Below are 240,543 nucleotides of genomic sequence, written 5' to 3'. Positions count from 1 at the left end.
CTCAAGCTAACACCAAGTAAGAAGCATGGCCTTCAGTCATAGAGCACAAGGAAATTAATTCTGGCAGCAGCTTGACAAGGTTAGGACTGAATTTTCCCCCAGTCAAGGCTCTCGATAAGAATGCTACTTAGCCAATCCATTGAATACAGCCTTCTCAGACCCTAGTAGAAGACCCAAGTAAGCAGTGTCTGCACTCCTAACCCTTAGAAACTGAGGTCATAAATATGTGTTGTTTTAAGCCATCTAATTTTTGGTAATATGTTACACAGAAGTAGAAAATGAATACAGAAAAAACATTCATGAAAAAAAACAAGAAGGAAAACCACAAAGGTTTTCAAAGGAAAACCACAAAATTGTGATGTTGTGATGTTCAAGTTTCAACAAGAAAGAAGTAATTAGCTAGACAAATGCTTCCAAAGCTAAGTAAAGGATGACCAAGACATATCCTCACACAGAGCAGTTTCAGAGCAGTGCACAGGTCAGAAGGCAGGTGCCAGTGGACTGAAGAGCAAGTAGAAGGTGAGGAACTGGAGACAGCTAGTCAAGAAGTCTGTCAGCGAGGAAGACTGAAAAGGAGAGAACTGTTCCCTGTGTGGAGGCTTAAGGCTAATGGAGGTTGGTTGGTTTTATTTTCTTTATAAATCAGGAGAAACTCAAACATGATGACCTGGTATCTCACGGGTTTTTACTCAGAATCGAATGGTTTAGTATTCAGTGGCTCCACCAAGTCTGCACACTGGAACTTTAAACTTTAAAAATTTTAGGAACTTTAAAAAATGCCCATAACCAGTGTGTATCTGTCCAACAAAATACTACCTGACAATAGAAAGGAACAAAATACCAGCACATGCTACCACATGAACTTCACACACATGCTAAGCGAAGGAAACCAGACACAAAAGATGACATACTGTATGATTTCACTTATATAAAATGTTTTTTTTTAAGATTTTATTTATTTATTTGACAGAGAGAGATCACAAGTAGACAGAGAGGCAGGCAGAGAGAGAGAGAGAGAGGGAAGCAGGCTCCCTGCCGAGCAGAGAGCCGGATGTGGGACTCGATCCCAGGACCCTGAGATCATGACCTGAGCCGAAGGCAGCGGCTTAACCCACTGAGCCACCCAGGCGCCCCTATAAAATGTTTTTAAAAAAAGAAAGTCCAGGGACACCTGGGACACCTGGGTGGCTCAGTGGGTTAAGCCGCTGCCTTCAGCTCAGGTCATGATCTCAGGGTCCTGGGATCGAGTCCCGCATCGGGCTCCTTGCTCAGCAGGGAACCTGCTTCTCTCGCTGCCTCTGCCTGCCTCTCTGCCTGCTTGTGTGTACTCGCTTGCTCTCTCTCTTCCTGGCAAATGAATAAAATCTTTAAAAAAAAAAGGGGGGGGGGCGCCTGGGTGGCTCAGTGGTTAAAGCCTCTGCCTTCAGCTCAGGTCATGATCTCAGGGTCCTGGGGTCGAGTCCCGCATCGGGCTCTCTGCTCAGCAGGGAGCCTGCCTCCTCCTCTCTCTCTCTGCCTGCCTCTCTGCCTACCGTGATCTGTCTGTGAAATAAAATAAAATAAAATAAAATAAAAAATCTTTAAAAAAAAAAAAAAATCCATAGAGACAGAAAGTAGACTAACAATTACCTGAGACTGAAGGTGGGAATGGAGACTAAGTGTAAACTTTTTTTCTTACCACGGTTCCATTAAACAAACTTTCTCATCTCGTATGTCCCCAGGTGTTGGCTCCTGGCAGTCCACCCTTCTGCTGGGGAACCTTCTCTCTCCAGATGATCCTCATGCATGCATATCCCTGAAGGATGACCCCTAGCCAGCTCCCTTCCTGTAAGGTGGGGCAACCTTGCCAGTGTGAGTCAAGGGAATGCAAAGGCAACCTTATCTTCCACTCAGCTTCCAGCCAGGAGCATGGCTCGGGTTTTAGTCATGCAATAGATAACAGTTACTTTATTCCTCAAGTTTCAGGGACCTCTCCAAGGACCTATGTTTAAGTCCACTACCACCCCCACTTCTGCCTCCTGATGGGAAGAGGAGGGAGAAATTCATCAATAGTCTAAAAACTCTCTCTCTAAAGACACTTCCACTCTTTGGTTTATTCACTCTCTACTCTCAACTCCTGAATGAATCTTCCCAGAGTCCTTAGTCTGAGGATGAGCTAATGCTAGAAGATCCAATCTGGGGGCCTGCCAAAGTCCTCTCAAAATAATCAAACACCTCACTCTAGAATATGTGCCTTGCCCCTATTCCTATCAGCTTTGAGAATTCACCAAAAACTCTGAGACATGAAGACTGCAGCCATCCATTAATCACCCACTTCGTCTTATGTTGGCTGACCACAGGATCCAGAATGTGTGATGACCAAACTGTGCCTTAAGTATGTGTGTTTCTTCCAGGTAAAAATCATGAGTAAATGAATTGTTACAATGAAGGGAAAGGTGAGTTCAAGGGGCAGAGAGATAGCATTAAGGCACTGGGTTTTCACTTGGACATCGTTCCACATGGCTATGCTGTGCTTATCATGCTAAGTGGGTGTGTGATGCTATGAAATATCATCATCATTATCACCCAGCTTTGCTCATCTAAAAACACACTGCTCCAAAGAGACAATGCCCCAGTTCATCAAGAGCTTTTAATGCAAGCAAAAATCTAAAAGTTGGATGGGTCAAAGCATGTCACATCTAGTACATAATCCGGAACTTGAGCCTCATTCTATGGTTTGTTCTGGCCTGTGGTCACATTTTCATTAAGGCAATGTTTTAAACATGTGTCAAAGTTTAAGGAGCCCATCATCAATTCTTCAGCTTAAAATACCAGTCAGTTCTTCTCTAGCATGGAGTCAGTGAACTTCTTCTGCATGACAAATAATGATGATGATAAATAATTTTTTAAAGTAATCTCTACCCCCAACATGGGGCTTGATCTCACAACCCAAAGATCCAGAGTCAAATGCTCTACCAAGTGAGCCAGCCAGGCAACCTCCCTTTTTTTTTAAGTAAAAGATGATAAATAATACTGACTTGAGGATCCTACTATCTTTGTCACAATTACTCAATTCTGCCATTATAGTGTGAAAGCAGGCACAGACAATGCATAAATAAATGAACCTGCCTATGTTCCAATAAAACTTTACTGGCAGGGGTGCCTAGGTGGCTCAGTTGGTTGAGCATCCAATTCTTGGTTTCAGCTCAGGTCATGATCTCAGGGTTGTAGGACTGAGCCCCACGTCAGGCTCCAATCCTCTCCCAGCTCATAATAAATAAGTAAATCAATCAATCAATCAATTCTTTTAAAAATAAAATGAAATATGCCATTTTCCTACTTAACTTAGTCCCAGACTCAGAGTTTCCAATGGGCAACAGTATCTGAATAGAACTTAATATTGTGGGGGCGCCTGGGTGGCTCAGTGGGTTAAGCCTCTGCCTTCAGCTTGGATCATAATCTCAGGGTCCTGGGATTGAGCCCCACATTGGGCTCTCTGCTCAGTGGAGAGCCTGCTTCCCTTCCTCTCTCACTGCCTGCCTCTCTGTCTACTTGTGATCTCTGTTTGTCAAATAAATAAATAAAAATCTTAAAAAAAAAAAAAAGAACTTAATATTGTGGGTTTGTTTCCCCCTGTTTATTTTCATGGTTGTCTCTTATTTATGGCAATTGATTATAATTGGCTTTTCATTCATGATATAAATATATGACATAAATATTATATAAATTTTCCTTATAAAGTAATTTTAAGGGGTGCCTGGGTGGCTCAGTTGGCTGAGCATCCAACTCAGGGCATGATCTCATGGGTCATGGGACCAAGCTCCACAGTGGGCTCCATGCTCAGTAGGAAGTATGCTTAAAGATTTTCTCCCTCTGCCCTTCCCTCCACTCATTTCTCCCCTACCCCCAAAATAAAGTAAAATAAATCTTTTTAAAAAATAAAGTAAATTTAAGGTAAGTCATTTTAAAGAAAAAAAATTAAATAAGTCTAGAAGTAATACACAGACATGGCAAAATAGTGAAGGTGCTATAGAATCAGACATCACAGATCACAAGAGTGATGCCAGTGAAGGAAAGGAATTTCTCCTAGATCACACAGCATGCAATGGACTGAGATGGAATCAAACACTAGGTCTCTCTGTTCCCAGTTTTTTAGTCTTTCTGGTAACCCAGGCCTCATGCTCACTGAACAAGTCCCCTTTTTGTACTGGATAGCCCCAGCTGAAACCCCATCAGTGACCCTTTTTCCTTCCTCTTCACAGAGGGGCATACTGTCACCAGTCAGGATGGTGGAAGATACAAGCCTTGTCCATCAGCTCTGGCCTCTCATGCAGGAGAGTGGAAGAGAGCCCTGACATGCCTAAGAAAGCAGCCAGTCAGGGTCCACCACTCAGGTAGCTATGTGCTGCTCTACCCCAAAACCTGGTGAAGAATGAGGAAGTTTCAGCAGCCACTGGCGCTGATGAGAACATTTAAGGAGTCTGGGGAGGATGCTAAAATTTGAGAAGCAGGCAATGGAACTTGATTCTAGCAATAGGGGTTTGTGGAAGCCAAGGGGCCCAGTCTACTCAGAACCAAGGGCAGAGCCTGCACTGCCCATGTCCTAAATGAAAATTGCTGCTGTGCCATTGGGCATGAGTGGTACTTGTGTTGTCCACTACTGTATCTCCATGTCCTGAGGCATAGCAGACACTCAATGAAAACCTGTTAAATGACTAAAGAAGGTGGACCTTGAGAGAGAAAGAAAGGAAAGGGGCCGGGAGAATGGGCTACAGGAGAGAGAGAAAGAAATAAAAAAGGGAGGACGAAGGAGAAGGAAAAGAAAGACTAATCTCTGTGTGGGCAGAGATTGTCTAATGTCTTCTCTAGTATTTCTCCAACTGGCAAAACAGTACATAGCACATGACAACACTCACATGAATACCTTCTGAATAAATGAATGAACGAACAGAAGGGAAATATAAAACATTCATAAGTAACTAACAAAATTTAAAAGTGGTAAGAGTCAAAACCATTCTCTATGTGCTCTACCATTTATTGAGCAAACAGTCTAAGGACTCAGTGGACATTAATGATATTAACCATCGCTATTATCACTGGTCTTGTTGAACACCAGACACAGTGCCAGGAGCTTTACATGGATTATCTCATGTAATCCCCAAGGCAAGACCTCTTACCAATCTCATTTTACAGGTGAGATAACTGAAACTCTGGAAGTCCAAGTATCGCTCAAAATTACCCAGCTAACAAAGATGATAGTGGAATCGAGATCCTCATGCAGATCTATATGTCCCCAAATTCTGGGATCTGTCCCTCATAGGGGTATAACGATATGACTCCCCAAGATTAATAAGAGTACACTTACCATGATGAGCACTAAGTAATGTAAAGAATTGTTGAATCAGACATTGTACACCTAAAACTAATATAGCACTGTATGTTAACTATACTGGAATTAAAATAAAAATAATAATAATACCCCCAAAAAAGCTGGATAGACTTGACAGGTCTTTAAGAAGAGTCAATCAGACACAGAAAGTGGAAGGGGAAGAGAGAGGGAAGAGATAATCATGGAGATATTACTGGGACTTACCAAGACATGGGACTCTCTCACCTTTCTGAGCATACATTGTCTTAAGGCAAGGCACAGATACATGATTTCTTTGACCAATGATAAATGAGAAAAAGTGGCCTAAATCACTTTTTGTCATTTGAGAGTCACTAAATGATTGTGCTTTCTTTCCCTGCCAAGAAATTGTTGAAAGAATCTGGGCTAAGCCAAATACATGGAGGTCAGCCACATAAATCCACAGGAATTTTAAATGAGAAATGAATGTGTCTCAAGTAACTCTATTTAGGTGATGTTTGTTATGGCAGCATCACTTTGCTTACCCTCAGTAATACAATGATAACTATGAAAGAGTAACAAAGCAGTGGCACCTATAAATATGAAATGAAGGAAATAATGTTTGCATAAAAGAATCTATTAATGGATGTCAAATGAAAGAAGTTTTCAGTCTGCTTAAAAATAGAGGAGCAGGGGCACCTGGGTGGCTCAGTGGGTTAAAGCCTCTGCCTTCGGCTCAGGTCGTGATCCCAGGATCCTGGGATCGAGCCCCGCATCAGGCTCTCTGCTTAGCAGGAAGCCTGCTTCCTCCACTCTCTCTCTCTCTCTCTGCCTACTTGTGATCTCTGTCTGTCAAATAAATAAAATCTTTAAAAAAAAAATAGAGCAGTATCAACCCTATTGAAAAGGTGATACAATATAGTCGATAGTGGAGTGTGACTGACCTGGATTTAATTCCTGTCTCAGTTACTCACCACCTGGGTAGACTTAGCCTGAGTCTGTTTTCTCAAGGGTAACATAGGATTGACAGTAACACTAACCTCACAGAGTGGTTAGGAGTTTTAAATGACATTATGCACACAAAGTGCTCAACACAGTACCTAGTACGGGGTAAGTCCTCAAGAAATGTTAACATTATTACTGAAGAAGGTGAAGGTTGCTGGCAGAAATGAAAAGCTTGAGATTCCCCCTTCCCAACAATGCCCTGTGAATCCTGAAGGGGTTAAACCAAGACACACATGCATACACACACACTCATACACAGTCACACGCAGCCCACGCACTGCCCTTTGATTCCTCTCCCAAGGCAGGAATGGAAATGAAGTCTGCCAACTGTGCAGCCCTAATTGCATTTTCTTCCTGAAAGAGGGTCTGGTGCAGAACACCTGCGGTCCAGCGCTACGTGACAGCAAGGCTGTCGTGCAGGCAGTGGTGGCACAGGCAGCATGCAAATTCGGGGGCTCTGTGACCTGAGACACACAGCCAGGCATGGCAGATCCCTGGGTGCCCCTCCCAGGTGCTGCCCCCATCCCAGAAATGTTGCTTCCTGTGCAAGGCTAGGGACAGTCTGGAAGTTGCAATTAATCCCCTTCTCAAAGGCCCCAAGGGACTGAGAGAAGAGAAAGAGGGGTCCAGACATTTTCCTGATGCCCTGGGAGGCAGAATACACAGCATGGTGTTGAGAGCAGAGGTTTTGAAATGCAGGAAACAGGCACAAAATGAAACTCTGACTGCTGCGTAGCTTAAGCAGGTACCACATGTTCCATGAGAACCGGTTTCCTCAACTTCAGTTCAATATGGAAAGGTAAGTACAAAAATAAATACATGTACAGCTAGAGACCAGCAAAGAGAAAAGAGCAAGAAAAATCTACCTGGACAGAAAGGAACCCTCATATGAGACTCCTGGAGGAGAGGACATCCAAGATGTGGTCTGAAGGATAAGATATAGGATGGCTTTGTGGGTAGAGGAAGAAAGTCAGCAAAATGGTGTGGTGAAAATCCTAAACTAGCAGAGATTACTTAAGTAAAATATTTAAGGAAGGAGAAAACAAGGGCAAAGAATAGGAAAACAACCATCAGGGCAAACCTTGGAGATCTGAAGCTTAGATTTATCCTACAGGCAATAAACGGTCATAAAGGATTTGGAATGGGAGTGAGACATAGTGAGATTTGCATTTTAGAAGGACCACTCATGGCAGCTTTGTGCAGGAGGTCCTAGAGGACTATGAGGCTACTTCTTATACAGGCAAATGGTGATGGGGGCTTGGACCTGAGCTCCGAGTTAGAGCAGAAATTAATATTTTTATCACTCTGAACAGGACTCAAAATCTATAGCAATGGTCCAAAGGTAAAGAAAATATTTGGAAACAAAGACCCTGGAACTGTGGTGAGTGGCTACTCCACCTGCTGCCTTAGCTTGCTCCAGTCTATTGTACCTTCTCTATTTGAAGGAGAGCATCATTTGCTAAAACTAGCTGTTCCCAGTTTCTTTTATTCACTCAGTCATAAACAGCATCTACTCATTGTGAGGAACTATACCAGGCATGGGCACTCAGGGTCCACAGCAAACCAGAAAGACATGATTCCTGACCTCCTATCACTCTCAGTCTAGGGACATAGGTACAAAACTATCAAACATAATTAACTAAAGAATTCTGAATTGTCAGAAACTATGAAGGAAATCAATAAGGCATTCCAGGCAGAGGGAGCTCTGTGTGCAAAGGGCTTCAGGTGGGAAAATGTTTGGCATGTACCAGGAACTCCAAGATTAAGTGTGGCTGGAGCAAGTGATCAAGCTGGGAGAAACACAGAATGTCCTAGACAAGGAGTCATGCAGGCCTTGGTGAAGAGTTTGGATTTCACACTAAGTGCAAAGGGAAAAGCCACTGAATTGTCTAGTTAGGAGAATAAATGGTCAAGTTCACATTTTATAAAGATCTGACTGCTGGATGCAAAATGACTTATAGATGAGCCAAGTGACTACAGATATGCAGTGAGGAAAGGATTACAGTGGTCCAGGCAAGAGATGATGTGGGCCTGGGCCAGATGGGTGAGCATGGCCACAGACAATGAGTGCAAAGAAAAATTATTTGGGTGAAGGGACAATCTACCTGTTTTTAATTTTTTTTAAGATTTGTTCATTTATTTTAGATAGAGAGAGCGATAAAAGAGAGAGAGAGTGCACAAGTGGGGAAGGGGCAGGGGAGAGACTCTTCAAGCAGACTCCATGCTGAGCACGGAGCCCAATGAGGGGCTTGATCCCATGACCCATGAGATCATGACCTGAGCCAAAACCAAGAGTTGGACATTCATCGAACTGAATACCCACCCAAATACGCCAAATTAACCTATTTTTTTTTCCCAAATCTACCTATTTTAAAGCTCACTTTGAAAGGAAGAAGTTTATGAATGTCACTACCATCTTCCCAGTTTCTTAAGCAGGAACCTAAGAGTTATCTTTTTCCTAAGAGATGCCTTTCCACTTACCAGGAATTAATCACTGCTCATGGTTCCCTGTGGCCCCAATATCTGATGGAAAATCAAACAACACTGATCTTCCTTTCCTCCTGTAATGGGTGAATTTTGCCTCCCAAAAAAAAATATGCTAAAGTCCTAAACCCCAGTACCTACAAATGTGACCTTGTTTGGAAATAGGGTCTTTGCAGATATAATCAGGATTTAAGTTAAAATGAAGTTATACTGGATTAGAGGGGATCCTAAATTCAATCACTGGTGTCCTTCTAAGAGACGCATGGGGAGAATGTCATGTGACTACAGGGGCAGAGATGTACTTACAAGCCAAGGAACACCAAGGATTGCCTGTGGCCACTAAAGGCCCAGAAGAGATTTCTCCTTTACTCCCTTGTTAGTTTGCAAACTGGTTTCCACATGGAGTGGGCCAGGAGAGAATGAAGAAAAGAGGCAGGCCACTCCAGATGGGTGGCTGGCAGGGTTATTAAGCAAAGGAATTTATGAGGCTTGTCTTTGGCACTGCAAGGTGAGTAGATCTCTGCACACACCTGCCAGAAGTTTATACAGGCCTTAATGGGGTTCAATCACATCTACTGTCCAGTTGGTCTCAACAATACCTTACTCTCTGAAGGCTGCATCCTTAGAACAGCTCCTACTGGGCAGAAAAATATTTCAAGGACAGGGAAGGAGTGAAGAGCCCCTAATTGCCTAGTGCCAGCTCTCAGGTGGACCTGCAGTCACATCCACTTGATGACCTCCTCTAACACTTTCCCAGGGATTCTGTATCTTAGCATCCCAATCAGGCTTTGTCACAACATTCAGGCTTTAATCCACCTCAGCCTATGTACTGGATTAAGCTTTCCAAAATGCTAAGGTCTCCAATTTATGAACCTGCTTCTCCCACCTCCTCTGCCAGCCCCAAAATCAGCCAAATTAACAGACAATGCACATTCTTCTCTAACATCAGCTCATCTGCTAGCTTTCTAACTTGAGCTTCAACCTTCAACTAGGCATCAGTAGCCACCCAATATGGCCACAGTAGAACCCAGCCCAGCATGCAGCCATGATTTTCACTTCTCTGCCACAGCACACACTCTGTGGTTCCTCAAGTAGAGTTTTCAGGTCATTCCTGCAATCACACAACAGTGCACAAGCATGTGACTCAATGGCCACCTCTCTCTGCACAGAGGTGATGGCCAACAAGGCATATCCCCCACATATGCATCCTTCCCAAGGTCTGTTTCTTCTTTCTCCTGACTGGCTCACCAAACGGTGGTTCAGAAAACCGGTACCCGCACCTGGACAGCAAGAAGAGATGGAAGACAGAGGTAGGCCTGTCCAGATGGGTAGGGGCAGGGTTAATAGGCAGGGGAACTTACTTATGAGGTTGTCCTGGGTAGCCACAAGACAAGTAGATCTCTGCACCTGCACACCATAATCTTCAGAGTTTATAAAGAAGCCTCATCGGGATTCAGTCATTCTGCCATCTACATGGTCTCAACACCTCATTCTCTCAAGGCCTTGGCCTTGAAATGGCTAAGATTGTGAGAATGGTGGGCAGAGTGTCCATTCCAAGAAGGGGGTAGGGGGTAAAGAGCCTCCAGTTGCCAGAGCATTCAGCTCATGGGTCAACTGGAAGTCATGTTCTCCCAGTGATCTCTTCTTAGACCTGCCGGAGCTCAGGAGGTACGTGTCTTTCCCACATCTTAAACATTAAGAAACTGAAGCCAAAAAAAAGCTCTCATTAGACATCTCAATGTCGCCAAAGACACTAGGATATATGATAAGAGTTGCTACCAGTAAGAGTAAGGGGCTGGCAAACTACAGCCAAATTTAGCTGCCTGCCTGGTTTTGTAAACAAAGCTCTATTAGCACATAGCCAGGGGAGACGTTCCAAACTTGCAACCTGTAGATAAAAAGTTCTAAAGATCTAATGCATAGAAGTGATTATAGTCAACAATATTATAAACTTCAAAGCTGCTAAAAGACTAGATCATAATTGCTCTCACTACAAAGAAGAAATGATAATTATGTGGCATGATAGGTTATAATTAGCTAATACTACAGCCATAATAATACTACAATATATATCAAATCAGCACATCGCATACCTTTATAAAGTGACACCAATTCATGTGTCAATTTTATCCCAATAAAAAATATAGGGATGCCTGGGTGGTTCAGTCAGTTAAGCGTCTGCCTTGGGTCAGGTCATAATCCTGGAGTTCTGGGATTGAGCCAGGTGTCAGGCTTCCTTCTAAGCAGGGAGTCTGCTTCTCCTTTTCTCTCTGCCCCTCCCCACTCTCCTGCTCTCTCTCTTTCAAATAAATCAATAAAATGTTTTAAAAATATATAAATATAAATAAAAACAAATGAATAGTAAAGTCCTTCTTTTCCCTCTATCCCAAGGGATTAACTGCTATTAACAATTTCTCATCTGGCCTTCAAATTATTTTCTATGTATAGATATCCTTTACATATATACACAGAAATGCAAATGATATCATACCTGCTGACACAAATTTTCATTTTTCACAGAATATGTTCTGGATATTTTTCTATGTCAGTACATGTGGGGTAATCTCATTGTTTTTAATCACTGCAAAGTATTCCATATTAAGGAGGTACCATAATTTATTGCTGAACTTTCAGTGGTTTTCAGTATTTTACTCTCCAAATGAATGCTGCAGTGAACATCCTTATATAAATTTTGATACTTAGGATAGATTGGTTTTTTTTCATGACCTTCATTCAACAGCATTCAGACATTTGATATAAGGCAGGCACTGTGTTAGGTTTATCCAGTGGTGAATAAACCATGGCCCCTGCCATCAAAGAGCTCACAGTATATCCAATGATGATTTTGATTAATTTAAATAAGCATCTACTATGGACCATTCACAGTATGATGATATTTGTATGCATTTTCTCACCCAATCTTCATAACAGAAGCACCTTATGAAGCAGGTACTATTATCAGCCTCACTTTACAAATGAGACTGAAACTCAGAGAGATTAAGTAACTTACCTGAGGTCACACAGTTAGCAACAGATTGAGATGGAATTCAAACTCAAACTCTTAAGTACCCTGCCTAAACTCAGGAGACAGGATTAAAATTAGTACAAGGGGGAGCTCAGAAGAGGAGAAAAGGGACTTGATTAGGGAGATCAGGGAAGGCTGCATGAAGAAGGGACAACTGAGTAGCGTTAAAAAAACATGTTTTTCCCAATTGACAAGGGGAGGGAATTCCAAGCAAATAGAGAGCAGCATGCACAAAGCCATGGGGCCACGAAGGCATACAATTTCTGGGAACCAGTGGACATAATTCAGTATGATTTGGGTGCAGAGTGAGGGATATGAGGCTAAAGAGAAAAACAGCAGGATCATGGGCAGCCCCACATTTTAGCTAAGGACTGAACTTTATCCTGAAATTTATAAAGTAAAAAAGTCAAGATCAAAGTTGCATCTCTGAAAGAACATGCTGGCTGTAGTGTGGAAGATGGATTCAGCGCCAGGGGAGTGTTGGGAGGGAGGCTCGAGGCAGGGACAAGGAGACAAATTAGGAGGCAGTCATCTAAGCCACACTTGGAGAGTTTGTCTTCTTGGGGCCAACTTTTGCCATGTAATAAAAGACAGCAGGGTGGTATCAAGGGCAGGAGACGCCAATCCAGTGAGAGCAGTAGTTCAGCGGCTCCTGAAAACGCCAAAGGCAGACTCAGTCCCTGCTTTTCCCCAGGATGTAAAAGCTGATGGCTGTCTGCCCAGTGAGGGAATTTGATGCAACTCTGGACCATTTCACTCCATGTCCAGAAGGCTTCCGGCAGCAGAGAGATGTCCTCAGGTTGCCCCATCCTGGTGAGTGGAAGACATCTTGAGCAGTGGCCTGTCCACTTTCACCACCCCTCAACTGGCACCAAAAAGCTGTGGCCTGCAGAGCACAAAGCCGCATGGCTGCTACATCATGAGTCATCCCAGCTGCTTCTGGCTATTTTCCCTGAGAGTCAAAGGAGCAAGCAGAAGTATGTCCTGGTGAGACCAGGCAGGAGACCAGTGACCAGCTTACCAGGCACAGCCTTGTCCAACCTGTCCAACCAGCACAATGGATTCCTACAGCCACTCCACTGACCTTGTGGGGAGGCAGAGATCTGCTGGCAGCCCTTGGTCATTTCCACAAGGTGGAGTAGCCAGTGGGTCTACGTGAGAGACATGATGCCAAAGGGCACTGACCGGGGCAGAAGCACAAAGCACAAGGGAGAGGCATCAGGCATTAATTACACATCTATTTACTGTGCTCAGACTCCAGTCCAGGACCTGCGCTAAGCAATTTACTTCATCAACATGTCTGCTAAAATACTTTATAGCTATTATTTTACTGAATCCACTACAATAGAGGTCAGCCAAATCAAGCTTGTGGCTTGTCTTCATATGGTCCATGAACTAAGAATTATTTTTACATATTTCAAGGCTTTTAGAAGAAAAAAAAAAAAAAAGGAATGGTGCCTGGGGGGCTCAGTGGGTTAAAGCCTCTGCCTTCAGCTCACATCATGATCCCAGGGTCCTGGGATGGAGCCCCACATTGGGCTCTCTGCTCAGCAGGGAGCCTCTTTCCTCCTCTCTCTCTGCCTGCTTCTCTGCCTACTTGTGATCTCCATATGTCAAATAAATAAGTAAAATCTTTAAAAAAAAAAAGAAGAGAAAAAGGAAAACTAGGTGCTAGAAATCATCCACATCTCACAAAACCAAAAATATTTAACATATTACCCTTTACTGGAAAAGTATGCCAACTCCTACACTAGAGTATAAGCTCAAAGAGGGCAAGCAGTGAGTGTGTGTGTGTGTGTGTCTGTGTGTGTGTGTGTATTCCACTTCTATATGCCCCAATGCCTAGCAGAGTTTTTAGCACATACTAAATGCTTAATAAATACTTGTCAAGTGAATGAATGAATGCATGAGTGAATGAAGAAGTAAACGAATGAATTTTGATTTATCATTCAATGAGAAAGATATTATCACCAGCCCCATTTTACTGATGAGTAAACTGAGGCTCAAAGTCCTGAAACAATTTGCCCAAGTCATAAAGCTAAAAAGTGCCTGGGCTATGATTCAAACTAAGGCAGTTTTTAATTCAAGGCTTGAGTCTTTATCTGTAGCAAAAGAGCCCAGGATCCTGGACCAAGCCAGGACTGTCTTACAATACTATGGCTCTCAAACTTGCCTGTGAATAAAAAAACATCTGAGAAACTTGTTAAAATTCATATTTTAAAAGACCCTACACCCTTGGAATTCTGATTCCATAAATCAGAGTAGGGTCTGGGAGTTTGCGTAGGGAAGGAGGAGGGGAAATGCTGTGGCTACCAGGGGCAAATAACCTTAGGGGGAAGAACAGTAGTGTATATAAACTTGTGAGGTACAGGGCATATGTAAGTCTCCCTACAACTTCTTCAGTAAATAATTGGTGTTTCCTAAGCACCTAGGAGATTACACTCTCAGGAATGGGACATAGGGTGGTATGTAGCCCTGACAGAAGACATCTGGGTTACAAAAATAACTACTGTAAGGAAAAGATTTGATAATACTTAAAAAAAAAAAAAAAAAAAAAAAAAAAAGACTGAGCCTGGGAGTCAGAGAAGGGAGAAATGATTCCTAGCAGAAGCATAATTATGTTAGCCTCTGGAAATCAAGACTGCATCAGGCCAAGAATCAAACTCACCTACAATAGGCATTGTGCAATTTGGATCTAGATCCACCAGAGTGCAGAACTTTGCCGTAGTGAGGAACTTAGAGGGAAAAAACAAAATCCTGAGCCACACCCCCACTTAAAGGCAAGCTGAACTAGTTTACTGGGCTTTTTTCTTCTTAAGTCATTTGATTTTTAAATCACCAATAGGTTTTTTTAAGTCATTCAATCAACATAATCATAATGGGCAAGCATCTCTTCTTAGGGTACAGAAAAATGGTTGAGGGAAAAGGAAAAGGAAACTGAAGAAGAAAGAGAGCAGACTGGGCATAAAGAACAGAGAACCCAAGAGAGGTAAAACTAAGTCAGCCCACCACATGTAGAGCGGACACAAAGGGAATGCAGAAATAGAAGGAGAAACCAACAGAATCAGGAAACCACAGGGGCTTTCAGACCATACAGACCTGGGTTCTGCTACCAGCCAGCTCTGTGTCCTTGAGTGGGGTGCGTTTCAGTTAGGGCTTGATGAGAGAAGCAGAACCACTAGCAGATCTATGGAAACTGATGTAGACCTGGATGTTAAAAAAAAAAAAAAAAAAAAGCTGGATGTAGAAGGTAGATATGAATATGGATATTCCATGTGGTTAGATTGGGGGGGAAGGGATCAATGTTCAACAAACGCTTAATCTGTATCTTACTGGTGATGAAGAGATAAATAAGGGTTCCTTCATCTAAACAAATACTTAGGAAATAACATAACCATAACTACATATGAACTATTTTAAATGCAGTGGTAAAACTATGCAGGGTATAATGTGAACAGTGAAGAGAGTCCCTAACTCACACTTTGGACCATGAGGACAATGAAGGCTTTGGGGGGTGGGAGAGAGAATACAGAGGCAAGCTTATTCTTAAAGGAGGAATAATCATGAAGGAGACATTGAACCTGTGAGGACAGCATGATTCAAAGCATAAACATTGTTAGCAAGAAATCGGGCTTCGAATTTATTTGGGAAGAAGGCATGCTTTTCCTCACAATGACACAAACAGGGTAATGTCAAAACTTTTTTTTTCCTTCAAATGAACTTATGTTGAATTTAAGATACTAGCGGTATATCCAATTAGAAAAGTCTAGCAAGTCCTTTAAAGTGAGAAGAACACAACTGCAGGTAGACTTAGGAGGGCAGAAACAGCCTCCTGACTTTCTATCTTCCTGACTATTCTTTTTCAATCCATTTCTTATTCTCCTCTTACACCTTTTGAGTTCTTTCCTTCTTTTCTTCTTACATTTAAAAAAAAAAAAAAAAAAAAAACAAAAAAAAAAACAAAAAAAAACTGGGGAGCCTGAGGGTTTAAATCAAAAACAGGCTGCTGGAAGCCACAAGCACTTACGTCAGGTCCTATTGCCTCTCACCCCAGCAACCTCATCACGAAGGTGAACACACACCTGCCCAGAAGAAGGAAAAAATAAAGGAGGAGCTGGGGAGGGAAATGGCTACAGGTCCACGCACTGCATCACACCAAGGAGGAGAGCCAGGAGATAAGCAGAGGTATGGGTAAGCTGCTTCACTCCTGCCCACCACATCTCCCACAAAAATCTCTTTGATAGCCCACCCTACCCAGAAGTATGGAGGAAAGAGGATTCTGGAAAATGTGGTTCAGCCTAGCTAGTCAACATATTACAAAGTCACCACAGCCCTTAAAAAAAGTTTCTTTTGTTTTGGAAATTTGGATGAGAAAAGAAGAACTGAGCTATGGTTGCTCTCTTTATGAAATGGAAGAAAAAGAGCACATACTGGTGAAGGATAATGTTTCTAAAACAGGCAGAATACACATATAAGCACATCATAGATTTTATTTAACTCATTCATTAATGAGTGAACCAAAAATATGCTACAACTGGTTCAAAGGAGAAGGCAAAGAACAGACACACTGGTAGCAGGATTCCGGAAATTAATTTGCTTAATAGATGCAAAACTCATTGATAGGCACAGTATGAGAGCCACTTGTAGTCTATGAGACACAATTCATTTGCGTTTCTATGGACAAGAATCATTTGCATTATTATCCATTTTCTGCAAATTACAGAGTTGCAAAATCGCTCAAAAACCATGAAAAGTAAAGATAAACTGAAGGAGTGCACTAGATAGGATACCTAGTCATCTTTTCTGCTTTCTCACCCCAAGTCTTTCACAATTTCCCTGTCACTAATGGCCAACATTTGTTAACTACTCCAAGCAAATGCAGACATTAACTCATATAAAATTACCAACGTGCCATGATGTTACAGTCCACAATTTACAAATGAGAAAACCAAGGTACAGAGAGGTAGCATAACTCACCCAAGGTCACACAGCACTTAAACACCACAACTGGGATTGAAACCTGACTATCTCACATCTAACTTAAACATTCTGTTATACTGCACCCAACTTGTTGTGGCAGTGGCATATTGGGGAGGGGGTATTTTTTTATCACAGATACTGCTTAAAATTTCTGGCCAATGTTGGTGATAAAGTGTGCTCACTCTTAGTTTTTTTTTTTTTTTTTTTAAGATTTTATTTATTTATTTGACAGAGAGAGATCAAAAGTAGACAGAGAGGCAGGCAGAGAGAGAGGGAGGGAAGCAGGCTCCCCGCTGAGCAGAGAGCTTGATGCGGGACTCGATCCCAGGAGACTCAATCCCAGGACCCTGAGATCATGACCTGAGCCAAAGGCAGCAGCTTAACCCACTGAGCCACTCAGGCGCCCTCACTCTTAGTTTTAATATTGATTTGAATTCTCTCTACAGATAATGACACCCTCTTCGCCTCCCATTTCCTGCAGGGGCAGACTGCTCCCATCACCCATCCCCCTTGATAAGTCATCTGCACCTCTACCTCTAACCTCTCCCCACCCCAAGGGGTGACCTTTACAACTAATCTCCAGCTTTTGTACTGCTTAAAGGGGATACTGAGAGTGAGAGTGGCATTCCCTGGGACACCAGAGGGACTTCTGAAGGCTGCAAGGTGGAAGAGGGAAGAGGAAGGAGAGAAGGGAGAAGGGGAAGAAAAAGAATACAGATGAAGAGAGACAAGTTCCTATTAGGAAGAAAACTTGGTACACAAAGCTACAGGAGTCTAATGAGGAATCTGCTTAAGTGTTCTACGGAGCAGTGTGCAATGTGAGCCACCTTCCCCCTTCCGTGAAACCTCAGAAACAATGGCATCACTGCTATTGCACCGAGAAGATGAGTCTCTTTGCGGGCCTGCAGAGAGAACAGATACCCTCGGGAAGCTCCAGCAAGCCTGGGTCCACTGCTTTCCAGAGCTGGGGAGAAGATTCATGAGATTCAATATATAAAGTGGCTGACCCAGAGCAAGCATTAAGTAAGAGGGGGTGCCAGGGGGACAGGAAGACAAAACGGGAAAGCAGACAAAAAGAGGAACAAGAGATAGAGGGGCAAGAAGAATACTTGAGAAGTTATTTACACAGGAACAAAGACCAAAGGAAAGCTCCCAAATGACCCTACCCAAGAGACTCCTTTGCAGCAGGAACCACCCTATCTTGCCCTACCCTGAATTTTATCCCAAGACCCAGCACCAGGTCTAACCCAGAATGGATCCTCAATGTTTACTTGGATTTTTTTAAAAAAATATATGGTACTGCTCAAAAACAAAATTCAACTGAATGAACATGAAGATCTAATTGGCTTTATTCAACAGTTCATGAATCAGGCAGCAACGCAACTAGCAGATAGAAAGGGGCTCCAAGGAACTATACACAATGCAAGATTTTATAGGCAGAAGGAAGCAGGGCAAAGAGTGGTTTGTTTCAGGCAAAGCCACCTTTCTTTGGAAGAAGATCTACCAAGCCGACTACTGTCCTGACCAGGTAATTCCATGTTTGAGGCAAAGTTCCTGGGAAGGCTAAAAGTGCAATTAGGTTAGAGATTAAGTCTTGACTGCTGATATAGGGCAAACCACAAATGACTACCTTTTGGACCTGTAGTTTATTTCTTTCTTTTTTTTAACACGACTCACTTACAAGAACACATATGAACAAAGGGATATAAACTTTAGACACATTAGAAATGCTATTAGGGACCTGAAAGGGTAGACTAAAGAAGAATTAACTAATTAGTAATAAAACAAAAGGGGTCTTTGTCCAAATAAACCATGATAATCTTCTAGGCAAGAAGAAGGGCGAATCCTCAGCCAGCTGCTGGGATCCAGAAAGAACAAAGAAAAGAAGGAAAGAAAGAAAGATAAAGGAGACAGAGAGGCTGGTTGGTTGAATTAATAAATTTCACCAAAAATGCTGGTAGGCTGCAGGGAAGAGCCTAAACTTAAAGTAGGATTAAGAATCGATCAAGGAGGGGTGCCTGGCTGGCTCAGTCCATGAAGCTTCTGCTTTCAGCTCAGGTCATAATTCCAGGGTCCTGGAATCAACCCCCACATCAGGTTGCCCGCCCACTGGGAAGTCGGCTTCCTCTCCCTCTGTCCCTGCCCCTGCTGTGTGAGCACGCACTCGCTCTCTCTCTCTCTCTCTCACTCACTCACTCTCAAATAAATAAATGAAATAAAGTAGAAGAATTGACCAAAGATAGAGGCACCTGGCTGGCTCAGTCAGTAGAGCATGTGACCCTTGATCTCAGGGTTATGGGTTTGAGACCCACATTGTGTGTAGAGATTACTTAAAAATAAAATCTTTAAAAAAAAAAGAATTTACCAAGGATAAAGACAAGCTTGTACCACCGGCTGCCTCAGAGCAAAGCAAATAAGTGTCTGAGGGACAGAAGAGAAGGGAGGCTTGTCACTGAAAACCTTTCATGTCTTTTGAATTTTGAACCAGACAGAAATGTTGCCTACACAAATATAAAAATAGGCATTTTTCTTTCAAGTTGACCAGGTTAATAATTGTTAGAGAAGAGGATTTCCAAGCATAAATACAGTCCCTCTTTTGCAAACACTGGGAGAATTCTATGTTCCTTCCTTGTGAAGAACTAAAATGCCAGTGTTTGCATCGTTCTCAGACCCAGAAGTAGTTAGATGAAGGCTCAGTCCTCTCCCGGGCGCCCACCTGCATGAAAACATTATAGTTGAATACTGCACAGCTCTAAAGGCTGCCAATCCCATCGGCTGTAATATGAATGGGCTGCTCAGTGCCCAACCTGCACAAACTTATACAGTGACACTCTCCTCCCACAGCCTAGATTTCTCTAGGGCATAAAAGTTTCATCAAATTCAAAGTCCAAAACAGCCTCCACCAAAAGCCTCCTATCCTTCATCTAAGAGGGAGTTTATGATGTTGTTTGCTCCTTGGTTTTCAAAAGTTCAGAGGAAGCAAGCAAGGCCTCCTCCTGATGAGCTCACCTTCTCTCTGGTCCAGCACTTGAGTTCCTCACCCTTGCTAATGATTTCTCACCACAAGTGAACTGACTGCCCACAACAGCTACTGATCATCCAATGGTTTTGTTTGCCTGCTGCAGGGAATCCAATTTGAGGAGTGTATTCAGACTAAGGGGGCTTGCAACATCCTGACCGCTCAGGATGTGAGGTTACTATTAGGGGGTCAGACAACAGCTGCTTCTCCGGAGGCAAATGGGCAGACAGCAAATCGTCCTCCTGCCCTGCCTTCTGTCTCCAGCATAAAAGCCTCACAGACCAGGTCCAGGATGACCCCAAACATCTCCCCAAAAAGACTCCTCTTCCCTATAAATATTTGTCCTAGACCTTGGTATCACAGTGTCTGCAACTATATATTTAGAGAGCACTGTCCACTGGTGGCCATCAACCACAGGGTAAAGCCCAAACCTTGGCCAAAGGCTCACAGAGGGCTAATCCTGCTCTCCTCTGTCAATTCCCCTAACACTAAGTCAGTTTTAGGTCCAAATGTTCTTCTGCCACCTGGCCTTTGGACATACTTGTCCCTCTGCCAAGAATGTACTTCCAAAATATTAGCCAGCCATCAAAAAGAACAAAATATTGCCATTTGCAACAACACTGATGAAACTAGAGGGTATCATGCTAAGCGAAATAAGTCAATCAGAGAAAGACAATTATCAAATGATTTCACTTGTATGTGGAATTTAAGAAACAAAACAGGAGCATAGGGGAAGGGAGGGAAAATAAAGTAAGATGAAATCAGAAAGGGAGACAAATCACAAGAGACTTTTTTTTTTTAAAGATTTTATTTATTTATTTGACAGAGAGAGAGATCACAAGTAGACAGAGAGGCAGGCAGAGAGAGAGAGAGAGAGAGAGGGAAGCAGGCTCCCTGCCGAGCAGAGAGCCCGACGCAGAACTCGATCCCAGGACCCTGAGATCATGACCCGAGCCGAAGGCAGTGGCTTAACCCACTGAGCCACCCAGGCGCCCCAAATCACAAGAGACTCTTAATCATCAGAAACAAACTGAGGGTTGCTGGAGGGGACAGAGTGGGAGACAAAGGTAGCTGGGTGATGGGCATTAAGGAGGGCAAGTGATGTAATGAGCACTGGATGTTATGTAAGACTCATGTATCACCGAACTCTACCTCTAAAACTTAAACACCACAACTGGGATTGAAACCTGACTATAATATTCCATATGTTAATTGTTAATAATATGCTATTAATTCCATTATTATTAATTAACTATTAATTCCATATGTTAATAATATTCCATATGTTAATTGACTGAATTTAAATTAAAAAATAATTTTTTTTAAAAAAGAATGTCCTTCCATGACAAGAGACTGTTAAATAAACTACAGTATACTCTTTTTTTTTTTAAAGACTGATTGATTGGGGCGCCTGGGTGGCTCCGTGGTTTAAAGTCTCTGCCTTCAACTCAGGTCATGATCCCAGGGTCCTGGGATCGAGCCCCGCATCGGGCTCTCTGCTCCGCGTGGAGCCTGCTTCCTCCTCTCTCTCTCTGCTTGCCTCTCTGCCTACTTGTGATATCTGTCAAATAAAAAAATAAAATCTTTAAAACAAAACAAAAAAAAGACTGAATGATTGATTTGAGAGAGAGAAAGAGCATGAGCAGGGGGAAGGGAAGAGGAAGAGGGAGAGAATCTCAAGTGGACTCCACACTGAGCATGTAATCCAATGTGGGACTCAATCCCAGCACCCTGATATCATGACCTGAGCCAAAGTTAAGAGTTGGACGCTTACCTGACTGAGCCACCTAGGCGCCCCTACAGTACACTCTTACAACAGAGTATCATGAAGCCATTAGAAACAATGATAGAAAAGACTATCAGGTGTCATTGGAAAATGTTGCAATGCATTGAGAAAACCTAGCTATGAAATAATAAAGCAGCTAATATTTACTAAAGATATATTCTGTACTACTGTTCTACCACCATATACTTTATATGAATTAACTCGCAGAATCCACAAAAGGGCTTTAAAAAGTACTATGATTACCCTTTTTACAGATGAGGAAACCGAGGCTCAGAGACATCACATAACGTGTCTATAAACCCAGGCAGTAGCAGAGCCAGGATTTTAACCCAGGTCACCTTTCATTCCTGAACTCTTTTTTAAATTGAGATATGATTGACTTAAACACGGTTAAAGTATACAGCATGTTTATTTGATATTTGATATATTGCAATGATTACCACCCCAGCATTAACTAACACCTCTATCACATAACTATCATTTCATTTTTGTGGTGGAAATTATTAAGATCTTAGCAGTTCTGAAGGTCATAACACAGTATTACTGTCTATAATCACGAGATCTTCAGGACTTATTTATCTACCAAGCAGCAAGTTTGTATCCCTAAACAACATATCCCCAATCCCCAACTCCCAGGCCTCAATAACCACCATTCTACTCTCTATTTTTGTAAGTCCAGCTTTTTTAAATGAACACTTTTCCAAAGAAGATATCAAACGGCCAACAGGCACATGAAAAGATGCTCATCAGGGAAATGCAAATGAAACCCACAATGAGAAATCACCTCATGGCTGTTAGAATGGCTACCATCAGAAAGACAGAGCTAGGGGCACCTGGGTGGCTCAGTGAGTTAAGCTTTCAGCTCAGGTCATGATCCCAGGGTCCTGGGATCGAGCCCCTCATGGGGCTCTATGCTCAGCAGGGAGCCTCTTTCCTCCTCTCTCTCTGCCTGCTTCTCTGCCTACTTGTGATCTCTGTCTGTCAAATAAATAAATAAAATCTTTAAAAAAGAAATAGATAATTAAAAAAAAAAAAAAAGGAAAGACAGAGCTAACAAATGTTGGTGAGGATGTGGAGAAAAGGGAGCCCTGTGCACTCCCTGGTAGGAATGTAAATTGGTGCAGCCACTCTGGAAAACAGTATGGAGATTCCCCAAAAAAATTAAAAATAGAACTACCATATGCCCCAGCAGTGCCCGCACTCTTAACCACCACACAGAACTATATAAAAGTTTGTGCAGTATGATCCTGATTTTATAAAAACAAAGAAACAAAAAAACAAACAAAAGGGGCACCTGGGTGCCTCAGTCAGCTGAGTGTCCAATTCTTGGTCATGATCTCAGGGTCACAGGATTGGGCCCCACATCAGGCTCTGCACTGGGCATAGAGTCTGTTTGAGTTTCTCTCCCTCTCCCTCTGCCCCTCCCTCTGCTCACTCTATGTCTCTTAAAAAAATAAATAAAATCTTTTTTTTTCTTTTTAAAGAGTACTACATATAGAAAGAGAGAGAGAATTTTAAAGCATCACCCTGATATATGCCAAAATGTTCACAGAGGTTATGTTATCTCCTCAGAAGATTGATAAGGTGCAATGCCGCAGGTACATTCACGAGGAAGGAGCCTGTGAGATGGAATTTCACAGGAAGGATGGTTATTAAAGTGGCCTCTTGGGACCAACACCTAGAGAGGGGAGAAAAAGGAAGTAGGAAGTGGGCAGAGAGACAGCTTGACCTTCAATGCAGAGAACTCTAGATCTAGAAGAGTCCTTCAGAGTGCCCAAGTAGGGCTACAGTAGCCAGATTTTTATGTCTCCTCCATCAGTCACTGGATGGGGTCACCCTCTGCAGCTGAGGCAATGAAGGGACCAACAGCATGTCCACCACCTGGGCAACAAGTGTTCCCAGAAGGGGGATATGTGGGGTGCAGCATATATCCTCACAGATGATTTTAACTGTCTTCCTTTTGTCTGTATGTCCAGAGTTAATGTACATTACTTCTGCAACAAGGGGAAAAAGCTACTAGAAAAAAAGAAGTCATCAGTCCTCCACTGCATTGGGATCAAAGGAAAGCTTAGCTCTGGCTTTTGAATAAGGTCAAAGTGGAAGATCAGATCCAAGTCAGACAGTACATAACTCATGCCTTCTAGGACTGCTTGCATGTAAATATTAATTACTGCATGTGATTTAGCTGGTAGGGCTTCAAACACAGAGATTTGCATAAATTGACAGGTGTATGAGAAGGACTTTGGCCGAGGGTCCAGCTTAGAGAAGTATGTAGCAGCTGCCTCCTCCTCCCCAAGATGCAGGGTGGTAGACTATTCCATGGAGGCTCCCAATGAACCCCACCTTTTAGTCTGTTCCCTTGGCTCTGGGCTTGATCATATGGCTTGCATTGGCCAATGGAACCACAGCAACTGTAATGCAATGGGAGGCTTACTAAAGCTTACTAAGGTTTTACACACTGGGGCTTATCTTCTTAAAATACTCTCTCTGGGAACCCAGCCACCATGCTATAAGGAAGTCCAGGCTATCATTCACATGGAGAGATCCTAAAAGATAAGACAACATGTGGTGAAACAGGCCATATATGGAAGAGCCCAGTAGAGCTCCTGATTGAACATGTCATGAATGGCCCCAGACAAAACCATGTACAACAGAATCCTGAGAAGTAAACTGTTATTGTTTGGAGCCACTAAGTGTAGGGGTGGTTTCCTATGGCTATGAAAACTGAAACAGCAAGGCTAGGCTGGTAAAGTGGTCACTGGATAAGCCCAATTACCTCCGTCTATCCTAGACTGGCCCTGCCCATGACCCATGTGCCCAATATCCACCTTCAAACTAATCCAATCTGCCCACCCAACCACATAGGCACTGACACAAAGAAGCCCATGAATGACTACCCTCAAGGCTTTAAAAAGACCACTATCCTTAAGCCTCCCTTCTGTGTTCCAAAGCAGCAGTTAAGAATAGGGCACTGAAGTGAGTGTGCCTGGGTTCAGATCCTACAACTCCTACCTACTAGCTGACTGACTTCCCAGAGTCTCAATTTCTTCATATGCAAAATGGGTTAATAATATATCGAGTTGAATATCATCCCCCAAAATTCAAGTCCATCCAGAACCTGTAAATGTGACCTTAATTGGAAACAGGCTATTTGAAGATGTAAACAAAATGAGATCATGCTCAATTAGGGTGGGCCCTAAGTCCAATATGACTGGTGTCATTATGAGAAGAAATAAATCTAGGCCCAAACACAGACATATGAAGGAAAAATGACCATTAAAGACAGAGGCAGAGATTGGAATTATGCTTATGCTACCATAAGCCAAGGAGTGCCAAGGGTTGCCAGCAACCTCCAGAAGCTAGGAGAGCAAAGGATAATTCTTCCCCAGAGTCTTTTGAGGACAAAATCATGATTTCAGACTTCTGGCCTCCAGGACTGTGAAAGAATACATTTCTGCTGTTTTAAGCCACCCAGTTTGTGGTCATTTGTTATGGCAGCCCCAGGAAACTAATAAAAACTCCTGCTGTGTGATAACTGAATGAGCTTATATTGGTAACCCTCTCTACCAGAACTCTTCCTATGGAAACTAAGGAACCAAATAGATTTGGATAGTGGGAACCACCAGGCACCCAGTAAAATGCAATGCTAACCATTACTAATGTAGACTAATTCTCCCTCCAGTCTTGTCATGGACAATCTCTGAGCTTAGGGCTCCATGTCCTAGATCAGTCATCCTAACTATAAGGTATTCAAGAACACCTGGAGGAGTCACTAAAGACAGAGCTAACTGCATCCCACAACTCTGGATTCTGACTTAGTAGATCAGGATTGGACCTAGGAAGTACTTTGAAGAAGTACTCTAGGTGCTACAGAAGAAGATGGTCCATAGACCATACTTTGAGAAATGCTGCCTTAGGACTCATGGTATACAGTCAGTCTCTGGGCAATATCTGATAGCATGTCCTAAGGGATTCCAATGTGGACTTAGCCCCTCTGGTTCCAGTCTATCAAAGCAGCATGTCTCACCCTAGAATTAGCTAGATACCAGGTGTTTGGCCCACCCTTCATTCTTCACTACCCTATCTTAGACATTAAAATTGCTTAACGCTTGGGCAAAAGGTTTGAGGCTACTAAATAATTACAATGACAGTTTACCACTTATTGAGCATCTACTGTATGCAGGCTTTCACACATATTATTCCTAATTCTCACGATAACTTTAAAAGTTTAAGTTTAGTCATTACTGTGCATTTAGGAAGACTGAAGTTCGAGAGGCAAGGAAATTTACTAAGGGTCACCCAGCCAGTAACCTAAAGATCTGGGGCTCACTCTACATCTGACCCAAAGTCCATGTCTTCCCCTAGACAATTCCTGCTTACTCAGGTCCTTCTCTCTCTTGCAATCACCCTCCTTCTAACAAGAGAATACCAGCTGTATTAGTCAAGATAATTAACACTAGCTGCTGTAACAAACATCTCCAAAATCTGTGATTCAACAAACAAAGGGTTCAAATCTTATACACATTACCGTTTGATGAAGGTTGGAAAGTTCTCCTGAGAAACTCTTTTTCATGGGTCCTAACTCATTCCATCTTGCCATAAGAGGACCTTCTGTGACTGGTATACACATACACACACACACACACACACACACACACACTCTCTCTCTCTCTCTCTCTCTCTCCCTTCATCTGCTTCCATTTCTTCATCCTTCAGATCTCTTTGTTACTATCACTTCCCCAGTGAAAACTTCCCAGACTCCCAGCCATCTATTCCCATATCTCCCCAATCCTCTCATGTTATCAGACACTGTTGTCTACCTAATCAGAATCCAAAAGTCTATTATTTCTTCCTAACAAAACCTGATCACATTAGACATTCACACCTTCCACATGTTATAAGGCAATGGTAACACATTCCCAGCTGTAGCCTAATTAGTCTAAGCCAATCAGAATAAGGCATGCCCCTGGTAATTGTTACTCATCCAAGAAAGAATACACAATCTAAGTTGGCCAGTCAGATTGAAGAGAAGGAATACAGTATATGTACAATAGAGAGATTTTAGCCTCTCTCCTAACAGAAGTGAATGATGAAGCATGGAGTCCCAGCTGCCACCGGAGGCCATTTGTACCTACAGGGAGAACCATGATGAGGCCAGTTCCAGGAAAGCAAAGCAGAGAAAAGGAAAGAATCTGGGTTTTCTTGACATCATTGAGCTACTTGATCATTCCTTGCTTAGAGTCTACCCTATGTAAACTTCCAGCTCTGTGAATAAATTGCTTATCCCTACGCAAGTTTTAATCAAGATTTTCTGCCATTATAGCTTTAAAAAGTGTAACAAATACATCTATCATAATTCTCAGCACACTATTATTTTTGCTTGTTTAACTGTCTGTTGCCTCCAGATTTTCCCCACTAGACTATATTCTTTGTAATGGTACAAACTGTTTTATTTACTATAGAATTTCCAGGTCGTAGTAGTATGAACACCTCTTAGTAGGTACTCAACAAAACTGTGAATAAATGGATAACATCCTCTAGTTTTAAGAATGGGGGAAAAAGGAGTGGGCTACCAACCAACTTGGGACACAACCCTTCCCCCATCCCAACTATGCTTCAGCCTCTACTGAATATTGTTACTAATGTACCTTTTAGCTGCTACAAAATGCAGCTGTGTTTTACTCAACGACTTTTAAATATTATTCAAGATCTAGAAACACAGGGGCACCTGGGTAGCTCAGTGGGTTAGGCCTCAGCCTTCGGCTCAGGTCATGATCTCAGGGTCCTGGAATTGAGCCCCACATTGGACTCTCTACTCAGCAGGGAGCCCTGCTTCCCTCTTTCCCTGTGCCTGCCTCTCTGCCTACTTGATCTCTGTCAAATAAATAAATATTTTTTTTAAAAAAAGAAAGATCTAGAAACATGTATGTACGTGTGTCATTCAAGGAAAGGCATTAGTCATGTATGTGGCAGTCAACAAGAATTCACCATTATTCCAGCTATGCCTCAAGGCACCTCTGCACAAACTTCTCCTATAACCAGGCCTAAGCATTCAGACTTCAGAGCAAGAATAATAACCCTATGATCCCAGAAGGGGACATCCACAATCAGAATACAGTCTTCCCAACTGCTTTAGTTATATATTGTTGTATAACAAATTACCCCAAAACTAAGCAGCTTTAAACAGCAAACATTCATTATTTCACAGTTTGTGAGGGTCAGGAATGTGAAGAGGCTTACTTTTGGTTCTGGCTCAAGGTCTCTCATGAGATTACAGTCAAGCCATTGGTTGCAGCTGCTTCTAAAAGGCTGAAGAATTCATTTCCAAGTTTAATTACATGGCTGTTGGCCACAGAGCTGCTCACAGCCTGGCTTTCTCCAGAGTGATCTGGGAGAGAGAAAGCACATGAATCCAAAACAGAAGCTGTAGTCTTTTTATAACCTAATCTTGGAAGTGTCACACTATCACTTCTGCCATATTCTATTCATTAAAAGTTAGACATTAAAACCAGCTCACACTCAAAGGGAGGTACTTAAGCTCTATGTCTTGAGGGAAGAGTATCAAAGAATTTGTGGACATACTTTCAAAATCACAGTAACAATGAATCTTTTCTCTCCCCACTTAATACTTGTCTTCTGGGATTAAGAGCATTATGAGTGCTGCACCTTCATCATCATCACCATCATCATCATATTATCATTAATAACACAAGAGAATGATTTTTTTTTAAAGACTTCATTTATTTATTAGAGAGTGCATGCACAAGTCAGGCAGAGGCAGTGGGAGAAGCAGGCTCCCTGGTGAACAGGAAGCCTGATGCAGGGCTCAATTCCAGGACCCTGGAATCATGACCTGAGCCAAAGGCAGATGCTTAACTTACTGAGCCACCCAGGCTCCCCGAGAATGATGATATTTTAATTGCTACCATTTTTTGAGCCACGGGCCAGGAAGTATGAGCCGCACGCTAGGCAAATGCTTTATATGCATTTAATCCCTACAGCAACACAATTGGATAGGTACTATTATTATTCCCATTATAGTTGAGTAAATTAACCTTTTGGGCAGTTAAGTGATTTACTCAATGTAAAATAGCTAGTAAGTGAATAAAGGATTTGGACCCAGATCCATCTAACTACACAGTCCATGCTGTTAACCAGTACTCTATACTGCCTCCTACTGGCCAGTAAAGGAAACGCCACCTGTCCCAACATCCAGGTGAGGTTCCCAAAAAGCCAACTGTCCCTATGGGGGAAATATTTTTTAGTCGAAGCAAACAAACCTCTGCAATCAGAGTTACATTAGGTCCAAATTAGGATGGAAGGGTAGGAAGTTGCAATATACAGAGCACACTCAAGCACAGATCTAAATAAGAATCCAAGCACATCCCAAATGAATGCAAATCTATGCAGATTAATGCAAATGAATGTTAAATGGCTATGCCAATCTATGTAAATGACACTGTCCTGAAAAGCAAAGGGGATGTCAGCTTTTCAGAAGGCAATACCCCCTGGTCTTGTCCTCTCTTGGTATAGGGGTCACCATTGGCAAAAGGAAAAGACCTCCAAATTCAATACTGTAAGAAAAGTTGTCCAGGGGGTGAAATCCAAAGCGCTCAGATACCTGAGAGGAGGGAGGACTGGCTTATCCAGCTCCCAAAGAACTGCCAGATTCAATAAATTAGTAAAAATCAGTAAGGAAAAATCCTGTTTGCAAACAAGTGTTCATTTTCTTGTCCCAAAGGTAAATTAGCAAAAGCTGAATTGGAAATCTATCCTTCCACTGCAATCATTTTCAAACTTTGGTATGCATTAGAATCACCAAGGGTCCTTAAAGTGCACATCCCAGTGCCAATCCTCAGACCTCCTGAGTCAGTGTTTGGGGGCGGGAGTCAGGCACACTGGAAATCTGAACTTTGAAAACACATCCCTGATGATTCTGAATCAGGAAGTGCACAGATCACCTTTTTAGAAAACAAACATTTAAAAAACAAGTCTTTGAGAGCAGGCAGACTTTGATTTGAATCTCAGCCTGACATTTACTAGCTGTGGGACTTTGGCTTGTTGACAAGGTGTCATAGTCCCAGTATGCCTCACTTGTAAAATGGGGCTAATTTTATTCTTCCTCTCAAAGGACTGCTGCGAGGACTAAACAAGATAATTCATTTAAAGGGCTTGGCGCAATGCCTGACACACAGTTAAAACTTAGTAAATATTCGGTACAATTATGATGATCACTGGCTGATAAAAGGTGGGAATCAGAGTCTCCACCCAGTATCCAGTCTAGCTCATAAAACAGGAACTTGAACCATTACTATTGGGTGAATGTTGCCTGAAAGCCTTTACCTTTCTGGCCGCCTCACTGATCCCTCCCCCTGGAAGGTGGAGCAATGGTCTGATTGGTTAGTTGACAATGCTCTGACCTCCATTGCTCCACTGTTCCCTCCTAACATCTCCACTTCTTCCTCCCCTTCCCCTGCCGCTCACTCTTCTTTTTCCCCTCCCCTACCCCTTCAGAATCTCTTCCCCAGCCCCTCCCCTCCCTCTCTCTCTCCCTTCCTCCCTCATTCCTAGCTCTCCCCAAAAGAGGATCTCAAGTTCTACACCAGACGACCAGAAAGATGATTAGGTCCACAGATCCAAGTCATGTTCTCAAATTCAGATTAGTCAGCAACAGATACTTTTACTCCTGTCTTGCTCCTGTGTCTGTTATTTCTCAGTTGGTCCAAAACCCATAGAGCAAAAGGATAACCATCCGCCTAAAACCCCACCACCTAGTGTGTGCCTCACAGGAGCCTGCCCTCAACCCACAGTGGGTAAGTTCCCTTGATAACCATTGTCTAAGCTGGCAGTTTCCCACTAAGGCCAGTTATTCAGTCACGATTAACCATGGCAACCATACTTATGCACTAATTTCACACCTGTCAAGATTTCCTCTCATGGACAATTCTTTATTTGCTTGAATTACGACTTCTGTTTTTCCATCAATTCTTAATCAAGTGGGTTTGTGTGTGTAAAATCAACAAGCAGAGTAGCCATCATATACCATACCTTGGAAGGCACACCCCAGATTCAGCCCATTAACAATAATCAGGTTTGGAAGACACTTTCAGAAGTGCATACTACATGTTTGTAAACAATGCCGTTGCCTAACTAGCTCTCCTGAAAACAGCAGCTGCATGCATGAGGTACAGGCTATGTGAGGCAAATCACTTAAACTCTCTGAGTGATCCCCACCTTCCTTCCCACTTATGTAAACTCCCCTCAAGTGTGCTTGGGACTTGGGACTTGCTTCTAATCCACAGAACAAGACAGAAGTGATGGGATGTCACTTCTGTGACTACGTTACAAAAGACTGTGACTCCTGTTTTACTAGCAGTCTATTACCTTCTCAGCTTGACCATTTTAATAACACAACCTACCATGTTGGAGAGGCCCATATGACAACAGAAAAAGAAAATGAGGCCCTCCCTCCAATAGCCATAAGGAATTAATACCCAGCAACAACCATGAGTTTGAAAACAGACCTTCCCCATTGAAGCCTTGAGATGTCCAAAGCCAGGACCCAGCTGAACTCTGCCTGTATTCCTGACCCACCAAAACTATGCGATAATAAATGTGTGTTCTTCTAAGTCACTTAATTTTGTGGTAGTTTATTAAGCAGCAATAGAGAACTACTAACAATTCAATCATTGATTCATTCAAACATTCACTGAGCCACTACTACACACCAGACACAATGTTAAGAGTTGGAGATATAGAAAGAGCCAGGGCATGGTCTAAATCCTCAGGTTGCTCAAAGGGAGAACCAGACATTCATATAAATGAGAGCAAGATACAGAGCCCACAAGAAACACTGTATAATCTATACACACGGATGCAGGGTCAATATGCATGGCAATATCTTTTGTCAAAATATAAATCCTAAGTGTTAAAAAATGTACATTTTTTCATTAAGATTCAAAAGGTAAAATTTAGTTTACAATAAAAGAGAGATAGGGACGCCTACCTGCTGGCACTGGTAATACATGTGACTCTTGATCTCGGAGTAGTGGGTTTAAGCCCCACATTGGGTGTAAAGATTACTTAAAAATAGAATATTTTTTTAAAGATTTTATTCACTCATTTAAGAGAGAGAGAGCACAAGCAGGGGGAGAGGCAGAGGGAGAAACAGACTTCCCGCTGAGCTGGGAGCCAGACACAGGGCACAAACCCAGAACCTGGAGATCATGACCCGAGCCAAAGGCAGACACTTAACCATCTGAGCCACCCAGGCATGCCCCCCCCAAAAAAAAACTTTAAAAAGAGAGAAAGGATAAACCTAAATGTATCCATTAACAGGAAAATGGCAAAAATAAGAAAAAAAGACAACCAAAACACAATCATATTTACAATCCATGAAGTCTATGAAGTCTCGGGCACCCTAGTGACTCAGTTAAGTGTCTGCCTTCAGCTTAGGTCACGATCTCAGTGTCCTGGGATGGACAAGATGGGGAAATGAGCTACTAAAAGACACAGTTAGTGCTCAGTGGGTGCTTGCTATTATCAATACTAATAAATGGTAGTTATTATTATTATTATTACTACTGGTATCAATCTGGAAAGATATACACAAAAATAAAAACAATGATTACCCTGAGAACGGCATGAGGAAGGGAAAGGAGGACAAGGAAGTCTTTAGACCTATCTGTAATTTTCAGTATTTTACAAGGGCAATGTTTCAGGTATTGTGTAACCAACAGTTGACATCAGCAAATAAATAGTCAAACAGGTACAGTGAGGCAGTAGAGGTGCTCAGATATCGTGGGGCACAAAGCAGAAAGTAGTCTGTTCTCTCCGAAGGTGGGCATGGTGTCAAGACAGTCTTCATGGAAACGCAATTTACTCCAAAATCACCCACACCCCTCCCCATTGATATTTTCTCCATACACAATTTTTCCTTTGTCCCCTCTGTCTGAAGAAGCAGGCCAGGAGGCCCTCCTGAAGTCCCCTACTGATTGGTGAAGGTCCTCCTGAGAGGCTGGAGGCTCTGGGCTGTTTCCAAAGTTCCCAGGGACTGAGTGGGATGGCTGGCCCAGTTGCCCGCCTGGCCTGGCTGAGTCTTCCTGACACCCAGTGAGCAATTCCCACCCTGCTGAGCCGTCCATTAATAAACTCTTGATAACAAGCTACCTTCCAACTAAAGGATCCTGCTACTGATCACTGCTCAAGGGAACCTGTGTCTTGTGAAGGGGGTTGGCTAGTAATAGTGATGGATGACGGGCTCCCACCATCTTTCCTCCCTCATCTGCCCTGATCTGCCAGGTCTCTGGTCTGACAGCAGCTGGCTGCCAAGTGGAATGAGGAAACCCACTGGGGGACTTTTGAATAGAAGAAACTAAAACCCCCAACACCTTCGGGCTCAAACCACAGTTGGACTCTTATTAAATCCACATCTTAACCAACTGAGCTAAATGCCTACGATGAACCAAGCATCTCCTTTCAAAACAATAAACTCACCCAGGGAAAGCAATTAACTGGACCAATAAAGGTAGCAGGGAAGAGAAGAAACATTTACCTATAGTCTCTTAATTACTTTCCTATTTTCCCTCCCTTTTAATTCCCCTAAAAAATCTTTTATTTTTTTCTAATTTTTATTATAATGTCTTCACCATTATTACTGACCATTTTATGGATGAGAAAACTGAGACTCAGAGAGGTTCTATGACTTTCTCAATACTACATAGCTAAGAAGCTAAATGGATTTGGTCCTTAATAACATTAACACATATTGCGTGGAGCACTGGGTGTGGTACATAAACAATGAATTTTGGAACACTGAAAAGATAAAATTTTTTAAAAAGGTATTCTTAAAAATATCCATTTTACAGATGAGGAAACTGACGGTTAGGATACAGATCAGGTGGCTCTCTGGGAGGGAAATGTAGCTGAAAAGTGATACGGTCATTATTCTAAACTCAAGAGCAGAGTTCTTTCCCGATTGGATGCCCAGAGACAGAAGCAACATCTCACACTCTTCATCACTCACTAGGAGGCTGGATCAGACCACCCTTCCTGATCTTCTTACATCACACTGCTTCTTGAAAGCTGGTCCTAGGGGCGCCTGGGTAGCTCAGTCAGTTAAGTGTCTGCCTTCAGCTCAGGTCATGATCCCAGGCTCCTGGGGTCAAGCCCTCCACTGGGCTCCTTGCTCAGCGGGGAGCCTGCTTCTCCCTCTCCCTCTGCCTGACGCTTCCCCTGCTTGTGCGTGCTCGCGCACACGCGCTCTCTCTGTCAAATGAATAAAATCCGAAAGGAAAAGGGAAGGAAAGGGGAAAGAAGGGAGAGAAAGAAAGAAGGAAGGAAGGCAGACAGGAAGGAAGGAAGGAAGGGCGGGCAAGACAGCTGGTCTTGGGTTCATCCACAGTGGAACTGAACTGGGGCTCCACTAAATATGTTATAATACATATTCCTGGGCCCTGTCCTCAGTCTTTGAGTCACACATTCTGACCACAACATCAGCAATCTGCATTTGAAATAAACACCCCCAAAAGAGTTTTATGCAGGCTGAAGTTTGAGAACCATATCTCAAGCATTCTTCCCTAATGCCTGGTACATATATCTTCATCCATGATGGACAAAGCAGCTTTTGAAAGAATGCTGTTTTTTATCAGTTAGCAATTTTTTTTCCTCTCATCATCATTTTACATTTTTGAAGTAATTTTTGTCCCCTGAATCAGAGGGCTAAAGTTGGCAGCCTCAAATTTTTCTGTAGCCAGTTAGTCTCCCCACCCTGACACCTCACCTAGGGTTTTATAAAGAACCTGGTCAAAGCCCGAAAGACAGACCCCTCCGGGTTCAAATCTTGGTTGCCCTAGTCTCCAGCTGTGCCATTTACGCACTCTGGATCTCAGTTTCCTCAACCACCAAATGGGGTAATAACAGTTCATGCCCCATAAGCGTATGAGAGTATTCAACAGGCTCACAGATAGAAAGCTCACTGAAGAGCATCTGGCATAGTGTAAATATAAAGGTTAACTATATTAAGATGTAGATTTCTAGATTTTCTTTTTCCCATGACAACGCTTAGCTGGATCCAGGTGGTATTTGTCCACTTTGGACTTGGGCACCCCACCCACAGCACTTAGTCACCTTGCCATCCCTCATGGGGATTCTCCAGGTGGCCCGGCAGGCCTCTGTGTTGGTGACATGGAGGGCTTAATTAAAAGCACATGTCATCACTGCTCCTCCCAAGAGCCAGAATTTCTAACACTCTCATCCATACGCCAGCCCAAACCACACCTGGCCAGGAGCCACCTAAGGACTCAGCATCCACATTCCTGGGGATGGATCTGGAGCAAGAGGCTCCATCAAGCCCTTCAAGACAAACCCCTGCTTCCCTGTCCAGCCTCATGGCTCCCTCCTTATCCAGCAGGACTGCTGCACGTACTCAATGGATACCTGCAGGAAGGAAGGGCAAGACAGCTGGCCTTGGATTCATCCACAGTGGAACTGAACTGGGGCTCCACTAAATATGTTATAATACATATTCCTGGGCCCTGTCCTCAGTCTTTGAGTCACAAATTCTGACCACATCATCCCATGCCCCGGGCTTAGAGATAGCTCTGCATGGTCCTTCCAAGATCCTGTCTTCTGGCTAACTCACCCTCTGTCCTTAGTTTCAGTTTAAATGTCACTTCCTCCAGAATGCCTCCTCAGTCTATGGAGGCTAGATTAGCTGCCTCCCTCTGTGTCCCCAAAGTCTCCTGGACCTCCTAAACACATCGGGTTTGAGTTACCTGTTAATTTTATCTCCCCTTACAGACCTGGAGATCCACAAAACCAGAGGCTGTGCCTTGTTTACCACTCAATCCTCAGTATCTAACTAACAAAATACTTAGCATATAGTTGACTCTCAGTACATATTTGTTGAATGGGTGACTACAAACAGGGATTCTGATGAAGTTCAGGAAAAGGGACCAGAATTCTGTTCACAAAAGAAGAAAAAGAGAGAAAAAAACAAAGATTTGTTGAGCATCTACTATATGTGAAATTTCACAACCACCTTATGAAGTGGGTATTACAAGACCACTACAAACAGGAAAACTGAGGCTCAGAAAGGTTAAATGACTTATTTAAGGCTACTGAGCCAGAGAAGGTCAGCAAAGTTTTTCTGTAAAAAGGCCAGTTTGTGAATATTTTCGGTTCATGGGCCATATGATTCTCATACAACTACTCGATTCTGCCATTGTAGCACAAAAGCTACAAGATGTAAACAAATGGACTTGACCATGTTGCAATAAAATTTTATTCAGAAAACAACTGATAAGCAGACTTTGACCCATGGACCACAGTTTGTGAGCACCTGAGCTAGGCATTGATTTAAGGCAGATTTGACCCCATGTTTGTCCATAACTCACTCAAATCTTCCAGACAAAAAGCTGGAGAAAAATAGAGGAAAGCAGAGAAAAACATGGAAATGACCCAGGAAGGGATGTTTGCTTTGAGAAAAGCTAGAGCAAATTTAGTCCATCTGATTGTAGAAGCTTATGTCATGGGGCGCCTGGGTGGCTCACTGGGTTGGGCCGCTGCCTTCGGCTCAGGTCATGATCCCAGGTCCTGGGTTCAAGCCCCACATCGGGCTTTCTGCTCAGCGGGGAGCCTGCTTCCTCCTCTCTCTCTCTGCCTGCCTCTCTGCTTACTTGTGATTTCTCTCTGCCAAGTGGATAAATAAAATCTTTAAAAAAAAAAAAAAAGAAGAAGCTTATGTCATTTACTCAAACATTCACTGTATACCTACTGTGCACTAGTTCTTTACTAAATATTCAGGGGACCCAACCATAAATAAAGCCAGACCCTGGCCTCTGTTAGCCTGCAAAGTAGCAAAGGAAGTGATACGTATGCATTTTTAAAATATTTTATTTATTTATTTGAGAGAGAGAGAGAGAGAAAGCACACATACACCTGCATGGTTGCAGGGAGGAGCAGAGGGAGAAGGAGAGAATCTCAGGCTGAACACGGAGATCATGACCTGAGCTGAAATCAAAAGTCAGATGCTTAACCGACTGAGCCACCTAGGCGTCCCTGTATACACTTTCCTTTAATCATTAGATACTTATTGAGCACCTACTTTGTGCTGGGGGTGAGAAAACAGCAGCAAATAAATCAAGGCCTGGTCCCCTGCTTTTAGGCAGGTTACAACCAGCTGTAGAAAGGAACATGAAATAATAATCACACAGATAAATATTTAATTACAAATTGGGATAAATGCCATGAAGGAAAAGAACATGATGCTATAAGGGAAAATAACAAGAGAAAATGCGCGTTGGGTGGGGGGCAGGGGGCTGGTCAGGAAAGAACTCTCTAAAGGAATGATAAATGTCCCAAAACTGAGAGAGCAAAGTGTAGAAGCAGTTCAGAGGAGTTAAGAGAGGCTTCTGCAAGGCTGCAACATTTGAACATGACCTGAAAGGAGGATGAGTGGGACTTGGAAGTGCAGGAACCAGGCTGCCATGTGCAGCTATACAGACTGCGCACTGCACAAGTCAAGGGGATACCATCACATAATCAGTGGGAATGGCACCCCCTATGGTTGTGAAGTTGTACAACTCGGTTGGGATGAGGAGAAAAAGCATCCCTAAAAGAGGGAACTGGGAGCAAAGATGGTGTCCAAGAACCCCTTAATTTCACCAGAACCGCTAGCTAATTGCCCTGGCTTAAATGTTCTGTATTCTGCCTCCTCATGCTCCTTGGGCTGCAATTTTGCATCGTGGGGCATTCTCCGGCCTACTCAGCAGCTGTGATGGATGTTCTCTCATTGCCTGTTATCGATTCCCCCAGTGAGGCTCTTGCCTGGTTCCTCATCAACCCTCCTTCTGGCTGCAGTGTGTTAAGTGGGCACTCAGCCCCATACTTATTAGTGAAATATAATGAGCTGGTGGCAAAAACTTGCTGATATAAAATTCATATTTATTGAATATGATTGTCCTGAGCATGCCCCTGCATGTCTAACCTGCTTGTCCTAGTGGCTGGGACCATTCTGGGTTATTATGTTATAGTTTTATTGATGGCAGCCCATTTGCTCATTTCTTTGGCCAGAAAATCACAGCCCCCACCATCACCAATCTCTGCTGATCAGGTACAGGAGGATTCTCTGCCTGGCAACTCTCAGAACTGAGAAGGGGAGAGCTGGGGCAGGGGTCAATTCATATGCCTACCAGGACCAGGTGAGTGTGGCAAATGAGGGCACGGGGCTGGGGGACAAGAGAGGATGATGAATTTGAGAACACAGTTCTAAAGGGAACGGCCCTACTCAGTACCTTGCCATTGTCACCAGAAGCAAATGGGACCACAGGATAACCAGATCTTGGAACTTGGGAAGGTGGGGGTGTGGGGGGCTGGTGTATAAAAACTCTCAATTTTTAAATACCTGCAATTCATCATTAAGGATGTTAATACGGTGTAAGCTAAACAAACCAGGGATCAAATCCAACTCTTGGGCCACCAGTTTCCAATTTCTGAGCAAGGGGAAGCTAAAAAATCTGAAAATAAGACCACCTCTCTTGGTAGAAACCACAAGGCCTCTGACCTGAAAGAAATCAACTCTTGTAAAGCAGTAGGACTTAGTAGTTAAGAGAAGGCTCTGAAGTCAGACAGACCTGACCTCAATGCAAGATTCACCCTATTGTATGACCCTATGTCCTTCACCTTGCTAAGCCTTGGGTCTCTCATTTGTAAACTAGAGGGAAGCCCATCTGCTTTGCGGGTTATTACGTGAAATTAATATAACCCTTTGAAATTATGCAGGACTACATGGCTTTTTGACCAAGGAAAAATGAGCACAATGACACGTATCATTTTGAGACAAAAACTTTAACAGCCAGTGCACAATTCGTTGTGTGTCTTTTCCTATATTGTGACCACATGTCAAGACTAGATTCTCTGCCATCCTGGGTCCCTTAGTAATAGTGAAGAGCAGACTCTCCTGCAGACCTCCAGCAGACATAAAGCATGAATGAAAAATAAGTTCTTGTGGAGCCACTGAGTATTTTGGAGTTTTTGTTACTGCAACAAAACCTACCTTATCCTGACTGGTATGTATCCCATAAAGTCATCTTAACAGTTAAATTAATTAAAAAATAAATACATGCAGAACAGTATCTAGAACATGGTAAACCCTTTTATTAATCAGCTTTGTTATATATCAAATAACCCCCAAACTTCAGAGGCTTACAGCCACAAAGTTTTACTCCTTGATTTCATTAAGGGCAGTCTTCATCTGGGATAAGCTGACATGTGCCACTCTTCTAGCAAAAGAATAAGAACAAGAGAACTGACAAAAACAGGCAACAGCTTTAAAGCTTTTATTCAGACAACCATCTTATCTACCAACATGCCATGGGCCAAAGCAAGTCACATAGCCAAGCCCAATATCAATGGGCAGGAATGTTGCTTCTCCCGTTGGGAGGCTCTTCAATCACATGGCAATGGGCAGTAATGTTTAATTCTCTTATTGGGAAACAAATAAGTGAGAAAAAGTACAAAATCTAACACAACCATTGGTAAAAGTTAGCTATTATAGTTTTCATGCATGACAGAAGGGGCCCCAAAGAGAGGTTTGGATTTTTATGGTCAAAGATAGACGGGGGGCGCCTGGGTGGCTCAGTGGATTAAGCCGCTGCCTTCGGCTCAGGTCATGATCTCAGGGTCCTGGGATCGAGTCCCGCATCGGGCTCTCTGCTCAGCAGGGTGCCTGCTTCCCTCTCTCTCTCTGCCTGCCTCTCCATCTACTTGTGATCTCTCTCTGTCAAATAAATAAATAAAATCTTAAAAAAAAAAAAAAAAAAGATAGACGGAAGGACAGAAAATATGGCTTTGGGTCTGCCTCTACCCGGACACCTTGGGGATCAGGACTATAGGATGGAACTAGTAAAGCCAGTTTCAAATTGGGTCCTGGGATCAGTGATCCAAATACAGTTTTAGGTCCATGGATTAAATATGATCCAGAGTAACTAAGAAAGATCTCTCCACATTGTGACCAGGATACAGCAAGAATGGACTCAGATGCAGTGCTATTTCTGCACCTCAAGGATTTGTCTTTTTTGGGAGGGGAGACAACAACTCTGTGTCCAGAGACTGGAGTTTCTAAAGGTACCAACACAGCAGCCACAGTGAACATTCCCTCTTCTCATGCCTTGTCAGACAGCCAAGATCAGCCAGAGGACACAGAATGGCAGCCAAAAGGACTGGTTAGGATCATAAGAGACGCCCCTGGGACTCAGAAATTATGGGAGGAAGATTCCAGAAAAGGCCCACTGGGGTTCTGCACTCTGCAGGTAAAGCCAACAAAAGCCAAATTGTCCCAGTAAACAAGATCCCAGTGGTCCCCAAAGGCTGCTGGAGGCCTATAAAATCAGGTCACTAATAAAACTGTTTATTAGTAAAGGTAAGATACACACAAATGAAAAAAACTATCTTGGGCAGTAAAATATAGAAACATCACTTGACACTCACAAGGCTTTTTCTTATATTGGTAGGCTTAAGGAAAGGAGAATGTTGCAAACGGTAAGGCCAAAGGTGGCAGGTGTGACTGATGACTCAGGTTAGATGGGATGGGAAAAGGAGTAAAGGAATGGAGTAAAGGAGTAAAGCTCCCTGCTGGAGTTCCATGCAAACAACCCATATTAAGGAGATGAGTAACTACGGTTTGGAAATTAGGGTGAACACTGACATTATTCAGTAACAATTATTACAGTCATCTTAAAAGCTTGTTATTTGGTTGAACAGCATGAAACTGCTTCCTTATAGGTCAGAACTGGTTAGATATCAGCAGTTTCAAATGGTTCAAATTAACACATACCAGGCATTGTGCTAAGCAGCTAACATGTATCATTCAATACTTACTCCAGCTCCCTGAGGTGAGTCCCATGATTATCTCCATGTGACAGAGGAAGAGACTGAAACCAGCAAAGTCAGGTTATTTGCTCAGGGTATAAAATTGCAGGTATAAGATAAAAACCCAGGCAGCTGAATCCAGGGCTGAGGTCCTTAGCCACTGGACCCTGGCTAGTCAAAGTGAGGTCCAAGAACCAGCAGCAGTAGCATCTCTGGGAAAATATACACTCTCCTTTGCACACCCATCTTTGTAGCAGCATTATCCACTATAGCCAAAAAGTGGAAGGAATTCAAACGTCCTTCAATAGATGAATGAATAAACAAAAGTGGTGTATCCACAAATGGAATATTATTCAACCTTAAAAAGGAAGTAATTCTAACACATGCTAAAATATCAATGAGCCTTGAAAACATTATGCCAAGTGAAATAAGTCAGACACAAAAGGAAAAATACAGGCATACCTCAGAAATATGAATAGGTTCTGCTTCACACCACTGGAATTAAAGCCAATTATCAGAATAAAGCAAGTCAAATGAATTTTTCGGTTTCCCAGTGCATATAAAAGTTGTTTACACTACACTGTAGTCTATTAAGTGTACAACAGTATTATGTCTAAAAAAAATTATACACATAATTTAAAAATACATTATTACAGGGGTGCCTGGGTGGCTCGGTCATTAGGCATCTGCCTTTAGCTCAGTCACGATCCCAGGGTGCTGGGATCAAGCCCCCTGTCAGGCTCCTTGCCCAGCGGGAACCCAGCTTCTCCTCCCATTGCCCCCTATTTCTGTTCCCTCTTTCACTGTCTGTCACATAAATAAACAAAAATCTTTAAAAAAACAAAAAAAAAAATCACTGCAAAATAAATGCTATCATCTGAGCTTTCAGGCAGTTGTAATCACTGATCATAAGACCACCATAGCAAATATAGTAATAATGGAAAAGTTTGAAATACTGAGAGAATTACCAAAATATGACATAGAGATACAAAATGAGCAAATGCTGTTGGAAAAATGGTGCCAACAGACTCACTTGACACAGTGTTGCCACAAACCTTAAACTGTAAAAAAATGCAGTATTTGTAAAGCACGATAAAGTGAAGTATAATAAAATGAAGTATCCCCGTACTGTATGATCCCACTTTATGAGGTACCTAGAGTAGTCAGATTCATAGAGACAAAAAGTAGAATGGTGGCTGCCAGGGGCCGAGAGAAAAGGGAAATGGGGAGTTGTTATTTAATGGGTACAGAGTTTGACTGGGATGATGACAAAGCTCTGAAGATAGTTGGTGGTGATGGCTGCACAACAATATAAATGTACTTAAAGCCAATGAACTATACTTTTTTAAATGGTAAATTTTAAATGTATTTTACTGCAATTTTAAAAAATAATAGTAATCCCCCCCCAAAAAAAAATCCAGTTTCAGACCACACCCAAGACTAGCCCAGGCCTTGCCTTTTTAACAAGATCCCCAGGTAGGTATGCACATTAAAGTTTGAAAAGCAATGCCACTAGAATATTCTGCTACCTGGGTGCAAAAAAAACCATTTGCTAGGACAGCTGTGAATGGGAAATAGTACAAGGTCAGCCTCAAGGCAAAAAAAAAAAAAAAAGGCAGAGAGGCCCTGAGCACAACCTCCTGCTCCACAGGTTTTCTCCCACCCTCAAGATGAGATTTTGGTCCAGCCTCCTCCCAATCCTGCCTAGCACTGGGGAAGGTGCTTGTGACTAATGGGGTCTTGGCCTGCCAGCCATCAGCTGGGACAACAGAGCTCACCTCCCCACCATGTTTAGCTTGGCTGTTTGGAGCCCCTTGGCCACCAACAGAAATCACCATAGTACCTCTGAGCTCTGCTACAGATGAAATTAATTCCTTCAGAGCTGAGGAAGTGGGGCAGGCGGGGAGCACTCACAGGGCTGGTGAAGCAAACTGCTTTGGCAGCAGCTGTTCGATTTGGGGAACTAATGAGACTCGAGGAAAAACCTGCCAAGGGATGCCAAATACTCGTTTGCTTATGGAGCTGATATAGCCTTGGCCAAATTGGACAGCAATGCAAAAATGTCCATCATTTTTTGTTCAATTTTGCAGCTCTGTCTTGCGTTTCAGAAGGAGATGGATTAAAATCGTATCTGTCCCCAAGCTCCCTCTCAGTTCCACAAAGATTCAGGGAAGACAGGCACTTTACAATGTCGGGTATTCCTAAAGATTCTCTGGACCCACGACTGACTCATTCACCACCAAGCCTTGACCTCCCCTCTTCCTGTTTGGCTCTGTATTGCTTTTTGTAGCCAAAGCATATCTCCTGGCAGCTCATATAACTTTTAAAAGCCACAAACCCAGGTAAGCAAAAATATAATCTTTCTTATTCCCTCATAACTGCATTTTATGATTTTCTGGAGCCCCCACTCTATCTGGCTGCAGTAAACCTAATCCTGTTCAATTGAGGATAAACATGGACAATTCAGGAAGAACTCAGCAAATTCAAGGCTTCATTGGTTATTTCATGGTCTGTTCCCTTCTGCCTTCTCCTTCAAATTACATCTAATTTCTGGGAGGCTCACAGAGCATCATGATATTGGTGGCGGAACTATATGGCCCTTGGTCATCCCTTCAGTATCCACCGAAAAACGTTCTGTCTTCGATCAAATCACTACTTTTGTTGGCATCACAGGGACTTCTTTATGCCTTCTGGCTTCTGGTCAGCGATAGCCATTCCCCTCATTCTCACTCCAAGACTCAGTGCCCCAACCACTCTGACCTTGGATGACCTTGGGCACAAGGGAATGTGTTCTCTCCTCCGCTGGGAAATACCAGGGGTGTTGAGAACTCAGTGAGCCTGCTTCTGCTCAATCAACACTCCTAGCTAACTCTAATCTACCATTTCAAGTCAGGCTGGGTAGGAGCTCCTCTAGGAGATTTGACAGCTAAGGCTCAGGTCCCTCTGCTCTTGGACCCCTAAACCTACCTAGAGTATACTCAACCTCTTCCCCCTTGACACTCAGTTTGGGAGGAGGCAGGAGACAAAGCCCCTTCTAAACAATACTTGTGACAGATTAGCTTTCCCAAAGACCGCAGCAACTATGTCTTTGATCCCACATCTCTTATTACAGCATGACCTTTATACTCAAGCACTAAGTAGTGGGGTCTATGTCCCCTTCCTTGAACCTGAGCCAAACTTTATGACTGTCTCAACAAACAGAGGAAAGCAGAAGAGACATGATTAGGTTAGATCACTTAAATGCCATGCGTTTCCACTTTGCTCTCTTGGGACACTTGTTCTTGGAACCCAGATCTATACTATAAAAAAATCCAAGGGGCACCTGGGTGGCTCAGTGTGTTAATCCTCTGCCTTCAGCTCAGGTCATGATCTCTCAGGGTCCTGGGATCAAGTCCCACATCGGGCTCTCTGCTTAGCGGGGAGCCTGTTCCCTCCCCAACCCCCCCGCCCCCTAGCCTGCCTCTCTGCCTACTTGTGATCTCTGTCAAACAAATAAATAAAATCATAAAAAAAAAAAAAAATCCAAGCATCCCATGGAGGGACTTGTGGACAGGAACTAAGATCCCTGGACACTGCCCCAGCTGAGCTCCCCACCAACAGCCAATACCAACCTACCAACTATATGAATTAACCATCTTTCAAATGGATCCTCCTAACTGCCCTTAACCCCTACCCCACCAAGTCATTCCAGCTTAGGAGCCTTCTATCAAACCCTGCCCAAATTGCAGAGTAGTGAGCAAAATAAATGAGTGCTATTGTTTTAAGTCACTAAGCTTTGGGGTGATTTGTTATGCAGCAATAAATAACTGTTAAAATACTTATCAGCACCTAATTCTCTTGTTTCTCCTTGTTTTTCTCCCTTCCAAGGGAGATTTTTATCACTTCTACAATGATAAAACTGCCTCTTCATCTGCCCTTTCCAATTTCTTTTATTATAGCATAAACTTTACACCCCAAGCTCTTTAAGACTTAAGCCTTTGAAACCATTAAAAAAAAAAAAAAAAAAAAAAAAAAACCCTGGCTCTCAAAAAGCAAAAGTCTTGGCTTTCAAAATTATTATCAGGTGCCAGGAGTTTCAAAAGCCTGTTTTGAAACTCAAAAGGGGAGCATTGTCTTTTTTCTTCCTTTCTGCATTCATGCTGTGACAGCCTTCCCCTGAGGGTGATGAGGATGGAATATGGCAGCCTGAGGTGGGAAAGACAGAGATATAAGGAATTTCCAGGAGTGGTGGAATGCATTGAATAATATTTTACAATCATTTCATTTTTACCAAAGCAGATGCAAATTGCCAGTGTACAAGATTATTCCGTTTCTTTATTTTCTTTAAATCAACTCAAATCCAACTCCGGGTCCCCATCCTACTGTACCGGTGGGAAAGCAGACCTCAGTCATTACCAGAACACCTTCCCTGAGCCCTGCAGCCACACCTCTGAAGGTCATGTGAAAATCCTGAGGTCTTAACTCAGCCCAAGCTCTGTTTCTTTGGCCTTTGCTATCACTGCTAGGATATGCATGTCCAAGCAAAGATTTTCCTAAAAGGCCAGATAGTAAATATTTTTAACTTTGAGGGCCACATAATCTCTGTCACAACGACTCAGCTTTGCCACTCCATTGCAAAAGCAGCCATAAAATGAACAAATGAATGGTCATGGCTGTGTGCCAATATAACTATTTATACAAACAGGCAGCAGGCCATAATTTGCTGACCCTAGGTCTAAGCAGACATAATTCCCTTGAATTCTCAGCTTCTGCCCCAGAGAAGGGCATAGAAATTTTTTGCCAAGGCTGGAAACCCTGATTCCTAGGGTTCAGAATCACAGGCAAATTGTACATGTATAAGGTGTCACTTTTTTTTTTTTAAGATTTTATTTATTTGACAGACAGAGATCACAAGTGGGCAGAGAGGCAGGCAGAGTGGGGGGTGGGGGGGAAGCAGACTCCCTACTGAGCAGAGAGCCTGATGTGGGGCTCAATCCCAGGACCCTGGAATCATGACCTGAGCCGAAATCAGAGGCTTTAACCCACTGAGCCTAAGGTGTGACTTCTAAGCAAGGTGGCAGAACCAAGTGTATTTGTCAGGGTTCTCCAGAAAAACAGAACCAATCGGATATATATATAAACATATATAAAGAGATTTATTGTGAGAGACTGGCTTAGGGGATTATGGAGGCTGAGAAGTCCCACAGTCTGCAAGCTGGAAACCCAGGAACCCTGGAGTGGTTCCAGTCCAAACCTAAAGGCCTGAGTACCAAAAGTGCTTATGTCCAACGACAGGAGAACATGGATGTTTTAACTCAAGCTGAAAGCAAATCCCCCTTTCCTCCACCTTTTTGTTCTACTCGGGACCTCAGAGGACTGGATCATGCCCACCTGTGCTGGTGAGGGCGATCTTCTCTACCCAGTCTGCCAAATAAAATACTATTCTCTTCCCAAAACACCATTACAGACACACCCAGACATAATATTTCACCAGCTGTCTGGGCCTCCCTTAGCAAAGTCAAGGTGACACATAAAATCAACCATCACACCAATATGATCACACCAGTGACCTGCCAACCTTCAACCGTCCCAGACTCTAGGGTCATGTCCTTTCTCTGACCTTGCCTCTCAGTGCCCTCCCACCTCCTCCTCCTCCTTTATATTTTCAGTGATTCCAGGAATTTTATAAAAGACAGGAAGAACTATCTACTCAAGCAGATTCTTCTTTCGATCTTGTAAATACTCCCAAGGGTTAGGAAATGCAATGCCTAGCAATCTGCTTGAAACGGGAAAAGGGAAACATAAAGGTACAATGAACACAAATTAACATTATCCTGCCAAATATTATATTACACTTATCTATTTACTTGACTTTCTCTCACCCATGCTGTGAGCTCCTAGAGGGCAGAGACCAAATCTTACTCAATGCTGTCATTTAGTTCAGCCCCGGTACATTTTAAGTGCTCCATAAATATTGCTTGAAACAAATAAAGTACATACTGCAGGAAAATGTGGTAGTGGAATTCCCAGAGTCATTCCCAATAGCTTACTTAACACTAACATAGCTGAAGTCCTCCATATTTACAACTTTCAAAATGGCAGGAAGAAATTCTGGTGAGTGCTAGTAATTCAAGTATTAAATAAGAGACAGCCTTAGTTAGGTTAGAGGCAGATGCTCTGCACACAGTAGGATGTGCACCACTGAGAAGGGGGAAAAGCAGGTTTAATTCAAAAGATAACAGAGAAATCAGGGGAGGCATTTGTGTAGATTCTGAACACAACCCTGCGCCTTTCTGTTGGCTTCTGAGGTTAACAAGGCGGTTCTCTGTGACACTGCTGATAGTGCAGAAGGAAAGATTTTCGTCAAACACAGAAACAGACCATAGAATGGGGGGAGCAGGCCTGAAACAGGGAGATGCTGCTCAAAGGGTACAAACCTCCAATTATAAGATGAATAAGCTCTGGGGGCACCTGGGTGGTACAGTCAGTTAAGTGTCCCACTCTTGGTTTTGGCTTAGGTCATGATCTCAGGGTTGTGAGATTGAGCCCAAGCTCAGTGAGGAGTTTGCTTGGGATTCTCTCTCCCTCTTCCTCTGCCCCCTCCCCATTCATGCTCTCTTTCTCCCTCTCTAAAACAAACAAACAAACAAACAAACAAAAAAGATGACTAAGTTCTGGGGAGCTTTGTGAGTACAGTTAATAATGCTGTATTGGGAGCTCAAAATTTGCTGAGAGAGTAGATCTTAAACATTTCCACCATAAAAGAAAAAAAAGTAATTATGTGAGATGATGGATGTGTTGATTAACCTGATCATGGTAATCATTTCATCAAGTACACATATTTCAAATCATCATATTATTACACTTTCAATATATACAGTTTTGTCAATTATTATATTAAAAAATCTGGATTTTTTTTTTTTTTTTAGGGAAAACTAGAGCTTTTCCTTCACCTTAATATAGATACACCCTGCCAAACTACTCTGCCACTTAGCAAGCCTATTTATGACCCTTTGGTGAACTAGATAAAATAAAAGGAAAAGAAAGGAAGAGATTTGCCTAAAGTCAAAGAGCTGGGCGGGCAAGCAATGGAAAAGAAAATTGTGATTAAAAGGCACATGCGTGGTATGTGCACCAGTGAAAGTCCCAAAGTAAAACTAAGGTTTGTTTTCGAAGACAGAGGACAAGACTGCACAAAATCCCCTTGCAGAAGCCAAAAAGGAGCTAGCAAGAAAACGAGTCGGACAGCACAGCCACTATGAGGAGCTATGGGTCTCAAATAGCCTGGGTACTGCCCAGTTTTATTGAGAATCAAGGGGAAATTTTGGCCTACGTCAGAAATTGTCCAGCCACCTGTGTATCACATCTCCACTGTCACCTGGTGCACCTTGTCTCACTAAATGACTAAGGACAGGTAAATGCTGCATCCTGTCATGCAAATCAGGAAATCTATTTGGAGCCTCCAGCACTGAGGAGCAGTGTTAAGGTTTATCCTTATGATTAGTGCCCCATGCCTGCCTCTTGGTCTCCTCTTTCAGATCCAAGTTACCCAGGCCCTCACTGGTAACTTGTTCCCTTTACTGAGGTCTGTCTACTCCTGCACTGTTGATTTGAGCCCTGGGTCCAGCTCCTGTCTCACCGCATGCCCTGCCAAGGTCTTTACCTCCCCAGTCCCACTGCTATCATCTCTTGTTTGAAGTATTCCAGCAACCTCTGTTGTAGTTTTTTTTTTTTTTTTTTCTTAAGTACACTCTATGCCCAGTGTGGGGCTTGAACTCATGACCCTGAGATCAAGAATCACATGCCCTACCAGCCAGGCACCCTGTAATAGCCTCTTCATCTTGGGTCTCTCTGCCTTTACGCTTGCCCTCCATTCCCCAAATATCAGCCAGGGGAAATCCTTTAAAAACCAAAATTAGATGCTTAAAACCCTCCAGTGACTTTATGACTAGAATAAAACTGAACATCTTTACCTGGGCCCATGGGTCCCGGATAATCTGGACCCTGACCACATCTTTGCCACACTGCCATTCTTTTTGTTCTTTGATGACACTAAGTTAGTTCCTATCTCAGTATCTGTTCATGAGTCAGACTTGGTCCTGAACATTACTTGACTCCCATGGGTCATATCTTTGGCCCAACAAAATCTCCTATGGCTCTGCTGCCCAATGCTCTCTGTACTAACTTAATACTTTGCCATGAGGACCTTGGAGGAGGATGCACTGGAAAGCAGTGTCCTTGGGAATGGGCACCTGATCTGGTAACCAATGATCCTGTACCAAGCTGAGTCGCTGATGCCCTCCCTTTGAGTTACTAGGCAATTTCAACCACCATACCTCTACCCTCAGCCTTCATGAGACATACATCAGTGGCCTGAATGCACTACCTTCTCTGAATCTTCTGAGTATATTCATCACACTGATGTTTGTCAAACCTTTCAGCACAACTCAGTTAGAAAGGAGAGAAGGCCAGAAATTGGATGGTGGGGACAAGGGGCAGCAGTAAATCAAAGAAAGATGAAATTAAACATGCTGTCTACAGAGTTCTTTCTCCTATGCTCCAGGAATATTCTATCAGTTTGTCTGGCTAAGCTATGTTCTTGTGCAGCCTGGGAACAAACATTTTCCAAGGAAGGGACTAAAGTGAAGGAACAAGAAAGAAAGAGAGAGGAGCACCAGGGTGGCTCAGTCCATTAAGCATCTGCCTTCAGCTCAGGTCATGATCTTCGGATCTTGGGATCCTGGGATCAAGCCCCACACTGGACTCCCAGCACAGTAGGGAGTCTCCTTCTCCCTCTGCCACAGCCTCTACCCCAGTTCATGTTCTCTGGTGCACTCTCTCTCTCAAATAAATAAAATCTTAAAAAAAAAAAAAAAAAAAAAAAAAAAAAAACCTGCTTGATCAGCATTAGCTGGGTCATCTGCCTAATAAGACACTTGCCATCCCCTAAAGAAAGTGACCTTGCAATAATCAATCCATCTTTTTGCCTATCATAATTTCCTCGTTCTTGCTCCCTTCTGCCTCTAATAGTCTTTTTTTTTCCTTTTAAAGATTTTATTTATTTATTTGACAGAGGGAGAGAGATCTCAAGCAGGCAGCGAGGCAGGCAGAGACAGAGAGGGAAGCAGGCTCCCCACTGAGCAGGGAGTCTGATGCGGGGCTTGATCCCAGGACCGAGATCATGACCTGAGCCGAAGGCAGAAGCTCAACCCAGTGAGCCACGCAGGTGCCCCTCTAATAGTCTTTCATTCTGTGCACTCTTCACAGCTCCTTTTTATCTGCTGGATGGGATGCTCCTGATTCATGAATTGTTGAATAAAGCCAATAAGATACTTAAAATTTACACAGTTGAATTTAATACTGTAAAACTCATTTCTTCCATAAGAACCTAAAGCCAAAGCATAGTCTTCAAATTTTTTTTATTGCACACACCATTAATAAAACGTCATTGAGCATGCACTCCCAGTACCCACATACATGTATACATAGATTATATGCATGTCCTGTTATCCTGTTATATGGATATATGGGATGATTATAAAACATCCATGGAGGCAGGGGGGGGGATTTTTAAAAATGAAATGAAAAAGAAAAAGAGAAGTCTAATTTTTCTCCCCTTACCCCAAGAAATGTCTCAATTTAGAAGTCCATTGCCCTAAATAGTGAAGGTCCCCCTACAAAAAAATTTGAATATAAGTCACTTATGCAAATAAATATTCCTTAAGGGGATTCATAATTACCTAACCAACCTATGCAAATCAGTGTCTCCTAAATCTCTAATTCCCAATAAACCACTTAGACAAGCTTAGGTATTCTCTCTTTTCTTAAAGTTTTATTTATTGGGGTGCCTGGGTGGCTCAGTTGGTTAAGCATCTGACTCTTCGTTTTGGCTCAGGTGGTGGGATGGAGAACCACATGGGCTCTGTGCTCAGCACAAGGTCTGCTTCAGATTCTTTCTCCCTCTCCCTCTATTCTCCCAGCTCTCTCTCTATTCCCCCCATCTGTCTCTCAAATAAACAGCATATTAGTCATTAGTTATTTATTTGACAGAAAGAGTGTGTGTCCATGAGCAGGAGGAGGGGCAGAGAGAGAGGAGAAGCAGACTCCATGCTAAGCATGGAGCCTGACACAGGGCTCAATCTCATGACCCTGATATCATGACCTGAGGCAAAGCCAAGAGTAGGACCCTCAACTAACTGAGCCACCCAGATGCCCCCAAGCTATTCTTAAAGACGCAACAGTTTAGTAGCTGCAGTTCCCTAAGTGCAGTCTGTGGACCAGCAATATGAGCATCACCTGACAGCACATGAGAAATGCCTCATCCCAGGCCCAACCTCAGATCTGCAGCATCAGCAGCTGCATGTGACTAAGATATCCAGATGAGTCTTGAAAAGCACTGATCTAAAACATTGTTTCCCCAAATTCCCCATTATAAGAACCACCTGTGATATGTGAACAACATATACTCCATTCCCATTCCACATATACTCCACATATACTCCATTCCCATTCCAGACCTCCTGAACCAGAACATTCTGTGGCAGGGCCTGGGAATCTGTATTTTTAAAATTCTCAGATCAGGCAAGTTGGGAAGAGCTGTATCAAACCCTCTTCCTTCTTCAGAATAAAAAGTCTAAAGAGGCAGCTGCACAGAGAAAGCATTAAGCAATACAGGCAACAACCACCCTCCTACCTGTGCACACATCTGGCAAAACTCAATGCTTCAAGGTAGGAGAGGATAGCAAGGCATATACTGCAGACAGGCCAAAGCCTACTTCAGTGAGTACCTTCACTTCCACAGGAGAGAAAAAAGGTTGGTTTTCCCTATAATCATTGATTAATAGAACTTAAAATGGATATGACATGAGTTTTATGTAAAGTCTCTCTAATGAAATCACAAATAGGGGCTTGAAAGGGAAATGGAATAAATTATTCACAAGGGAAGCCTCAGCTTTAGAATTCTGAACTGGGGTCTATCATTTAGTGGGCAGGATCAGTGAACATGTGCTATTCACTTGCTCTAACTGGATATATCAGGTATCTTCTCAACACAATGCTATTTAGACCAAAATAACTTAAGTGGATAAAATAAAATCCAAGTAAGCCACTGTCCGAAATGGTGTTCAACTGTTACTGTGCCAAAGAACTTCAAGATTCCCAAATAGTGAGCTTTGAGGTTATGGGGAATGTTACTCTGAAGAGTTTCTTTGCCTGGTTTATTGTCTCAATTTTACTGTGCAGCAGCATGCCCACTTCACAGAAAAGAAAAATCAAAGCCAGGTTAACCACCTCACAATCACAGCAGCTACCACTTATTGGGTGCCTACTATGTGCCCGGCATTGTGCTAAGTGTTGCACAAAGATACTATCATTACCACCACTATCCCCATTTTAACCTCTGAGGCTCAGTGAGGTTAAGTAACCTGCCCAAGGTCATGCAGTTGGTCAAGGGCAGAGCCAGTACTGGAATCCACATTTGCCGATTCTACAGTTTGTTTGTTTTTTCTTTTAAGATTTTATTTATTTATTTATTTGTCAGAGAGAGAGAGAGAGAGAACACAAGCAGGCAGAGTGGCAGGCAGAGGCACAGAGAGAAGCAGGCTCCCCACTGAGCAAGGAGCCTGATGCGGGACTCGATCCCAGGACTCTGGGATCATGACCTGAGCTGAAGGCAGTGGCTTAACCAACTGAGCCACCCAGGCGTCCCTACAGTTTGTATTTTTAACCCATATGTTATGCTGCCTCCTTTTCCCAAACTCACACACCAGGAGATGCCAAGGCCCATCCTCATGTGATGACAGCTTTCTGGAAGTCCTCCCTTTGATCAGAAAAGATCTATTGAGTGCTTACTACATGCTGTGTATAATGCCACCTGCTAGGCACCCATAACTTCCACCCTCAAAGCATTCATGGGTAGATGCAAAGATATGCATTCATCTAAATAAATTGTATAGGCCCATAAGTATATGTTAAATGTTGAGGCACAGAAAGAAAGCAGACAATTCTCTCTGGACTGGAAGGACTGAGACAAATGTGTGGAGGAGACCTACCTGAAAGATGAGAGAGTGAGTGCTGGACAGAGCACAGACTACTTTTAGGGATCAACTATGCCAAAGTCTGAGCCTCACAAGGGTCCAAGAAGCTCTTTGTGCTGCAGTTTCTCAGTAGCAGAACAGCAAGGAGCATGACAGAAAAACCCACAGTGGAGAATATATCTACTGTTTTGTCTTCTCCATAACTTCCTTCTTCTGGTCATTCGTTCTTTCCCAGCTCTGTCCACAACATTTCCATGAAAGCTGCCAAGTTCTTTGACCTCAAGCCACAACTGATTAGTGAGATGGGCACTTGACCCATGTTGAGTCAAACAGAGGCCAGGAGGTGGCCTCTCTCTTGTTGGTACAACCATAATTTGAAAGTCAACACCTGTGGCCACCATGCTTCCTACCATATGGAATAAACACATCCATCACAAGAGAATTAGGCTAACATGTGGAGAGGAACAAAAACAAGAAAACAATAGCCCTGCTTCATCAGGCCCAATGGCCTCACACCCTGCCTGTGGCTGTTCAATCCTTGCTTGGATTCTGTGCACCAACAGATCCCCTACTGACCTAGGCAACCTTGAGTTATGTTTCTGTCACTTTCAACCAAACCAATATATTTGTGCTTTATAGTTTCCAAAAGATGAATCAATTAGTACCAATTCTTGATTCTTCTGTTCCCTACGAATTCGACTTCATTCTGAAATATCTGTTGAGCAACTAGCACTTGTCAGACCAAGCTGTAACTAGGTTGAGGTGAATGAAATTTGCTCCAGGGCACCAAAACTTAGATTTGAATATCAGTGGATTGAGAGGGCCTTGAAAAAAGTGGGTGAAGCTCTCAACCTTTAAAAAGAAAAAAATACTCTTTATGCTGGTGTTGTCAGTCAAATATGAAGAGAAGGATGTCACAGTATACTACTGCTTAATTTTGTAGAAAAATATGTGGAAAAAAAAGAAAAAGAAAAATATGTGTAAAAAACGGTGATGCATTTCACTTAAGATTTAGTGCAGAGTTGTGGGGCACCTGGATGGCTCAGTGGGTTAAGCCTCTGCCTTCAGCTCAGGTCAAGCTTCGAGCTGCTCAGCAGGGAGCCTGCTTCCCACCCACCCCCAACCCAGGCCTCTCTGCCTACCTGTGATCTCTATCAAATAAACAAATAAAACCTTAAAAAAAAAAAAAAAAAAAGATTTAGTGCAGAGTTGTTGTATAACCAAAATTATATGAAATACATCAAACATAATATAAAACTTAGCTTTCCCAACTCTAAAACTCCCATCTTTCCATTTTTATTGTTGTTCATTTTTTCTGCACTGTCTACAATGAAATCCTGGTCCTCTCTTAAAGGAGATTCACTTGTAGTGGGCTGACCAAAGCATAAACAATCTCTGAATAACAAGGCCCCCCTATAGTTAAAATAAGCAGTTACCATATGGTGCACAATGAGAACCCTTTAGGCCTCTTCTCTGGATGGCTATTACAAGTTCAGCCAGTACTAATGAATCCTAGGGATGCAGACTCCCTGCCCTCAAGGAGCTCTCAGTCTGGCTGGAAGCCTCAAACCCCTTCCAATCAAAGTACTTTTCTGGTACTAAAGCTAGTGAAAGAAAGTGAGATTCTCCCAGGACTCCCACTAGGTCCCCCATGAGGTCCCAGGCCTAGCAGATGCCCTAGGGGCTCCTAGCACGTCCTATTATATGGGGAGGCATTTTTACTATCGATACCTTCCTCTAGAGCAGGAATCTGCAAACTTTCTGGAGAGGACCAAACAGCAAATATTTTAGGCTTTGCACATCATGCAGTCTCTGTTGCAACTGCTCAGCTCTGCTGTTGCAGCACAAACACAGCCAAAGACAAACAGTATGTAAATACACAGTATGTGTATGTGCCAATAAAACTTTATTAGCAAAAATAGGTGGTGGGCCAGATTTGGCCCTCAGGCCACAGTTTATTGACCCTTCCTCTAGGTCATTTAGGGAATAGAAATATGCTAGTCCTAGGCCTTCCCCCTACTCTCAGCCATACTGACCCCTGCTGGCTGTTTCCCAGGATTCTGAATTGGTTAGCAGCTAGCCATTGTTCGCAGGACATTGGATGGTGGGAGGAAGCGCAAAGCCAGGATATTTCTCCTTTCCTGCCCCATGGATTCAGTCAGCTTCTCCAGCAGCAGCTCTGACTTTTCTTTTTTTTTTTTTTTTTTTTTTAAAGATTTTATTTATTTATTTGACAGAGAGAGATCACAAGCAGGCAGAGAGGCAGGCAGAGAGAGAGGAGGAAGCAGGCCCCCTGCCAAGCAGAGAGCCCGATGCGGGGCTCGATCCCAGGACCCTGAGATCATGACCTGAGCCGAAGGCAGTGGCTTAACCCACTGAGCCACCCAGGCGCCCCAGCTCTGACTTTTCTGAGACTTCAGCCCCCACAAGACATATGTGCCATGGTTCTTCTTCTAAAAGAACCCAGCCTTGGGTTCTGCCAAACCTATTCCTTCCCTTTGTCCTTCCATCCCTGCTGATAGAGGTGGCTTCCCGCTTTGGGTTGTATCACAGTGCTCTGCTTGGCTCCCAGCTCTTCCTTCTCATGTGTTACACACCCCTGAGTATATAAATTTAAAAAACGTGGAGAAGTTTCTTCTCTTCCTCCCCTCACCATGATTTGGACCCTGGCTGATCCAGGAAGCAATGATTATGTCTTGGCTCTCCAAAAGCAAACAGTGCTAAGAAACATTGCTGGCTGGGCCCACGCAGGTTTTAAAGATGATATCCTTTCTTGGCTCTGTTGGAAGAAATAATGAGTTTAGCAGAGAAAGCACTTTGCTTTGAGAGTGAATCTTTCAGCAGTGCTTGACCTGAGATGATGGATGGCTGTGTGCATGGAAACCATTCGGCTACTGTGGAAGGATCACAGAATGGGGTTGGGGAAGTGACAGGAGGTGGTGAGTGAGAGTACCCCATCTGTAGCAGACTGCATGAATACCTCGTAACAGTCAGGTTCTGTTCAATGCAAAAAGTGGTGACTGTGACAATGCTGTGTGTTACGCACTATCATTAATAAAATGAAAGTAAATACACAGAAAGCTAAGTGTTTTGCATACTTATCTTGATGTTTCCCAAACTTGCTTATTAAAATTACCCATTCCTGCACCCCACCTATTTTATTAACTTCAGAGATAAAGCTTCAGAGAAGCTGAGTTTTGATAAGCAGCTGAGTGATCCACTGACCAGGTAAGTTAGGAGCAAAATGTATCATCTCATTCCATTTTACATGATACTTGTGAAGTAAATACTCTTACCCTCAATTTACAAATGATAAAACTAAAGCGCAGAGAGGCAAAGGGGCTTCAAAGGACCACACAGCTAGAAAATGGCAGGGCTTGATTCAAATCCAATTCTGTATGGCTCCAAAGCCCACAGTACATTTCCAGTTCACTGGCCACCTCCAATGACCTATATGCTTGTCATGCATCTCTATCCTCACCATAGCCCTGTGGGGCAGGGATTATTAGTATAGGAATAACTAGGAGGTGAAACGGGGATTTGAACCCAGCTCCATCTAACCTCTTACCCATGTCCTCCCCCATCCTCCTTCTGGTTCCTGCTTCTCACCTATATTTATTGCTTCTCTACACTTTCAGTGATGTGTCCAGCATCTATCGGAACTAAAGGCAGGTGTCTGTCTATCCATCTGTCTATCCATCTTCAGGCAGGAGATGAAACCAATACAGAGGAAAGGACTGTATGTTGGGTGCTAACCTTTTCCCCACTACATACACAATCACATCCATCCATATTCACAAGTCCATGAAAGAAGTGCCGTCAGGAGTCTCATTTCACAGTTAAGGAAACAGAAGTACAATTTTTTAAGTCACTCACCCAAAGTCACACAGCTAGGATTGAAGCCAGACAGACCAGCTCCCAAGCCCACTCCAAGGTATGACCACCTTGGGTACTGGACATGTGATCAAGCCAAGGGTCAGAGAACATGATACTGAAATAAAGGGAAGCTACATCAGTCTTTAAGCTCCCTCCATGTCTCTCTCTGTCTTTATGGTGGTTCCTGACCCTTTCATAAAATGTGTCCCAAATATTCCAGGTTCATGTCACCCACACTACGGAGGGCATCAGAAATAGGGTCTTCTTGGTAGGCACTCAGAAGAAACGAAAATAGTATGTCCACGCAAGGACTTCACGTGAATGTTCACAGCAATGTCATTCATAATGACCAAGAACTGTAAGTAATATAAATGCCTATCAAGTGGTAAATAGATAAACTGAAATATACAAAGGGAAACAGCAATAAAAAGGAACACTACTGACACATGCTACAACATGGATGAATCCCAAAAACATTATGCTAGACGAAAAAAGCCAGACGTAGAAAATACATCTATTGTGTGATTTCATTTACATGAAATATCCAGAAAGGGCAGATCTATGGAGATGGAAAATACATTACCTCCAGCTGGGGCTGGAGGTAAGACTAAGGATTAGCCAGAAATGAAGGATCTTTTGAGGATGATAAAAATGATCTAAAACTGGGGCACCTGGCTGGCTCAGTTGGTAGAGCATGTGACTCTTGATTTCATGGTTCTGAGTTCAAGCCCCATGTTGGGGGTGGAGCCTAGTTATTTAAAAGAAAAAAAATCTAAACCTAAATTGTGAAGGGTGCCTGGGTGGTTCAGTCAGTTAAGTACCCACCTTTGGGTCAGGTCATGGTCTCAGGATCCTAGGATTGAGACCCACATCAGGCTTCCTCTCAGCGAGGAGTCTGTTTCTCCCTCTTCCTCTGCCTCTCCCACTGCGGTCGGTCTCTCTCTCTCAAATAAATAAAATCTTAAAAAAAAAAAACTAAATTGTGGGGGCACCCAGGTGGCTCAGTTGGTTGAGCGACTGCCTTTGGATCAGGTCATGATCCTGGAGTCCTGGGATCGGGTCCTCCATCAGGCTCCCTGCTTGGCAGGGAGTCTGCTTCTCCCACTGACCTCTCTCCTCTCATGCGTGCTCTCTCTCTCTCAAATAAATAAATAAGATCTTAAAAAAAAATAAAGTAAAAAAACTAAATTGTGATGATATGATAGACTCTAAAAAAATCACTGCATTGTGTACTTAAAATGGGTGAATTTTATATAGATGATACCTCAATAAAGTTCCTTTTACAAGTAAGAATAGGGTCAAAGGCTGTAAGGACGACCACCATCACCCTTGAATATATAGCTGCAGCCTCCAGAAACCATCCAGAGTAAGACAAATCTCTGAGGACAAAAGTTGGGGAAACAATGGCTGATCCTCCCCAGTGAGACTCTCCCTCCAACAGGGGTTCCAGCCTTTATTTTCTTAAGGAAGGTAACATGTCCTCCCACTTTCTCTATTCTTCTCCCTTGGGACATTCTGCAATGTCCCAACTAAGCAATGTTTTGAAAGTCTCTCTACAGATCAATCAGTTGGTCCCTCAGAAAGCAAGGACCCAGGGGCACATGGGTGGCTCAGTTGATTAAGTGCCCAACTCTTGGTTTTAGCTCAGGTCATGATCTCAGGGTGCTAGGATCAAGCCCCACGTCAGGCTCCCTGCTCAGCATGGAGTCTGCCTGAGATTCTCTCTCCCTCTCCCTTTGTCCCTCCCACTTGTGCTCTCTCTCTATATAAAAGAAATAAATAAACGGGAATGGAACGGGAATGGAAGGGAAGGGAAAGAAAAGAACACAGCAAGTGTTTCCACTTATGTCCAGATGTTTTTCTGCTCATTGTGGGGGCAGGTGGCCAGCCAGGTAGTGGAAAGCTACGGGCTCAGGGCTGCAGAGGCAGGTGTCTTATGCAAGAACAAGCAAAATATAGACTGAAAAGTTTCTACTGGATTTCAGGCACTGAGGTCACTTGCAAATTTAATGAGAGTGTGGAGCTTGCATCCTAGGAGAGGAGGATATTAGTGATCTATTGCCATGTAACAAATGACCACAAAACTTAGCAGCTTAAAACATCTCACACATATCAGGTCATAGTTCCCGTGAGTCAGGGAATCCAGGCACAGCTCAGCTGGCTCCTCTGCTCAGATTCTATCACAAACTAAAGTGTCAGCCAGGGCCAGAGTCTCCTCTGAAGGCTCAAATGAGGAAGGATCAACTTCCAGCCTCACATGGTTGTAGGCAGGATTCCATTCCTTGCAAGTTGTTGGACTGAGGGCCTCAGTTCCCACTTGCTGGATGTTGGCTGGAGGCCTGTAAATTTCTTGCCACATGAGACTCTCCATGTGACTACTTACTTCATCAAAGCATGCCAACTGAGAAGGCAGTAGAGACAGGTGCCTACCGAGATGGAAGTCACAACCTAATCACAGAACTGACATCCTCTCAACACTGTTCCTATCTACTGGCTTGAAGCAAATTACTCAGTTTGAGGGGATTACACAAGGGCATGAACACCAGGAAGTGGGGACCACTGGGGTCCTTCACAGTGGCTGCCTGCCACAGAAAGCAAGACAATAAGCAAGAAAAATAAATGAACTAGATTGTATATGAGGAATGATATATATAGGAGAAAATACAGCAAGGAGTAGAGATGGGCAACATAAGGATATAATGTTAAGCAGAGTAGTTAGTCAAGTCCTTGCTGAAAAGGCAGCATTTCAGTAAAGACTGGGAGGAGATGATGGCATGAGCCTGGCTAAAATTTGGGGACAGACCCTTCTCAGCAGAGGGAACAGCAAATGCAAAGACCCTGGGGTGAGTGTAGGGTTAGGGTGTTGAAGACCAGCAAGGAGGCTGAATTGGAGTGAGAAGAGGGTGAAAAGTGACAATTCCTGAGAGGCACAGGGAGGCCAGATCATACAGGTCTCATGGTGAGATGGTAGTCACTCCAGGGCTTGAGAAGGGTAGGAAGTGGTTGCTGGGTGAAGCACTTGCCAGAGGGAACCCCCAAAATCTCCTGCTCCATTCTACCTCCCACTCTCGCTGGAAAGGATGGCAGGTAAGCCTGGCCAAGGTCCAGACAACCAGCTGCAACCAGGCAGAAAAGAGTGTGTGCAGGGCCAGCCGCTTCCAGAGGTGGCCTCGGTTGCCTTGGCAACAGGGGCTTCCAAAAACCTCCCCAGGGACTCCTCAGGGCGGCAGTAGGCCTGGCTCATTTCTTGTAATCTAGCAGCATAAGGACATAAAGAAATCAATTTATTGGCACAAACAGTCCTTCAGGCTCCTGTTCTTACTCTCCCTAGAATTCCATTCAGTGCAGAGCTCATTGGATCTCAATGTGCAGTGGACTGATGAACATTACTCCTGGTGGGAATGGGCCTCTCATGAAAGGGACAGTGTGGTCTCCCTGGACTTCATGGAGTAAAGGGCCTACTCCGTGCAGTTGGTGATGACTCTGGGTTCCAATCCCAGTTCTGCGATCTGCTAGCTATATGACCTCAGGCAAGTCACTTAATCTCTCTCAGCTCCATGTTCCTTAGTTCAGTGTTTATGAGGATTAAAGAAGATGACCCATGTATTGTGTGGCCACTGTCTCCTCCCATATGTGACCAAGACCCCTATGTGCCCCAAGATTCTGACCCCTCCCACCTTACCTCCCTTTTTCCTGAATTATTCAAGTCTTTTCTCAAATGTAACCTCCCCAATGAGGCTCACCCCTCCATCCCTATTTTAAACTGTAACATCTAAAATATCCAAATGACCTGTCAAATATAAAGAAGGGGTTCAACTTCATTGTGATGAAGGAAATGCAAATTAAAACCACAAGACACACAGGCCTTTTGCAACTAAGCTTCCCCCAAAAAGGAATTAACATGTGTTTCCATTATCTATCCTCTAATCCACTACTTAGCCCCTGCAATCTCACCTCTAAAGGAGCCCTGCACAAAAACAGCCAATGACTTTAAGATTGCCCAAAGTTACTGGGCCAGATTTGAACCTACCTGAGATCCTGCCTTTTCCATATCCTTGCACAGCAAAATGAGATATAAACTCTGCAAATGCTTTGTAAGAAATCTCTTCCCAAGGCCAAAGTGAAAGTCACATGAAGGTCAAAAGCAAACTCATTTGAGACCATTCAAAATCTTTCTCCTGCTCATGTGCCCACCACACACACACTCTCTCTCTCTCTCTCTTCTCGCCCTGGCCCTACATGAAACCAAATGTCTCTAAGTAGGGGAGACACCCCAGACGTCCTCCAGCTGGGCTCACCCTTAATCAGACTCCTCTGGTTGAGCTTCATAAATGCCACTGCTGCTGTCTGGTTGCATTTCTGTCAGACAGTTCCCTATTAACGCTCATAGGCAGCAAGACAGGGCATCACATTTCCAGCTGGCCTCTCCTGGGGGCTTTCTGCCCCAGGCCCCACTTTCCTCACTGTGTGTACCCCTCAAAACACTGCTCTTTCCCCCCAGCCTCTTGTAACAGATGAACAGACCACACATTATCCCAGAATTGAAGGCAACCTTTTGTTCAGCAAACAGTTACACCCAACAGACCCGGATAGGTACTGGGACTCCAGAAATGGATCAGACACAGGCCTCTAGCTTCAGTTTCTCTATACAGAAGTGGGACTAATGATAGTACCTGACTTACAGAGTCACAGTGAAGATTAAATGAGATAAATGTACTTAGTACAATGTCCTACACAAAACAGGTGCTCAATAAACTGAGGTTCTGCTGTGCATCCTTAGAGGGGCAGATCTGTGTCATCAATACTTCTTCCTAGGGTGCCCCCTGAGGCTAATGGCACACATTGGCTCAGAGTCTACCATCTCTGCAAAAAGGACTCCTAGCAGTTCAAAGGTAATATTATACATGAAATGCATCACAAAGGGTTTGGCATTAGTCACTGTTCTATTACTATTGCTATGACTTTTAACTAATAATTATTAAGCACAGTTGCCAAATACTGTTCCAATTACTTTATGTATATTAGCCCACTTAATCCTCAAACAACCCTATCAGATGAGCATTATTATTACTTTTTTGCTGTTGTTATCATCATCTCCCGCATTTACAGGTATGGAAATGAAAACAGAAAGAGGTTAATTTGTCTGTGGTAACTCAGAGAGTAAATGACAGAGCTGGAATTTGAACCCAGGCAGTCTGACTCCCAAACTCCCAAATGTTTTTTAAGATTTGATTTATCTGACAGAAAGAGAGACATACGGAGAGAGGGAACACAAGCTGGGGGAGTGAAGAGGGAGAAGCAGGTTTCCTGGGGAGCAGGGACCCCAATGTGGGACTCGATCCCAGGACCCTGAGATCATGACCTGAGCCGAAGGCAGATGCTTAACACTGAGCCACCCGGGCGCCCCTCCAAACTCTCAGTCTTAACTGAATGCTCTGCTATTGTAATTATCCTTCACACCCTGCATACTACACCAGACTGGACAAGGATCAAATAAGACACAGTAAAGTCCAAGATCACACATTCAGTTGAAACACTGAAAAATCAGTATTTAAGGCAAAACTCATATAATCTAACATTCGTCTTGGAAGATATAGCATCCATAAAAAGTCAGCATGGTTCTGAGTATTACTGTACTACTTCCCCCAGGCAATTTTTCTTCTAGCATCAAAACAGAAGGCCAATCCTTCAATTAAACACCAAAAACAAAACAAAACAAAAACACCTGATTAGGGGTTGTCTTGCTGAGTAAAATTTTGGCCAAGCTTGCACAGTTTAATTCCCACTAAGTTAAATGGGTATCTCATGTGATGTGGTTTTGTGTGTGTGTGCTGTGTGTGTGGATTTGCTGCATAAACTGCACAGCTAACACTTACGTAAGAGCCTTTGTCATGTGTCAGGCATCACTCTATGTGTTTTACACGTATGAATACACTTATCCCCCCAACAGCTCAAGGAGGTAGGTACTATTGTTATCATTCTCATCTTACAGATGGGGAAACTGAGGCACAGAGTTTCAAGCATTTGCTTTGACATCACCTAACTGGATCTGACCCCAGACACTGTGACTCCAAGGGCCATATGCCATGCCATCATTCTGAGGACCCCAAGGTGAAGTGTGCTTATGACTCTCTTCCCCTCCCTCCATGCCTCCAGCCAGCTTCCTCCATGATCCAGCTGCCTCCAAAGAGCCTGCTGGTCTCTGGGAAGAAACAGTCTCATTGAGTCCTCCCTGAAAGCTAATTCAGCCATTTACCCTCAATTTGTAGCGGATGCTGTCGTCTCTCAGATTTCAAAGAAGATGAATGCATGAGTCAAATTGAATTAAAAAATTTAATTGAATAAGACAGAACCAGACAGCTTGATGGAAGACTTTGATCTGATAAAGGGAGAGTAGAAATGTGTGCTCCTAAGGCCGGGGTGTGATGGGGAGCTGTCTGGACCTTGTCTAGCCTCTTCTCATCTACAGGAAAGCCAGTTATGCCAATTATGGGTGACATTGCCCTGAGGTGGTGTAGGGAAGACTGTTCCAAGGCATTTACCAGATTACCATGTCCCCAAACAGGCTGCCAGCTCGCCCACCTTCCTGTCTATCCCTCTCTCCAGACCAACACATCTCTGAGCCCCTGAAATCAGGGGCTCTGTCTCAGACCTCACAAGACCCTGTGTCCTGGACACAACAGGAACCCTACAAAAGAGATTTTTTTTTTAAAGATTTTATCTATTTATTTGTCAGAAAGAGAGTGAGAGAGAACAAGCAGGGGAGCAACAGGCAAAGGGAGAAGCAGGCTCCCTGCTGAGGAGGGAGCCCAATGTGGAACTCGATTCCAGGACCCTGGGATCATGACCCAAGCTGAAGGCAGACATTTAACCAACTGAGCCACCCAGGCATCCCCAAAAGAGACATTTAAAGAGAGAGAGACAGAGAGAAATACATTTAAGTCAATAGCTCACAGACCCAGTCCCCAGACTTGTTTGGCTTGCCCACTGGTTTGTTTTCTTATCAACAGATTTTCCACTTTTCATTCCAAATTGGTAGCTTTTCTTTAAACACTGCTATTCAAAGTGAGGTCCCAGACCAGCAGCGTCAGCACCAACCAGGAGCCTGTCAGAAATGCAGAATCGTAGGTCCCACCCCAGACACTGTAAACCAGAATTCACATTTTAACATTAAAAAAGGAAAAGCTGCTTGCTTAGTATCAGTGGTTCTCAACCCTGGCTACACATTCCAATGACCTGAAGAGCTTTTTAAAAATTGAAACACTCAGGCCACACTCTACCCTTTTCATTCAGAATCCCTAGGGGTAGGATGAAGACATCAGCATTTTTTTAAAGCTCCCAGGTGATTCCAATGGGTTGGTTGAGAAGCAATCGATTAAAATCAGATTATCTGGGGGCACCTGGATGGCTCAGTGGGTTAAAGCCTCTGCCTTGGCTCAGGTCATGATCCCAGGGTCCTGGGACTGAGCCCCGCACTGGGCTCCCTGCTTGGAGGAGAGCCTGCTTCTCCCTCTGCCTCTGCCTGCTGCTCTGCCTACTTGTGCTCTCTATCTCTCTGTCAAATAAATAAATAAAATCTTAAAAAAAAAAAATCAGAATATCTGGAAACACTTGGGTTTCCTATCCCCACATGGCAAAGAGTGGCTGCAGCTGCGGAGCCATTCTCCAACCCCACCTGGCCTCATCACGCACTTTTATAACCTGCACCTGCCACATGCCTATGATCTACAACTTACGTATCTTCTCAATGTCCTTGAACCTCCTCTCCTCCCAGAATGCTCTCCCTACATTCCCCATCCCCTCTCTTTTAGGAGGGCCACCAGCAAGAACCAGCCAAGCGGTTCCTAATAAAGTAAATATGCATGCAGTGTATGACCCAGCAGTTGCACCTCTAAGCTTCCATCCAAGAAAAATGAACACACGTGCCCACAAAAAGACTTATACAAGAACATTCATACACCTTTATTAATAAAAGCCAAAACCAGGAACAACCCAAATAACCATCAACAGAAGAAAGGATACACAAGCTGCAGTACATTCATTCAGTGGAACACAACTTGGCAATAAAAGGGAACAAATTATTGATCCATGAAAAACACGGATGAATCTCAAAAACCTTACAGTGAAGGAAAAAAGCCAAACATAAAAGTGTACATGCTACATGATTTCATTTATATGAAATTCTTTTATAATGCAAAACAAAGATATGGGGAAAGAAATCAGAGTAGTGGTTGTCTCTGATGTGAGAAGGGACGCTGAATATAAAAAGTCATGACAGCACTTCCTGAAATGATGGGAATGTTCTCTATCTCGATCTGGGTGATCATTACATGGGTGTACACATTTGTCAGAAGTCATCAAACTATACTGTTAAGATCTGTGCATTTTGGGGCGCCTGGGTGGTTCAGTGGGTTAAGCCTCTGCCTTCGGCTCAGGTCATGATCTCAGGGTCCTGGGATCGAGCCCCACATCGGGCTCTCTACTCGGCGGGGAGCCTGCTTCCCTTCCTCTCTCTCTGCCTGCCTCTCTGCCTACTTGTGATCTCTCTCTCTGTCCAATAAATAAATAAAATCTTAAAAAAAAAAAGATCTGTGCATTTTGATCTATGCAAATTTTACCTCAATAAATGTTTAACCACTCATTTAAAAAAAAAAAACTGTCAAGAGGGAACGTGGGGTAAGGGAATATGGGTGTTTGTGTGAACTTAGAAATTTGAGTCTTGACTCTTCTACTTTCAACCTGAAAGATCTCAGGCAAAGGAGGCAGAAAGTCAGGCCTATAAAAAGTTGAGAACAATAGCACTCCGGTAAAAACAACTGCTTAGCTACCCAAATCCTTTCTCCCTTGCTGACTCTCATTAATGAGGGATGAAAATCACATATTCACTTTCCCAGCCTTCCCTGCAACTAGGAGTGGCCATGTAACCAAATACCATAATATGCAGACAGATGTCTAGGAGAGATTTTGCATTTCTTACGAAAAATGAATAAATAAAAGGAACAGTTGTAGCTGGTGCCATCCTTCCCTTTCCCTCTTTCTTGCTTTGAAAACAGATGTGATGCCTGGAGCAGAAGCAGCCCTCTTTTGACTAGGAGGCAATAAGCAGTTAGAAAAAGCTGTGGGAATTCAGAGATACTAGTCCTGACACTGCTGAGATGCTAAATCAAGGTCAGCAGCTGCCTACCTCCAGACTACTACTTCTGTAAGAGACAACCACCTATTTACTTACACCACCATAAGCCAGGCTCTAAGTTCCTTCCAGCCAAAAGCATCCCTAACTATCCAGCACCAAAGATTTCCAGGAAGAATAAGTGAAATAATCTTTATGAAATCACAAAACTCTGTACCAGACAACATTCAGTGTTCAGTACATAGAAGTTCTTTCCTTCCAAACCCCCTTGCAGAAATCTGGACTGCTTGACAGCAAAAACCATATAATGGGTTAAGGTGGATTTTTTTTTCCTAGTTAGTGAACAGGTAATATAGACATGTGTGATACCTAGAATAATGTGGCAGCCACCATGATGTCCACATGCTACTCCCCAGAATCTGCAAATATGTTTCATGACATGGGAAGATTAAGACTGTAGTTGGGATTAAGGTTGCTATAAAACTGATCTTGAAATGGGGAGATTATCCTGGATTATCTGGGTGAGCCCACTGCAATCACAATGGTCTTTAAGCATAAAAGGGATGGAAAAATGTGTCAAAGGGAAAAAATGTACGAAATCAGTGCAATTGAGCACTGATTGTTTGAAGATGCAGAAGCCATGAGCCAAGGACAGGGTTATCTCTAGAAAGCAAAGGAAACAAATTATCTCCTAGAGTTTCCACAAGGAATGCAGCCCTGGTGATGCCTTAATTTTAGCTCAGTGAGGCCCACTTCAGACTTCTAACCTCCAGGACTATAAGATAATAAATTTCTGTTGTTTTATGCCACTACATTTGTGATCATGTTACAGCAGCCATAGGAAACTAATGCAGTGAGATTTGGAGTCTGAGGTGAACACAACAAACAACCCCTTCTTCTAGAAGGATAAAACAACTTCAAATATTCTAGCCAGACAAACATTCTAAATCTTGATCTGGCTGGTGGTATATACACATGAAAACATATGTAAATTCTGTTTGCCATATATGCATTATACATCAATTAAAAAGTCAAAAAAGCACAGCAAATGTCATGAACAGACCTTTTCAGAAAAGTGCCCCTAAATCCAGCCAACTGAGTCAGCAGGCTGGAAGGGGGCAGGTGGCAGTATATAGGGAAGTGCCCAAGTCTCATTATAAGATGGTAGGGACTTGAGGCAGAAGCCAGCTCAGTTAAGAAGCTTCCATCCTCTGACTTCCCTCTCTTGCCTAACACACCTGTCAGTCTTGCTTTCATACCACCTTCTCCAACATCTTTCCACAAGCATATTGCCACCCTTACCTAGGATGATCCTTCAACTCTATTTGCCCAGTAAAATCTTAATTTGTACCTCTTGTCTCAGTGTAATCAACAGTATGTCCAGGTTAAATTGATAAATCATATACCATCTACCTCGAACAAATTGTTGAAAAAGTAGCATTCGGGGAGACTGAACCTAGGGGGAAAAAAAATCACTGCCCCTACTATACCCCCCTCCCAATGCTTCTGAATTATGGCAAAATAAAGTGGAACACAAAGTCTCACTCACTGTTTGGGTCTGACCATGATCATACCCTCTGGCCCACTGACCACACCAGCCTTTTCATCACAACGATGAGCTCAGAACAGCTGAGGATACAGATCTATAAAACCTCACTCACGTCCTGCCCCTGGCCCAAACCAAAATGCCCACTCCATCCTCCCTGAGCAAAAGCTATGTGCTTAAAAGCATCACGTGGGACCCATTCAAGGTAATTAACAACCTGTTAGATGTCATAAACCAGCCCCACTCCCCGGATCTTTCCCCAACCTTGGGACTTAGATGAAAGGCAGACAAATTTGGTTTCCACTTATCTTTGGGCTGAACTTTTTTTTCTTGAGCTGACTAAATGACATCCTGCCTTCTCAGGATCAGAAAACACAGTCTATTTTGTGTTCAGTGACTCTGGAGTCCCTGTGAAAGTCACCTTGTGGAGTCATCTGGTGAATTCAGCCCAGTTTTGGCTGGTTTCCCAATAGTGTGAAGATGATTAGACTTTGGTCTGTGGCTCAGCCACCTCCTGAGGCTAGAGACAAACTATGCCCCATTAGGCTCACCTGACAGCCAGCATCAACAACCAAACGTATGGGTGGATGAGTCTTCAGATGATCCCAGTCCCCAGCTGTGAAGTCATCCAGATAATAACACAGTCATCATAGGACAGAGACAATCCATCCTACTATGCCCTATCTGAAATTCTGACCTGCAGAAACTGAGAGAGATAACAAAAACTGTTAGTATTTAAACCATTGTGTTTCTACAGTCATTTGCTATACAGTTTATAATGAATACAGGAAGAACCTGAATCATGCCACGTCATGTGGCATGCAGACGTAAAATCCCATGGAAGGACAGGGACTGGTACTTTTTGAGGTATATAACCACCTCTGGACCAATCACTGAGTCCAGGAGAAAGCTACACACTCTGACTGACCCAACTGTTGGCTAAAATGGGACACACAATGATGGACAACTCCACTTACAAAGCAAGGAGGGAGAGAGAGGTTCTCTCAAGAAAATGATGCTGGCAGACAAAAGCAATGTCAAATACAATGACCTCATTGCTTATCTCTTTTCCACTCCTGCCTTTCCTGCCCCTGTTAACTATAGTGATGCCTTCTGCTGATGGCAAAAGTGTTAGCCCATTCCTATTATGATATCTCCACTGATGTTTCTCACAGATAACTGTATTAGGACCATGGACATCAGTGCTATTGCCAAGGTCAGTCTCTCACTGAAGCTGGAACTCTCTGCCCACTGATGCCTTGAGCTGTATTTTTCCTTTATATGGTCATTTTATTGTATTCCTGGCCTTAGGAATCCTGTATTACTCTGAATTGAACTATAACATCAAAATACTCAGTTTCTGTTCCAGTTACTGTGTTGGAACCCAGCACATGTCCTCAGTGCTTCTTTTACTTAGAAAAGTGATTCTCAACCTTGAATGCCTATTAAAATTACCTGGGGAGCTTTTAAAAACAATACAAATGCCCAGGCCTCACTCAAGATAGAAGACTGAGCATTTGTATTTTTTAAATGCTCCTATAGAAGATTCCAGAGTTACAACCAGGGTTGGGACCACTGATTTGAAGTGAATCAATCACACTCCCCCAAGGCTGGCAGGACCACTCTTATAGCCACCACCGCTCCCTCCCATCACTGCCAAAAGGAAGTTCTATCAGTTCCATCTTCTAAATGTCTCTAGTATCTGTCCATTTCAATCCAGTTTCATCAGCACAACTCAGCACAAGCCACCATCATCACCTGCCTGGCCCACTACAAAAACCCACTTACTCTTCCCCCTTTTCTCCCTCACTCTGCTCCCCACTTCCAATTCTGCCTCCTTGCAATGCTTCCCCACAGTGCACCCAGAGTAGCCCTTTTAAAACATAAATCAGGCAACGTCATTTCCTTGCTTAGAAACCATCAGTGACTTTCAAATGGACTTAAAACTCGGTGTTTCCCCACAGATAACTGTGCTAGGACCATGGATATCAATACTGTTGCCATTGATGGAGACCTTCAAGGGTCCCTATGAAGACCTTCAAGGCTCTAGTCCCTGTCCCCTCTCCAGCCTCACCATCTGACATTCTCCCTGATCACTAAGTTCCAATCATCTTAGACCAGCCCAACCCAAGAGAACTGTGATAAATGGAAATGTTCTATATTTGCACTCTCCAACATGGGACTTCACAGCCAGCCACATGTGGCTACCAAGCACTTCAAATGTGGATAATGTAAGCAAGGAACCAAATGTTTTATGTAATTTTCATGTAAATTTAAATACCACATGTGGTTAATAGGTATCATATTGAACAGTGCAGTACTTGGATTGTGAGCATGGCTAATTCTTTACCCTCTCATGGTTTTAGAACAATTCTCTCTGCTTGAACCTGGACATGAAAAAGGAGTAGTTCTCCAAAGGAAAATAAGGGAGAGAGATTCCCAGATTAAGGGATGCTATGGCAGTAAAAGCAACAGGTGTCCACCTCAGTGAGGGAGAAATCAGGGCTGACTCTGGGAGGAAATAATAGGGAATGGTAACAGGGCAGCCCAAAATGCTGAGTTCAAGTTAAAGAAGTGTTCAAATGTGAATGTGCTACAAGACAGTGGAAAAGCAAGTTATGGACAAATATAGTGAGTCCATTGACATAAATCCAGAAATCCACCCAATGAAACAATACACTGTTTACTCCTACAAACATATTACACAATACCAAAGAAAAGCAACAGAATGACAAACACAAAACTCATAATAGTGACTTTTTTTTTTTTTAAGATTTTATTTATTTATTTAACAGACAGAGATCACAAGTAGGCAGAGAGGCAGACAGAGAGAGAGGAAAGGAAGCAGGCTCTCTGCTGGGCAGAGAGCCCGATGTGGGGCTCGATCCCAGGACCCTGGGATCATGACCTGAGCCGAAGGCAGAGGCTTTAACCCGCTGAGCCACCCAGGTGCCCCAATAGTAGTGACTTCTGAGGGAAGACAGAAGGAGACACAATCAGGGGAAAACAGAGCAGTTCACCCTGAGCACAGGTACGGTTCATTGATGCAGGGAATTTTAAAACACCAAAACAAGTAAAAAATCAATTGGTCTGTTTTTCACTTTCACCAAGCTCCAGAAATTCTAAACAATGTCAGTGATAACATACTTCTCCCCTAGAAAAAGCTTTTGTTGGTTTAAGTTCTAAAAATTGTTGCAATGGCTAGTTATATAGGTATGTATAGAGATGTATATATGTAAACTTCAAATTTTCACATTTTATTGTTTATCCTTTGTGCCAGTTATCAGTTTTTTTGTCCATCAACTCCAAATTTAGCATTCTCTGACCTGTTAGGAGATTCTGAAGCTGGACCCTGTGAATGGTACTCCTCTGACAGCCGGCATGACGTTAGGTTATGCAGTAGAGGGCGCTGGAGGGACACTGCAAAAGGGTGGCGCTTCTATTCCTAATGGGAAAGTTTTTCTTGCTCCTAAGGGATGGCAGCCTGTAGATGGCTTCCCAGGGGGTTTCAGGAGTACCCCAATGAAAGGGTTCCTAGTGAGATTTGCCAACATCCCAATGGGTTGTTTTCTGCTTACCAGCCCTGGCCTTTGGTACTTCAGACCTTGCTGCTGTGTGGTGAACCACAGCCCTTCCTCTCCCACAAGGTCCAAATCTCTTCCTTGGGCAGGCATTGTCTTACAATTTGTTCCTTCCTTCATGTGGTAGCCAGAATCATAAGGTGGACTCCAGGGACATCTCCCCTGGTGCACATGCCCTGTGTAATCCCTAAGGCTGAGAATATGATAAAGTATGCCTAATGGCACAGCTGACTTTAAGGAAAGGAGATTATCTGGGTGAGCAGGAGCTAATCACAAGAGTCCTTTTGTCTGGGTCTAGAGGTGAGAGACAGGAAGTCAGTCTGGCTGACACCTTGATTTCAGTCTTGTCTTACCCTTTCTTACCTTGTCATACCTACAGAACTGTGAGGGTGGGTTTTTTTTTAAATATTCTTTAATGTGGTAAAATACACACTCAATTTACCATTTTATTTTTTTTTAAGATTTTATTTATTTATTTGACAGAGAGAGAGATCACAAGTAGGCAGAGTCAGGCAGAGAGAGGGGGGGAAGCAGGCTCTCTGCTCAGCAGGGATGCTGAAGCAGATTCGGGGCTCGATCCCAGGACCCTGAGATCACGACCTGAGCCAAAGGCAGCAGCTTAATCCACTGAGCCACCCAGGCGCCCCTCAATTTACCATTTTAACCATTTTGAAGCATACAGTTCAATGGCATTAAGCACATTCACACTATTGTGCAAATATCACCACCATCCGTCTCCAGAATGTTCTTATCATCCCAAGATGAAACTCTGCCCCTATTAAATAATAAATCCCCATGTCTCCCCACAAACCTGCTGGAAACCAATATTCTACTTTCTTGTCTATGAATTTGACTATTCTAGGTACTTTGTGTAAGTTTGTGTAGATGGTATTTGTCCTTCTGTCTGGCTTATTCTGCTCCATATATTTTCAAGGTTGTTCTAGAGTATATCACATGTCAGAACTTCCTTCCTTTTTAAGGCTGAAGAATAGTCCATTACACACATATACCACACTTGTTTATCCATTCAAGTATCGATGGATACTTGGTTTGCATCCACCTTTTGGCTATGCTGTATAATGCTGCTATGAACACAGGTGTACCAATAACTCTGCAAGTCCCTATTTGCAATTATTTTGGGTGTATACCCAGAAGTAGAATTGCTGGATCATATGGTAACGCCATGTTTAATTTTGTGAGGAACTACCATGCTGTTTTACACTGCAGCGAAATAGGTATTGTTTTAAACTGCTAACTCTGTGCTAATTTGTCACTCAGCAATAGAAAATTAATACACTCGAGTGCTCTCTTCCAGCCCTAGAGATAGTAACTGCTTCTTACATGTGTTAGTCCCATACTGTTTAGGGTTTTCTTTACCTCTCTCTGTAAGTAATCCTCTCTACTAGTAAATACTTCTTTATAAAATTTTCTCTATTCAGACTACTTGTGTGGTGTGTGTTTCCTGAGTGGCCCCTGATGAATAGACTCTTTAATAAACGGTGTGTTCTATATGGAAGGTAATTTGGAGAACTAGTTTCACAGCCAGCCCCTGACATACATAGCAGATTCAGCAATACCCACACATTTTCTGTGGTAATCTCGTAAGAGTTTGAATTTGTTTGGGTTTGTTTTGGGTGCAATTCAAATCTCTAACCTCTGTGATATTGCATATTCCTGTTATTAAATAGCATATTGGAAATAAATGATAGCACGGTGATCTAAAGAAAAAGAGAGAACTTGAGGTTCATCAATTCTGTCGCTCTATTTGATCACTTGGAGTTTTTATTCATGTTTAAAATCTAAAATATCAAGAAGGCATAAACTATAAGATGTTAATTTTTTTGGTGGTTCCAAATTTTGATTCATACATTAAATATTTTATTAAATTTGATAATATGTTTTAATAGAATTTCATATTTCCTTTTAAATTATTTATTTTAAATCTAACTATGTACCAAGAAATAAATGATTATCACTGAACATTAAATCTTTTTTTTTTAAAGATTTTTTTATTTTTTTATTTGACAGAGATCACAAGTAGGTAGAGAGGCAGGCAGGCAGAGAGGAAGGGAAGCAGGCTCCCTACTGAGCAGAGAGCCCAATGTGGGGCTCCATCCCAGGACCCTGGGATCATGACCTGAGACGAAGGCAGAGGCTTTAACCCACTGAGCCACCCAGGTGCCCCTGAACATTAAATCTTTACTGAATATAGTTTTGGTGTATAAAGGAGGGAGATATTAAAAAATAATCTACGGTGCCTGGGTGGCTCAGTCATTAAGAATCTGCCCTCAGCTTGGGTCAGGATCCTGGGGTCCTGGGATCAAGCCTTGCATCAGGCTCCCTGCTCGGCAGGAGGCCTGCTTCTTCCTCTCCCATTCCCCCTGCTTGTGTTCCCTCTCTCACTGTCGAATAAATAAATAAAATATTTTAAATATAATAATAAAAATAATAATCTACCCCAGGTGTAAAATATTATGTATACCATGGGGAATATACCCATTAACTTTAGATTTGTACTCATTGTGTTGTTACAAATATTGCTTTGTCTTTATTCAATATATCAAAATAATTTTAAATCAAATAGCACAAAAATATACAGTATAGGTCTAAGTCTACCTTCTAAATTCTCTTCCCTAATCTTGTGCTCCCTAACTTAATTTCCTTCAACTTTTCTGTGTACTCTTGGTTCAAGCTTTGCTCTTGAGACAAAACAGAAAAAAAAAAGAAAAAAATGGGAATTTAAGTTTCTTAAGTTTTCCTCTTCTTGGATGCTGCCTTTTTTTTTTTTGGAGGCAGGGCAGGGAGGGGTAGATGGAGAAGGAGAGAGAAACCCAAGTAGATTTTACTGTAGTGAGCACAAAGCCTGACCCAGGGCTCGATCTCACAACCCGGAAATCAGACCTAAATCAAAGCAAAGAGCCCAACACTCCACCAACTGCACCACTCAGGTGTCCTGGCTGCTTCTTTTAAAATAAAATGATGGAAGCACTGAATTCTTCCAAAGAGAAAGACATGAGGAAAGTAGAGAGGTCTCTTTTTTTTTTTTTTTTTTTTTTAAGTAATCTCTACACCCAAGGTGGGGCTTAAACTTACAACCCCAAGATCAAGAATTGCATGCTCTACCAACTGAGGCAGCCAGGCACCCTAAGATGTTTTACTTCATTTGGTTTCTATCCCTTTGAGCCGGGGCTTGCCCCTCCCAGACCTGTTCTCCAAGAACTCTGTGTCTCTCTGAAGACCCAGCTGTCTGTCAACTTCATGTCCTATCAGGCCAGGAACCCCAGAGCAAGCACACAGGGGAACTGATTCCCAAACCAAGTGCCCACATACTGACTGGCTACCATAGCAACAAGAGCTAGGACACATTAGCCCCTGAGCCACTCAATCTGCAGGCCCCACTGATCCCCACAGCGAGGAGGGTTATCGATTCTCTCCCTACATAACACTCTCCTTCCTGCCCCTGCTGCATATTTACTCCACAACAATACTGAGCAGAAAAGAGCCCCCCAATCATCCATGCCCCTCACACATAACTAAGGGTACACATCAGAATCAGTTATGGAGCTCTTTAAATGTACCTGACATCCTATACCAAAATCCCCAGGGCTGGGGGCTACATTTATGCATTTCAAACATGGTGATCCTCATACACCATGCCAGTTAAAAACCACTGCTGTATAGAGCATGAACAGAGTTTACAGAAGGAAACACCAATGGATTTCAGACATAAGATGCTATCCTCACCCAGAGATAAGGACCCCATAACGTGATACTATATTTTTCACCTATCAGATTGGCAAAGAACAAAAGTTTGACAATCATAGACAAAGAGCTAATCCCCCTAGTTTATAAAATGTTTCTACAAACGGGGCACCTGGGTGGCTCAGTGGGTTAAAGCCTCTGCCTTCGGCTCAGGTCATGATCTCAGGGTCCTGGGATCGAGCCCCGCATCGGGCTCTCTGCACAGCGGGAAGCCTGCTTCCTCCTCTCTCTCTCTCTGCCTGCCTCTCAGCCTATCTCTATCTGTCAAATAAATAAATAAAATCTTTAAAAAAAAAATGTTTCTACAAATGGATAATGAAAAGACCAATAATCTAATCCAATAGAAAAAGGGCAAAGGAGAAGAACAGACAGTTGGCAGGGAAATACTTCATTCATAATAAGCAAATCTAATACAACAACCCATCCAAATGTACCAAAAGTTTGGTAATACACTGATAAGGTCATAGGGGAATAGGCTGGTGAGAAGGCAAATTGGTACAGCCCCATGCAGGCAGTACCTATGAAAACTGCAAGCACGTTTCATCTTTGAGCCATTAACTCTACTCCTAGGAATTTAACCAACTGATTATTAATTGCACATGTGTGAAAAGATTTAAGTACAGGGTTATTCATTTGCAGCATTGTCTGCAGCAGCAAAAGATCAGAAATAACTCATTTCCCAGCAGGAGACCAGTTAAATCAATTACAGTACAGTCATATAGTGAGATACTCTGCTACACAACCATTTAAACAAAAGAAGTCAGATCAATGAAAGAATCACAAGACGTTTTATTAAGTGAAAAAAAATTACAAGGTGAAAAACAGTATGTGATTAATGGCAAAATTATTTTCAGTAATGATCATTTAATAATCACTAATAATCATTATTTTCTCAAGTCATACTTCAGATTTAAAACTAACTGCTTTTAAACAATATGTTTCTATTTAAAAATATTTAAATTAGACATATACATATGTAGCATATTTACATATACATATGTAGCATGTGTTATACAGGTAACTCTGAAAGATACACACACAAACTGGTTACATGGCAGAGGATCTCAATAGACATTTTCCCAAAGATAGAAAGATGGCCAACAGGTACACTGTTGAAAAGATGCTCAACATCACTCATCATCAGTGAAATGTAAATCAACCACAGTGACCTACCACCTCCCACATCTTAGAAGCCTATCATCAAAAAGATAAGAAATAACAAGTGTTGGAAATAATGTGGAGAAAGAGAAACCTAGTGCAATGCTGGGATTATAAACTAGTGTAGCCACTACAAAAAACAGTGGTGTTTTCTGCAGTCTTAATTTTAGAGGTTCCCCCCCAAAATTAATGATCCAAAAATTCAACTTCTGGGTATTGATGCAAAGAAAATGAAAACAGTAACCTGAAAAGATATATGCACCCCTATGTTCATTGCAGCATTATTTACAACAGCCAAGATATTGAAACAACCCAAGTGTTAATCAATAGATGAATGGATAAAGTGGAGTTTGCATATACCATGGAATTATTTGTCCATTTATTTTTTTTTAAGATTTTATTTATTTATTTGACAGAGAGAGATCACAAGTAGACGGAGAGGCAGGCAGAGAGAGAGAGAGAGGGAAGCAGGCTCCCTGCTGAGCAGAGAGCCCGATGCGGGACTCGATCCCAGGACCCTGAGATCATGACCTGAGCCGAAGGCAGCAGCTTAACCCACTGAGCCACCCAGGCACCCTATTTGTCCATTTAAAAAAAAAAAAAAGAAGGATATCTTGTCATCTGTGATAGGATGGAACTTGAAGGCATTGTGCTAAAGAAGTAAATCAGACAGAGAAAGACAAATTTCCTATCATTTCACTTCTATGTGGAACTGTAAAAAAACAAGCTTATAGACACAGAATGGATTGGTGGTTGCTATGGGGTGGGGGAGTGAAATGGGTGAAGGGAGTTAAAAGGTACGAACTTGCAGTTATAAAATAAATAAGTCACGGGGATGTAATGTACAGCATGGTGACTATCATTAATAAGATTGTACTGCCTATTTAAAAGTTGCTAAGAGAGCAGACCTTAAAAGTTCTATAGGGGCACCTAGGTGGCTCAGCCGGTTAAGTGACTCCTGATATTGGCTCAGGTCATCATCGCAGGGTTGTGAGATCAAGCCCCAAGTTGAGCCCTGTGTGGAGCCCCCACCCCTTGATCCCCACATCAGGCTCCTCACTGGGAATGGAGACTGCTTATCTCTCTCCCTCTGCCCTTCTCCACCCTCTCTGCCTCTCCCCACCCCCAAAAAACTCATAATAATAAAAGTTCTCGGGGCGCCTAAGTGGCTCAGTGGGTTAAAGCCTCTGCCTTCGGCTCAGGTCATGATCCCAGGGTCCTGGGATTGAGCCCCACATCAGGCTCTCTGCTCAGGGGGGAGCCTGCTTCCCCCCCTCCTCTGCCTGCCTCTCTACCTACTTATGATCTCTCTCTGTCAAATAAATAAACAAATAAAATTTAAAAATAAAAAATAAAAGTTCTCATCACAAGAAAAGTGATTTTTTTGTAACTATATATGGTGACAGATGTTAACTAGATTTATTGTGATGGTAATCTCACAATACACACAAATATGTAATCATTATGTTTGTATACCTGAAACTAATATAGTGTTATATACCAATTATAAGTCAATTAAAAAATAAAACAGAGGAGAGTCATCAGTATAACAGGAAAAAAACATTACTCGGAGAAAAGATAATCTGCAGATTCTACAGGAATGTGGTGTAGCTGTAACAGAAGAAAGGTATTTCCCCAAGCCAGGACATAATAGAATGGAGATGCTGGGGATTGAACCCAAGACCTCATGCATGCTAAGCATACGCTCTACCACTGAGCTACATCCCCACCTGGTGATAATACTGCTTTTCTAAGCTGTTTTCATGAAACAAATCAGAAATGTGCTCCCTTAAAACACTGGTTATAGTGATAGCCAAGAGGTTTGGGAGCAGGGGGAGGATGGTAATGCAGAGGATGTGCAGGGGGATGTTCTGGGAGTAAGGCATAAAAGGAATTTACTTCTCTCTCTATGCTTTTTGTACTACTTGAGTATTTTACCATTAGGCATTGCCTACTTAAAACAAAGATGGAAAATAAAAGAGAAAATAAAGGTTAAACAAAACCACTTTTCTACAACAATGCCCCCACTTTATAGATGGAACACTGAGGCTTAAATAAGAGAAGGGCCTCTCCAATCTACAACACCTCCAGCTCCTCCAAGCAGTGGGACCACTTCCCTCCAAGCACCAGAATCCTTTCTTCTTTTCAAGGTGAGAGACTATCCATGCCTCGCTGCCATGATTTCCATGCCTTATCCATCTCTCTGCCCTCAGAGAACCCAGCTCAGAGAATCCAACATTTTTGTGAATCCTTCCATTCTGCAACTAATGTTTGTTGAGGACTGACCATAGCCCAGACAGTACACTAATAAGCCTCGAGGTCAAAGTCCCTCCTGACCTTGTAGATAGGGCTGCATGTACATTCACACAGGCCGTGCACTATACAATTTCAGGAAACGCCCATTCACATGAACTACTGTTTAACTGCCATCCCCTGGATTTGTGCCAGGTAAATCTAACTATACCCAGTGGCCTTGCCCATATGTCCAATAGCCCAGTGGAGAATATAGTCCAGTGGAGAAAATAAGTAATATGTATATATTTCTTTTAATTGGAATCATTGCAATGAAAGAAAAGAACCAGGTGTTCTAAGAAAGAACAAAAGGAGGGACCTATTTTGAGTTCCACACAAGCCATTCTGAGAAAGTGATATTTAAGCCAAGAAATTATATTAGTTAGAAATTTTTAGGGACGCCTGGGTGGCTCAGTTGGTTGGACGACTGCCTTCGGCTCAGGTCGTGATCCTGGAGTCCCGGGATCGAGTCCCGCATCGGGCTCCCGGCTCTGCGGGGAGTCTGCTTCTCTCTCTGACCTTCTCCTCGCTCATGCTCTCTCTCACTGTCTCTCTCAAATAAATAAATAAAATCTTTAAAAAAAAAAAATTTATTTTAGTTGCTAATAAGAGACCCAGCTTAGCAGCTTTAACAAAAGTTTCCAATTTCTCTCATTCCATGAGAAACCAGAAGGTAGACAGCCCAAGACTAATTTGGTAGCTCCATCAGTTACCAGGAGCCCAGCCTCTTCCTGTCTTTCTGCTTTACATTCCTTAACATGTGACTTTCATTCTCTAGGTCACCTCATGGTCCAAAATGATGGCTAGAGCTCCAGTCACCACAGGGGCATCACAGACAACAGGACAGGGCAAGGACACTGGAGAAAAGGGAACATGTCCCCATCTATTTAAGGAGAGGACTGTGCCTTACAGAATATTCTACTTCCACCTTGTTGACCAGAAAATGGTCCCATGAACATACCATGCTGCAAGAGAAGCTGGAAACTGTAGTCCCTAATGCACTACCCAGAGCTGTTACTAAAAAGAAAGAATTGTTTTTGAGAGGCGATGAGCAGCCTCTGCTATGGACTAAGAGAATAACAGGAGTTAATTAAGTGAAGAGGCTATAGGAGAACAGGTTCCAAGCAGAGGGAACACAAGTACAAAGTCTCCAGTAAGAAAAGGAGGTTGGTGTGATCTCAGAACTAAAAGGAGGCCAGGATGGCCAGAAAACACTGAGGAGGAGGGGAGGAGCCAAGAAAAGGAGCAGGGAAGGAATTCAGCCCCTTATGCACATTAGCAAATCCAGCTGCCTACCTCCCACTCTAGGCAAAGCCTAGGAAACAAAGAGACCCATGTTCACATTCTAACTTCACTTCTTCCTCACTGAGGACCTTTGGATACGTCTTTTAACTTGTCTGAGACTGTTTTCTTACTTATAAAATAAGAATTATATGGGCACAATCTATATAGATTATGCGGACTAAATGAGATAATGTGAGGAAGTTAGCACAGCATCTATTTAGCACACATTATTATTTATTAATTACATCTTTGACCAAAAAGACTCACATAACTGTGACATAGTCAACAGTTAAGGTTGTATCCCCAGCTTTGAACAAATCACCTGACACATAGTTATTAGTGCTCAAAAAAATGGTCGCCCTTCCTATTGTGACTGTTGCCAAGGAGAGTAGACAGCTCATCACAATTTATTCCGTGCTCTTTCTTGACTCCTCATCCCAGGCCAGCCAACTACAGGTCTATCCCATCTTTAGCTCACCTACCTTAACGACAAACTAGAAATAAGGATGTGGGGATGAGGGAACGCCATCCCAGGGAGCTAACAGACCTCCAGATGATTAGTTAGAGTCGCAGTCTCCGTTTTGCTCAGGTAATAAGAGTAAATAAGCTTGGCTCCAATGCGGAAATGCTTACTGCACTGAACTTTAACAAAACCCACACTTGGACTCCAGGAAATAGTGCCATTTATATCCCCATTGATTTTCTAAGCCTGTTTTATTATTCCTCTTCCCGGTGAGGGTTGTATGTATTTTGGGACTGCATTCCTTTCATAAATAAGTAAATATGTAAGTAAATACTAATAAGAGCTAACAATTATTAAGTGCTTGGCCCAGGGCCAGGGATGGTGCTGCAGGGTTTTGCCTCTGTTAGTTTATTCCCCTCCTTATAACAACCCAATGAGTCTGGCACTCCAGTGGTTCCCATTCTACAGAGGAGACCAAGATCCCAGAGATGAGGTCAGTCCCCCCAAAAAGGAGCAGGGTACATGCTGCACAGTCTAGTAGTTCTTTAAAAAAGTTAAACATGGAGCTGCCATATGACCCACCAATGCCACTCCTAAGTGTATACCCAAAGGAAATAAAGATATGTCCATCTGTGTTCATGGCAGCACTAGTCATGAGAAAAAGTGGGAAAAATTCAAATGTCCATCAACGGACAAATGGACAAACACAACGTTATATATGCACTCAAGGAAATACTGTTCAGCCATAAAAAAGTAAAGAGAGACTGACACACACCACACCATGGACAAATCTTGAAAACATTATGCTAAGTGAAAAAAACCAGACACAAAACGCCACATATCGTATGATTCCATTGATACATCCAGATTCGTCAAATCTATAGAGATGGGAAGCAGACTGGTGGTCGCCAGAGGCTGGGGAATAGAAGGGAAATAGGAATGATGGCAAATGGAAACAGGGTTTTTTGGGGACGGGGGATGATAAAAAGGAGATGATAAAAATGTTCAGGAATTAGTGATGATGGTTGTACATCTCTATAAATATACCAAAACCCACTAAATTGTACACTTTTACATTGTGAATTTTATGGTAAATCAATTGTATCTCAATTTTTATTGAAAAAGAGGCAGAACACAGATTTAACCCCTCAAGGTTATCTGATCCAAAGGCTTGATTACTGCATTCTGAGCAGCTCATGTGGACATGAAACCAAATTCCACCTTACCTCCTAAGTGCCTTCCTTCCCTCAGTCCCCACCAGTCAAGCTTCTGAAGTCAGTGGCAGGCCAGAGGGAAATGACAAGTGCCTGAACTAAGGCAATAGTTTGAAAAAGCCAATAGTCAATAGTCTTTCCTTTCTGCTAAACCCCCTGAGCCTGGGGCTCCCTCCCAGGCCTGGGACCCTGAGCACATCATAAAGGAGCTGCATTAATGGAAGCTTTATGGCATTTGGGAGCTACTGGGGCTGAGAAAATCTCAGTGGTCAGCAAGTTAATTACAACTGCCCGACTGAGGCCAACTCGCCCATTAATATCAACAGGCCAGTTCCAGAAGGAAGAGGCAAGAGGACTGACACAAATGAATCTCTCTAACTGTAGATTCAACAACTGACCCCCCCCAGCTTTATCTTCAGATATAAAATAATTTGTATTTCTGCAAATGTTCCCAGTTCACACACACACACACACACACACACACACACACGCATGCCTGAAGAAGACCCCAAGCAAAGAATATAGCCCAGCACAAAGGACAGGAGCTTTAATGTTTGAGAGTCCTAGATTCAGATCCTGGTCTGCCACTTAGGGGCAGAGTAGTCTTAAGCGGGTCATGTCATTTCCCTAAGCCTCAGTTTCCCCAACTGTCAAATGGGGCTAATAACTTCTAACTCTTTCATGGTTATATTGGGAACTAGGAGATGTTATATCTGAATGTTCCCACTTGCACTGGGGCTCAGCACATGGTATCTGTTATTAATAGTACTATTAAATGACTCCGGTCATTTCCACATCATGTTCCCCAAACACTGAAGTTTGGGGGGGGGGGGGGCAGTGGCCACATGGCCAGAAAATGATTCTCTAATTTCAGTGTGCCTGGGATGCTTGTTTAAAATGCAAGGATCCCCAACCCCGGTGTTTCTGACTGCAGTGAGGGAGGCTGAAGGTGCTGCATTTTTTGATGACCAGTTCAGGGTTTAAAACTTTCAGATAATAGGGAGGCATCTGGTTGGCTCAGTTGGTAGAGCATTCAACTCTTGATCTCGGGCTCATGAGTTCAAGCCCCATGCTGGGTGCAGAGATTACTAAAAAAATAAACTTTAAAAAAAGAAATTAGATGCCATTTCAATTCCAGAAGAAAAAAAACAAAAAAACAAAAAACAAAAAAACAGGGGCGCCTGGGTGGCTCAGTGGGTTGAGGCCTCTGCCTTCGGCTCAGGTCATGATCCCAGAGTCCTGGGATCGAGCCCCGCATCGGGCTCTCTGCTCGGCAGGGAGCCTGCTTCCCTTCCTCTCTCTCTCTCTGCCTGCCTCTCTGCCTACTTGTGATCTCTGTCTGTCAAATAAATAAATAAAATCTTAAAAAAAAAAAAAAAAACGCACAATATCTGTCTTTCCCCCAGCCTACTGAATCAGAAACTCTGGGAGGGCGACCCAGCACACAGTGGTTTAATAAGACCTCTAGGAGATTCTGATGCCCACTCAGGTATAAGGACCCCCACTGTGAGGCATAGTGTCCCGTAACTGCATAATGACAAGAATCACTTTGGGGTGTGCTTACCATTCCTAGACAGCCCCCCTACCCGCTCACCCAGATTCCGAGAGGAGGGAATGGGGCCTGGGTATGTGCATTTTTTTTTAAACAAGTACTCCCTTACCCCTCTTGCTCAAACTATCAACGGCTCTTACAACCCTTGGAATTAAATTCAAAATCCTATCCTCAGGACACCCCTTCTGAACCTCAGGCAAGTCAAGACAATGCTGGGTTTTTGTTTTCGTTTTTAAGATTTTATTTATTTATTTGACAGAGATCACAAGCAGACAGAGAGGGGGAAGCAGGCTCCCCGCCAAGCAGAGAGCCCAACGCGGGGCTCGATCCCAAAACCCCAAGATCATGACCCGAGCAAAAGGCAGAGGTTCAACCCTCTAAGTCACCCAGGCACCCGACAATGCTGGCTTAAAGAAACACCAACTAGTGAGAGGGCCTGGCTGACTCTTGATTTTGGCTCAGGTCATGGTCTCTGGAGGTCGTTGTGGAGGAGACTCTGTGCCTCTCCCTGACCCTCCCCCCGCTAGGGCTTGCACTCTTGCGCTCTTAAAAAAAATAAATAAATAGAATCTTAAAATAAAAAACAAACACCACCTAAGGGGCTACAATCCCCACCCACTCTCTTACCGCCACCACCACCAGTCTTAAGCCTCACGGTTTTTTTTTTAAACTCTTACAGAGGCTGTTTGAGGAACCAGGAGAGGCTGCACCCAGTTTCCCTGAAAAGCTTCTCTGGCAAATACCCGCCCCTCCTCCTCCCGCGCACACCTGACCCGGAGGAGAGAACTGAACACTGGTATACACTATTTTCTCCTTTACATGCACACCTATGAGAAAAGTTTAATTTATAAATTCAGCGCAGTGAAAAATGAACAAGGATAATTAGAACAACTTTAACAATACACTAATAAAAGTTGTGTGAGTGTGGCCTCTCCCTCAACCCCGTACTCACCCTTCTTGAAGCCACGTGAGATGATAAGATGTCCACTTGGTGAGACAAAATGAGGTAGGTGGCGTAGGCGCCCTGACGTAAGCCACGTTGGCGCCCTGGCGTAGGCGCCATGACGCAGTCGCCGTGACGTAGGCGCCCTGGCGTAGGCACCGTGGCGTAGGCGCTCTGTCGTAGGTGCCTTGACGTAGTGTCAGGCATCTATTGACCTTCCGCAGATTCGTCACAACGAGGAGTGGCCCCTTCAGACCGCTGCTGATCCCAGGATAACCAAAACTGCGGTTATAGAAACCGCAGATAAGGGGGATTTCTATAATTACTGTTGCAACCAAACCACTATTATCTCTTTCTTCTCTTTATTTAGACCAGAACCTAAATCAGAGAATATTAAAATATATCGACATGCCACATCTGCATACACACACCGCATTGCACATAACATATACAAATATCTACCTAGAACACCAGTTATCTACCTAGAAAACCAGCTCTGCGCCCCGGCCCTGCGGCAGTCATACCCCTCTCTATTCACCTATATACTCAATTGTCAGAAGCTTTGCTTGTTCTGCGCCGCCTAGGGCCTGAAATCTTCGTGGAGATGCTGGAACTGACCATCAGTGAGGAACAGACACCGATAGCCTACCCAACAACAGCCTCCCCTTCTTCCCTGCTAACAACGCCTCAATTTTGCGCAGGGATCAGGCGTCCAAGCACTTGAGATGGTGCTCCATCTCCAGAAGATACTTCTAAGCTAAGGGGTGGCAACCTTTCAGACCCAGGAGCTCCTTTTTTATAATAAAAATGTTTGTAATCTCATTACTCTTCCTAAAGGGAAATTGAACACATTTTTTCCCCCACACATAATTTTTTTGTTAGGTCAATACAATAACCTCATTGTAATACAAAGGGAAAAATAGTAACAGGATATCTATAATAGATAATAGGCATTTTAATATATAAATGCTCAGACACTATTACACAGAAGACATCAGAAAGAAGCAGCCAGATGCTTACAGCTAGACCTAACTATAGAAGCAACCACCACAAACATGGACAGGCATGGACCTGCTGATGGTCCCTCAAATACCACCGAGCTGGCTGCCACCAGTGATAGGAGTTCCTGAAAGAGAGAAGGAGCAGAAGAATGTTAACATTCTCAACAAAACAAAGTACAGACTTCCTTTGTTAACCGTCAGTAGCTGCATCCCCGGAAAAGTTGGTGTATATTAAAACACTCAAAGCTGTTTATATGCAAGTGGAGTTAGATTCTTGGCTCAAATGATTATAATGAATGTCTAGGAAGGACACTCCACTGGAGGAATTGACATATGCATTGCAGGATGTATAACATCTCCGACTCCCAGCACTCTAATGCCCCTGGCACCTTCTGATCATTGTGACAACAAAAATGTCCCCATTCATTTCCAAAAACACCCCATGTGATCAGTACTGCTCTTGTGGGAAACAGCAGGTTCCAACAAGGAGATGGCCTTCTTGCTCCCTTCCTTCCAACCTTCCTGTTTCAAATGCTTTTGTATTAGGTTGTGATACTTGGAGCTGTGGCAGTCATTTTGAGGCCATGAGGTAAAGACTGCGACTTCACAGAGACACCACCCTAGTGCCTAGCAATCACTGAGTGACTTCCCCAACTCTCTAATTGCCTACCTCCAGACTTTGGATTATACAAATTAATCAAATGCCTTTATTGTTTAAGCCTCATTTTTTAAATCTTCTCTCCCTTGCAGTGGAACATATCTTTACTGATAGAGGTAGGAAGAACAGGCCAGTGTGGGTGGGTAGAACAAATTTAAAAGTTCCAGGCCATATGATGATTTGATGCTCAGGGCTTTACTTTAAATACTCTCAGCAAAAACAAACAAACAAACAAACAAAAACCCTGATTCCTAGTTACAAGATGAATAAGTTCTGGGGATATAATGTATAGCATGGTGACTACAGTTAACTAGATGGTATATTTGCAAGTTGCTAAGAAAGTAGATTTTCAAAGTTCTCACCATACCAAAAAAAATGTAACTATGTGAGGTGATGGATGCCTTAACCAACCTTACTGTGTAATCATTTTGCAATAGATACATATATCAAATCATTACATTGTATACCTTAAACTTGCACAATGTTATATGTCACTTGTATATCATTAAAGCTCCAGGAAAAAATTGTGTGGAGGACTGGGGTGGGTTTGACAAGATTTTTTAAGTTAAATTTTGAGAAATCCCTCTTTGAGAAAAAAAATGTGTTTTGGTGATGGGACTAGATTCAACAAGACAGCAAATGCTGACAACCCTTGAAGCTGTTAATGAATATACTATCCACATATATATTATATATAATTGTGAAAATTATCATAATAAAAAAGTGGAGATAAATACAAATTTTAAACATTGTTTTTCTTTTTCTTTTTCTTTTTTAATTATAAAGTTTCATTTACTTCTCTCCTGGAACTAGGCTCTAGTTCCTATTTTGGTGTTTTGTTTTGGTTTTTAGAAGAATTGGAGACTGTCCATGAGGGTTGGTGGTCAGAATCTGCATCACACAATGGGTCGCTATAGATCTTATCCTGAGGGTACAAATTAGGAAAACGGAGAGACATTATAGCATATCAGGTAAGCCCAGTGGCTTTGACATCCAAAAGTTCAGGCTCTGCTATTTATCAGCTGTGCCACCTTATGCATGTTACTAAACTCTCAGAGCCTTGGTCACCCTTGCTGTAAAATGGGTTAAGAAATAGTTGTGAGAAAACAAATGAAGTAACATATGTACTTAAAGGAATAGTAGCTACTGTGGTTATTATTTTATCTTTACTTCTAAACTAAAGCCTGGATTCTCAGCTTTCCCCCCATCCACCCAGGGAAATGATTAGGTGCTCCCAAGCTTTTAACTTGACTATATTTCTGAGCCCCGCCCCACCTCCATTCTGACCTCAGCTACACTCCCTTCCCCTCCCCACTCCAACCCAGTACTGATATGTAATTCACAATTTTAATATGCCAGGGACCGGGCTAGGCTCTTTACTGCATTATCTCATTTAATCTGCGGTTTTATTAGACCCATTTTACAGAGAAGGAAACTGAGGCTTAGAGACGCTAAAATCATACAGCTAGGAAATAGGATCTGAAACCAGGTGTACCTGATTCCCCAAAGTTGCAATCATTTTAAAAGTTTTCTCAACACAGTACAGAAGGGTCTGAATAAAGATCTCATTCCCAAGGCTAGCTCACATTTGATCTCTACACACACGTACTACTCCATTGTTTATTCTCATTTTGCAGATAGGAAAACTAAGTCCTAAGGTCTACCCCAGCAGCAGAGAAAGACCATCTTTCTTTCTTTTTTTAAGATTGTATTTATTTGACAGAGAGAGAGATCACAAGTAGGCAGAGAGGCAGACAGAGAGGGGAGGAAGCAGGCTCCCCGCTGAGCAGAGAGCCTGATGCCGGGCTCATCTATCCCAGGACCTTGGGATCATGACCTGAGCCGAAGGCAGAGGCTTTAACCCACTGAGCCACCCAGGCACCCCAAGAAGACCATCTTTCTGATTCCATTTCTCATGAGCTGGGTGGGAAGCTCACATCTGTGGACTCCAGATCCAGTGCTCCTTTCATTCCTCTCCCCACTCCACCACTGACTCAACCTGTGTCCAGGCCTAGGGAAGCAGGCGGGGTGGCACAGAAGTGGTCCAGGGGGATCAGAAAGTACAGTTCTGGCACGACTCAGCTGTGTAATGTTGGGTCACTCACTTGCCCTCTCTGAGCCCCCTGTTCCTCATCTCACCACAAATTCTCCGTGATCATCTCATCAGCCTCCCATGGGAAAGCCCCATTCTCACAGTCTGAGCCCCACCATTCCTCAACCTCACCTTCAAAAGGTGGAAACACAAACAGCTGTAAAATACAAAGTCGTCTGCTCTTTGGAGCCAAAAGTTGCTGTCCTTTCAAGGACAGAGAGAAACGGACCTGATTTAACCACTTACACGCTGAGCTCGCCTGAGCTGGGTGAGGAGCCATATCTGTGGGAAGCACTGCCACCTTGTGGCCACTGTGCTCCACTGCAGGCAGTCCACCTCCAGGAGCTTGCAAGGAGGAAGTCACAATTGACCTTTGGTGGTGGGAAAACTCAACAAGGCCTAGAGACGAGAGAGGGCAGCATGGCATACTGGGAAACACAAAAAGTTGCTCCCCCACCTGGAATGCTCTTTCCCAAATACAGACATTGCTCCCTCTCTCAGGCCTGCAAGCCTGGCTCACGTGTCCTTCTCTTCCTTCCCTATTTATAATACCACGCCTGCAGCCCCATCCCCTTGTGCTCCATATTTTTCCCCATATCACTCACCCCTTCTGAGGGTCTACGTGTTTTAGTACCTTAGACCGCAGGTTTTTTGCTCATCATCTCTCCCTTGACTAAAATGTCAATTTTAACAGGACAGGAATTTTTCTGTCCTACTGGCTGTTGTATCCCCAGCACCTAGGACGTGGCCTGACCCATATCACATTTACTCATTCATTTCATGTATGCATTCATTTTTTTAAAGATTTTATTAATTTATTTGAGAGAGAGAAAGAGATGGCAAGAGAGAGAGAGAGAAAGCATGAGCAGGGGGGAAAGGGAGAGGCAGACTCTCCCACTGAGCAGGAGCCCAAGATCCCACGACCCCAAGATCAAAACCTGAGCTGAAGGCAGATATTTAACCAAGCATGAGCCACCCAGGCACCCCTCACATATATTTATTAAATGAATGAATAAACAATGTACTGGTTCCATGCCTTGGGCAAGTTGCCAAGTCTCTCAGAGCCTCAGTTTCCTCAATTGTAAAATAAGGATGAAAACAATCCTCTCCGGGGCGCCTGGGTGGCTCAGAGGGTTAAGCTTCTGCCTTTGGCTCAGGTCCTGGTCTCAGGGTCCTGGGATCGAGCCCAGCATTGGGCTCTCTGCTCGACGGGGAGCCTGCTTAACCCTCTCCCTCTGCCTGCCTCTCTGCCTACTTGTGATCTCTCTCTCTGTGTCAAATAAATAAATATATATATATTTTCCTTGTCTTCCTCATATGATTGCCGTGAAGAAAAAAGGAGTTCCTATTCAGTGGGTTCTGCAGGAGGTTGAACAGTGTCTCTCAAAAATTCGCTGGAAGCTGTACACTTGGAACCTCAGAATGTGATCTTTTTTTTTCCTTCCTTTTTAAGATTCTAATTTATTAGATGGGACTCCTGGGTGGCTCAGTTGGTTAAGATTCTAATTTATTAGAGAGCGAGCATGAGTATGGGGGAGGAGCCAAGGGAGAAGCAGATTCCCCGCTGAACATGAAGCCCAATGTGGGGCTCCATCCCAGGACTCCGGACATGGGACTCGATCCCAGGACCCCGGGATCATGTCCTGAACCATTTAACCAACTGAGCCACCAGGGGCCCACCTTAGAATGTGATCTTATTTGGCAATATGGCTTTTATATATGAGGTCATACTAGATTAGGATGGGCCCTAAATTCAATGACTGCTGTCCTTCAAGACAAGGAGAGGACCCAGAGAGACACTCAGGAACACAAGGAAGAAGACACGTGAAGACAGAGGCAGAGACTGGAATTATGCCACAAATGAAGGAGCATCTGGCACCACTGGAAACTGAAAGAGACAAGGAAGGACTCTTCCTTTAGAGGGAGCACGCCCCTGCTGACACCTTGATTTTGGACTTCTAACCTCCAAAACTGAGACAATACATTTCTGCTGTTTTAAGCCACCTAATTCATAACATTTTGTTATAGAAGCCACAGGAAATTCATATAGGTTCCTATTTAATACACTGGAATTACATGCATATCCTGTTCACCACAACACTAGTCAGCACAGATCTCTTATAACAGTACTTTTGCCGTGGTCCAACCACTCTTTCCTTCCTTTTCTTTCTCAGACACTGGAAGATCGTGCCTACCTCAAGCACTTTGCACTTGCTGTTTACCCTATATAAACCCCACTTCCCTCTCATCTTCCACCTGTGGCTGCTTGTCATGCTTCAGGTCTCTGTGCACAGAGACCTGCTCTGAACACTTTATCCATTTCTCTCTATGACATCATTTTACTTTATTTTCTTCATAGCACTTACCAATCTGAAGTATCTCAATTATTTTATTTACTTGCTTATTTTTTTTTTTTGTCTATAATGAAGGTACACTCCCTGAGATCAAGAACCCCTCCTATCTTCTTTGCTGCTGCTTCTCCAAGGCCTAGAACAGGGCTCAGCAAATAAGAAGGGCTTATTGTATCAATGAGTCTTATAGGTAATAATATTTATAGCTATTATTATCACACCTATTGTATAGAAAAGAAAATTGAGATACCGAAAAGTTCTGTAACTTGCCCAAGTCATCGAGCTATGTAGTAGGTTCCTGAGCTGCCATAACAAAGCATCACAAACTAGGCGGTTAAACAACAGAAGTTCATTGTCCCACAGTTCTGGGGGCTAGAAGTCTAAGATCAAAGTGGCAGCAGGAACCCTCTGACCCTGCAATTGCACTCCTGGGTATTTACCCCAAAGATACAGATGTAGTGAAAAGAAGGGCCATCTGTACCCCAATGTTCATAGCAGCAACGGCTACAGTCACCAAACTGTGGAAAGAGCCAAAATGCCCTTCAACAGACAAATGGATAAAGAAGATGTGGTCCATATATACAATGTAGTATTATGCCTCCGTCAGAAAGGATGAATACCCAACTTTTGTATCAACATGGATGGGACTGGAGGAGCTTATGCTGAGTGAAATAAGTCAAGCAGAGAGAGTCAATTATCATATGGTTTCACTTACTTGTGGAGCATAAGGAATAATACAGAGGACATTGGGAGATGGAGAGAAGTGAGTTGGGAGAAATTGGAGGGGGAGACAAACCATGACAGACTGTGGACTCTGAGAAACAATCTGAGGGTTTTGGCAGGGGGTGGGGTGAGTCTGGTGGTGGGTTTGTGGAGGGCACGTATTGCATGGAGCACTGGGTGTGGTGCACAATGAATTTTGGAACACTGAAAAAAATAAAATAAAATAAAATTTGAGGTTCCTTCAAGAAAAGAAAAAAAAAAAAAAAAAAAACCAAAGTGGCAACCTCTTCCAGGTCCATCTCCTTGGCTTGTACATAGCTGTCTTTTTTCTGTGTCTCTTATGTTGTCTTCCCTCCGTGCTTGTCTCTGTACAAATTTCTCCTTTTTATAAGGACACCAGTCATATTAGACTAGGGTGCGCACCCTAATGACTTCATTCAATTTGATCACCTCTGTAAAGACCCTATGTTCAAATAGGCCACATTCTAAGGTCCTGTGTGTTAGGACTTCAACATAGGAATCTGGGGAGAGGGGACACAACTCAAGCCACATGAAGCTAGTATGACAGAGGCAGGATTCAAACCCACATCTACCTGACATGACATCACTGAGAGACTGAGGTGACTATAGCAGCCTATGACATTGGTGGCCCACAAGAGACTGCTTCTCCTGAGAGACGTCCTTGTGCAGTCTCCTCCCAAACTGATTTGATCTGGCCAAGTGACCTGCTTCAGCCAATGGGGCACTGGCAAGCATGAAGCTCCTAGAGGCTTGTATTAACTCTTGTCTGGTTCAAAGGCTTAGATTGGTCCCTCATGGAACCCAGCCATCATGATGCAATGTCTCACTCCCCTACTGGAGAGAAAGTCCACGTGAAGAGAAGTTCCGCAGCTTGAGAGACCATCTTGGACCTGCCAATCCCCACTGATGCCACAAAGAGCACAGACAAGCCCCTCCAGATCACACAGACATGAGCAAGTCAACGGCCATATTTTAAGCCACAGCATTTTGGAGTGGCTTACCCGACAACTCAGACCCCAAGCACATTCAACCTCAAGCATGCTCTGAGTTGTCTACGGTGTTGTTCACGAAGCTGTTTAGTAAGTAATAGGCTTACTTAATTCTTTGTGGAATGGGACCAAGAACAGATGAATGACTGAATGAATTCATTAACAAACAAATATATCTGTGTACACATTGTAATATTATTAACCCTCAGAAGATGATGCTCTCACACACCTTTAAGTGTATGTGCCATGGTGGGGTGCTGGGGTGGCTCGGTTGGGTGTCAAACTCCTGATTTCGGCTCAGGTTGAGGTCTCCAGGTTGTCAGATGAAACGTGGGGCTCGGTGCTGGGAATGGAGCCTGCTTAAGATTCTCTCTCTCCCAGGGAAAAATAAAAGAAGATCAAATCAGAGAGGGAGACAAACTGTAAGAGACTCTTTTTCTTTTTTTTCTTCCATAAGAAACTCTTAATCACGGGAGACAAACTGAGGGTTGCTGCAGAGGAGGGAGGTGAGGCGATGGGATAACTGAGTGATGGGCATTAAGGAGGGCACATATACCACTGAAACCAATTTCTACCTCTGAAACCAATAATACATTATGTTAATTATTTGAATTTAAATTTTAAAAAAATTTTTAAAAAGATTCTCTCCCTGCTCCCTCTGTCCCTCCCCCTGCCTTTGCATGCATGCACTTTCTCTCTATAAAATAGATAAAATCTTGGGGCGCCTGGGTGGCTCAGTGGGTTAAGCTGCTGCCTTCGGCTCAGGTCATGATCTCAGAGTCCTGGGATCGAGCCCCGCATCGGGCTCTCTGCTCAGCGGGGAGCCTGCTTCCTCCTCTCTCTCTGCCTGCCTCTCTGCCTGCTTGTGATCTCTCTGTCTAATAAATAAATAAAATCTTTAAAAAAAAATAGATAAAATCTTAAAAAAAAAAAAAAAAAGAATGTGTGCCATGTTGTATCTCAGACCCCAGGGATCCGTGGGCTTTGGGGGACATCTGACCAGCGCAGAGGCTGCCAATTCAAAAAGCTGTCAAGGCTACTCTGACTCCTGCCCCTCATCCCACCGACTCATAGATAACAAAGCCCAAAGCATAGGACATGCCAAGGACACTGTCAAAATAAAATTAAAGAAAAAAAAAAAAGAAAGGTTGTCAGGTCAGAGCCAAATTCAACAGGACAAAGAGAGACATCTCCCCCAAGTGGGAATCGTGGGAAATGCCTTCAGAGAGAAAGGCGTTCTCTCTGAATGAGAACTCAGAAAGTGGAACTGGAGGACATTCACCATCTAGACCAAGGTAGCAAATCGAGGGCCTCCTGTGACAGGCAAGGGGTGGACAAGAAGAGGTAGGCTGGGTCGGGACCAGGGCAAGCACCAGCCCCAGAAGGCGGGGCAGCCACCACTCTGTGGCAACTCAGGACATCCCGGTCTTGGGGAAAATCCCCACCAGGGGACACAGCAAATATCATGAAATATCAAACTGCAGCTGCCACCGGGTCTCTTTGGGCTCCTCACAGTGCGAGACGAGCCGACAAGGAAAGATGTCACTGTCCTGTCTCGATCAGCTGGAGGGGACACGGCTGGTTCCCCACACAGGGGTTTGAAAGATGTTTCACACTCAGGAGGACCCGGGCACCTCTTGCCTGCTTCTGGTGGTGTTTTTCTTAGCCAGGCTGCTATACCAGGGTACCACTGATAAGCAACAGAACATTATTTCTGACACCAATTCCCTTCACCCACGACCTCTCTCTCCCAAAGGACCCCTTCCTTTAGCCAACAACCAAGGAAGGTGGGATTGATCGAGCATTAACAAAGTTTTATGGCCAATGGAGATGAAAGTGAGTGGAGGTCATGTTTCTTTTGCCAAGAGAGAAATCTCAATAAATACACTGGAAAACCTTGCATCCCCACACACACCCCCACCATACATGAAGGCGGCCCTTCCTTGCCTTATTCCCCCAGGGCTGGGGAGTGACCCCCCCCCCCCATACACACACATCTGCTCAGTCGCTGATCCCCAGATACCATAACAGCCAGAGGGGTTCCCAACCTCAACCATCCAGTGGGTCAAAAGAGCCCCTACCCCAAAACCCCAGCCCTGACCCAGAGCCCAGAACCCAACCCAGACTCTCCAGTTTCATGGAAAAGCACCCTGATGCATCAGAGAAGTTCTAATCTCTTTGAATCTCATGAGGAGGAATGTGTCCTTAAGTGAAAAGGCCAAGAGTCCATATTCATATTTGCTTGTTACAATTGGGCACCCATTTATAATATGTGTGTTGTATCCCCACACCACCAAGGAAGTCTTTGATACCAGCTCGGTGTTCTACAATTCAATTCAGTTCTGGTAAGATTTACCTAGAGACAGCTTAGATCCTGCAGGTGAAGGGCTGAGTCCACCAGCCCATCCCCCTCCACTTCTTACACAGGTTCCAAGTCAGCTGATCACCTGGGCTTCCAACCTACCAGCCACGGAGGGGAGGTTCCAGTGACTCCCTCCTCTCCCTCCTCGTCTTCAATTAATTTGCTACAGCACCTGATGGAGCTCAGAGAAACATTTTACTCAGTAGATCACCACTTTCTTATCAAAGAAAGGTGGAAAGAGATGCATAGGGTGAGGTATGGGGAAAGGGTGCAGAGTTTCCATGCCCCTCCCTGGCAAAAACCTCTCCCCCACATTTGCATGTCTTCACCAACCTGGAAGTTCTCCAAAGCTTCTCTTTCTAGGATTATGGAGGCTTCGTTACATAATCATGACGGATTAAATCATTGGCCTTCCAGGACTGATTCAACCTCCAGCCCCTACCTCACCTTCCCCGGATGTCGAGGGTGGGGGTACTGAAAGTCCTAACCCTCTAATGGCAAGGTGGGTTCTTCAGGCCACCAGCCCCCATCCTTAGGTGCGGTCCAAAGGTCACTTCATGAACATAACAAAAGGCACCCGTCTGCTTGCATCACAGGAAATTCCAAGGTTTTTAGGAGCTCTCGGCCAGGAACAGGGATGAAGTCCAAACATGTATTTCTTATTATAAGTCACAATATCCCAATTAAATATCCCTTGAATTAAAAAGTGAGGTGGGGGGGGGGCGTGGGTGACTGGGTCAGTTGGGCATCTGCCCTCAGCTCAGCTCATGATCCCAGAGTCCTGAGATGGAACCCCACATGAGGCTCCCTGCTCAGCGGGGAACCCGCTTCTCCCTCTCCCTCTGCTGCTCCCCTTGCTTGTGCTCTCTCTCTCTCGTTCTCTCTCACACTCTCTGTCAAATAAATAAATAAAATCTTTAAAAAGAAAAATGACCTCTGGAAGGAAAGAGAAGAAAAGAGCAGGGGTTACCTGTGAGGGAGGTTCCCTGGATTGCTGTAGGAAACAAAGGCCGAAGGAAATGTAGATAAAATTAAACGTCCCTATCACCTGCAGCCGTTTGGCCAATATTTGAGGCAGGCCGAGTAAAGTTCCTCCAGGAAGCTCCCAACACTCTTACTGTTAATGCCTCACTAGAGGGAAAAAGAACTTGGTTCGACAATAGCAAAGCTTCTAGTATCCTTTGAGGTTTCCTTAGCATACGAAAATCCTTTTGGAATTTCCCTTTTCCTTACTTCCCCAGCCCCAAAGTATATAACCACTTGCTGCACAGACTCCTAGAGCAGACTCAGCTTTTTCTGCCCCCGGGTCCTGTCTCCATGCTTTAATAAAAATCACCTTTTTGCCCCAAGGACGTCTCAAGAATTCTTTCTTGGCCATTGCAGCAGATCTCACCCACATTCCAAGAACTACCAACAGTAGCAGAGACAGAGGACAGAGCCCCTTCCCCCCCCCCCCCCGCCGCCACCAAGGTGGGTGATGGGGTCTTGGAATATAGGGGAGGGTTGGTGCAGTGGAGACTCCTGTCTTGCAGAATTGTGATCTCTGTAAGTTAACTGTTTGTTTTTCCTTTCCTTAGCTTTACAGCAGCCAGGAAAGAGTGAGGAATGTCCCATATATCCCATCTGGTGTGGGGGGCAGTTTCTTCTCGTGCTTCGTCCTCAGCTTACCTTCTGTTCCCTCCTCACAGGGAGACTGAGCTCAACCCAAGTTGAGGGGGTGAGGGGAACTGAGGTGGTGGCTGAGGGCCCCCCCGCCCCCCCGGCAAAGTTCGGTCGCCAGTGTGGAGTCAAGTATCCCGAAAAAAAGAGATGCCTTTTTCTCTCCCCAAGCCTCCGGCTGCCGCATCCACCAGAGGAACACCTGTCCTGTCCCAGGAACACCTGGAAAAACTCTCCGCAGCCTCCGGAAGGAAGGGAAGGGATTTTACACTGCATATCTCTTTGCATTGATGTTTTTGAACCAGATGAACATTTTATTTAAAAAAAAGTATTTTGGGGAGCGCCTGGGTGGCTCAGTGGGTTAACCCTCTGCCTTCGGCTCAGATCATGATCTCAGGGTCCTGGGATCGAGCCCTGCATGGGGCTCTCTACTCAGCAGGGAGCCTGCTTCCCCCCTCTCTCTCTGCCTGCCTCTCTGCCTACTTGTGATCTCTCTCTGCCTGTCAAATAAATAAATAAAATATTTTTTAAAAATAAATAAATAAAATAAAAAAGAAAAAAGTATTTTTAGATCTCATTAATTAATTAACTAATTAAGAAGAGAGGGAGGGAAAGGAAGAGGGAAAGAATCCTGATATGGAGCCTGATGCGGGGCTCTGTCTCATAATCCTGAGATCAGGACCTGAGTCAAAGCCAAGCTTGAATGCTTAACTGGCTGAGCCAACCTGGCGCCCCCAGTAACTGTTTTAAAGAGGGCACATTGTTACAAACTTTCTGGATCATAAGCCTTACAAGTCTTCATACACCTCAATGTAGAAAACCTGCTTTTGGAGTGCCTGGGTGGCTCATTCCTTAAGCGTCTGCTTTTAGCTCAGGTCATGACCCCAGGGTTCTGGGATCAAGCCCCACATTGGGCTCCCTGCTTGGCGGTAAGCCTGCCTCTCCCTCTCCCATTCCCACTGCTTATGTTCCCTCTCTTGCTGTCTCTCTCTGTCAAATAAATAAAGAAAATCTATAAAAAAAAAATAAGATAAAAAACCTACTTTCAAAAATTGAGCTCAAAGAAGTAACTTTTGAAACACCAATAGTGCTTTCCTTGAAGGACTGTTGATAAGCAGGGGAAATTCGCAAATAATCTAACTGCACAATGATAAGAAGGAGTTACATAATCAGAGATCCAGGGAGGTAGAATTCCACACCTATAGTAAATTAGTTTTCATAAAAGTTAATTTGTAAAACTTGTTTTAAGGAAGTGTTGTCAAGAGATAATTAGGTATTGGCAAGGGTGTGGAGGAAAGGGTATGCTTGTGTAGTGTTGGTAGGAATGTAAATTAGAGCAGTCGCTATAAAAAAAAATCAGTAAGGAGGAGGTTCCTTAAAAAATTAAAAATAGATCTACATATGATCCAGCAATCCCATTTCTGAGTATATAAATGAGAGAAACGAAAAGAATCTCTCAGACGTATCTAGTCCCATGTTGACTGCAGCATTATTCACAATAGCCAAGACATGGAAACAACCTCCGTGTTTGTTGATGGATGAAAGGATAAAGAAAACATGGTATTCATATATAATAGAATGTTATTAAGCCACAAAAAGAGGAAATCCTGCCTTCTGCATTAACGTGGATGAAAGAGAGCATTATGCAAAGTAAAATAAGCCAGACACAGAAAGACAAATACGGTTTGATCTCACAGGATATATATGTGAAATCTAAAAAAAGCCAAACTCCTAGTACCAGGGAGTAGAGTCGTGGTTGCTAGGGGTGGGGAGGAGGGGAATATGGGGAGATCTTGATCAGAGGACACAAACTTTCAGTTATAAAATGAATAGATTCTGGGAATTTAATGTAAAGCACAGTGACTACTGCTTATACTATAATATGTCTACCTCGAAGTTAGGAGAGTAGATCTTAAATGTTCTCACCATAACCATGACAACAAAACTGGTAATTATGTGAGATAAAGGACGTGGTAAACACTTTGCAGCATATACGTATATGAAATCATCACTTGTGCACCTTAAACTTGCACAGTGTTACATGTCAGTCCTCTCTCAATAAAGTCGGGGAAAGAACACCTTGTCCGGCTGTCTGTCTGGCCTGGTGACTGAATAGGATGCACTCACCAGAGTGTTTTCAGATAATATCCAGCCATGTGCCATGATACTCAGAACACAGCATAAATTTTTAAAATTAGAACTCAAAACCATACACAAATTATTTCAAGGATAGACATATATAGGTAAAATACTGTGTGTGAGAGATAGAAAAAAAAATGGAGTCTTTCTGACTGGCAGGATTAGGTTGAATTTGTTTTGTTTAAAATTTATAATATTTGGGCGCCAAGATGGCTCAGTTGGTTAAGCATCTGTCTTCAGCTTGGGTCATGATCTCAGGGTCCTGGGGATAAAGCCCTATTAGGGGTTCCCTGCTCAACAGGGAGCCTGCTAGTCCCTCTCCCTCTGCTGCTCGCTCTGCTTGTGTGTGTGTTCTCTCTCTCTCTCTCATAAGTAATAAAATCTTCAAAAATAAAATAAAATGTATAATATTTTCTACAACATGCATAGATTAGTTTCAAAATGGGAGGAGCTGTTGTACCATTACCTATATTACAAAGAAAAGCAAAGAAAGGAAGTAAAGGGGTGGGGGGCCTTCATCTACCCAGGACTTCCTTGGTCCCTATGCAAGCCATGTTGGTCTTCTCTGTCAGGCGAGACTGACCAGGTGAGATTTGCTAAAATCCTGACACATCAGTTCCCTGTTCTCTCTCGAACCACAGATAAGTTGGTCCCCAGACCAGCTCAGTCATGGACTGAATGTTGGTGTCCTCCCCAAATCCACACACTAAAACCCTATCCCAAAATGGGATGGTATCAGAAGGTGGGGCCTTTGGGAAGTGATTAGGGTTAGTTGAGGTCCTGACAGCGCTGCCCTATGATGAGATTAGAGCCCTTATAAGAAGAAGGAGACACCCCAGAGCTCCCTCTGTCTGCAAAGTAAGGATACAGCAGGAAGGCAGCTCTCCACAAGCCAGGAAGAGAATCTTCACCAGGAACCCAGCTGTGTTGGCCCCCTGACCTTGGACTTCCAGCCCCGGAACTATTAGAAATAAATGTCTGTGGTTTATTAGCTACTCAATCTGTGGCATTTTGCTATAGCAGTCTGTGTGGACTGAGACAATCTCCCTCCTAGCAGTTGGAGTGGAACTCACAGAATAGGCTTCAGATCAGGTAGCCCTCCTGCAACCTTTGGGGGATCCCACTGCCCTCAGCACAGACCTACAACCCCTCCCACAGGGCACAGAGTACCAGCCCTTTCCACCCTTCTGCCCTCCTCTAGGACCACCCCCTGCTCTGTTCCAGCTGCCACGAACTTCGTTCAGCAACTCCAGTGCCCCCAGGCCTCTGCCCATGTGGTTCCCTACACCCACAACCCCATTTTCCTGATCTTTGCTACTGCTGACCACACTCAGCCTCCAGGGGTCAGCTTTAGTGTCACCGCCTCTGTGAAACCTGCTCTGACCTCCCAAGTCAGAGATAAGAACCTTCCTTGAGCACCTGGGGGCCCCATGCTACCTCTTTCTGAGTAGGTAAATCTCTTATAATTATCTATCCATGGTAGTATGAGTCAGAGCCCCAGCAGAAGAGATGACACACTAGAAATAAGACAGTATGGAAAATGGGGCTGGGCTGGGCTGGGCTGGGCTGGATGTCCAGGTGGTGCACTCTCATGGCTATTAGCTGCATGTTCTGCAGGGGCTGTCAACCAGAGCACCTCAGTTCGCCAACATGGAGCCTCTCCGTGTGACCTGGGGTTCTCACAGCATGACAGCTGGGTTCCAGAGAAGTATCCCAAGCATGTGGAAGCAGAAGCTTCCAGTCCTGAAAGGCCCTGCCTTGGAAGTTAGACAGCATTACTTCCACCACATTCTATGGGTCAAACAGATGCAAGCCTGGCCCTGATTCCAGGGGAAGGGAAATAGATTTCACTTCTTGATGGGAGGATAGTCAGAATTTAGAGCTGACCGTTTGTTTGTTTGTTTGTTTGTTTGTTTGTTTTAATTTCACTTGAAATGCATCTGACAGGGGCACCTGGGTGGCTCAGTGGGTTAAAGCCTCTGCCTTCGACTCAGGTCATGATCCCAGAGTTCTGGGATCGAGCCCCATATCAGGCTCTTTGCTTGGCAGGGAGCCTGCTTCCCTCTCTCCCTCTGCCTGTCTCTCTGCCTACTTGTGATCTCTGTCTGTCAAATAAATAAATAAAGTCTTTGAAAAAAAAAAAAAAGAAATGCATCTGACATACAACATTGTATAAATACAAGGTGTACAGCAAGTTAATTTGATACATTAATATGTTGTCAAATGATTGCCATTGTAGTGATAATTAGTACCTCTATCACGTTGCCTAATTACCGTTCCTTTTTAGTGGTTGGAATAATTGAGTTCTAGTCTCTTGGCAAGTTTGCTGATTGTAATACAATACTGTTGTCTATATTCACTACACTGTGCATTAGATCTCTAGGACTTATTTCCTGCTCGTTGCAAGTCTGTACCCTTACACATCATCTGTCCCATCCCTCCTGCCCCCATCCCCTGGTAACCACCATTTTAATCTCTGTTTTTATGAGTTTGGCTTTTTTAGATGCCAATATAAATGATATCACATGGTACTTGTCTTTCTCCAACTTGTCTTCCTGAGCATCATACACTCCAAGTCTTTAATCTACTATAAGGATCTGTTTACAAAGGAGCCAGAAACAAAGGTATGGGTTGGGGGGGGCCGTCTATATAGGATAGTGCTGTCATCTGGGGTTCCTAGCCCACATCTGACAGGTCATGAGGAAGGAGTGGTTACTAGAACCCAAAGGAGAGAGTTCCATGTAGAAATGGCTGTGCCACACAAACCACAGCCAGCCCAAGGCATAAGGAGGGAGCCAAAGGAATGAATACTAAGACCTCAGTCTCCTCTTTCCCTCAGGTTTTCGGCCAGGGCTTCCATTGGCCAAACCCAAATAGAAGCTCAAGGACAGGCAGCCCACTGAGGCCATCCACAGAGCTCAGCTTCCTGGCTCAAAGAGCAAGGCAGAGAGTGGATCTAGGGAGACAGACAGAAATAAGCACATGTCCATCTTCTCTACCAGACTGGAAGCTCCTAGAAGACCGATACCGTTTAATCAGTCGTGGAAAGCCAGGCTATGCTACAGAAACAACCTTCAGTCCTCAGTTGCATAAAAGAGCAAAGTTTATTTCTTGTTCTTACAAATGGACCTCATGGGTATCAGCTCACCATGGTTACCCAGGCATCCAGATCCCCAGAAGGATCCCAAGGCTGGCAGGGCAGCCACCATTCTGCATGGTGCCAGAGAAAAGGAAGCGCTGGAAGGTCTTATACCAACCATGAAATCATTTTCCAGGAAGTGACACTAGTTATTCCCGCCACAACTCACTGGTCAGTAGAGGTCATAGAACCTTTCCACCTGCAAAGAGCCTGATGGTGCAATCCTACCACACATCCAGAAGGCAGCAAGATGGAAATACTGGGTGAATAGCTCTAACATCCTGTTTTCCGTTGCATCCGTGGCACTCAGCAAGGCACCTCGGTAGTGTTTGTTGACTGACTAAATGACTATGATAGTCGGTCCATTTTCCTGTTGGCCACAGAGAATAGACAGGTAAGTAACTCACTGGGCTACTTGCTCACCAAAGTGACCTTCAGATAGAATAAGTATAACAGTAAAAACCATTACAAGAATATGAATAAATATCCATTGTTTACTTATTCATTCAACATGTGTCTATTGAGCCTATCCTCCAGGTTCCTGGAGGTTTCCAGACCCCATGTATTCCAGTATTTGAGTAGGAAAGGCCTCTATCACTCAAGATTCTTGTTTGGAAGCAACAAAGACTAGCTCTGATTAATTAAGCAGTAGGGGTATTTGGTTAAAAGATATTGGGGGGGACTTCTGGAATCATTTATACCCAACAGGGCCAGGAGATAAGTTGGAGTCTCCCAGGGCAGGGGCACTAGGGAGGTCACAGGACAGAAGAAGCCCCACCCTTGACCTTTTCTAGTTTTCTCTTACATGGCAGCTGCTCTGGCTGATGATAGACACTTCTCCGGTGCTCTGTCCTTTTCTGTCTCCTCCCCCAATTCCTGGTTTCTTTCCTTGTCCTGACACTTCACCATCGCTGCCTGCCTTCCCCATTACATAACTGTCCCCTGTCTCAGGGGCCCTTACGTAACCCATGTCACCTCAGGCTTCCATCCCCACCTCAGCCTCGCCTGTCTGGTACAATCTTTCACAGTTGGCTGGGCCAAGCTCTCAGCAAGTACGTGGAGGGGGTTGGAGGATGGGGAGGGGGAGGGATTCCTCACCCCAACAGTGGGACTGGACGAAACTCAACAGGCAGGGACGAGCTCTGGAGGAGCCTCTTCCACATCCCCAAATTCCCTGTAGGGCCCTCCACAATAGCCAAGACATAAAAACAACCTAAGTGTCCATTGACAGATGAATGGACAAAGAAAGTGTGGTGTATATATATACAAAGGAATATTATTCAGCCTGAAAAAAAAAAATCTAGGAAATCCTGCCATTCGTGACAACATGGATGAACCTAGAGGACATCGCTAGGTGAAATACACCAGCTACAGAAAGACAAAAACTGCATGATCTCACTTATATGATGAATCTAACAGAAAACCTGAATTCATAGACACGGACAGGTAGGTAGGGGCGCCTGCGTGTCTCGGTCAGTTGAGCATCCGACTCTTGATTTCAACTCAGGTCATGGTCCCAGGGTCAGGGGATCGAGCCCTGTGTCGGCTCTGAGCTCAGCACAGAGTCTGCTTGAGATTCTCTCTCTCCTTCTTCTGCCCCTCCCCCTGCTCTCTCTCTCAAATAAATAAATAAATCCTAAAAAAAAAAAAAAAAAGTGAGGAGTAGATTAGTGGTTCCCAGAGGCTGGGGGGTGGGGGTCATAGGGAAACGTTGGTCAAAGGGAAATTCTCAGTTATCAGAATAAGTTCTGAAGATCTAATGCACAGCATGTGGACCGTAGTTAATAATACTATAATGTAGGCTTGAAATTTCCTCAGAGAATAGATCTTAAGTGTTTTGACCACAGAAGAACAAAAAGCAAAACAAAACGATGAAAGGTGATGGATGTGTTAATTAGCTTGATTGTGGTAATCATTTCATGGTATGTACATATGTCAGACGACCATGTTGTACACCTTAAATATATACAGTTTTATTCACCAACTATACCTCAGTCAAGTTAGAAGAATAACTTTTAAATAAAATAAAATAGGGAGGGGCACCTGGGTAGTGCAGTCATTAAGCGTCCAACTCTTGGTTTCGGTTCAGGTCATGGACTCAGGATCGTGAGATTGAGCCCCACACTGGGCTCCTCATTCAGTGTAGAGTCTGCTTGAGATTCTCTCTCCCTCTGCCTCTGTCCCCCTCCAAAATAAATAAATAAACTGTTAAAATAAATAAATAAATAAAAATAAACAAATAAAATGGAGATATAGTATACCTCGTAGGATTGTCACAAGGATCAAGTGTATATACATACATACATATATATATATACATATATACATACTTGACAGATAGTCACACATACAGTATCTAGATCAATATCTAGATACTATAGTATCTAGATACTATGTGTGTGACTATGTATAAATATGTACATATTTATATATATCTAGTATCTAGATCAATATCTAGATATTGACCTATCAATATCTAGATATTGATCTATCAATATCTAGATATCTAGTATCTAGATATTCATAAGGTATCTAAATATAGTATCTAGATACTAGATATTTATTTATATATAGTCATATTTATATATAGTCATACACATAGTATCTAGAACATATAGTATCTAGAACTGTGCCTGGCACACCATAACTACTATGGAGTTGTTTGCTATGTTTTTTGGAGAGATGGTTCTAGATAGGTGTGCCTTGATCTGTGGTCCTCAGACTTAATGGTCTCAGAACCTCTTCACACTCTTAAAATTGATAGAAGACTTCAAGGGGCTATTTTTTAGGTGGGTTGTACCTACCATTGTTTACTGTATTTTAAATTAAAATGTAAAAAAATAGTTTTGAAAATACTTACTCATTCATCTAAAAGTAACAATAAACTCATTACATTACCTGGTAACATAAAATCTTTTCTATGAAAAGCAACTGTGCTTTCCAAAACAAAATGCACTTAGTAAGCAAGCAATGATATTTTACACTTTTGAAAATCTCTGTAATATCTACTTAATAAAAGGCAGCTGGGTACTACATTTATAGCAGAATCCAGCCACTTGTGATACCGCATGTCTTGAAGCCACTGGAAAATTCCACTGTATACTTAGAGGGAATGATGGTGAAAAGGGCAAATAAAATCTTAGGACTGTTATAAAAATAGTTTTGATCTTATAGACCCTCTGAGAGGTTCCCTGAGCCACACTTTGAGAACTACTCAGTACACTGAGGAGAGGGAGAGAGCAGAGAGAAACAGGAATATTGTCATGTTTTCACCCAGTTTGCATTCACCAAAGGAATAATGAGGAAGAGAAGGCAGGGATCAGATTTGCTCTCTTCACCCAAATCTCCTCCAGTCTTTTAAATTAAAACACCACCACCGGCCCTGTACTGGGCATTGACTCTGTCCAGGCATGAGGCAAAGCCTTTGAGACACATTGTTACTACTCACTCAACTCTAATGGGTACAGGCTGTTATGATTGCCTCCACCCCTCTGCACAGATGCAGAGACACAGACTGAGCAACTTTTCCAAGGTTGCACAGCATTCCGGAGACTCAGTGCCCAGTTTTCCCAACTCCTGCTCTTAGACACAGAGTTCGAAGGTCTCCCTCCACCTAGCTTAGCAATTGTCCAGGTGGACACTAAAGCCTTCCTACTGATCCCTGGGCTCCATCCCTGGTGGTTCTCACCACTGGCACCCAGGCACCTGTTGTGCTTCATGACTCAGATGATTCTAATGTGTAGCCGGGGTTGAGAACAACTGGGCTAAACCCTGGCTGCTCAAAGCGCAGCCCTGTGACAGCAGCCACCTGGGAGGATATTACAAGGAAGAATCCTCCCACACACCTGCCTCCAGCAAGACACTCTGAACGAAAATTTGCTTTTTGACAAGAGCTCCAGGTGATTTGTATGCACATGACAGTGTGCATTCAGCCTGGACTAAAGGAAAGTGACCTGAGATTTCTGTCAGAGGGGAGGAGGCAAGATCAGGCAGTGGTTAGAGCCCAGGCTCTGTGGCAGGTGCAGCTCTCCTCTCCCCCCAAATCCCCCTACCCTCCACAGCTTCTCTCTTAACCTAGGAGTCCACACTGCTCCGAGCTTAATAATGGAGTAAAGACAAATGGTCCTAAAGTTTCTGAAACCTTCACTGGGGAGGTTCAGAGGAGCTTGTAAAGGACTCACCTAGAACTGCAAAAATTAAAACAGTTCTTCGCGATATTTTAAAATTTGCATTTTATGATTATTTTTTTTCAGTTTTAAGGAGTTACAATTGATATTCAGCACTGTGCATGCGTAAGTTATATGGCATAATGACTTGACTTGCATAGCTTGTGGAATGATGACCCTAGAAAGTTTAGTTAACATTCACCATCTCATATAGATGCAAGGGGAAAAAAGAAGAAAAAAATGTTTTCTTCTTTGTGATGAGGACTTCCAGGGTCTACTCTCTTAGCAACTTTCAAATACACCATTCAGCAGTGTTAACTATAATCATCATGCTATACGTTACATCCCCAACACTAATATATATTACAACTGGAAGTTTGTACCTTTAGACCACTTTCTCCCAACTCCCCCTCCCCCACTCCCTGCTTCTGATAACCACAAATCTGACCTCTTTTTCTATAGTTTGCTTTTTGGGTTTTTTTGGTGCTGTTGCTGTTGTTGGTTTTTTGTTTGTTTGTTTGTTTGTTTAAGATCCACATATAAGTGAGATCGTACAGCATTTGTGGCTAGTTTGCCTTTAAGAGCAAACAAATCCTTTGTTTTGGGTATAGGGCAAGGCAGCTTCCAGCAGGGAAACGGTGAAGCAGAAATCTTTTCTTGAGAGAAGAGAGTTGCTTTTGTGGAGATAAAGTTGCTTTTAGGAGAAACTAAAGAGAGAGGAGAAGAGGGGAGGGCCACCTTTTCCCCTTCCAGCCCAGGGACTGGCTTTGCTTCCTCTGAGTTGCAGTGGTGAGAGTCGGAGGAAGTTTGCAGCCCCTTTCCTGTGTGGCTAGCTGAGACTCTGAAAACACATGCTGCAGCCCAGGCCCTGCTCCCTACTTGGAAAAGGCGCACAGGGGCAGACATTGAAGTTCCTATCTCAACCACCTTTCCCTCACCATCCTTCTTTACTGAGTCTCCCTGTGCCGAGTGCTTGCTTCCCAGACTCCCTTGCACTAGGGAGGCTAGGTAACCTGGTTCTCACAAACAAAATGTAAGGGGAAGTATACAGCTGGGAAGAGAGAGGGAGAGGAGGTAGTTCTAGGAATCATTTCCCTCCTGGTTACCATGAAGATCAGGAGGAGAGCTCTCTTCCCTGAACATCTTCTTTTCTACATTAGGAGACTAGTGAAGACTTGATGCTTGGTGTTATGGCAACCATTTTGTGACCATGAGGTGCCAACCAAGTTGAAGATGCCAGAGTAGAAGACTGGAAAGAGTCTGGGCCCTTGTTAACATTGTTGAACGTGAACCAATGGTGAGATCACCTATGTCCTAACTTATTTTGTATGATAACAAAAATCCCTATTGTTTGGGCTTTTTTTTGGTCCCGTCACTTGAATTTTTCCTAACTGACAGTTTTGGGGGCATTGGGAAATTATCCCCATGGTGGCCTCACAGGGGACCCCAGAGGTCACCATGAGACTACTCCAAGCAGTTTTATGGACCACAGAAAATGAAGGACTGGTGGGAGCTAATGCAGGGAAGGAAAAACAGGTGGCTACCACACGGTGATTGTAGTGGAGTATGATTTGTGAACATCTATGATGTACCCTGTTGGAGAATCTAGAAAAAAACCATGTGCCCTTTGCAAGAGTGACTGAATCTTCTAAAATGAGTGGCATGAGTTATAGATCAAAGGCATTAAAAGCAGCATGACAATCAATTAGTGATGTCCATCACAGGCACAAAATAATGGAGTGCTAGCAATGGGTGTATCCACATTTGTTTATTCCTAACAACTCCCTCCAAAGATGTATCTGGAGATATCAGTGGACTGAAGTATCTCCCATTCCCACCCCAGAGAGAAAGTCAACTGTTAGAGCCTCTGGGGAACCTCAGCCTCCTCTCAGCCTTGCCCAGCAAGGACTCCCAGGACTCCCAGGCTCTCCCACACACCCTGTGCTAACCACCTCTCACACTCTGCTGAGAGCAGGACCCACCTCTTGTCTATGAACCAAAAAGAATGAGGCACTGACCCTGGCATTTAGTAGACATCCAAGGAAAATATTAATGACACCATCAGGGTTCAATATCCAGGCAGTTGCCTGCTCGAGGCAATTAGAGAAGTACTGAAATATCATCTTATCAAACGCTTGAACACCCACTGTTCAAATTCATTCCCACTTAGAGTTAGGTTGATGTTTCCAGAAGGGCATGGGATTGGGAAGGGCAGGTTTGTATCCTGCCTCAGCCATTTACTAGCTGTGACTATTTGGAGAAGCCACTCAACCTTTCCAAGCTCTGATTTTGTCATAGCAAGGCACAGACACCTACCTCAGAAGGTTCTGCAGTTAAAGCAACACAATCTGTGGAAATGGACTTTGGCGACTCCAGAGCCCTGAACCCCACATTCATCTGGGAGATGATCTACTTTGCAGAGGATTCTGACAGGCTTGGATGCAGAATAGACATACTCTAAAAGGGAAAAACAAGGCTGGAATTTACTTATTCATTTAGTCAACAAGTATCTGATGATCCATGCCCTGGTCTGGGCAAGGAAGACAAGGGTGAACAACAGACATGACTCCTCTTACCATTGAGCTTAGAGCTACACTGTCTTTACAGTAGCCACTAGCCACATGAGGCTATTTAAATTTAATTAGGAACTTTAATTAATTTAATTTAAAATTTAATTTAATTTCAGGGTGACTGGGTGGCACAGTCAGTTATGTGTCAGACTCTTGGTTTTGGCTGTCGTGATCTCAGGGTTGTGAGATGGAGCCCAGAGTTGGGTTCCGCACTCAATGCAGAGTCTGTCTGAGAGTCTCTCTTCCTCTCCCTCTGGCCCTCCTACTTGTGTTCTCTTTTCCTCTACAATAAATATTTCTTAAAATTGTATTTAATTTAAAATTTAATTTAATTAAAAACTGACATTTCAGTTCCACAGTCATCCTAATTACATAGAAAGTGCTCAATAGGGATGTCTGAGTGGCTCAGTCAGTTAAGCGTCTGCCTTTGGCTCAGGTCATGATCCCAAGGGTCCTGGGATTGAGTCCTGCATCGGGCTCCTTGCTTACTGGCTTCTCCCTCTGCCTGGCACTAGCCTTGCTTGTGCTCCCTCTCTCTTTCTTTGACAAATAATCTCAAAAATCTTACTATACAAAATATGAAATCTTAAAAAATTATAAAAATCTTAAATCTTAAGAAAAACATAAAATCTTAAAAATATAAAATATAAAATCTTAAAAAAATTAAAAAATAAAGTGCTCAATAGCCTCATGCGGCTAGTGGCTACCGTAACCGACAGCACAGATGCAGAACAGGTCCATCACTGGGGTGCCTGGGTGGCTCAGTCAGTTAAGCATCTGACTCTATTTTGCAGCTCAGGTCATGATCTCAGGGTGGTGAGATCAAGCCTACTGGGAGCTCCACGAGTGGTAGAGGGAGTTGGTTGGAGATTCTTCACCTCTCCCTCTCCCTCCCCCTCTGCCTCTCCCCCCACCACACCTCCCTGCATGTGCTCTGTCTATAATACATAAATAAAGAAACCTTAAAGAAAAAAAAAAAAAAAGAACACTTCCTCCATTGTAGAAAGTTCTCATTGGGAAAGAATTGAGTTACAGTCTAGCTGGAAAGACAAACACTAAACAAAGAGCCACACAAACACCTAATTACACACAGTGACATTTGTGAGTGGAAATCCGGGGTCAGTGCTCTTGTCATTTTTCAGGTGAGTAACAGAGCCAGGGAAGCCTCTGGTTTTCATTTACCCAAAGAGGACTGAACATTTGAGAGCCTGACGCAGCTCCGCAGCTACACAGCCTAGAGCTATCGTCTCCAGGGCTAGAGAGAAACTCTAAGGACATGAGGCTCATCTGTGATGTCAGAAGATATCTGACCTTGCAGCAAATTATACCAGTTTAGCCACCGAATGAAAGAAACAGCCAGGGTTGAATTCCAGCTCTGTCAACGGTATGACTGTGAACCATTAATTACCTCCTCTGTGCCTCAGTGTCCCCATCCGTAACATGGGGTGAATAATAATATCTGGTCTAGAGAGATTAAATATTTTAAAAATATAAAGCTTTTAGAACAGCATCTAGCACACAGTAGCACTACATACCTTATAATGATGATAATGGTGGTGGTGGTGGTGGTGATTCTCCATGACTCTTTGAACAAGGCAGGGGAGGTGGGTGGTATGCACCTGCCACTCAATAGCCGCCTATATTTTCCTTCTTTGCTTTCCAAAGTAACATCACCCAAAGCTAAACTGATCATCCCATTGAGGATCCTTCTATAAAATAAGTCTGAAACGGGAATATATATATATCTATCTCCACGTGCCAGACTCTACATAAATCACTGTACATTTATTATGTGTTTAATCTTCACAACAACCCCCAAAGGCATGTACTACTAAGGTTATTTCCATTTTGCATTTTGCAAGAAATTGAATCTTAGGTGAACTTGCCCACGTTTTCCCAGGAAAGGATCTCGGCGTCAGTTCCACTAGGTACCACCAGGTGGCAATGCCTATCCACTTTCCAATTACGCAGCCCGGCGGGACCGCTGAGGGCCGAGGTGGGGTGTCTTACCGTAAATACTTAGTGATCGCCTACTGTATGCCAGGCATTGTTCTAGTCGTTGAGGATACGTCGGCAAATAAAATAGGAAAATTGTTCTGTCTTTCCCTTCCATTTTTTCCTTAAAAATAATAAAAGGTGTTCGGGAAGGTGTGTTCGAGGCCTGACCAGGAGAATATCGGCTTGTGTGGGCGGGAACTGAGAGGCCGGAGGCTCGAGGGAAATGAAGAAAACAATCTGAAAGGTCTGTGGTCTTCAAAGATCAGGGTATACAACTAGCTCCAGAGGGGAATATCATTCGTGTTTTGCAGCCCACCTTCCTGCCTCCTTATCCCCACCCCATCACAGGGAGGTAGGGAGCTGGGGTCACCTCCCTCTCAGGTCTTGTAGGACCGAGATGGGCTGGAGGGAGGTGGTCTCACTCTGAGAAACCAGAGTGGTGGGTCCTCAAAGTTCTGGGTTTGGAGGAAGCTTGAAAGTCTGAAAGTCACCGAGGGAACCAACCCCATGGGTGTGCTGGACCGTAGCCCCCCAGGCCCCTTCTGGGCAATGCTGATCTCACACAGCCAGGTCGACCAGAAGCCAGACTCAGTGTTGAGGAGCGAGGTTGTCTGGGACCCCTCCTTCAAGCCGGTGCTGCGGCCGTCCCGTGGGCGTGCACCCCTACTGTGCCCTGAGCGTCTACAGAGCCAGTGGCCTCCTGGACCGCTGGGTGTATGTCGCCGGGGAGAGCGGTGGACGTGTGTGTACGTGGGTGATGCGTGCAGCACTGGTGGTGGAGATCCTGCGTAAGGACCTATGGGAGGGGTGCACCTTGTGAACGTGTATGTTTGGGGTAGTCAAGGACTCAAGCGCTGAGCAGTGTGCGCAAAGGGAAAAGGACAAGTTGGGGCGGGGTGAGGGGAATGGAGTGTGCCCAGGCAGACACCCGCTAGAGGACACCAAGCCGTGCGCGTGTGCCTAGTTGTATACTTCGGCACGCGCGGCGGGGTCCTCTCTAGGTCCAGGACCTGGGGCTTGTTGGTTGAGGGGAAGTTACTGTTTGTGAACCCACGTTGGAGAGTTGTCCTGGGCGGAAAAAATCCCCTGTGCTAGGACACTGGTGGGAGTATCCCTGTGTGTGTGTGTTCCTGCAAATGAATCAATTTGGGAATACGTCCGGTGCTTGTGGAGTGCTTATGGGTGGACTGTGGATGCGGAAGGAGTGTCTCCAAATTTGGGACCCTGGAAGGGGGCGGTCTCAGCTGTCCCAGCAAGGAGCTAGGTAGGGGCTTGCACCCATGGAGTGGAGAGAGGCAAAGCCGTCCGCCCCGGGCTCAGCGAGGAACCGCCTGCTGGGCAGGGGCCGGGGGCGGAGCTGGATGCCCCGCGGGGCGGGGTCGGAGGGGGCGGGGAAGGCTAGAGGGGCGGGGCCGCCGCGTCTGCAGCAGCGCGGGCCGGGCCAGGGGGCGCCTCGCGCGGCAGCGGTTCGCGAGGGCGATGCAGTGAGACAGGACCGGCGGGCGGGCGGGCGCGCGCGGGGCGGGGGCCGCGGCAGCGCTGCAGCGATGTGACTTGAGGCCGAGAACCAGCAGGAGCGTCGGCGCTGCGAGGCCGCGGCGGTCGGTGAGTGCGAGCCGTGCGGATGGGGTAGAGGGAGCTGCTAAGACCCCGGAAACTTTTCCCGCCTCGGACTCGGGAGAATTGGGGAGTGTGCTTCTTGTGCCCTTCTAAGGCCCTCCCGGCGGGTTAGTCTGTTAAGGAAGATGGGGAGTCAGGGAGGGGGGAACCCCAGTCCCGCCGAGGGCAGGGCGGGGGGAGGGGAGGGCTGCAGACCTTTATGCCCGAGGTGGGAGAGGAGAGGGTGCCCTATTCCCGGACCAGGTGGAGATCCAAGTCTCTGAGGAGGGTCTGGGGGCGACCGCAGGTGAAAAACAACTGGGAGTAGTGTGAGGGAATCCAGCCGTACCCGAGTGACTCGTCGTGGGAGGGAAGCCGCGGGTAGGTCCGGGGGGCTCGTGCCCAGGCCGTGGGGGCTGACCGCAGGGCAGACCGAGTTGCGGTTATAAGGACTGGGCTTTGGGGGTGACCTGCCGCACCTGCCGCAGGGGCTGGGGGCCAGGCTTGCAACCGGCGGTGCCTGCGCACTACGGGACAAGGGGCGGGGGGACACTGCGGGGGCGGAAAAGAGGCAGAGCTGAGACCTGGGGCTGAGGGACAGACGGGGGGGAGGCTGCATACAATGGCGGGGGCTGACGTTCCTATTCCGACCAGGCTGGGGCTGAGGACTAGTCTTGTGCGTTCACTGCCTTTGAGGGACACGGGCTCCCAGCTCCGCACATCCCGGGATCCGTACCGCCCGCACCGGCCTGGGCCCGGGGGAGCTAGCTAGCCATCCCGGGAGTCGGGCACCGACCTTGCCACAGAGGACGGCCCCAGCGCAGCTCGCGAGTTCGTCCCCTGGCTCTCGCTCTGTCACACCCAGGCCCAACCAGCCTCCCCCCGCCCCCCACTCGTCCCCCATTCGCTAAGGGGGCGGCTCCTTGGAGCGAGGACAAAGGCCCCTGGAGTGTGGCGGGCAGCGGCGTCCCTGTCTGGGGCCCCGGCCCACGCGCCACATTGGCTGCCCAACTGCGCCAGGATGGGGGGCACTTGAGCGGAGCCCAGGAGGAACTGGGGGTCCTCGAAAAGACAAGAGAAGTGAGGGGAAAGTGAGAGAAGGATCTGGCACAAAAGCCGGGGAACTTCAGCCAAGGAACCTTGATTCAGAAGTTTCCTCGGTGGGGTGGGGGCTCTCGGTGGATTCCGTCTAGGAGTGAAGCTGCATGCAAATAGCATGTAAATAGAATGCAAATCATCATCTGTTGGTTGGGAGCCCTCCACGAGGCCAGTTTTGTATCTAGGCTGTGGAGTGAAGGGTTTTCTATCTGTTCCCTGCTCTAAGTCTGAAAAGGGGTCAGCTGAGTTGAGAAGGAGAAAAACGGAAGGGGAGAGGAGTCGCCATTTGAGGCAGGCAGCAAGACAAGCAGTCTTGTTAGAAAGAGAAGCTTCAAACGCTTATTGGTTTATTTGTTCTTTCAGTAAATGGACCAGCTTCAGAACTGGGGCTGGGATGCTACAGAGTAGAGTATGGACAAGCCTCTGCTCTCAGGGCACTAGCCAGGTGGGTGAACAAATAAATAGCTAAATAAGTAAATAAATAGTAGATGGAACTTCTAATTGGGGTAAGGGCTGCTAGGAAAGTAAAACAGGAGGATATCAAAGCAATGAGGGTTTGTGTATGTAGGGAAGACCATTCTCAGGGGTGACATTTTTGTGGAGCCTGGCAAGATGGAGGGTCCACCTCTGGGTGGGCCACTTGGGTCCCTTGGGGCACTACTGTGCAGACAGAGGGCACTGCAAATGCAAAAGCTTGGAGGTGGGAATGAGTTTAGAACTGAACAAAGGCCATTGTGGCTGGAGCTCGGAGGCAGATGTGGAGGGGGGACCAGCCAGACCACCATCTTTGGGGCCGTGGAAAGGAGTACAGGTTTTATTCTTCTTGGGCCAGTGAACCCTTGGAGAGTTTTGAGTGGGAAGCCAAGGGATCTGATTTTTAAAAGCTCCCCTGACCTCAACTCACAGATGGAAAGCAGCTCCCCTTTCATTCTGCCTCTGGGGATGGCGAGGCTCCTGGAGACTCTGAGGGACTCCGTCTGGCCTGCGGGGACCGCTTAAACCCTGCTCTGTCCTAAGAGCCCACTTGAGGAGCGGCTCAGGTTTTAAAATTAAAACTTTGAGGCAGTTCTTGTCCGCCTTAAGTGGCCCCCACCCAGGGCCCTTGGCCCCATAAGCCCTTCACGCAGAGCTTCCTAGGGGTTCTGAGTTAGTCACATTTTTCTTCTCGGAATTACAGCCCAAGAGGAACCATCCACCCCTGAACGGACAGCCAAGGATGCAATTTGCATTTAAATGATTGCTTTTATTTACAGGATTGGAGCTACTTTGCATATTCATGGATCATGGAGCTTGTGTTCTGGCAACCCTGTTTACTAACCCAGGAGGGTTATTAAATCCAAGGGCCCCCAAATAGGCTGGTGGTCTGGGCAGCATTAGGAAATGAAGATTATGAGATGGTGTAACTTGGAAAAGATATTAGAGGGTGAGATTGTGGGTCTGGGAAAGAGCTTAATGTCAGGAAACCTTGTAACAGTTTAATCTTGCAGAGCAGGAAATGCACCATTGGCTCTAACGGGAGTGGGCTGGGACAGAGTGTGATGCTGGGGTGTGTGGGGAGACTGGCTCCACAGCCTCATCCTGGCCTTCTGCCAGTCATGGGGTGAGGGGTGAGGCCTCAAACCAGAGGTGCAGGGGAAAGGCCTCAGGTCAGGAGTTGGGGGAAAAGAGTTCTAGTCCCAGCTTGGCCTGTGAATTCCAGTAAGCCTCTGGCAAAGCGGTCCCACCTCTCATTTTCCCAAGAGGAAGGACGATGAAATCATGATTGTCTTTTTAATAAGCAGGGATCCTGTATTCCCTGTGGGACGAGCACCTTGCGGAGAGTATTTTTCATGTACTTTTCTCACTGGCTTTGTGAAGGCGGCGCTATCATTTTGTCATTTATAGAGGAAGAGACTGAGGGTCAGAGAGGTTAAGTAATGCCCCATGTCACATAGTTAGGTCTGGCTTCACTCTAGAGGAGACTGATGAAAGTGTAAATTCTGTGCCAGGCTATTGACTATGCCCAGACGTAGGAAGGCCCCCTCCCCACCTGCTCATTTTTTTCTTTCCCTTCCATTTTCTAGCATCCCCCTCCCCATATCATGTGGGTAGTGGGTAGATGGGGACACTAGTTCCCAAGAGAATGGGGTCCTCACCCTGACTTCTTGACAGGGAGACCCTGTGTGTGTGTGTGAGGGCTCCTAGATTGGCCTGGGTTTCCCGTGGGAAAACCACCTTCAGAGTGTGGCCTCCACTTAGAGCTCCTGGTTTGGGGATCAGGTGAGTTTAGAGGTTCCCAGGGCAGACTCCCACCAAAGGCATCTCCTATTCACACCACCTCAGGGATCCTCTTCTCCTGGCGTGATGGGGGAGGCTGAAAACCAACAGCGGACAAACACCTGGGTGAGCCCCCTTCCCACCCCATCTCCATGGCAACTGCTCCTCCTGGAAAAGCAGTCAGCAAAGTTCATAACCTCTGACGAGGGAATATAGTTGCCAATCATTTCTATTTATTTAACAGACAGTTTATGTAAGTGCTTACCCTGTGTCAACTACTGTCCTGAAACCTCATTATTTTAAGCACAACGATCCCACAGGATGGGTCCTGTGAACACACCCCTAGTTTGCAGAGGAGGAACCTGAGGCAAGAAAGGTTAAATCGGTTTGTCCAGGGTCACAGGGGACTAGCAGGTGGCAGGGGCAGAACTTGAAACCGGAAGATCTCTCTCGGAAGTTCGCCCTGCTCGGTAAGGAGCTGGGCTGGGAGGGCTAGCCCAGCCTGTGGCCTTCAGCCAGGCAGCACTGTCCTCTCACAAGGAATCTTGCCTGCATTCTTTCCAGCCTCTGCAGGCCCCAGCTCGTGGAGAAATGGAGCGTGCTGTTCACCACCTGCCGGAGGCTTCTGGCCCCTCTGCGGGTGGGGGTTGTGGACAGAGAGAGTGAGACAGAGACAGAGACAGAGATAGTATATTTAAGAGCCTCTGAATGAGTCACATTTCTGGGAGCCTGCCTGGCCGCAAAGGTAATTAGTATGTGAGCCGAGGCTTGTGCGTTCGTTCACATTTGCTCATTCCTCCTTTTGAGGAGCCGCACGCCTACATCTCCAGGGTTTGTTGCCATATATTTATCCTGTGCCGATCAGCCTTGCCTGCGGCTGACTTGAAACCTCTAATCTGGCATTGTTCCCTTTGGGATTCCTGGAGAACTGCTCCGTTGGTGGGAGGAAGCACCAAGGGGCTGATGCGGAGGCTGGGGCTTACCTGACAAGTGGGAGCCACCTGCTTGGTCCCTGGCAGAGTCGGCGAGGCAGAGCGTACTGCTGGGGCCATGGCTCCTGGCTTCCCCGGCTGCACCGGTCCGAGCTTCTCACGCTTCTGTGTGCCCAAGGGTCTGAGCGCATTTGGAGCTTGCCTGGTGGGCTTGTTAAAACAGAGAGGGCTAGGCCCAACCCCCCCCGAGAGTCTGCATTTCCAGCGGGCTCCCTGGTGACCCTGCTGCTGTTGGCCATCTGAGGGTCAGACTCGGACTTGAACCTCTCGGGCTGCCAGTTCTCTCCTGTGTAAGAGAGCGTGAGAACACCTGTCCTTCAGGAGTAACGTGACGGCTGAGACTACTCTTACCAATTCATTGGTTCGGCAGCTGCTAGCAGGTCAGTGCAGAACAAGACAGACACAGCCCTGGACGCGGGAGAGCAGGGAGTGCACCCAAAGGTAATAAAATATTTGAAAATTGTGGCATATGTTACAAAGACAAAATCAGGACTGGTGTAGAGTATATTGGGGGGGGCGGCAGGCAGGAGAGACTGGACAGCAAGGGTTCACTCACCAGGTGACATTTCTAGAGCCCTGGTCTGTAGTAAGAGCCCAAGTAACAATAGTACAATTGTTTGTCTCCTCACTCCACCACTTTCTTTTTTTTTTTTTTTTATTAAAGATTTTTATTTATTTATTTGACAGAGAGAAATCACAAGCAGGCAGAGAGGCAGGCAGAGAGAGAGAGGAGGAAGCAGGCTCCCTGCTGAGCAGAGAGCCCGATGCGGGGCTCGATCCCAGGACCCTGAGATCATGACCTGAGCCGAAGGCAGCGGCTTAACCCACTGAGCCACCCAGGCGCCCCACTCCACCACTTTCTAGCTGTGTGACCTCCAACAAGCCAGCTGACCTTCATGTTTTACTTCCTATAAAACGGAGATAGTAGTAGTACCAGGCTCGTAGTGTCATTGTGCAGATTATAAGGCATTTGTATGTGTGCCGTGCGTGAAGGTGTGCCTGCAGTGTGGTGAGCGCTATGAGTTAGTTATTGTCATTGTCACTCTGGCAGCAGCAGAAATCTCTGGAGGGCAATTCTGAATCTCCCCGGAAATCCTAGATGAGCCAGGCTCCACTTCATCCTGTGGGGCTGTGAGGAGCCCTCCTGATCATCCTAGACACCTCCTGGGCATCCTTAACAATGATAATGATCCACGAGAGACAAGTGGATTCCACTAAAGCTCCTGGCTGCCACTGGTGGCATCCACATGCCTAGACATTGGGTAGGGAGGACTTCCTGGAAGAAGGGGGCCACATGACGTGGGAGGAGTCATAACACTTCCTTGTTGGTTAGCAACACAAACCCAGCTCAAACTGGCTTAATCTAAAAAAAAAAAAAAAAAGCAAGTTTATTGGCTGGATGAATAGTGTCTGGACCATGAGTCTGACTGCCACATCTGGGGTGCACCCTCACCCCGAATCTGCTTGCGTGCAATGCTGGGATGCATGTTTTAGAAGCATCTCTTGCCAGATGCCTTCTGCCCTGAACCTGCTTCTCTCATCAAGAGGCAAAGGTGACGATCCCTATAGCACCAGACCCCTTCTCATTTGGTGGCATCAATAATTTATCCCAATCAATGGCTTCACAGCCAAGACAGGATCAGAGCTGCTCATGGAATCCCTGAAAGGAGCAGAGAGGGGGAGAGAGAGGTGGTCGATACTGCATTTACTTAAGGAAGCCCCAGGGAGGAGCGGGAGCTGCCTGGATCCAGCTGGTTACAACCTCACACGCGGGGCAGCGAAGGCAGTGGGTCCAGCCTGAGCTGCCTGGAGACGGGCTCAGAGCAGAGCTGTGTAGGCCGGAGCTTTCTGAAGGCCACACTCCGTTGAGAAGCAAGAGCTGGTGGCAGGTGGGGCCCAGGAAAGAGTCCCGGTGAAGGAGCCTCTCATTCATTCAACATCCACTAAGCATCACCTTTGTGCCAGCACTGGGTGCTAGTGCTTGAGTCCACACCAGTGGGGTCATCCTGGCGATTTTGCATGCTCACCCCCACAGGGGACATTTGGCAATGTCAAAAGATTTTTGGGTTGGGGGAGTAGGTGTGTTACGGGCATCTAGTGGATAGAGGCCATGGGTACTGCTGAATATCCTACAGTACAGAGGACAGCCCGCACGGCCAAGAGCAGTCAGACCCAAAATGTCAATGATACCAAGGTTGAGAAGCCCTGGTCTACCCCAATGAACAGACAGTGTCCCTGCCCTCCTGCACCTTGCAGTGGAGAAAGACAGGGAAAAGAGCAAGAAGAAGGGAAAGGGAGAAACAAAGTGAACAGACAAGGAGGGAAAAAAAAAGAAAGAGACTATTGGAGCAAAAAAGGAACTAGAACAAGAGGCTCTGGTGAAGAGGAATGGCACTGTGACCTTGGCCGAGGTCGGAAAGGGCAACATTAGGTGGGGGTGAGGAACATTTTCCAAGCCATGGGTTGGGAGCGTTTAGGCAGAGGAAGCAGGAGAGACAAGATGGGAATTGGGTTAAGGCCATTTGCCATGGCTGCTGTGTGGAGTTCAGCTTTCATGGGGACCCCAAAAGAGTGCCGAGGGGAATCCTCAGGCACCCTGGGAGGTACAGACAGGAGTGCAGTGAGGGTGGGTTCTTTGGAGATCTTTGGGGGAGGTAGGGGTGAGGTAAAGGTGGAACCCAGGACGGTAGTTCATTCTGGATACACTGTTTGAAATGAGGGCATGCTTCTAGGAGCTGGGTGGTATGACCTTGGGCAAGTGTCCTAACCTCCTGGAGACCCTGTTTTGTCACCAGTGTAAGGACTGGATGTGCCCAGTGCCTGGCTTAGAGTGAGTCATGGGTAAATATTAAGCCGTTACCATTGAGAGACTGAAAAAAGGCAGTGCATACCATTCTTAGCACAGCGCTGGTCTCATGGCTGTCTCTTCAAAGTTTTGTTTTCATTCCCTTATTTTTGAAGAGGTCAGACGTAGCACAGAATATAAAAATCAAAGAATACAAAAGAGTATACAGAGAGAGTGAATCTCTCTCTCACCCTCTTCTCCAGCCGCTAGCGATGATGATTCATGATTGTTCACTGTGCCAGATCAAGGCTGCAGATGGGAGCTTAAATCAGGGTCCTGTACCTTCCCCACCCCCAACCAGGGTCTGTGCTGTCTGGAGAAAGGGGTGCCTTTTTCTGACCTGTCAAAGGTTCCTCATGGGCCAGCAGGTTGGAAATGAGGTGGGTCTTAAAGAAGTCAGGAAAGTGGGAATCTTACAGTGAACTGGTCTTTTTCTCCCTCCAAACATCTCCCCGGTCCTTAATGTTCTGGAACCTGTCCGGTGTCAGAGAGAAAGATGAAAACCCACCAGGTGCTGGCCTTCCTCTTGCTCTTCGTGATTGCCTCCGGGGCTTCTGAGAACGCCAGCACTTCCCGGGGCTGTGGACTGGATCTCCTCCCTCAGTACGTGTCCCTGTGCGACCTGGACACCATCTGGGGCATCGTGGTGGAGGCGGTGGCTGGGGCAGGCGCCCTGATCACACTGCTCCTGATGCTCATCCTGTTGGTGCGGCTGCCATTCATCAAGGACAAGGAGAAAAAGGACCCCGTGGGCCTCCACTTCCTCTTCCTTCTGGGGACCCTGGGCCTCTTCGGGCTGACCTTCGCCTTCATCATCCGGGAGGACGAGACCATCTGCTCGGTCCGCCGGTTCCTCTGGGGTGTCCTCTTCGCGCTCTGCTTCTCCTGCCTCCTGAGCCAGGCGTGGCGCGTGCGGAGGTTGGTGCGCCACGGCAAGAGCCCCTCGGGCTGGCAGCTGGTGGGCGTGGCGCTGTGTCTGATGCTGGTGCAGGCCATCATCGCCATCGAGTGGCTGGTGCTGACCGTGCTGCGTGACGCCAAGCCGGCCTGTGCCTACGAGCCCATGGACTTTGTAATGGCCCTCATCTACGACATGGTGCTGCTCGTGGCCGCCCTGGGGCTGGCGCTCTTCACGCTATGCGGCAAGTTCAAGAAGTGGAAGCAGAACGGGGCGTGCATCCTGGTCACAGCCTTCCTGTCCGTGCTCATCTGGGTGGCCTGGATGACCATGTACCTGTTCGGCAACGCCGAGCTGCGGCGGGGAGATGCCTGGGGCGACCCCACCCTGGCCATCACCCTGGTGGCCAGCGGCTGGGTCTTCGTCATCTTCCACGCCATCCCGGAGATCCACTGCGCCATCCTGCCAACCCCGCAGGAGAACACGCCCAACTACTTCGACACCTCGCAGCCGCGGATGCGGGAGACGGCGTTTGAGGAGGACGTGCAGCTGCCACGCACCTACATGGAGAACAAGGCCTTCTCGATGGATGAACACAATGCAGGTAAAGGGGTCGCCATGCTGCAGTGTGAGGCTCTGGGACCGCTTCCCCCCAAAAGGACTCCCTCCTTCCTCCCTAGTGGGGATGGGTGGCCCCGGGGCCAGTCCTGACTGATGGGAGCCACAGACATTGGGCCCGGTACTTTAACTGGCCCAGGAATGGGTTCTTATTTAGCATTTTTTCCCCTTTCCATTGCCAAAGAATTTAATATCAAAATCTGGGTTTCTCACTTCTTCTGAAAAGTCAGCTCTGGCAATGCTGGCTTGGCATTCCCACCTGGCAAAGATTGTCTGGAGCTGATCTGAACCAGTGGGCGCTGGAAGGTTCCACCTCTCAGGAGTCGGGGCTGCTCCTTTGTTTTCATTTTAATTCCAGGGTAGTTAACACACAGCGTTGTCTTAGTTTCGGGGGTACAATGTAGTGATTCAGCAGCTCCATACATAACTCACCGCTCATCAGGGCAGTTGGATTCTTGATCCCCTTCACCTGTTTCACCCAACCCCCCCAACCTCCAACCCCCTCTCCAGTAACCATCTGTTCTCTATAGTTAAGAATCTCTTTTTTGGTTGGTCTCCCGCCGCCCCCCCCCCCCCCGCCTTTGTTTCTTTGTTTTGTTTCTTAAATTCCATATATGACTGAAATGGTATTTGTCTTTCTCTGACTGTTCGTTGTTCTTTTTCATGGCTGAATAATATTCCATTATATAGATACAGATATAGATATAGATATAAACCGCACCTTTATCCATTCATTGGCTGATGGACATTTGAGCTGCTACTGCAGAAGACAGTATGGAGGTTCCTCAAAAAATCAAAAATAGAAGTACCTGGGTGGCTCAGTCAGTTGAGTGTCTGCCTTCAGCTCAGGCTCTGATGTCAGGGTCCTGGGATCGAGTCCCAAGTGGGGCTCCTTGCTCAGCGGGGAGTCTGCTTCTCCCTCTCCCTCTGCCCCTCTCCCTGCTCCCTCTCAAATAAATAAGATCTTTTTTAAGAAATTAAAAATAGAGCTACCCTATGATCCAGTAATTGGATTGCACTCCTGGCTATTTACCCCAAGAAAATGAACACTAATTCAAAGGGATATATACAACCCTGTGATTACTGCAGGGGTTTCATAATTTAGCTATTCTAAACAAATATTGTAAATTGTTATTTACAATAGCTAAATTATGAAAGCAGCCCAAGTGGCTGTTCCTTTAGATGGGGATTTGTTTTGTGTTTACCACACTCCCCACCACTCCCTCTTGCTAGAACTCAGCCGCTAGAACATATTAACATTAATTCCCTGGCTACCTGGAAGTGTTTGAGCTTGTAGTCCAGGAGCTAGATGGGTGCAGGGGATACTGGGGACAATTACTTGTGTCTCCTCCCCACCTCAGCATTCAGGAGTGTATGAATGGGTCCCTGGAGTCAGGTGCCCAGATTCAAGTCCTGCCCTCTGCACTCCCTAGATGTGTGGCTTTGAGCAGATTGCTTTACCTTCCTGAGCATCAGTTTTCCCATCTGTAAGATAGACTAATGAGAGAATGTACTTCTAGAGCTGTTGTGAGAAGTAGCATCCTGAGGGTCTCCCCCAGGACATGGCCTCCTGGATGTGTGTCTTGGCTGGTTTCCCCTGAAAGCAGAGCCTGAGACTTGGGTGCAGCTGCCCTCCCCAGGAGGTGTTCCCTGCAAGGGAGAGGGGAGGGATAACCAGACCAGGAAGACAGAAACAACCAGACAAGTACATCAATGAGCCGGTTACTGATGTGGGCAGCTGGGGCTCAGTCCTGACAGGACTGCATATAGAACGAGCCTCAGTCTTGACCTTCCAAATCAGGAGCCTGCAGCATTCGCCTCCATCGCCCCTTGTCACCCGTATGTCCTCTGTCTCCCACTCTCATTGCCACTTCCCCCATTACTCTGGCCAAATAAATACTGCTGGCTTCTGAGAGGTTTAGGGGCACAAGAGGTGGAGGCTGTCTGGGTCCCCAGGCCCATGCATCACCCCCTGCAGTGGGGTTCAGAGCTGAGCCTGGAGAATGTGGTGCGGGCACTTGGAGCCCCCGCGGTGAATGCCTCTGAAATATCTGTTGAGTCGTTCCTTCAAGTGAGTCGGGTAGGTTCCCAGCACTTGAGATTCAATAAAATTGCCTTTTCTCAGTTGCCTGGGGATTGATCAGGGGCTATAATGATAATAAGAATGGCTACATTGACAGCAGCAGCCGTAGCCGTGTGGTGCTGATTACTTAGTACAGTCATTGCTTACTGAGCATTAACTGTGTGCCAGGTGCTATTCTAAGTCCTTGACCTCCCTTGCTGCACCCAGTGAGGCTGCCCTATTATTATCCCCATCTTACAGATGAATAAATGGAGACTCTGAGAGGTTCCGTACCTTGCCAAAGACATATAGCTGGGAGATGGCTCATTCCAGATGGCCAAGGTCCCCTTTGCAGTGCTGCTCACCCAGGCAGCTGGGCAATGTTCCCTGGTGGGTCATGACTGCAGAGTCAAGCTTGTGGGGTGACTGCTGAGTGCATCCTGCCTGTGCCCTGCAGGCAGGGGTAAGCACGTTCAGCCATCAGATCCTCGAAGGTCACCCAGAGCCCTCCCCACCTGCCCACTTTCCTCTGCGCTGGACCAGACCCACAGGAGGGAACACCAACGGCTCCACCTGCGGATAGGGCTAGAAACCCTGGTGTAGTCTTTAACGGAGCTGTTTCAGTCTTAGTAGGAAGCCCCAGGCCAGCAAGCCCATGTTTGTCAAAGGATGTAGCAGGAATGAGTGTTGGCTCGTGTTGCCAGGGCAAGGCGGGGGTCAGGATGGGGGTCATCACTGGGAGCCCCGAAGGCCCTCCAGAGAACGTGTCCTGAGCAGAGGTCAGGAGTCCGGCTGGTTTCCGGGGTCTGGTGGAGCCACCCCTTCCAGGCTGCCCCCGGAACAGGATCCTTTTTATGAGACCCATGAACTCCCCTTGGACCTGAGAGGTAGTGGCAGCTTCTGGAATGAATGTGCACCTTTGTACATAAATTGGGGCATTTTTGTTTATCACTTTGTCAGATTCTCAAAGCCGTCTGTGGACCCCAGAAGGCTAAGAATCAGTGGTATTGAACCTGAAGGTCTAGTTTACTCGCAGTGAAACGGGAATGCTAGAATGACCCAAGTATTAGGGTCTTCACGAGTAAGGATGGCTAACCTTTAGTAGGTGCTTACCACGGACCAGTTACCATTCTGAGCATTTTAGTGGCTAATCTCATTTAATCCCTACAATAACCCATTGAATTCCATTTTGCAGACAGAAACCGAGACACAGAAGGTCCATGCGTCTTGCCTAAGAGGCAGGGAGGGCCGGGGTCTGAGCACATGCAGGCGGTTTCCGGAGCCCCAGTGCTTGATTAGTCTACCACAGAATTACTCATCTCTCTTCAAAGCACTTTAGTGATCCTGAACTCACTGGCTGGTTTACCAGGACGACTTTGTGGCTTGAGAAAGCAGGGTTTATCAGTCCCATTTTACAGAGCGGGAAACTGAGTTCCAGGGCTGTCAGGCAACGTGTTTAAGCTCACACTCTAAGAGCGGTGTGGGGGGGAGTTGGTTTTCCACTACATGCATTTTTTTTCTTGTGAAAATGCAGCCAGTCCTTCCTATCCACATAAGATCCAGAGATCAAAGGTATCTGGGACCCAGGTGAGAACCAGCAGTACCAGGGCTGGCACACTGGGTGATGGGGGGGTCCTAGAGGTGCTCCCCACCCCCATCTATTTCACATTCTGACACATTCCAAAGCCTAGAAAGTCGTCTTTCTGTCCCCTCTTTCTTTTCCAAAATAAAACCAGTCTTATCATTCCATTTTGGTGACAAAAACTAGAATAATCATCTAGAAGTCAGTAAGTAAAAATAACAAAAATTGCTCAAACTCCCGTTATCCAAAAGCAGCTACTGCTGTTTGCTCCCATCTTGTCAGACATCTCTCAGTGAGCACACAGTCTCCTTCCTTCCTTCCCTCTTCCTCCCTCTTTTACACACACACACACACACACACACACACACACGCCAGTCCCGTAGACAGATTCTTAACCTAGCTGTACACTTGGGCAGCTAAAAAAAAATTACCAGTGCCCGCCCCCTCGTTCTGTCTGTTTGGGTTCAGGTTTCTTAAGCTTTCCAAAGGATTTGAAGATGTAACCACTGATCTAAGTGGTGTTCTGTGGTGTGTTTGCTTAAGTCAATATTGTATCATGGATGGAGGCCTTTCCAGGTCAGTGACTGCAGAGCTCTAGTATCCTTTCCATGATGCAGAGCTTTCCTTGGGAACAGTAATTTATTTTTCTGATCCTCAGCTGGTGGATTTTCCACTTGTTTCTGACTTTCCATATAAGTAATCTTGCAGTGAACATTGATCTTTGTGCCCTTGATCAATTAACTTCTTGCAAGACCAAAAAAACAAACAAACCACCACCTTCTAGACATGCATAAAAGAGTCTGTACCTTTAAATCTTGATATATACTGCCAGATGGCCTCCTAAAATTTAAACTAATTTTCTGCACCCTCCCCTCCAGTAACTGTATGAGCGCCCCACTTCTTCACTCACCTTGGATGTTATCAGACTTTGTTTTAATAGCCCTGTTTTGGATCATCCCAAATGTGTGTCCACCAAAATTCACATGGGACCAGGCAGGGTGGGCCCCAGGCAAAGCCAATTCCGTCAGAAAGCTCACATGAGCTAAATTAGAGTGCTGGCTAGGATTGCCCTTGTTCTAGAAACCCTTGCTTTGCTGGCTGGGGAACCTCTGGGCGTGTTCCCTTGCCACTGTGAGAACAACTGTTGTCATCTTTGGTGCTGACCTCAGCCAACTTGTATTTTCGGGAACCAGGCCCCAGTAGGGGCCTTGCCCAGGAGTTACAGTTGGCCCTCTTTCTTTTGCGTTTTAGCCAGCCAGACTTTTGGGCCCTCTTCCTTGAGAGTCAATCTTGACATCTTCAAGAGATGGGAAGGACATTCCCCAGGTGGCCTGTGGCTCAGTCAAGCCCCAGTGTCCTCTGCTTCCAGGTTTCCTTCCCCCAAATGAGATCCCAGGTATATAGAGCACTTTATCAGCCTCCTGCTTATGAATAAGTATCAGCAAGGCATGAGGTATGTGATGAAAGTTGAAAACGCACGAAGGATGTAGCACCTCAGATCACATCTTGGAAAGCGTTAATGAGGCATATTAAATGTTCACCTTTCAAAGGAGCAAAAAAGAAAAAAGTGTTCTTTCTTTTAGGGGATTTGGGCTCTCAGATCTCCTTAGGGACCAAGGGCTATTTAAACTTGGACTCTTCGCTTTCTGGTGCGTGGCCCTGAGTCAGCTTTGAGGGAGGGCCCATGTAGCCTCACCAGCAGGGTCTGGATAGGAGTAGGCTGGCATTCAACCTATAAACTTAGATTCCTGTAGGGAAGCTCTTATGAGCCCTGCTTGCCTTTCACAGCTGACCCAGGTCAGAGTGCAGTGTTAGGTGTGACACTTGCAGTGGTAAGTAATAAAAAAATCTGATTTGAACTGGCTTAAACCAAAACAAAACACAAGAAGAACAAATGTCCTGGGGATCAGGCTACAGGAATCATTAGATCAAGGAGTCTCGGGTGATGACTAGATTTGATCTTTCTCCATCTCTTGGCTCTGTTAGTATCTGGGCAGCCCACAACTCTAGGCTTAGACAGAGTCCCAGTGGAAAAGAGGATCGTTTCCCAGCAAAAATCCCAGAATTGGCCCTGAATGGACCTAATTGGCCAGATTGAAGTCACATGCTGACCTCAGGCCAGGGTAGAAGGTGGTCATAGCAACACTTGGGGCCAAGGCACCCACAGATGGCTGGTAGAGTTGAGCCTTTGTTTCTTTGAGGAAAATGTGTTGGGGTCAGATTCTCCCAGCACAGCTGGCCGGGTCTGTGCATTATAAGGAAAGAGTGCTATTCGGCATTCCCTCTCTAGGGACTGAGACTAGTAAGAGCCCAGGAACTACCTCCTCTGCCCCCTGGTGCCCCTCCCTGGCTCCCCCTTCTCTACTTCCTGGGAGAGGTATCTCCTTGCTCAGCTCATGCATAACCAGCTGCTTGAAGGCTTGGATAGAGCTGCTAGAGCCAGAGAGGTTTACCTGTGGCCAGAGACATTCGCTCCCCACTGTGCCTCAGTTTCTTAGGCCCAGCTTGGGCTGAGCTGCCTCTCTCTAATGTCGCTTAAATTCAGGTTGCTTCTAAGTAAGTGTGATGGTTGAAAACAGTATTTGAAGCCAGCAATGTGGGATGGTTAAGAACACAGATTCTCTGCCTGGGTTTTGGATGCTGGTTCTGCCTCCTTCCAACTGTGTGACCTTGGGTTAGTAACTTAATCTCTCTGTGCCTTGTGTAAAGTGGAAATAATGAAAGTACCTATTATGGTATAAAGCAGACTCCCTGCTGAGCGCAGAGCCTGATGCTATGCTGGGCTGCACTCGAGGGCTCCAGGGTGGGGCTCAATCCTGTGACCCTGCGATCGTGACCTGAGCTGACCCTGAGATCATGACCTGACTGAAATCAGGAGTTGGAGGCTGAACCGACTGAGCCACCCAAGTCCCCCTCTTTGGAGATTTTAAGTGGGCTTTTCTTGGCAAAGCACAATTAGTGCCTTCAACGAGAATGAAAATAATGTAGTTACAACGGAGATGGACTTTTGTTTTCATAGTGCTCCTACATTCTGCATTGGTTTTTAATAGACTGTTTTTTTAGAGCAATTTTAGTTTTACAGGAAAACTGAGCAGGAATTACAAGGAGTTCCCACATGCCCCTATTATTAACAGCTTGCATTAGTGGTGCATTTGTTACTGTTGAGGAATCAGTATTGATCCATTATTATTAACTAAAGTCCACAATTTACATTTTAGAGCTCACTCTTTTGCTTGCACAGTATCGTAAAGCATAATTTCACTGCCCTAAAAGTGCCCTGTGCTCTACCTGTTCCTTCACCATCACTGCCGCCCCCCGCAATCATTAGTCTTTCGACATTCTCTGTACTTTTGCCTTTTCAGAATGTCACAGTTGGAATCACACAGTATATAGCTTTTACAGACTGGCTTCTTTGACTTAGCAATATGTGTTTGTTTCCTCCATGTCTTCTTGTGTAGTTTGGGTTTTCTCTACAAAAAAGGAAATTTAGGTCTCTAAAAGTACACAGCAAATGGGAACGCCATTTACCCACTTCTCTCAGGTTAAGACGTGCTGACATATTTTGCCATCTTTGCTACAGCTGTCCCTTTTTTCCTGTTTAGAAATACCCTGTCCCAGAGGGTTGGAGCCCCTGTGTTCCCTTCCCTGTCACTTTCCCACGAAGACCGCCTCTGTCATATACTTGATGTCCACACTCTTAGGGTTGTCTACCTCTGTGTATCCAGAAACAGTGACGGGTGTTGAATGGTGTGATGTTGAACTTGACATGAATGACACTGTGTGGTGAGAGAGGAGACCTCTGAGGGATGTCCCCCATGGCCTGCAGGGGCTGGAGGGGGTGGGATAGAGGCTCCACCCTGCCCCCCACCCCAGCAGCCTGCTCCCTGGATTCTACAAACTTCCCAACCCCACTGAGATGGGTCATGCTCCAAGAGAGCCAGAGAACAAAGCCCCTTTGTGACTTTTGTTTTGAATCTGGCTTGTGACAATGGGGAGGGGTGGCAAGGGCTTGGGGGGGGCAGGGGGGGTGGATGTGTGCTGGGAGCATGGTGTTGATGTAGGAGAAGAAAACAAAATCGTGGGTTGTTTTTTGTTTTGGTGTTGTGTCGCTGCTTCCTACCTCCCTCAGCCCTCCGAACAGCAGGATTTCGCAACGGCAGCTTGGGAAACAGACCGAGCGCTCCGTTCAGAAGCAACGTGTATCAGCCCACTGAGATGGCCGTTGTGCTCAATGGAGGGACTGTAAGTATCAAGAGGTGATGTTTTGGCCGGAGGCCCAAGAGCGATCAGTGTTGGGGGCAGCTTCGACGGGGGCATCCTGCTCTGTGGAGGCTGCGTACGGGCCTGCACACACTGGCCCACGTGGACACCCCTTGCAGCTAGAATGCATGCAGTGCTTCCATTTCTCTTCCCCTCTCTACCCCCGTTCTCCATGCACGGAAGATGCACCTATACTTAGTGAACCATCTGTGTGGGTTCCTTCAAGAGAGTCCCTGTTTCTTAGGGCTCTTGTACCCCGTGAGTCTAGCTTTCATTATTGCACAAGATGCCCACCTGTGCTCCCTGGGAGGTGACTTTTAGGAAAAGCCCAGAGTTGTGAAACCCCCCCAGCAGATTTTGCTGACATCCAACCTAGTGTACCCCCGTCTGTCCCCCGACCCCATCTCTGTGCCCCAGCTGGATACCGGGTTCCCCTACTTCCACTCCTTAAAAGATGTCTTAAGAAACTGGAGCAATTATCATTTCTCCCCCTGCGAGAACAAAAACAGGTTTTACTATCTGATGCCAAACAGACCTTCAGCAGAATTGTCATTGTTTACATTTTGCCTCCGTGCAATTACATCATTTTGTTTCTCCAGCAATCCAAAGACACAGTGTCATTCCCACATTTAATTTCCAAACATAGCTACATGCTTCCTCAGAAACAATGCATAAAGCCAGTTTACATGTGTAAATTGGACTTCCATTCCTCTATCATGTGCCAATTCCATAACTCAACCTGAGCTTTTTTTTTCTTTTCTTTTCCTTTTTTTAATGTAAGTCGGGGATGGTCTTTGATCTCTGGAGGGAATTTGGGTTTTCCTGGCCTTTTGAATGGTATGCGAGGCATTGGTTTGCACTGGTTTGGAACAGGCTCAAAGACAAACAGACTCACAGATTTGCTTTCTGAAAACCCCCTGCCATCCCTTGGGCTGTTTTATTGTCGGGTGCCAAGAAAAAGCCTGACTCGAAAGCATTCTGCCTGTGTGTTGTAATAAATAATGTTAGAACCCCCGTCAGTCACTCTTAAGCTCTCCTAGGCTCTGCGAGGCCAGTGGGTATAAAAACACCATGGACTTAGAGAAAAGCCAAGTGGGTTTCTGAGTGAGGAGACATTCATTCGGGATGTATGATTATAGAAAAGAGGACCCAGCTTCCCCTAGAATAGAGCCGCGTCACACACACCGGGTTGCCGCTTTTCTTGGGAATTATTCAGCCCCTTAGAAAAAAGCAAGATAACTTATCTTTGGCACATTGTTAACGAATTGGTTTCTGATGTTGACTTTGCAAAGCACAGAGTTCTTAGTGTGTTATCCTTGTTTCTAGATCCCAACTGCTCCGCCAAGTTACACTGGAAGACACCTCTGGTGAAAGACTTTAAGTTCCAGAGAATAAGAATCTCTCTTACCGATTTTATTCCCTGGCTGTGTCTTTCTTGAGGGAGAAATCAGTAACAGTAGCCGAACAAGGCTGCCTCACAGCCAGGAGATCTAGAAATCCTACACAAGGGGATTTTGTGTAAATGTGAACACTGCTGAACCTAAAAGCTAACACCGACTGCCCTCCGTCCCCTGCCACACACACACACACACACACACACACACACACACACACACACACGTAATACCAAACCAACCTCAATCCCTGCAAACTAAAGCAAAGCTAATTGCAAATAGTATTAGGCTCACTCAAAAATGTGGCTGGGAAGACTGTTTCATCCTCCGGGGGTAGAACAGAACCACATTCACAGTCGGTGGGCTGGGCTGGTGTTGGTTGACTGTGGAGCTCCCCACACCATCGCCCCTCCGCAGCAAGTGCTGGACCTCAGGTGGCCTTTTTTGAGATGACTGTTTCATTGAGAGGACTAATGGGGACTTCTCCACCAGTTTGCCTGTTGGTTTGCACATTTCAGGGGGGTCAGGAGCAGTTACGGAGTTGTGGGTGTGATCCTGGGGTGAGGCCCAGCCAAATCACAGCATGAGCTTTACAGCAGTAGTGGGGGAGGGACCCCAGCCTGTGCCAATGAAGAGAAGGCTATCTGGGAGGTGAAGTGACTGTCACATTTAAAAAGTGGTGACCCACCACTGTTCCCTCTCTGGGCCTCCTGCTGCAGGTCTACGGCAGAAAAGCATGCCCGCCTCCCTCCTTGGAGCCAGAGCGATATTCCCGCTTGGGGCAGCAGTCTCTTTCCCTTGATGAGCTCTCCCTCCTCCTGCTCTTGCCAGTGCTCCCCGACCCCCGCACCCTTTCCCAGTTTTATTTCCATGTTCATTTCCAAAGCTCAGATGGGCTGTCAGCTGACAGCCCCCCCCACCCCCGTTGGCAGGCCGGAAGGCAGGTGCCACAGCGATTGTCTGTGATGATGTCACATGGCAGGGCATCCCAGGGGAGAGGGGACACTCTGCTGCCTAGCATGCAGTGAGTTCTCAGGTGTTAGACGTTGACGGAGTGCAAGTTCCAGGGACGGCTGGAGCACTTAGAGGTTCTTGCTGCTTTGGGAGGGTATGTGGGACATGTTTTGACTTGGTTTTCTGTAAGTTCCATGCAGATGGTTCTCTTCAAAGCCCATTGTTTCTGTCATGGTTTCCATCTGTCCTAAGCAAGTCATTCCTTTGTTATTTGGCATTTCCAACATCTCGGCCATTAAAAGCCCCATGTTATCTGCACTGTTTGGCCAGCATAATCACTAGCAGTGACACAAAGCAAAGAGTTTTAACTTGACGGCATGAAATGTATAAATGAGGGTGAGTCCTTTGGCATATACGCTAATGATTATATTGCTTTTTCTATAAAACAACCCTTAAGCCTTTAACCTTTAAAGAAAATGAAAAAGGTTAGTGTTTGGGGGGGGGTGGGAAACTGACCTCTTCATAAGCCAATATGTCTGAGCTGTTTTAATAAACCTTCTGATTTTTCTCAAGGCCCTAGTCTCTGCTGTGTCCCGTCCTTGCCACAGTCCCCTTCCCCACTGCAACCTTGCAGAGCGATGGGGTAAACGAAGCCAATTTGGCCTTCCCTCCGTGGCCCTCCTTCAAGTTTTCCATCCGGCTAGTGCATTTCCTTGTGTTGCCACGCATGAGGAAGAAAAAGCATGGCACCAGAATGCCACCCCTACCTGACCTTTGGGAAACAGCCCACCCCTGCCCAGAGCATGTGCTTGCTTCTAGAGAATCAGATTCCAATCCTCTCTTGAGGAGCGTCATTGGTGGACTGGAAACTGGGAATATTGGGGAGGAGAGGGAGGGAAATAAGGCAGGACCCGGGGTGGGGATGGGGGTGGTGGTTGCATGCAGACCCAGGATTATGAAAATACAGAAATCTCCAAACACCTCGGTCCAGTCCGGTGAAAAACGACAGCAATACACATTCTCCTGCCAGGAAATGGTTGCTTACCCCCGCTCTCTGGAGTCCTTTGGAGCTCTCTGATCCCATCAGTGATTCCGTCTGCAAGAGCCCCCCCTCCCCCCCTTGCAGAAGGGAGCAATTCACCAGATCGTTTTCTCTCTCAGTTCTTGGTGGCCTATAAGGTGAGGACAGCATAAATGGCTACAAGGGGGAAAGTAGCGTTTCATCAACGTAAAAACAGAACCAGCTTTGCGCCATGGGAGACCTCACTTAATGAGACCTTTTCTCCCCCCTTTCTTTTTAATTCTCTGATACGTTATTGCGCTTCTGGAATTTGTTTTATTTTGGCTTTAAGGTTGAGAGTGGGGTGGATGCCCTCCCAATGGGGCAGAGGTGGGGAATGAGGGCAGAGAGCAGAGAACGGGTATTTTCCTAATGACTCCACCTGAAGGGTACAAAGAGACCACTTTGCCAAGAGACTGGCTACCAGCTGGCCCCACGGAGCAAACTTTAAATACAAAATCCAGTGGCACCTCTGTTTATGGAAACAACACTTGTCGAGAGAAAATGACCTGAAGGAGAGCATCTGTGATTAAAATAACTAATTGTAAGCACAAATCTTTCTGTGTCCGGTTATTAAAATCACTCTGGGACTATAATAGCCACACTTGTCCCCCCCCTTTTAATAAAAAATGGTCATTCTATCCTGGTTTCCTCCACTGGATGTGGAGGGTGGGCAGTGAGGGAATCAGCTCAGAGAATTGACAAACTGGGGAAATGTGGGGATCCCGTGCTTTTAGCACAGACTCTGTCTGGGCCCACCAAACAAGGGTAAACTTGGGGTGGTCTTCTAGGTCGGCCAGTGCTGAGTTGAACCCTAAACTGAAGGGGAGTATTGTGGCTTTTATAATCCAATGATGCAATGATTACACCAGCTTACAAGAGTTCTGAGCAGGTGCTTTTTATTAATTGATAAAGAGCTAAGGCTCGTTTTTGATAGATAATATATATTTATTAAATGTATTAATGTGTGTTTTATAATGTACCTTTATCCTCCCCTGGCTGACTGTTGCATACTTATTAAAAAAAATCGTTAAAGAAACTTCAAGACAATCAATGTGTACCATAAATGACTGTATATAAACATGACAAATTTAAAGGTTGTAAAGCATGGGCAGATAGGTTTTATTTTCAAAATGCTGTTCTTAACACAAAAATAAAGGCTTTCCTATTTACTTAAGATGTGTGGTAGCTTGTCAAAACCACCCAGAATAACTACGAAGCTTTTGGATTTGCCTGGAGGCTCAGTCTGTGGCATTTTGAACGGGGGGAATCCTGGTTCACAGCAAACCACAGAACAAATGAGGGTAATAAGTTAGCTTAGCCACCAAAGAGGAACTTTCTATAGTACTCTGGGGGCTTGACAACCAAAGTCCTTTGTCTGTTACTGTCTGGGTGTCTTCAACTGGTTGGATTTGCAGTCAGAGATAAGAGTCAGTCTCCTCTGCAAGTGGTTGTAGGCAATACAACCTTTTTTATGAAGAGAATACTCACCAGATAAACCTAAAGCCCACAGCAGAGGTTTGGGACTCGAATTTAAGTACCAATCTTTGCCAAGGCAGCCAGAAGTGGTAAACTGGAAACTAAAACACTTCAGCGTCTCTTGGATCTAGAGTTTGTTGTACATTTTAACGGCGGTTGGTGTAGAAGAATATACTGGAAGCACTGAAGAAATAATAATGGATAAAAGAATAAAATTTGGAGATAATGCAGAAAGTTAAGATTCGTACTCTCCTAGGATAAACTGTATGCAGTAAGGCATGTTTGCAACAAATCCTAGCTTGTGCAGAAAAGGTTCTGTATTCACATGTACTAAATCTAGTCGTTAAAAAAAAAAATCAACAGAGAGGAAGCATAATTTGTACATTTTCCTCACGTAGGGTCCTTGAAGCTCCAAAGGGAAAAGATCCCCCAGTAGTTAAGGTGGTGGAGTTGTAGGTGCAATTTCCTCATCGTCCTCCATTTTGCATTTCACTACAAAGAAAGAGAAAGTCAGAATCAATTTACATAACCAGACAGACTTGTGATTTTGCAAACAGCAAACTCTGATGTGTGGAGGTCCACGACATCGGAACTCACTGAGCACCCGCTCTGGTTCTGGGGCCACGGACCCACCGGGGAAGAACGCAGGGCCATTGTGTTCCAAGGACGGAATCGAAAGCTTCAAAACCACGTGATGTTTATGGCTATTCTTTTTGTCCCCCAGTTTTATTGAAAAATAATCGACATACACTGCTGTATAATTTTAAGGCAGATAGCAAGATGGTTTGATTTACATATATGGTCAAATGTTTACTCCAGTGGGGTTCACTGACCCCCCCCCCATCTTCTCACACAGATCCAATAACAAGAAAATCTTGTGATGAGAACACTTGGGATCTACTCTCTTCACAACTTTCCTATGTATCATACAGGAGTGTTTGCTGCAGTCATTATGTTGTATATTAGAGCCCTAGTGCTGATTTATCATGTAACTGAAGGTTTATATCGTCCCCTGGTAACCACAAGTCTGATCTCTTTTCCTGTGAGTTTGGGGTTTGTTTTTTTGTTTGTTTGTTTAGATTCCCCATATAAATGAGATCATACAGTATTTGTCTTTCCTTACTTGACTTATTTCATTTAGCATAATGCCTTCAAAGTCCATCAAGCTATTCTTAATTTAGTTCAGTAGAAGGTCAAAAGTGTTCTTTGCAGGTCAGGGAAACTGAAGAAAGGAAGTTTTACTGAAGATGATGACAGATTCCAGGCTCTTGACTCAGTCCAATCTGTCACCACTCACCTTGCTCCCCCACCCACCCAAAATTAAAAACTCAGGATAACACTGGGGTGAATGCAAGGTCAGAAGGGAATCTTTTCTAGTTTTTCATGGTCTGGAAAAGAATGTGATCTGGGGGATTTCCTGCATCGGCCAAACAGGAAAGTTGGCAGAACACAGGACAGCACAACTTGTAAGGGAAATTGCCCCAATAGGGAAAAACCCCTTCCCTAGAAAAATAGGGAAACCAGTCCCCTACGGTGGGGGGAGGGAGAGTCCTTTTAGAAAGACCCTCTCATTTAAAAAAAAATTTTTTAAGGTTTTATTTATTTACTTGAGAGCATGCACTTGCGCAAGTTGGGGGGTGCAGGTAGAGAGAGAGAGAAAATCAGGAATCTCAAGCAACTTCCGTGCTGAGCACGGAGCCCAAAGCAGGGCTTGATCTCAGGACCCCCAAGATCATGACCTAAGCTGAAATCAAGAGTTGGTTGCTTAACCAGCTGAGTCACCCAGGCGCCCCCAAGAAAGACCCTCTTATTTTTAAAAAGTTTTTGTTTCTAGTGTTCCAAGTGCTTGTCCTGGACATTAATGCCTGAAGGTTCTTCTGAGTAAGGTCACGGGCTCTGATCACACATGGGGAGCGGTGTTCTAGCAGAAAGCGTGTTGTTAGCATGTAGGGCACAGGTTTTGATCCAACCAGACCCAAGCATGGACTGAGGTGGGGACACCATCACGGGCAACACAGTTACTTCCTGTTGGATGTGGACTGAAAAGCTTTCAGCAGCCCAGGCTAGCACAGCAGTCCTCAAGCTGGGGCTTTCTAAGGGTATTTGGTCATGGTTTATTCAAAGAGAGTCACCCTCCAAGTCCTCAGCTGTGGACAGTGTGGACTTGCGGTTGGTGGAGTTTATATTGATCCCCTTTCCTACCTCTCCTGGTCCTGGCATTGGCAAGTGTGTAAAAAAAAAATTGCCAGGTGGCAAACAAGGAGGCAATCAGTCCACCAGAGTCTCCTTCCCGTGTTTTCGTGTTTAATAATTATCAAAAGTTAAAGTGTATTTATTTGGCTTTGTGAATTACTAATGACTTAACTCAAACTAGAAAAAGTATTTTTAATACCTAGAACCTGTGGTCACTGGAAATTTTAAAGAATTGTTTTGAGTGGGGGTGCCTGGGTGGCTCAGCGGGTGAAGCCTCTGCCTTTGGCTCAGGTCATGGTCTCAGGGTCCTGGGATCCAGCCCTGCATCTGGCTCTCTGCTCAGCAGGGAGCCTGCTTCCCCCTCCCCCCTCTGCCTGCCTCTCTGCCTGCTTGTGATCTCTCTCTATGTGTCAAATAAATAAAATCTTTAAAAAAAAAAAGAATTGTTTTGAGTGTATACACCTTTTTTTGTTTCATATACATATGAAAGCTGTCCAAGTAACCACTGTGAATACCCCATGTGCCTCTAGATCCTACTGATGACAATGGTCCTTCAGAGCCAAGGATGCTCTACGCCTCTGCCAGTGCTTTCCCAGGATCCTGCTGATCCATGATGTGATCCGGATGGGAAAGCTGAGCAACTGAGTGGGGATGGCAGATTCCCAACTTGTAGGCCTTGTCAATTTCCACATTCGATTTTAAGCTATCAGCCTCATCAGAGCTGGGAGGCGGTCTGCTCCACCAGATGGAATAGCTCAGTACAGGCCTGCTCTGGGTCCAGACAGGGAGGTATGCGGGAAAACCTCAGGGGCAAGATGGTGCTCCAGGCAGGGTCAGGGGGAGCAGCACCGTTCCCAGCATCACTGGGAAGCTGTTAGAAGTGCAAATCCAGGGGCGCCTGGGTGGCTCAGTGGGTTAAAGCCTCTGCCTTTGGCTCCCGTCATGATCTCAGGGTCCTGGGATTGAGGCCTGCATCAGACTCTGCTCAGTGGGGAGCCTGCTTCCCCCTCTCTCTCTGCCTGCCTCTCTGCCTACTTGTGATCTCTCTCTCTCTCTGTTAAATAAAATCCTTAAAAAAAAAAAAAAAGTGCAAATCCACAGCTCCACACACACCTAAAGAATCAGCAGCAGTGGAGCCCAGCCAGTTCGTGTTGTCAACAAGCCCCCCCAGGGGATGATGGATATACATCAGAGTTTGACCCACTGCTGCTGGTTCTCCAGCTTGGTTGCTTTTAAGAATCACCTGGGCTGCGGCTGAAGCCTATTAGTGCCTGGGTCTCACCCTAGACATTCTGATGTAATTGGTCTGAGGCCCGGGTATTTAACAGTATTCAAAGTTCCTCTATGTTGCTAATGCTCAGTCAGTGTTGAGAAACCCAAACTGGGGTTGGAGTCCCTTAAAAAAAAAAAAAAAAAATGACCATAAAGACCCTTACAATTCAGAAGAGCCTAGAGTTCCCCTCCATGTCTCAAAATGGAAGCAGTTTGATGACCTCTCTGGCCCACAGTTGGCAGACAGTCGCTGGAGGCTCCCAATAGCCAGAGAGGAAAGGAAGTCTGCTGGGAAGAATTCAGCCTTTGGGTTTTCTGTTGTTCCTCAGCCCTGCCTGAAGGAAGAATTCACCTGCTCCCCTCTGTCCCCGTATCAACCAATTCCTGCCCATGCCTTGATAACCTCTCTTAGCCACCCATATACTTCGACTTTGCCTGGGGAAAAAGCCCTTATTATCTCTTTCCAATTATTACACAAGCATCTTGAGAAAGGAGAGCAGAGAGTGATGCTAGGACCGCTCCTCCGAACTGAAAAATCAAACACTATCTAGAGTTGATGGACTGGAAATAAAGATGGATGTGGAGCCCCAGGATGGAATCACCTGGGGATATTTGAACGTCCTCAATGCCCACCCCAGCCAGGTCAGAGTTGCTGGAGTGGGGCCTCTCCACTGGTGTCCCCACCCTGGGGAGGTGGCATTATCCAGTGACACTGAGTATGCACACTCCCCACAATGCAGCGACTGCTCTCCTCTTGCCGTCCCCTGGGGAAACCCTTGCACACACGTCTGTGCCACGTGGATTAAGATGTCCGAGATAGCAGGAAGCTTCAAAGAACCCAAATGTCAATCAGTAATTGCCTGGATAAATAAATCGTGGTCTGCTTGAACGGCGAGTATACAGCAGGGAACATGAATAAACCACAGCTACACCTGTTGCCTTATATGAGCTCACCCACATCAAAGGAAAGGTGGAAGGCGCAGTGTAATACATATAGTGCGATTCTACTTACAGCAGATCTAAATACCGAGGAGTGCCTCTAAAGATGAGAAAAACTCTAAAAGAGGCAAGAGAACAGGGGCGTCTGGCTGGCTCAGTAGAGCACGTGACTCTTGATCTCAGGGTTGTAAATTCAAGCCCCATGTTGGGTGTAGAAATTACTTAAAAATAAAATCTTTTTTTAAAAAATTTTATTAACATTTGATGTATTAAGATTTTATTATTATATTTTGGACAGAAAGAGAGATCACAAGCAGGCAGGGAGGCAGGCAGAGAGAGAGGGGGAAGCAGGCTCCCTGCTGAGCAAAGAGCCCGATGCGGGGCTCGATCTCAGGACCCTGGGATCATGACCTGAGCCGAAGGCAGAGGCTTAACCCACTGAGCCACCCAGGCGCCCCTAAAAATAAAATCTTAAAAAAAAAAAGGCAAGAGAACAATTAGCCCAAAAGTCAGGATAAGTGGCTTCACTGGGGGAGAAGCTTTAAAGGTGTTGACAGTATTCTATTTCCTTAACTGGGATGGTAGTTATACGTGAGTGTTTGCCCCAGAGTTCTATGTGCTTTGTGGTCACTATTGTATGAATATTTCCCCCACCCCCAAAAAACAGGTAAAAAGAAATAAAAATGGTATATTACTTGAAATTACAAAGCCAACTAATGAACAGAAAAGAACAATTTAACTGCTTTGGGAGGGTGGAGATGGGGTATAAGTGAACTCGTCCTCATCTGTCATAGCAGGAAATCAGATACTGTCTAAAATCATATCTATCATACCGAAAATCGTAACTATTCAGAGATAAACAGCTAAGAGTTCAAAGTGATTGCTGTAGCAGAGGGTGGAAAAGGGATGATGCTGGTTATGTCCTTCTGTCCATCCTACACAGTAGTCCTCCCTTATCCTTGGGGGACAGGTTCTAAGACCCCCAGTGAATGCTCATAGCCAGAGATAAGGCAGGGAGATGAGTACTGTCTTTTAACCATGGGAACCATGTGCAGGGATTAAAAGTTAAGAAACAGATAAAAGTCTCCCCTTGGTGGTTTTCTTCCTCATTTTGGCAGAACAGAGCCTTGCACAGGTAGGTCCACAGGTGGGTAAAAGGAGGGAGCTTGGAAGGAGGCAGCAGGGGAGGAGAAGGTAGCGATGACTGAATGAAAGAACCTGGTTTCCATTTTAGTTTAGAGACATCATCATGGTTGGCCTCCAACACCAACAGACAGATGCCTCCGTGCCCCTGCACCGTCCTTGTCCCCCTCAGCAGGCTGGTGCACAGCCAGTTCCGGAAGGGCTGGAGAGTGGAAAATCCCAGAGACAGGAGCCAGCCCTTCAGCTTCAATTAAAGGCAGTGTGACAAGAAAGGCTCTGCATACTAATGAGACTTGTTAGGGTTTTCCTCCTCTCAGTCACCCTCCTCTCCTCTTCCAGTCAGTGACCAGGCTGAGAATTCCGGACAGTTGGGAGAAACTGCCTAAGGCTTGAGACACAAGAAATTCAGGGACCAAGGGGTCATCCAGCCTCTCACTCGGGTTGCCCAAATGTGGCCTCAGAATGAAGGATCACCTGGGACAGATCCCTGGGCTGCTCTAGACCTTGAGAATCAGATCCCAGGAGTGAATCCTGGGATTCAATATCCCCCACCTCTGTGCTTTGAGTGATCCCTTTGATGTGACAGGTTCGGGAAAGCGCACTCTATCACTCCGCCAGCACTCAGCACCTGTCTCCCGAGGGCCCAGGTGTGAGATGGTGCTGGGGAGCAAGCAAGACAAGGCCTGCCCAGTGCTTGACATGGAGTCCAAGCCTGAGTTAGGCACTCAGTAAACATGACCTATTATTATTTTTAGGGCATAGTCTTGGATCTCCAGGAGCTCACAGTCCAGAGTGGGAAGCAGAAAAATAAACAGGGAATTACAAGAGCCAAGAGATGCACACACAGCACAGGGAAAAATCATGACCTGAGCTGAAGGCAGACACTTAACGACTGAGCCACCCAGGTGCCCCAAGAAAACTTAAAAAGTATTAATTTGTTATCCAATTAGCCCCCCAGTTTCTAGGATTCGAGGTAAATAATACAAGCAGACCCTTCTGTGGCACTGATCGAGCCCTTCACACATATGAAGTGATGGTGAGGTAAGTGCCATGATTCTCCCCAGTCTGACAGACAGGGAGACCGAGGCCCACAGGTTACGTGGCTTGCCTATGGTCACACCATGGGCTCTCTGGCTCCTGCATTCGTGCTCTTAACCCCTGCAAGGTCATGGTCTCACAGTGTCTCTCACCAGTAGATGAAGATTTCCATTCTCAAAGATGCCACAACGAGACTCGCAGACAAAGGTGTTCACTACCGCATTGTTTTGCCACAAAAACAGCTTGGGGACAACCTAAAGGGTTGGGAATGATTCAATCATTGGGGAATGAAGAGGTGTCTGACAATTTATAAACTTGGTAAAACATATGAAACCACTAAAACAAAGTGACACTTTTGCCAAGTTTGAAGGAACAGGTAGAAATGTCAAGTGGAATACAGTGAAGCACATTTTCTGTAAATTTTGACGATGCAGATTTTAAATTGCTCAATACCAAAAGTTAACATCGTCTCCAAGGGGGACACCAAGGCTCTGTCTGTTGGTCTGGAAGCCAAACAGGATGATGTTTCTAAAGGATAAAAGTGGAAACCAGTTTCTTTCACTCATTCTACTCTGCCCCGTTTTTCCCACCTCCCTTTCTAAAAAAAATTTTTTGGAGAACAAATGACTCCTGTTTTACATTTACTCCTGGTTGGGGTCTTCCAAAGTATGTCATTAAAATGGGTTTTTTTTTTCCGTGGGTATCTGAGTGGCTCAGTTGGTTAAGCAACTGCCTTAGGCTCAGGTCATGATCTGGGAGTCCTGGGATGGAGTCCTGCATCGGGCTCCCAGCTCCATGGGGAGTCTGTTTCTCTCTCTGACCTTCTCCCCTCTCATGCTCTCTTTAACGCTCTCTCTCTCTCAAATAAATAAATAAAATCTTTAAAAAAATATTTTGGTGGGGGCCGCCTGGGTGGCTCAGTTGAGTAAGCATCAGCCTTTAGCTCAGGTCATGGACTCCAGGTCCTGGGATCCAGCCTATTTCTCCCTCTCCTTCAACCCCTCTCCTCAATTTGTGCTGTCTCTCTCAAGTAAATAAATAAAATCTTTAGAAAGAAAAAGTTTTTTAAAGATTTTATTTATTTATTTGACAGAGAGAGATCACAAGCAGGCAGAGAGGCAGGCAGAGAGAGAGGAGGAAGCAGGCTCCCTGCTGAGCAGAGAGCCCGATGTGGGGCTCTATCCCAGGACCCTGGGATCATGACCCGAGCCGAAGGCAGAGGCTTTAACCCACTGAGCCACGCAGGCGCCCCTAGAAAAAAAAAACAAACATTTTTTTAAAGATTTATTTATCTATTTCAGAGAGAGAAAAAGAGAGTGCGCCCGCGGGTGCACGAGTTGGGGAAGGTCCAGAGGGCGAGGGAAATCGTCTTGAGCACACACGTGCTCAGCATAGAACCCCACGCAGGGCTTGATCTCACGACCCTGAGATCACTACCTGAGCTGAAACCAAAAGTCCGACAGCTAACCAGTTTCACCACCCAGGTGCTCCAAGAGGATAATGTATTTAAAGTGCCTAGTGTCGGGGCGCCTGGGTGGCTCAGTGGGTTAAAGCCTCTGCCTTCGGCTCGGGTCATGATCCCAGGGTCCTGGGATAGAGCCCCACATCGGGCTCTCTGCTCAGCGGGGAGCCTGCTTCCTTCTCTCTCTCTGCCTTCCTCTCTGCCTACTTGTGATCTCTGTCTGTCAAATAAATAAATAAAATCTTAAAAAAAAAAATAAAGTGCCTAGTGTCAGGTCTGGCACATAGTGGATACTCAACTAATATGACTTCTTTTCTCCGACATGGACTGTAGAAATACCAGCTGAAATGCTGCTAGAGAGTTCACTTAGCATTTTTAAAAATTCATAGCATGTCACTCATCTGCAAGTTATTTCTCTCGCAAGTTCACTATCAAACAGTTAAGAATTGAAAGTTAGCAGAAACCAGCCGTAGATGGCTTGTGTGTGCCCCAAACTCTGCCATGTTGGTTCCAGGAGAACCTCTGCAACCTCTCCCAGAACATGTGTGCTCATTCTGTAAACCTCATTCTGGCAAACGCAGCTATCAGATAACCTAAGAGTATAACTGAATTGAGGAACGCAACGGTGTGTCCCAACGGCGGATGATCCTATTGAACAGTGTGCAACATCGTCAGACGTCATGGAAATTAAAGGCATGACAAGATAGCTAGCGCACATCCACCCACCCGGATGGTTACAATGAAAGAGACTCAGCATACCAAGGGTTAGCAGGGACGCAGAGCAACTGGAAAGCTCAGGCACCACTGGTGCGAATGGGAAATGGTGCAACCACTTTAGAAAAGGACTTGGCAGTATCCTCTAAAATTAAATATTATATATATACTCCCAGACCCATCGATTCCACTCCCAGGTAGTCTAACTGAAGTGAGCCAGAAACCATATACAAAGATATTCATAATAGCAGTATTTTTCATAACAGCCAAAAACTGGGTAAAACTCAAGTGTTCATCAGTAAAATGAATGGATATACAAGCTGTAATAAGATTCATTAGAAAGAATACTATGCATCAGTGAAAAAGAGCAAACGACTGTTATGCTCAACAATCTGGCTGAATCTTCCAGACTTAATGCTCAGCAGTCACAAAGGAGTTCACCCTGTGTTTTCCATTTATACGAAGTTTGAGAATAAGCAAATCTCTTCTATGGTTTTAGGAGTCATAATAGAGTTTGCCTTGGGGTTGGGGGCCGCCAACTGGAGAGGGGCATGAGAGAGCCCACGGAGGGGCTGGACATGTCTTTATCTTGATCTGGGTGGTGGTTATGCCAGGGTATATACACATAGAAGTTCACTGAGGACTAGTATATCCTACTGCCTGTGAGTTTCACTTCAATGACAAACTAAACTAAACTAAAATAAATTGGAAAATGGGGAGGAAGAGAATAAAGATCTGAGGGCCTTTTAATTCAGAGCCAGGGCCAGAAGTCTTAGGTACCTCATCAGTCCCTAGGGTGGGGAACTTGCGACAGAATATTAACAATATCACATAATTAATCAAGAAACTTGCATTAATGGAATGCGGGGCATTATGTTCATTTATCATCTCATTCAATCTCCCCGGCCACTCTGGGAGGTAGATGTAATCATTATTTCCATTTTAATAATGAGAAAACTAAGACTCAGACACACTAAGCAACTTGCCCAGGGTCATAAAGCTAAGTAAATGGTCATGCCAAGATTCTAAACCTGGTCTATCTGAGTTCAAAATCCATGGTCTACACCATCAAGTCATAGCACTACAAAGTAAGAATTGGGGTCCCTGATCCTGACCGAGAATCATCCAATGGAGTTTATAGTCAACTTCCATACTTTCCAATTAAGAAGGCATGGGATATACAATATATATTACCAAGATTTTATTTCTCTTCTGCTTTACTGGACTGACTTTTAAAAATCAGGGTATTCTTCCACAATAAAAACAAAACACAGGCATAATAGAAAATTGGAAGAACACAGAAAAAGTGTAAAAAAAAATCAACAAATATAACTCCATGTCCCCCCAGTGGGGGAATAAATGGTGGAAGCCTTTTTGTCTAAAAAGAAATGTATGTTGACATTCAAGGGGTAAAGGTCAGTAGTCTGATTAAGTTTATCTCCCTTTCTTGACAGTGTCAGATGCTGTGCTGCATCATTTTAAGGAAAGTTGAGCCTTGGAAGCCACAAGGCACTGGGGAGAATTTAACAGTCTTGAATGTGCAATAATTAAGACTTATTGCTGACTTCTAAACAGTGTTACTTAAGTAAACTCAGTGAAGTCTCCTTGGAGGCAGTGTTTTAAGTGGGGACATTTGGTGCTGGAAGCGACAACGTTGGTTATATTGAGACCGAAACATGGGGATTATCAAATTTTGACCCTGAAAAGGATCTGGAGTCCTAGAAAGGGAGACATTTAATAAAAGGCTTTTTTTTTTTTTAAGATTTTATTTATTTATTTGACAGGCAGAGATCACAAGCAGGGAGAGAGGCAGGCAGAGAGAGAGAGGGGGAAGCAGGCTCCCCACTGAGCAGAGAGCCCAATGTGGGGCTCGATCCCAGGACCCTGAGATCATGACCTGAGCTGAAGGCAGAGGATTTAACCACTGAGCCACCCAGGCACCCCAAAAAGGCTTGTTTTTTATAAGTGAGGCCCCGATGGGAGAAGGGAACCACCAAGGCAAAACCAGTGACAGAGGCATGGGAGCAGAGTGTAGTTGCTCAGGTCACACCTTCTGGAACCAGAATCCTACCATCATTTACCAACTGGGTGACCTGAGCAAGTCTCTGAAGCCCTTGGAAGCCTCAGCTCCTTCCGGGATAATAATAGCTTCCTCTCAGGGGCATGAAGGATCAGATGAGATGACCCATTGCCTGGCACATAACCGGTGCTCAATAAAATTCTTTTTTGGGGGTGAGATTTTATTTTTTTATTTGACAGAGAAAGAGAGAGAGAGCACAAGCAGGGGGAGTACCAGAGGGAGAGGGAGAAGCCGGCTCCCTGCTGAACAGGGAGCTTGATGTGGGGCTCGATTCCAGGACCCTGGGATTATGACCTGAGCCAAAGGCAAATGCTTAACTGCCTGAACCACCCAGGTGCCGCAAAATTCTTTTTTTAAAAAGATGTTTAAAAGATGATTTTTGAGTAATCTCTACACCCAATTCACAACCCGAGATCAAGAGTTGCCTGTTCTACTGACCAAGCCAGCCGGCACCCCTCAATGACATTGCTTCTTTTTTTAAAAAATCTTTTATTTATTTATTTAAGAGAGCACATACAAGCGGTGGCGGGAAGAGGGAGCAGCAGAGGGAGAAGAAGAAGCAGACTCTCTGCTGAGCAGGGAGCCTAGTGGAGGGCTCCATCCCAGGACCCCAGGACCATGACCTGAGCCAAAGGCAGACACCCAACCAACTGAGCGCCCAGGATTCCCTCAATGAAACTATTTCTTAATCATACAAGTAACAGGATGTCTGTAGAAAAACTGGAAAATACGCTATTTTCGAACAGATATTTAAATGAATTTTCTTTAAGTCTCGTGGGTAAGCTTTATGTGCTATTCGTATGTCTATATCTGTATAAGCATTTTCTCTCCACATCTGTTTCTGAGGGTAGGTCCATTTAGCTGAATTGCATCAAGACTGGAGTTTCCGCACAGCCGATTACCCCCCTCCATCCACTAGGCTGCCTTCAAAATTCAGTGTCTCCAAAAGCCCAGTGAGTCATGGGTGTGAATGAACAGACGAACCCCATCAGCTGCATCTTGTGACTTTTTTATTTATCTCTGCGTTCTCAGCTGCTGCTGCCAAGACTGAACCTTCAGAAATATCCCAAGCATTTTGAATTAGCCTGGGTATAAACAGTCTCATCCAGTTCAGACTGGTAGAAGCCCGTATATTAAATGTTGCCTTTAAGCGGAAAGGAAACAAATCCTCCAGTTTATTTTTAAGCAGTTCCTTTACAAGTGTAACAATTTAATAACTAATTGGGAAATCATTTCGCTCTGTCCTGAGGGACTGGGGTGGTATTCACTCATAATCTTAGTGCTTGGTCCAGAACCCAGAGCAGACAGGGCTCAAGTCAAGAAACTCCAAGGACTAAGAAATCAAACTTATCAATGTTCAGAAAGGGGTTGGGAATTCACAAACCAAGAGTTTCAGCCACAGGGTTCTTCCTAGTAGGAAGAATACGGAAAAGAAAATGTGAATGTTTCTGACTGCGGATACTGGTGAGAAACATATTTACCTCCAAACAAAACTGCATTTTGGAAAGGATTACTCATAACACCTATGTCATTCTTAACCCATAAATGTCTCCTAAATGCATCTACTTCCGTCCATTCCCACTGCCAACTGGTCACCTAATTTGTCTCCCACCCAACTGGTCACCTAATTTGTCTCCCACTTGTGGCCACATCCGTCTTCCTAGATAGCCCATCTGATACTGCCACTGCTCAGCTAAAACTCTTTAAAGGCTCCCTGCTGCCCTCAGGATCAAGGCCATAGTCTTTAATAGGGTCTGTGAGGCTACTGCTCTCTCCCCGCCGCCCTGTCACCCTGCATACTGCTTTTGCCACACAGGCCTTCTTTCGGTCCCCTTCCAGGCTCAAGGTCCTTACATAGGTCTTTTTCTCATCCTGGAAAGCCCTCCGTGGCCCTCACATCTAGTTAATTCCTAGTTTACTTCTGATCTCAGCCTTGCAGGAACCTAGTCAAATTCCCCAGCTAATCTCTGGTGGCACCCTGAACTTTTCTGAAGCAGTCATCACAGTCTATAATCAAGTACTTGTGTGATTACTGGAATAGTGTCTGCTTCCCCCACCAGATTTGGGGCTTCCAGGAGAGCAAAGTGCTGGTGTATGGTCTCCATTGTCTCCCCAGCAATTGGAAGTGTCCAGTCCACCCCCAGGGCAGGTTCTCAATCAATCTTTGTTGACCTAATTAAGAAATCGTACGCTAGCTTTCTTCTTTAAGCCCCAACCAGCGTCTCTCTCAGCCTCTAGGACACAAAAGGACACACATCTTTCCTGGGAAAAAAAATACCCAGACTTTAGTATCAGAGAAGTAAATGTTTGCATTTGGGCTCAGCACTTACTACCAGCACACCTTAGGCCCAGTCATTAAGCCTTTTGAAGCTTCTGTTTCCTTGCCTATAGCACTGGATTCTCCATGGATCTTACTGCACAGGTAATCTTAATATTTAAATATATTAACTGAGGTTACATACAAAAATCCACCAGAAGAATGACCGACAAAACAAATGCAGCAGGTGCATAATCATAAAGGGTAGTTCTTGGGGCGTCTGGGTGGTTCAGTAGGTTAACCTTCTGCCTTTTGGCTTAGGTTGTGATTTCCGGGTCCTGGGATCAAGCCCCGCATTGGGCTCCCTGCTCAGCGGTGAGTCAGCTTTTCCCTCTTCCTCTCCCTCTGTGATCTCTCTCATTCTTGCTCCCTCACAAATAAATAAATAAAATCTTAAAAATAAATAAATAAATGGTAGTTCTCATTGTGGTTCAAACTGCTGTGTGCCTGCTTTCCTGGGCTAAACCCCTTTAACCCCTGCTGCCTCTTCAAAGTAATCCAAAGCAACAAAATATATTGGCGGCCTGCTGCTTTCCTTTTTTTGCATTTTTTTGTCAGCATCTACTGTGTGTTGGTTGATGCTGGACCTAAAATGGTGAACATGCCAGACAGAGCCATTGCTCTCTTGGAGCTAGTCCATGTTTTAATTAAAAGAAAAGTGTTTTTAATATGTAAACAATATCTTCCATAGCTACACAAATGGAATCACACCATCTCATGGCTGTTACTGAGAAATGGTTCTAAGAAACTAATCTGAAATACATACAAAGATTTAGGAATGAAGACATCTATTTGGTGCATGATATTTAAAACACTGGTCTTTGGCTGATGTAGGAAATATTTGATGTCTACTCTTTATTTTTTTAAAAAAAATATACTCTTCTTAAATTTTTTAAAGTCATCTCTACACCCAGTGTGGAACTCAAACTCAAAACCCCAAGATCAAGAGTTGCTTGTCCCACCAACTGAGCCAGCTGGGTACCCCTCAGGTCTTCATTATGACTGCAATTTCCAGGCTGATAGGAAAGACATGAATGTCAGCCTATCACCTCCATTTCAGCTACATTCTGAAACTTTTAATATAGCTAGCAACAATAACAACAATGATGAAAACAATAATAATAATTATTATTATTATATAGGAGCACTGAGGTGGCTCAGTCAGTTAAGCATCTGACTCTTGATCTCAGGGTGGTGAGTTCAAGCCTCATGTTGGGCTCCACACAGGGCATGGAGTCTACTTAAAAAATAAAAACATAAAAAATAACTATAAGTACTATTTATTGAGTCATATGTGTGCTAGACTTTATATTCCTACATTCCTTTAATCTTCACAAGAATTCTATTATTATTATCTGAATTTTTCAGGTGAGAACATCGAGACTCAGAAAGGTTAGTGGATTTTTTAAGTTGCACATGTAAGATTTGACTCTTATTTGTGCCTCTTCTACTGCTTTTAGGGAAATCATCTCAATGTTTGAATGAAAAGATTGATGTTTTCAATATGTAAGAATATCTTCAACAGCTTCATAAATATTACACTGTTTTAGGAATCAAGGCAGCCATAGGGTCAATATTTACAATGGTGAAGTTCAGAAACAAGTGTCTGGTAGGAAAATAACTAAATTATGTGCTAAGCATATGTAAAGTAAGTTTACAATATAGAAGGATGTTCACAGGGACGCCTGGGTGGCTCAGTTGGTTGGACCACTGCCTTCGGCTCAGGTCATGATCCCGGAGTCCCGGGATCGAGTCCCGCAACGGGCTCCCAGCTCCTCGGGGAGTCTGCTTCTCTCTCTGACCTTCTCCTCGCTCATGCTCTCTCTCACTGTCTCTCTTTCAAATAAATAAATAAAATCTTAAAAAAAAAAAGAAGAATGTTCACAATGTAGAGTTAGGGACACATGAAAATAATTGTTATGGAGTTTGATTTCACTGATGTAAAATTAAAGTTGGATTTTCAAAAACATTGACAATAAAGATGACAACTGGAGATACACAGCTCCCAGAATTGCCAAAAACAATATTGAAAAAATAAAGAATATTTGAATTTCATGAAGTAAAAACGTATTATAAAGCTACGGCAATGAAGACCATGTGGTCCTAGCATAAGAATAGACATATAGGGGCGCCTGGGTGGCTCAGTGGGTTGAACCTCTGCCTTTGGCTCGGGTCATGATCCCCAGGGTCCTGGGATCGAGCCCCACATCTGGCTCTCTGCTCAGCAGGGAGCCTGCTTCCTCCTCTCTCTCTGCCTGCCTCTGTGCCTGCTTGTGATCTCTCTCTGTCAACTAAATAAATAAAATCTTTAAAAAAAAAAAAAAGAATAGACATATAGATCAACAGAAAGAATTGAAAGTCCAGAAACCCTTACATTCATGTTCAACCAATTTTCAATAGAGGTGCCAAGATCACTTCAATGGGGAAAGAAGAGTCTGTTTAACAAGTGTTGCTGGGTGCCGGCACAGCCACATGGGAAAGGATGGAGTTGGACCCTTCCCTTAGGCCATATGCAAAAATCAACTCAAAATGGGTCAAAGACTTAAAGGAAACAACTTGAATCAAGCAACTCTTAGAAAAAAAAAATAAATCTCCACGATCTCGGATTGGGCCATGGTTTCCTAGATATGATACCAAGGGCAGAAGCAACAAATGAAAAAATACATGTATGTCATCAAAATTGAAAACTCTTGTGCTTCAAAACACCAAGAAATGAAAAGACAGCCCACAAAACTGCAAAGTATGTGTCTAAAAGGAAACGTGTCTAGAATATACAAGGAACTCTTACAGTTCAACAATAAAATGATAATCCAGTTTTAAAAGGCAAAGGATCTGAATAGGCATTTCTCCAAAAAAGACACACAAATGGCCAATAAGCACATGAAAAGATGCTCAACATCATTAGGCATCGGGGAAACATAAATCGAACCACAATGGGATACCACTTCACACTCACTAGGATGGCTAGAATCCAACAGACAGATAATAAAGAGTGTTGGCAAGGATGTGCAAAAACTGGAACTCTCATCCATTGCTGGTGGGAATGTAAAATGGTTTAGCCACTCTGAATACAGTCTGGCAGTTCCTCAAACAGTTGAATCTGGGGTTACCATATGACCTGGCAATTCCACTCTTACATCTATACCCAAAAGAAATGAAATTGCGTGTTCACACAAAACCGGTGCATGAAATGTTCATGGTAGCCCCCAAATGGAAATGAGTCAAATGTCCATCAACCGACGAAGAGATGAATGAGATGGGATATATCCATACCATGGAATGTTACTCGGCCATGTTATGAGCTGATGGCGATCCCTGCCTCAAGTGACTGTATTGGAAATAGGGCCTTTAAGGAGGTGATTAAAGTTAATGAGGTCATAAGGGTGGAGCCCTAATCTCATAGAACTGGTAAGTCCTAAGGAGAGGAAGAGATACAGAGCTCTCCCTCCACTGTGCGAGGCAACAGCTGGGAGGCACCGTCCGCAAGCCTGTAGAAGAGCTCTCACCAGACCCTGCCTGCGTCGTCGGCACCCTGATCTCCAACTGCCTGCCTCCAGTGCGGTGGGAAAATGTCTGTTGTTCAAGCCGGCTAGTCTGCGGTATGTTGTTAAGGCAGCCTAAGCTAACTAATACGAGCCATAAAAAGAAATGAAATATAGATAAATGCTATGACATAGATGGATCTTGAAAACATTGTGCTGAGTGAAATAAACCAGTCACGAGGGCAACTCTACAGAGACAGGAAGTAGATTAGTGGTTGTCTGGGGCTGGGAGGAAGGGGGCTCTTGGCAGTCATGGTTAAGGGTTTCTTGAGACATGATGAAAAGATGCTAAAATTGATCGCAGTCATGGTTGCAAATTCTGTAAAAATACTAAAAGCCACTGTCTTGTACACTTTGAATTGTATGACATATGAATTATATCTCAATAAAGCTGTTTTTAAGAAAGAAAGAGGACCTCTCGATAGTGGTCATCTCTGGGGTGCCTGGGCGGCTCAGTGGATTAAAGCTTCTGCCTTCGGCTCGGGTCATGATCCCAGGCTGCTGGGATCGAGCCCTGCATCGGACTCTCTGCTTGGTGTGGAGCCTGCTTCCCCCTCTCTCTCTGCCTGCCTCTCTGCTTACTTGTGACTCCTGTCAAATAAATAAATAAAATCTTTGAAAAAAAAAAATAGTGGTCATCTTTGGGTGGTGAGGCTTACAATGACCAACTTTCTTGTTCAATTTTCCACAAAGGGCAATTATTCCTTCTTTTTTTTTTTTTTGCAATTAGTACTTTTATAATCAGTTAAGAAGAAAGTTACTTTTAAAAATTCCATGAAAACAAAGGCCAGCAGTATTCTCCTCTCCTCCAAGGCTGATACAACTCACACCTCTGCAAGAGTCAGATACAGCCTAATGACAACTCCCCCTGGACCAGGCTTCCCAGGGTTTGTGTTCTTCTATATACACGATTTCGTGTGAGATTCCCAACCTCTGTGTTGTAAACAAGGCAGATGCCTCTTTTCTTTCTGAATGTATTTATATCTTGCTTTCTCCCCAAAATGTTTTGAGATAATTCACGACAAAGTATAGTAATAAAAATAGAAAGAAAAAAAAAAAAAAAAAAGAAAGAAAACCAAGTCCGAAGAGAAATGAATTCAGATACGGTAGCCCGAAGAGCCAATAAGTCGTCACACAAGAGCTTTAAATTGAACTCTGAGGTTCCTGGCAGACAAGGTAAACAGGGAAAGTTAGGGAAGAAGCAAACCATTTCCACAAGGGAAGCAACATTTTTCCTGGCACCGTGTGCTGGATAACATTTCTCTTATGAGGATTTATTTTTGTAAAAGGATTCGTTGGATTTTGACCCTAACAACGTTTTTACAGAAGATGCCGAAGTCCATTTTATACGGCTGTTTTCTAGAGCTACCCTGCTTTTGTAAGACAAAGATACACACTTCTGTTAGCAAAGATATGGCAAATTCAGGTTAAATCTAAGATCGGACGACCTGAGTTTATTTGATCTAATCCAGTGGTTTTCATATTTGCAAACTGCCACCAACAACAAGAAAAACAGTGTACATTGCTTTTATTATTTTTTTTTAGATTTTATTTATTTATTTGACAGACAGAGATTACGAGTAGACAGAGAGGCAGGCAGAGAGAGGAAGGGAAGCAGGCTCCCTGCTGAACAGAGAGCCCAATGTGGGGCTCGATCCCAGGACCCTGGGATCATGACCTGAGCCGAAGGCAGAGGCTTTAACCCACTGAGCCACCCAGGCACCCCTACATTGCTTTTATAGTAGGCAAACACACACACCTGAAACTAAACTTTCACAAATGAACATCCCTTACTATAAGCAATGCATACTAATATTCTCTAAATCTACTCTTTTATTTTTTAAAGATTTTATGCATTTATTTTAGAGAGAGATAGAGAGCACAAACAGGGGAAGGGCAGAGGGAGAAGGGGAGAGAATCCTAGGCAGACTCCATGCTGAGCTCAGAGCCCCCCATGGGGCTAGATCTCACTCAGGTCCTGAGCCAAAATCAAGAATCAGACACTCAACTGACCGAGCCACCCAGGAGCCCCTACTCTTTTATTTTTTAAATGCTGTGGCAACCCACTAATTGATTTCACAATCCACAGTGGGCAAACAGCTCTAATAAGCTTCAAAAGTTGTATGGTTTACAGTAATCACTGATCATTACTGAGCACCTAACATGTATGAGGCATTGGAGTAAGCATGTTACACCCACTGTCTCATAGAGGTCCCTTTGGGATCCAGTGAGGGAAGTACTTTTATTATTTCCATCGTACAGATGAAGAAACTAAACCATAGAGAGGTTCAGTAACTTGCTCAAGGTTACAGAGCCAGTGAGAATCTGCAGGTAAGTGTGAGCTCAAGTCTTTTAATTCAAATGACCTCTCAGCTGGACTTTTGAGGGGTGTTAATATCATTTCACAGTTAGAAGATGGAAGATCAGAAAGGTTAAGTGCCTTGCTCAAAGACACACAGCTAGGAAGCTTCCAAGCAGGGTTTGAAGGTATATCTTGGGACTCCAAGCCCTGGAGTCTTTTTTTTTTTTTTGCCATCATTAGCCAGCTGCTCTCTCTGGACAGCTTCAAACGTCACTTTGAAATCTCTTAAGAGACTAGTCTCTAGAATCCACGAAAACCAAATGAGGGCAACTCCGATGCACATGGCAACGGGAGGATATTACATAAGACTCAGCTTCTGCTACCTCCCTCCTACTCGGATGGGACAAAATAAGGCACTTTTAAAAAGTTTTTCTAGGGGCACCTGAGTGGCTCGGTTAGTTAGGTGTCTGTCTGTTCAGCTCAATTCACAATCCCAGGGGCTTGGGATTGAGCCCCGCATGGCATGGGTCTCCCTGCTCAGTGGGGAGCCTGCTTCTTCCTCTCCCTCTGCCCTCCCCCCACCCTTCTATCTGCCCCCCTGCCCCCCTATGCTTTCTGGCTCTCTCCATCACATAAATAAATAACATCTTTTTCTTTTAAAGTTTTTTTATATGCCAAAGTATTGGTAACAGCATTGGTGAGTAGCTTTTTCTGATATCTTGATGCTTTTCTGTATTTTCACCATGAGAATGTATTACTTCGATAAGGAGACAGTTTTTAAATTAGTTTAAAAGGAATCAGCTTGCCCTTCTTAACATCTAGCTTCCATAGCTCTTTACCTTGAAAATTTTCCATGTCCTGGACTAATGAGAGTTGAATCTGGAAATTTGCAAGACACTTTAGCTACTCGGATCCTAAATTTAGATCCTAAGGGCGAATACCATGCGTCAACTGGACTGGACTGGCGCTCAGAGGGAGAAGGCGGGATAATTATGCAGGTGGGACCACTGCCCTTTAAACCAGGCTAACAGGCATAGAGGGACATGTGCTTCTTGCCCTCAGCGACTTAATCAGAGGTTGGATCCTGATGGACTTTGTATGAAACCAAACACCAACAGATTTCTTCCAAGCATTTGAACTCCATAAATAACATCTGTGCATTGCAGCATAACGAAGTGGGGAAGAGGAAGGACTCTGGAATCTGCCAGAGTCCAAGAAGCTGCGTGGCTTTGCTACTTCTTTGCTGTGGGGCCCTCGGTACACTGCTCAACCTCTTTGTGCCTCAGTTTCTTCATCTATAAAACGGAGACCACAGTAGTACCTGCTCCACAGGGCTGCTGTGAGGACAGAGTCCCTATTAAGGAAACACTTCGAAAAGTGTTTACCTCATAGTAAGCACACAGTGAATATGAAAACCTGTGTTATTATTTTAGAAGACATAAATAATCAAAAAAGGAAAATAATCGCCTGTATTTCTATTTTAGGGGGGAAAAAAACGCAGGCAGAAATCAATCAACCCATCAATCTCTAGCATTACTACCACTTAGAAATAATCACCATACCAGGGTGTCTGGCTGGCTCAGTCGGAAAACCATGTGACTCTTGATTTCAGGGTTGTGCGTTTGAACCCCATGTTGGGTGTAGAGATTACTAAAACAAAAAAAAAATGTAAAAAATTATCACTATTAACATTTTAGGGTTATATTCTAGTAGACTTTTCTCTTTGTCCCTTTATATATTATGTGTAAGCCTATGCCTTCCCTTTGTCTGCGTGCAGTTGCTTGCTTGCTTGGAAACAGTTCCATTTACTTGTCCTTGGGAGTGCTTACCAAGCTAGATAATTTCGGAAAGGGATTATGAGACACAGATTCATTCATTAATCAACAAATATTTCTTGAGCATCTACCATGTGCTGGGCACCGTTCTAGGTGCTAGGGATAGAGCAGTGAACAAAACAGGAAGGAAAAATAAAAAGTCCCTGCTATTAATGAATTTATATGGTATGGTTACACAGACAATAAACAAAATAAATCTTAAAAATCTTGGGTGACTCAAAAGAATTAAACACTTGGAAAAATTATAAGTTACATGTATCATGTAGTCAAAGACAATTTGTAAAGGAACTAGTACAGTTAACTACAACGTATATGCAGCCCCTTGTAACACACACAGGAAACATGGCGCCCAGCCATCCTGGAGTCTGTTTCCTCCAGATCCTTAGTCACAGCTTGAAGGGCAGCTGTGACTTGTTTCTTTACTCCTGCGAGGCCGCAAAGAAGGGGTGGGCCCCACACCAATGTCTTGATGCCCACCAGCTACAGCATATTGTAAGACAAGTCTAGAAACGGTCAACTCTTTTTGAATCGCTCTGTAGAGAACATGTTGGATGGGGACAAGCAGGGCAGAGGGGTGGGGACTCACTAAGGAGGTGACATTAAGCAGAGGTGACATTAAGAGGTGAAAGAGCGGGGCACCTGGGTGGCTCAGTGGGTTAAAGCCTCTGCCTTCAGCTCAGGTCATGATCCCAGGGTCCTGGGATCAAGCCCCGTATCAGGCTCTCTGCTCAGTGGGGAGCCTGCTTCCTCCTCTCTCTCTCTCTGCCTGCCTCTCCGCCTACTTGTGATCTGTCTGTCAAATAAATAAAATCTTAAAAAAAAAAAAAAAGAGGTGAAAGAGCATCAGCCATGAGGATATTTGGGACCTGAGCCTTCATTTTTTCCTCTCAGCTCCTTTTTAAAAGATTCATTTATCGATTTGGGGGTAGGGGGATGGGCAGAGGGAGAGAGAGAATCTCAAGCAGACTCCCCACTGAGTGAGGAGCCCAAGGTGGGTCTTGACCTATGACCCTGAGATCATGGCCTGAGGCAAAATCAAGAGTCAGATGCTTAACCCACTGAGCCACCCAGGTGTCCCTTTTTCCTCTCAGTTTTTTATGTGGTAAAATATACATAAAATTTACCATCTTAATCATTTTTAGGCATATAGTTCAGTGGTAATAAGTGTCTTCATATTTTTTTAATATTTTATTTATTTATTTGACACAGAGAGAGAGAGATCACAAGTAGGCAGAGAGGCAGGCAGAGAGAGAGGGAGAAGCAGGCTCTCTGCTCAGCAGAGAGCCTGATGCGGGGCTCGATCCCAGGACCCCGAGATCATGACCTGAGCCGAGGGCAGAGGCTTAACCCACTGAGCCACCCAGGCGCCCCGTGTCTCCATATTGTTGTGCAACCATCACGACCATTCATACCCACAATTGTTCTCATCTTGCAAAAACTGAAACCCTGTGCCCATTAGACACGAACTCCCCATTCTCCCCTCTGCTCAGCCCCTGGCAACCACTGTTCTACTTTCTGTCTCTAGAATTTGACTACTCTACCTCCTATAAGTGGAGTCATATAGTCTTTGTCTTTTTGGCTTATTTCACTCGGTGCAATGCTGTCAAGATTCATCCATGTTATAGCAGGTGTCAGAACTTCCCTTTCAAAGCGGAATGCTATTTCACTATATGTATAGACCCCATTTTCCTTATCCATTCATTTACTGATAGACACTTGGGGTGCTTCCACCTTTTGGCTGTTGTGAAGAATGCTGCTACGAATTCGGTGCACAAATATCCCTTCAAGACTCTGCTTTCAGTTCTTCTGTGTACATCACCAGAAGTGGAATTGCTGAATCATACGGTGATTCCTTTTTAAGTTTTTTTAAGGAACCACTTTGGCTATTTTACCATTTTACATTCCTACCAACAATGCGTAAGGATCCAATTCTCCATATCCTCACAAACACATATTATCTTTTGGGGGATTTTTTTAAAAAGATTTTATTTATTTATTTGACAGAGATCACAAGTAGGCAGAGAGGCAGGCAGAGAGAGAGAAGAGGAAGCAGGCTCCCTGAGGAGCAGACAGCCAGATGTGAGGCTCGATCCCAGGATCCTAGGATCATGACCTTAGCCGAAGGCAGAGGCTTTAACCCGCTGAGCCACCCAGTGGGTTAAAAGCCGCCTTTTGGGGGATTTTTGATAGTATCCATCCTGTTGGGTACGAGGTGGTCTGGGCCTTCATTTTAATTCTTTTTGTAGCACTTTTACTGAAATATGAGTCACATACCACACAATTCACCCATTGAAAGCACACAACTCAATGGTTTTCAGTAGAGTCACAGATGTGTGTAATCATCACCACAATCAATTTTACTATTCCTCAGCCCAAAACAAAACCCCATACCCTTTTGTGATTCCCCTCCATTCCCCTAGCCCTTTGCAGCCACTGATCTACTTTCTGTCTCTGTGGATTTGCCTGTCCTGGACATTTCATATAAATGAAATCACATAATATGTGGTCTTTTTGATGTCTGATTCTTTGCACTTTGCATAATGCTTTCAAGGTTCCAGCCATGGTGGAGCAGGCATCTCTCCTTCATTTCTTCTCATAGTGTGGCCTTCGTTTCTGTGTTGAATGCCTTTCGAGCTTTTGGAACACATGAATTCCAGACTTTTCCCTCAGCCTACCAGTCCACGGACTGACTGAAAGGAAGGCTGTGAGAACATCAAGGCAGTATGATGTTGTGGAAACTTCTAAATTTCCTTAGCTATGTGACCAAAGCTGAGTGACTTAACCTCTGAGACACTCTCCTCCCATGAAAAACAGGGGGAAAAATAGTTTGTACTAGTTGAATTTATTGTGAAGATTAGAAAATAATATCTGTAAGGTGTCTGGCCCATGGGAGGCATCCAATAAATTGAGTTTTCGTGAGGACCACGGATCTTTGCAGACCAGCAAGGTCTGGCAGCTAAGGATATAGGCAACATGTCTCCTGCAGGCCAAGATGCCACACAGCAGGAGTGAGTTCCCATTGCCCTCCCTTTGTTAGCTTCAACTTTCATTCAGAGTCACTGCTGAGTGTGACAGACCCAAATATGGTGGTAGAAAGGCCCTCAGTCTACAACATACGCTTCCCACTCCTCCAATATATGACCAAACAAAAATCTCCTTTAAACATCCCTGTGCTTTCCCCCCAAGCTCTCCTAAATGGCCAAATACCCAATCCATCCTTTTGTCTTTCCCCTTCAACATCTAAACCTCCCAGTTATGCTCTGGCCCTCAACCATCCCGCCCTACTCTCCCCCCAGCAAATACCCAGAATGTTCACCATCTTACTGGTCTTGCCTCCAGTCTTGAGACCAAACTCCCAAGGCCAATGATCACCACCAAGACAACAGCAAGTTTTCCAAGGTTTGCATCTGCTCAGCCATAGACCTCTTGCCCAGGGGGCAGGAGACGCTACAGCAAACACCTATTAGATTTCTTGTTTATAGAGATTTCCTAGTTTACTCCTTCCATTTTTCTAAGGAGAAAGCAAAGTCCATCAACCAGGTAAATTGCAGAGGTGGACCAGGAACTCAGATCCCCTGAATTTTAATCCAAATGAAATTGCATTAGTGAGAAGAGCCTCGCAAAGGAAGATTTTGAATCCAAAATCTATCCCTATTGCTGGGATCTTGCATAATCCACAGTATGAGGATTTTGCTGATGTGGTTACAACACATTCTCTACTAAGAATAAACCGGTGTCATCATTTTCTCGGGCCCCTAGCCTGACACATCTTACAAATTTCCCCCCAGGGGATGCTAATCTGCAGCCAGGATGGAGAGCCACTGCTACAGGTAAATTACCTGGAATAAAAACTTTATATATATTTCTTGATGGTTTAAAAAGTATTACCAAAACCAGCAACCAGTTATTGTCCATTCGCTCTGTGCCAAGGGTCTGTTTAACAGCATACAATGGTATTTAATCGTATTTGATCCTCACAGGAGGCCTCTGCAATAGGCCCTAATTGTCCCCATTATAACAGATGAGCAAATGTGGGCCTTGAGAGGATGAGCAACTGGCCCATGACCTCACTGATGGTAAGGGGCAGGAACACGGTTCTGTCAGACCCCAAGGCCAATAGTCTTTTTCAAGAAAAAAACATTTTATTTATGTCTTCATGAGAGAGAGAGAGAGAGAGAGAGAGAGTGAAAGGCAGAGCCAGAGGGAGAAGCAGGTGGGATTCCATCCCAGGACTCTGGGATCATGACCTGAACCAAAGGCAGATGCTTAACTGACTGAGCCACTCAGGCACCCCAAAGCCAATCTTCTCTCTCTTTTTTTAAATTAACATATAATGTATTATTTGTTTCAGGGGTAACAGGTCTGTGATTCGTCAGTCCTACACAATGTACAGTGCTCACCACAACACATGCCCTTCCCAATGCCCATCAGCTAGCCACCCCATCCCTCCCATCCCCCTCCACTCCAGCAACCCTCAGTTTGTTTCCTGAGATTAAGAGTTTATTATGGTTTGTCTCCCTCTCTGGTTTCATTTTGTTTCAATTTGTCCTCTCTTCCCTATGATCCTCTGCCTTGTTTCTCAAATTCCACATATCAGTGAGATCATATGATAATTGTCTTTCTCTGATTGACTTATTTTAATTAGCATAATATCTTCTAGTTCCATCCACATCATTACAAATGGCAAGATTTCATTTTTGATGGCTGCATAATATTCCATTATATGTATATATACCACATCTTCTTTAATCATTTGTCTGTCAATGGACAACTGGGCTCTTACCATAGTTTGGCTATTGTGGACATTGCTGCTATAAACATTGGGGTGCAGGTGCCCCTTCCCAAGGCCAATATTCTTTTTTTTTTTTAAAGATTTTATTTATTTATTTGACAGAGAGAGATCACAAGTAGACAGAGAGGCAGGCAGAGAGAGAGAGAGAGAGAGGGAAGCAGGCTCCCTGCTGAGCAGAGAGCCCGATGCGGGACTCGATCCCAGGACCCTGAGATCATGACCTGAGCCAAAGGCAGCGGCTTAACCCACTGAGCCACCCAGGCGCCCCAAGGCCAATATTCTTAATAGCAACATATATTAGCCATCTACAGCGAATCACTTATTGATCATTTCTTGTTATGAGCCAGGCACTATTCCAGTTCATTTAACCCTCCCAAACCTTATAGGGTTGTTCCTTATATCAGTATTTCCACTTTATTGCCATGCAAACTGAGTCAGAGAGAGATTAAGTAACCTGCACAGGGTTACAGCCCTTAATAAGTGGGAAACTTAATCCAATCTGGTTTCAAGAGACTTCCAGAAGTTGGTAGGTTTATCTAGATCTTACCAAGGCATTCTGCATCTATAGAACTACAAAGAAGAATACTGGATAATCAGATGAAGGAACAAAGCTACGGAAGTTGGAGGAATCCATTTACATATACTTAAATTTGGGATGTTGAACTTGCGGGGCGGACCATTTAAAAAAGGAAATCAGGGCGCCTGGGTGGCTCAGTGGGTTAAAGCCTCTGCCCTTGCCTCAGGTTGTGATCCCAGGGTCCTGGGATCGAGCCCTGCATTGGGCTCTCTGCTCAGTGGGGAGCCTGCTTCCTCCTCTCTCTGCCTGCCTCTCTGCCTGCTTGTGATCTCTGTCTGTCAAATAAATAAATAAATAACCTAAAAAATAAAAAAAGGAAATCATCTGTTACTTTACTTTTTTTTAAAGAATTTTTTTTTCTTTTTAAAGATTTTTTTTTTTAATTTATTTGACAGACAGATCACAAGTAGGCAGAGAGGCAGGCAGAGAGAGAGAGGAGGAGGAGGCAGGCTCCCTGCTGAGCAGAGAGCCCGATGAGGGACTCGATCCCAGGACCCTGAGATCATGACCTGAGCTGAAGGCAGAGGCTTTAACCACTGAGCCACCCAGGTGCCCCTGTTACTTTACTTTTTAATTTCAGCAGAATAGTAGGGGATCTTTGAGCATTTCTTTCTTCATTTTTTAAAAAATTAATTAATTATTTATTTATTTGACAGACAGAGATCACAAGTAGGCAGAGAGGCAGGCAGGCAGAGAGAGAGGAGGAAGCAAGCTCCCCACTGAGCAGAGAGCCCGATGGGGGGCTCGATCCCAGGACCCTGGGATCATGACCTGAGCCAAGGGCAGAGGCTTTAACCCACTGAGCCACCCAGGTGCCACAACTTTGAGCATTTTAATAGAAGGCATGTCCTAGCTGTGCAGACTTTTACAAATTTTTAATGAAAAAATACATATGGGGCAGCCTGGGTGGCTCAGTGGGTTAAGCCTCTGCCTTTGGCTCAGGTCATGATCCTGGGGTCCTGGGATCAAGCCCCGCATTGGGATCTCTGCTCAGCAGGGAGCCTGCTTCCCTTCCTCTCTCTCTGCCTGCCTCTCTGCCTACTTGTGATCTCTGTCTGTCAAATAAATAAATAAAAATCTTAAAAAAAATACATATGAAAATTGATGTCATCCAAACATATCCACTCGCTGGTGAGTCTTAAAAATAGAACTGATGAACGTAATATCATGGCATGGAGTCACTAGTTTCTTTTAATCAAAGTTTTATTTCTTTTGCAGGTTCAAATGGAGAAGGAGCTAAGGTTTGAGGAGATATAAGAGGAAAAATTAAGATGAAAGTGACACCTTAGTGTTATTGATATATTTCTTCTTAAAGAGCCATGGTATCAAAAAAATAAGTAAATAAAGAGCCATGGTATTACCAAAGTGATGACCTCATTTCAAATTATTCCTGAGGCATAATTATTCTCATGTTACAAGTAGGGAAAATGAAACACAAAGATTACATCACTCATCAAAAGTTCCAAAGTGGGTTGGTGGCCTTAAGGGCAAATTGATGCAACAGTTTTGAATGACAATGTGGCGATCACTGTCTAAACTTAATATATGCATGTCCTTTGAACCAGCAATTTCATTCCTATGACTATATCCTATAAAAATACTTCTATAAGAAAGCAAGAATAAATCTACAAAAATGTCCACGGAAGCATTGTTCATAGTACAAGCTAAATATCTATTTATAGGGACTGGCTTAAAAAAAAGTATGGTACAGGTTTATCATTTTTATGGACCCACAAAAAAATAATGAGACAGATCTATATATATTGGCATGTGTGATATTATGACTTATATTAAGAAATATGTATTTGTCTTCATCTGCATTTCTGGCATAGAGCTCCTAAAAACTCTTGGAATTTCCCAAGTGAGGAGGAAGACCAAAAGGTGTCTTTTGTTATGTTAATAAGTGGCTTTTAGACCCACCCAAGGATGGCTGGTGGCCAGGAAAACTAAGTTATTAAAAGTTTAGGAACTTTTAGTCCCCTTCCCCTGACCTCTAGGAAAGGGAAAGATGCTGGAGGTTGAATCAATCACCAGTGGCCAATGATTTCATCAAATGTGCCTATCTAAAGAAGCAGCCATACAAACCCGTAAGACAGGGTTCAGAGACTTCCAGATGGGGATGCCACAACAATTCCAGGTACCACCATGTCAAGCCCCAAACTCTGTGAGGACAGAAGCTCCCTTGTTGGGGACCTCCCTCTCTCTTTTATCTCTCCATCTGGCTGCTGACTCATTTCCCTTAATACATCCTCTGTAATAAATCAGTAATCTAGTGAGTAAATTAGTTTCCTGAGTTCTGAGAGCTGCCCCAGCAAATTAATTGAACCCAACGAATTGGGAAGCTCCAAGCTGTGCTGGTCAGTCAGAAGCACAGGTAAAAACCTGGGCTTGGGACTGTCTGAAGTGGGGGTGGTCCTACACGACAGAGCCCTTAACCTGTGGGGTCTGATGCTGTCTCTGGGTCAATACATGTCAGAATTGAGTTGAATTCTCCAACTCAGCTGGTGTCAGAGAATCGCTTCCTAGTGGTATAGAAACCGCCCTCCCCCAACACATTGGAATTGGTAGTAGAACTTTTGGCATGAAAAGTTTCCTTCCAAGTAAAGGAAAAAAACATGTTGCAGTACAGGGTATATAATACGGTTCCACATCTGTAGATAGAAGAAGAAACCCGAAGGGTAGACCCACTCAATAGTAACTGCCTCTGGAAAATAAGTGACTGGTTATTTTAACATGTATCATTGTTATGTGATAGGTTGTATTTGTTAGCCACAACAGGCTACACCTAATGCCAGAATCCACCTCCTGAGCCACAAGCTAGTGTTCTCTGCACCCAGCTAGGCTATCCTCTCTGGTGGTGGAACCCTTCCTGTTCCTCATCGATAGCTGGGCAGGGTATTTGGAAGGAAGGACAAAGAACATCTTCATCCTTATTCACTTAGCCCTGGCTTCCCGCTCTAATGGAAATGTATCCCAGAAACATGTTCCTAGGGGCACCTGGGTGGCTCAGTGGGTTAAAGCCTCTGCCTTCGGCTCAGGTCATGATCTCGGGGTCCTGGGATCGAGCCCCGCATCGGGCTCTATGCTCAGCAAGGGGCCTGCTTCCTCCTCTCTCCTCTCTCTCTGCCTGCCTCTCTGCCTATTTGTGATCTCTGTCTGTCAAATAAATAACTAAAATCTTAAAAAAAAAAGAAAGAAAGAAAGAAAGAAAGAAACATGTTCCTAGATCCTGCAGCCTTTGGACTAGGGACTCAGCCTCCCCCATCTCCAAACCTCCCCTATCCAGTGAGGAGTACATGGAAACTTAAAGCGCTTAGTACAGTGTCTGGCACATGGTATGTGCCCAATAAACTACAGCTACTTCTTAGTTTCAGACATCCTTCTCTGCTCTAAGAACCAAGTTCCAGGGGTATCCTAATGTCATACCCATGTGGTGTGGCCAAGATGAGGTACTTATTTTGAGACTATCCTTAAAACTCAATCTTAACAGTTAAGATTGGTCACTGCAATCTAGACTTAAAATACTATATTTAAAGTCAGAAAAAGAAATTTCTCTGGTTTCTACCTGACCCTCACCTGAGGCTTTCCTTTTCCCAGTGTTCTCTTAGTAAAGGAAAAAAAATCTCAGTTCCAGGAATAAATGTGCTTCTAAGAAAGTTTTTCTCTTGAAGACACAATCAAACAATACAATAATCCTATTTTCTTCATTGTTGTGGCTTCTAGGAAGCTCAGAGCCATATTTCTACTTATTACAGGAACATTTTCGAGGTTATTATTCACGTTGTATAATGTGTTAGGGAAGGGCCCAATTGTTTCCTGCACAACTAGCTTGTCTTTTTTTCTTCCAGTCACTGTGAATTATGTAACAGATCCTATTTCCTTCTTTGTTTTGTCTCTAAAAAATCTTTAGCAAGCATAGGACTTGGAGTAAGTATTTTGCTTACTGCATTTTGTGGCTTAACTTTTTCTTGACTTTTAATTGTTCCCCAACCCAATTACCACATTTATATAAAAATGTTATATTATACAAATTTCTGTAAGATACTGCGAGGCACTCTTGGAATGAGGTCAGGAATAAACAGGTAAGCAAACAAAAGTAAATAATCGATTCCCTTTGACAGGTCAACCTCCTCCATCCCTTTCTTTAAAATATCAACAAGAAGTGATAAAGTCATTTAAAGAGTATTTACATATACATAAAGAATACACACACAGGAAAATGTAACCCGATATTGTGGGAACAATTTCTATGGCTTCTTTCTTCCTACCCATACTGGATTTCCAAATAAAATATGGCCATTCAATTACAAGGCACATTTGAAAACAATTACTGAGTATACAAAGCTAAAAATGCACTACCAATCGAGAAGGGATTTGTGACGATACCTCAAAAATGACTTAGGCAAAGGGGCGCCTGGGTGGCTCAGCGGGTTAAGCCGCTGCCTTCGGCTCAGGTCATGATCTCAGGGTCCTGGGATCGAGCCCTGCATCAGGCTCTCTGCTCAGAAGCCTGCTTCTTCCTCTCTCTCTGCCTGCCTCTCTGCCTACTTGTGATCTCTCTCTGTCAAATGAATAAATAAAATCTTTAAAAAAAAAAAATGACTTAGGCATCTTGTTTGGAATTATATTGGCTGCAATTCTCGTCACACACATTTTAAAATAATTCCGGCAACTGTCCCAATGGATAGAGACTCGAGGATAACCTCACACCATTTCTGTCCTAGAAGAAAATCCTGTTTGGGAGGGCCTCTGACTCAGTGTAACGTGAGACGAGCTATATATGACCACGACTCTACCCTGACAGCTGACTCTATTCTCCCTCAGACCTGCTGTCTGCACCAGGGTTGCTCCAAGAAATGAACCTGGCAAAATTTATTCATACTATAAATACCACAACACAATATGGATAAAATGGCATCCACTCAAAAAAATATATTACGTTTGTTTGTTGGATTTGTACACAGATTAGTTTGTGGGTTTGTTGTTTTTTTTTATAAAGTTGAAAAACCATTTTTATTTGCAATCATTCCATTTTTTTTCCTTACCGCAAGTCTAAAGGAGAACTAGCATGTGCTTAACATTAATTGCTTTATCAGAGGGCTTCAGGGCCTAATTACAGTGTCACTTTGGCTTGGGGGGGATTTATTTTCGAAACTTTCACATTACCCAAATTCACAAGGTTTAAAACAGGAAGTAACTTGGTAGTGCCCCAGTGTAAGAAAATGATTCAGCTCAGTGACACTTGAAGGGAAAAATTTCCTTCGGTGGGCATGTTATACTTTGTTCCTAGCAACTCAGCCCCTACTTAGGGATTCCAGTCAACAAAAACAGCAAGAACCCAAGGCCTAGGTCATAAGAAATAGGACAAGCCGTGTGTCGTGTTCGGTAGGATTCCTGAGAGGTTTGGGTCTGATAGCAGAAACCAAGGGAGCATTTTCTCTCTCTGTGTCTCTCCCCAGTATGTCAGAACATTGGACAGTAAAAGGGAACACCTGGGCCCTCTTCTGGCTGTGTGACCTTGGGCAAGTCCCTCGACATCTTTGGGCCTCTACTAATTCATCTGTAAAATGAAGTCCACAGTTCCATTCACCATGTACATGAAGACTGCATGCTCTGTGCCAGGCCCTGTGCTAGGCTCGGGGGGTGCATCACGCTGAAGAAGACAAGCACAGTCCCCTCATGGAACCCCATGGAACTTAGAGTTTAGTGGAGGAAAGCAACAAGGTTATTTAAAAGCACACAGATATTTTAATAATACTAATCATGACAATAACCAGCATTTGTTAGAACAATGTGCCAGGACTTGTTCTAAAGATCATCTCTTTAACAACCACCATAGGAGGCAGGTTCTATCATTAGTCCAGTTTTTACATGGGACAACTGAGGCTTAATGAAGTTAAGTACATCAGGTCACACGCATTTCTCAAAACCCAGTCCTTTCCCCACTGCACTGTACCGACTTCCTTCTTAGCTGACTACTGCTTTTGGGGACAGTATTTAGAACAGGCTGTTTCACCTGAAGGCCATTTCACAGTCTTTTTTTTTTTTTAAGATTTTATTTATTTATTTGACAGACAGAGATCACAAGTAGGCAGAGAGGCAGGCAGAGAAAGAGGGGAAAGCAGGCTCCCCGCTGAGCAGAGCCTGATGTGGGGCTCGATCCCAGGATCCTGAGATCATGACCTGAGCCGAAGGCAGAGGCTTAAACCACTGAGCCACCCAGGCGCCGCCCCCCCCCCCCATTTCACAGTCTTACTGTAAATGGGAAATTTATCTATGAGTTCCCACTGGGGCATTTCCTGAACCCCACCTTGTTTGGAAAGGACAGCTCCTTCTGGAGCCCTGCAAAGGCTGCCAGGGACCGAGCAGCAGGTGGCTGAGATGGGAATGCTCTCACTCGCAGTTGCACCGCGGGCTGGACGACAGACACACATCACAGCCCGGCTGCTCTTCCCGCTACACAGCAAGCCAAATCAATCTGTCAACCGACAGCAAATCAACTCAAAAGAATAAGAAACAACAGAAATAAATAGGCACGCTGCACTTTCCCTGACCTTTAAACTGATTACAGCCTTGATTGTCTTCCAATTTTGAAATGAAATGAAACAGCAGTTGTGCATGGCAGAGAGGCGCATACGAGCCTGCCAGTCACAGCTCAAGGGTTAGCAAGGGTTAAACTGTTAAGGAGGCTTTAACACTGCCAATGTGATGAACTCTTACTTGGAGGTACCCCCCCAACCCCTGCCCCTTTCCAGCATATTCTGCAGGCAGGCTCACCTAAGCCTCAGGACTGGACCATCCAGCTCATCCATTTACTCATTCACTTGCTCATTCAGCTAATATTTATTCGATGCTCAATTTGTGCCGGGCACTGTCCGAGGACAGGTCTTTGTCCTCAGGAAGCTTATACTTTAATAAGGAAAACATATAACTGCCAAGTAAACAAATAACAGATGGACTTATCTTGCCCGGGGCTCAGGGCATGCAGGCTTAGAGGATTCCACATTTCATTTATTTACTTTTTTTTTTTTTAATGAATTGCTCTATTTTATTTTGTTATTTTATTTTAATTTTGGAGGGCTCCACATTTTAAAGAGAGCACAAAACAAGTGCAGAGCCAGTGCCTCCTTAGGGTATCAACCCCGGCTGACCAGGAGAACCCGGAAACTTAACATTAACACAGATGCCTGGGGCTCATCCCAAAACCATCAGGTCAGAAGCTGTGGCGGTGAGGCACTGGTAATTTTTGACTTATAATTTTGAAATAATTTTGAATTTACAGAAAAGTTGCAAAAATCATCCACAGAATCCCCAAGTTTACCAGTAGTTTGCCCTGTGCCTTACTTACGTTACTGGTTCCTCTCTGTGTGTGCACATGTACACATGTGTGTTACACATTCTTTTTTTCTGAATCATTTGAGGTTAAGTGACATATCATACTTGATATGTGTACATCAACATGTATAACAGCAATGGTGCATACATCATTGATCCCTAAAGCCTTCAGCATGTATCTTAAGAATGAGGTGGTTTCTTTTCTTTTTCTTTAAAGATTTTGTTTTGGGGGCACCTGGGTGGCTCAGTTGGTTAAGCGTCTACCTTCGGCTCAGGTCATGATCTCAGGGTCCTGGGATTGAGCTCCACATTGGGCTCCCTGTTCAGTGGGGAGCCTGCTTCTTCCTCTCCCTGTGCAGTTCCCCCTGCTTGTGCCCTCTCTGTCACTCTCTCTCAAATAAACAAATAAATAAATAAAATATTTCTTTAAATGAGGAAATTTGATAGTGCTATGTAGTCATTTATATAAAGCCTCTATTCAAAGTTTGCTGATTGTCTCAATAATGTCTTTCTTAGAATTTTTTTCCCATCCAGGATCCAAGCTAAGATCCTATGTTGTGTTTAGCTGTCACGTCCCCTTGGTTCTCCTTTAATCTTAGTCTTTCTTGACACCGGCATTTTTTTTTTTAAAGATTTTATTTATTTATTTGACAGAGAGAGATCACAAGCAGATGGAGAGGCAGGCAGAGAGAGAGAGAGAGGGAAGCAGGATCTCCGCTGAGCAGAGAACCCGATGCGGGACTTGATCCCAGGACCCTGAGATCATGACCTGAGCCGAAGGCAGCGGCTTAACCCACTGAGCCACCCAGGCGCCCAACACCGGCATTTTTTAAGAGTCCAAATCAGTTATTTTGGTGCATGTCCTTCAACTTGGGTTTGTCCAATGTTTTCCCATGATTAGATTCAAGTTATGCGTTTTGACAGGAGTAGTGGATAAGCATATGTGATGAGTGTCCGTCTTAGTACATCATACCAGAAGGCACATTACGTCAGCTTGTTCCAATACTGGTGACACTAATTTTGAACACTGGGTCTGCCAGGTTGCTCTAATGCAAAGTTAATATTTTTCCTTTTGTTTAATGACTACTTTGTAGAGGGATATTTTGAGTCTCTAAATATCATATTCCTCATCAAAGTTTCACTCAATGGTGTTAGCAAGTACTGATTTTTTTTTTTAAGATTTTATTTATTTATTTGACAGACAGAGATCACAAGTAGGCAGAGAGGCAGGCAGAGACAGAGGGAAGCAGGCTTCCTGCTGAGCAGAGAGCCCGAGGTGGGGCTCGATCCCAGGACCCTGAGATCATGACCTGAGCCGAAGGCAGAGGCCTTAACCCACTGAACCACCTAGGTGCCCCTCTCCTTAGACTAAAATGGGTGCTTCCCCAAACCTAAGCCCTAAAGCAAGGGAGGGAAAATCCAAGAGAAATTGGGGGGTGTCTCATTACTTGGTTGAATATCTGCTTTAAAGGTAGACTTACATCTGGATCATTCCTCTATGCCTATCTGAGGAGGTTTGATGTGATCTGGGTAGACACACTGGGGCCGAGAGAAGGAGACCATGGAGAAGTCTGCGTGTCTACCATTGGTTTCCTGTGTGTCAGGTGGACAGTGAGAGGTAACTTGAACTATTTTCCTAATGCTCTGACCAAGAGGGCTGGCCACTGGGTAAGGAGACCCCAAAAGCAAAAGACTAGGAGTAGACTGGCAGAGATGGGATCTGGAGTGGTGGTGGAAGAGGCAGAGACAGAACCAGATCCCCACGGGGGTGTTCTGCCGCCTACTGTTTCACCTCCAGGAAGATCATATGAGATACAGGAGTCAGAGAGTCAGCATGGAGATGCCTGCCCACAGGACATGAGTGGTAGCCTTAGCCAGAGAAGCAGCAGCAGCCACGGGAGGACGACAACAGATAGTGAAGAGAGGGATGTCCCTGTATCTCCCTCCTTCCCACCCAGCCCACTGCAGGAGAAAGGGATCCGGGAGAGGCAAGGATAGAAGTGTGAAAGACCTAACACTTCTTCCCCCACTCCCATCCCCATGGGTGGAGGGCAGATGAGGTTGGGTAAGCATTCAAATTGGATCTGAGATTGAAATTTTAAACTAGACCGGTCTTTCTGAAATTAGAACATACTGGAAAAACACGGAATCCCCCCCATATGCCATGAAGGGATTGGGAAGAGAGGTTTGAGAAAATAGGGTTGAAGACGGTTTCTGGGGAGAAGCGGAAGCCTTTGTTTAGACACCGTCATGCTGAGGTTGTTCATAGACTGGCTCCTGGTCCTGGGGGAAGGTCCCTTGAGGAGGTAATGCCCAGGCCTAGAAGATGAGAAGCAGCTGGGGATGAGTGATTTGACAGAAAACAAATAGAAAGCACAGACCCCCAAGGTGGGGGGGGGGCACTGGCATATGACAAGAACAGAAAAGTCTGGAAGGGCTCCAGCCTAGTGATGGGGGACAGGTACAGGGAAGGATGGGGAGGTGAGAGGGTTCAAAGCATGGATAGCTCATAGCCTGCTGAGGTGAGGAGGTTTATTTTTCATAAATTCTAAAGTACTATGAACTTATTTAAAAGATTCCAACAGAGCACCTCTTCCTCCCTTGTCCAAATCCTAAAGGTGACCATCATTAATGTAGCCTTCCAGGCCGTTCAGACACCTCCACGTTTTCACGTATACGCTTTTTTTTTTTCAAGATTTTATTTGACAGAGAGAGACAGATAGCGAGAGAGAGCAGGAGCGGGAGGAGAGGGGGAAGCAGGCTCCCCACTGAGGGATCTCCCCAAGGAGCCCAATGCGGGGCTCGATCCCAGGACCCTGAGATCATGACCTGAGCTGAAGGCAGACACTCAACAACTGAGCCATCCAAGTACCCCTACACATATATACTTATAATATGGATAAAAACCGATGGTTCTGTGATTCTTTTCCACTTGATAATATATCATGAATCTCCTTCCATGTTGCTGCTTGAATAAATGATGCTAAATCCATACCACACAACCGTTAAACTTCACGATGTTACTCTCTGGTCGTTGGCCATAATGATGTTCTGAGTACGTTCAGTGACAAGGTAGATCATGGGACAGAAGGTAACAATGTAAAATCCAGTCTTTAATAAAATATGTACAGATATCTATTTGTACCTGTTTGTACCGGAAAAAGTACAGCAGGATATACACCAAAATAGTAACAGTGGTGGGATTTCTGTTTTTTCCCTTTTTTTGGCTGTTGGTTTTCTAATTTTCCTATCGTAAATGTGTAATAACTTAAAGTTTTATAATAAAGAGTGTGGAAAGCAAATAGGACAAAATGGTGACATCTGCATATTACAGGAGACGGGTGCTTGTTATTCTTTGTATCTCTGTGTGTGTCTGTGCATGCACGCGTGCACATGTTTAGCTTCTCACAAAAAGAGAGAGGACAAGCATAATGCATCATTTCAGTTCAGACACACAATCAACAACTTAAAAAAGATAACCACCCATCACACTGATGGACACTGTGCTTCCAAAATGAGGGGTTACCCTTGATGACTTACAGCTTAAACAAAATGACTTGCAGACACGGGATGACACTGAGTTTGTCCGAGTGAGGAGAATGGCCATGTAAATTATGTCACATCACCTCTGTCATTCCAGAGCAGAACCCTAATCTGCAGTCACTCCCCCCACCCACACACAAAGTGAGTTCCCTGCAGAGACAAGGACCTGAAAATGACTCAGAGGGCTTCCTTTTAGAGCCTTGGGCTACGACTCAGTCTTCTCCTCAGCCTGCTACTTCTCCGCCATCTTGACTCCTCCCCCCTCCAATTTTTCGACTCAGTCTTTTCCTAAACAAACCAAAGACTGTGACTCAAACAACTGACCTTTCTGTTCTTGTTTGGCCCAGAAAATCTTGACCCGCTGGCGAATGTGCTTGTCTTCACGCAGTTTCTTCTGCCACTGACGCAACTCTTGAATCTCAGGATCGCACCGAACCTGGAAAATGCCCACAAAACTTTGGTTCCTTTTCAAAAATATGTCTATACATTAGCTTGTTAACTCTGCATGGAAAATCATTTACAAACTAATTGGATATACTCTGGATTCCAAGTGAATCAGTGTTCTAAGTCATTTATCTGAACTCCTACAGGTTATGTAATATTTGCATGTAAATGAGATTGTATGAGGATTTGCTATAATAATGATAGGTTGAAAACATTCTAGAGCTGTGCTGTCTAATAGATATATGATGGGGCCACATGTGAAATTTTAAATTTCCTAGCAGTTTCATTTTAAAAAGTAAAAATGAGCCGGTGAGATTATTTTTTAAAATATTTTATTTATTTATTTATTTATTTTTATTTTAAAGATTTTTATTTATTTATTTGACAGAGAGAGAGGAAGAAGCAGGCTCCCCGCCAAGCAGAGAGCCCGATGCGGGGCTCGATCCCAGGACCCTGGGATCATGACCTGAGCTGAAGGCAGAGGCTTTAACCCACTGAGCCCACCCAGGCGCCCCAGTGAGATTATTTTTAAGAATATATTTTATTTAACCTCAAAGGTCCAAAATATTATTTTGACATGTAAGCAATACAAAAATTATTTATGAGATAATTTACTCTCTGTTTTCCATACTAAGTCTTCAACATCTACTGTATTTTACAGTTATAGCACACCTCGGTTTGGGCTAGACACATTTCAAGTGCTCAATGATCGCATATAACTGGTGGCTACTGTATTGGTTCTAGAAGAATCACAATGTATTAATCACTGTTCCGTTTAACACCAACTGACCACCTACTGCATACTGGGCTTTGTGTTAGACATTGTCAATAAAGAGACTATTGATGATAATTTGAATTAAGTTTTATTTTATTCTTTCATAGCTCATACTTATGTGCACTTAGGTTCCAGGCATTGTTTAAGTGTTTTACAAATTTAACCACCAAAACACCCAATAAGACAAGAATGATTATGCCCATTTTACAGATGAAGAAACTCAGTTTAGGCAGCTTGCCGAGCTGCAGAGCTAGGAAATGGTGTTGAGGTTCAAATGTAGGCAGACTGTTTCAGCTGACCTTGAGGGGCTGAGAATCTAGTAGGAAACACAGAGTATTCAGGAATAAGATCAACAAGGATATTGATGAGTAGAAGGGAATGCAGAGGAGGAACTGAACTCAGCCTGCAGTGGTCAGCAAACACTTCATGGAGGAGATGATCCCTGGGCTGAGTTTTGAAGCATAAACTAGAGTTAGCCATGGAGGAAATGTGGGTAGAGTGTAACAGTGGTCCATTTCTGCTTATTGTGATCATGTCACAAAGCCAGGTTCCCGCCTCCTGATGTTTCAGACCAGCACTAGATCTTAAGGCTTCCTGCTCTGATCACTGGGATCCAAACTTCTTGGATTTGTTTTTGAAAAATCCTGTTGTCCTCTAGAAAGGTCCTTCCATGGCTTTTTATAACTAGGAAACTTGTGGGGGGCAATGTTGGGTTTTGGGTGATCGCAATCCCTTTCCCTTCTAGAAAGTTCCTGGGTTCTTTATGTGAATTGATACCATGCACCAGAGCTCTACTCATTAAGAGGCATTTGGAGAGATGACCTTATCAGATTCAAGAAAAATAAATTCCTTCCTATTACTTCCTCTCCCGGGGCATGGGGTGCCTTGGTTGTCTTAAGAAAACTACTCAAGGGGCACCTGGGTGGTTCAGTGGGTTAATCCTCTGCCTTTGGCTCAGGTCCTGATCTCAGGGTCCTGGGATCAAGCCCTGCATCAGGCTCTCTGCTCAGCGAGGAGCTTGCTTCCCCACCCCTTCTCTGCTTGCCTCTCTGCCTACTTGCAATCTCTCTCTCTCTATCGAATAAGTAAATAAAATCTTAAAAAAAAAACTACTCAGGTGATTTTTTTCCAAAATAAAAAAGATGGACTGTAGTTTCCTGCTGAACTTATAAATGACAGCTACACTTGTTTAACAAAAAAGAAAATATACAATTTATCTATAAATATATATTTTTAAAATCACACAAAGGACCATATATGTATATATTGTGTGCATATATATAGTATATGTATGTAATATGTATATATAATATGTATATTTGTGTGTTTATACATATCAAATACTTTGTATATAAAGTATATAACATACACCAGTATAATGTTATGCAAATTTCAGAGAGTAAAATGCCCCTCTATTAATGTCATAGAACATAAGGTAATCCCCTAAGTCTTTTAAATTACAATGCAATGTTTTTACAGTGTTTTAGAAAATCTTATGTTCAAAAAATTAGACACCTTCAACTTCTCTGTTCTGTGGATTGAGCAAGCCCAAAGCCTCTTGGGCAGCAAAAAAGGGATTATCCACATCTTTCCTACCAGCTTCAATTTATTTGTATCAAGCACACAGAAATCCCCACATTTCTGCACTGTGACAACTGATACCCTTAATGATAATAAATGTGAAGGATCTTCTGAATCACTAAAGAAAGGTTAACACTAATTATAATCAAGCAAATTGACTATGTTTTCTTACAGTCAAATTCTTTCTGCATAACTGATGTATTCTTTTATTTTTTTAAAAGATTTTATTTATTTGACAAAGAGAGAGAGAGACAGCAAGAGTGGGAACACAAGCAGCAGGAATGGGAGAGGGAGAAACAGGCTTCTGGCTGAGCAGGGAGCCCGATGTAGGGCTCCATCCCAGGACCCTGGGATCATGACCTGAACCAAAACAGACACTAAATGACTGCCTCCCAGGCCCCCCTATAGCATAACTTTTTTAAAAAGATTTTTTACTTTCCACCAACATACAATGTACTACCAGCCCCAGGGACACAGGTCTGTGAATCGTCAGGCCCACACACCCTACAGCACTCACCACAACACACCCCCCCCACAACATCCACACCCATGGCCCCCCCATCCCATACTGCCTCACCCCTTCCCTCCCTGCCCAAACCCCCCACATTGCCCCCCAAATCCCCCATATCAGGGAGATCATATAATTGTCCTTCTCTGATTGAGTTATTTTGCTCAGCATGATACCCTCTAGTTCCATCCATGTCATTGCAAATGGCAAGATTTCATTTCTTTTGATGGCTGCATAGTATTCCATTTATATATATATATATATATATATATATATATATATATATATATATATATATATATATACACACCACATCTTCTTTATCCATTCATCTGTTGATGGACATCCAGGTTCTTTCCATAGTTTGGCTATTGTGGACATTGCTGCTATAAACATCTGGGTGCACGTGCCTCTTCGGATCCCTACATTTGTATCTTTAGGGTAAATACCCAGTAGTGCGATTGTTGGGTCATAGGGTAGCTCTATTTTCAACTTTTTGAGGAACCTCCATGCTGTTTTCCAGAGTGGCTGCACCAGTTTGCATTCCCAGCAACAGTGTAGGAGGGTTCCCCTTTCTCCGCATTCTCGCCAGCATCTGTCGTTTCCTGACTTGTTAATTTTATCCATTCTGACTGGTATGAGGTGGTATCTCACTGTAGTTTTGATTTGTATTTCCCTGATGCCAAGTGCTGTTGAGCACTTTTTCAAGTGTCTGTTGGCCATCTGGATGTGTTCTTCACAGAAATGTCTGTTCATGTCCTCTGCCCATTTCTTGATTGGATTATTTGTTCTTTGGGTGTTGAGTTTGATAAGTTGTTTATAGATTTTGGATACTAGCCCTTTATCTGATATGTCATCTGTGAATATCTTCTCCCATTCTGTCAGTTGTCTTTTGGTTTTGTTGACTGCTTCCTGTGCTGTCCAAAAGCATTTGATCTTGATGAAGTCCCAATAGTTCATTTTTGCCCTTGCTTCCCTTGCCTTTGGCGATGTTTCTAGGAGGAAGTTGCTGTGGCTGAAGTCAAAGAGGTTATTGCCTGTGTTCTCCTCAAGGATTTTGATGGATTCCTTTCTCACATTGAGGTCCTTCATCCATTTTGAGTCTATTTTTGTGTGTGGTGTAAGGAAATGATCCAGTTTCATTCTTCTGCATGTGGCTGTCCAATTTTCCCAACACCATTTGTTGAAGAGACTGTCTTTTTTCCATTGGACATTCTTTCCTGCTTTGTTGAAGATTAGTTGACCATAGAGTTGAGGGTCTATTTCTGGGCTCTCTATTCTGTTCCATTGATCTATGTGTCTGTTTTTGTGCCAGTACCATACTGATGATGACAGCTTTGTAATAGATTTTGAAGTCTGCAATTGTGATGTCACCAACTTTGGCTTTCTTTTTCAACATTCCTCTTGCTATTCGAGGTCTTTTCTGGTTCCATATAAATTTTAGGATTATTTGTTCCATTTCTTTGAAAAAAATGGATGGGATTTTGATAGGGATTGCATTAAACATGTAGATTGCTTTAGGTAGCATAGACATTTTCACAATATTTGTTCTTCCAATCCATGAGCATGGAACATTTTTCCATTTCTTTGTGTCTTCCTCAATTTCTTTCATGAGTACTTTATAGTTTTCTGAGTACAGATTCTTTGCCTCTTTGGTTAGGTTTATTCCTAGGTATCATGGGTTTGGGTGCAATTATAAAAGGGATTGACTCCTTAATTTCTCTTTCTTCTGCCTTGTTGTTGGTGTATAGAAATGCAACTGATTTCTGTGCACCCATTTTATATCCTGACACTTTACTGAATTCCTGTACAAGTTCTAGCAGATTTGGAGTGGAGTCTTTTGGGTTTTCCATGTGAAGTATCATATTATCTGCAAAGAGTGATAGTTTGATTTCTTCCTTGCCAATTTGGATGCCTTTAATTTCTTTTCATTGTCTGATTACTGAGGCTAGGACTTCTAGTACTATGTTGAATAGCAGTGGTGATAATGGACATCCCTGCTGTATTCCTGACCTTAGCGGAAAAGCTCTCAGTTTTTCTCCATTGAGAATGATATTCGCTGTGGGTTTTTCATAGATGGCTTTGATGATATTGAGGTATGTACCCTCTATCCCTACACTTTGAAGAGTTTTGATCAAGAAAGGATGATGTACTTTGTCAAATACGTTTTCAGCATCTATTGAGAGTATCATATGGTTCTTATTCTTTCTTTTATTAATGTATTGTATCATATTGATTGATTTGCGGATGTTGAACCAACCTTGCAGCCCTGGAATAAATCCCATTTGGTCGTGGTAAATAATCCTTTCAATGTACTGTTGGATTCTATTGGCTAGTATTTTGGTGAGAATTTTCATATCTGTGTTCGTCAACAATATTGGTCTGTAATTCTCTTTTTTTGATGGGGCCTTTGTATGGTTTTTGGGATCAAGGCAATGCTGGCCTCATAAAATGAGTTTGGAAGTTTTCCTTCCATATCTGATGTATTCTTAAAGTTTGGATGGACACACAGAGTGTGGGTTCCTTTAGGGAGGAAGTAAAATGGGGGAGGAGGCTTTCACTTTTTACTTGGTATTTTTCTGGATGGATTGTTTGGGATTACAATGAACATATATTGATTCAGGAATACAAGTGTTTCTATTAGTTTCAATTTTAAGTAACAGGCTGCTGAGAGGCAAATAAGAGTTCTTTAACTTAAGAATATCTGATGAATTTTTCTACAATCCTTTGAACACTCAATCACCTAAATATTCAACAAACAGCAACACCCATTTCCTTCATCATTCCGGAAGCCTACAGTTGTTCTCAGGTTTCTGCTGACCAGTTTAGGGTGATTTTCCTCTGTCTGGTGAGAGACCCTTCATCTTTTTTCTTGATTTCCTTCATTTCAAACTGAGGACTGCTGTTTGCCAAAGTGGAATACGGCAGCCTCGTTAGTTAACTTCTCATTACCAGGAAAGCCTCGATCCCTAGAGAAGGCTTTTGTGAGCCCTGGGGAAAGCATGCACTCATTGAACTGGGCTAATCCCGGTCATTATAGTCATGATTACGGAATCAATTTAAACAGCAGCGGTTGTGCCAATCAGCAAATACCGTAGAGTGCAGTGTAACGTTTAACACATAAACAATTTCATTGCTTTACAAAAAAAAAAAAAAAAAAAAAAAAAAGCCTCCCTGATGAGTGGCTTCCTATTTTTACTTCTTTAAATCACCACATGGAGTCCATCTGCTTTCCAAGATAGGCACACTGAGTGTTATATACATTATTGTGTACTTGACTTTGGGCTAAGTCCAGAAAGAAAACTCCATTATTTGGATGTGAATTTCTTAAAAGATGCCCGTGAACCAATCAAAATCTCCTAATTATCTATTATTCTGATGAAAGCCAACAGGGTACTGGATTGGTTAAGAGAGCCAACTCTGGATCAGAAAGCCTGAAGTTGAATCTCAGCTCTTCATATAACAAGCTAAGGAACCTGGAGCAAGTTACTTAAACTCTCCAAGCCTTGATTTCCTCATCTGTAAAATGGGAATAGTATAGATATTTCCTTCACTGCGTTGGTGTTTTGAAAACAAGATGAGATATTATCCGGTCCATAACAAGCCCTCACTGTGTTAGCAATTTCTTTCTTTCTTTTTTTTTTTTTTTAAGATTTTATTTATTTATTTGACAGAGATCACAAGTAGGCAGAGAGGCAGGCAGAGAGAGAGGAGAGAGGAGGAAGCAGGCTCCCTGCTGAGCAGAGAGCCCGATGTGGGGCTCCATCCCAGGACCCTGTGATCATGACCTGAGCTGAAGGCAGAGGATTTAACACACTGAGCCACCGAGGCGCCCCTGTGTTAGCAGTTTCTTAATTCAACTAATAAAATAGTAAGGGGTGGCTCTGTTGGTTGAGCACCCGACTCTTGGTGTCAGCTCAGGTCATAATCTCAGGGCCGTGGGATCGGGCCCCAGGTCAGGCTCCACGCTCCGTGTGGAGTCTGCTTGGGATTGTCTCTCTCTGCCCCTCCCCCCTTCTAAAATACATACATACACACATAAATATTTTAAGAATAAGAATTCAGCTCTGAGATTGCATCCTTCAGTAACATTGTGAGGTTGCTGGTAGGACATGAAGCCAACTGGCTAAAAAGCCAGTGATTCATAAAACTGGAAGTGAGGCCTCTTCCCAAGGGTTTGCAAATGATTGAATATATAAATGATTTTGAAATTATATAACTTTAGGCAGTGTTCAGCCAGTAGAGGTATAAGGGCTGTAGGATGGTGACCGCAGGCAGGAAAGAAGAGAGGGGCCACTACTGGGACTTGGAAGTTACCCTTCCTAGATCTACACTTCTGAATTCCTCTTAGCTCAGTTGGTTTTCTTGCTTCTTGGCAAAACAGACAATAACATAGCAATGACTACTTTCTCTGGATGAGTCCCTGGAGTTTTTCTAATGGCTTTGGGGAAAAAAACTTTCAGTATATTACAATTCCTGGAAAGCCGCAGAAACAACACAACGGGCAGCCCTTCAGCAACGTGAGCAAGAGTGACCCTCCAACTCGGTGTGAGCTGCCTCAGAAGCTTCTTATCACATCCTTGCCGTGACTTGATTCACTCATGATTATATTGAAGGATTTTGTACTCGAGAAAAGTGGATTTCAACATGAAGGAAATAAGTGTTTGCAAATTCTCTTTCAAATACCTAATGGAATATTCAGAGTTTCCACCTCTCTCATAAATTCAATTTTCTCTCTGTAAGTAAGCTTTGTGATTTCTTCTCAGATCTTTGGTGAAATGAAACAAAAGTTAGTTTCTCATTCCAGTGGTTATGAGTGTTCCTATTGTGTTGGGAAACTAATTATAAAAACCTGTAGATATCACATATTTCCTGGTATTGTGGAGGTGTCCCAGATAGTCATCTGTCGTATGACAGCATGTCTCCTAGGAGTTGCTTGGGGCTTTCAGGGAGGGAAAGAGAAACATTCTAAATGTTCTAGAGAAACATTTTTTAAAACAGTGTGTTCATCACATTAGCGTGTGGGTTATAAAAAGCATTACAAAAAGTCTGACCCAATAGAAAATACCAGATACTCCTTTATCATTAAGGACCAGCTTTATCTCTAAAAAAAATTTTTTTTTTCCCTCTCAAAGTCTATTTTATCTGATGTTCCTAATGCAAGACCACTTTCCTTTTGGTTGGTATTTGTGTTGTATTGTCTATCTTTCTCCACGTCTTTACTTTCAACTATTCTGGGTCATTTTGTATTACCTGTAACACAGAGGCAGATTTCTTTGTAATCCAATCTGAAAAATCACAAAAGCTCATTCTATTTACATTTCTTGTGATCAGTAATACATTTGTACTGATCTTGTTTTTTATTTACATGTTCTTATGTCTTTTTTTTCCTTTCCTACTTCTTATCGTATTGGATTTTTTGAATTCCATTTTTCCCTTCTACTGCATTGTTAGTTCTTATTCTACTTTTTCTTGAATATGTCGCTATCATGTAATAAACGACTTAAAGTAAAAAATGAGTCTGTCCAACCTCCCCTCAAGCAGTTACGGGACTTAAGAAAACTTTTTTTTTTAAATTTTATTTATTTATTTGACAGAGAGAGATCACAGTAGACAGAGAGGCAGGCAGAGAGAGAGAGAGAGGGAAGCAGGCTCCCTGCCGAGCAGAGAGGCCGAGCAGAGAGGCCGATGCAGGACTCGATCCCAGGACCCCGAGATCATGACCTGAGCCGAAGGCAGAGGCTTAACCCGCCGAGCCACCCAGGTGCCCCCTTAAGAACACTTTTAACATCCTACTCTCAACTCTCGTGATTGCTGTCCGGTATTTTAGTTTCATGTCCTTTATCCCTCACTGGTGTGTGTATATGACTGTGGCGTGTGTATGTGTGTGTGGTATGTGTATCCGTATGTGGTGTGTGTATTTTGTATACATACGTGTGTATGTTTACATGCATCTGTATATACATGCACACACACTATACATATATCTGTATGTATGCACGTGCGCATGTACATACATGTATGTGTGTTTATGTGCATATATATATGTGCATGTGCGTCCATGTATATATATTATATAATAGTCAATGTATATTTTGATCTAGCAGCTTCCCCTTTCACTACTGTTTCTTGCATTCTACTCCCACTCCTTCCTTGTAGATTCAATTTCCTTCTAACTCAAGTACATCATTTAGTGGTTCTTTCAGTGAGGAATGTGTTTCAAAATGTATTTTGCCCTTGCTCTTGAATGTTAATTTGGTGAGCATATAAGGCTCTGTTGAATGTTACTTTCCCTTAGGGTTTGAAGAGGATACACATCACCGTTTTCTGGCGGATGCTTCTGCTGATGAGAAGTCTTGATCAGTCTCCTAGTTTTTTCCTCGTAGGCAATCCTTTCGAGAGAGCCGTAAGGCTTCCTCTTTGCTTCTGGCATGCCATGGTTTAACCAGGTAGCATTTTGCTGCGGTTTTGTCTTTATTTATCTAGTTCGGGATTTGTGTTTTCTTTAGCTGGGATGTTCTCTTGCCCAGTAAACAGAGCTACTGGGCAAGAGAGTCTCCCTGCTCATTCTGTCGTCAGCCTCTGCAATTCCTACTAGACTCATGTTTGACCTTCTCGTTGTCTCGACTGCTTTCCCACATTTCCCACCTCTACCTCCCTGCTGCCTTCTTTCTCCCAAATCTCCCTGGATAGCACTTACTCCTCCAGCAGCGTTTGTCTGCTGCTTAACGCACACCCAAAGGATGGCCTGTGGATCAGCACCATCAGCAGTACCTGGGAGACATGCAGATTCACCGCTTCCACCCAACACCTATTAAGTCCGAACTGAAGAGAGTCTGAGTTTTAACGAACTCTCCAGATGATCCCGATGCTTAATGAAGTTGGAGAAGCACGACTTATAGCTTGTTCACTTAATGGTTTTCATTTTTATAGCTTATACTTAGTTCTTTCTCAAATCTGATCCCTTTTTTTCTTATTGCCCTGTTGTTTCAGCGAGGTTTATATTCTTTAAAAAAAATTTTAGTAGATCTCTATAATCATCTTAAAAATACTTATTTCATAGTCTCAAACTGCCACGCTTGAGGCCTTGGATTTTCCAGCTGGTTTTACTCACTGACTCCCCCTGCCTCCATTCCTTGTTGGTTTATTTTTTATTACGAGCTCATAGTTACTGAGAGCCTTAGTTCTTTTCTTTTTCTACCTTCCTTCCTTCCTCCCTCCCTCCCTCCCTTTCTCTCTCTCTCTTTCTTTCTGGCCTTAGTTCTTTTTTTTTTAAGATTTTATTTATTTATTTGAAAGACAGAGATCACAAGTAGGCAGAGAGGCAGGTAGAGAGAGAGGAAGGGAAGCAGGCTCCCCACTGAGCAGAGAGCCCTGGGATCATGACCCGAGCTGAAGGCAGAGGCTTTAACCCACTGAGCCACTCAAGCGCCCCTCTTTCTGGCCTTAGTTCTAATTCTAAGTTTGCCCAGGTCTGAGATCATGTTTTTTATCCAAGAGTCAATACAAGTTTTTTTTTTTTTCTCTAAAGATCAGCTTATTTTTGTCTTATTGGCCATATAGTCTCTGTCCCAATGGCTGTCATTAAAGCAAAAAAGCAACCAAAGACGATATGTGTTTAAAAAATGGGCCCAGCTGTGTTCTAATAAACTATTTATAAAAATAGAGGGCCAGATTTGGTCCACGGGCTGTAGTTTGTCAGCCCCTGCTCTGATCCTTGAGTAGGCATTAGAACTGCAGCCCCCCGATTCCCTCAGTGCTCCTTCTGTCTTTCTGTATGTATTACGTAACATTATTATTGCTTTAATTCCCTAACATTACCGGATGCTATTGAGATCACTTAGGGGACTTGTTAAAAATAAAACTCCCGGGCTCTTGCCTGGCAGGTTCTGATTCAGTCTATGTGACATGGAACCAACATATATGTTTAGCAAGAACCTCAGGCAATTTTAATGATAAAGGTTTGAAACTCTAAGGACAGAGAACGTGAAGAATGAGCTCAGTGTTAGGAGACCTACTGCTTTACCACGTGTACATTTTCTGTCTCAGTTTTACACAATGCCACGTCGATTATTGCAAATTCTGACAATCAGAGTCAAGAAGGATGGCTCAGGCTATTAGTGTGTGGTCAGGAGACGGGTCTGTATGACTCATGAACAGCAGCTGCTTTTTGGTGGGGTAGTCTCCTCAGTGCAGTTCCAGAAAGGCCTTCTCCCGGGAAGCCACACCTATTTTGTACCGAGCTTCCTTTAATAATAAAGTCATATCCCAGTACGTACTTGGAAAAAGCAGAATTTCCCCCCAACAGCTCAATGATGACAGTTGAGATAAAGTTCATCCAGCTTTTCTTGTGGGTACTTGTTTACCCACATAATCAGGGAATGATTAAGTTGCAAAGGCATTTAAGGGATTCGATGAACTTTCCTATGATTTATAAATTACAGCCATGTGAACGATGCCAAAGACAGTATTACTGCACAATGCTTTGATCTCTTTGTTACCGCTGATACCCGGAACTGACATTTATGTAGTTATAGCTGCCCAGATGTTTCTAATGTGCAGTCAAGGTTGAGAGGCACTGCTCCAAAGTATGGACACTTAACCCCTCCACCAGTGACTCTCAGAGTGTGATTCTCAAACGAGCACCATTGACATCTCTTGAGAGCTAGTTTGAAATGTAAGTTCTTAGGCCTTATTCCAGTCCTACTGACCCAGATTACTCTGGAGTTGGGGCCCAGCAATCCGTGTGTTAACATGCCTTCTAGAAAATTCTGACATATGTTTCAGTTTGAGAGCTATTGCACTGTGCCCCCAGTGAATCCCAGCACTCTGGATCCCTGTCCCTTTGAAAATTATACCACTCTTTTGAATCTAGGTGAGCCTCATGACTTGGTTTGACCAATCGAAGGTAACTGAAGTGCTGAGCAAGTTTCTGGATCTAGCCCTCAAGAAGGCTTAAGGCTTCCATTTTTGGGGCTGTTTCTTCCAAAATGTAAGGAAGCTGGTCTGACCCACTGGAGGATGACAAGCCACGTGGAGGAGAACTGAAGGGCTCCAGATATGTGTGTGAGGCCAACTTGGACCTTCCCAGTCCAGATCACCTAGGCAGAGATTACCATGATGTGCTGGAAAGGTCCATCACAGCTAAGAAGTGCCCACTGAAGGCGGTACAGATGAGGCTGGAGCCCCGGAGTGGAGCTACATGGGGACATCCCACAGTTGAAGCTCCCGATTGTAGTGTTCACCATTAAACACACCAGCCGAATGCAGCCCCATGAATGAGTGGAGGAGAAGTAGCCGAGGAACTAGCCAGTTAACCCACAGGACTGTGAAAAACAATGAATTGCTATGGCTTAAGTCACTAAGATTTAGCAGCAGAAGGAATCAGATTACAGCTATACAACGTACCCACACACTTTGTTTTGAAGGGAAATTGATTAGCCCTTTATAGAGAAAGACTCCAGAAAAGCTGTGAATTTGGCGGGTATTAATTGCCACGTGTGCCCCCACACACCTCGTACCTGTGGCTGGCTTCAGGGGCATTGCCCTTGGCAGTCACACACAGCTTAGAAGGGCCTCACGTTGTTTTAATACTCTTGCTATCATCATCTAGAAATTCTTAAAACTTTGAACAAGGGGATCTGCGTTTGTATTTTACACCAGGCCCTACACATTCTGTAGCCAGTCCCACCAGTACGTGGCTTCCTCATTTACTCCTCACAACACCCTTGGAGTTTGGTTTATCGGCCTCCTTCTTATATTTGGGATATGTTGCAACTGAGCAAATAATAAGGGGGGTTTTCAGACAGTCTGGCAAGTTGGCAAAGCATTTTCTGGGCATCTTAAGAAAAACCCACTTGCAGATATAGTCCAGAGTATATTTAAACAACCACAGGACCAGGCAGGGGGAAGGGGAAGGGTCTGGGAAGCTAGGCCCCAAGCAGCCTAAACTCACTATTTATAGTGCTGTGGCCTATTTTGGCCTGCCGGGTGCCCCTGAAAATTGCCCTGAGAACTGGGCCTGGGAACTGATGATGAAAATCAGGTGCCTTCATTCTGGGGGTATCGCTGGAATCACGCTGAGCACAAAGGTCTTTTTGATGAGCTCAAGGACATTTTGCAAAACAGGATTTTCTTTGATAGGATTTTTCTTTGACAGGGAATAAAAAAAAAATTAAGGCGAATCATTAGGAAACAATCAGGAAATATTAGGGGGAAAATGCACAGATCAGATCAAGGCAATAAAGAGCTAACACTTACAAGGTCCTAACCATGTGCCAGGCTCTATGCTGAGCACTTGACTTGCACCATTTCCTTTATACCCTTACATATAACTCTATGAGGGCAACACTATTATTAATCCCCATTTTACAGGAAAGAAAACAGAGGCTTAGGAAAATTAAGTGATTTCCTGAAGGCCACAGGGTTGATGAGCCAGGATTCAAACCCACATCATGGCACTCCAGCTACCAGCTCTGTTTCTCAAACTTCTGCATGCAAAGACTCACCGGAGCATCTTGTTAAAATATAGGTTCTGATTCGAGAGGCCTGGGGTGGGGCCTAGATTCTGCATTTCCAACCAGTTGGAAAGGTTACATATTTATTTATATCTGTTTACAGTCTGTTGCAAGAATGCAAGCTCCCTGAGGGCAGGAGCATGGTCTCCGTCCCTGCAGTATGCCCAGCATCGAGACCAATGCCCGCCTGCCACATAACAGGTCCCCAACAAATACTACTGAATGAATATCAGTGAATGAATTGATCTCATTGTAGAGCATAATTGCTTAACCTTGATGCCATACTGCCTTCAAGCTCACCTAAAAAAATTGCAAAGTATTAAAAAAAAAATTGTCTTGGTCAGGAGTTGTAGGCAGCCTATCCTTTACAAAGAAAATGTGACCAAGTTGTCTGCCATTGTCTCTGTGCCAGATGCCAACTCTCTTCACCTGGTCCATATCATACGTCATCCAGAAACGACAACCAACCCCTGCCTGAGAACGGAAGTGCTGCTTGAAATGACACTGGCTCACCTGGTTGGGCGGCTGTCCCCAGAGGGAAGCCAGAGAGATGGCTAATGACACACACAAAGGGAGGAAATGCACCCCCCCCCGCCCTGCCCCTGCCTCCAACAGCTGCACCAGGAGACACCCCTCTCTGGAAAGGAGGAAGAGGAAGTCAAGAAAGCTGTAAAGCTGACCGACAATCTGGGGAAGCCAACACACACAAGAAAGCAGAAGGAAGAAGGCTGGCCCTTCAAGTCACTGATTGTTGGACTTGCTGAGGAAACAGAAATCGACACCAACTCCTAAAGCTTCCTTCTTGCCATCTCAGGGCTCACTTCGGGTTGGGAGGATTTTGAATGATAAAGTGCTTGGTCAAATTTCTACCTGCCAACTACATCAGTAGGATTTTTTCCTTCAAATACAAATGCTCAGAGTAGATGTACGTATGCTGATGTGGAAAGCTATTCTCAATGCTAAATGAAAGGCAGGAGGCAAGCTGTAGAGTGCGAGCCCAAACTTATAAAAATAGATATCCCATGTTTATTAAAAAACCCCACAATATAATATATACACATAAATGTTCATATATACAAAAGAAAAACATTAAAAAGGCACATTCCAAACTGTTAACAGTGGTTTTGCCTGGGAAACAGGTCTGGAGTTGGACAGGAATGGAGAGTTCCACATTTAAGTTTAAAGTACTTGTTATGGACTGAATGGTTTCCCCAAAATTCATATGTTGAAGCCCTAACCCCCAGCGTGATGGTATTAGGGGTTGGTAATTAAGGTTAGATGAGGTTACCAGGGTAGAATTCTCAGGATGGGATTAGTATCTTCACAATAAACTAGAGAGGGGCGCCTGGATGCCTCAGTCGGTTAAGTTTCTGTCTTTGGCTCAGGTCACGACCTCGGAGTCCCAGGATCGAGCCCCATGTTGGGTTCCCTGCCCAGCGGTTAGTGTTCTTCTCTCTCTCCCTCTGCTCCTCCCTCTACTCGTGCTCTTACTTGCTCACTCTCTCAAATAAATAAATAAAATCTTTAAAAAAACAAAAAGAAGAAGAAGAAGAAGAACAAGAAATCAGAGAGCTTATTCTTTCTCTCTCTCTGCCATGAGTGGACACAGCAAGTAGGCAGCCATATGCAAGCCAGGAAGGGGGCTATCGCTAGACACGGAACATGCCAGCACCTTGACCTTGAGCCTCCCAGCCTCCAGAACTGAAAGAAATAAATGACTGTTGCTTCAGCCACCCAGTCTGTGGCATTCTGTTAGAGCACCCCAATCTAAGACATTAATTCTATATGGCTTCATTTTTTAATACAATGGATATCTGCTATTTTACAATAAAAATATTAACAAAAGACGTTTTTTTCATACAAAGATGGCCATTCCTTTCCATAACCACACTGACAAGGTCCTTCTTGCAGTATGTCCTGAGGTGGGCAGGCGTGGTTGTAAAACCACCTGTTCCGTATGATGTTTGCCACTGACAAGACACCCTCCTCTCACTTGCTCGGAGGTAAGGACTGGATCAGGAGCTGCCCTGTAATTGTATCCTTGGCGCCACACCTCAGCTTGCCTTGTCCTTTCAGTTACATCAGTGTTTACTTTTTGCAAATATGCTGACTTAACCCATCCAGCAGAAGACCGTGGTCTCCAGCGATGCCCAGTTCTGCCCGCATCCCCACTGTCTTGGGAAGGCGCGTGTTTACCCCACTTCTCATCTCCTTCTGCTTGTTGGCGTTCTGGTTTCTCTTACACATCAGGCAGTCTTCTAAGAGCACCCGTAAAATTGACAGAGAAAGACTGCTCTTTCCATTTGCTCTTGAAAACCTCTCTCATTGGTTTAGGAAACAGAACCTCTGGTACTTTTCAAATAAGAAAGACATGGAGGGATTGTTACATCCATATTGATACCGTTCATTTCTGTAGCTAGAGTTCATAGGACGCTTTCTCATGGGTTGCCACCAGAAGATATTTTGATCCTTATGATAACCTAGTGAGCTAGACTGGACAATTGTTATTATTCGCAACTGGAAAAGGAAGAGGTTGAGATTCCAAGGGTCATGATTTGTCCTGGGTCACCCAACTGGTAGGTTGCAAAGTGGATTCCAACTCTTTGGTGGGTCCTAAACCTGACTACATGTTAGCGTCACTTGGCGGGGGGGGGGGGGTTGCGTAAGAGGGGCGTCTTTTAAAAACTGCCCATCTCCTGTTCTCATCCTGGTTCGTTGAACAAGAATCTCAGGAGAATGAGACCTTGGGTATTAGAATATAAGAATAAAATCTTTTCAAGGATGACCCTGATACATGGTGAGGCTTGAAACCATTGCAATCCGCGGGTATAACTAAGCCAGTCTCCTGTTAAACTCAGGTGTGTTAACTCATCACCAGGACTGAGAACTCCCTCTTACTGGGGTGTTATAGTGGCATGCTGCTCGACAATAAAAAGGAAGAGGTTACTGATACACATAACCACGTGGAAGAATTTCAAATGCATCAGGTCCCGTGAAGGAAGCCAGACACAAAGGCTATGCATTTTAGGATTCCACTTTTCTGACGTTCTGGAAAAGGCAAAACCAGAGGAACAGAAACGGATCAGTGAGGGTCAGAGGCTGGTGGTTGGGGGCAGGGGTTAAATATAGAGGGGTAGCCTGAAGGAATTTTGGGGGATGATGTAAATGTTTCTGTGCCTTCATTATAGGGGTAGATATACTGTATACATTTGTCGAAATTGAAAGACTATACACTACAAAGGGTAAATTTTACAGTGTGTAATATATATCTTGATAAACTCGATGAAAACACATGTACGCACTTGGGGGCGCCTGGATGGCTCAGTTGATTAAGCGCCTGACTCTTGAATTCAGCTCGGATCATGATCTCAGGGTGGTGAGATAGAGCCCCGAATCAGGCTCCGTGCTCAGCATGGAGATTCTTGGGATTCTCTCTCCCTTTGTCCCTCCCCACCACTCTCTGTCTCGCTCTCTTTAAAACAAAAATAAACCAAAAAACACATGCAGACACAGAACGAGATATTATTACACACCCACAAAAATGGCTAAAATTAAAAAGACTGACCATGATAATTACAGGTAAGGACATGGAGCAATGAGAACTCTCCTACATTTCTAGTAGGAATGCAAAATGGCTTTGTTGTTTTGTTTGTTTTTTAAAGATTTTATCCATTCATTTGACAGACAGAGATCACAAGCAGGCAGAGAGACAGGCAAAGAGAGAGGAAGGGAAGCAGGCTCCCTGCTGAGCAGAGAGCCTGATGCAGGGCTAGATCCCAGGACCCTGAGATTATGACCTGAGCCGAAGGCAGAGACTTTAACCCACTGAGCCACCCAGGTGCCCCCATTTTGTTTTGTTTTTAAAAGAGAGATGCGGTTCTAAGGACAGTCTGACCTGGGCTTAAAACTCTGGCCCTACCACTTGTACTGTGTGATGTTGGGCAAGTCAGTTAGGGTTTCTAAGCCTTTGTTGGTTCATCTACACATGAGATAATAGTAGTACATACCTGCTTACTTTACAGCAGCAGCATAAAGCATAAAGGAGATAATGCTAGTAAGTGCTTAGTTTGGTGCATGGCACATAGCAAGTAACCAAAAATGCTAGATTTTGCTATTCTTCCCCCACCCCCAAGATTTATTTATTTATTTTGAGGGAGAGAGTGAGAGAGAGTGAGCGAGCACAGGAGCAGGGGAGGGGCAAGGAGAGAGGGAAGGAATCTTAACCAGACTCCCCACTGAGCTAGAACCCTGATACAGGACTTGATCCCAGGACCCTGAGATCAGACCTGAGCCGAAATCAAGACTTGGCCACTTAACCAACTGAGGCACCCAGGCACCCCTAGATTTTGCTATTCTTAATTTTGCTAACATTCTTCTGTTATTGCTGCCTCTGAGTTTGTCAAGGGACAGAGGAGCTCTGTTTGTAAAGTACCCAGCCCTGTTCTTGGCAAGGAGAAGATACTCAATACATGTCTGTCATATGAAAGAGTGAACAAATGGAGTCACACACATCAACGGAAGGCGTAAGGCCACTATTTGAGTGGAACTGGCAGAAGGGTTGAGAGCAGCCATCCTTGGGAGCATTCCACTTCAAATGCTAGGGGTCTGATATCGGAATCCTCAGCCTAAGACCAAGACCTCTACAATGTTGAGAAGGTCAGGAGTTTTATTCCACTCAATCACTGGGGTTTGTACAGGTGGCCTTTAACTCCCTAACAGTTTATAAACATTCCCCATGTGTTAGAAAATGCTCAAAACCAGTTTCACTACGTAGGATTCACAAATACCTCCCAGACAGCCCAACAGAAAGGGCTGTTTGGGATTGGATCTTCTGGTTGGGAAGGTAAGGTGAAAGAGACTGAAACGATATCCATAGTCCAGCAAACACCAAGAGGATTCCACAAGATGATAAATGTTTCCACGTGGAGTTGCCACTAGAGGAACCCAGGGCTGAGACTGCTTATCAAACCACAAAGGTCGCGACCAACCCCTCGGAGGCAGAGACGTGGCTGTGCACCATCAAGAGGAAAACTGGGGGTAATTTGATGCAATGCCCCATTTTCAGCATTCCTTTTACACAATACAATGTCTGACTTTTGCCAGCGAAGTCTGCCCACCTGCCAGCACATATCAGCTCTCAGAAGAGAAATTCCAAACGAAGAAAATCTCTTCTGTCCAATACTCAGATGAACTAAAGATACCCTTCGGCTGATGCTGTCCTTTCAAGCCTGTTTGGGGGATTGTAATTTCCCATAGCACACTTCATTTCTTCACATTATGAGGCTCGGTGCAGAGATGGCTCACGAAGGCCAATGCTAAAATGAATACATTTTTCTCAAGTGTAATCTCTGGGGGATTAATGAGCACAGCTGTTGAGTTCAAGGATCCTGGGACAAAAGCACCTCCCCACAGAAATCCCTGTTTAAGTGCCTGCATAAATCCCAGAGAAGGGCTTTGAAAATGGAACAAAAACAATTTGTTCTTCTTTGTTTTCAAATGGCCTCATTAGAGAGATCATTTAAAGGATTCAGTTATTCACTAAAATATTTATTATGTAATATATGCCAGCCAATGTTCTAGGGGCTGGGTCTACAGGATGAACAGGTCAAGCAACCTCTATCCTCCTGGAGCTCGCTTTGGTTAGGGTGACAGGCAACGGATAAACAAATGAATAACTAATATAACGTCAGGTAACCAGTAAGTGATGGGCAGAAAATAAAGCATAGTAAGAGGCTGGAAAATGATGAGTGGGTGCTATTTTAGAAAGGGTAACCAGGAGAGACATTTAAGAGAATCCTGAATGAAGCAAAAGAAGATACCATGGTTGAGAGTTGCCAAGTACAAAGAACAAATAGCAAGTGCAAAGGCCCTGAGGCAGGAGCATGCTTGGTGTCCCTGAGGAACTCCAAAGAGGCCACTAGCTGGCTTTCGAAAAAGATGCCCTGGGGGTGCCTGGCTGGTCCAGTCAGTAGAGCATCAAACTTCTGAACTTGGGGTTGCTTGACTTCAAGGGCCATGTTGGGCATGAAGCTTACTTTAAAAAAAAAAAAAAGATGTCCCATGAAGTAAGATGGAACCAGTAAGACTAATAAAATAATAACAGTAACAACAACAGCTAATATTTATTGTGGATTTACTATGTGCCTGACACTGCATTAAGGCCCAAATGTGGACTAACCACCTGATTCCATCTTAATAGTCCTGTTTTATGAGCAGGAAACTGTCATTCAGAAGTCCACCCACCCAAAGTCATCAATAACCTGATGTACAGATTCAAACAGATCTGTCTGCTGGTACAGTCCATATTATTAACAAATAGCCATAAGGCATGTTTTACATAGAATAAAACAAGTCCTTCCACTCAGCCACAACTTTCAAGAACAAGAAAGTTAAGGCTACAGGGCGCCTGGGTGGCTCAGTGGGTTAAACCTCTGCCTTCAGCTAAGGTCATGATCTCAGGGTCCTGGGATCGAGCCCCCGCATCGGGCTCTCTGCTCTGCAGAGTGCCTGCTTCCTCCTCTCTCTGTCTCTCTCCCTGCCTCTCTGCCTACTTGTGATCTCTGTCAAATAAATAAATAAAACCTTTAAAAAAAAAAAAAGAAAGTTAAGGCTAATGATGAGAACTTCAAGTGATCTTTCAAAAACAATTTTTTGGGGGGTCACGCCTAACAACCCAGCCAGCTGCCCGAAATAGGCAAAAATTTCTCTTCCTCTGGGTAGAGAGCCTCAACTTGGAATTGCTGCTTTCTGCAGAAAAATATGGGAGGAACCACAAAACTTTTTCTTTGTGTTCTTGAAGCGTCTTTTCACAGTTGCTTGGTTTTTATCTTGGGCTGTTTTCATCCCCCATTTCCTACCTAACTATATAGGTCATCTCTAAATAGAAAGGAGTGGTTTTTCAGGAGGGAAAATATCAAGTTAAATCAAATCAAACACAGTTGAACACCCATCTCTTTCTTTTTCTTTTTCTTTTTTTTTTCTTATTGTGGTAAAATACACTTAACACAAAATTTACCACCTTAACCATTCTTAAGCATACAATACAGTGGTATTAAGCCCATTCACAGGACCCTTCGCATCTTGTAAAACTAAAACTCCATAACCACTGAGCCCTAACTCCCCATTTAACCTCTCCCCAGCCCCTGGCAACCACCCTTATACTTTCTGTCTTTATGATTCTTACAGTACACGTCTTTTTGTGACTGGCTTATTTCACTTAGCCTTATCCACATTGCAGCTTACGACAGATTTCTTTCCTCTTTAAGGGGGACTAACATCACTGCACATGTATACCACACTTCCCTTATCCATTTATGTGCCGATGGACACTTGAGGTGCTCCCACATTTTAGGCAGTGCCAATACTGCTATGAACACGGGTGTACAAATATCTACTTGGGACCCCACTCTCAATTCTTTTAGAATACATGCCACTTTTTATTTAGAATCTTCAGAATTCTCTGAAGAGGGAAATGCCAATATTTCTCCCCTGCCTTTTAAATTGTCAGCCGATCCGATGGGTTTTCTCTAGTGAAGTTTAACACATGTGCTGTGAAAGGCTTTCTTTGTTCGTGAAATCAAACTGTTCTCCAAATGACCTGTGGTCTATTATTTCTTGTTAATTAAGACTGTAACAGGAGAGCTATAGGCAAAATAATCAAACTTTCTTATAACCTACAATATTATTTGAGCATAAATACCTAGATCTTTTCTAAACACACACACACACACACCCTAAAAAGGCTCATGAGGCCAAATTTGAACTAAAGAGGAAAAGGGTACAGAAAGTATCATGGTTGAATATAGATTTCCAAGTCTTCATTTAAATAATGTTTTTATTCTTCTGTAAAAACAATATATTCTTTGTATATAATTTGAAAAATAGATAAAAGGAGGGGCGCCTGGGTGGCTCAGTGGGTTAAGCCGCTGCCTTCGGCTCGGGTCATGATCTCAGGGTCCTGGGATCGGGCCCCGCATCGGGCTCTCTGCTCAGCGGGGAGCCTGCTTCCTCCTCTCTCTCTGCCTGCCTCTCTGCCTGCTTGTGATCTCTCTGTCAAATAAATAAATAAAATCTTTAAAAAAAAAAAAAAAGAAAAATAGATAAAAGGAGAGGGTGAAAACATCACCCCTTATCCTACCTCTGAACAACTACAATATTATTTTATATATTTGTTTCTATGGACTATCTACATGTCCATATATTTTTTTTAAGATTTTATTTATTTATTTGACAGATCACAAGTAGGCAGAGAGGAAGGCAGAGAGAGAGGAGGAAGCAGGCTCCCCGCTGAGCAGAGAGCCCGATGCATGGCTCGATCCCAGGACCCTGGGATCATGACCTGAGCCAAAGACAGAGGCTTTAACCCACTGAGCCACCCAGGCACCCCTACATGTCCATATTTTTAACATAATTATAAATAACCTACATATGAGACATTTTATTCTTTTTTCACTTAATATACTATGGCAATCTCCATCTTGTTACTATCCTCTGTTTATTATTTTTAGTGTTGACATAATATTCCATTGAGTAAATGCCCAATATTTATTTTATAATTACTATATTATTGAATATGAATGGTTTTATATTTTACTTGACCTAAAACTTGCTGCACACTTTCAGGAAGAAAACTCTGATTTTGGATCCTAACTCGGATTCTGGTAGAGCTTCTAGATTGTATCACAGAGACAATCTTCACTTATCCAGTCTCTAGCTATCAGAAATGGCCAGGAGATACCTAGGCCAGTGGGATTAAAAGAAATAGAAAACAAGTGGCCACTCAGTCATAACTTCCCTGGCTTCTTCTAGCTTCAGAGGTCTGCTGTATTGCCAGCAAATGGTACTCCCTAAAACAGAGTTGTGCAGTGCACAACACACAACCGGACACATGGTTTCACCTGTTTATACCCTCCTGTAGTGTTCAATGCAACTTCAATATCCCTAGACATACTTCATGGCCCCAATCTCTTACTACATCTTTTTTTTTAAAAAAGAATATTTATTTATTTATTTATTTGACAGAGAGAGAGAGAGAGAGAGAGAGAGAAAGAGCACAAGCAGGGGGAGCAGAAGAGAGAGAGGGAGAAGCAGGCTCCCCACTGTGCAGGGAGCCCAATAAGGGGCTCGATCCCAGGACCCTGGGATCATGACCTGAGCTGAAGGCAGACTCCCAACTGACAAGCCACCCAGGCGCACCTGTCTTACTTCTTCTTCTCTTCACTGTCCCATCAAGACCTACACCAGGGTACACTTGTATATATTGCTGGTGCATGCTGGTCTCCAGCCTCGTTAGAGGGCAATACAGCAATAACTGGCAAAACTCTGAAAAAAAAGTGCTTACTTTTCAAACCATCCATTCCACTTCTAGCAATTAACCTTATAAAAGACAGTCAGGTAAGTGTGCAAAGACATATGAACAAGGACATTTTTCATAATATGTTTTCTGTAGGAGAGAAAATTAGAATGTCCAACTCTGGTTAAATAAATTATGTATCATGGAGCCACTATAATTTGTGAGACAGATCTTTGTGTACTGACAAAGAAGGAGGTTCCCGATATATCACTATGGGGGCAAAGCAGGCACAAAACAGTTTTTTTTTTTAAGATTTTATTTATTATTTGACAGACAAAGGTCACAAGTAGGCAGAGAGGCAGGCAGAGAGAGAGCAGGAGAAGCAGGCTCCCTGCTGAGCAGAGAGCCCTACTTGGGGCTCAATCCCAGGACCCTGCGATCATGAGCTAAGCCAAAGGCAGAGGCTTTAACCCACTGAGCCACCTAGGCACTCCCACAAAACAGTTTTTATCATCACAATTTTGCTTTAAAAAATTCCTCTATGGGGCGCCTGGGTGGCTCAGTGGGTTAAAGCCTCTGCCTTCAGCTCAGGTCATGATCTCAGGGTCCTGGGATCGAGTCCCGCATCGGGCTCTCTGCTCCATGGGGAGCCTGCTTCCTCCTCTCTCTCTCTCTCTGCCTGCTTCTCTGCCTACTTGTGATCTCTGTCTGTCAAGTAAATAAATAAAATCTTTTTTAAAAAAAGTCACTTTAAAAAATTCCTCTATGAACAGGAAAAGTTCTAGAAGGATGAATACATTAAAATTTTTAAAGAAACTTCTATGTATTTTCCTTTTTTCCACAATGGAAATGTATTACTTAAACAATAAAAATAACAGATATGTTTCTCCTTGGGTTAGGCTTCCCCTCTCCAGCTAAGGGCAAGTCGATATAGGCCACAGTCCTCTGGGACAAACTCGAACAGTTTCCCTGCATGAGTGGATCCAGATTTTTATTTTGTACTAATATCCTCCTTCATATGCAAGCAATCAAGAGTCTAGAACTTTCTGTCTTGAAAACGATCATTGTCAGGACTCCAGATTGTGACAGAAACCTGTATGAAGAGACTCACTGGCACTGTTGAATCCAGGGCTCCGCGGCCTTCAAGGCTCAGCCCTCTCCCGGCCAGAGGGCCTCCGCATTCTCTTTTCCGTCAGGTTCTTTACTCAGTGGCAAGACCTTTGCAGATAGCCTGGCCTCCCAGCTAACCCCCAGGCAAAGCAAGCTGCTCTGTCTCAACAACTCCTATGAGATTCCCACATACCTTTCACTAGGTATGACGGATTTAAGTCCCCTACCCATCATGAACCAATCCCTGTAGCCAGAGGGAGGCAATATTCTAGTGTCTGGGGACAGATGGGGACTGTCCCATTCTAAACCTGTACTCTTTGTTCACAGCTAGCTGTTTCTCCTGGGGGTGGGGGGGGTGCCTCATCCACCGCAGCTCGTGGCACGACAGACAAAGGTATAAAGGCACAGATTCTCATTGTTCTCTGCAGGTGGAAATCGGGATCGCCAGTCTTTTTTTTTTTTTTGCAAAGCCACAAAGGGGCTGCCAGAGCAACCCTGCACTGTATTGTTCACCAAACGAACAAAAGCAGTGATGATTGATGGGCTTTGTGATTGTCAGCTGTCACAGTGCCTGGAGGGGACGTTGATCCTGGGAGCGGGGAAGATTGTAGCCATGCTGGAGTCTAGGCTGAGAGTAAAATAAAACAAATAGGCAGAAGGCATAAAACACCCGAAGCTTATTTGGACCGAATCAATATTCAGTGGATTTCTCCGGTCTCTGCCTCCTAAATCATTAAAGAAATTCCAATCCTTATGGCCCATGGGAACCTCATTTGAACTTCACAGGAGAGCAGAGTTTTCTCTGTTCTGGGTTACCTGTAACATCCCATGTTTCAGAGGCAGTAGAGCACCATTGATGTGGTAATGCAGCTTATCACCAGCCACACTTCAGAAGCGAGAGAGCTCAGAGGACCGACTTCATTCACAATATCCAGACAGCTTTTTTTTTAAAAAAAAAAAACATTCAGTTTTGCATGTTGAAACAATCTGGCTTCCTAACCGTTAATCTAGTATTTTGGAAAGAAGGAACAAGAGTGTGTCTACTTTTACAGACATGTTTAACATCTAGTAATAACTACCAGGAACCTATTTCTGGGTTTGTTTGTTTTTTTAAAGATTTTATTTATATATTTGACAGAGAGATCACAAGTAGGCAGAGGCAGGCAGAGAGAGAGGGGAAGCAGGCTCCCTGCTGGGCAGAGAGCCCGATGTGGGGCCCCATCCCAGGACCTTGAGATCATGACCTGAGCCCAAGGCAGAGGCTTAACCCACTGAGCCACCCAGGCGCCCCCAGGAACCTATTTCTAAGGCTAATCATAAAGTCAAGGCTACTGGGAATGGTTCACTACACGTAGCTTTTCATACTGTGTGACGTTTCTTTTAATGTGGTCGGTTAAAATATATTTTTATGAGATGTCCAGCTAGTTTTATGTTAACAAGTAAGAATATCAGATTTCTGGGTTTTAAAACTTCCTGTCAAGAATATTACTCAGTCTTGGGGCGCCTGGGTGGCTCAGCGGGTTGGGCCGCTGCCTTCGGCTCGGGTCATGATCTCGGGGTCCTGGGATCGAGCCCCGCATCGGGCTCTCTGCTCGGCAGAGAACCTGCTTCCTCCTCCCTCTCTGCCTGCTTGTGATCTCTCTCTGTCAAATAAATAAATTTTAAAAAATCTAAAAAAAAAAAAAAGAATATTACTCAGTCTTAAAGAGGATGGAAGTTCTGACACACGCGACAATATAGATGAATCTTGAGGATATTACGTGAAGTGAAATAAGCCAGTCACAGAAGGACAAATACTGTATGATTCCACTTCTATGGGGTATCTAGGTAGTCAAACCACAGAGACAGAAAGTAGAAGGGTGGCTGCCAGGGGCTGAGGGAAGGGGGGCATGGGGAGGAATTATTGTTTGGTAGGGACAGAGTTTCCGGTTAGAAAGAAGAAAGTTCTAGAAATGGATGGTGGTGATGGTTGCACAAGTGTGAATGTACTTACTGTCACTGAGCTGTACAACTAAAAAAAGGTTAAAATGGTAAATTCCATGATATATATAGTTTACCATACAAAACAATATTGTGGGGGGCCCTATTTTCCCCTCATGGTGTTCAAGACAGTACAAGTAAAGGTTTTCATTAATTGCAAACCCTTCATGGTAAGTGCAATAAGACTACACGGGAGTGTGTAAGGAGAGAGGGTTTGTGCGAGTGCTACCTGTGACAGAACACTTCACTAATTCCTGGAAATCCTTTTTTCTCATCTTAGGATGTTTCGCTGTTACTCACAGAACCAGGCCAAAAATCAAGACCTTGTGTCAGAAGAACACATGGTTAAAATGTATAGAATTACTTGCTTTGTATTTTTTCCCCATAATTATTCATCCATTTGCTTACATGGAATTTACATAACATAAAATTCACCCTTTTTAAAGTTCACAATTCAAATTCGGTGTTTATTCACAGTTGTACCACCATCTCCATCACCTAATTCCAGAACATTTCCATCACCTGAAACAACGCTGTTAGCAGTCACTCTCTGTTCCTCTCTTCCTCCAGTCCCTGACTGCCACTAATCTGGTTTCTGTCTAAGGCTTTACCTATTCTGGACATTTTATTTAAACGGAATATGTGACCTTTTACGTCTGGCTCCTTCTACTTAGCATAATGTGCTCAAGGTTCATCCAACTCGTAGCGTGGATCAGTACTTTGTTTCCTTTTTATGGCTGAATAACGTTCCACCATATGGATGTACCACAGTTTACGTATCCATTCATCAGTTGGTGGATGTTTGGTTTCCCACACTTTGCCTATTGTGAATAATGCTTCCATGAACATTCATGTACAAGTGTTTGTATGGACGGATGCTTTCAATTACCTTAAATATATACCTAGGAGAACGACTGCTGAGTCATGGAGCACTGACTCAATGTTTAGATTTTTGACAAACAGCCAAACTGCTTTCCAAAGTGGCTGCACCATTTCCCATTCTTGCCAGCAGTGTGCGAGCCCTTCCAAGATCTCTACATTCTCACCAACACTGTTATTGCCTTTTGGATCTTAGCCATGCTGGTGGGTGTGAAGTAGCATCTCACGGTGGTTTTGCTTTGCATTTCCTCCATCTTTTCATGTGCTTCTTGGCCATTTGTGGATATTCTTTGAAGAAGTGTCTATTGGAATCCCTTGCCAGTTTTGTAATTGGGTTGTCAGGCTGTGAGAATTCTTTACATATTCAGGATATTACACTCTTATCTGATATATGATTTGCAAATTTTTTTTTTTTTCCATTCTGTGGATTGTCTTTTCGTTCACTTGATGGTGTTCTTAGAAGCCAAAAACCTGGGTTTGGGTTTTTTGTTTTTTTTTTTTTTTTTTTAAGATTTTATTTATTTGAGAGAGAGATTTATTTATTTGAGAGAGAGAGAGAGAGTGCAAGCACAAGCTGGTGGGGGGCAGGGGCAGAGAAAGAGGGAGAAGCAGACTCCTTGCTGAGCAAGGGAACCTGATAGGGGGCTTGATCCCAGGACCCTGATATCATGACCTGAGCTGAAGGCAGACAATAGACTGAGCCACCCAGGAGCTCCAAAAGTTTGTGTGTGTTTTTTTTTTAAAGATTTATTTGTTTTGGGGCGCCTGGGTGGCTCAGTGGGTTGGGCCGCTGCCTTCGGCTCAGGTCATGATCCCAGGTCCTTGGTTCGAGCCCCACATCGGGCTTTCTGCTCAGCAGGGAGCCTGCTTCCTCCTCTCTCTCTGCCTGCCTCTCTGCTTACTTGTGATTTCTCTCTGTCAAATAAATAAATAAAATCTTTAAAAAAAAAAAAGATTTATTTGTTTTTATTTTAGAAAGAGAGTGGAGGATGAGAGAACGGGGTAAAGGAAGAAGGACAGAGAGAGAATCTCAAGCAGATTGAGCATAGCGCCCAATGTGGGGCTTGATCTCACAATCCTGAGATAGTAACCTGAGCCAAAATCAAGGGTCAGACACTTAACCAACCGAGCCACCCAGGCACCCCAAGAGCAAAAAATTTTTAATTTTGATGAAATCCGATGTATTTTTCTTCTCTTGTCACTTGTGCTCTTTGTTATGTAAACTGTTGTTTAATCCAAAGTCAGAAAATTCACACCAATGTCGTCTTTTTAGACTTTTATAGTTTTAGCATTTTCATTTAGGTCTTTAATTTTGGATTAATTTTTGTATACTGTATGAGGTAGGGGGTCTAACCTTATTCTTTTGGATGCGGATGTTCAGAAGTTCCAGGACTATGAGCTGAAAAGACTATTTTTTCCTCAGCAAACGGTCTTGACGCTCTTGATAAAAATCAATTGGCCATAAATGGGTTTATTTCTGTACTCTCAATTCTATTCCATTGACCTATGCCTATCCTTATGCCTTTAGCACTCGATTACTATAGTTTCATAGTAAGTTTTGCAATAGAGAAATGTGAGTCCTCTGATTTTGTTCTTTTTCAAGACTGTTTGGGCTCTTCAGGGTTTCTTACATTTTCATACAAGTTTTAGGATCTGTTTGTCAATTTCTGTTAAAAAATATCAGTAGGGATTTTTTAAAAAATTATTTTTATTTATTTATTTGACAGACAGAGATCACAAGTATGCAGGGAGGCAGGCAGAGAGAGAGGCGGAAGCAGGCTCTCCACAGAGCAGAGAGCCCGATGCAGGGCTTGATCCCAGGACCCTGGGATCATGACCTGAGCCAAAGGCAGAGGCTTTAACCCACTGAGCCACCCAGGCGCCCCATCAGTAGGGATTTTGATAGAGATTGCACTGAATCTGCAGATCAATGTGTACTGTCATTTTTTTTTAAAGATTTTATTTATTTATTTGAGAGAGAGAGAGTGATCACAAGTAGGCAGAGAGACAGGCAGAGAGAGGGAGGGAAGCAGGCTCCCCGCTGAGCAGAGAGCCCAATATGGGGCTCGATCCCAGGACCCTGAGATCATGACCTGAGCTGAAGGCAGAGGCTTAACCCACTGAGCCACCCAGGTGCCCCTGTACTGTCATTTTTACAACATCAGGTCTTCCAGTCGATGGAGAGAGGCTATCTTTCCACTTGTTTGGGTCTTTCTAAATTTCTTTCGGTGATATTTTATAGTTTTCAGCATATAAGTCTTGCACTTCTTTTGTGAAATTTCTTCCTAAGTATTTTGTTCTTTTTTTTTAATTATATTTTCTTTTGTTAGTGTCCCAAAATTCATTGTTTATGCACCACACCCAGTGCTCCATGCAATATGTTCTTTTTGATGCTATTACAAATGGGATTATTTTATTAATTTCATTTTCAGATTGCTCATTGCTAAGTACATATAAATATGATTGATTTTTTTTTTTTTTTTTTTTTTTTTTGTATACTAATTTGGTATCCTGCAACCTTGCTGGACTTGTTTATCCTACTTAAAAAAAATTTTTTTTTGGTGAATTACTTAGGAACTTCTGTATAGAAGGTCATGTTTATATAGAGAATAGAGATAGTTTTACTTCCTCCTTTCTGGTTGGAATGACTTTTATTCCTTTTCTTTTCTTTTTTTTTTTTTTAAGATTTTATTTATTTTTTTGACAGAGAGAGAGATCACAAGTGGGCAGAGAGGCAGGCAGAGAGAGAAGGGGAAGCAGGCTTCCTGCTGAGCAGAGAGCCTGATGCGGGCTCGATCCCAAGACCCTGAGATCATGACCTGAGCCGAAGGCAGAGGCTTAACCCACTGAGCCGCCCAGGCGCCCCTTTTATTCCTTTTCTTGACTAACTTCCTTGGTTAAAACCTCTAGTGCTGGGCGTCTGGGTGGCTCAGCGGGTTAAAGCCTCTGCCTTCAGCTCAGGTCATGGTCCCAGGGTCCTGGGATGGAGCCCCGCATCGGGCTCTCTGCTCCATGGGGAGCCTGCTCGCCCCCCCTCTCTTTCTGCCTCTCTGCCTACTTGTGATCTCTCTCTGTCAAATAAATATATAAAATCTTAAAAAAAAAAAAAAAGCCTGTTGGATTTTGTCAGATGTTCTTTCTGCATCCATAACATGGTTTAAATCAATCTGAAATTAAGGAAAGTCATACTGCATTCTCTTTGTAAAGACTTTGTTCAATGTATAGAAGGCTATGGTCTCCCTAATTCTTTCCCAGCCATCCACAGTTAACAACTTTTGACAGATTGCTCCGTTTCCTTTCAGGTAATTTCCTATCCTATGTGTGTGTATGTATGTGTGTGTATGTAGCTGTCCAAAATATATGTTAAAAAAAAAAAAGATTTATTTATTTATTTGACAGAGAGCGCATGCGCACATGTACAAGTTTGGGGGGGAGGGGCAAAGGGAGAGCGAATCCTGAAGCAAACTCCCTGCTGAGCACATTGAGCCCTGCATAGGCTCAATCTCAAGACCCTGAGATCATGTGATCCGAGCCAAAATGGGAAGTTGGCCGCTTAACTGACTAAGCCACACCTATACAGGACACGTTTTAATAAAAAATGGTATAATATATATACACATATGAGTGTGTGTGTGCTATTTCTTCTTGAGATACCATCTTGTTCCCAGCTGAAATTCCAGCATCCCATCTTTCTTTTCCTTTTTTTTTTTTCCCATCTTTCTTTTAAGGATGAGATCAAGTCCCTCCTTTTTTATGGTGGAAACTTCTGAGTTTATATATAACTTCTTTATATATACACTACATATCAGACATCTTTCCTTCTAGCAACAACTTAGGATCTTACCCACCTACTTGGCACTCTTCGGCACATATATATGCATATGTATGTGTGTATACACACAGAAGATGTTTGGATTTGAACAACCCAAACTCTTACACAGTATACACTTACCCCTACACATCTTTTGTACCATAAGGAATGTTCCTAGCTATTGTGTGATGATGGTGTTATAACCAGTAAAATTTTGAGCCACTTTGACATTTTTATATGGTAGGGTTTGCTTGTGAATGAGCTAAATTCAGCTGTCATACAGACTACAGACAATCCCCAACTTAAAATGATTACATTTTATACAATGGTTTGAAAGCCATATGCTTTAGTAGAAACTGTACTTTAATTTTTTTTAAGTTTTTTTTTAAGATTTTATTTATTTATTTGACAGATAGAGATCACAAGTAGGCAGAGAGAGAAAGAGAAGCAGGCCTCCTGCTGAGCAGAGAGCCCGATCTGGGGCTCAATCCCAGGACCCTGAGCCGAAAGCAGAGGCTTTAACCCACTGAGTCACTCAGGCGCCCCTGTACTTTAAATTTTGAATTTTGATCATTTCCTGGGTGAGTGACACGCCGTACAATACGCTCGTGATCCTAGGCAATGGCAACGAGCCCTTCTCCCAGCCAGCCAGCCTATCACCAGGGTCAATAACCAATACAGTGATGACCATTCTGTACCCATACAACTATTCTATTTTTCACTTTCAGTGCAATATTCAATAAGTTCCACGAGCTATTCAATACTTTATTATAAAATAGACTTTATAGCGGATGATCCTGCCCAACTGTCAGCTAACGTAAATGTTTTGAGCATGTTTATAGGCAAGGCTAGGCTATGATGTCCAGTGGGTTAGGTGTGTTAAATGCATTTGCAACTTACAGTATTTTCAATTTACAGTGGGTTTATCAGGATGTTGTCCCATGACAAGTAGAGAAAGATCTCTCTGTTTTTCATGCTGTGCCCATAACACAGGCCCCTGGGTGTGAAAGTCTTACTGCATGGGAGGATCAGGGACAGAACATCCCCTCTTCCTGTTAACACTGTTAACACTGGTTATATTCCAGGCTTCTGAGTATGATTTGGTTTGAAGAAAGGGCTTTGCTGTTTTTAAAGAAACGAAATCTGAGAATCACTATTTTATTGCATTTTGCTCTTTTGGTTTCACTAAAAGGATCAGAAATTGGGAAAGTAAAACGGTTAATTCTAGTGTAACAAGTGTAAGTCTTACAAATGAAATACGCGGACGACAAAGGCGGAGCTCAGAAAGCGTGTGGAAGCCCGGAATCATTCACCTCGCTTGGGCGTCCCGGAACTTCAGCTAACCCGCTAATGTTCAGTCATGAAGGAAAAAGACCACAGGTATAAAATATGTATGAAATACTGAAAACCTATGTCATCAAAAGTTCTATCTAAATCGTGGGGTATAGTAGAGGGTTTTAAACTCCTTGGGAGCAAATGGCTCCTTGTAATGTCTGAATCTATTAATTAACCTCCACACCTGACTTCAACCCATGGGTTCAGGAATGTGCGACGTACAAAGGGAGTGGAGTGATCGGACAATATTGCCCGAGACAGAAGGAAGCTCCTTGTAATAAAGGACAAGTCCCACTTAATGGTCACTTAACAAATATTTTGCTTGTTGATTTATTAATTGTGTCTCATTAGAATAAATCTGACTTCTTCATGGAGAACAGTTTGCTGATGTGTTCCCCTCAGCCTGCTTCTCCTGTGGTAATTCTGAAGAGTGCATCAACGTGCATCTTGGGTTTCCTTGTAAACCCATGGAGACCTTCTCTGTGGTGATCTACCACCCCTGAAATCAATTCTAAACTCACTCCACTGATGTCTAACACTCAGATTTGGATGGAGACATGCTTCTACCTAGAATAGGAGCTTCATGTTTACCTGGAAGCTTGTTTTTACTTTTTTTTTTTTTTAAGATTTTATTTATTTATTTATTTGACAGAGAGTGACAGCGAGAGCACGAACACAAGCAGGGGGAGTAGCAGAGGGAGAAGCAGGCTTCCCACCAAGCAGGGAGCCTGATGTGGGGCTCAATCTCAGGACCCTCGGATCATGACCTGAGCCAAAGGCAGATGCTTAACAACTGAGCCACCCAGGCGCCCCTACCTAGAAAGCTTCTTTTTTTTTTTTTTAAAGATTTTATTTATTTATTTGACAGAGAGAGATCACAAGTACACAGAAAGGCAGGCAGAGAGAGAGAGAGAGAGGGAAGCAGGCTCCCTGCTGAGCAGAGAGCCCGATGCGGGACTCGATCCCAGGACCCTGAGATCATGACCTGAGCCGAAGACAGCGGCTTAACCCATTGAGCCACCCAGGCGCCCCCCTAGAAAGCTTCTTTTTTTTTTTTTTTTAAGATTTTATTTATTTATTTATTTGAGAGACAGTGAAAGAGCGCATGAGCGAGGAGAAGGTCAGAGAGAGAAGCGGACTCCCCGCGGAGCCGGGAGCCCGATGCGGGACTCGATCCCGGGACTCCAGGACCATGACCCGAGCCAAAGGCAGTCGTCCAACCAACTGAGCCACCCAGGCGTCCCAAGAAAGCTTCTTAACATTGATACTCTGCCAACAAATCGAACAGGATGTACACTTTTTAGCACGAGATACACATACCATTCTCATATGTATTTGGTAAGAATTTTTCAAAGCAAATCCTTCCTGAAGAGCCACATGACAATATGGATCAGGAATTTTAGAAAGGAACTCACCTTTTGACCTAGAAATTCTACTTCTACAATTCGTCCTACATAAACAACCAGACAAATGTGCAAAGATGCATCCACGAAGGTATCTATTACAGCATTTATTAGATTAATGATAAACTGGGAAAAACCAATGGCTAGAAATGAAAGGTTTCAAAAGAAAAGGTTACTTCTAGCATATGATACGTGTTTATATATATATCTATCTATCTTTTAAGATTTTTTAAGCTTTATTGTATTTTTTTCATTTGAATTCCAGTGTAGTGAACATGCAGTGTTATATAAATTTTAAGTGTACAATATAGCCATTTGATGGTTCCATATATGACTCAGTGCTCAGCAAGATAATTGTACTCTTAATCTCCTTCAACCATTTTGCCTACCCCCTACCCTACCCTTTAAGATTTTTAAGGTTTGGAAAATTTTACACCAAAATGCCAACAATTACTTTGGGGTAATAGTTTCAGTGCCTCAAAAATTTTTATTTGCTCTACCTGAGTAATTTTCTATTTCTTTTTTCTAAAATGAACATGGTATTGCTCTTTGCATGTATATAATATTATTTTTTAGGTAATACAGGCCAGTAAACCCAACATTAAAAGGTTGGAGGGTACTTTTAATGACAACTGCAGCACAAGTTTTGGTAAAAATTCGAAATCACTCTTTGTATTTTACAGAGAGTCCTATTTCTGAGGTTTGGATGTTAGCTGTAGTACCCTCTATTTCAAATTCATCTAACAGTTTTCCCATGGGCCCTCCACATCACAAAAATTCCCCATCAGGCCAAACGCCATAATTGCACATGACTCTTACCAGATAGGCTCTCCAGAAGGATTGAATGCACAGCGCTCCCTCTTCTTCTGTCAGCAGGAGGGAGAGTGGGATCGGCGGCCGGGGGCTGAAAAGCAATCAAATGGCCACATGCCCATGAGAATCCATCCTTCAGCCTCGGCGAGCCCTTTGACAACATAATGGCCTCTCTGATTAAGCGCCTCATCCATTTCCATTCTTAGAAAGCAACAATGCCAGTTTTGATAGAGAAGTTTAGCCTTGAGTTATCACGTTTAATTTTAAAATCTGAGATGGATTCATTTTGCTTTGTTTTTAACCAGGGTACTCTGAAATCACTGTGAGCCTGCTCTGTTCTGAAAGGCTCCAGCTGCTAGAGCTGCATGTGAGTCCTAAAGGTGGGACATCCATAAGGCTATATGGATGTAGAACAGGAGACAAAGCAGGAGCAGCTCTTAAATACTGCATTATGACTGAGACATAATAAAGGATTCTTTTTCTACCATTCTACTGAAGGGAAATGAAGCAGTTCATCTCTTTCTTGAAGGCAAAATTATTGGAATTTATCTCTGATAAATTGTGTGCGCATTCCAGTTTAATGTGGCTTGAGTTCGGGCGTATATTTTTTTTAAAGGTTTTTTAAAAATTTATTTGACAAAGAGAGATCACAAGTAGGCAGAGAGGCAGGCAGAGAGAGGGGGGAAGCAGGCTCCCCGCTGAGCAGGGAGCCTGATGTCGGGCTCAGTCGCTGGACTCTGAGACCATGACCTGAGCCGAAGGCAGAGGCTTTAACCCACTGAGCCACCCAGGCACCCCTTGGGCATATTTTTAAGTTAAGTTCTGTTACTACATCTTAATAGGCAATAAAATATCTCAAGTGCTGGGTCAGTTGACATTATTTGCTCTTGTGGGATTTCTCAGATTGTGATGGGATGTTTGATCATAGATAACACATTTAAAAATCATGGCAAAATGCTCTTTTCCTCCTCCCTCCCCTTAAAAGTTGCATAGAGAGACTAACTCCTGACAAGATCTTAGAAGTATGATTTAATTCTGGTTCCTTCTGTTTCTCTAAAGCTCAGCTGCCTCTGGAAAGCCAAGTTAAGCCTTTTTAGATATGAGTACAAAGAAATAAACCTCAGAAAGGATGCGGGTCACATGGAGGCTGCTCCCAGGATCCTGCTTTGAATTTGCAAGTGAGGGGTTCCTAAGTTCCCAGGCCTCAGAGTTCTCCCTAACAATAGCCATCATTTAAGTTTATAGTAACTCCCATCATACAGAGAGGCTGACTGACCGACCCAAGGTCACACAGCTTGTAGGTGGCCTAGCTGGGATCTGAGTCCAGACCCACTGGATCCCAAAGCCTAGGTAGGCTTCCCTCTCAATGCTCTGCTGACACCAGACTTTCCCTGGGCAAACACTCGCAGATGCGGAGCCTGGCCCAGACTGCAAAGCTGAGATGCAACATTGCATGATTCTCCAGGATGTGTGGTTTTATTTCCCTTTAAACTCTGATTTAAAAACAGCACAACCCACCCTTGATATAGTATGTTTGTTTGAATGAATGAATGAATGAATGTGCTTTTGAATTATTCCAGTAACAAAGAAATCAAAGCCCAGAAGAATCTTGGGGTCACTGAGATCATTTCAAGGGAGTGTGGAATTGTTGCCAGGTTCTGGGTCTTGGGCTGGGCAGGCCCTTTAGGAGACACCAAGTAAAGAAGATTCTTCTATGTCTTTGGAGAGATAATGACACCCTCAAAATGATAGCATTGTTAGAAACCTTTCCCTAATGTTCTGTTTCCATTTTTATTTGTATGATGTGGTGGCTTTTTAAAATTTTTGTTTGGTTCTCTTTTTGTTTTCACTTCTTCTTGCCTAATATCTGGCTCTCTGGGCTGCAGTGGAGTATTCATATTCTGCTGGAGGCCTGTTTTCCACAGTAAATGTCTGTGCTTATCCATTGTCCTCATTCAAGGAATCTCAGTTGTATGACACCAACAGATCATATTCCTGAGGTAATTCTCTTCCATCAATGGCTTCCAGAGACACCTTGCGTTTCTAAGGATACTTGGTGTGCTGGCAATGGATTTACAAGACTCACATTATTGTGCATTAATACTAGCTGATATTTACCAAGAGCTTTCTGGATTCCCCTCCTATAAGCATTGCTCCTTGTGTTCCAGCCACACTGGCCCTTTTCACCTCTTCAAAAGTGCCCTCCCACCTCAGGGCCTTTGCAGAGGGGCTTTCATCTGCCTCCAATATCCCCCTACCCCAGCCAGGGGCATTGTGTACAGCTGTGCAGGTTGCTGCTTAAAGACACCCAGCCGCAGGCCAGATGGCACTGAAACCCAGGCCATGTTCGGGGTGTGAGGCCCATCTGACCTATGGCAGGCACACCTTCTCCTAACTTGCTCAAAACCTTAAGGTTGGAGGTGAGGGGGCTGACACTTCTTCATCCTGGTTCACTCTTACCCTTTCTTCTGATTATGGAAAGGTGTTCTTTGATTAGGTTAGGACCCAGTGGAGCTCTGCGTAATCTTCCTTCCTAGTTCTTGGCCCAAATCGGAGCTGTAACTCTGTGTGGTTATCTAATGAATGCCCCAGTCGTCAACTGGACTGAAAGCTCCACGAGGGCAGAGACCAGGCCTGTGTTTGCTCCTCCTGGTAGTCCCAATGCTTAGGAATTATTCCAGAATCAAAAACATCAAAGCCAGGGAGAACCTTAGGGGTGGGGACACCATTTTTAGTGGGTACTTGATAAATGTTTGTGGAATGAGCCTCTCTGCCTGGCACAGCGTCCTAAGTGCTTTCCATACATTATTTCATTAAATCCTCACAGTATCACTGTTGGTGGGAATGCAAGCTGGTGCAACCACTCTGGAAAACAGCATGGAGGTTCCTCAAAAAGTTGGAAATAGAGCTACCCTATGACTCAGCAATTGCACTACTGGGTATTTACCCTAAAGATACAAATGTAGTGATCCAAGATACAAATGTAGTGATCCGAAGGGGCACGTGCACCTGAATGTTTATAGCAGCAATGTCTACAATAGCCAAACTATGGAAAGAACCTAGATGTCCATCAACAGATGAATGGATAAAGAAGATGTGGTATATATACACAATGGAATACTATGCAGCCATCAAAAGAAATGAAATCTTGCCATTTGCGACGACGTGGATGGAATTAGAGGGTATCAAGCTTAGCGAAATAAGTCAATTGGAGAAAGGCAACTATCATATGATCTCCCTGATATGAGGAAGTGGAGATGCAACATGGGGGGTTTGGGGGGTAGGAAAAGAATAAATGAAACAAGATGGGATCAGGAGGGAGACAAACCATAAGTGACTCTTAATCTCACAAAACAAACAGAGCATTGCTGGGGGGAGGGGGGTCGGGAGAGGGGGGTGGGGTAATGGACATTGGGGAGGGTATGTGCTATGGTGAGTGCTGTGAAGTGTGTAAACCTAGTGATTCACAGACCTGTACCCCTGGAGATAAAAATACATTAAATGTTTATTAAAAAATAAAAATTAAATTAAAAAAAATTTTTTTTAAATCCTCACAGTATCAGTAATGAGCGATTGTTATCCTTCTTTTGGAATGAAGAAACTGGCCGTGATCGTATAGTGGTTAGTACTCTGCGTTGTGGAATGAAGAAACTGAGGCACAGAGGTGTGAAGTGACTCATTCAAGGTCACTGACCATATCTTGCTGAGAATCTTTTGGCCTGGGAAGCACAGGGATTGGCCTAAGGAGAAGAGAAGGCAGCTCACAAGGTCACTGATGAGGAGTTCAGGGTCTCACAGCTGTGTGTATTTAATAGAAGAAAACACAGTCATTTGCCTAGAAGAAAAAATGGGGGTGGGGGGGTGGGGGTGTCGTAATCACAGAAAATGCCCTCTTCATTAATTCTTACAGAAATAACTTGGCAGGTATTCATTTCTCTGACGTTCCACGGGGAAATCTGATGTCAGGACCGCAGAACAAAGTGGTTTGTCACTTGTATCTGAGGGGAGATTTGATGGCGCCTTTCTGTTCGGCAGCAATATTCCTGCCTTAAGTATATTTTTTTCTACTGATGTCATGAAATCCTCAAAGTAACCGTATTCCTGTTTCGGAATAGCAGTAGGAAAGGAGAACTGCAAATCTTGGGACAACAGGCTGGGCCAGCCTGACAAAGGGCTTTCACCGGTAATGAAACCTCGAATGGCTTTGCATCACAATGAATCTCCAAAAAGCAAAATGAGATTTCTAATAGGCCTTTAAGCAGTAATATGAGGCCACCTTTAGTGACATCCCTGCTTTCATGGCTAAATAATGGGGCGCTGTCTCGTTCCCAAACCAAGAATAAGCATGAGAGCGCCAGTGTAAATCAGGCCAAATGAAAAGGACTTAATCTCTGGAGAGTAGTCCCTGGGAATTATCAATCATTTCAGCAGGCCAGCTTGAAGGGATAGAAGCCACGTCAGGCCCTTTTCTCTCTTTTGGAATCAGTGCAACTGGCTTCAGGTCAAATAAAACTAGAGGTGGAGTAGAGGCGACCGCTCATCATTGGGGAACTCAGGTGGGGGATGATGGGCCATGTCAGTCAAAGGAGAAGGCAGCACCGGAGGCTTCCCCCACAAGAGATTCCCCAGAGCAGACAGGTTTGTGTGTTTCTTTTCTCTTTTCTTTTTTAGATTTATTTATTTATTTGACACAGAGAGAGAGAGAGATCACAAGTAGGCAGAAAGGCAGGCAGAGAGAGGGGGCGGCGGAGCGGGGGGAAGCAGGCTCCCTGCTGAGCAGAGAGTCTGATGCCGGGGCTCGATCCCAGGACCCTGAGACCTTGACCTGAGCTGAAGACAGAGGCCCAACCCACTGAGCCACCCAGGCACCTCAGGTTTGTGTGTTTCTACCAGCAAAACAGAACCACTAAGTATGTTTTTAAGACCTGACTTGCTGGTAATGCTCATTTGTCATATCCTTTTCCTTTTTCCAGAAAAAGATTTATTTATTTATTTTTAGAAAGAGAGCATGAGTGGGAGTGGCAGAGGAAGAGGGAGAGAGAGAATAGCAAGCGGGCTCCAACTCGGGGCCTGATCTCACAACACTGAGATCATGACCTGAGTGGAAGTTAGGAGTCTGACGCTCAACCGACTGCATCCCCCAGATGCTCCCCTTTTCTTTTCTTCTTAAATGTGAATCAAATATATTTGAACCGTAAGAATTGATGCCATAATCCTGGGAATTTATTTTTCTGATTCTGTGTGTATGCATAAACCCACACAATTGCTTCCTCCCTTTTGGGTGCTAAGTAAAAGATTTGCAGGATCTAAAGAAGACACAGCATGCTTTCAAAATACACAAGGGAATCTGAGAAGTCAGTCTTTAAAAATCTCTGCATCCGGTTCTAAAACAAGAGGGACCATCCCAAAGTGGCATTTAAACAGAATAAAGTAGAAAGGAGAAAAGCTTGCTTTATATTGAAAACCGAATCTTGGAATCCAAATTCTATCCGCATTTCATTAGGTAAGAGATTATTGTTTTCTTGGAACGTGAGAGCACAATCCTGATGCAAAGCCATTTACAAAATGACACAGGCCCTAAATCAACCATCATTTATACAGTCTTTCAAGGGCCTCGTATCTGAAAACATCTACCCATTGTAAACAGCAGAAGGGATTATCCAGTCCCTGCCCTTGGCCTAAATGAGTTTCCCAAACATTCTGTTGGAGGCATCAGTCTTGAGCAATAAACTCCAAATATTTGGAAGAAGTACAATAGAGGTTCTCTGGAATGGGGTGTCCAGATATACGGTGACCAGCCTAGGACAGACTCCTTTCTGTGATGGGAGCAACAGCTCTGAAAGCCAGTAGGGGAGAGCCAGCCACATTTCTCTCTAGCAGCCTTAACATGTGTTTAGAAACCATGGTTACTAGGATGTGATCTGGCTTTCGCCCCCTCACTAACTCCACCCTGGGAGACCGACAAGCAGTTATTACCCCAGCATCAAGCTGAATCACCTAAGTCAAACACAGAATCAACTCCCATTTTGCCAGCCCCATCATCGGAAGTGGCATATGGGGCCAGTCAACAGAGCTCACCTAATGATGTGAGGAGGCCAGGTGCCCACCCCGCAGATACAGCCATCTTGAAAATCAGGGTTGTGATACTCAAAAATGCGTTTTGAAAAACATGTCCAGAGTGCTGTGCTCTTTGATCTCTCTCTCTCTCTCTCTTTTTTTAAGATTTTATTTATTTGACAGACAGAGATCATAAGTAGGCAGAGAGGCAGGCAGAGAAAGAGAGAGGAGGAAGCAGTCTCTCTGCCAAGCAGAGAACCTGACGCGGACTCAATCCCAGAACCCTGAGACCATGACCTGAGCCAAAGGCAGAGGTTTTAACCCACTGAGCCACCCAGGTGCCCTCTTCGGTCTCTTTTTAATGGGTTACGTGTTTTCTCTAATGGGACTCAAAGAAAACCTGAAGGAGACCTACCTCCTTCCCAGTCTCCCTCCTTCCACTCCAGAACATGAGCCTGGGCAAGGGTGAGCGTCTGGGAAGGGCAAACCACCTCCCTCTTCATGGCTTCCAAATCTTTTACAGGGGATCTTAACTTGTTTTGTGCCATGGACCCCTTTTTATGCTGGCAATTTGGATTTCTTCTCTAAATAATATTTAATGAAATATGAAAGTAAATATTTCAAAGCAAACCAATGATATTGCAACACAGTTTTCAAAAATATTTTTAAAAACCCAGTTGGTGATATAATAATACATATGCCTCTAGAGTGTGCAGTGAGTAAGAAGAACTAATAGGAGGTCAATTAACTAATGTTATTTGGAAGAAGTGACAGGAGTAAATGATATTTCAGGATTACCGCAACAACTAGATTGGGATGTCAAAAAATCTGATTGCAATTAGTGATGAAGACACTGGTACTGTGGACACTCCTGAGGTTTGTTGCCCTCGTTGATAATTAAAAGTGAGACTAAATCTCAGTTAGAGGCTAATGAAAACAGAGAGGCAATTTGTCCTCCTTCAAAGTTCAGGGACCCCTGAATTACCGACAGCTGTGGCTAGAGTTAGAGAAGAGGAGGAAGATGAGGTTTACATCTGGAATGAGATTGAGGACTAAAGATTTAAAACTAAACGGGACGAATTCCAATGAAATGAGACCATCTAAAAACAGAGAGTGACCAGGAACTTAGGGAATTTGTCCAAAAAGCTATTTAAAGGGCTGCCTCCCAGATGGAAGGGAGATGGTAGGGCAGTTACTGGGGGAAAAAATGAAAAGGGAGTTTCATATTAAAAGAAAAAGATTTATTTATTTATTTGAAAGACAGAGTGCGCTCAAGCCTGCATGTGGCGGTGGGGGGAGGGGGTGGTGACAGGGATGGGCAGAGGGAGAGAATCTTCAAGCACACTCCTCACAGAACACAGAGCCTGATGCGGGGCTCTGTTCCATGACCCATGAGGTCATGACCTGAGCCGAAACCAAGAGCCCAACACTTAATCGACTGGGCCACCCAGGTGTCCTGAAACCTTCATATTTTTATTCCCCCAAAGTTGTAATTTTTCCATAAAGCCCTTAAATTTTCAAAACAGAACTCTAATTTCTGCCAGTCCATTTCAGTAATTGGATCTCCATTCAGCCGGTTGCTCAGGCCTAAAGCCTCCAGGTCATACTTGACTTCTCTCACCCTACATACAATCCATCAACAAGTCTTCTTGGTTCCAACATCAAAATACCCCAAATCCAACCTTTTCTTGTCTCCCGCACTCCAAGCTGCCATCCCCTGTCTGTCAGTGCTAGGATCCCCAACTGGCCACTTGTATTGTTAGAGGTGACTGATCAACTCCCCTGCCAGCCGCCAGAGTAAAGTTTTTTACAAGATTTATTTATTTATTTGAGAGAAAGAGAGAGAGAAAGAGTGAGTGAATGTGTGTGTGTGTGTGTGTGAGAGAGAGAGAGAGAGACAGACAGACAGACAGACAGAGAGCAGGGGGAGGGGCAGAAGGAGAGGGGGAGAGGATCTCAAGCAGGCTTCCAGCTGAGCACAGAGCTTGACATGGGGCGAGATCCCAGGACCCTGAGATCATGAACTGAGCCAAAATCAAGAGTTGGATGTTTTTTGTTTTTTTCAGATTTTATTTATTTATTTGACAGACAGAGATCTCAAGTAGGCAGAGAGGCAGGCAGAGAGAGAGAGAGGGGAGGAAGCGGGCTCCCTGCTGAGCAGAAAGCCCAATGCGGGGCTTGATCCCAGGACCCTGGGATCATGACCCGAGCCAAAGGCAGAGGCTTTAACCCACTGAGCCACCCAGGCGCCCCCAGAGTGATCTTCTTAAAAGATAAATCAGATTCCCTCCATCTTCTGCTCAAAACCCTCTAAAAGTTTTCTGCACACTCAGAGGAAAAAAAGTAAAAGCATACTCTTTACCATGGTACTCAAAGACCCACCTACCCAAGTTGGGTACAACCTAGCCTGCCTGTCTGGCTTTATTTCCTACCACTCTCTCGGCCTCCCTCATGTCCTGTTGTCTCAGTAGTTAAGTTTGTTCCCATCTCAGGGCCTTCAGAGTGGCTGTTCTCTTCACCTGGAATGCTCTTCCTTCTGATCTTTGTAAGGGTGGCTTAAGGCCTCTGTGCAAATGCTACCTCCTTAGAGAAGTATAACTTCTTGGCTTCTCAAGGCAGCAGCAGCCCTCACCACAGCCCTGGGATGCTCTATCCACTTCCACTGCTTTATTTTTCCTTGAGCTCCTGGGTCTTCTATACATTATACGATACGTTTGTTAGCTTAGTCTTTGACTGTCTTCCCACTAAAATGTAAACTTTATGGGGGCCAAGACTTTCTCTCTCTTGTTCTCCACTCTATCTATAGTACCTAGAAAAGTGCCTGGAAAAAAATAAGCATTCAGTAAGGTGTTTTTTTTGTTTTTTTTTTTTTTTTTTTAGGGAGAAGCCGACTTCCCGCCTGAGCAGGGAGCCAGATGCGGGGCCCAATCCCAGGACCATGGGATCAAGACCTGAGCCAAAGGCAGATGCCCAACCATCCGAGCCACCTAGGCACCCCATCAGTAAGTATTTTTGAAAGAATGAATATTATTATAGGTAAGAAAACAGGGGCACCTGGGTGGCCCAGTTGGTTAAGCATCCAACTCTTGGTTTCAGCTCATGTCATGATCAGCTGGTGAGGGGATCAAGCCCCGAGTCAGGCTCCCTGCTCAGTTGGGAGTCTGCATCCCTTCTGTCCCTCCCTCTGCTCATGCTCTCTCTCAAATAAATATACAAATTAAAAAAAAAAAAAGAACACAGAACTTTCCTTACTGTCAGGATTTATCGGTGGTAGATCAGATTTTGGTCTTTCTCTTGCTTGGTTATTTTTTTTTTTTAAAGATTTTTATTCATTTATTTGACAGACAGAGATTACAAGTAGGCAGAGGAGATAGGAAGAGAGAGAGGAGGAAGCAGGCTCCCCATCGAGCAGAGAGCCCGATGCGGGGCTCGATCCCAGGACCCTGGGACCATGACCTGAGCCGAAGGCAGAGGCTTTAATCCACTGAGCCACCCAGGTGCCCCTCTCTTGCTTGGTTATTTGGCTGTCCACATTTCATCTTGCTAAAGGAGTGACTAGTATTCTCCTAAGATTAAGGATAAAATGAAAGCTGTCATTCTTTGGACACCTACTCTGAGCCCTCTACAATGGTGTCTTTAATTTTTATCTGCTCATCATACTCTCTCCTTTCTTGTGGCATCAGCCCTCAGATTTTGCTTTGACAGCTCACCTCCCTGTGTTAGGGGGAATGTGGGTCACAGCACATTACCCACCCATGACCGAGGAGTATGTCTGACACCCAAGCTTAGCCAAGCAGATGCTATTTCCCTAGACTGTGAATTTTTTTTTAAAGATTTTATTTATTTATTTGGAAGAGAGACAGAAAGCATGAGCAGAGAGAGGGAGAAGCAGACTCCCCGCCGAGCAGAGAACCCAATGTGGGGCTCGATCCCAGGACACTTAGATCATGACCTGAGCCAAAGGCAGACGACCAACCGATTGAGCCACCCAGGCACCCCTAGAATGTGAATCTTGAGTGGACTGGCAGAGACTACGGGATGCTTCCAAGCAGTGTTATCATGAAAATATGGGTCTCTGCTTGCCGGATCCCTACACCTGCTTTCTTTCTTTCTTTTTTTTTTTTTTTTAAGATTTTATTTATTTATTTGACAGAGAGAGATCACAAGTAGAGAGACAGGCAGAGAGAGAGAGGGAAGCAGGCTTCCTGCTGAGCAGAGAGCCCAATGCGGGACTCGATCCCAGGACCCCGAGACCACGACCCGAGCCGAAGGCAGCAGCCCAACCCACTGAGCCACCCAGGCGCCCCCTACATCTGCTTTCTAAGCCAGGTCCTTGCCTTTTCCTTCATGTTTGTGAGTTGTCTTTTTTCTTCCAGTATATACCCTTTTCCTTAAGTAGCCTTTAAATTTCTGTTGCTTGTGACAAAGCACTCTGATACTCTGATACCATCTTAAACCCCACGACCACCCTGTATTGCCATCCCCAAGTAACAGAAGAAAAGACCACGGCTTGTGAAGGGTTTGTTCCAGGTTGCCTGACCGGCAACATCTTTCCCAAGATGTCCTCATCCAATTCCCAGACTTTTGAATATTTATGTCCCCTTATATGATGAAAGACACTTCATAGAATTGATTCAGTTAAGAATTTTGAGATTATCCTGGGTTATCAGGTGGGCCAATGATGTAGTCACAAGTATCCTTGGGAGAGGGACGCGGAGGGAGATGCTACTACAGAAGTAGATGCGACAATGGACACCAGAGGTCAGGGTTATGCAAAGGGGTCACGCAGCCTGTGGAATACAGGGAGCCTCCAGAAATTACAGTAGGCAAGAAAACAAGTTTTCCTCCAGAAGCTCCAGAATGAATTGAATCTAGAATGAATGAATCTAGAATTGAATGAATCTAGCCACCAAAACTAGAATAAGTTTGTGTGGTTTGAAGCCACCAGTTTTGTGGTAGTTTATTAGCCAGCTCTGGAAAACTAATACACCAACTAATAAATGGCAGAGCTCACACTGGAACCCAGACTTGTCTGCCACGCTCCTTCACACAGGCTCCCTGAGTTTATTCCCAGTCACCTAGAGACAAGAGGAAGAAAGAAAGGAAGCGGGGCTGTGTGACTCAGAGAAAGGGCCACCCACGTGCCAAACCTCCAGCAAGAAAGAGACGCTTAGAGGATTTATGCATCCAGCATGTCCCAAATTCAGGAAATAGCTCTCCTTCCTTCCTATATGCTAATATAAAGAGCAAAGATGATTTATTATCCTCATGAGACTCCTGACCTCTGAAGTTACCCTTCTGTAAGACAAAATAAAATAAAATTATTTTTTTCCTGGGGCGCCTGGGTGGCTCAGTCAGTTAAGCATCCAACTCTTGATTTTGGCTCAAGTCGTGATCTCGGGGTCGTGAGATCAAGCCCCATATTGGGCTCTGCATGGGACATGGAGCCTGCTTGAGATTCTCACTCTCCTTTCCATCTGCCTCTCCCCACTCACACACACTGTCTTTAAAAAAAGAAAAAAAAAAAAAGATGTTTTCCTTTCCACAGGGTATGACAGCAAATTTTCTGCTGTGCCATTTAATTATGATCTTTAGTGCAACACGCGTGCTATTTCCTGTGCCATTTAGAAAGTACGAGTGTTTTTCTTCCCACCATTAACTTTCACACAAACATGCCATCATATCACTGGTGCCTGTCCTCAAATGGCATGGTGACAGTTTTGTTTTCACCTCAGCTTTTGGTTATAAGATACCTTTCACTGACATGAAAGTATCGTGAATTTTTTTTTTTCCTTTTGGTCTAAGGGTAGAACTTAGCTGAAAAGACATTTCACCCTAACCAAGCTTTTCTTTTCTAAAACACCATCTTTGTCTCATTGAAGGTCTCGGCTTTAATCACGTCTTTCATGAGCCTTCTCCCCTGGGGCATGGGACCAGATAGGCAGCAGGGAACTTTTGTTCCTTGTGCTTATTTAGTGATTTATTTTTGCAAATGAACCTGACCCATTCTTTCCAGTCAAAATAAAAAGTGAAACTTTTCTTGTTCTTAATATCATAGCAAATAGTTTCATTGTTTCTGATTGGCTCATTGAGTCGGGACTCTATACCACGAAAGAGGATGATGCCAGATTCTTCAACAGGAGTAAAGCTATCAGGCAATATGATGTAATCCACAACCGTTGAAAGGTGGGGAAGAAAACAACCTGTGGAACTCTGATTAGAGCATGCGGTAGATTGCGTTATTGGTCCCAGTTATTACTCTTTTCCCTGGAAGAGAATTGTGCGTCTCTACTCTGCCATATGGTTTGCAGTTTCTGCCTAGGGGGGTGTCAATTTCCCCACAGCACTGCTAGTTGGCTTGGCCATGGACTTGCACTGGCCAATGAAATGTGAGCAGAAGAAATGCTTGCCACTGCATGGGTCAGCCATTGCTCTCCTCTCTCTGCCAGGAGAGTGAGGGGGCAGGCTGTTCCTTCATCCTGGGTCCTTGAATGAAAAACTACAAGGAACCAAAGTGACATGCAGCTAACACAAAAAAGGGTGAAGAATAAACATCTGCCACCGTAAGGCACTGAGATCTGAGGGTTGTTACTGCAACAGACCTAGAGAGAGCTGACTAATTCAGAATACTGGTGGGAAGTTGGGACAATACCATGTAGGAGCACGTACAGGTTAGGACTCTTTCACTTGCAAGTATTAGAAACTTAAGTCAAGCTGTCTTAAGTAAAAAATTAAAAATTTTAAAAAAGGCTTAATTAGGGGCGCCTGGGTGGCTCAGTGGGCTAAGCCTCTGCCTTTGGCTCGGGTCATGATCTCGGGGTCCTGGGATCGAGCCCCACATTGTGCTCTCTGCTCAGCAGGAAGCCTGCTTTCCCCCTCCTCTGCCTGCTGCTCTGCCTACTTGTGATCTCTCTCTCTCTCTGTCAAATAAATACATAAAATCTTAAAAAAAAAAAAAGGCTTAATTAAGAGGGGTAGAACTGGCTTTAGGCATGGCCGTATAGAGAGGCCCAGAACAATGCCATAGAGTGAAACATCCATTTGAAAGATTTTTAGGTCTAGAGTTATTTAATTCTATGATTATCCTTGATTTTAAACCTTTCCTTTTCACTGTATAGTTTATTTAATAAACATGCTTATTTTGTATGTGATAAATCTTATTTTTATAAACCTAAGAAAAAATTTAAGGGTTGTCAATGTCTATAAAAAATAACTACATAAAATACAGTTATTTAAAGAAAAAAATCACAGAAAAGAAATGGATAACTGAGAAAGGATGGACAGAGTGAAGAGTATGCTAAATTATGGGGAACCTGTAGGAGAAGGGCCCACCATTTATGTGAAAAGAGACTGGCAGCCACCCATGACAAATGACCCTAACCTACCAGCTGTGATCTGGCAGTATAATGACATCAAGCAACACAGACATCTGGGCCTGGTAGAATTTGTCTTACCAAGAACATTAAAATAGAGCCATGCTCACATTTTAGATGGCTCCCCAGGCTGGTAGACAGGGTTCTCTGAGGCAACAAATGCTAACACACACATAATATACAGAGTACTATCTTCTACAGCAGCTGCACTCTGAAATCAGCACATAAGATGAAAATCCCGTCTAGTCAAAATTTCCCCTTAACAAACCTTAAATTACCCATAGCATCTTTCAATTAGTATCACATAGCTGGTGTTCTCCCAGTCTGAGCCCTGATCACTCTAAGTGCCAGGTGATCTAAGAGGCAGTGGAGCAGATGGGTTAACCATTCTTTTTTTTTTTTTTAAGATTTTATTTATTTATTTGACAGAGAGAGAGAGATCACAAGCAGACAGAGAGGCAGGCAGAGAGAGAGGGGAAAGCAGGAACCCCGCTGAGCAGAGAGCCCCACGTGGGGCTCGATCCCAGGACCCTGAGATCATGACGTGAGCCGAAGGCAGAGGCTTAATCCACTGAGCCACCCAGGTGCCCCTGGGTTAACCATTCTTTATGGCATGGCATCAGCCCCCAGGCCGCCTGAGTTCAATCCCATCTTGTTGTTTGCTAGCTTGTGACCCCGGGCAGGTAAGTTATCTCTGTGCCACGTTTCTTTCTCCGAAATACGCTGTCATCGGGACCACTAGTATTCATGGAATACCCAGTGTTCCCTTAGGGATCTTGGCCTCCCTTGAAGTTGGTTTGGGTTCAGGCTCTGTGAGAAGAGGCAAGAAGGTTAAGAACATTCTAGACAGAGAAGGTTAAGAACTAGGGTGCCTCTTCCTTTCTTTCTTTGCTTCAGTGACCTCAAAAATCATATATTCTAACTAGCTATAAACCAAAGGGCTGTCCAACCTGCGCCTGTCTTTGTACGAGCACAAAGTAAGCTGTTACTGAGTATTTCAGTGTTATTTACTTATTTATAAATTTTTTAATGTATTTGAGAGGGAGAGTGAGTAAGAGAACATGAGAGGGGAGAAGGTCAGAGGGAGAGGCAGACTCCCCATTGTCAGAGCTGGGAGCCCGATACAGGACTCGATCCTGGGACTCCGGGATCATGACCTGAGCTGAAGGCAGTTGCTTAACCTTCTGAGCCACCCAGGTGCCCCTCCAGTGTTGTTTTTAACTGCAACCTAGCCTAACATGGCCTGACGAATACAAGGGGGTATAAAATTCCCTACTCTGTAGGATTGTTACCCAAGTTAAATTAGGTCTTATTTATCAATTGTTCAGAATAGTACCTGAGTAAACACCACATAAACGCTTGGTTGGCAAGTAGTTATGTAGGCAGACAGACATACAGATAGACAAACAGAAGGAAGCAGTTGCCTTATGAGCCACTCATGTTGCGAGGGGCACATAACACTGGGAACAACTAAGGAAAGAGCTGAGTCATGTGTCCTATTTGTGCTGAACCTCCAGAGTGGAATGGCAAGGGGAACTGCTTGAATTTTCAAAAATCTTATTTCCTTCTCTCTCTCTCTTTCCCCCAAAAACATATCACTGAATGAGTATAAATTAAGGACATGCGTAGTACAATTCAACTATACACAAAAACTGCCCATGAAGACAGGACCATGTTTATCTGTGTCATATTTCCACAGTGTAGAGTAAGAAGGCTTCTTTTTATCCAATAAGCAGTAGCCAACCAGCTTGTGAATGTGTCTGCTCTGTAATTTTAGAGCACATTTCAGCATTCAATACATATTAGCTGAATAAATGAACAAATAAATAACTCCCTTTAAATAGCTGGAACACAGCTGTTTGTATACATATCAGTACTGGAAAAATGGTAGCCTCTTCATAGTTGCACTAGAATTCCTCTCGGGTAAAGAATTAGCTTTGTTTAGATGAAAGACCATTTTACAGATGAAAAAACTAAGGCTCAGAGAGATGAAGTCATCTCTGCCCAGCTAGAAACAGTGACGCTTGGTCTGTAAGGTGGAGATGCGATTCCAGAGCCCAAGTTCCTAATCCCTACTTTTCCACAGTCGCCACTTTGTCCTCTAGGATACTCTTACACCACCTCTGACGGCTCCAGGATGTGACCTGCTGTCATCTTCTCCAACCCATCCCCCACCAGCCTTCTCAGATACTTCTGTATTCAAACTGATGACACCTCCAACACCATGGCTTCCAGTCCACATGATTCCATGACCCCCATTTTCCATTGTGTCAGTCACTCAATAGAACAGCCATATCTTAGAACAGGTTGTCCCTGAAGACTGTCATATCTCAATTTTCCAAATCCCCATTCTGATCTTAACCTCCTCTAATCCTTCCATCTTTCCCACTTACTCACATATATTTATTTTTTTTAAGATTATTCATTTATTTATTTGACAGACAGAGATCACAAGTAGGCAGAGAGGCAGGCAGAGAGAGAGGAGGAAGCAGGCTCCCTGCTGAGCAGAGAGCCCAATGCGGGGCTCAATCCCAGGACCCTAGGATCATGAGCTGAGCCGAAGGCAGAGGCTTTAACCCACTGAGCCACATAGGCACACCTGTATTTTTAGTCCCTATGCAAGACTAGGATTTGAGAAGGTTACTGGTATCTAAAACAGAGCTCAGCAAACTATAGCCCATGGTCCAAATTTGGCCCGTCACCTTTTTTTTTTTTTTTTTTTTTAGATTTTATTTATTTATTTGACAGAGAGATAGGGAGAGCAGGAACACAGGCAGGGGGAGTAGGAGAGGGAGAAGCAGGCTTCCCACCAAGCAGGGAGCCCAATGTAGGGCTCAATCCCAGGACCCCTGGATCATGATCGGAGTTGAAGGCAGACACTTAACGACTGAGCCACCCAGGCGCCCCGACTCATCACCTATTTGTATAAATACAGTTGTACTGGAATCCAGACATCCCTGTTTATACACGTACTACCTATGATTGCGTTCTTGCTACAATGGTTGAGTTGAAGTAATTGTAACAGAAACCATATGTAGCCTGCAAAACCTAAGAGATTTATCCTGCTCTACAAAAAGTATTTGTTAAAAGGAAAAGTATTACTGGAGCAATGGTCTGATCATGTTAACCCTCCTTCTCTTTGGTGCTGGGGAGAAGTGGATTTGGCATCAGAAGGAGGATATGAAGGGCAAATGAGGCTGAGGTATGGGAACTGTTGGGGAGTCATGCACATTCAGAACCAGGTGTCAGGAAGGGCGACAAACGCCTCCCCAGCACCACTCTCACTTGGTCCACACCTGCTACTCTGGTCTTGCCCCCAGAGCCATTTTCCTTCCATGCCATTTGAGTTTCTCAGCATGATCACATGAAAACTCAGTGTCCCCCACTGTCTGTCACTCCAGCCACCTCCAGTGGAGAACAACTCTCAGCCCTTCCAGTTGACTCTGCCAGTCATAAGATACCTCCTTGCCCACGGTACATCCATCGTTCAATCAAGCGGTCATGAGGAGCTTTGAAAAATCTCATTGTTTCTTTTCCTTTTAATTTTTTATTGTGGAAAATTTCAAAGACACAAAAAAAGGAGACAGAAAACAAAAATGAACCCAAGTCACCATCAGCCAGCTTCAAATATACTGTTCTGCATGTCAGTTATTGAATGTCACTCCCCCAACCCTGTCCACAGACATTATAATACTTCATCTTTCATTCATAAATATTGTAGCATGTTTCTCTAAAAGGTAATAACTTTTTAAAATCATGACTATGAAATGATTATCATACCTTAAATAAAAGAACAATAATTCTTTACATCATCAGCTGCCTCCTAATTTTTCTTTCTTTGAATCATGATCCAAATAAGATCTACCTATTGAAATCTCAAAATCCATACAGACCCCTACAGTCCCCATCTTAATATCTCCCAAGTTTGGTACGTTTGTTACTTCCAAAGTGAACACATAATGGAGTGTTTCTCTCTCTTTCTAAAAATAGGTTGTTAAATCGTTAATAAATTTATTTATTTATTTTAAAGATTTTATTTATTTACTTGACAGAGAGAGAGAGAGAGAGAATACAAGAAGGCAGAACAGCAGGCAGAGCAGAGGGAGAAGCAGGCTCTCCATGTAGCAGAAAGCCTGACGTGGGGCTCAATCCCAGGACCCGGGATCATAGCCTGAGCTGAAGGCAGACACTTAATGACTGAGCCATCCAGGCGCCCCTCCTTAACAGAATTTCAAAAATATGTTAGTTTTTGAGAAAAACCTAAGATACTATTCTTAGAAAAGTTAATCATGTTTTCCTTTTATTTAAGATCCCCTAGGCCCAGTCTAGACATTTTACTATATTAGCTTTGCTAGTCTTCAACCCTGATTTTACCCAACCATCTGTTTTCTCCACCCCCTTTCCAGGGTTGCAGAGGGTCGCTGGTGATAAATCACAAAAGCAGGCTGTTTATATTCACCCCCCAAATTCAGGCCATCAGCTGGGCCATCCCTATTTATCCCTAGTTGATTCCCTATCAATTTCACAATGGCAGCTGCTACAACCCCCTCCTCCATCCCCCACAAGCCTCCAGAACCTGCTTGGGCCTCCCTCTCAGCAGATGCCTCCACACCTACACGAACAAGCAGAATGACAGGACCCACCATGAACTTGCTCAGCTTTTCCCCTTCCACCTCAAATTTCCTTTCACTTGTAGCTCTGGTCTCAGAGCAAAACATACATCTTCTTATATCTAATATATGTGTATGCATGCGTAGAGAAGCCTCTGAAAAGAAGTCCACTAAAATGTCAACAATGTTTAGATCTGGAAGGCTGACTATTAGGTGAGTTGCACCTTTTTCTTTTAGCTTTTCTGCTTGCTTTTACTTCTTTCTCTGAGCATGTAACATTTTTGCAAAACCCATAATACCATTTCAAAATGTCAGTGATCCCCAAGAAAATGTAGGAGATTCCTATGAGTGAGGGACTTTCAATTTTCCCATATTCTCCATTACCCTTTGGGGTAGGCAATGGTGCCTAAACATGTCCACATCATGATTCCTAGAACCTTATGTTTCCTTTATAATGGCAACAAGGACTGTGCAGATGTGATTAAATTAAAGACCTTGGGATGGGGAAAATATTCTGAATTAGGTGGGTGAGCCAACGTAATCAAAGGAGTCCTTCACAGTTGAAGAGGGAGGCAAAAGAGAGTCAGAGAAATGTGACTAAGAACCCATGATCAGAGATAGGCAATGCTGCTGGCTTTCAAGACAGAGGAAGGCACCACCAGCCAATACGGGAAGCCTCTAGAAACTGCAAAAGGCAAGGAAATGGGTACTCTCCTAGAGCCTCTGGAAAAGAATGCAGTCCTGCCTGCACCTTGATTTTAGCCCAGGGAGACCCATGTCAGGCTTCTGACCTCCAGAACCGTAAGAAAATAACTTTGTCAAAGCCACCAAGTTTGTGGCAATTTGTTACAGCAACAATAGAAAAGTAATATACTCCAACTCCCTCCCTACTGGTCATTCAAATTAACATAAAAATCTAAGTGCAAAAAGTGACTTGCTTTGCAAACAACTAGAAGACTAGCCATGGTCACCACTGCCAACCACATGACTTAGAGTAAGTGCCTCCTTCACTGCATCTCTGGAACCAACTCTGTGGTACTCCCAAAGTTTAGCTGTGGTCCATCTCAGCTCAATCTGTACATCTGACATGGGAACCCTGATTCCAAAATCAATGTTTCTCTCCAGACCCCACTTCTGAGCTTCAGGCCAATATTCCCAGTACGGATGTCCTAGAGGCACCTCAATCTCAATGTGCCTTTACCCTTGAGCCTGCTTTGCTGGCAAGGTCTTTTTCTTCTATCATGGGCCTCCCATTTGCCCAGCAAATCTCACCTTTTTAGGCACATCTCTTCTCTATCCCTAAACTCATCCCATACCATCCATCCACTCTACCCATCCCAGGTACCTCCTTTTCCATTCCTGTTGTCCCAGTTCAAGAGGGTAATCAGGTTTTCCCCAGTTTCACATATCTCCTGCATTCTTGGGAGTTATCTTGCCAAAACAGCCTGCTCACATTACACCTCTGCTCCAAAATCTTTTAATATGCTCTCTTGCTTATGGGATAATGCCCAAACCTCATGGTTTTACTGAAAACCAAAATCCAGCCCCTAACTCCCCTCCAGCCTTATCTCCTATCCCATCCCTGTATCGTCACATGCTCTATGAGCCAGCTGTGCTGGTTTCCTGTGCCTGGATCAAGTCCTGCCTTCTCCCACTTTCCTGCCTTTGGCCTTGAGTACCCTTTTCTGTTGTATCTCTCTTCCTAAGTCCACAGAGTCCTTTGACGGCATCTGTAGCACTAGTAAGCCACAGTTTACTACGGGCTGACCTTGCTCGTGATTTCATTTGCAGGTGCATCATTTCACTGCATCTTCCTAATTTTCCGAACTAAACATTTCACTAACAAGGAAATGGAGGTTCCAGGTTACAGAGTGACCTGCTGTGGCGCTTTTAAAATATGTCTGCAAAGGGTCTGATACTCCTCTCTTCGAAAGGTAGAGCCTAATCACACTCCCTTTGAACGTGGTACTTGAGCTGTACTTAGAGACTCACTAAATTAACCAACAGAATGTGGTCGAACCTGCAGGTGTTTGGCTTTCCAGATCGGATCACAAAAGGCCCTGCGGCTTTCTTCTTGGTCTTGACTCTCTCATCCTGAAAGAGGCGTCACCACATGGTGAGGCTACTCAGCCGCCCATGGAAAAGCCCATGTGGAGAAAAACTGAGGCCTTCAGCCACCAGCATGTGGGGAAGCCATTGTGAAAGTGACCCCTCTGGCTCAGTCATAGCTTCAGAAGACTATAGCCCCTACAACATCTTGACTGTAGCCAAGGAGAGACCTTGAACCAGAACCACCCGGCCAAGCTGCACCTGAATTCCTGATCCACAGAAACTGTGAGGTAATAAGTATTTATTGTTTCAAGCCCCTAAACATTGGGGGTAATTTGTTACATGGTAATAGAAGCTAAAACACCCAGGGTCATGTGACAAGTAAGTGGTAGACTAGTGATTTGAATGCTGATTTGTCTGTCCCCAGAGCTCATGCTCTTAACCCCAGTCCAAAGCTGCCTGAAGTGCTAGTTTATATTTTGCTTCCTTTATAAAACATTGACGGAGTTTTCTCTCAAAATTCATTTTCCTCCAATCTGTACCTTTAAGCCCTATCCAAAATGACCATTTATTACACCCCCAACAATCACCATATTTGCCTAAGACCTACCTCACTTTGTTTGAAACTTCCTAGCTCCTTTCAGCTTTAGTACCTACATACTAATGTTGTTGGTAAGATTAAATGAGATAATACGTGTAAAAGTGCTTAGCAGAGGAATGACTAAATTATACTATTTATTACCTCAAGCATACTATTTATACTGGTATAATTATACTATTTATTTAGACACAGACTGTCTTCTGCTGTAGGGATGAGGTCTTGACTCTGGCTGTATATAAGAAACACCCAGGAAGCTATTAAACAACAACAACAACAACAACAACCCCAAACAACAATGCCTAGGCTATACCCTGAATTAATAGGTCTCATTTACCAGGTCTTGGGTGAAGCCAGGCAAAAGCTTCCCAGATGACTTTGTAGTGCAGCCAAGGTAGAAACCCACTGGGTTAGTTCAGAGGTTCTCAACCAGGGGCTACTTGGTTGGCTCCTTGCTGCGCTCAACTCCTCATGCTCCTGACATTTGCTAGTGTCTGGAGATATTTTTGCTGGTGATGGCTTTAGGGAGGTGCTATTGGCATCTGGTAGGCAGAGGCCAGAGAATCTGCTGAACATTCCAGAATGCACAGGCCTGCCTCATATCAGAGAATTATCCGGTGCCAATTGTCATACTGCTGAGGTTCAAAAAACCTGGATTAGATATTGTTTCCCAGGTCCTACCCTCATTTTACTTACCTCTCTGACTCATCTGGTCAAAAATATCTTCAAGAAGGATACAGTACCTGAGTCTTTGCCTCTCAAAACCAAATCTGGGCACCAACCAGCTTGGCCTCTGCCCTAACTGGGCTGGCTCCAAGCCTGCCTGGAGGGCCTGTGAATGGTCTTATGCTTCCCCAATTCCCTTCAGTGCTTCCACCTGTATTACAACACTCACTACAGGAACTATGGCTGGTTGTAAACATGGCTCTCTTACCCCAGAGCCAGAGCCATATTTGATTCATCTCAATTTATTCTACACCAGGCTCTGTGCATTGCACGTGGTAGGTGTTCAATAATTTATTACATCAAATTAGATTAATATAATTTATAGTTTAAAAAAAAATTTTTTTTTAAAGATTTTATTTATTTGACAGAGAGAGATCACAAGTAGGCAGAGAGGCAGGCATAGAGAGAGAGAGAGAGGGGAGGAAACAGGCTCCCCGCGGAGCAGAGAGCCCGATGCGGGGCTCGATCCCAGGACCCTGGGATCATGACCTGAACTGAAGGCAGAGGCTTTAACCCACTGAGCCACCCAGGTGCCCCAATATAATTTATAGTTTTAATATACTTCTTGGCATCTCTTTGGAAGGTTATGGAAATAGAGAGTACAAATGCCAGTTAAGGTGAGAGCTCTTATGCTTTTTGTTCTTGCGGAGTTAAAGTGAAATGATTGCTTTGGCTACTTCTCAGTATACTTATATGCACTGCCAGCAGAAGTTAGCAACCATTTTAAATTAAGATATTTGTATAATAAGTGACTGGGGATTTGAGAGGACTCTTCTTTAGAGAAGTTCTCATATCTTTAAGATTCTTTTTCACTGGGTCTTGGAAGTGGGAAAATGTTTCATTTTCAAGGCAAAGCAACAGAATGATTCTGAAAAAACCTGGTCTTAGAAAAACATGCAAATATTCCATTTATTAGTCACTTATACTCAATACATTATGGGTCTTCCATTTTCATAGTGGGCAAAATTAGGCACAGGTTTAGAAGCTGAATTTAAAAACAAGGTTTTCCAATATCATTCTCCTTCAATGTGTAGCTACTCTCAGATTTTTAAAAAAAACTGGTAATGGGGCACCTGGCTGGCTCAGTTGGTAGAGCATGCAACTCTTGATCTCAGGGTTACAAGTTCAAGCCTCGTGTTGGGTGTGGAGATTACTTTAAAAAAAACAAAACAAAACACCCTCTTAAAAAACACTGGTAATACCTGGGGTACATTTAATTCTCAAAATTAAGAAAGTCAAGAGTCTACTCAACTTGGCATTCTCAAGAAGGGCAATTTAAGTAAAAAAAAGTGACATTTGAGGGTTAAGGGCCTAATTTAAGGTCTTTTGTTCAGTATAATGTGGGGTTTTATGAGGCTCACTTAATTTTCTAATGCCTCAGTTTCCTGAAATTGTTCTTGCAAAGGGCTGGCATGAAAACATTTCAAAACAACAGGTTAAATATATATCATTTTCTCTTGAGTGAGCTATCTTTCTTCCACTTATGGCTTAAAATAGTAGACCACTGCTTAAATGTCATCTTCCAAGTAAGATCTCTCTTGACCACTCTATGCAAAAATTAAGCCCCCTCAAATACTCTGTATTCCCCCCTCACTGCTTTATTTTTCCCTACAGCATTTAATTATTTACTTATTGTCTGACATCCCCCACTAGGATATAAACTCCATTAAGACAGGGATTTGGGGCTACTTTGTTTACTGCTTTACCTTCAGCATCTAGAATGATGTTTGGCACATTGTAGTACTCAATAAATATTTATTGTAAGAATGAGTGTATTATGCAAATCTAGAAATGAAATATATTGCAACACCATCAAAGGCATGAATGAGATGTAACTGAATCAACAGGGCTAGATCTCCAAAGCATATATTTGAGTCAAATAAAAGCAAGTTGCAGAATAATGCATATATTTCCTCATCTGCAAAATAGGGCTGGTAATAGCATCGTTATGAGGATCAAGTTAGTTCATTAGTGTTAAATGCTGAGAACAATGACATAAGCATTCAATAAATGTTATTTCTCATCATCATCATTATATTGATGGAAATTCACTTACAGCAAATAATACTAATAATTTTTTATGATATAATCTAATTTCACATTAACCACCAATTCTATGAGCTCTGCAAGGATGCACTATAGACTAAACTGATTACATTTGTGAGGAGAGAAGAGTCATATTAGAATGATGGTCAAAGACAGTTTTAACTGCATCTCTCATGCTCTAATATTTTAAATGTAGAATTGATGGGTAACTAAAAATTAACTAAAAAATCAATGTTTAGAAAAGTTTAGTCATATTTCTTGAGACAAAATAACCTTAAGAGGGAGGAAGAGGGAAGGAGAGAGTACAGAGAGATGAATTACTTAGGATAAAAATTTTTTAAAGTTTTCTGCTTTATTTTTGAAATGCTTTTTGAATAATCATCACATGGGTAGGATTAGCCTAGGCTGAAAATAACCAGAGATAAGAGCCACAAATATAATTGACCAGGAGTCCTGGGTGAGTTACATGAGTTAGCTGGATTGGAGAAAACGATCATTAACACAATCTTAAAATAGGAAGAAATTATTTGAGGCATTGTATTGGTACTCACTGATGCTTCAGCCACTGGTCCACAAACGGAATGGAGAAGAATTCTGTGAAAGCCTCCCCTATCCTCTTTGGATTTTGACTGGTAACGATGCCATATGTTTGGTTGACAAGAAAACAATAAGCAAAAATTCAAGTCAATTGTTGCTATTCTGTTTGCAAATTAACACTATTGAACCCTTAGGGTCATTGAATATTCGAAGACAAGCAAAACTTACTTGTATAACCACTCAGTCAGAAAATCACAGGCAATGAATTTGGTTCTTTTTCTCTAAAGAGAAAAGAGAGAAGACGGAATTAAATTATACTCTTTGTCCACATGTCTGAGTAGGACAAAGGAGGAGGGGATAATTGCTTTTTTGTGTTAGGGGAAATAGGCACAAGTCTTTTATGAGGTTTATAAGTATGTCAACAAACAGTAACTTGGGGTGATGCAAAGAATTCTGAGGACATTTCTCTAGTCGTCTTTGGACAAGCCTATTTTCTGACAGCAGGGACTGATAAAAGATAGTGCACATAGTAGGAGGCAACTACATGCTTTTGGAATTATCACAGAAGGATTTTATTTAAATCTAGACCTTGAAGAACACCTGGGTGGCTCAGTCGGTTAAGCATCTGACTCTTGATTTCGGCTCAGGTTATGATCTCAGGGTTGTGGGATTGAGCCCTGCACTGGGCTCCTCGCCCAGTCATCCCTGAAGGACACAGCAACTCTAAAGAAAATGGGGTTCTATTAGCAAGGAAGAAGGGAGATGCTGCTGGCTAGACCACCAATGGCAGATTCCTAACAACACTGTACTAGATCCTGGATCCAGCTATACACAAAGCCCCAATCCCCTGGCTCATGTCCTCTGGTATATGAGCAAATATATGTTTATATATATATATGTATATATATATTTTTTAAGATTTTATTTATTTATTTGACAGTGAGAGAGAAACAGCGAGAGCAGGAACACGAGCAGGGGGAGCAGGACAGGGAAAGCAGGCTTCCGGCAGAGCAGGGAGCCAGATGTGGGGCTCGATCCCAGGACACTGGGATCATGACCTGAGCCAAAGGCAGACACTCAATGACTCAGCCACCCAGGCACCCCACGAACATATTTTTTTAAATTAAGCCAGTTTGCATTCGGTTGTTTATTGCTTACAACAGGAAGAGTTTTAACTCCTATTCCTTTCTTTTCTAATCCGCTAATCCCCATTTGTCCTTCTAGATGCCAAGAAAGAACCCATTTACAAGAATTCTGATTTTTTAAAGTAGAAATTAATGATATAATTCTGGACAATTTCTCTTCATTTTCTTCTCATAATATTTTATCATGAAAATTTTCCTACTTTTTTCCTATTTTTCCCCCTTCACTTCAAAACAGCCAACTCAGCTTTATAATCCTAGATGAGCTTGAAAAGATGGTTATAAAATTGATTCTCACCAAAAAGGAAAGCTCCACTTAATATTTTTTACTGAAAGCTTTATTATAGCTGTTAGTAAATAAAATATGGTGGTGTCTGAGTTACTGGAGATTGTTTGCAGTCTTTTACCTTCTTGCTGATAGCCTTTTATTAAAACATTGAAATACTCCTGGTCAGGGTAATAAAATTAAATGTTCCAGCCCATGGAATGGGGTTCTCTAAGCCTGCCTTGCAAGAGTAGGTTATCCCTTCAAAGAGCCATCTTTAACCAAAATAAGAAAATACTTGTACAACAATGCAAATATGTATCTAGCATGAACTGCCATATAATAATTTAAACAATTCAGCAATTGTAAGATGACAGTGTCTCTCTCTCCCGTCCTACAAAAGATGCATTGTTCCCTTGGCATTTACCGCGCCGTTTGGTGGTAAAGATTCCTTCTACCAAGGGAATGCAGCTTAACTTACTCTATTAAATAGACTTTTAAAATAGCCAAATGGTCTGATGTATGAAGGTCATGCAGACAGATTTAATCACTTTTGATGCAAAGAAATAAAATGGAAGAAATTGTGTTTTCCTTCTGTTCTGGGCAAGTGTGGACGTGCCATGCATACTCAGACACTTGGAACAGTGGTGATATTGTTCAGCTGTTGTTTAGTTTAAAAATTATCTGCTGGGGAACTGAAAGAGAGAAGGGAAAGCAAATGAAAAGTTGTGGTGAGTGAAGAGATAAGAGAGGAAGTAACCAAGAGAAAAATTAAGGAGCGAGATTAAGAAAGTGTGGGCACCCAGGGTTTACGTAATGTGGACAAATACACTGAGTTCATGATTATTAAAGGGTGAGTATGTCTAAGTTTGGGCAGGCAGAGGAAACAGTTAAGACAACCTCAAGGTTAAAAAGCCATTTTTTAAAATCCAGAATTAAAAGGAAAAAGACTAAATGTCAAGGGAAAAGGCATCATCATGTCATCATGAGTCGGCAGCTTACTTTAAAATGCATCCAAAAAACAAGGTAGATGGATAGAGGGATGGACTGATGGACAGATATGCAACCAAACAAATAAAGCAAAATGGTAACTATAGAATCGAGGTTGTAAATATGTGGGTATTCCCTCTGTAAGTCTTTTAATTGTTCTATATGCTGGAGAAATTTTGTACTAAAGTTCAGGGAGGGGTTGGCGGGGGAGAACATCATCATAAAAGGCTGAAACCCAACAGGGAGAAAAGACAGAAACTAGAGTTCGATCCAGGGGTCATGTGGGGTATGCATACAGGAGACAGACTGGAGGTGCAGAGACTGGGGAGAGAAACTTCTAGCACTGGACAGGCACTGAATCTGCATCAGGTAATGAATGTACTTCCACCCAAGAAATGTCAAAAGCACCTGCTGTGAGGTTAGTGAATTGAAGTGTGGCTTGCTATGACATTGTGTTCATTGAGACTCTGGGTTTGCAAGGGATAGAAATATGCTCAGGTTACCTTGGTTACTAGGTTTGTTTTTTTTTTTACAAATCAGTTAAGGATAGATTTTGCTGAGAGGCTTTTATCATCCATGGTTTATTTCTGACTCATGTTACATGAACGTTTCAATCAACAACTGCTCCATGTTGTCTTTACTCTCTCTGAAATATCACTAGTTATCAAGTGAAAAGACTATGGTGAACCATGCTTTGACTCTCAGAGCGTGTGTTTGGAAATGACATATGTCACGTCCATACATTGCTTTGACCAAAGCAGTCACATGGCCTCTCCATTAGAGGAGCCCACAAACATCTGTGAACACTAATATATTCTATCTGGCACGGGGGGTGGGTACTGTAAAGGTAAAAGGAGTGGAAGGAAAATGGGAATTCCTCTGACTGGGGGCAGGTCTCAGGGAGAAGTAACCAATGTCCATGGCTGTTCAGGGCACAATTTCTAGCTAACCACAGTAGCTTCGTCCATCAGTAGCTTTGTGGCTCAACAATTCTCATTCTTGATCTGGTGGGACTAAGCCCTTTGTCATCGCTACTCCCCAGGAGGAAGAATCTGATTGGGTTGGTAAGGTACAACTCAGGATAGGCCATTCCTATTGGGCAGAGCAATTGTATCAGATCATTTTATAGCCACTTGGCATCCTAGAGTGGCCTCCCTAAGTGTGACACTTATTTCTGGCTCTATCATTTGCAGCCAGGGTGATGGGGATGTGGACAAGGCAGGGACAGAGGACTGAAGTTAAGGCTGTGGGTATGGCATGCACCTAGAATGTCACAGCCTCCTTTCCCACATAGGTATTCTCCACGTAAATTGCCACATGCTGGAGACCCCCCCCAGACACGACAAAAGCAGTAAATAACTCAAGCTAGAAATGAGTACATACTTGGATGATAACCAGAGGCCAAAATACTTATCAAAGCAAACTTCAAACAGAAGTCCAGTTTTTCCCGCAGTGCATTAGAATTTCATTAGAGAAAAACAATACTTCTCAAAAGAACCTAAAAATATGTACTCATAACACAAAGTATTGACCAAGACTTTCAGCAGAGGTCATGTGGTCATTTCTAAAAGTGTTCTTAATTAAAAGGAGTAATGCTAAAATAATTCTACCACACCTTTCCTGTGAGAATCTATTTTTTCCATTCCTTAGAAAACTTTTTCAAACAAAAGCTGATGGTATTTCTAACTCCCTTATTAGTCAAGGCCAGGAAGTGGAGTTTCTTCCTTCACTGGCCAAAGCCCTTGCACTCTTTAAAAGATATTTGGGTATTTTGCTCAAAAAATAAAAAATTACAATAAATGACCATTAGGTGGTAAGGACTCTAAGAAGAAATAGAAGATTCTGTTTACCGAATTATTCATAGTGGCAAATTTTAGTGTCATGAGATCATCGAATGGCTTATCAGGAGTTAGAAATAATTTCCTGATGCTAACTTTTGTTTACAACACTCTTCATTGTAATGGAATTTGATGAGCAACCAAAGCGAAAGGGAAAATTTTATGCTACGTGGGATAGGATAGGAAAAGAGATGGAAAGTCTTATCACCTCTATCCAGACTCTGCATTTAATACATATTCAAAGCTGAGATAAGCTTTATTTTCAGGCATCATTTTACTAATACAAAAAATTCCTGATTTCTTTCCAAATTACGCAAGGTGGACTATTCCAGTTTGGCCTTGTTCAGTAAACATTTACTGAGGACCTACTATGTGCCAAGCCTGTATTGAACACTAGAGATAAAGAAATGAGTAAGCCATGGCCCCACTGTGGTTATTAATTTAATGTCCAGCAGCCAATCCCCAGCTGGGCTGTAGCAGTGATGAATAGAGAGGATTAACCCCCTCTCCAGCTCCAGGTGTGAACCCTGATAAGGCAGTCCAGATAATCCCACCCCACCTGCCACTGAGACCTAAACCAATCTGGTCCACATTTATCCAGGCCCAAAAGAATCACTGAATGGAGAATGGGTGCGCAATCAATTTCAGACTGATAAGGTATGAGAGGAGATGTGCTGGGGCTTCTGGGAAATAATTTCCTTTGCTTTTCTAAATGAGTTGGTCATTCTCTCCTTGTTGCTGAAGTAGGCGGGGGTAAAACCTAGGCCAGTAGCAGTAGCTGTTTTGCCACTCTGAGGGAAGCTAGCCTAAGGATAAAACCAATTCTGCAAGAGGCCAACCAGAGATGCAGAAGAGAACCAAGTCCTCGAGTACATCACTGAGCTCCTAAATCAAACCAATCCTGAGATCTTCCTTCTCTATCTCAGAACTGTCTAATTCCCTGAACGAATAGCAGTTTCTGCTATTTGCAGCATAATGAGTCCTAGCCAAGTTAGCTGCCCAGTATCCCTCTGCCTTCTTTTGGTCACTGGACCCTGAGTTCCTTTTGGGGATCTACCCTTCCCCAGTTCTAAAGCTTTGTGCATTAGGTTAGGGATCCATCCCTTTGCCCAACAGCCCACTGCCCACTAAATTCCCTGGTTCCAAGGACTGACTCCAAAGTAGGTAATAGACCTGAGTCTGTTCAATTAGAAACTCTGGAAGATACTTTCTCTTTCTCAGGTACACTTGAGCCTATGAGACCTAGGCTGGTGTCACTGGTGGGGACTGTTTGAGGGTAGAGCCAAGCCAGAAGAAACAAAATCAAGAGATGGAGAGGCAACCACGTCATGAAGACATCATCTGGGCCCCAGATCAAGCTGTGGAAGATCTCCTCATGGGAGAGCATGTACAAATACAAACAAACAAAAAATCTTTTTCACTGAAGTGAGTTTGAATGGGGTTTTCTGCCATTTTGAGGGGCTGGCCCTCAGAGTAAACTGGCAGATATGGGACTGGTTAGTTCGACATACTTAACACAGCCAACTATAACACACTCTTCTGACTTCATACTATTTTTTACTGCTAACAATATCAACCTTTTATCAAAAACTGCTTATGGCAAAAATTATTAACCTCACTCCGAGTGCTCAAAATATTTTCAGAGATACATTGGAAAGAATTCTCAAGTGAAGTTTACAACAGAGCCACTAAGCCAGCTCTGTTCAATATATCAGTCCAATTAAATTCTCATTTAGTTCTGGTCTTTCATATTCCAATTAAGCTAATCCAAAGGCATGGCTCGATGTCAGGGGATCACCAGGAACATTGAGCCAACTGTAATGTCTAATCTTTATGATGATATTTATGTGTTTCAAACTTAATTTGCTCCAGTGGAATACAACCCAATTCATGACAGAACAGGAATGGTATTGTAGCCTTTTAATCAAGCATCAGTCTGAGAAAAATGCTGAAGTTCTATCTTAACAATTGCACAGTTGATTTCCTGCCTTAAGACCTCTTCCCCCTTCAGAATCACATAGATGGTGGGCAGCCCAGGGGTCCCAGGGAAGGCAACTATAACTATAAATAAAAGACCAGGGAGGTCAATGTCAACAAAGATTCAACAAGGAACAAGCAAGTCTTCATGAAGACTCCACCCCCACGAAAACTCCTATCTCAGTATCAAAATTATTTGCAACCTAGCTTTACAGACAAGGTTCCAAGAGATCAAGGGGTCTAGAGCACTCTCTTTAAGATCTACCCTCTGCTCAGAGAAGATGGAAAAATTGGTCAAGTCCTGTGCAAAAGGAAGCTTCTGGCAGAGACTTTGATGATCCATCTCACCATTCCTGCCTGAAACAGGATTTATTCTTTTTTTTCACGGTCAACCCGGTCCCGTTTTCTCCGTTTTCTCACTTGCTGCCAGCTGCATCTCTTCCTGAATCCCTCTTTCAAAACAGTCCTGAAAGACAATGGCTATCCCTTACTGAACACTCACCCTGTGCTAAGTATACATGCAAGTTCTTATTCAATCCTCTCAAAAGCTCTGGTGAGGTGGGTACTAGGATTATTACCCTTCCCATTTAACAGATAAGAAAACTGAGACTCATGGTTTAAGGAATCTTCCCAGGAGCCCAGAACTAGCACAAGTTGGAGGGGGAGATTCGAGCCCACATGTGTGACTCCAGCACCCCTACCGTACCCTTCATCATTGTGTTCTGTCAGAGCCCTCCACGTGGGCCGAGTCTAATCTCCCACCAGTCTTTAACTCCCCACAGGGCAGTCTCCACCCACCTCTTCCTTACCTGCTACCCTCAGTTTTAGTCTTCTATTCCAAGCCTAAGGAACCTTTCTCCAACTTAATTTTGTTCTTATGTTATTGCTACTTTTCACTGTAGCTATGCCAGTCACTGAGCTAAACATTTTAAATGCATTATCTTATTTAATTCTGATAAACTCTCTTATTACTACTAACCATAACCATTATTATTACTTCCATTTTATGGAGGAGGAAACCAAGGCTTAGGAAGATTAAAATCACAAGGTTCCAATGCTAGCAATGTCCAAAGTCACATATCTAGAAAGAGGTAGAACTGGGCCCTAAACTCAGGTGAGCATAGCTCTAAACTCTACGCTTATTCATGACGCTTCCCTTCCTCTGCCTCCCACATAAGAGCAGCAGGTACTACTACAAAAATCTGGGTAGTTCCAGGTTTTCAGAACAGGGGTTGGCAAACTTCTTCTTAAAAAGGCAGGTGTAAATATTAGACTTGTATCACAACTATTCAACTTAGCTCTACTGAAAAAGTACAAAAGTGCAAAAGTGGCCATAGACAATCTGTAAAGGAATGAGTGGGGCTGAATTCCAATAAAACTTGTTTTGCAAAAATAGGCAGCTGGCCCCATAGGCCGTAGTTTGTGGACCTCTGCTTTAGAACACTGTCAATCACTGATAGATGATCTTTCGTGCAGAAATATGGAAAAATCCATAGTTCTTGATTTGGGACACAGAAATGTGATTTTCAAGAAAGCTCTGTTTCACCTACTTCCTGGGTAACCCTTTTATTATTCTAAGGCATTAACAGTTTAAACATCTGTTGGATCAGTTATTAGTTTATGATTTGAGGTTTCTTGTTCCTCAAAAGTAAAGCAGGAGAAATTGCGGCTCTCAAAACAACCAAGAGGGTCAATGACTTATTTTAAGGAGGTCCTTTTATATAGTTTTAATTTTTAAAAAATATTTTATTTATTTATTTATTTGATATATATAGAGGGGGGGGGGAAGAGGGAACACAAGCAGAGGGAGCAGGAGAGGGAGAAGCAGGCTCCCCACTGAGTAGGGAGCCCAATGCAGGGCTTGATCCCAAGACCCTGGGATCATGACCTGAGCTGAAGGCAGATGCCTAAAAACTGAGCCACCTAGGCACTCCTAAGGTTGGTTCTTTTAAGAAAGAATCAATTGAATCTTTTTTTTCATTTTTTTTTAAATGGCTCCCAATCCTTTAGACATTAATTCTCAAGAGAAGTTTAGGACACTAACTGTCTTCCTTTCTTTCTTTCTTGGTCACCGTGGCAGTGATTCTAGCAGCTTCTTCAGCCTTGGAGGGCTTTCATATTGCATTCTCAGGTTCTGAGCTCACCATATTATTTCCAAGAGTTATGTTTAGATTTTTACAAATATATATTATATTTAAAAGGCCCTAGTAGGGGCGCCTGGGTGGCTCAGTGGTTAAAGCCTCTGCCTTCGGCTCAGGTCATGATCTCAGGGTCTTAGGATCGAGTCCCGCATCGGGCTCTCTGCTCTGCAGGGAGCCTGCCTCCTCCTGTCTCTCTCTGCCTGCCTCTCTGCCTACTTGTGATCTGTCTGTCAAATAAATAAAAAAAAAATTAAAAAAAAATAATAAAAGGCCCTAGTATTTTTAGAATGATGAGGAAAGTCCATCCTTGGCCATCTGTAATACCCAGAAATTAGTAACAAGGATGCCACCTTCCATTTATTCAAACAACAACTGGTCACCCGGTCGGGACCCTGGGGAGTAACATTCCTATTGCAGATTCGCTATTTCCCAGGCATCATGTTAATTGTGTTCACAACAGCTAATGTATACTGTTTTCTCTGTGCCAGGCACTCTTTTAAATTTTACTGAGCTCATTTATCCTCATGACAGCTACACATTATTATTATTGTTATTGTTATTGTTACTATTATTCCCATTTTACAGATTAGGAAACAGGGACACAGAAAGGTTAAATACCTTGCCCAAAGTCCTTACTCATAGATGGAAGAGTATGAATTTGAACCCGGCTGGACTCTGGGGTTTGCTCTTTCACACCTTGCCTCATTTAACCCTCTCAATAATCCCACCTGTGCTTTACAAATGAGGAGAGGAGGGAGTTGGAAACAAGCAGCTTCCCTGAAGTCACTAGGCTAGAGCCAGAAGTCAAACCTGCCACCTGCTGTCAGATCCATACTATTTCTAATACAGTGTACAAGGTAAATTACAAAACGGGTCACTGGTCTTTACCCCTCCCCATCCACACCCTCTGTGGGGTAGCTTTATAGATCTTCCCGTTAAGAGGCAGAGTCTATTTCCTTAGTCCTTGAATCCGAGCTGGACTTGTGACTTGCTTTGGCCAATATAATGCCATGAAAGTAACAGTGTGCCAGTTCCAAGCCTCAGGCACAAGAGGGCTTGAGAACTTCTACTCGAATCCTCACACCCCTGCCCGGCTACCATGTGAACAATCCAGGGTTCATCTGATGGAAGCTGAGAGACCAAGTTGAACAGAGATGATGCATCCCAGCTAAGGCCATTCTAGACTAGCTGGTACCCAGCCTGCCTGGTAGTTACCCACCGACACGTGAACAAGCCCAGCCAAGGCCAGAAGAATCTCCCAACTGAGCCCAGCCCAAATTACTGCCTTGTAGGAGAGTGAACTAAATAAATTGTTGCTTTAAGCCGCTAAATTTTGAGGTACTTTGTTACATAGCAAACATTAACTGATGCCATGTGTAATAAGTGAAATGCAATTTATGGCCAAATGGTCATGTTTTCCCCAAGTAGCAGCCTGTCAAGAATGCTACCACAGCCACCTGGCAAAAAGCCATGCCCCTGAAAGCCAGAGGACAAAGCTTCAGAGCAGAAAAGGAAAATGCTGTCACAAAGCCACTGCCCTTCATTTTGTAAGACAACCATGGGGTCACCCTCAGGTCAGAGCCTGTTGACTTTCTTTTTAAAGTCTTGTCTTTTGAGGATGACTTTGATTTTTAGAAACAAAAGCAACTCCTAGCCAAGTTTGGGAATGAAGTGATCAATGCTGCCATTGTTAAAAGGAAGAAAGAAAAGAAGCATGACTATAAAGTTATAATAAGATTTTCTTGCATGGTTTACAAACTGGATCTGACAGCAATTCCAAGAGCCTCAAAGGGAAGTATTTTCAACACTAACAGACTTATTGACATACAGCAGTCCCCCCTTATCCACAGGGGGTAGGTTCCAAGACCCCAGTGGATGCCTGAAGCTGTGGACAGTACTGAACTCTGCATGTACTATATTTTTCCTATAAATACATACCTATGATAAATTTAATTTGTAACTTAGGCACGGTAAGACAATAATTATAACAATATGCTGAAAAAATATGCTGAAATAAAAGTCATGTAAATGTGGTCTCTCTATGCCTCAGAATATCTTTTTTTCAAAAAAGAATTTATTTATTTATTTGACAGAGAGAGATCACAAGTAGGCAGATAGGCAGGCAGAGAGAGAGAAGAGGAAGCAGGCTCCCTGCCGAGGAGAGAAGGACTCGATTTTAGGACCCTGAGATCATGACCTGAGCCGAAGGCAGAGGCTTAACCCACTGAGCCACCCAGGCACCCCTGTGCCTCAGAATATCTTATTGTCCTGCACTCACCCTTCTTCCTCTAAGTGATGTGAAATGATGAAACGTCTGTGTTGCGAGATGAAATGAGGTGAATGAGGGAGGGGTGTTAGGCTACTATTGACCTTCTGATGACCATTAGAAGGAGCATCACTTGCTTCTGGAACACGTGTGACCACAGGTCACTGAAACCTCAGCTTAGGGGGCATTGCTACAGTAGGACTAAGTGCCTAGCTTGGAAGCCAGACTCCTGGGCTCCAACCCTGGCTCTTCCTCTGAGTCACCTTGTGAATGGGGGTACTTCTTGAGCCTCTGTTTCCTCATCCACAAAATGGGGGCAGTAAAACCACCCAATCCGAGGGTTGCTGTGATGATTAAATAAGATCGCAATGTGAAATAACGCCTGGCATATAGGAAGTACTCTATAAACGAATGCCATCAGTCACCACTGATTAATCACTTAGTAGATGATTAAGAAATAGCCCTTACCTTGGAGCCATATTTCATATTTAGGTATTAAATTCCAAAATGTGAAATTGGGATCTGTTGTCTGGACCCACTTCCATGCTATAATATTCACTCAAACATAACAAGGTCAGGTAAAAACCCAGTTTCCTCTACTCAATATCTACCCACGAGAAATGAAAACATATGTCCATACAATATTTATATGCAACTGTTCATAGCAGCATTACTCATAATAGCCAAAAAGGACAAACAACCCCAAACAAAATGTAGTGTATCCATACCATTAAATATCATGCAGCAATAAAGACGAAGTGCTGATCGAAGCCACAGCAGAGATGAACCTTGCCAGCACTGTACGACGTGAAATAAGCCCGACGCAAAAGACCATCTATTATGTGATTCTAGTTATAGGAAATGTCCAGAAAAGGTAAATCTATGGAGATAATAAATAGGCTAGCTGTTGCCTGGGGTTAGGAGTGGAAGTGAAGAGTGACCAGAAATAAGATTGGGGGGGGGTATGGAAATGTTCTAAAATTAGATTATGGTGATGGCTGCCTAACTCTATAAATTTGCTCCAGTTAAAATGAGTGCAAAGTTGCTTTTTTAAATTGTGGTAAAATGTACATAATACCATCCTAACAATTTTTTAGCATATAGTTCAGATGCGTTAAACACATTCACATTGTGTAGCCCATCTCCAGAATTTCTCTCATTTTGCAAAACTGAAACTCTACCCATTAAACAACAACCCCCATTCCCTCCTCCCCACAGGCCCTGGCAACCATATGCCCCTTTCTGTCTCCAAATTTGACCACTCTAGGTACCTCTCATGTAAGCAGAATCATACATAAAAATCATACTTTGTATCTGAACCCATGTTGTGTGTGTGTTGTGTGTGACTGGCTTATTTCACTAGGATAACGTCCACAAGGTACATTGATGTGGAAGCATGGGACAAAAAGAGTTCCTTCCTTTTAAAGGCTGAATAATATTCCATTGTATGGATATACCACATTTTTTTAAAGATTTTATTTATTTATTTGACACAGAGAGATCACAAGTAGACGGAGAGGCAGGCAGAGAGAGAGAGAGGGAAGCAGGCTCCCCGCCGAGCAGAGAGCCCGACGCGGGACTCGATCCCAGGACCCTGAGATCATGACCTGAGCAGAAGGCAGCGGCCTAACCCACTGAACCACCCAGGCGCCCCTATACCACATTTTTAAAATCCATTCATCCATGATGGACGCTTGGGTGAAGTGAATGGATTTTATGGTATCTAAATTATACTTCAATAAAGCTGGGTTTTTTTTTTTTAGATTTTATTTATTTTTTTGAGAGAGAGACAGCAGAGAGAAAGAGAGAGAGAGCCCAAGCTGGTGTGGCAAGGCAGAGGGAGAAGGAGAAGCAGGTTCCCTGATGAACAGGGAGCATAACACGGGGCTCAATCCAAGACCTGGGATCATGATCTAAGCCAAAGGCAGATGCTTAACCAACTGAACCACCCAGGCACCCCAGTAAAGCTGTTTTGTTGTTGGGTTTTTTTTTTTTTTCAAGTTTATTTATACAGCATCCTGTTAATGGACTTTAAGGTCATTTCCATTTCTTTATATTTTAACCAATGTTGCATTTAATGTTCTTCTTCAGAGCTTCTTATTACAAAGACTGAGTTTTTCT

The 240,543-nt window shown here is 43.8% G+C and overlaps 2 protein-coding genes and 1 non-coding gene across 4 annotated transcripts; 1 reads left to right on the top strand and 2 right to left on the bottom strand.

The window, feature by feature from the left end:
• Positions 1 to 77,218: 77,218 nt before the first annotated feature.
• Positions 77,219 to 77,290, bottom strand: TRNAA-AGC (transfer RNA alanine (anticodon AGC)). Its single transcript has one exon. It is a non-coding gene; the product is annotated as a tRNA-Ala (tRNA).
• Positions 77,291 to 110,613: 33,323 nt separating this feature from the next.
• GPRC5B (G protein-coupled receptor class C group 5 member B) lies at positions 110,614 to 131,973 on the top strand. 2 transcript variants are annotated; one of them, XM_047713200.1, is made up of 5 exons: positions 110,614 to 110,783; positions 112,239 to 112,320; positions 118,457 to 119,470; positions 127,258 to 127,370; positions 128,715 to 131,973. In XM_047713200.1, the coding sequence occupies exons 3-5, from the start codon at positions 118,465 to 118,467 to the stop codon at positions 128,757 to 128,759; spliced, it is 1,164 nt and encodes a 387-aa protein (XP_047569156.1). In that variant the 5' UTR covers positions 110,614 to 110,783; positions 112,239 to 112,320; positions 118,457 to 118,464; the 3' UTR covers positions 128,760 to 131,973. The 2 variants fall into 2 exon arrangements, with proteins under 2 accessions (XP_047569156.1, XP_047569155.1); XM_047713199.1 differs by lacking the exon at positions 112,239 to 112,320 and having other exon boundaries at positions 110,615 to 110,783.
• Positions 131,974 to 132,107: 134 nt separating this feature from the next.
• On the bottom strand, positions 132,108 to 238,931 carry IQCK (IQ motif containing K). Its single transcript, XM_047713201.1, has 6 exons — positions 238,891 to 238,931; positions 228,032 to 228,084; positions 227,818 to 227,895; positions 203,814 to 203,898; positions 169,684 to 169,795; positions 132,108 to 132,767 (listed from the first exon to the last, which is right to left on the bottom strand). The coding sequence occupies exons 1-6, from the start codon at positions 238,906 to 238,908 to the stop codon at positions 132,712 to 132,714; spliced, it is 402 nt and encodes a 133-aa protein (XP_047569157.1). The 5' UTR covers positions 238,909 to 238,931; the 3' UTR covers positions 132,108 to 132,711.
• Positions 238,932 to 240,543: the final 1,612 nt, after the last annotated feature.

The sequence above is a fragment of the Lutra lutra genome, chromosome 18 (assembly GCF_902655055.1).
Source record: "Lutra lutra chromosome 18, mLutLut1.2, whole genome shotgun sequence".
Taxonomy (NCBI): Eukaryota; Metazoa; Chordata; class Mammalia; order Carnivora; family Mustelidae; genus Lutra; species Lutra lutra.
The sequence above is the reverse complement of the archived record's forward strand: the minus strand, read 5'-3'. Positions and strand labels throughout refer to the sequence as shown.

What these genes read in the sequence shown, in the direction of transcription:
- GPRC5B (XM_047713200.1), top strand. Translation starts at nt 118,465, where the DNA reads ATGAAAACCCACCAGGTGCTGGCCTTCCTCTTGCTCTTCGTGATTGCC. An exon ending in GATGGATGAACACAATGCAG is followed by an intron (nt 119,471 to 127,257) that starts GTAAAGGGGTCG and finishes TACCTCCCTCAG; the next exon opens with CCCTCCGAACAGCAGGATTT. An exon ending in TTGTGCTCAATGGAGGGACT is followed by an intron (nt 127,371 to 128,714) that starts GTAAGTATCAAG and finishes CCTTGTTTCTAG; the next exon opens with ATCCCAACTGCTCCGCCAAG.
- IQCK (XM_047713201.1), bottom strand. An exon ending in CCTTCTGGAGAGCCTATCTG is followed by an intron (nt 169,796 to 203,813) that starts GTAAGAGTCATG and finishes GGCATTTTCCAG; the next exon opens with GTTCGGTGCGATCCTGAGAT. An exon ending in GGCCAAACAAGAACAGAAAG is followed by an intron (nt 132,768 to 169,683) that starts GTCAGTTGTTTG and finishes CTTTCTTTGTAG; the next exon opens with TGAAATGCAAAATGGAGGAC.